The sequence below is a fragment of the Eschrichtius robustus genome, chromosome 11 (assembly GCF_028021215.1).
Source record: "Eschrichtius robustus isolate mEscRob2 chromosome 11, mEscRob2.pri, whole genome shotgun sequence".
Classification (NCBI taxonomy): Eukaryota; Metazoa; Chordata; class Mammalia; order Artiodactyla; family Eschrichtiidae; genus Eschrichtius; species Eschrichtius robustus.
Genome location: NC_090834.1, coordinates 11,491,311 through 11,779,668, shown reverse-complemented (window position 1 = coordinate 11,779,668; position 288,358 = coordinate 11,491,311). Strand labels below are relative to the sequence as shown.

Sequence of the window (288,358 nt, the reverse complement as noted above, 5' to 3'; positions counted from 1 at the left end):
ACTTCCAATACATGGTTAAAAATCATAGCTAATGCTTCATGGAAATAAATATTTCAAACCACTCACTTTCTGGCCTGCCAGATGGCTGCATTTCACACTTCCAACTGTGTCAGACTCCAAAAAACTCAGCGACCCCAATTTTGCAATGGGGTTGATGATCCTGGACGAGGCATTGGGGTGGTGGATGGATAATATAGGAAGGGCTTTTTTTAATTAAAAAAATGTTTTAATGAAATGAGTTCCACTTGCTTCACTCAGGTATCATAGAAACATCGTTCATGGGTAATTCCACAGCAGAAATTCCAGTTAGCCAACACAGTCAGCGAAAGTCCGTCTCATATTTATATTTATCTGCCCACACCGACTCCCTTCTCACCTCAAATCCTGCATCAGTTTAATCACCTGGGTCTCTCTTGCTCCCAGCAGCAAAGACTCAGGGAGCACCAGTCTTCAAGGTGGGTCGACACACTTGGAATTCTTTGCACATTGGATACAGATGTACATACACAGGAGCCCAAGTAGGACTGTGGGGCAGAGTCCTCTGAATCCTTTTAGATCCAGGGTTTTCTCAGTCCATTCGGGATGCTATAATAGAAAATCGTGGATGGGGTGGCTTATAAAGAACAGAAATTTATTTCTCGCAGTTCTGGAGGCTGGCAAGTCCAAGATTCAGTGTCTCTGGTGAGTGCACACTTCTTGGCCCATAGCTGTCTTCTTGCTGTGTCCTCATGTGGCAGAAGGGAAAGGGAGCTCTCTGGGGTCTCTTTTATAAGGGCACTAATCCTCTTTAGGACCCACCCTCAGGTCCTAATTACCTACCAATGGCCACACCTTCTAATACCATCACATTGGGGATTAGGATTTCAACATATGGATTTGGGGGAACATAATGATTGACTCCATTGCAAGGGTCTTGATTTCTCTTATGTCCTTCCTGACTGTCTTTCAGGACTTGTGCTGAAAAAGGTATCAGGATAGTAGGTCATTGAAGTCTCTTGTTGCCTTATGTTTGGTAGTAGTACTAGTATTTTTATTATTTTGTAAGTAATATATATATTCATTAAAGAAAAATTAGAAAAGAGGAATAAATCAGCATTTTGCATTCTTATAAATCAAAGAATGCAAAATTCAAAACATACATACACACAAACCACCCTGGATCTTATAATACAAAGAAAACCAGTACTAACATTTTATTGTATATTTTTCCAGACTTTGTCTGTATGTGATTATATACACACATGTGTATTCATAATAGATTTTGTGACACCAGTTTCAAACTCTATCTACGGTTTTGAATTTTTTTTTTCATTTAACAAGGTATGGTGGACATCTTTCCAAGGCCATACAAACCCTTCTGTACTCATGTGCACACACACACACACACACACACACACACACACACACACACACACACACACACAGTATCAGGATCCCTTGCAAATAGGAGCTTCCTCCCCAAAAGATGCCCACAGATTTCAAGAAGTTCAGCATCAGTGATGAGTTTAACTAAGAAGAGCAGGAGGATAATTTTTCTCCCTGGCTCCCAGGGATGTTCCCCGTCTCAACTCTGCTCCAATCTAGGTATCAGAACGGGCTCGGAAGGGGAGGAGGGTGACCCCATTGGAGGCAGCATGAGAAGAGGATGAGGTCAGGCAGTGTATACCTGCAGGAATACAGGACCCTCAACACTAAAGCTCTGGGAGCGTAAACTATGGGAGCGGTTCCAAAGCAGAGGCCCTTGCTCTCATCTATCCTCAGATAAGGTCTGACATGCAGCATAAAAACATAAATCAGTGAGCTGTGGATGCTGCCTCCCTAACTAATTAGCATGAGAAATGTCATGTCCTTGGCAGCCCCCACTGCCTCTCTCTCAGCCTGCGAAGCCAGCTGAGACTTTTAGCAGCTGGGAGCCTCCTATAGCCCTGCCAGCCAGCCTTTTCCCAAACGCGAGGGGACTGACACCATCCTCGTGTGCTCTGCCAACAAGCCTGGCAAGAAAGCTGCTCTCCAGAAATCAGCACCTCCAAACAAGCTGCCCCAGGACAACTCCTCACCTGACCAGCAGCCTGAACTACAAGGGGCCTTCATAGTCCTCAGGGCACCAAGTCCCCTGAGCTCTAGTGACCAGCAGTAGTAGCCTTTGCACAGAAACTGTAACGTGCGTGAGATGCACAAGCACCCTGCGCCCAGCACACTAACTGCTCCACGCAGAGTGCATGGTACCAACATGAGGAAGCTGAACATCCTTCAGCCATGCATTAGGTCAATCATCAAGTATGTATTAAAGGCTTCCTCTCTTTTCCCGCCTATCTTTCCCATTTCTTACCTGTCACAATGTCTGGTTCGTTCTAACTCTTTAACAGTTGCTTTTTAAAAAGTTATTGAGTCTACCCCTTCCTCCCCAGTTCTTCATTAGTTTTGACCTCAGTGAAGTTGATTGTGGCAGATGTAGTTGTATCTGTCCTATACATCCTCAGTTCCTTCTTTTTTTGGTAACTACACCAGCTTATCTTCTAGGGAAGTGTCCTTAACCCAATCCACAGGGGTGGACATGTCACTATGGCCTGGACAGTCATAGTGCCCAACACACCTGTCCACAGGGAGGATGTGTTCCCTGCAGAGTCAATCAGAGTGCTTCTGTGAAATTTGATATAAAGGTTCTGGGAGAGAGAAGGTCTCTTTCACTTCTGAATCAAGAGCTGTAAGGATATAGTCTTGACATTTCCAGCAACCATTGTTCCTGCCATGTGGACATAATCTGTCTGTAGGATGAGAGAATATAACACATTAAAAAAAAGAGAAAACTGGCAGAGTCAAGAGATGGAGAGAGATCTGTTGACCTCGTTTGCATTCCTGGATTCTGCTGTGCATTTACACCCTGCTATATGACTGTCTCTCTCTCTCTCTCTCTCTCTTTCTCTCTAGCTTAAGCTAGTTTGAATCGGGTTTAGTGAATTTTAACTGGAGAGCTGACAAATACACCTCTAGACGATGTCCCTGCGTCTCATCTCACCCCCACATCCTTCAATCTGTTCTCCTTGATTCTACCAGAGTGAACTTTATAAAATATATTATGACATAAAAATTTATAAAATACAAATATGATCGTATTATTTCCTTATCTCAGAAATACCAGTGACTCAACATGATGTACAGGATTAATTCCACACTCCTTATCATGACATATGGTCTGATGGCTGACTATTTTTCCATTCTCACTTCTAATCATTACCTCACTTCCCCTCCTTACGACCCTAAGTACAGCCATTGCTTCATACTCTACACTCCAGCTTTGCAAACATATTTGTCGTTTCTTTACCATGCTTTGCTCTTTGTACAGGTTCTTGCCCTCTCATTGTTTCTTGGTTGCCTGGTGAACTCACACCCATCCTTCAAACCTCAGCTCAAGGGATGCTGACTTAGTAGGTAGAACTGGTCAGTCTCTCTTTGGTGCCCCACGATATCCTGTACATACCTTCATGATAACATATGTGCCTCTGGATGTGCAGTTGCTTATTTTACCTGACAGTCTCAATCCTGGACTAAACCTTATTGAAGTCAAGGCTTATGTCTTATTTGACTTTGAGCTCTCAGCACTTAGTTCTGTGCTTGGCATGCAGTAGGTATACCATAAATGTTTGATAAATAATTGAACAAATGAATGAATAATGAGTGTGCCCTGAGGATGGCATGGCTCAGGGAGGTTATGTCAACAATCACATTTAAATACGTCTGGGACAAGTGGATCCTACTATTTACCTGCTTATTTTCTTTCCCATCTCCATTTCTATCTTGTCATTGTGCTGTCCCAGCCTGGAGGGTATTACAAGGGATAACTGATGAAACAAAATGAAAGTTTATCCCCCAGATACTAAAAATATTTTAGGAAAAGCCACGCATTTGGCTTTTTACCATTCAACATCATTCTCAGGAGGCAAAGAGGGGCACAGAAACAGTCAATGTCCACTGACTCGTGGCTCCATGAGGCCCAGGACCCTGTATGTCTCCTTCATGGCGATGTCCCCAGGCACTTAGAATAGACATCTCCGAAGTATTTACTACATGACTGAGTGACTGACAGGTCCCATGTCAAAGGCAGAGCAGTAACAGAACCTCAGCACCTTGACTGCACCCAGTATCTCATCTTTCCCCGGCCAGACATGTCATTCTGTTTTCTAAAGCCTGTTGACAACTCCTGATTCCTCCTGGCATGGCAATGCCAGTTCTCAAGCATGGCTCGAGCTGAGCTCACAGCCTCTGACTTCAGCCTCATCAGCTCAATTGTCATCCAGGGGGCCAGGCTGACCCACCATCCGTGAGAGCTGGCTCTTTGCCTTTTCAGGTGACAGCACCTAAGGACTGATCTAGAGAGGGAGCTGGCATTCAGGTCATGCTGACACTCTCTCAAAGAAGGGAAATGGGACAGAGTTCTTCCTTAAGCAGCACAGAAGAGACTCGCCCTGACAGCGGAGCACCAGCCCAGTCGGGGGCTCTAACCGGGTCCAATGGAGGGAATCAATTTTGAGATGAACTATCTCTTTATCTTATTCACTGAGCCTGCAGGTCCTGAGGGAACTTGTGTAAAGTTGGGGAGGTGGGGAGGGAAAGAGAGTGTTTTCTATGACAGCAAATGCAAGTAAATAAAATGCTTGGGACAGGGAGGCGTGATAAGAAACTAACTTTCTACGGTCACTAAATTGAGGATTAATAAAAAAGTTAAACTCCAGGAGAAGATGGCCCTTTTTTCTTCTCAGTCACCAGCTGATGGTGTTTGAGGCATGGGAGAGAACCAAGGCCCACAGGGATGCAGGAGAGAAATAAAGCAGTGGGGTGGGTCATGCTTCAGTTACCACCAAACTCACTTGGCCTACACCTTCTCAAGACCACCAGGCAGGGGGAAGGCAGGGCCACCAGGGAACCCAAGAAGGAAGGAAAAGAACCAGAGGCGGGGAAGGGAGGAGGAAGGGGGCACAGAGCTGAGCGTCCAAGGAGGTGATGCTGGTGGGGGTCGCCCAGCCAGACCTACAGGGATTTTGAAGGGGCCTGAGAATGAGAGCTCTCCCTAGAGAGCTCTGGAGGAAGTTGCAGTGAGTGGGCTTCTCTGGACAAAACCAGCCTTTTATAAGGAGGGAGGGAGTTGAGAAAAAGCCTTCACAACTCTGCGATGTTGATAAAGTTTGAGTATGGGCTCTTCCAGTGACTTCACATTGAGCAAGTTCATTCTCTCTCTAAGCTTGGGCCTCCTCCTCATCCATAAGATGGCAATGATAGTGTCTTCCTCATAGTCATTTTGGGGGTTAAGTGAGGTGATTCATGGCACACATGGAACCTAACAAATACTAGATTTTCAATAGTACCGCTTTCTTCATTTGCAATACCAAGTTGGTATTGGCATTGAGCAGACTCAATACACTAGCAGTGGCTGTAGCCAAAAACAAGGAACAACTGTTCTTTGTTCAATAAACCTTTGTGAGCACCTTCCAGGCTCTCTTGCCACGAACTTGAATACACAGGGTGGCGGAACAGTTGGTCACACCCAGTCGCACCCTCCCATGGGAACTGCCTTCAGGGGGCATGGCTGGGCATCCGATCCAGAGGAGGGACAGCTCCGTATAACCAGCAGTGAACCACCTTTGCAGTGCACATGTCACATGGAAGTATAACCACAGGAGAGCACGTGGAGAGAGAGCTGACTGCATCTTCAACGCAGGCATACCTCTTCTTATTGCACTTCACAGATATTGAGGTTTTGTGTGTGAGTGTTTTTTTTTAATTGAAGGTTTATGGCAACCCTGAGTTGAGCAAGTCTATCGGTGCCATTTTTCCAACAGCGTTTGCTCACTTCCTGTCCCTGTGTCACATTTTGGTAATTCTCACAATATTTCAAACTTTTTCATTATTATTATATTAGTTATGGTGATCTGTGATCAGTGATCTTTGATATTACTGTTGAAACTGTTCTGGGGCATGACCAACAACGCCCAGGTAAGACAGTGAACTTAATCACTAGATGTTAGTGTGTTCTGACTGCTCCACCAAGCAGCTGTTCCCCCCCTTCCCCTCTCCTCATCCTCCGTATTCCCTGAGATACAAGAATAGTGAAATTAGGCTAATTAATAACCCCACAATGGCCTCCAAGTGTTCAAGTAAAAGGAAGAGTCACGCATCTCTCACTTTAAATCAAAATGATTTAGAAATGATTAAGCTTAGTGAGGAAGGCATGTTGAAAGCCGAGATAGGCCACAAGTGAGGCCTCTTGTGTTGAAGTTAGCCAAGTTGTAAATGCAAAGGAAAAGTTCTTGAAGGAAATTAAAAATGCGGCTGCATGTTTGGTGGTTAAGAATCCGCCTGCCAATGCAGGGGAAACAGGTTCGGGCCCTGGTCCGGGAGGATCCCGCATGCTGCGGAGCAGCTGAGCCCGTGTGTCACAACTGCTGAGCCTGCACTCTAGAGCCTGTGAGCCACAACTACTGAGCCCACGTGCCACAACTACTGAGCCCATGCACTACAACTACTGAAGCCCACGTGCCTAGAGCCCGTGCTCCGCAACAAGAGAAGCCAATGCAACGAGAGGCCCACGCACCACAGTGAGGAGCGGCCCCCACTTGCCGCAACTAGAGAAAGCCCGCGAGCAGCAACGAAGACCTAACGCAGCCAAAAAAAAAAAAAAAAAAAGCTATGCAGTGAACCCATGAATGATAAGAAAGCAAAACAGCCTTATTGTTTGCTAATGATGCCAAGGAAGGGTCCAGAAGAAAGAAGCAGAGACTAGATATTTAGGAATAAATCTCCGTAGCTGACTCGAGAGAGAGATACGAGATCCTTTGATTTTCTTTTTATTTATCCATTACTATTTGGTAGGAATTATACTTCTTTTTTTTTTTAACATCTTTATTGTAGTATAATTGCTTTACAATGGTGTGTTAGTTTCTGCTTTATAACAAAGTGAATCAGCTATACATATACATATATCCCCATATCTCCTCTCTCTTGCGTCTCCCTCCCACCTTCCCTATCCCACCCCTCTTGGTGGTCACAAAGCACCCAGCTGATCTCCCTGTGCTATGCGGCTGCTTCCCACTAGCTATCTATTTTACATTTGGTAGTATTTATAAATCCATGCCACTCTCTCACTTTGTCCCAGCTTACCCTTCCCACCCCCCGTGTCCTCAAGTCCATTCTCTACGTCTGCGTCTTTATTCCTGTCCTGTCCCTAGGTTCTTCAGAACCATTTTTTTTTTTTTTTAGATTCCATATATATGTGTTAGCATACGGTATTTGTTTTACTCTTTCTGACTTACTTCACTCTGTATGACAGACTCTAGGTCCATCCACCTCACTACAAATAACTCAATTTCATTTCTTTTTATGGGTGAGTAATATTCCATTGTATATATGCGACACATCTTCTTTATCCATTCATCTGTCGATGGACACAGGTTGCTTCCATGTCCTGGCTATTGTAAATAGAGCTGCAATGAACATTGTGGTACATGACTCTTTGAATTATGGTTTCTACAGATAATAAAAAGGTGGCTCAGAAAAGTTAAGTAATCTGCTCAAGATCCTTCAACTAATAAGTGTCAAAGCCAAGGATATTTCCAACCTCAAAGTCTACTTTCTTTCCACTCAGTGATTGTTCACTAGAGAAGCAGCATAACATGATGGTTAGGAGGACCAAGTTTGGAACCGGATTGCCTCAGCTTTAAAGTAAGGATAAGGTGCCTACCTCAGAACATTGTTATGAAGATGAAATGAGTTAATATTGCTCAGCACTAAACAGATGTCAGCTGACAGCGGTGGTGAGTTAGTAGCAGCAGCAGCAGGCTGGGTTTTCCTTTGTGTAACCATTAGGAAGAGAAGGGTGAATGGGGTTTAGCAGGGTTGTGGATTCCACTGCAAGTGAGTGAAATAAGAAGTCATTTATGTCACTGAAGTATAGGGCACCTGGTGAGAAAATTAATGAGAGGAAAGACTGGATGTTGGGTGTTAGGTGTTATGCCTGAGTGGCTTTGACCAGGACTGTATCTCCAGAAGGGGGATGGGAGATGAGGGCGAATGACATGTTGAGTGTGTCCACTGGCTACTGAAGCCAGGGGCTGAGAACCACCCCCCCCCAACATGGGGAGTCCAGGAAAGCTGAAAGGAGCTACACTTGACCTGGATCTTCTCGTTCCCACACCACCCCTATCCCCAGATCACCTCTTGCCTCTCTCCCTCTTCAGAGTTCCATACACTTGCTCCAATGGTCTTGAGTGCCAGGACTCTGTGATTTCACATCAAGGCCCAAGTGCATTTTAAAAGAAGCGGCTTGGTAATATACCTGTCCCTCTGTGGGATTCCAGGACCGCTGATCTCAGGCAGCGAGACACAGAGTGAGCCCACGAGCTCAGGCAGAGGTGCCTTTGTGACCGCTTTTCATTGGGCTGAGCTGGCTGTACCATAGTTCTCAAACCTGTCTGTGCAGAGAAATCATGCAGAGAACTCTTAAAAAAAAGGTTCTTCGGCTCCACTGCAAACTTTCTGACTCAGAATCTCCAGGGATGATGAAGAGGACAAAGACCCAGGGGACAACGTCTCTTGCTCTTAAGGTTTAGCAGAGCCAGGGCTGCATGCAGCCCCACACAGAGGGGTGTCCTCCTTGCCAATCAAGTGGGGGGCCCGCAAAGGCCCAGTGAGCAAGCACCTGGACTTGGGCAGAGCCTGTCAGCGCCAACCTGGTGTCCTGGCCAATGCCTTTCCTTCCCACCTTCTCCTGGGTGTCCTATGCCACTGCCCTGTGGTGGAGGAAACCTCCCCCGGCCCCACCATCATCACCACCTCCACTGCAACGCCCGCCCCAACAAGATAAATGTAGGTGCTTTTTATTGAATGCATTATACTAAGTATTACATTCATTATTCCCCTGAATCATCACAACTATATGAGGTAGTCACTTTTTTTTTTTTTAATTAATTAATTATTTATTTATTTATTTATGGCTGTGTTGGGTCTTCGTTTCTGTGCGAGGGCTTTCTCTAGTTGCGGCAGGCGGGGGCCACTCTTCAGCGCGGTGCGCGGGCCTCTCATTATCGCGGCCTCTCTTGTTGCGGAGCACAGGCTCCAGACGCGCAGGCTCAGTAATTGTGGCTCACGGGCCTAGTTGCTCCGCGGCACGTGGGATCTTCCCAGACCAGGGCTCGAACCCGTGTCCCCTGCATTGTCAGGCAGACTCTCAACCACTGCGCCACCAGGGAAGCCCGGTAGTCACTATTATTATCCTCATTTTATAGATAAGGAAACCCAAACCGAAAGAAATTAAGTAATATGCCTATAGGCACAAAGCTGGTGTATGGTCGGACTTGACCTTAGGTTGGTCCAGATCCAGAATTGTAATTCCTAACTCCTGCACTTTGCTGCCTTTACTAGTTCTCAGCCACTAAGTCTCACAGATACGGTGTCTCCTTTGTACGGAGGAAAACTGTTCTGTTGTGTTTTGGAAGTTGTGCGCGTTCTGCCCTGTGAGGGCTGGAGATGGAGCGACAGCTTGTCATCAGCGGCTTGGAGCCACCTTCCCTAGCAATAGGCTCCTGTAGAGAGCCTTCGAGGCATTGTTCTGAGACTCACAGGTACTGCCTTCCTGGGCTTCTGAAACAGGGCTATGGAAGGGGCTCCCTGCCAGCCAGAGGCCATCTGCCTCCACAGTATAGTGCCTGGGGCTCTAACCCTCCAACACAGCCACCGAATGGCAGTAACCTGCAGTGAGGCACGGAAGTGGGCATTTTGTACTCCCCTCCCTTGGTGTGGCGTCATATGCTTGAACTACTAGATCTCAAAGAGGGCCCTGAATATCACCTGTACTCCCCGCATGGTGCTTCTCAACCCTCGATGCTCTTTCCAATCACCTGGGAAACTTTTAAAAAATACCACTGCCTGTGCCCTACCAACCAGACTTTCTGATTTAATTGGACTTGGATGGTGCCCAAAGTCCCCTGTGATTCTAATGGGTGACCCGGTTTGGGAAGCCCAACTCTAGGATATTGCTGCTGGTCTGGTGCTAAGAATGTCGTTTAAATTTTGGGAAGTGGTTTTTCTGTCCCCCTGGAGAAACTCAAGTAGCTTTTCTACAACGAGAGGGAAGCAGTTGGCTCATTTTGAAAAAAAGTTGTTTCTCTTTCCTTTCTCCGTGTGAACCAGAGAATCCCTATGTACTGGGGTCTCGTGAGAGCAGAAACACTCCAGACAAAAGCTGTCTGCCTCAGCAGTCCTGGTGGAGGGACCGCATGGAGGGCCAGAATCAGAACCCCCTGTATAGCCAGGAGAATGAGGATACAAATGGTAGACTCGGAGGGCTGGATTCTGGTAGTTCTCCTGGAAGGACCATCTTCAGCCACCCCCTAAGGAGAGCTGTCTCTAAAATCTGTAGAAAGAAGTCTGCCACTCTCCCCTTACCTCATTCCTCCATCTCACAATACTTGTCTAACAACTCTTTCTCACATCTAACCCAAATCCCTCCTGCTGCAATGAAACTACAGTTTTCTTGTTTGTCCTTGTCTGAAACAAAGGACAGCTGTTCTCACTTGCGCAGATCTCTTGAGGACTAGTTGTTGGAGAGGCTGGTGGCAGAGGGTAAAGACAGAATTGTCTGACCTTGGTTTTGTGTAAACCCTCAGGTAAAATTCTTCTCTTCCTCTGGGACCTTAATGGGCTAAACAGAAGGACATTCAAGTGGAGGCTCCTCGATTTCACTCCTGGAATGAATAACAGTGACTTGGGGTTGTTCTTGTTCATTCTGTTTCTTATAAAGTGGATGAAATTGTTTTGAGGAAAGGCCCCATCTAAGGAACAAACCATCCTTATTTGGATTCATTTCACTGTTTTCCCCCCACCGCCGCCACCACCACCAATAGCTTCACTGGAATTTTGTGAAGCAAAAGGAAGGACAGATAAAGCCAGCATGTGAACTGGCTGTTTTCTGTAACCTACAGAAACTAGGAGGACAAGAACGGCATGAGGCTGTTGCGTTTAATATGTGTGGATTTGTTCCAAGGGAAAAGTCTATGCATTGATAAACTGAGCAGAGGTGGTCATCTGAGCATCTTAGGGGACTTAACCTCAAGTGTCATGTTCCTGCTTGTTTGTGGCTGTGTGGTCTGTGTCCTGGCTTCATAGTTACTCCCAGCACTTGGAGGAAAAGAAAAAAATAACCCTACCTGCTCGGTGACTAATTGGTTGAAAACAAGTCTGCAGTCTGTTGGGCTGAATGTCTCATTTCTCTTCCCCTCCTGCCCCGATGCCATGCTGTTTAGTTATAAGTGTCTCTTGCCAGTTTTCCCCATCGGGATAACTACATCCTTAGTGTTGTCCTCGGCAGATTACCAAAATAGAATTTATGATTCATTGACCCAAATTATGTTCCCACTGACAATATCTGAAGAAATTCTGTTCCACAATGGCTTGCTGAGTTTACAGAAAATATACATCACTCCCTGGAATTCACCTGCCCCAACAAGGCCAACAGAAGAGCAAATTAACTCTTATCTCCTCAGAAGTCCTTGATGAAGAACATCCTGGTCTTGGCAATTCACTACGTATTTTCAACAAGTTATGAGAAAGCAAGATTGTTATAGTGTTTTTTTTTTTCTTGGCTGCATCGCGTGGCATGTGGGATCTTAGTTCCCCTGACCAGGGATCGAACCCGCGCCCCCTGCAGTGGAAGTGTGGAGTTTTAACCACTGGACAGCCAGGGAAGTCCCTGTTATGGTTTTTATGTGAATTGCAGTTAAATCCCGAGGCATATATGAAAACCTCTTCTGTGTGGACAACAATCTATTTTCCTAAACCGCAACTCTGATATCAGGTCCCATGCTTACTTTGTGCTATAAGCACCTTAAGGCATCACAGACATTCTTCTCAGCAGGTATGTAAAGCGCATAGGAACCAGACTCTATCTTTCATTTGTCTTGCCCATGATCTCAAGGAGGAAGTAAAGTAATCTAAAAAGTTAAGAAACCAAACATATGTTGTTTTCCTTAATAAATAAACTTCTCCTGTAGTGATTTTTGCTTTTGTACACTTGTCTCAGAATGAAATAAAGTAAAGGTTAAAACCCTAGTTCATTAGTTTACAAGCTGTTGAGCAGAGCTGAGTGGAATCCTTGCAAAGCGAAGTAAAAGCATGATGATGAAGTGAATTTACTCTGCCCCATCTCTCCAACTGAATGCCGCTATAAAAACTGGAAAGAATGCATAGAGCAGCTATTTGAGGACTCTGAAAAATAAATGATAACAGGTGGATTGGGAAAGAAGACCAGAATTTGAAGTACCACAGAACCAGCAATGAGTCAACTCCTCTCACTTTTTTCCCCTTGGTGTCCCCTGGCTGGACTCAAGGCAGCTTGAAAACTGAAAGTGAGAACCAGACATGGATAGAGAGTTCCAGGAGAAGCCACCACTTCTGACTCAACGAGCAGAAAGGGGACTCCTTAAGGCTTAGGGGGTGTGGAGAAAATGGCCCACTTTTCCTTTTCTCTGTTCTGTTGTGCCCCAGTCCCCAGACAATCTCGAGGTGGTGGTGGCGTGGCCGCAGTGGGGCCTGTGGGCACCTAGAATCGTGAGAAAGGGGAACCTCCCACTCTGATTTGAGGAGCTGTGGTCTCCAGGGTGTGGGTGCTCCCCTGTTGCTATTACTATCTCTCTGTTGTGCTGCCACTTGGCCCCAGATTTAGTTGCACTCGTGGAAGTATGCAGCAGAGCAAGGGAGCCCCAGGGAGCCAGAAAGTACTGGAGAGATTATGGAGAAGGAGGACCTTGGGACATTGTTGATGAATTTCTGAGCTCACCCACAAGCTTCACATGCATGAATCCAACCCTAAACAACATATTAAAGACTTTGAAAACTGAACTATGGGAGAGACCGCTGCCGCCATCCCAGACTGGCCACAATGTCATTACATGTGGGGGCAGATCTGAGTAGCACTGCAAAGGCTTTAAAAACAGAGCTGACCTTGGAACTGACATCACACACGCAGAAGTATATAGTTGGAACATATGTCCTGAAGCCAGCCAGGTTAGTTGCCTACTGAAAGAAATGTATCAATACTCTTTATAGGATTTAAACAAGACCCGGTGTCTCATAGCATAATATTGAAAATGTCCAGAATATAATCTAAAATTACTTGGCATCCAATGAACCAAAAAAATCTCAACTTGCACAGGAAACGGTAATCCACAGATGCCAACAGTAAGATGGTACAGATGTTGGAATAATCAGACTTTAAAGCAACTATTATAAAAATCCTCCAAGAAGTAAGGTTCAGCATTCTTAAACCAAATAGAAAAATAGAAAATCTCAGTAAAGAAATAGAAGATATTAAAAAAAGAACCAAATGGTAATTTTAGAATTAGGAAATACAATAAATTTAAAAAAATGCATAGATGAGGTGCATTTTATTTATTATATTTTAAAATAGCAGAATGGAGATATTAGAGGAAAGAATCAATGAACTTTAAAACAGATCAATAGAAATCATCCAATTTCAACAGTAAAGAAAAAAATTGAAAAAAAACAAAAGAGAGCAGTGCCTCAGGGACTTGTGTGACATTGCCAAATATCATTGGACATTTTTAGGTCTAATATTGATGTCATTGAGTCCTAGAAAGAGAATGGAAAGAATGCAGTGCAGAAAAAACATTTGAGGAAATAATGGCCCAAACTTTCTAAATTTGGTGAAAGGTATTAATGTACAGATTCAAGTAGTTCAGCAAACTCACAAAAGTAGAAATCCAAAGACATCCTTACCAAGATCCATCATAATAAATTGTTGAAAATGAAAGAAAAAATCCTGGGAGCAGCTAAAGGGAAAGGACACAAATAGGAAATAATAAAGATAAGAGCAGAAATCAATTACATCGAAAAAAATAGAGAAAAATCAAAAGTTCATCTTTAAAAAGATCTATTACATTGAAATCTATCTCTGTCTTTATCTCCCCTTCCCCACAACTTCAGCCCCTGGAAGCTCCATTTCCTACGTCAGTTACTACATTCCTCTCTCCCTCGCTTTCCCCACGTATAGGGTCTCTTCTCTTTGGGTTGCCTTTGTCTTTTTTCTCCTTTCCCCCTTTTCCACATCTCCCCAAATCCCTTTCATATCCAACTCAGTAAGACAAAAACTCGTCATTAGTCAAAATCTTTACTGCCAGTCGCAGCTCAGGCCTCTGCTTGGGCTTCTCAGCTCATCTAAGCCCTAAGTATGAACTATACAATGCTGCAGAGTCAAGGCACTGTCTTTAACAGGCTTGAGTTTAACCAGGGATTGATGCTCAGAGAGAGAGGGTTTAGAGTATGTTCTCTTGTTCTCTCTGAAGTACTTACCTAAAATTCCTTAATCCATGAAGCATTTTCATGCAAATTCTTTATCCATTTATTCCTTCACAGAGGTGAAATACTTTCAAAGCACAGAGGATTACTGCAAATCATTGTGGGCAAAGATTTCAGTGTGGATTCAGGATATTGAAAAACATAAGAACATTGCCATGTCTTCACGTCATAAGAGAGGGTATCTTTTTATATCTACATATCACTAACTTGGAGGGTGATGATCAATCTATTGTCATTAATTTACCACACAGACTTATTGAGAAGCAACTATGTGCAGAGCACAATTAAAACTTTGAGAAACTGCTTTTGACTGTTAAAAGAAGATTTGTTTGGACAGCTACCTCCTGAAATAGCAAAGTGTTATTGCCTGCTTCTCCAGAATCCTGGTTGGAGCTTGGAAATTAAACCCTTAGTGCATTCAAGCAGAAGTGGGACAGTTTGTCTCCCCTACACGAAGGGGCAGGTAAGGGAGAGTGGCCACGCCTGACAGTTCACCCCAGAGAGAGCAGCTCCCTTTCCAGTCTGGATACAGGCTCCACCTGAGCCCCTAGCAGGGCCACATATATGGGTGAGGAGGCTAGTTCCCCCTAGAAAAGCAGAGCCTCTTAAATAGACTCTGGACTTTAAGACCAGACAGTCCTCCCTGGAGTGGGGAGGGGGGATGGGGGGGGACATCTGAGTCTCCTCCGTCCCCTCCCCCACCACTAACCAATGGCCTAAGTCTCTTCCTTGAGAAGGCAGCTGCTCTTCCTTAGCAATCTCTGTCTGCACTCCGTGCCCAGCCTTATCTAGCATCTTCAGACTAGCTTCCTTGCCAGCCTCACCGACCTCAGCACCTGATCTAACCTCCCACCTCCCACTAAGGGGGCCATTGCTCACCCTGAAGGGTTCATGTCTATTAATACAAGGCAGAAGGGGGAGAATTGGGCTGGTCCTCGGGTCAGCACTGTCTTACCACATGTTTCTCTGTAAATCACCATTTCAGAGTCCCATTCAGGATCTCTGCCAGAAACCTGACTGACGAGGATCCAGGAGGGGCCAGAGCTTCACATTTGATCCCTTTGAAGCCAGAGAGAACATTAAGCATTTTCCATGCCTGAGCCTGAGGCTGATAGAGTGCAGAACATTTGGTGTGTCCCACATATAGAGTCTGTAAAGCCTGAGATTCCTGGTTTCTAAATGCAGTAATGTTTATCTGCACTGTTGCCTTGGTAGAGTTCCCAGTCCTGACGATGCTTGTGAGTTACCTAGGGAGCTTGTTAGAGATTCCAGAGTGGCTGGTTCCATGGTCTGATGAGTTGGAGCCTAGGAATCTGTTTTTCACAATGCAACTGGGATGAATCTGAGGCAGCAGGTGCACTAAGCTGGCATTTGGAAACAATTGGTGTATGTCACAGTTTTGAATAATTTCAAGAGATGAGCTGATTTGACCTCCCTGAATCTTAGATGGTAATTGTGGCATTTAGACTATTCTCAGTTGTTCTGGGACCCCTAAGATTCTAGCTATTAAGGCCATATCGTAGTTTTTTCAGGACACCAGTTCTGCACACCTCCAATTCACCCCCCGGAACAGAAAGCGTTGACAGGAGCAAAGCAGGGCTGGCTAATGTGGAAAAGCTCTTAAGCACAAAGAGACACTTGAACAAACTGGCATTTCCCCTAAACAGTTCTCAACAGCCTTTTAAGAATGCAACATAGCCGACTGTATTTTTAATCATATCATTCAGCTCACTCACCATCTCCTCACGATCCCCTATGGCTTCCTCTAGCGGTCACTTAGAACATCAAGTTCCAAAAATGCTGGGTACAGGCCCAAACTAGCATCTTCATGGAATTTTCTTTTTGTTTTTAAATATTGCAAGGTTACCAACCAAGGCAAAGACTCTAATCAGAGTCTAAGAGAGCAGTCATTGTCATCTATCCACTCATAAGGCCAAACTTTGGAATTCACCACTGTGCTAACACTAGTCCTCTCAGTATTTAATTCTATAAGAGCAAAAGAATGGAAACAAGTTAAATGCCCTTCAATGAGGAGCTGATTACCTGAGAAAGGAGACATCCACACAATGGAAAATGACACAGCCCTAAAAAAGAATGAAAAAGTTTGTATGTGCTGATTTGGCAAAATTTTTATAGATGTGATGTTAGTTGAAGAATGAAAGCAAAATGCAGAGTCAAGGAAATGACATATGTATGTATTTGTTTATATCTGATTATATGTGCATTCCTGGAAGGATATATTTAAAAAATAACATTGCTTGCCTCTGAGAAGAACTAATGGACAATGTGCGTGTGTGTGTATGGTATGAGGGAGGATTCACATATAGTATTTTATACTTTAGTTAATGGATTACCTAGTCAAAACATTAAATTAAAATATATATGTATACTAACAACTCTCTACATTGAGAAAACACAGGTAATCCAAATGAAGCGAAACATTAAAGCATTCATATGTAGTTTTAGTTTGGTTTTACTTTTTTTTTTTTTTTTGCAACAGATTTGCCTCTCTAATCGTTTTGCTCACCCTAATTTTAGGCCAGATCTGAATTATATGAACACACACACCATCTGGACAGTAGGAGGAAGCAGCTAAGAATCCAGTCTGGGAAAGAGCATTTGCCTTGAGTAACTGATGTGCAAATAATGAAGAGTGGCTATGTTCGCAGCCCTGTTGTCTCCTGAAGGTGAAAGTCAAGACCCACTGCTAGTGTGCCCTAGAATTTGCAAACTCTTACTAACAGTCAAAGAGTCTGAGTCAATCTAAAATTAAGACAGCTGATCCCCAAAATGGCCCCAGTTATACCTCCCCATGCAGTCATGCCCTTACTCTTTGACTTGTAGCTCTTCTTATCAAGAGGTAGAGTCTAATCCCCAACTTCTTAACTCTGGACTGGCCTTTTGAGTTGCTTTGGCTAATAAACGTTAAGCAAAAGTAGTGGTGCCCCATATCCAGGCCTAGACATCAAGAGGCCTTGCATACTTCACTCCCTCTCTTGGAACCCTGCCTTGGACGAGCCCAAACATGGGCTAGGTGCTAGGATGAGAGACCACATGGACTCGAGCTGAGGTCCCAGCTATGGGAGAGAGCCCAGCAGGATCAGCAGAGCCAGCCTGCTGCCTGAGTGCAGACACCTGAGCATCCCTCTGGGATCAGAATTGTCCAGCTGACCTGTACACTCATGACTTAAATAAAGGTTTATTGTTTTAACCCACTGGGTTTTTTTTGAAGCATAGTTAATTTACAATGTTGTGTTAGTTTCAGGTTTTACAGCAAAGTGATTCAGTTATAGATATAGATTGATAGATAGATATAGATATATATGTATATATTCTTTTTCAGATTCTTTTCCATTATACGTTATTACAAGATATTGAATATAGTCCCCTGTGCTATACAGTAAATCCTTGATGTTTATCTATTTTATATATAGTAGTTTGTATCTGGTAATCCCAAACTCCTAATTTATCCCTCCCCACTTTCCCTTTTGGTAACCATAAGTTTGTTTTCTATGTCTGTGAGTCTATTTCTGTTTTGTAAATAAGTTCATTTATATTATTTTTTAGGTTCCATATATAAGTGATACCATATGATATTTGTCTTTCTCTGTCTGACTTACTTCACTTAGTATGATAATCTCTAGGTCCGTCCATGTTGCTGCAAATGACATTCTTTCATCTTTTTTATGGATGAGTAATACTGCATTGTGTATATATACCACATCTTCTTTATCCATTCATCTGTCGATGAATACTTAGGTTGTTTCCATGTCTTGGCCATTATAAATAGTGGTGCAATGAACATTGGGGTGCATGTATCTTTTCAAATTAGAGTTTTTGTCTTTTCCAAATATATGCCCAGGAGTGGGATTGCTGGATTATATGGTAACTCTAATTTTAGTTTTTTAAGGAACCTCCATACTGTTTTCCATAGTGTAAGCCACTGGGTTTTGTGGTCATTTCTTACATAGCCTTATTGTGGCAACAGATGACTGGAGCAGAACTCCTTTGCTGCCCTAGTTTTGTTTCTTTTCTCTCTCTAGTGCTATACTGTTGCCTTCTCACTACCCACCCCTAGGTCTCCATTGTAAACTCCCTTATTAAAGAACATCTATCATGTGTCAGATCTTTAATGCACAGTCCCTGACTTCAAGGGATGGACAGCAAGTGGGGAAGCAGATAGACAGGACTGAGTGTGCACTGACTGAGTGTGCATGAACTTATAGAAAAGGAGCACTAGCTCAGCGTGGAGGTTCAGCAGAGTTTTCTGGAAGTGACCTCTGAGCCGTTTTAAAGGATAAATAAATGTTTATCAGTGAAAGTTGGCAAGGGATTTGCAGGCAAATGGTATGACACAGGGAAAAGCATGGGGGCCTGTGTGTGAGACATCTGCCAGCAGTGAAATGTTCCCTGCACTTTTCTCTCCCATTTCTTTTTTTGTTTTAATATTTATTTACTTATTTATTTGGCTGCACACGCAGGATCTTCGTGGCGGGATGCGGGATCTTTAGTTGCTTAGTTGAGGCATGTGGGAGCTAGTTCCCTGACCAGTGATCGAACCCGGGCCCCCTACGTTGGGAGTTTAGAGTCGTAGCCACTGGACCATCGGGGAAGTCCCTTCTCTCCCATTTCTGATCTCTTCTGGCTTCTAATCTCCACCCACCCCTCCCCGCCGCTTCTTTTTCTGCCAGATTCCCCCGATTATAGTTTCTTAGTAGTCTTTTAGAGCCTTGCTATTCAAAGTGTGACCAGCAGACAGGCAGCTGTAGCATCACCTGGGAGCTTGTTAGAAATACAGATTCTTAGGTCCCATCCCAGACATGCATCAGAATCTTCATTCTAACAAGGTGCTGAGGTGGTTCATTTGCACAGGGAATTATACCCGTTATCTTGTAATAACCTATAATGGAATATAATCTGTAAAAATATTGAATCACTATGCTGTCCACCTGAAACTAACACAGTACTGTAAATCAACTATACTTCAATTAAAAAAAGTTTGAGGCATGCTTCATTATAACACTAGTATTAGGGGGATGGCTAACAACTTGCCCAATAACTGAATCAGCCACACAAACTGTTGAATAGTAAGCTTTTCAGAATGTAAGTTCACCTGCAGAACATGTACTGCTTGTACCAACTATATTTTTAGACTATCTTCTATTAATATAGCTATTTTTCTTGAAGACAAGTTTTTATCTCCCTAATTAGATTGTAATCAAGCACTATGTTTCCTTGATTCATTACTCTTGAGCACCTCAGGCAGAAAGAAAATGCTGAGGTGACAGAGACAGAATCTCCTGTTTCAGAGTCTGCAATCTAGTTTACTATGAACTGCAACTCAGCCTCAGGCCTTGCTCTGCTCCTTGCTAAGGGATATCCCTGGACAAGTTTCTTGATGTCACGGAGCCTCAGTTTTCTCATCTACAAAATGGGTGTAACACATAATGTGTTGCAAGTTCATTGTAAGGATTAGAGCTGATGGGTATAAAGTGCTCAGGAGGAGACCTGGCACAGAGTTGGCATTTCAGAAATAGGTGACATAAAAGAGAGATAAACAAATATGCTGACACTGCAGAAAAAGAAATTACATTTAATTGAGGGAGTCAGAACAGGCCTTGCAAAAGAATTAGTACTAGGGAATTCCCTGGTGGTCCCGTGGTTAGGACCCTGCACTTCCACTGCAGAGGGCAAGGGTTCAATCCTTGGTCGGGAAACTAAGGTCCCCACAGTATGGCTGGAAAAAAAAAGAACTAGTACTAGAAATGGCAGTGAATCCTCAGACAGGCAACAAAACAGAGATTTTATAAGTGAAAGAAAATAAATAAGTAAACACATTCTCAGAGAGGAGATTGCATAAGGCAGGGGTCCCCAACCCCACCCCACCCCCGCCCCCGCGCCTGTTAGGAGCTGGGCCGCACAGCAGGAGGTGAGTGGCTGGCGAGCAGAGCAGAGCTTCATCTGTTGCTCTCCATCGCTCCCCATCGCTCTCATTACCGCCTGAACCATCCCCCCCATCGCTCGCATTACCACCTGAACCATCCCCCCCCGCCTCCACCCCCTTCAGTGGAAAAATTGTCTTCCACGAAACCGGTCCCTGGTGCCAAAAATATTGGGGACTGCTGGCATAAGGCACTTTTGGGAGACCAGGAAGTCATCTGATTTTTCCCCCTGATTTGTGAATGTTTCGGTAGAAATGGTTTTTTTTTTTTTTTTTTTTTTTTTGGTTAAGTAGAAAAGAATAGCTTTATTGCTTTGCCAGGCAAAGGGGGCCACAGCAGGCTAATGCCCTCAAAACTGTGTGTCCTTAGAAATGGTCTTTTAAAAGGTAAAACAATTCAATAACTTTAAAAAAATATATCGATGCATTTAAACAGTTGCCTTTACTGCAAAGATTAAAATGAGAAATAAGATCTCCCTGAAAATCTGGGCCATATGGTTCCGGCACATCGTGGTTGTCCACGCAGATTCAGCCGTTGTGCTGGCTGCCTGCTGCCCAGACAGTGGGGTGAAGTCAGGACAGAGCCCCTGCTTCAAGCATGAATGCCTCTGTCTTCTCTTGCTAACACATTCCCTCTGCCACTTAAGAATGCACAGAGCATTTACCAGGTCGGGAATGCCTGGCTATGACAGCACCATTTGAGAAGTAAAGAGTCTATTTATGAAGATAATGGCAATACCCAGGCCAAGCCCACAGTGGGAGAACCTTGGCTCCTAATTAGCAAGAGCGGTGCATTTTAATGAGGACACTCGGTAGGCAGTTGGCTCCTGACTTGACTGCCAATGAATCTGGGGCAGAGGGAGGGTTGGCAGAGAGAACATGGAGCAGGTGAGGAGAAAAAACAGAAATGTGCACATCTCTTGGAAACCTTAAGCCTTAGAATTATTTAATTCCCCCATTATCCTGGCTGTCATCCCATAGGTTGCTTGTCTGAGAGCAAATTGCTCTTAGAAGAAGCGGCCGATCTTGGGTGAGCCAAGGTAAGCAGATGCATCAGTTTTAGCAACCCTGGAATTATTGCTGGAATACGGAGCAGAGGCCTAAGGGGATGGAGGCCCAGAAACGTGGGCATTTGATCTCTCTTGGAAAGCAATCAAGCAATTGCTAAGAGACCTATGGAGAAACCTGAATTCTTCGCATTTTTCTGATTAGGCAAGAGAGAGCAGCAATGGCTCAGGCCTCCATAAACCCCATGGAGGTGAACTAATATCATCGAAGGTAATTTAAGCCAGAATTTCAAAGTCTGTTACTGAATGTTGAAGGTATACTGCAGATAGATGACATAAAGAAAGCAGAACTTCTCAGCACCTATGTTGTTTCTGAATTCTGTCTGAAAGGGTGAATGACCATTCCTAATTGGGGATAGGTTCTCCAAAGTGCATGAACACCCTAATGCTTTAATTGACTTCAGATCTTGAGCTCCTGAAACTTGCACCAAAAGAACAAGTAACTTAAACTCTAGTTCCTTATCTCTGATGCATCAGGGGCAATGAGAGAAGGACTGAAAGACGGAATTATTTTCAGAAATAGAAAAGATTCCTAGAACTACAGGCCTGTGAGTTTGACAATGAGCCCAAGCAAGATAAACAATGGGATTTTCAAAAGAATGTTTGGGGCTACTGGAAGAGAAAGAGGTGAACTTTAGGAATAGGCCTAAGATGACCACAAAAAAAGTCATGGTAGACACTTCCAGTTATCCCCCAATATCTAGTCTTTGCTTTTTCCATAGTAACAGAAATTTTAGCAGAGCAAATGGATACTATTCTAGTTTCCTGCTGCCACTGTAACAAGTTGCCACAATTAGTGGCCTAAATCAACACAAATTTATTGTTTTATAGTTCTGGAGGCCAGAAGTTTAAATGCGTCAGCGGGGCTGCATTTCTTCTGGAGGCTCTAGGAGATAATCTCTTTCTATGCCTTTTCCAGCTTCTAGAGGCTGCCTGCATTCCTTGGCTTGTGGGCCCTTCCTTCATCTTCAAAGCCACCAGCATAGTATCTTTAAATCTCTCTCTGTTTCTCTCTCTCAGTGACCTCTGCTTCCATCCTCTGCCTTCTAACTCTCCTGCCTCACTCTTTTTTTTTTTTTTTAATATTTATTTATTCAGGCTGCCCAGGGTCTTAGTTGCAGCATGCGTACTTCTTAGTTGTGGCATGTGGACTCTTAATTGTGACATGCATGCGGGATCTAGTTCCCCGATCAGGGATCCATCCCGGGCCCTCTATGTTGGGAGCTTGGAGTCTTACCCACTGGACCACCACAGAAGTCCCTCCTGCCTCACTCTTAAAAGGACCCTTTTACTACATTGGACTCACCTGGAAAATCAACAATTATCTTCCCATCTCAAGATCCTTAAATTAATCACATCTGCAAAGTCTTTTTGCTATATAAGGTAACATATTCACAGGTTCCATGGATTAGGACATGGGCATCTTGTGGGAAGGGGACATTATTCAGCCTACCTGAGCTACCCCAAATAAAAAATAAATTTCCCAGCCTCACTTGCAGCTAGATTTAGAATATTTGACCAAGTTCTGGGAATGGCTATGGGCAAAAGTGAAGTATGCCTTTTCTCAGTCATGTCCCAAAACAAAGATTCATGTTATTTGCTAAAATGTGGATGAGTGAGTCCTTTTGGACCATGCAGATGAGGGCTGTATGTAAGTGTGGGTCAGCAACAAGAGCCTATGTCCCTGCTAATTCCTTGGAGCAAAGCCAGCATACCAGCTTGGACTTTTACATGAGAGCAAAATAAATTTCTGTCTTGTTTAAGTCCTGCAGAAAGAATTATATCCGACTCAATACAGGATTCTAGAAGACCAGGGAACTATAACTGACAGGGTTTTGTTACTTTAGCAACATTCCTCAAAGTCTCCTATGATTTCAATACATTCAAGTTGGAGAAATATGGATTAAAGCCATAATTAGGTGGGTTTATAACTGCTTGAGTGACTATAAGGGTAGAGATTAGTAGGTTGGTATTAATCTCTACAGGGAAGTCTTAAAGTTATGGCCTCGTCCGTGCTCTGGACAGGACAGACCACAGCTGAAATGCTTCATTTCCTTCCAAGGGTCTCACTTGTAGAGGACTGCGGATGTAGGAGAGTACATCAGGAATGGTAATGAAATGGTGGAGGCACTTGAGTACACATCATATAAGAAAGAGTTGAAGAAGCAGCAAAAAAGATACAAGAGGGGCCTTTATTTGCTCTAAGGCACAATGCCAAGTGAGATGGGGGTAGAAAAAATGAGAAAGATAGATTCCTTGTCTTCTCTTCTCACAGGGGCCAGGGGGCATTTATATAAATGTATACAAGGTAACCCACCACTTAGCTTGCAGGATGGACCATTAAGAACCTATTTTATGGGGGTTCTTTGGTTTGTTTCTATTTTGTTTATGTTTTGTTACTCTATCAGAAAGTCCTTTTGTCCATCCCTGGTAGATGATGATTCATCAGAAAGGATGGGAAACATTGTTTTACTCTGGGAGGAAATCAACTATGTTTCTAGGAGTCGGGTTCTCTCTACCCCCATGTGAGGGCAAACAAGGTTTAGGGTGTTGCAAAGGGTGGACAAACTTTCCAGCCCACCATCAACCATCAAGCTCTTTAGGAGGACCACTAAGCCCTTTTATGGTTTAAAAAAAAAAAGTGAATTAGAAGAATAGGGGCTTTTGAGAGTGAGGCCAAAAAAGAAAATGGGTGGAAAATTGAAGAGGAAATAAGAAGAGGGGCCCTGAGTATGGGGGGGCATCTACTCCTGAGAGTTGGATCAGGTTGGACCATGGCCCAAAAAGTGCCAGGGTCAGTGGACCCCAAGGAGAAGCATGGTGAGCGGTAATGCGTGAGAGTCCCGTGCAGGTCTGGGAGCTGTGAACTCCAGGGCCTCAGCCTAGAAGCCCTTCATCGGGGCATGAGTGAGATTCTGGCCCTGTCTGTGCTTCAAGTGCTCGCCTGCCAACCCTCCACCCACAATCCCCCAGGACCCTCACGAACCCTAGGGGGTCACCACAGTTGGCGGTGGTGCTGGCCTAGGGCGTGTTAGCATGCTGTGCGCTGGGGCTGCCAGGAGTGAGTATCCCTGTTGCACAAGTGTTTATAACATTGGGATATCATGGGTTCTCAGAAGCAGGGGCATTTGGCCCAGCCTTGACCTAGCCTCAACCTAGATAAGCTGAAATATTGTTCAAGTTTCCCTTTATGGATAGGTTCTGGGGAAACGTCTGGTTTCTCTCTCTCTCCATGTCCAATTCTTAGGAAAGTTCGGAACAGTTTCCATTCTATAAACCAGCTGAACAGCAACTTCCTTTGTCCTCTAGCCCTTTCTGTGCCCTCTCCACCCTCTAGAAACAGTTTGCATCCCTCTTCCTGCCTGGGGGGTCCTCAGCGTTCTTCCTGCCTCCTGGGTACGGTTTCGCCCAGGGTAAGGGTGGCTTGCAGGCTGTGTGAAAGATGGGGACTAAAAGATGCTGTACACCAATCTGGCTTAGGATAAATACCAATCAGTGACAATCAAAGAGTACTTCACGGGCGGAAAGAGGATTGACCCCCTTTCGGCTCCCAGCCCGTGGAGGTGTCCATTTGTTTAGCTGATAGAGCTCTGGGGATGGGTGATAAAATGGGGCATGGTCTCTTATTGGCAGTGACTACTCAGAGGCCCCTGCCGGAAATCTGTGCTGCATCTGCAAGTACTCAGGAGCAAGAGCTCGCAAGAGTTAAGAAAATGATCATTTCTTCAGAAAAAAGAATGTCAAGTGATCTCGATGACATTTTTCCAGCCTTGAAGTTTTATATTGAGTCCTGCTGGTGTTCCACAAACAGAACTTTAATAGCTCCCGTTAATTGGATGCCTGCTGTGTTTCAGGAGCTTTCTACACAACACGTTAGGTGGAGAGTTATCTGTCTCAAAGTAAGAGAAACTGAAGCTCATGGTCGGTCCGCGATCTGTGCAGTGTCATCTGGGGTAAGGCGTGAGGCTGGGGTCTGAACTCAGGTGTGTCTGGTTCTAAAGTATATGTTCTTTCCACGATGCTTCCCCAGTAACGTGGTCAAACTGCAGAGAGACAAGAGATCTGAACCGGAGTTTCTTTAAATTCTCCACAGTATGTAATGCATTACTCTCTGTGTAATCATTTTACCACCTTCTGCCTCTCCGTACCAAAATGCCTGGGAGAGGGTTTGCATCAGGCGGTTTGCCCTGTCCCAATGGCAAGCGCATGTACAGAGCTACAAAGACCCCAAAGCACCTGCTTACCTTCACGTGTCTGGTGCTTTGGGCAAAACCCCATGCCTCCCACCCACCGAAGCAACCCTGTTTTGAACAAATGGGAGTTCGTCTGGGGGACAGTCGTCCATTGTTCTTCTGACGAATTGCCATCCTCCTCCCCAGGGGCTGATGGGCAGGTATAGATTGCCATGAACACTCAGTCTTTGCCTGGGCACATGGAGTATTTGTGCACCCTGCAAAGGGCAGCAAAAGAGTAAAGAGTCCCAGGTCTTACTAAACCGCTGTGTTCTCCTTCTCATCCACTGTCTTGCATACACTAGAGAAGCCAAGTAAATATTTGCTAAATAATGAAAACTGACTGCGCACCCATGGCATGTGGAGCAAGCCAAAGGACAGGATCCAGGCTCTTACCACCTGATCCAAAATCCAAACCACAGAAATAGGAGAGGTAGTTAGAAAATTGTGTCATTGAAAGAACCGGTTACTTTAGCATCATCATGATACTCATATAATTCTGACCGTTCTCGCTGCCTCTGTTTACATGGCTGAAGAGTCTAGATCAGGTAACCACTAAGGTTTCTATCACTTGGGTTTTATAATGTAATATGTAATTTTTAGGGGGAAAATAACAAATTTTCTCACCAAGAAAAATGTTCCCCCTGAGTTACAACAATTCAGGGAATTGGATCTGAACTACTTCTCATTCAAGTGTCTGATTTTTTTTTTTTTTTGGAAGCAAACTAGCAGAAATGATGATTTTTAAAACCTAGAACAAAAATTATTTCACAAAATTAGAGCCTTACTCTGAGTGACACATTAATAATGGAACAAGAGTACTGAATAAATTTCATTAACTTTGTCACTTCATAACAATAGGACACCAGAAGGGTGATTAAATTTATCTCCCTGACACAAGTGATAACTCCATACCAAATGCAGTGTTATGTAGTGTAGAAAATGGCATCTTTCCCCTTTGTGTTCTAAAATGTTAGGTAATGACACATAAAAAGTAATTAATAGATCCCTAAACTCGGACTTATTGAACCGAGCTCAAATTAAACCGAGTTTCTTTTTTTAATTAATGTTTATTTTTAACACAGTAATAAATGTACGGAGTAAAATGAAAAAAAAAAAAAAAGTCAAATGGTACTGAACAAACAGAAGAAAAATTTGTTGCATACTTCCTGTCCCTAGCTCCACTCCTCAGATGCATTGACTTTCGATTTTTAAGCTGTTTATTCTGGTATTTATTTCTGTACTTATAAATAATTTGCTTATATTATTATATCTTGGTTTGACAATTTTAGGTAATATCTATTCATCTTTGTATTTCAGGAGATGAGGATTTCATGCTCTTATTCCGTATTCAATACTTACATTATTATAGCATTTATTACTATTCATTAGAGTAGTATACTACTAAAAATTAAAGAGTAGTATGGTATTATTGTTTCCTTGTTGTATAATTTTTTTTCGAGAGTTAATGATTATTTTGGTTCTTTCATTGCTTAAATTTTAAAAATCTAGGTGAAAAGTTATAGGTAATAATAGATTAGGTGATGAAATCCTATTGGCATTCTAGAACCTTAGGCTAAAAGTAATAAGAAGAAAAGTAGTAGGGATAAATGCACATGTAGTACATTTAAGTTCATCGAATCATTTGCATAACTATAAGACGGAGACTCAGGGTTTGAGAGAAAGAGAGTTGTATTCTTTCACTGATCTCAAACTCCACAGGAGTCAATAGTATAATTCGGTTGTTAAAATACAATCTTAGGCTATATTAATTGAAATATACTCTCGAGAACAAGAAAGATGATAATCCTCGTCTATTCATGTTACATAAGCAACCTATTCTGGTTCCATTTTTTTAAGAAAAGCAAAACTCACAAGAGAGTATACAGAATACATTGACCAAGGTCATGAGAATCTGAAAAACACGTCCTATGAGAAATAGTTGAAGGAAATTGAGATGTTTAGCCTGGGAATGTCTTAGGAGGAAGTTACAATTGTCTTCAAGTATTTGAAGGGCTATTGTGTAGAAAATGAGATAGATTTATGCTCCTTGAGTCCAGGGACAGATGTAAGACCAACGGGCAACTGTCAGAGAGGCAGACTCAGTTCAGGTGAGCACAGAACTTTCTAACAACTGGATCTACTAACATTTGTGGGGGACCTTGCCTTTTTCCCTCCAGCATCCACTCTCTCTCTCTCTCTTTTCTTTTTTTTTTTCCTTTGGTAATAGCACTTTATGCTGGGCCCTTGGCTGATCAACTGAAGATTACATATTTTACTGTTCCTTGGTATGGCTGTGAAATTAGGTTCAGGCCAGTGGGATGTGAACAGAAATGATGCATACCACCACTTGCTAGTGCCCTGAATAGGAAAGGAGCATTCCCTCTTCCTCTCTCTCTCTCTCCCTACAGTCTGAAATGTGGTCATGACAAATCTTTGATCCTGTGGACAAACCGAGAAATTGCAAAGCAACAAGATGGAAGGAGCTTGAGTTCCCAGTACCAATATCCAACACCCCTCTCTCAGCCTTGAACTACGTGAACTGTTAACTAAGAGAGAAACTTTCTATCCAGTTAAAACTTCTACCTGGTTAAGCCACATGTTTGGATCTTTGTCATACTAGTTGTAACTTGTATATTAAATAATGGAGATGCCTTCCAAACAGTGGTCTTGAGGAAGTCATCACTGAGTCCTCCCTTCCCCTTATTCCACTGTTTTTTCCAACACCAAGAAATTAAATCATCTCTGACACTCTCTACCTGAAGTTAGCATCAGATCCCACAGATTAAGGGCTCAGTACTACAAGACTGTTCCCTCTGCCCCCTTTAGTTGCCAGTCCCAAGTCCAGGTAGTTACCTGTGCTTCTGACCTATGTGCTATAGATTGGAGAGTCCCACAACCCCCTCCTTGGGTTCAGTGAATTTGCTAGAGTGGCTCACAGAACTCAGAGAAATATTTACTTACATTTACCAGTTTATTATAAAAGGTATTATAAAGAATACTGATGAATAGCCTGATGGAAGAGCCGCATTGGGCAAGGTATGGGGAAAGGGGCGTGGAGTTTCCATGCTCTCTCTGGCCACGCCACCCTTCCAGCACCTCCACGTGTTCACTAACCCCAAAAGCTCTCTGATCCCTGTCCTTTTGGATTTATATGGAGGCTTCATTACATAGGCAAGATTGATTAATCATTGGCCACTGATGATTAAACTCATACACTCAGGCATAACCTAAAGGGGCTTGTTAAGAATAACAAGCCACTCCTGTGACCTTTATGGCTCTGGAGCTATTACAGGAACCAAGGGCAAATGACCAAATACTATAGCAAAATATGCTCCCGTTACTCTTATGGCTTAGGAAATTCCAAGGGTTTTGAGAGCTACGTGTCAAGAATAGGAATGAAGACCAAATATACATTTCTTATTATAAATCCCAATATCACACTTATTTCTGTATGTTATAGGCCCAACCAGACAATCTTATATATACCATTTTATACAATTGTCTCTTAAATCAGCTAAGAGATGAAAGAACACAAAGGCATTTACACTGCCTTTTAAAATTACATAATTATCTTTACTGGTGCTCTTTGTTTTTATTGTGTGGATTTGAATTACTTCTTGGTGTCACTTGGCTTTTATCCTGAAGAAGTTCCTTTATTATTTCTTGAACCCAGAGGAAAGGCGAGCCTGGAAAAAGTGGTTTCCTTCAATAATGAACAGCAAAGAGAAAAATGGAGCAGTGGGGAAAATCAAACAGGCAAATGACTCGCCAACTACTCTAAAGCACTTGTATAGTTGCATTACTAGAAATTTGAATAGGTCTGCTTTACTGATTCATTGAATTTCAACTATATTGCCAGATATGGGTCTTGGTGTTTTTAAGTGTACTCTATTACGTAATGGTTAAGAACTTGGGCTTTTAATCAGATACAGATGAATTCAAACCTTGAATATGCCACCTACAAAATCTGTGACCTTGGGAAAGTTACTTAAACCTCCGCAAATCTCATTTACCTATCTACAAAATGTAGTATATGCCACATAGAGTTATTTGACAATTACATGAGAAAATTCATGTAAAGTGTTTAGCCTTCCACACAAATACTTAGTAAATGGCAAGCTTTAAAAACATAGTAAGGGATATAAAATATGTAACTAATGAGAACCTACTGTATAGCACAGGGAACTCTACTCAGTGCTCTGTGGTGACTTAAATGGGAAGGAAATCCAAAAAAGAGAGGGGATATATGTATAGGTATAGCTGATTCACTTTGCTTTACAGCAGAAACTAACACAACATTGTAAAGCAACTATACTCCAATAAAAATTAATTAATTAAAAAAAAACATAGTAAGGGAATTCCCTGGTGGTCCAGTGGCTAGGACTCCACTATTCCACTGCTGGGGCCCCAGGTTTGATCCCTGGTTGAGGAACTGGGATCCTGCAGGCTGCGCAGAACAGCCAAAAAAACCAAAAAACAAAAAAGTAATATTGGACTTAGGGTTTTAAAAAAATTTTTATTGGATTATAGTTGATTTACAATGTTCTGTTAGTTTCACGTATACAGCAAAGTAAATCAGTTATACATATACATATATCCATTCTTTTTTAGATTCTTTTCCCATAGAAGTTATTACAGAATACTGAGTAGAGTTCCCTGTGCTATACAGTAGGTCCTTATTAGTTATCTGTTTTGTGTGTGTTTGTGTGTGTGTGTGTGTGTGTGTTGGCTATGGTAAATATTGCTGGAGTGCAGGATTGCCAGCCTGTGACTTTTTTTTTTTTTTTAATAAATTTATTTATTTATTTATTTATTTTTGGCTGTGTTGGGTCTTCGTTTCTGCGTGAGGGCCTTCTCCAGTTGCGGCAAGCGGGGGCCACTCTTCATCGCGGTGCGTGGGCCTCTCATTATCGTGGGCTCTCTTGTTGCGGAGCACAGGCTCCAGACGCGCAGGCTCAGTAATTGTGGCTCACGGGCCCAGTTGCTCCGGGGCATGTGGGATCTTCCCAGACCAGGGCTCGAACCCGTGTCCCCTGCATTAGCAGGCAGATTCTCAACCACTGCGCCACCAGGGAAGCCCAGTTATCTGTTTTATATATAGTACTGTGTATATTTTAAGCCCAACCTCCTAACTTAGCCCTCCCCCCTACTCTTTTGCCTTTGGTAACCATAAGTTTGCTTTCTACATCTGTGACTCTATTTCTATTTTGTAAATAAGTTCATTTGTATTGTTTTTTTTTAAGATTCCACATAAAAGTGATATCATATGATATTTGTCTTTCTCTGTCTGACTTACTTCACTTAGTATGATAATCTCTATCCATGCTGCTACAAATGGCATTATTTTGTTCCTTTTTATGGCTGAGTAATATTCCATTGTATATATGTACCACATCTTCTTTATTCATTCCTCTGTAGATGGACATTTAGGTTGCTTCATGTCTTGGCTATTTTCAGTAGTGCTGCAATGAACATTGGGGTGCATGGATCTTTTTGAATTATGGTTTTCTCTGGATGGACTTAGGGTTTTTACCAACAGATATCAAATTTATCTTTATATTGTAAACAATTATAAAACTGTTATGTTACCTTCAAGCTTTAAAAGTTGTGTTCCAACTTTTTGAACTTGAAAAGTTATATTCAAGCTTTAAACAATAGATACAGGAGGAATTTGATTCTTTAAAAAATAAAAACTTTAGGTGGGCTCCACATTCATCACATCTTTCTGCATGGGAGTTATTTCCAAACAGTATGAGAGAGAAAAGAAAGATGGAAGAAACAGAGATTGGAGGTGGGGGGCCACGAAGGTGGCTGGATTTTACAGAGCAGGGCATTAGAGGGTAGGTAGCAAGCCATGCAGAGAAAGAGCTCCAGAAATTAGCCTAGGGTAACCTTGAGTCTTTGGCCAAATACAAAGTTAAATATGTACATTGCAAGACTAATGTAGGCCTGGCAGAGAATAGCTACTAGGGGATCAGTAAGATCATCAGAGATTCTGGAGGTCACACAGTACTGGGGGGAGATATTGGAATTCCAACCAGCCAGAAATCTTGCTGAACAACCCTTGCTCAACACTTGAGACCATGCCTTAAGAGTAGGACTACTCTTGCCCAAAGTTAGGATTATTCTAGATCCATTTTAATAAAACTTAAAAACAAGTCTGAACAAGATAAAGTGACCCCTCAACAGATGAACTACCTTTCAGAACAGAATTCAAGACTCTTTGTAAAAAGAGAGCAAAATCTACCTTCTAAAAAAAATGTAGCATTTACAGTATCCAAACAATCAGAAATAACTAGATATATGAAAAAGATGAAAAATATAACTCATAGCTGGAAGAAAAAAAGTCAATAGAAAAGACTGAGATGATGGAATTAGCAGACAAAAACTTTAAAAAGAGTTATTATAAATGTGTTAGAAAACTTAAATGAAAAAATGGATATAATGACTATGATAGAATGAAAAATAGCTCCCTCAAAGATTTATACATCCTAATCCTGAAACCTGTGAATGTTACCTTATATGGCAAAGTTTTTGTGGATGTGATAAAGAATCTTGAGATGGGAGATTATCCTAGGTTATCTGGGTGGGCCTTAAATGCAATCACATGTATCCTTATAAGATGCAGGCAGAGGGAAATTTCTCACACACACACCTAGAAAGAGGAGAGAGAGAGAGAGAGATAAGGGAAGACAGAGTAGAGAAAGATCTGAAGATATGGGCCCTAAAGATTGGAGTGATATGGCCACAAGCCAAGAAATTCACCAGAAGATGGAAGAGCGTGAAACAGATTCTCCCTTAGAGTCTTGGAGAGGGTGTGACCCTGTCAACACCTTGATTTCAGCTCAGTAATACTGATTTCAGACTTCTGGCCTCCTGAACAGTGAAAGAATACTTTTCTGCTATTTTTAGCCACCCAGTGTGTGGTAATTTATTACAGCAGCTGCAGGAAACTAATGCAATAATGGAATACAGAGGGAGCTCAACAGAGAAATGAGAAGTATTTTTGAAAAGCAAATGAAAATAATAGTGAAACAATAATGAAAAATAAAATATTTGAAATGAAAATAATCACTGGATTTTTATTTATTTACAGGATATTGGACACTTCAGGAAAAAAATCAGTGGTCTGGAAGATGGGGCAATAAAAATTAAACAAATTGGATCACAGAGAGAAAAAAAGAGTGAAAATAAAACGAACAGAGCCTTGGTGCATTCGTTATGAGACAACATCGAGTGGTCTAAATATTTAAGCAAGAAACAATACCCATTTTTCACATATACTTGTAGAAAAAAAAAAAAAGGAGAGAACACTTACCAACTCATTTTATGAGTCCAGAATTACCCTGATATCAAAATAAGACAGGGACATTATAATAAAAGGAAATTATAGATAAGTAACCTTCTTAGACATAAAAGAAAAAATATTTAACAACATATTAGCATACTGAATCCAGCTATGTATAAGGATAGTACATCATGCCCAAGCAGGCTGCAGGCAGGAATGCAAAGTTAGTTCAATAATAAAAATCAATCAATGTCATTCACTACATTAAAAGAATAAAGGAGAGGGCTTCCCTGGTGATGCAACGGTTAAGAATCTGCCTGCCGATTCAGGGGACACGGGTTCAAGCCCTGGTCTGCGAAGATCCCACATACCGTGGAGCAGCTAAGCCCGTGTGCCACAACTAGGGAGCCCACACCCCACAACTACTGAAGCCCACGCACCTAGAGCCCGTGATCCTCAACAAGAGAAGCCACCGCAATGAGAAGCCCGTGCACCACAACGAAGAGTAGTCCCTGCTTGCCGCAACTAGAGGAAGCCCGCGCGCAGCAACGAAAACCCAACGCAACCAAAAAATAAAATAAATAAATTAAAAAAAAAAGAATAAAGGAGAAGATCATAAGATTACCTTAATAGATGCAGCAAAAGAATTTGACAAAATCCAACTAAACTCTCAGCAACCTAGAGAAAGAAGAACACTTCCTCAGTCTGATAAAGGGCATTCATAAAAACCCACAGCTGACATCATATTTAATGCTAAAGGGCTGAAGGCTTTCCCCTTAGACTGGAAACAAAGCAAGAATGTCTATTCTGACAATTCTATTAGTATTAGCCAGTAAAACAGACAGGGAAAAGAAATAAAAGACTTACAGATTATAAAGGAAGATATAATAGTACTTTATTCATAGACAACATGATAGTGTACTTGGAAAATGATTCTAAAAATCTACCCCAAAAACCCAAACTTAATAGAAATAAGTGAATTTAGCAAGGTCACAGGATATAATTTCAACATTAAAAAATCAATTATATTTCTATACACTAGCAATAAACAATTGGAAATAATTTTTAAGTATTATTTATACTAGTATTAAGAAAAATCCTTGGGGATGAATTTAATGAATGATGATTGAGAACTACTGAGAAATTGAAGAAGGCCTAAATACATGGAGAGCTAGACCATGATAGTCGATAGTTCAACAGACTGGGGAGACTATGGGGAAATGGCATTGCTGTACATTGTTTGTGGTTACTTTTTCTAAATACATACTGCTTAAACTGTTACATAATAAGATAATAAGAATTGCTACCACTTAGTGCCAGGTGTGACTGACAAATTAAATTCCTAAAAGGGCTGCTCTGATCTTGGCACTTTCCTGCTCAAAAACTCCTTTTTGTTCATAGAATCAATGACAAACTCCTCTGTCATTCCCAGACCCTCCACTATTGGTTCCAAGCTCCCTTTCTATATTCACCTCCCACGTCATCCCCCACATACATCCTACACTCCAGCAACACTGGATTCTTTGCCATTTCCCAATTTTTTTTTCTGGCATCTTACAGGTACATTTCTTCATGCCATGTGTAGAGTAATGTTCCATGTTCCCATCTAACAGAGCTTGCTTAAATTTACAGACAGACTGATGTTCCACCTGATGTGCACTCCAAGTAAAGTTGGTTAATGATGACCATGTGCAGACTCAGGACTCAAAACTTTCAAAGCATTACTTCTTTTACCAGCACTCTTGATTTCATAAACGATGAAGCCCATCAACTCCATTCCTCCCCAAATTTCCTGGTAAACTTGTATATAATAGGGCTTCCTGGGGATCCAAACTTTTTTTGAGGGGGGAAAGAGGCCTACGCTGCGCAGCTTGTGGGATCTTAGTTCCCCGACCAGGGATTGAACCCCGGCCTTCGACAGTGAGAGCGCAGCGCCCTAACCACTGGGCCGCCAGGGAATTCCTCAAACATTTTAAATAAGGCTTTGAAGCATCTCTGCAGAACCAATGGCTCAGGCCACTCCAAAGCCCCACATCCAACAACTTGGAAAGGTCACCAACTGATGATTTTTTTTTTTTTTTTTGGTGACCCATAAAAGGATTGAACACCAAATGACCAATTTAAGATTTTGACCTTCATGTCTTGGCTCATGTTACTGTCTTCCTTTAGATGAGTTAGATGACTCTTCACCCCATCACACCAGCCATCCTTCTTTGTAGACTTGTCCCCAGTGGTTTCAATACTTAGCACAGTGTGGGGCATATAATGTTCAGAAGGCACAGTAAGTAGTTGCTGAATGAATAAGAGAAGAAAAATTGGTTCATTGACGCCAATCCCAGAGGAAAGGATAACTGTATGCACTTGATTCCGAATAAAGACAAACGGGGATAAAATGCATGATAAACAATGCAGACAAATCCCCTTAATTGACAGGCCTCTTTGGGAACAGATTGTCATAATGAGCCAAATCCACAATCATTCCAATTTTAGAAAATTCAGAGAAATTTAGTAATTGTTGGGCGTTTATTTGTTCCTTCTATTGTTTACTTATAGAATTACCAAATTTTTTAGTATATAGATGATCAGTGAAGCTTTCGATTGATTTATTGATTGAAATATCCCCTGTTGTAGCCAAAGGAGAGTTTTGAAATTATCTAGACAAGGAGCCTCAAATAAAATTGCTCCAACTGATACAGGTGTTGTCATACACCCAGGGCTGGCTTTATTGGTGCATGACCTGTGCAGTTACACAGGGCCCCGCACTTAGAAGGACACTGCACTTTGTTTAATGCTCTACTGTTGCTATCTTGAAATTCTTAACAAGGGGCTCTGAATTTTCATTTTATGCAGGGCCCTACAAATTATGTCACCAGTCCTGCTTCTACCCCCTCACTCCCCATCATTCTCTCCCTCCATTTACCTCTTCAGCCATAACACAGTTCCAATGCCTAGAGAGAGGGAGAGAGCATTGTATGTGGAATATTGGACGTTGCATCTCCTCACCTCTCCAACCTTTAGAATTTCCTGTCAGTCCTCCCTCTCTGATCCCTAATAAGAATGTCTGGAGACTTCTAAGCTAGTCCAAGTTTTCCATTTCCTATTTGAGAGAACCAAGATCCAGAGAGGCCAGATATAGCTACCATTTAAATAATTTAAATGAATGCAATCAGGGACATTAATGATTAGACGCTCCAGCATGGCGGGATACAGGATGAGAACCTATTCCTGTCCCAGATGAATCCTGGTCCTAATCCTAGGCAGAGCTCCGAGTTTCTGACCTCTCTCTCCAGCAATATTCCCATCTCCATCTCCACTTCAACGCCAAGTAATATCCCTCACTCAGGAGGCCTTAAACAATCACCTCTACTACCATATGATCCTGCAGTCCCACTCCTGGGCATATATCCAGAGAAAACCATAATCCAAAAGGATACATGCACCCCAGTGTTCATTGCAGCACTATTGAAAATAGCCAAGACATGGAAAAACCTAAATGTCCATCGACAGAGGAATGGATAAAGAAGATGTGGTACATATATACAATGGAATATTACGCAGCCATGAAAAAAGAATGAAATAATGCCATTTGCAGCAACATGGATGGACATAGAGATTATCATACTAAGTGAAGTAAGTCAGACAAAGACAAATATCATATGATATCGCTTATATGTGGAATCTAAAAAAAAAAGGGTACAAATGAACTTATTTACAAAACAGAAATAGAGTCACAGATGTAGAAAACAAACTTATGGTTACCAAAGACAAAAGGGTGGGGGGAAGGGATAAATTAGGAGATTGGGATTAACATATACACATTACTGTATATAAAATAGATAATCAACAAGGATCTACTGTATAGCCCAGGGAACTCTACTCAACATGCTGTAATAACCTATATGGGAAAAGAATCTGAAAAAAAATTGATATATGTATATGTATAACTGATTCACTTTGCTGTACACCTGAAATTAACACAACATTGTGAATCAACTATACTCCAATATAGTTTTAAAAAAGGGGGAGGTAAATTCCCTGGCGGTCCATTGGTTAGGACTTGGCACTGTCACTGCTGGGGCCAGGGAACTAAGATCCTGCAAGCTGCGCTGCAAGGAATCTTACTTTTTGAGTGGAATCCTGTTTCATTTTTGGTACACTTTGGTTATTAGAAAGTATTTTCTCTTTATAAAGAACAACAATCAGACTCTGCTAATTCCAGTCTTGGGGACTGATGCCTCTATAAAAATGACAAGCAACAAACTTTACTTCCTTCTCTACATAACTTTTCAAATAATCGCAAAGAGCTTTACTTCCACCACCCCTTCCCCAGAGGCTGTTTATTTGTTTTTCTAGTTGAATACTCAATTGTTTGCAATGTTCCATAGTGATATGGTTTCTAAACCCCTTCCTATACTCGTCTCTTCTCTCTCGTGACCCTTAGAGCTATTAAAAGATCCTTAGGTTATAAAACGGAAATAGGACAATGCAAAAGTATTATAGCATGTGTTTTGTTTTGTTTTAATTTGCTGACCACAAAGCTGGTAATAAAGTTATACAACCAGAAAGACTGCAGCTAAGATTATAGGAAAAGAGTAGGTATGTATGTCAAACCTTTTGGTTGCAAATGACAATACCCATCTGGGACTTTCTTAAGCAAACATGAGACCATCTTGATCAGAGAGCAAAGACCCCTCTTCCCCTTCAGTTCAGCTGGAATAGTTCCAGGAAAGAACTGTGATTGGTTAACGTGGGTCATTGTCCATCCCTGGGCCAGCCAGTCAGAGTTGGGTAAGAAGAGGAACGTTCTACCGGGATCCCTTGGCTGGAGGAGCAAGGGTGGGTAGTGAGCACTGTTTTCAGAAGGGAGGGTGCTGGGCAAACAAAAATAGGTGTGCCCTACAGTGGGTAGGCCAAACAGTCAAAGAAAGATACTAAGGATTAATATTCAAAAGAAGGGGCTTCCCTGGTGGCGCAGTGATTAAGAATCCGCCTGCCAATGCAAGGGACACGGGTTCGAACCCTGGCCCGGGAAGATCCCACATGCTGCAGAGCAACTAAGCCCGTGCGCCCCAACTACTGAGCCTGCGCTCAAGAGCCCACGTGCCATAACTACTGAAGCCTGTGTGCCTAGAGCCCGTGCTCCACAACAAGAGAAGCCACTGCGACGAGAAGCCTGCACACCACAAAGAAGAGTAGCCCCTGCTCACCGCAACTAGAGAAAGCCCATGCGCAGCAACGAAGACCCAATGCAGCCAAAAATAAAAACAAACAAATAAATAAATTTATAAAAAAATATATTCAAAGGAAGAGGAGAGACAATAACCATATTATATGGATAGAGTTAATTAACAGCAATGCCGGGAAAAAATTTTTAATTAGCTAATGAGTAACATATACAGCTTTTTTTTTTCTTCCAGTTTTTTTGAGATATAATTGACAGATAGCCCTGTATCAGTTTAAGGTGTACAGCATAATGATTTGACTTACATACATCATGAAATGATTATCCCAATAAGTTCAGTGAACATTCATTATCTCATATAGACACAAAATTAAAGATATAAGAAAAAAAACTTTTTCCTTGTGATGACAATTCTTAGGATTTACTTTCTCAACAACTTTCATATGTAACATACAGCTGTGTTCATTATATTTACCATTTACATTGGATTCCTAGTACTTATTTATCTTATAGCTGGGAGTTGGTACCTTTTGACTGCCTCATTCAATTCCCCTTCCCCTTACCCCCTGCCTCTGGAAACCACAAATCTGATCTCTTTTTCTATGAGTTTGCTTATTTGTTTTGTTTTTGTTATTGTTTTTGTTTTGTTTTGTTTTGGCTGAATTGGGTCTTCATTGCTGCACGGGTTTTCTCTAGTTGCGGCGAGCAGGGGCTACTCTTTGTTGTGGTGTGCGGGCTTCTCATTGCGGTGGCTTCTCTTGTTGCAGAGCATGGGCTCTAGGCAGGTGGGCTTCAGTAGTTGTGGCACGTGAGCTCAGTAGTTGTGGCTTGCAGGCTCTAGAGCACAGGCTCAGTAGTTGTGGCGCACAGGCTTAGTTGCTCCGCGGTATGTGGGATCTTCCTGGGCCAGGGCTCGAACCCGTGTCCCCTGCATTGACAGGCAGATTCTTAACCACTGCGCCACCAGGGAAGCCCCTGCTTATTTGTTTTTGAAGTGCAATTGTTTACAACACTATGTTAGTTCCATAGCGATTCAATATTTCTGTATGTTTTAACATGATCACCACAGTAAGTCTAACCACAATCTGATCATTTTGAAACATACAGAAATATTGAATGGCTATGGAACTAACATAGTCTTGCAAATCAACTACATACAAGGATATTACATAGGTTATTGACTACATTCCCCACACTGTAAATTTTATACCTGTGATTCATTTATTTTGCAACTGGAAGTTTGTACCTCTTAATCTCCCTTACATATATAGCTGTTTCTTTTTTGAAGGGAGATAAATGGGTAATGAGCAAACAATAAAACGTTGAGTATATTAAATTTTAATTGTGTCTACCGAAATGAAATCTGGTGGAAAAGAATTATACTTATTTAAATACACTTTATGTTAAGTTCTAAAACCTGTGCTTATGACATGAGTTAATACATGTATGAAGGTGCTTTGAAAAATAAACCAGAAACAATTTGTGACCACATGAAAGTGGGAAAGAGCAGACCATTGAGGTGGTAGAACCTGGCAGAAAGAGCCTGTCATTCTCTGCCCTTGGCAGCGCTCCTAGGGAAGAGGCGCACAGAGCATGGGCTGTGGGCGGACGCTCAGACTGCATTTCTAATATGCTGTTTTCTTGAGCACCGGGGAAACCCAAAGAAGAACACTTCGTTTGTCCAATTAATGATGGGTTTTCATTGAGTGCCACCCCAGAGCCCGCAGACCACAGGCATATGTGTATTAGTGGCTCCCCAGAGCCAATAAGGCATCTAAAATGTCAGCAAGCAAGGCCACAGAGTGCTTCTACTTTCCACAGAGTGGTCGGAGTCTGCTGAGTTAACAGCCCAAATCTGACCACACAGGCCTGGAACAGTGTACAGGGAGCAAGTGAGGGGAAGTGAGCCAATACTGGATCTAGGCCAGTCAACCTTCTGAAAACATGTGCCAGCAAGGGGCAGGGGAGACACTTGCCAAGAGAAAGCTTGCCTCCTGGGACTGTTTCTCATGGAGATATAATGCCCTGGCAGACCAAATGCTCCCACTGGTCCAGCACAAATGCTTCCTGCCTCTCCAAGCCTGCAGAGCAATTGCTCTGACAGGGGTCTCTTGAGATGAAGGAAGATCAGTGCGGCTGCCTGGTAGATAAATGTGACTTGGGGGTCTTTGGATAGCTTGTCATGTTTTCTCAGGGGGCTTTGGTTGTTTACACAAAATGAGAAAAAAAAAAAACACAACTGTTGAGCATTGAAGCTTTTGAGATTTTACTTTCCAAGGAGAACCCTGTGGGCATTTTAAAATCAATCAGCAAATATTTATCAAGAAGCTACTATCTGCAAGGTATTGAGCTAAACTGTTGTAGACTCACAGGAGTGGTGTAATTAAGCTGTACATATGAGATTATTTTATAAGCAATACCCCTATGTTTATATATCAAATAAATATTGTCTTCTTCAGTACAATCACATCTTAGTCCAATGGTGTTGTCTGTGTAGAAAGTATTTTCAGAAAAGCTTTTCTTTGTGCATCACCTTCAGAGTCTGTGATACATTCTTTTGAATAGTCTCATGTTGTAAAGCTACTGAGAATAAATGCAAGATAAAATTGAGAAGTACGTTTTCTGATAAAAAAGGACTAAAGTCCACACAAAGACTGTGAACATTCAGAGCAGCTCTATTCGTAACAGCCAAAAACTGGAAACATCCCAAATATCAATCAACTGATGAGTGGATAAACAAGTATGGTATACACATACAACAGAATATTATTCAGCCATAAAAAGGAATGCATCTATGCTGCAACATAGATGAACCTTAAAAACAAAAACATTGTGCTAAATGAAACAATCCAGTTGCAAAAGCCCATATATTATATGATTCTTTTTATATGAAATATCTAGAAAAAGCAAATCTATACAGTCAGAAAGTAGATTAATGGTTGCTAGGACTATGGATGGGAACAGGTGATGAAGATATTCTAAAATTAGATTGTGGTGCAACTGTAACTTTGCTGAAAATCATTGAAATGTGCACTTAAAGTGGGTGAGTTTTATGTAAATTACACCTCAATAATTCTTTAAAAAAATAAATTAAGTGCAATGATTATAAAGTATCCAAACTGGTTTTAGGGGTGACTTGTGAACCAGTTCTAAAGTAAATGTGGGAAATGGAGAGAGCTAGAAAATTCCCCCTCCCAAAGTTCCAGAATCAGTTGGGCAATAGTAGCACTTTGAAAATGAGGGTAATAAACAAGGTGAGGTATATGTCTGAAGAGAGATTCAGGTATACATTTTAAAAGAAAGGGAGTCATGGTATTTATCGAAGAACAAAAGGGCTGTGATCTTGAAGGAGTGAAATATCAGGAATATTTTTGTTAGCTGTGTTTTGAACATTTAGAATATATGGTATGTGTTATCAAATTATTTTGATGATGGAGGGGCTGGTTTCACTCATCATCCTGCCCCTGGGTGTACAAATCCACACACTTACATGTGTACAGTCATGAAGCTATGACCATACCTTTCCAAGGAATGTGATTATTATTCACCATCAGTGAAAGAGACACTTCAAGGAAGTGGTCAAGATGACCACTTCCAGGGGTGACTGACAGCCAACTCTTGTTTATATACAGTCTGATAGGCACTACTCCCGCAGTGCTAATAACTATTACTGAGCTACTGCCTTCCCCTAAGCCTACAATCCACTGGAGAGAGTATATATATATATATATATATATATATATATATATATATATATATATATATATATATATTCATCTAACAATAAATGAAGTAAAATAAATTAATGTCAAACCAGTAAAGGCAATTTTTCTCTTTTCAAAGTGTGAGTTGATGGCAGAATAAGAAATAGTGAGGCTTTCATTTTTATGGGCCGTTTGCAAAACCCCTACATAAGGAATAAGAAAGAGCAGTCATGAGGAGGAGAGATCTCCAAATGAGAGACGAGGGACGTACTGTTCTTCCTCCCTCCCTCCCTCAAATGTCTCTGTAGTGATGGGAACCTTCCGCTCAAGTCCTTTTGCCCCAAGTCCCAGGGAAATAGCATCACGATGGATATTGCCTTTTCAAAGTCAGAGATACATAGAACTAACTCCTAGCTGCAGTTCAAATGAATGACTGCGTTTTAGCTTTCAGCCGACACAGGGTTGAAATCCGTCTCTCTTTGGCATAGTCCCCGTTTCCCTGTAGAGTTGAAGTGTGCAGCCTGAGGTTTTTATTTAGTGGATGCACAAAGGACATCTCTCTCCCCCATCTCAGTTTCTTGTCTTGAGAGTTCTTGCCCGAAGTCCAGGATGATTTTCCTATTGCACTCTAAAGAATAAACCCACACAAAGTGACTGCCAGCAAGCTCTGTGCCAGGGTGTGGTCATGGGATTAGGAATTTACAGGTCCAGTTCTGTAGGATTTTGAAAGCTTTCACACAGCAGGGAACTAGGCTTGTTAATTACTTAGATAAGTGCTAGTTGACCTGTAAAATGCAGGATTAAGTTGTTGTTAAGATTTGCTCCAACTGGCATTAGGGAAAGTTGGAGGGTTTCAGTTCTCCTGAGGGATGGAAAGATGCATGCAGATTTGTGCTGCAAAACCAGATGGACTTTCTGTGTCATGGCAGGGCCTCTTAAGAGATGCCTGAAAAATAAGAAGAGGAAGCTCAATAAATGTACGCTGTGAGAATGGAGTTACTTGACACATTATAGCCAGCTGAAACCTAATATTGAATCAAAACACCAAGCCACCAAGTCACTAAGGAGGGAAATCCAGAATAAAAGCGGTTGGAGGAACAAGCCTAAGACGTTTTTCTGGGGATGGGGAATATAACAAATTTTAAGCTTTTTTTGTTGAAAGCTTAAAATCTTTCACTGAATGTTCTCACTGTTATTGGGATCAGTGTCTGAGCACCAGGCATTTATTTCTAGTGTATTTCAGTAGGTCTAGTAGAAGGGGAGGCTCAGCACTTAGTTGCTAAAACTTTACCTAGGAAGCAATTGTGAATTAATCATTATAACACATGAGCATATTTCACGGTACTGTGTTAAACTGTTTTGCATTTGTGCCAGCTTTGGAATATAAATATCAGAGGACACTGATTGTATTCACTTGAACTCAATTGCTAGTGTTTAGCATAGATTCTGCAAGGATGCTTAAACAGTATTATTGGATTTTGATGACTTTAAAAAGGTCAGCAAGCTCAACTAAAGAGTTAGAAAAACACAACCTCTCACCCCCTTAAAATAAATGAATGCTAGCCAAGAGTGCCTCCCAGATCTGTCATATAAGTTAACAATAAAAAAAAATTTATCTCCCAAACTAAGCCATAGAATTAAATCACCATGTCGGTCACCTCTTTTCTAATTATCACAAATGTGTGACTTAGCTGGATGAACCATTGCTCAAGAGGGAGCATTAAAGTACAAACATTAACCATGATAACTACCCAAAGGCACTAAGTAGAGTAGAAATGTATTTCTAAGAATGAGCAGTGGCCGGAAGATATTCTAGATTTTCGTTGAGGTCTATCAGGAGCAAGGGGAATTGAAGCACTGCTCAAAGGCAAATAAGAGGGAGCCTACTGTCCACAAGCGATGGGGCCAAAGTACAGTGCACCTAAGAAAAGCAAGAACCAACCAGCGCCCACGTTCCAGGTCTCAGAGGGCAGGAGGAACACAGATCATGCTGCTTGAGCAAAGAAACCATATCTTAGGCACAGCAAAGAGGAAATTAGGTAAGAGACAAAGGGAAGGAAGAGATTTTTGACTTAAAGAAAGAAGAAGAAGGAGAGGGAGAAGAGGGAAGGAAGTTTTTTTTGTTTTTTTTTTTAACATCTTTATTGGAGTATAATTGCTTTACAATGGTGTGTTAGTTTCTGCTTTATAACAAAGTGAATCAGCTATACATATACATATATCCCCATATCTCCTCCCTCTTGTGTCTACCTCCCACCCTCCCTAACCCACCCCTCTAGGTGGTCACAAAGCACCGAGCTGATCTCCCTGTGCTATGCGGCTGCTTCCCACTAGCTATCTATTTTACATTTGGTAGGGTATATATGTCCATGCCACTCTCTTACTTCATGCCAGCTTACCCTTCCCACTCCCCGTGTCCTCAAATCCATTCTCTACGTCTACATCTTTTTTTTTTTTTTAATTTATTTATTTTTGGCTGTGTTGGGTCTTCGCTGCTGCGCGCGGTCTTTCTCTAGTTGCGGCGAGTGGGGGCTACTCTTCGTTGCAGTGCGTGGGCTTCTCGTTGCGGTGGCTTCTCATTGCGGTGGCTTCTCATCGCGGAGCACGGGCTCTAGGTGCGCGGGCTTCAGTAGTTGTGGCACACGGGCTCACAAGTTGTGGCGCGCATGCTCTAGAGCGCCGGCTCAGTAGTTGTGGCACACGGGCTTAGTTGCTCCGTGGCATGTGGGATCTTCCCGGACCAGGGCTCCAACCCGTGTCCCTTAGCATTGTTAGGCGGATTCTTAACCACTGCGCCACCAGGGAAACCCACGTCTACATCTTTATTCCTGTCTTGCCCCTAGGTTCTTCAGAACCATTTTTTTTTTTTTTTAGATTCCATATATATGTGTTAGCATGCGGTATTTGTTTTTCTCATTCTGACTTACTTCACTCTGTATGACAGACTCTAGCTCCATCCACCTCACTACAAATAACTCAATTTCATTTCTTTTTATGGGTGAGTAATATTCCATTGTATATATGTGCCACATCTTCTTTATCCATTCATCCGATGATGGACACTTAGGTTGCTTCCATGTCCTGGCTATAGTAAATAGAGCTGCAATGAACATTGTGGTACGTGACTCTTTTTTTTTTTTTTTTTAAACATCTTTATTGAAGTATAATTGCTTTACAATGGTGTGTTAGTGTCTGCTTTATAACAAAGTGAATCAGTTATACATATACATATGTTCCCATATCTCTTCCCTCTTGCATCTCCCTCCCTCCCACCCTCCCTATCCCACCCCTCTAGGTGGTCACAAAGCACCGAGCTGATCTCCCTGTGCTATGCGGCTGCTTCCCACTAGCTATCTATTTTACATTTGGTAGTGTATATATGTCCATGACACTCTCTCGCCCTGTCACATCTCACCCCTCCCCCTCCCCATATCCTCAAGTCCATTCTCTAGTAGGTCTGTGTCTTTCTTCCTGTCTTGCCACTAGGTTCTTCATGGCCTTTTTTTTTTTTTTTTCCTTAGATTCCATATATATGTGTTAGCATACTGTATTTGTTTTTCTCTTTCTGACTTACTTCACTCTGTATGACAGACTCTAACTCCATCCACCTCATTACAAATACCTCCATTTCATTTCTTTTTATGGCTGAGTAATATTCCATTGTATATATGTGCCACATCTTCTTTATCCATTCATCCGATGATGGACACTTAGGTTGCTTCCATGTCCTGGCTATTGTAAATAGAGCTGCAATGAACATTTTGGTACATGCCTCTTTTTGAATTATGGTTTTCTCAGGGTATATGCCCAGTAGTGGGATTGCTGGGTCATACGGTAGTTTTATTTTTAGTTTTTTAAGGAACCTCCATAGTGTTCTCCATAGTGGCTGTATCAATTTACCTTCCCACCAACAGTGCAAGACGGTTCCCTTTTCTCCACACCCTCTCCAGCATTTATTGTTTGTAGATTTTTTGATGATGGCCATTCTGACTGGTGTGAGGTGATACCTCATTGTACTTTTGATTTGCATTTCTCTAATGATTAGTGATGTTGAGCATCCTTTCATGTGTTTGTTGGCAAATTGTATATCTTCTTTGGAGAAATGTCTATTTAGGTCTTCTGCCCATTTTTGGATTGGGTTGGGTTTTTTTTGATATGGAGCTGCATGAGCTGCTTATAAATTTTGGAGATTAATCCCTTGTCAGTTGCTTCATTTGCCAATATTTTCTCCTATTCTGAGGGTTGTCTTTTCATCTTGTTTATGGTTTCCTTTGCTATGCAAAAGCTTTTAAGTTTCGTTAGGTCCCATTTGTTTATTTTTGTTTTTATTTCCATTTCTCTAGGAGGTGGGTCAAAAAGGATCTTGCTGTGATTTATGTCATAAAGTGTTCTGCCTATGTTTTCCTCTAGGAGTTTTATAGTGCCTGGCCTTACGTTTAGGTCTTTAATCCATTTTGAGTTTATTTTCGTGTATGGTGATAGGGAGTGTTCTGATTTCATTCTTTTACATGTAGCTGTCCAGTTTTCCTAGCACCACTTATTGAAGAAGCTGTCTTTTCTCCATTGTATATCCTTGCCTCCTTTATCAAAAATAAGTTGACCCACCTTATTTTGCGTGGGTTTATCTCTGGGCTTTCTATCCTGTTCCGTTGATCTATATTTCTGTTTTTGTGCCAGTACCATACCGTCTTGATTACTGTAGCTTTGTAGTATAGTCTGAAGTCAGGGAGCCTGATTCCTCCAGCTCTGTTTTTCTTTCTCAAGATTGCTTTGATTATTCAGGGTCTTTTGTGTTTCCATACAAGTTGTGAAATTTTTTGTTCTAGCTCTGTGAAAAATGCCATTGGTAGTTTGATAGGGATTGCATTGAATCTGTAGATTGCTTTCTGTAGTAGAGTCATTTTCACAATGTTGATTCTTGCAATCCAAGAACAGGGTATATCTCTCCATCTGTTTGTGTCATCTTTAATTTCTTTCATAAGTGTCTTATAGTTTTCTGCATACAGGTCTTTTGTCTCATTAGGTAGGTTTATTCTTAGGTATTTTATTCTTTTTGTTGCAATGGTAAATGGGAGTGTTTCCTTAATTTCTCTTTCAGATTTTTCATCATTAGTGTATAGGAAAGCAAGAGATTTCTGTGCATTAATTTTGTATCCTGCTACTTTACCAAATTCACTGATTAGCTCTAGTAGTTTTCTGGTAATATTTTTAGGATTCTCTATGTATAGTATCATGTCATCTGCAAACAGTGACAACTTTACTTCCTCTTTTCTGATTTGGATTCCTTTTATTTCTTTTTCTTCTCTGATTGCTGTGGCTAAAACTTCCAAAACTATGTTGAATAGTAGTGGTGAGAGTGGACAACCTTGTCTTGTTCCTGATCTTAGAGGAAATGGTTTCAGTTTTTCACCACTGAGAACAATGTTGGCTGTGGGTTTGTCATATATGGCCTTTATTATGTTGAGGTAAGTTCCCTCTATGCCTACTTTCTGGAGGATTTTTATCATTAATGGGTGTTGAATTTTGTCGAAAGCTTTTTCTGCATCTATTGAGATGATCATATGGTTTTTCTCCTTCAATTTGTTAATATGATGTATCACATTGATTGATTTGCATATATTGAAGAATCCTTGCATTCCTGGAATAAACCCCACTTGATCATGGTGTATGATCCTTTTAATGTACTGTTGGGTTCTGTTTGCTAGTATTTTGTTGAGGATTTTTGCATCTATGTTCATCAGTGATATTGGCCTGTAGTTTTCTTTCTTTGTGACATCTTTGTCTGGTTTTGGTATCAGGATGATGGTGGTCTCATGGAATGAGTTTGGGAGTGTTCCTCCCTCTGCTATATTTTGGAAGAGTTTAAGAAGGATAGGTGTTAGCTCTTCTCTAAATGTTTGATAGAATTTGCCTGTGAAGCCCTCTGGTCCTGGGCTTTTGTTTGTTGGAAGATTTTTATTCACAGCCTCAATTTCAGTGCTTGTGATTGCTCTGTTTATATTTTCTATTTCTTCCTGGTTCAGTCTCAGGAGGTTGTGCTTTTCTAAGAATCTGTCCATTTCTTCCAGGTTGTCCATTTTATTGGCATATAGTTGCTTGTAGTAATCTCTCATGATCCTTTGTATTTTTGCAGTGTCAGTTGTTACTTCTCCTTTTTCCTTTCTAATTCTATTTTTTTTTTTTTTTTGGCGCATTGGGTCATCGTTACTACATGCGGACTTTCTCTAGTTGCGGTGAGTGGGGGCTACTCTTTGTTGCAGTGCACGGGCTTCTCATTGCAGTGGCTTCTCTTGTTGTGGAGCATGGGCTCTAGGCATGCAGGCTTCAGTAGTTGCAGCACACAGGCTCAGTAGTTGTGGCTCATGGGCTCTAGAGTGCAGGCTCAGTAGTTGCGGCGCACGGGCTTAGTTGCTCCGCAGCCTGTGGGCTCTTCCCAGACCAGGGCTTAAACCCATGTCCCCTGCATTGGCAGGCGGATCCTTAACAACTGTGCCACCAGGGAAGCCCCCCCACCCCATTTCTAATTCTATTGATTTGAGTCTTCTCCCTTTTTTTCTTGATGAGTCTGCCTAATGGTTTATCAATTTTGTTTATCTTCTCAAAGAACCAGCTTTTAGTTTTATTGATCTTTGCTATTGTTTCCTTCATTTCTTTTTCATTTATTTCTGATCTGATGTTTATGATTTCTTTCCTTCTGCTAACTTTGGGGTTTTTTTGTTCTTCTTTCTCTAATTGCTTTAGGTGTAAGGTTAGGTTGTTTATTTGAGATTTTCCTTGTTTCTTGGGGTAGGATTGTATTGCTATAAACTTCCCTCTTAGAACTGCTTTTGCTGCATCCCATAGGTTTTGGGTTGTCGTGTTTTCATTGTCATTTGTCTCTAGGTATTTTTGGATTTCCTCTTTGATTTCTTCAGTGATCTCTTGGCTATTAAGTCGTGTATTGTTTAGCCTCCATGTGTTTGTATTTTTTACAGTTTTTTTCCTGTAGTTGATGTCTAGTCTCATACCGTTGTGGTTGGAAAAGATACTTGATACGATTTCAATCTTCTTAAATTTACCAAGGCTTGATTTGTGACCCAAGTTATGATCTATCCTGGAGAATGTTCCATGAGCGCTTGAGAAGAAAGTGTATTCTGTTGTTTTTGGATGTAATGTCCTATAAATATCAATTAAGTCCATCTTGTTTAATGTATCATTTAAAGCTTGTGTTTCCTTATTTATTTTCATTTTGGATGATCTGTCCATTGGTGAAAGTGGGGCATTAAAGTCCCCTACTATGATTGTGTTACTGTCAATTTCCCCTTTTATGGCTGTTAGCATTTGTCTTATGTATTGAGGTGCTCCTAATAGACTGCCTATTTCCTCTTCATTTGTTTGGTCTGATGGGTTTTTACCTTGCTCCTGCATCTGCTGTGTGTTTCTCTGTCTTCTCATTTTGCTTAACTTACTGTGTTTGGGGTCTCCTTTTCGCAGGCTGCAGGTTCCTAGTTCCTGTTGTTTCTGCTGTCTGCCCCCATTAGGTAAGGTTGGTTCAGTGGGTTGTGTAGGCTTCCTGGTGGAGGGGACTGGTGCCTGTGTTCTAGTGGATGAGGCTGGATCTTGTCTCCCTGGTGGGCAGGACCGTGTCCGGTGGTGTGTTTTGAGGTGTCTGTGACCGTATTATGATTTTAGGCAGCCTCTCTGCTCATGGGTGTGGTTGTGCTCCTGTCTTGCTAGTTGTTTGGCATAGGGTGTCCAGCACTGGAGCTTGCTGGTCATTGAGTGGAGCTGGGTCTTAGTGTTCAGATGGAGATCTCTGGGAGCGCTTTTGCCACTTGGTATTATGTGGAGCCAGGAGGTCTCTGGTGGACCAATGTCCTGAACTCGGCTCTCCCACCTCAGAGGCACAGGCCTGACACCCGGCCGGAGCACAAAGACCCTGTCAGCCACACGGCTCAGAAGAAAAGGGAGAAAAGTCAAGAAAGAAAAAAATAATAATAAAATAAAGTTATTAAAATAAAAAAATATATTATTAAAAATAAAAATATTAAAAAGTCATAAAAAAAGAAAGAAAGAAGAGAGCAACCAAACCAATAAACAAATCCACCAATGACAACAACAGCTGAAAACTATACTAAAAAAAAAAAAAAGAACAAAAAAAAACAGGCAGACAGAACCTAGGACAAATGGTAAAAGCAAAGCTATACAGACAAAATCACACAAAGAGGTATACACATACACACTCACAAAAAGAGAAAAAGGAAAAATATATATATACCTATATATAAAAAAAAGGAAGAGAGCAACTAAATCGATAAACAAATGTACCAATGATAATAAACTCTAAATACTAAACTAAGATAAACATAAAACCAGAAACAGATTAGATGCAGAAAGCAAACCCCAAATCTACAGTTGCTCCCAAAGTCCACCGCCTCAATTTTGGGATGATTCGTTGTCTATTCAGGTATTCCACAGATGCAGGGTACATCAAGTCGACTGTGGAGATTTAATCCACTGCTCCTGAGGCTGCAGCGAGAGATTTCCCTTTCTCTTCTTTGTTCACACAGCTCCTGGGGTTCAGCTTTGGATTTGGCCCCGCCTCTGCGTGTAGGTCGCCTGAGGGCGTCTGTTCTTCGCTCACACAGGACGGGGTTAAAGGAGCAGCTGCTTTGGGGGCTCTGGCTCACTCAGGCCGGGGGGAGGGAGAGGTACGGATGCGGCGTGAGCCTGCGGCGGCAGAGGCCGGCGTGACGTTGCACCAGCCCGAGGCGCGCCGTGCGTTCTCCCGGGGAAGTTGTCCCCGGATCACGGGACCCTGGCAGTGGCGGGCTGCACAGGCTCCCGGGATGGGAGGTGGGGACAGTGACCTGTGCTCGCACACAGGCTTCTTGGTGGCTTCAGCAGCACCCTTAGCATTTCATGGCCGTCTCTGGTGTCCGCGCTGATAACTGCAGCTCACACCATCTCTGGAGCTCATTTAGGCGGTGTTCTGAATCCCCTTTCCTCACGCACCCCGAAACAACGGTCTCTTGCCTCTTAGGCAAGTGCAGACTTTTCCCCGACTCCCTCCCGGCTAGCCGTGGCACACTAGCCCCCTTCAGGCTGTGTTCACGCAGCCAACCCCAGTCCTCTCCCTGGGATCCGACCGAAGCCCGAGCCTCAGCTCCCAGCCCCCGCCCGCCCCGGCGGGTGAGCAGACAAGCCTCTCGGGCTGGTGAGTGCTGGTCGGCACCCATCATCTGTGCAGGAATCTCTCTGCTTTGCCCTCTGCACCTGTGTTGCTGCGCTCTCCTCCGTGGCTCCGAAGTTCCCCACCCGCCGCCCCCCCTCCCCCCGTCTCTGAGAGTGAAGGGGCTCCTAACGTGTGGAAACTTTCCCTCCTTCACAGCTCCCTCCCTGAGGTGCAGATCCTGTCCCTATTCTTTTGTCTCTGCTTTTTCTTTTTTCTTTTGCCCTACCCAGGTACATTTCTTGCCTTTTGGGATGTCTGAGGTCTTCTGCCGGCATTCAGTAGGTGTTCTGTAGGAGTTGTTCCACATGTAGATGTATTTCTGATGTATTTGTGGGGAGGAAGGTAATCTCCACGTCTCACTCCTCCGCCATCTTGAAGGTCTCTCCGGGAAGGAGGTTTTAAGGTGACTGAGTGACGACATGAAGAGGTTAATGCCATTGAAAGACGTGTAATTACTTACAATTCCTGAGAGCAGGGGGCACCCGTGCCACACAGGGCCACATGGAGAAGCACCGGGTTTGGTTAGAAGGCAGAAGCAGGACGTAGGGGAAAGCACAGGCCGCAGTCTTTATTGGGGTTTCTGTGGGAAAGATGAGGTTGGACAAGGTAAACAGCTTGAGGATTGGCTAGTTTGAATAATTCCCGTAAGTTCTGGAACAGAGGGACTGTGCCTAGTTTCCTGGTACCTGGCCCTGGGTTGATTTAAGGCAGGGGAAATATTGGTTTGCTGTGTGAGAGTTAGAGAAAGGAGGTGGTTGGTAGTATGGCCTCAGGATTGGTTGGTTAGTTCATAATATGATTTTTTTTAAATTAATTAATTTATTTATTTATGGCTGTGTTGGGTCTTCGTTTCTGTGCGAGGGCTTTCTCTAGTTGTGGCAAGCGGGGGCCACTCTTCATCACGGTGCGCGGGCCTCTCACTATCGCGGCCTCTCCCGCTGCGGAGCACAGGCTCCAGCCGCGCAGGCTCAGTAGTTGTGGCTCACGGGCCCAGCCGCTCCGCGGCATGTGGGATCCTCCCAGACCAGGGCCCAAACCCGCGCCCCCTGCACTGGCAGGCAGACTCCCAACCACTGCGCCACCAGGGAAGCCCCATAATATGATTTTTGTGCACCCACGTAAGCTGGATCACAGGGGAGACATAAACTACTTTGGTTATTAGCTTGACCCTGTGATTAATGGATGCAAAAGGACAAACAGAATCTAAGAAAACACAGAACATGGGAGTCTTATCCATCTGCATATATTCATAGTGCCTAGTTCACCACTGTACATGTAGTAGAAGATCGATAAATATTGATTGGTTGGTTGATTGGTTGGATGGATGGATAAGGTTTTTGGTAGTTGAGAAACTTCCCTATTTTCCCTAAATCATGCCCCTCCTATAGCAGAATTTGCCAGCTGCAGAGATTTTATCCCAAGTTGCTCAGTGATGAAATGGCCTGGGTCAGAGAAATGTTGATATCTTTTTGGTTTAGGCAGTTTTTGCTAGAAGGTACCTCCGTACTCATTTTATTCTTGATCTATTTTTTTATGCTTCACCACAAAGTGACCAGATATAAAAAATGTTTCCTCATTTAATAAGAATAGGGGTTGCAAATGGGAATATTTGGTGTGTCCTCAGTAAAGGTAGAAATGCTGCGGTGGCTCCTCCTGTCACTCACAGTCAATTCCAAATTTCTTAAAGTGGCCACGGCAGGTCATATGAGACCTGGCCCCACTACCTCTCTGGCTCCTCTCTCAGTGCACTCTCCCTCCATCACTCTGCTTAGTCACTCAGGCCTCCTTGCAGCTCCTGGGCCACAGCCAGCTGGGCCTTTGCATTTCCTCTGCCTTTGCCTGAAATGCCCCCAGATAGCCACATAGCTCTCTTTGTCAGCTCCTTCATCTTTCTAATCAAATGTCACCTTATCATAGAGGGTTTCCCAACCACCATATATAAAAGAGCAAACCACCCCCCTTACACACACATACACTTAATTTTTTTATCCTTCATATTGTTTCACTTTATTCATAGCACTCATCACCATTTGGTATATTATGTACTCTTTTGTGTGCACGTACCACACACACACACACACACACACACACACACACACACACACACCCCATACCTAGTAGAATAGAAATTCCATGAGACCAAGAGCTTGGGCAATCCCCAAACCTAGAAGAGGGTCTGGCACATGATACATATCTGTTGAATCAATGAATGACCCTAATAAGAGCACACATTCCCTCTTGTTCTCTTTTTTTCCCTCAATTTCATGCCCAGGATTCCCATTGGGTAAGAGTAAGTGGCTACTGAATGACACAGCTTGTTCTGCAAGAAAATCACTGCCCCCCCGCCCCACAAGTTACTCCTCCTATTAGCCTTCATCTGGGTAAAGGGCACCATCACCGAGAATGCAGAGTCACCTATGACTCCTCTTTTCTCCTCATCCCCTTTGTCAGTGTATCAGCAAGTCCTAGAGTAGCAACCTCTTGGACACATATTACTATCCCCTTCTCCAGACTAAACCCTGATTCTCTTTCACCTCGTCTCCTAACCTATCTCTTCTCTTCATCTCTTGACCCATCCCCACTTCCCATCCTGTTCGTACACAGTAACCAGAGAGGGCTTTTTAAATCTACCTAAGATCATATAACTACCCTAAAAGCCCTTCAGTGTCTCTACAAGCTTCCTGTTATGGGCCCCAGAATTCTGCATGATCCAGCCCTGCTCACTTTTATACTCATCCTTTGTCACTCTCCTTTGCTCACTTTGCTCCAGACCTCCTGGTTTTCAGACTTTTTGAGGAGCCCAAGTTGATTCTGGCCTGAAACTTTCTTACTTGCTTCTTCCTGCTCCTTTGTGAATGGCTGGTTCCTGAAGATCATTGTTTACATCTCAGCCCGAATGTCACCTTCTTAGAGGGGCCTCGACAGACCAGTCTGTCTGCAGCAGGGCTCCTCAAGCTATTCTCTACCACACCACCCCACTGAACACCTCATAATTAGCAATAATTTTATTTAGTTGTCCGTGGGATAATTCTTTCGATTGGACCCTGAGAAGTAGCTCTGTTGGTAATGGTAACATCTTAGAAAATGTATCAGGCCAGAGAACTTGCACCTTTTTTCCTCTCCTGGAGCGCATTCTTACCTCTACATTCAGCAATGAATTCTCCCTTACTCCCTTCCTCCAATTGTCCCCTAATCCTTTAATCAAATCCTGCCCTTCTGAAAGTAGCCAGGTGTCAAGGGTGTATGTTAGCATGAGTGGACGAACTCCAGTTGATTGCCAGTGTCTGTCTTGAGTCCCGTGTTGAGAGTTCTCAGATGTGTCACAAGCTGAATGGGATACTCTGCTTTGACAAATGGGCAGTGTCCATCACTGGTTAGGGAAGGAGCAGTGTTGGGGTATGTGGCCATATATTTATCAGACCTGGCAGAGTGAAGATATTTGACTTGATTGTTCCTTGCCCCCAACATTATTTACAATTTCAATCTTACTTCTTTTTTTTGGGGTGGGGGTGGGGGCTGTGTCTCAAAGCTTGAGGGATCTTAGTTCCCAGACCGGGGATTGAACCCGCACCCTCGTCAGTGAAAGCACAGAGTCCTAACCACTGCACCGCCAGGGAATTCCCTCAGTCTTATTTCTAATCTGGCATAAAAGGTTTTGCTTCTGGCAATAAACTTCAAATGTCACCAACAAAAGAAAAATACATCTCATAGATTCAGTAGCTTCTACAATCATATCGCTAAGGAAACAAATACTTTTTGAAGGATCTACAAGCATCCTTAAGTGCTTTCGAACACATATCTGACTTAATCATCACACAAACTCTCAAGAATTTATTATCACGTTTTCATGTAAGAAAATTAAGCTTTTAAATATAGATTCTTTCCCTCCAAGCAGCTGTAAATAGTAGAGCTGGAATTTCACCTCTGCGATTTGCAGAGCCCAAGATCTTTCACTACACCAGTAAATAAGTTCCTCCTCTGTCTTTGCTTACAGCAGTCCTGGGCATGAGGGGAGAGTAAAGGGATAGTTATACAGACACAAAAGAGAAGATCCCCTGCCCATGAGTCGTCACTTAGGAAAGCAGGAGGTACACTCATATCCTAAGACTTACGACGTCTTAAATCCATATACAAACCCGAGAAGGTGAACCTAATTGAAACTGTACCCACAATTATTGTGTTTATATGATGAACAACATGTAATTAGATCTGGAAGTGATCAATCAGGAAGACTTCCTAGAGGGAATAATTTCGTATTAGGGTTTTGAAAGAGTAATGAAACAATGGGGGGAGGGATTCTGAGAACAGGAAAATGAGAATCTCATTCATAAGTTTATTAGTTCTAGTTTTCCAGATGGACTGTTTGGAAGCTGTATAAAGGCATCACCTTTTATGTTTTTGGAAAATTCTATTATGTTTTGTTTAAATGGCTGAAACTCCAGGGGGCCTGCCAAAGTTATTTTTAAAAATTGGTCATTGAATTGAAACTATCTAATAGATGAATTATAAAGGTCAACTGTCAGAAAACACCCTCACTGAAAAATAAGGGGTAATCATGAATTTATCACAGAAGAATGATGAATAATATGGCCGTGTTCTCTTTTCATTGTCTTTTTGGCTTTACCCCAATGGAAAGAAAATGCAGATTAAGGAACTGAGAGTAGGAAAGAATAAATACGGCTGTTGTTCATGACCAATCTGTGCCAAGACACTTTCTTTTTCTGTCTCACAGGTGTGTCTCTAGTTACTATCTGAGGAGGCGGGGGGGGTTAGTTGGGGAGGTGGTGCAGCAGAGTGACCCTTCCAGTTTTGGTTGTTTTTTTTTAATAATAAGTTTTGCTTTTTTACTTTTTTTTTAAAAAAATAAATTTATTTATTTTATTTATTTATTTTTGGCTGTGCTGGGTCTCCGTTGCTGCGTGTGTGCTTTCTCTAGTTGCGCCGAGCGGGGGCTACTCTTCGTTGTGGTGCGCAGGCTTCTCACTGCTGTGGCTTCTCTTGTTGCGGAGCGCGGGCTCTAGGCACGCGGGCTTCAGTAGTTGTGGCATGCGGGCTCTAGAGCACAGGCTCAGTAGTTGTGGCACACGGGCTTCAGTAGTTGTGGCTCACGGGCTCTAGAGCACAGGCTCAGTAGTTGTGGCACACGGGCTTCAGTAGTTGTGGCACAGGGGCTTAGTTGCTCCGCGGCATGTGGGATCTTCCCGGACCAGGGATCGAACCCATGTCCCCTGCATTGGCAGGCGGATTCTCAACCACTGAGCCACCAGGGAAGTCCAGACCCTTCCAGTTTTTAAAATCTAGATTGTAATCGCTAGAGGATCATCATCAACCAGTGGTCCACCAGGATGTACAAAGAGTTCTCATGGTGACTGGGCAGAGAGGATGACCCCTGACCTGTCCTTGATGCCATCAAACCTGCAGTGCTCCTTTTTTCCAATTTTTTCCAAACTGAATACACATTAAACTCCATGGGTGTGAAAACAGCTTTATATTGGAGAGTTTAGAAGAATGTTCAAGCCAAATGGACTTAGGGGCTATAGTGGATAGCTGTCTTCCAAGCTTTCCTTCTGAGAAATGCCCATAGAAATCACACTATGTGATTATTGTGGGTACGTGTCTCCAGCTAAACAATCGGAATACCCCATCCTCCTGGATAGAGAAAAATGAGCATGTGACCTCATCAGGGTCCTGTTCAGGAACTGATACAGACTGAATGTTATGCTAGGGAGAGAAGGTACTCTCTTTTCTTTTTATGCATATGGATGATACAAGCCAGGGAAAACTCGCAATCATCTTTGCTGTCACCTGGAGAAAATTTGCCTGGACCCAACAGAAGTAGCTGCCTGTGGAACTAAGGGGTGGTGAAAACCATAGTCCGTATGTTGTAATTTGAGCCCCTGCGTTCAGCTGGACCTGAACTTAGATCGCCTCTTGGACTTCTTGTTTATAGAAGTGTAGTATCGCGATTTATAATAAGATATAATTGGTCTTCATTTCCTTTTCTGGCACAGAGCTCCTAAAATCCTTGGAATTTCTTAAGTGATAGGAGAGGTAAAGGTGTATTTTGCCATTTATAACAAGCTCCTTTCAACCATGCCTAAGTGTATGTTAATGAGGTGATTTTGGAAAGCCCCTAAGGATGGGGGTTTGTTGCCAGGGGAACAAACCATGTCTTTAGGTGGTTGGAACTTTTAGCTCCAACCCCCTGATCTCTGGGGAGGGGAGAGGGGCTGGAGAGTGAATTAATCACCAACAATTAATGATTTAATCAATCATGCCTACGTAATGAAGCCTCCATAAAAACCCAAAAGGATGGAGTTTGGAGAGCTTCCCGGTTGGGGAAGAACTCATCAATGTGCCTGGAGGGTGGTGTACCCCAAACTCCATGGGGACAGAAGCTCCTGTGCTCAGTACCCTTCCGTACGTTGCCCTATATATCTCTTCTTCTGGCTGTTTATCTGTATCCTTTAACATCCTTTTTAATCAACCGGTAATCTAGCAAGTAAACTGTTTTTCTGAGTTCTGTGAGCTGCTCTAGCAACTTAAACAAACCAGAGGAGGTGGTCATGGGAACCTCTGACTTATAGCCAGTCGGTTAGAAACACAGATAATAACCTGGATTTGCAAGGGCATCTGAAAGGATGGGGGTGCAGTCTTGTGAGAGGAGCCCTCAACCTGTGGGATCTAACGCTATCTCCAGGTAGATAGTTCAGAACTAAATTGAATTGTAGGACACCCAGCTGGGCTCTCAGAATTGCTTGGTGTGGGAAAACCACCTCCCACTTTCAGTGACCGGAAATGTGGTAGCAGGGGTGAGTAGGGGAGGAAAACACAGAGATTTTCCTTTGCCAGAAGCTAATAAGGGGGCTTACCTGGCAGACCAGTGGTTAGGACTTCGTGCTTCCACTGCAGGGGGCACAGGTTCCATCCCTGGTTGGGGAACTAGGATCCCACAAGCTGAGTGGCACGGCCAAAACAAAGAAGCCAGTAAGTGCCCTTTAACGTTGAAGGTAGTTTCAGTTTCTGCGGCTCTATGGCTTACATCCAGGGGCAAGGGCCAGCACGAGATCAAGTATTGGGCTTATTCTAATTTGCTACTGTGTGCAATTGTCTTAGTCTGATCAGGCAACTATAACAGAATCCCATAGACTGGGTGGCTTATAAACAACACACATTATTTCTCACAGTTCTGGAGGCCGGGAAGTCCAAGGTCAAGGCCCCAACAGATTCAGTGTCTGGTGAGAGCTCCCTGGCTTCCAGACGCTGCCTTCTGGCTGTGCCCTCATGTGGTGAAAGGGGCAAGAGAGCTCTCTGAGGCCTCTTATAAAGGTACTAATCTCTCACAAGGGTTCTACCCTTGACCTAATCACCTTCATGACATAATCACCTCCTAAAGGCCTCATCTCCTAATACCATCACACTGGGGATTAGGGTTCAATATATGAATTGCAACACACATTCAGTCTGTAGCAACTCTCTACAAAGAGTAGGACCTTAGTGCTTAAGCTTTCGGAGGGTGTCCCTGGTGGATATTCCCTTGAACCTCATTTTCTCTCTCTCTCTTTCTCTCTCATTTTTATTAGTCTTGACCCTTTGATGCTTTTCTCCTCTTCCTTCCCCATCCAATCCCCTTTTCTCCTGGATTCCACTGTCTTCCCAGGAGCAGTAGTTAAATTTCAAGGCTTTTTTTGTATTATAGTAAATTTCACGTCGTCAGTCTTTACGGCTATGGGTGGTTTTGCTTGTACCCTCAGTAGGACTGCTCTGAAGCAAGGAGGGAAGGTTCCAGACTTAGGGTTCCCTGGCTTCCCCAGGAAAGGAAGCAGCTTAGCATCAGTTCTGAGGACGAGGGGTGGGAGCAGGAGGGCACTATTCCACACTGGGCTATGGGTGCCTTCCTCCTGGGGCATCTGGAACCAAACACAGGTCGTGGATTCAAGAACTAATTCAAGATAAAAATCTTCATCTGGTCTCACCAAGAAATGCATATTCACCTATTATCATAAATTTGACACTGGGAAAGCGATAATCCTGGCCTCATTTTATGAAGAAAGCATTTATCCCTTTATTATCCTGAGTTATATCCCTACTTTAATGGACCCAAATCCCAGAATAAGCAGACATTAAACAGCTCTGGGCCCAGACCACTCCTTCCAGACCACGTGTTCTATTTCTGGGGCAGGTAAAGCTGAGAGGCTGGACTGGGAAGAAAAATGTCAGTTTCTCTACCATTGTGGCAAAAGATTATCCAAGATCTCCTTCAGGATTGTGAGGAATAAAATATTCAAGAAAACTGGCTTAAAATTGCTTTTGACCCTAAGCTGACTTGATGCTTAAAATCAGAACTTGGGGAGTTCCCTGGTGGCCTAGTGGTTAGGATTCTGGGCTTTTACTGACGCGGCCCAGGTTCAGTCCCAGGTTGGGGAACTGAGATACCGCAAGCCGCGTGGCATGGCCAAAAAAAAAAAAAAAATCGGAACTTGAAACAACCATGCATGTGCTCAAGAAGGTTTTTGACTCCAAGAAAAATTTCAGGATGAAGTTAAACGGTTCTTTTCTATTTAAGCCTGGAGGGAAATTCAAAAGTAGTTTGAGAAGAGACTGAGAATAATTAAAAGGCAGAGAGAAAGAAATCAGATTATACCTAGGTATTTGTACTTAAATAGTATTTATGTATTAATTAACACCATATAGCTCTGAGCTATGTGCCAGGTACTGTTCTAAGCACTTTAAAAATATTCACTCATTTAACCTTCAGAACAACCTGATGACCTCATTTACCTTAAGGTTAGCATGTCATGATTTTAACAACATTTTACTAATGGTAATAATTATAATCGCTAGCATTTTTCAGTGCTCACTGTACTCATACCTTATATATATTATTTCATTTAACTTTACAGCAATCGTAAGAAATAGGTACAATTTTTATGACTATTTTATGGGTAAAAAAACAAAACAGAGAGGTTAAGTAACTTTCCAAAAGCCACACAGCTAATAGGTGGTAGATTTGAATATCTAACTCTAAAGCCTATGTTCTAAATTACTGTACTATACCTATTAATACTCAGTTACTCTTAACATTTTACTGTTTTCATACGGTCTTAGTTTCATATTCTCACATAATTGAGTTTAAAAAGCAAGCATATCTAACACTAATACATATTTAACAAGATTATTACCAAGTACTATCATCCGTCTGAAGGCAGCTTATTCAAATTGGAGGCATAGTACGCAGGATAAAATGAAGAGCTTTTGAAAGTTCTCTTTGCAACAAGCCAAACTCATAAGGTTAGAGGACAAAATCATAGTCGGTATATAAACTTGCCTTGGGGACAGTTATTCTGATCTTCATTTCTATGCTGTCAGTTTGACGGATGTTGATTAAATATCAGGTTGATTGAACATCAGAAGTGTTCTGAGATGACACATGCAATTCAATATTTTAAGGAGAGTTTAATAAAGCTATGATTTACAAAGTGTGGAAAATTTGCAAGGACTAGTGCAGTATTCTGGGCTAATAACCATGGGGAAACTCTTATGTTCCCTAGGCTTGTATGGAGGAGAGCTGCCTGACAGGAGCTGGGACGAGGCTAATCCACAGCTGCCTGGAGGGTAGGAAATTGGGGGAATAACTACGCTGACTGCCTTTCTTTACCACACTATATGACCTGCTGCCAGCGCTTCCGATTGGCCAAAGACAACTGAGAGCCAGAGGGTCAGGGGTTCTGTTGAAGTGGTCCATACTGCCAGGCTCTGGGAGCACTGAGCAGGGTGAGTAGGGATGGAGACTGACCTAAAGGTCAACGGACCATATCCAGGAAATTGATATTGGTCCAATTCGGTACATGTGCTTTGTTAAAACTGAATTTCCTAGCATGCCAGATGAAGAACCAGCTCCTGGATCTAGAGAATCTCTATCAAGTGTGGATCCCTGTACCAGCCTAAGTAATTGGTCACTCTGACGATTGTAATCCTCTCTCAATCCCCCTCTCTATCATTTAAATTCAAAAAGGCCTCTGACGCAAGTTGGATCAGCCCCCCACCTTGGTCCCCTTCATGTCCTTCTCAGTCAGCTGGCACAATGAGGTGTAGAGCTCTGAAGGTCCCTCCAATGAGCTCAAATGCTAGCTCAGTGTTTACACTTTGATCTGACCTCTGGGGTGGCCCCGTTTGTTGTTCTTGCCAAAGGCTTCCTAGGGAAATTTCACAATTGTGTCTGCTCAACAGATATCTGCCCTGAGGTAAGCTTGGAAAGGTTACAAACTTAAGCAACAACCAGAAAACCTGGCTCCTGTTCCCAGACTTGTGCAAAGCACATGTAGTTGCTGCACAGGCAACCAGAAGAGATGCTGGAGGTGGTATATTTATTCAAGCCGTCGGGTGAGGGAAAGTGTCAACATGTTAGCCCAGCTCAGCTTCCCTTCTTGATCCTTACTTAGAAACCACCTGAGGCAAGTATTACACATGAATAACTCATCCTTTTTTCCTTTAATGGTACCTGATCTCATATGGCTCACCCCCACCAGGATGCCCCACTCTAAAGCTTGGCTCAGCTTTGCTTTCCTGGATGATACTCGATGCACTGGTTCTTCCTCTCTGCTCTGGTCTCTATAAAAATGTACAGTGGACCCTGGAACAATATGGGTTTGAATGGCACGGGTCCACTCAAAGGCAGATTTTTTTCAATAGCAAATACTATTGCCACTGGTTGAATCAGCAGATGCAGAACATCGACTACGGGGGACCCGTGGGGATGGAGAGCTGACTCTAAGTTATAGAAGGATTTTCACCTGCTCAGAGGGTGGGCCTCCCAAACCTCAGTGTTGTTCAGGGGTCAACTGTACTTGTCCCGAGTATCATTTCTCACATTGGGTTGAAGAAAATGGGAAGAGATTAAAAGAGAAAACTAAGCAACTATCTGTTGCTAAGTTAGCGATGTTGTTCTCAATGTGGGCTCTGCCCCATACTAGCTTTTTGATTGTAGCTTTAAAACCTCCCACTCCCCAGCTCAGTGGCTGAGACGTCTTAGGTTTCAATTCTGAGGACTGAGGTTAGGCGCTTGAGCAAGGAAGAGCCTAATTCTGGGTACACACAGCGCTCTTTTGAAAGCAAAGATTTCCCCCTACTACGGTCACGTGCGCTCAAGAGAAGGAAGAGGTGAGGATGGAGAAATGAGTTCCTAGTAAGTGCTGAATATATTTGACATGGTTTTTGTTTATTTAGACCAAGCGACCAAGGTGGAAAGACTATTGCAAAATGTCAGCATAACATTGCTACAGTTTCCTGCTCCTGGTTCCCATGCCTACTAGAGTATGCCTGCATTTCCCTTGGCTAGACCATAGCTTCACTTTATGAGATCTACTCTATGGGCTACAGTGCTTCCACCTTGATGAGAATATATCCATTTCTCCATCTCTTTAATGAACATTTGCTTCTTGTCTTATCATGTCCCTTCATCGGTCTCCTTTCATATGGCTCTAGACTACCCCGCTATAGAAACCTGACAAAACTCAGACAAATAGAGTAGATAAGAATAGTTAAAGTTCTTACTGCAGCAGTTTCTGCCTCCTTCTGCTTCCATTGAAATTATAAGTATAATGGAGGCTTCAGCTCATCTACTAATGATGCAACAAAAGTAGGGGGGACTCAGATGACATAAAAGAAGGGCTCCCTGGCTGGAGACGTGAGAAGTACTGGAACAAGAATGCTGTAGACTCCTCTTCCCAGATAACCTAAAAATAATGGGAAAGAAGATTGTCATTTGGGCTGGTTGAGGTACCTAGAGCCAAGAGACAGGGCAAAATGATTTTGGCACTTCTTTTCCCGGGACACAGGAGAGCCTGATGATTAAGAACATGGACTCTGGAGTCAAACATACCTAGAAATGAGACCCAGTTCTATCACTTACTAGCTGTGAAATCTTGGGCACATTACTTTACTTCTCTGCAGAGAGTTATAATGAGGATTAAATAAGACTAATGGATACAAAGTGTTTAGTATAGAATCTGGCACCAGAGAAGGTACTTCATAAACATTAGCTTCTGCATTTAGCCTTGAGTGGTAGTCATCCTTTTCTTTCAAACCCCCATGCCCATGGCACCCATGCGGGCCCATTGTTGTGCAAGCACAGAGCTTAGTTCCTTCATATCCAGCCCCAAAGCTACAAGTCTCTTATCAGTCAGCAGAGATTGTAGTTTCCGATCTAACATTGTCTTGTAGTTCCCATAGACAAGTGTCCCCAGGTCCTATTTTTTCATTCGTCTACCTCCTGTAGAACCTCATGAAGATGCTACTGCTGGTGGCTTGACTGTTTCTCTTCATTCAGGTCTAGAATTGCTTGTTCAAAGAGCTAGAATCGGGACTTCCCTGATGGCTCAGTGGTTAAGCATCCGCCTGCCAATGCTGGGGACACGGGTTCAATCCCTGGTCCGGGAAGATCCCACATGCTGCGGAGCAACTAAGCCCGTGCGCCACAACTACCGAGCCTGCACTCTAGAGCCCGCAAGCCACAACTCGTGAGCCCACGTGCCACAACTCCTGAAGCCCGCAGGCCTAGAGCCCATGGTCTGCAACAAGAGAAGCCACAACAATGAGAAGCCCGTGCACCACATCGAAGAGTAGCCCCCGCTCACCACAACTAGAGAGAGCCCACGCACAGCAACGAAGACCCAACACGGCCAAAAATAAATTAAAAATAAATAAATAAATAAATTTATTAAAAAAAAAAAAAAGCTAGAATCTTTGAGCTGGGAGGAACCTTGGCATCGTTTAACCTGGGGTAAACGCTATGTTACAGTTAAACCTAGCATGGGCACAGAACTCAAACTGTGGGGAGTGGTCTTTACAGGGAAGTCTTACAGGTGCGGTGACTTCTGCATAAAATCTTCAAGGAGAGGCAGAAGTTGATGAGAAATGGGGGTGGGGAACATGTTTAACAAAGGAAGTGTGCAAACACCACGGGTAGTAAGATATAGGAACATAGCATGGCTAAGGGCTTGGGTGTCAGGAGGCAAGAAAAGATAAGGCCAGATAGGGGAAGAGTTTCAGAAAAGAAAAAGAAACAAAAACATTTTAAAGTGCTTTAAAGTTTTTAGCAACATAAATTTCCTTATCTACATTGACTGCTCGAAAATAGAAGACAAACACAGGTACTGCCTTTTCCAAAATATATGATTAGTACGGTATCATGTATACCAAGGTCTTAAAAATCTGAGTTTATTTTTTCTTAAATGACTTAATCTGAACCCTCCACAATATCTCTGACAAGCATTTACTCTAGCTTGAATACTTCCAATACCAAGGAGCATAATACTGGGAGAGGCAAGTAATTTCATCCTTTCATTTATTTAAATTTATTTTAAATTGAAGTATAATTACATACAGTAAAATGCACAGACCTTAAGTGTACAATTTGATGAGTCTGGACAAATATACCTGTGTTTCCAATGGCTAAATCAAAATGTAGAAAATTGCCATCACACAGAAAATCTCCCCATGATCCAACCACCCTCCCTCCACCCTCCCTCTCCACACCCTCCCACAGGTAACCTCAATTCTTTTTTTAAAATTAATTAATTAATTTATTTATTTATTTTTGGCTGCTTTGGGTCTTCGTTGCTGCCCATGGGCTTTCTCTAGTTGCGGTGAGCAGGGGCTACTCTTCGTTGAGGTGCGCAGGCTTCTCATTGTGGTGGCTTCTTTTGTTGCGGAGCACGGGCTCTAGGCACGCGGGCTTCAGTAGTTGTGGCACGTGGGCATAGTTGCTCCGTGGTGTGTGGGATCTTCCCAGACCAGGGCTGGAACCCGTGTCCTCTGCATTGGCAGGCGGATTCTTAACCACTGGGCCACCAGGGAAGTCCTTTTTTTTCCTCTTTGAAAACCTTTTATTTATTTATTTTTAGCCCGTGCGGCATGCAGTTTCTTAGTTCCCTGACCAGGGATCGAACCCACGCCCCCCGCTGTGGGAGCATTGGACCACCAGGGAAGTCTGGTAACTACAGTTCTGATTTCCATTCCCATAGATGAGTTTTGCCTGTTCCTGGACTTCACATAAAGGGAGTCATTCAGTGTACGTACTCTTTTCGTGTCTGGCTTTTTTCCCATAACGTAATATTTTTGAGACTCATCTATGTTGCTGTATGTATTAATAATTTATTCCTTTTTATTGCTGGACAATATCCCACTGTACAAATATACCTCAATTTGTTTATCCGCTCTCCTATTGATGAACACTTGCATTGCTTCCAAGGTCTGGCTATTAGAAATAAAGCCACAATTAACGTTCTTACACAATTTTTTAGTAGACATATGATTTCATTTCTTTTGGAATTCCTGGATCACGAGAGGTGAATATTTATAAGAAAATGCCAGTTTTCCAAAGTGGCTGTACCATTTTATCCTTTCACCATCAACGTACAAGAGATCCAGTTGTTCCACAGCTTCTCTAGCATTTGGTATTGTTAGAATTTAACAATTTCAACCCTTCCAGTGGGTGTGTAGTGGTATCCCTTTGTGGTTTTAATTTGCATTTCCCTGTTGAACAGTGATGCTCAGAATCGTTTTTATGTGCTTATAGGCCACACACACATTCTTTTTTGTGAAGCGTTAGTCCAAGTTTTTTGCCCATTTAAAAATATTGTTTGTCTTCTTATTGTTGATTTATAGGAGTTCTTTGTATATTCTGTTTATGAGTCCTTTGTCAGAGACATATCTCTGTCTGTAGCTTGCCTATTCATTTTATTAACAATGCTTTTTGATGATTAGAAATTTTAATTTTAATAAGGTACATCGAATCAATTTTTTCTTTTATTGTTATGTTTTTACATGGCCTAAGAAATCTTTGCCCACCCCAGTCTTTGCATATATATTCTCCCATATTTTCTTCTGGAAGGTTGATAGTTTAGTTTTTACATTTAGGTTTGTGGTCCATCTCAAATGAATTTTTGTATATGATGTGAAGTAGGGGTTGAGGTTCATTGATTTCATATAAATATTGAATTAATCAAGTACCACTTAAAAATGATTTTTCCCCCACTGAATTGCCTTTGTCAGAAATCATTTGACTCTATGTGTATGATTCTGTTTCTAGACTCTCTATTTTTTCCCATCTATCTGTTTATCTATTTATGCCAATACCACACTTTCTTAATTACTATAGCTTTACTGTAAGTGTTGAAATCATGTAGTATAAGTCCTTCAAATTTGTTCTTTTTCAAGATTGCTTTGACTATTCTAGGTCCTTTATATTTCTATATACTATCAGCTCACCAGTACATTTCATTTTTTAATAACTCGATTGTTAGAAGTTCTATTTTTATTTGAACTTATCTTTCCTGGCTCTCCTGTAACGTCTTAGTTCTGCTCTGTAAAGAAATGTGAATATGGCTACTTCTTCTTTCACAGAGAAAGCAACATGGTGCTGGGGAGAAAGCTTCCCCTTTGGAGCCAGACATCCAGGGGTTTGAATCCTGACTCTGGTTGTATGTCTTCTGCAAGTAACTCAACGTCTCTGATCTTCAGTGCCTTTGTCAATGAAATGAAAATAATTCCCACTATACAGGATTGCTTTGAGAATTTGAAAGAGTACATATAAAACACTGAGCCCAGTTCAGGTCTTGGCACATAATAGACACTTAAAGGAAAATCTAAAGGTAGTGACTATTATTATAAATGCTTAAAGATGATGACTGAGCTGTTCCCCCTGCCACATCTATCTTAGGTTAAATATCCCTAGTTCTTTAACTTTTTCATAAAATCTGGTTTCCAGACATTGATCCCACAAGTTATATTTGAAATGTTAAAAAATCAGTAAGACAAGGGCATGAACCAATCAGGTTGGGCACAAGCCATTGGGCAGGATCAGGGTCAGGGAGACCCCTGTGGACCACGCATTAATCTTTTAGTTACTGGGTCCTAGGGGAAGTCCATGGTGTCCTGGGGGAGGGGGAGGGGGACTGGGATGGTAAGGGGCAGTGGGAGGGGGGTACTCAGGGGCTAGAGCAGTGACTATTTGCCAATAAATACGCAAATATTTTGATGTTTTTTAGAAGCAGGGTACCAGTACTGGAGCTTGCCTGCTGATTCTCAGCTGTGTTCTCTCCATTACTACGCTCTAATTTTGGAAGTGACTGTTGGTTGTTCCCCGGTATTGTTTTCCCCTTGGGAACAGAACCCCTGATTTGTAAGTGGGCACAGGGATGCTCAAAATAGTGCCTCTACCTCCCAACATCCCTTGTGGGTGGGTGTGGACATATAACTAAGTTCTGGCCAAGAGGACGTGAGCAGAAGCCACGTGTGCACTTTGGGTTTGAGCCCTTTCTCCTCCCCACTGCCTGGAAGGAGGATGTGCCTGGGAGCCATCGTGGACCATGCAGTTGAAGGAGGTACCCAGGGACGGCAGAGCAATGAGACAGAAGCACCCTGAACACCTGGCAGTTTCGCCAAGCGAGGCTGAGATACCAGTTTAAGAGAGAGAGGAATACACTTTAGTCTTGTGTGAGCCACCATCAGTTTTGGGTCTCTGTGACAGGCAACTGAAATTTTGTCACAGCTCATGCACTGATCCTGAGAACCTTGGACCTGCTACTTCCAACCTCAGCTTAGTTTCCCAACAGGGCCACTCTAGAGCCACATGGGAAAACTGGTCTCAATCTGTTTAGCTATGCTTAGTCATTAGCTTTTTTGATCTATAAGGGTAGCCACCAAGTTAGAGCAGGTACAGATTATTTACTCCCTGTTACAGGCAGAATTGTGTCCACCCACCAATTTATATGTAGAAATCCTAATCCTCAACACCTTGGAAGGTAACTATGTTTGGAGATAGGGTCTTTGAAGAGGTGATTATGTTACCTGAGGCCTTTAGAGTGAGCCCCAATCCAACCTGACTGGTGTCCTTATAAGAAGAGGCAGAGACCCCAGGGGTGGCCATGCACAGAGGGATGACCATAAGAGGACCCAGCGAGAGGACAGTCATCCGCAAGCCAGCGAGAGAGGCCTCGGAAGAAACCCACCCTGCTGACACCTTGATTTTGCACTTCCAGTCTCCAGAACTGTGAGAGAGTACATTCCTGTTGTTTCAGCCACCCTGTCTGTGGTATTTTGTTATGGCAGCCTTAGCAAACAAATATACTCCCCATAACCTCACTGCCAGGTTTTAACGACAGGAAATCTCACAGCTGGTTCTGCCACGCACGCAGGCATTTATTACGCATGTGTGAGTAACAGGGCATGTTAAGAGACATCTCTTTTTAGGTACTCTCATCCCACTTTACTTGAATGTGCTTTACTAGACGTTGGTAACAGGCAACCAGAATCCTCAGACCAAGCACACAGGATGAGTCAGAGAACAAGAATCTGCCAGCTCTGAGGCTGGAGCACTTGTTATATTCTTACACCTGTTCACGCAATGAATGGGTGTGTCTATGAAATCTTTTGGACGAGCCACATGCCTTAAATACTTCTGAATTCACTACCAGGAACCCATTTCGAATACTCATTAAGCTCATTAACAAGCCACTAATGAAAAAATATTTTTAACATTTGTTATGCTAGTTAGTAAAAAAGAAAATCACGTGTATTGATTGAGAGTCGAATAACCAAAACACTTGTAATAGCTGCCTCTGGAGTGTGGGCTTTCTGATGAGAGCCTAGCCGACCACCCCAGAGGCATGCATTCCTGATCAGGGCAAATGACTATCCTAGGGTGCTGCCCAAATGACACTGAATATCTCACTGTTCAGGCGGGAGACTCTTAAATAAACGACAGGCATGAGCATTCCCACCGAAGGAGAATCCGTGGTTCTAAAGGAAAAACATTCTCCCCATGTGTGTTACTTTATACTCCACGCTCGGCTACAATACTCCTTCACTTCTGATACCAGATACGTGGGTTTTCCACACACTGAGCAATTCTGTGACACCAGCTGGGTGTCCTGCAATTTAACTCAATTTTGACACTATCTACCTGGAGATCACATCAGATCCCCAGGTTCAGGGTTCGGACTGCCCTCCTCCACTTCAGATGCCAAGCCCAAATCCAGGTTGTTACCCGTGCTTCTGACCAACTGGCTGTAGATTGGAGGTTCCCACAACCCCCTCCTCAAGTCTGGTTAATTTTGCTACACAAATGAAACAAATTGATTAATTGGCTCACAGAACTCAGGAAAACATTTTACTTACTAGATTACCAGTTTATCACAAAAGGATATAACTCAGGAACAGGCCATGGAAGAGATGCTTAGGGCAATGCATGGGGAAAGGGCACGGAGATTTCATGTCCTCTTTAGGTACACCCACATCTCTACGTGTGCCCCAGCTTAGAAGCTGCCTGAACCCCATCCTTCTGGGTTTTTCTGGAGGCTTCATTACACAGGCATGGTTGATTAAATCATTGGCCATCCACAGTTGATTTAACCTCCAGCGCCTCTCCCCTCCCCAGAGATTGGGGCAGGGAGGTGGGATTGATAGTTTCAACCCTCTAATCTAGGTTGGTTCCCCTGGAAAGCAGCCCCCAACTTTAGGGGCTTTACAAAAGTCACCTCATAAACTCTGGTGCAGTTGCAGGGGGCTATGTTATGAATAACAAAACACAACTTTATTGAGCCTATCGCTTAGGAACAAGGGTTTTAGAAGCTCTGTGTTAGAAATGGGATGAAGACCACATATTTATTTCTTATTATCAATCACAATAGTTTACATCTGTCTCCTATTCTGTTGCTGATGGAAGCTTTTGCTTATTCGTAGTTGCTATATTGTCTGTAATTGACTTTTAACTACTTTAATATAAACAGTGTCATGTATGAGTGTATAAATTAACTTTAATCCCTGCCGGGGGCATACAGTTAACATTTAAAGGGTCCTCGTCAGGAATCTACACCCTAAGTGGGGTCTGCGTGTGAATCCACGCTGCAGAGGTGGCTCCCTCCACCCAGAACTTGCAGCATCATGATCTCAACCTGAATCCGACGATGCAGGAATTAGCATAAGGGATACTAGGAATAATTTTTCATTGGTGAAATTGATGCTGCTTAAGAAACGTGGTTGTCTGGAATGGGCTTGAGTGGACAAGCTGTAAGAATCCAGCAAATGGCAGGCCAACTCCTCCTCCAGAGCTGTGCTTATTACCGGGTGGCATTCATCTGGTCTCTTGTGCCTCTGCTTAATGGGAAACTCTTTTGACTGATTTGACCAGGAGTTTGGTGGATCCCTGGCCTCAGAACACTGCGACATCTTCCTAGGGTCCCTGTTTTCCTGCAAGGGGCATGGGGGATGAGAGCAGGGCTCGTCCTGAGCCTCCAGGAACAGGCTGCAGGAAGCCCTCCGTGCCTGTTTGCTAAGAAATGCTTGTGTGTATGGCTGAACCGGATGTGGGACTTGCTTGTTTTGCCACACGTCCCTGGGTGGATGGGACACAGACAAACCTGAATAAAACCCTGACCATTGCTGAATGGCCAACTGATTTAGCAACAATCTCTCATCTGAATTTTCCATAATAACCGTAGGTATCATTTAGTGAGCAAGTTTTATGTACCATGAAACCTTGACATATACAATCTCACTTAATCCTTTAAACCTGCAGAGGTAGGCAACTCATTTACAGATGAAGAAAGTTAGGCTCTGAGAAGGTACCTGAGAAGATCCAGCAGGTGCACAGCAGAGCTGGGGTATAAACCCAGGTGAGCTGCCTCCCTACTGTCTAAACTCAGGCCTCTAGTCTCTCCACACTGCTCCCATGTCAACCTCTTGTTCCGTTTATGTGATTAAATGATCTTGGCAAGATTAGACCATGAGGAGGAAGAGGGACAGAGGGCCAGATCTGACTTTATTTTTTATTTTATTTTACTTTATTTTATTTATTTATTTTGGCTGTGCTGAGTCTTCGCTGTGGCGGGCAGGCTTCTCTAGTTGTGGCACTTGGGCTTGGTAGTTGTGGTATGCGGGATCTTAGTTCCCCGACCAGGGATCGAACCTGGGCCCCCTCAGGCACTGGGAGTGCAGAGTCTTAACCATTGGACCACCAGGGAAGTCCCCCAGATCTGACTTTAGTGGGCAGAAAAAACTGAGGACACAGTGGGTGCCCCCCTGCTGGGAGGCAAATAAGGCAGATGGGGGAGCAGGAAGCACACACCGTGCTTGGCAGACAGTGAAATATTCCATGGCGTCATTATCACAGAATAGCAGCCTTTTAGAATTAAGAATAGTCTTAATTTGCACTTCACTGAGTTTTTCATTTACATAATGTTAGAATGCAAAGAAAATTCATACACAAAATCCACTGCTAATTTGGCATTGACGTTCTTGTTGAAATAACCACTGAAAGGGAAAGGATTTTTCGCTTAGCGCTCAGCTTAGGTGGCTGGACTAACTCTGGCATTGGGTCAAACCTCAGATGAGAACGTATTTGCCTCTGAGTGGATGCATGGTATGATGCATATGGTATGCCTCCAAACCCTAATCACCGTTTCAGTCATTTATTTGGTGTGCAGAATTTAATAGAATTTGTTTAAGGGCTCTGAGAAAATGTATTCCTTTATCCAGGGCCTCATTAAAAGCGCTTGCAGTTTTGAGTCCATTGGGTGTGATCATTTTTACCGGTGCTAACTCAGGTGATGACACCATGTAAAATCTCCAGTGTGATGGATTTCGAGATGGCAGACAGTGAGAGGTATGATCCGCGGTGCCCCACGAAGGATCCCATGTGTGATAAACAGGTGCCTCCCGGTAGCAGGAAGTATACAAAGCGGTGATTGTGGAGCATAGCTTATGGTCCTGGTGAAACAGCCGCCCATCCGTAAATCCCCTGGACCACAGTCCTGACACAGTTAGATGGGGCTTTCCTTGGTTTCTCTGACCTTTGCCTTCACAACCTCTGGCAGCAAGCACCACCCTACCTGTTTGCTCCCATACCCTCCCTTGCCATCATCCTTTTATTTTGAAGCTCTTCCTCATTCCCCTCAGGCACATAAAATAACCTCCTGTTTCTCCTGGACACAGCAATTTCAGCCTTCTCCCTCTCCACACCCCACCCGCAGACACACACTAGAGACCACGGCTCCAAAGGTCTGGTTCTCTAGAAAGTTCTCCCCAGTTCACTCTCCCCAAATCCATCGATCATCTTTGTCTTCAAAACTGAGCTCTTTCTCTTATTAAATGATAAACTGGGGCATGTGACACATTTTAAGAGTTTATTTGAGCAAAATTTGATTCAAATCAGGCAGCGCCCAACTGGAAACGGTTAGGAGAGCTCCGTCACAGGAGCCTGGAAAGACATATAGAGAAGGTGAGGAAGCAAAGAAAGGAAATTATTGATTGGCTATAGCCTAAAGCTTAGTCGGCTGTTTGTGATTGGTTGTCCTTAAGTTTCCATTTTTTAACCTCAAGGCATGTACAGGCTTAGGCTTTGGTCTAAGGTCAACAAAGCATTAGAGCCACTTCAGCCTAATGGCCTCCTTGTTTAATTAATTTAACGCTGTTTTCACACATTTCTGCTATTTGTGTCTTTGCCTTCTCCAAGTTCCTTGGGAGTGGTGGCTGGATTTTTACAGACCCTATACCCTATACCCTATTATCCCCATCCTTGGGCAGTAGGTAATGACAAGGTCATATGTATAACTATGTCAAGGGAAGGACTCACTTCTCAGCTATGCTGACTCACCTGGTGCTGAGAGAACCCTCAGCCATCTTTCCAGTATCCTTTGATGTGGACACTAGGATGAGAAATTCATCTCCCAAGAGACTTAATTCAGAATTGTTCTTCCTAAATAAATAAATAAATAAATAAATAAAATTAAATAAAAAACACACAAAATTGTTCTTCCATACAGAACCAACTGTCAATGGGTGTGAGTAGCAGGGGTGAGGGCAATGCCACCACATCCCCACCCAGCTGTTCATTTCAACTCAGCAGGATATAATCTATTAAGTGCAAAACTGGAGAATAGGTCAAAAGACACAACTATAATTTAGAAAAGGAAGTTTAAGTACCAAGATAGCTGCTGTAATGAAAGGTAGAACATTATCAACATCTCAAGAGAGGCATAAATCAAGGTAGCAGGGCTTTGGGGTGATTGAGGGGAATCTGGGCAGAATCAAGAAGTGACTTTTTAGTTGAAGAGTGAGCAATGACTGGGGTGGGGGGCATTTTTATCTCATTTCGACTGGTGCAGGGAAATGGAAGGAGGATTTCTGGGGATCCTATGTCCCTATTAGAATGAGAGGTGGGCCAAAAGGCCAGACAGCCTGCCTTTTTCCCTTGTCTGGATGGCCCCGGGACCGCTTCAGGGCATCTGTTGAGCTAAAGCATCACACAATTAAACCGAGTCCTTTCCTACTGGCTCGGTGGTACCTCGGCTCTCTAGCACCTAAATCTGTGCTCGCCCTGTTATTGTATTGCAGAGGCTCCAAGGGAAGGTTGCATGAGCCTTAGATATGTAATTATTCAGGGGTTTTCAAAGAATTTCCAGCTTTAGTTCCTCCCATTCACTCCAAACCCAGGAGGGTGAGTCCTATTCTGTATTCCTGGGGAAGAGGATAACTTCCCATTGTCTTCCGACTGGAGGGTTTGTCCTGGAGTCTACATAACAATCAGGAAATTTCCAGGTTTTCGTTTCACACGCTTTGTGAGAAGGTTCTAAATGCTTTCTTCTTACAGAAGCTCAAGAAGTTGAGTTTCTGAGAGCTAGAGGCCAGAACTCGAGGGAAGCCTCTAAAACCTGCCCTCCTTCACAGGTCTTGAACCCAAAGCCCTCTTTTGAAAATTTGAAACCAAGTCCCTCATTCCATTTATCTTCCAGCAGAGCAGGGAAAACAGGATTTAACTCGTGAGCTCTGTAACATTACTCTCTACTTGAGCATCGCGCCTCGGCTAGGCGCCCAGGTGGACAGTGTTAGTTTACGGAGGGTTAAGGCAGGGCTGAGCTGTGCAAGAGGTGAGGACTTGGGCAACTGTCTTCTCCTTTCGGTCCTGGTTCTCACTGCTCCACCCCACCCAGGACTTGAAACACCAGCTCTTCTCTCTTTCTAATGGAGATATCAGATGTGGTAGAAAAAGTCAGAGAACCCCGGTTTGAATGTAAACCTTACAAACTACGTGACTCTGGGCAAGTCTGTCCTTCTGAGCCTTAATTCTCAAAATCTGTAAAATGGGCTGTTGATAATGCCCGCTTTGGTCCCCTCTAAAGGGTTGCTGTGAGATGAAATCCGTTAGACGACGCTGTTATAATGCAAATAGAAGTCACTGCTGTGTGAAAGTAAGTTACTACTATTTTCAGGACCTCCTCTTTGGGTTTAATTTATTCAAGAGTGAGAATCTAAGCTACTTGTTCTATGTTCTGGGTGCATCTGTATTTTAAACCTCATAAGTTATCCTGGACTTTGCCTTAATTAGAGGCATTTTTAGCAACAGCAGGAGAAAGTTATTTCTTTGGGGCTGGAGGGTATTTCTAGCTCACGCCGGCTGGCGAGGTAAATGGTAGTTACTTGGCTAAAATGGTGTGGAAGAGGGAATAAAGCTTGCCACTCTAAGCATTGGCAAGGCGGTCCCTTTTCTGCTTTAGCGACTCAGAGGTCTGGTTGTGACTCAGGTTGGGCAGCTTTGGGAGAAAGAAGTGGTGGAGGGCAGATGGTGGTCAAGCTCTGAGATTCAAGCACATCTGCCTCTTGACCACTCCCCAGCCCTCACCACGAGGCATAGGGTGTCTTGCCCTCCCTTCATTCATACACAGATGTTCCATAAAGGTCACTCAGTACCCACTGTGTGCCAGGGTCATGCTGAGCACTGGAAGCATAGACTTTGATCAAGTTGAACCTGGTTTTGCCCTCTTGCTGCTTGTAGTTTAAGAGGAAAGTGAGGTTGAATAAGTAATGTGACCAGAGAGAAAGTATCAAAGACTGCAGGGGACCTAGGGCGTTAGAGGAAGGTGGTGTAACCTAGGCTAGGTGCAGAGGGGGGCCTCTTGGAACCTGAAGGATGCATAGCATTTGTCCAGGCCAGGGGCTGGGCAGGGAGGGAGGGTGAGGAGACAGATGCCAGCATTAGGGAAGGCCAGGAGGGGAGAGAGAGAGAACAGAAAGAAGTCCACTTAGGCTTTTGGGATTTTTTCTTCTGCCTTCTTCTTTGTGACTGTCCTTGTTGCTATTTTAATTGTGACTCCATCTGGATAAAAATGTGGGACACTGGTAACCTCTGGGTGGTTTTTCCTTAGCTCCATCTCTAGCTTTAGCTCAGGATGTCTTAGATGGGGCAGAAGGACAGAGGAGGGCAGTTTAAAGTCTGACCCTAGGCTCAAGACATTTTTTTACACAGTTATAAGTCTAGTGTAAATTTCCCATGCATCTTGATTTTCCTCCTGGTGTTGGGCAGCATCAAGAACAAGGCCATGGGGACTTCCCTGGTGGCGCAGTGGTTAAGAATCTGCCTGCCAATGGGGGGGACACGGGTTCGAGCCCTGGCCCGGGAAGATCCCACATGCTGCGGAGCAGCTAAGCCCCTGCTCCACAACTGCTGAGCGGCCCCCGCTCTCCACAACTAGAGAGGGCCCACACACAGCAACGAAGACCCAGTGCAGCCAAAAATAAATAAATAAAAATAAATTTATTAAAAAAAAAAAAAAAAAAAGAACAAGGCCATGCAAGTTGGGGTGGAAGGGGAGGAGACCCTGCCTTCTCTCGATCTACCTTCCCACCCCAGTGTCGATGTTTTGGAGGCATGGAGGAAGTGGCGGCTTGTTTACAACCCAGATCCGGTTTTGAAGGTAGGAGGAACATCCTGCTCAATTGCACAATTCAGCCGTGGCCTGTGGCTGCTCCCATCTCATGCCCAGGTGGGGGCCCTGAAGGGGCAGGGAATGGTCAGGGCTGCAAACTCTCTTTTTATTTCATGTAGGAAGAAACCAATGCCCAGAGAGACCAGACGATCAAGGGCAAAAATCACACAGTAACTTAGTTACAGAGCAGGACTAGAATCCATGTCTCTAATGCCACCTGTGTCCACTACTTCTGTCTGGGGCCTTCACAATTTGCATGGTAATTTTATTTTACATACATTATCTCCTCTGATACTCTCAGCAGTTCCGTGCGATAGGCAGGAATTAAGATCCTTATTTTGCAGATGAGAAAACTGAAGCTCGGAGAGATTGTTTGGTTATGAGGCTCCCACAGTCTCAGGGTTTGCTGATTATCCACCTTAGAACAGCTTGGAAGGTAGATAATGATTACAGAGGAGGGCTTTCAAGGAGTAAATTAACCATGTTTAAGCATTCTTGCCAGTTCTCCAGTATCCACGGTGCAAATCAAAATCAAAATCAGCAAGTAGCTGGTCCTGCCCTACTAATCCTTCCCTACGAATTGCCGTCTGAACCTCAAGCCAGCAGTTTGTGTGGGAAAAGCAGCTCCCTATCTTCAAATCCACACTTAGGGGACACATGTTTTCTGCTGGGGCTCTGACACTCGCTCTTGTAGAAAAGGTTCTCATTAAATATATGTTGAAATAAACAATAATTGAACCAGCTGCAGGGTGTTCTGACTCTAGCCACGTTCCCCTCATTTTCCCTTGGGGGTTAAATAGGGGTCCATGTGTCTTTGCTGCTGGTCTGGGGAGGCCACAGGGTGGTCTGCACCTGGTAAGGTGATACTGACAAGGCAGTGCTGGTCCAGATGGGGAGTGGGAGCTGGCAGTGGCTCAGTGGCTTTCCCAGAGGATAAGTGATTTGCTTAGTGGGGAGAACCGGGTGGTTCTATGATTTTGGTGAGATGGACAGAAAAGCTGGGGGAGAAAAGCAGGGGTGCGAGGAGGTAGGGGACTGCAGAACGCGACGCCAGGTCCCCAGCAAGTCTGGCATGGGGTACGGGAGGGTGGTAGAAGGCTGGATTTAGGGAGGCAAGGAAAGGCTGTCCCTCCTTTGTCAGGTTGTCACCAGGGGTGGTGCTAGGTAAGGGAAGGGGGTCTGCTAAGCTAACTGCAGAGTCCTAGAGGGCAGGGGTAGGACGAGGAGCATTTTGGGGGCACTGAAATGACCATCCCCTCCTCCCTCTAAACCAAGGGCTTGCATGCAACTCTAGAAGTAGTCTCTCCTTCAGCCCTGCTTTCTCTGTCTTATCAAAAACCAGGGTTTGAGTCCAGAGCACAGTGAAACATAAAATGAAACAGAGGACAGGCCTTGGCTGCTCCCACAAACCTGCAGAAAAATATTGACCTTAGGTTTGCCTCTGCACTTCCAACAGCAGTTTTATCTCCTTGTGTTTCAAAGAAGGTCTGGATCTTCCAGCTGCATGTAGGGTTGATTTAAAGTGCGTCCTCCCCACTCTTTGGGTGTCTGCCCCCAACTGCCCCCAGTGGCAAGCTTTACCCCCTTGGGAAGGGGACTTGCCGCAAGCAGGGTTGGCTGTGGGCTGAAGGGACTGGTGTGTGTGCCCGTTTTGGGGGTGAGGTAGGGTGGCTCAGTGCTCGTTCACCCAGGAGGGGGTCACAAGTAAGCCACTGTGCTGGGGCCATGTGTCCCGCGCGGGTATTCTGTGTGCAAGGAACCATTGTATAACTGTGTGATTGTTGAGGTGTGGCGAGTCCCTTGTCGGACGTGCCCTTGCTTTTACTGCCTCTGTGCCGGATGTATATTTACCGTGCTCCGGGCAGGGGCAGTTCAGCTCGATCAAGGGTAGTTTTGGTGCCCAGAGTTATTGAAACTGTGTGAGTTGCACCATGGGGGCGGGTTCATCTGGACTTTAACGTGCCCGCCGCGTTCTCGGAGCTAATTTTCTCTGGCTGTCCGCGCTCCCCCAGAGGTGGGGATGCGACAGGGGACGGGCGAGGTGGTCGTGTGGCGGGACAGGGGGCTGTGCGGTCGGGAGAGGAGACTGGCCGCGGTTGAGGACGACCTCGACGCGACCCGGCAGAGGAGGCGAGAACTGCAGGGAGGACGGGCGAGCCCCACGCGACTCCCGGTTGCCGCAGGGCGCACGGGCGACGAGTAGCGCCCGCCAGGGGACCGGGCCGCGCGCCCGCTGCCTTGACTTCCCCATCCCCTCGCGGGGGAGGGGCCGCAGCGAAGAAAGTGCGCGAAGGGGCCGCGGCGGCGAGCCTCCCACGTGACGGGGCCGCGCCGAGCAGAGCGGGACCCGGCGGCGGCGGGCGCAGCAGGGCGGCCTGGAGCCCCGGGAGCGGCGCGCGCGGCCCCGGCCCGGCCGGCGTCCCGGCCTCGCGCTGCACATTCTCTCCTGGCGGCGGCGCCACCTGCGGTCGCGTTCGCCCGAACATGGCGACACGGAGCAGCAGGAGGGAGTCGCGACTCCCCTTCCTCTTCACCCTGATAGCGCTGCTGCCGCCCGGGGCTCTCGGCGAGGTCTGGCCGCAGACGCTGCCCGGCGGCCGCGCGCCCGGGCCGCAGGATCGGGGCTTCCTCGTGGTGCGGGGCGACCCGCTCGAGCTGCGGCGTGGGGCGCGCGGGGCGCCCCGGGGGGCGGACGAGAAGCCGCTCCGGAGGAGACGGAGCGCTGCCCTGCAGCCCGAGCCTATCCAGGTGTACGGACAGGTGAGCGGTCGGCCCCCGGCTTCCCCCGGCTCTCTCCTCTGCCTGCGCCGCCTCACCCCCGCATCCATCCTTGGCTGTCGCCTCCCAGGTGCAGGCACCGCTGGGGACTTCCCGGCTGGCGTTTGTTTTTTTCCCCTCCTCACATAGGAGTACAACCGTCAGCACTTGGATCGCCTTGATCTTTCCTTTTTCCTGTCGATTTTAGCAAACGGATTCCAGGGCACTCGCGGGGTGCACTGCCTGTTTCCCCAGGGTGTGTGCTCACCGGTGGAGTTTCCGGCAGGTATCGGAGGGGTGCAGCTTCATTTTCCGTGTGGATAAAAGACGGGCTTTCTTTCGTGTATCACCAGTTAGCAGCCGAGGCGAGCACCCTGCAGATGCAGTACGTTTACCCAGAACAGTCAGAGGAGGGGTTTCCACACTTACCGTTTTTAACCACAATTCAGGTGGGCAAACCTGAAAGCTTACTCTCAGGGTATAGTCAAAGCAAGAGGTGTGTGTGTGTGTGTGTGTGTGTGTGTGTGTGTGTGTGTGTGTAAGGGCTGAATTTTTTTTTTTTTTTGGTGGTGAGGGGTGAGGTTCTATCCGTTCCACACCCCTCCCCCTCCCCGCCTTTCAAAATATTGACTTTATTTTGGACAGGAATATCCCTCATGACACTTGGGAATTTGAAAGACTGCAAGAATTTGGTGGGCATTACTATTCAGTAAGTGATTTATTTCTATCTAGGCAATGGGTTTAATTAGATCATAAGGAACATGAATTTCACTTTTATGGCAGGACTTAACTTCTGGCCATTACAAAGCGAGTTTGTGGGTTAGTATCGGCGTTGGCAAACTTAATTTGTGCGTGTTACTGCCTCATGAGACTCGCAGTCCTATGGTTGAGACTGACATCGGCAAAACTGGAAGGTCGGTGGGGGAGAGAAAGTGGGAACAGTGGAGGTGGTCAATTACGTGATTTCTAGAGTCAAAATATTCCCTTCAAAGTAGAAATGGAAAGATGAGTCTGAATTCTGCGTCTCTTCACTGATTTTCCTTTAGCCATTTCGTCTTCAGGACATATACGGAGTTAAACGTTCACCCCTTGGAGCCAGGAAGAACGCTATAAACCGTCTCCCCCACCGTGCCATTTTGTTGATGACCACCAGAGCTGGGAAAGGTGAAGTGACTAGCCCAAGGTCACATGGGGCAGGGTTGCTTGCTCTTTAGTGTTTGTCTGCATTGTCTCAGTGACCTTTGAGTGATCAAATCGTCGCCCTCTCTTTATACAGTGCTTCTTAAATAACTTTTTCCTGAAGTAAAATGCATTGGCAAGAGAGGGGATAGGGATGGAGGTGAGAGGATGGGAGCATTTGCCTTCCGTCCACCAGCAGCTCCTGGGCAAGAGCGTGTGCCAGTGGGCATATAACTGCTGGTGGGCATGGGCTGCTGGGGGCCTGCCTGTTTGGCTCCCTCGTGGCTCCAGATCCTTGTTCCCTTCCCCACCCCCATCTGAAACTTCTTTTTTGTATTGTTGAAAGAAGTCAGCAAGGTCCTTGCTCCCCACGGGGACGCCAGCATCCTGATGGAGGATGGGGGAGGGAGAAAGAGAGGCTCCCTTGTTCCTTGAGGCTTCTCCATCAGCCCAGCTCCGCTGTGGGCTTGAGTCAGCTTTCTGGGGGCTGGGAGTGGAGAGCCGCAGGAGACGATCCCTTCCGGAGCTCAGGTCCCTAACATCTATAGTTTGGGCTGCGGGAACGGGAGGAGCTTCCTGGTCACAAAAATATGCACACAGGTGCCATTTCTTCCTTGGGTTTGGTTTGTGAAAGCTCCTGGGGATTTGGGGCCAGTTAAAGATGAACTGTGTTCTTCTTGGGAGGGACTAAAAAACCCTCGGCTTTTATATTTCTGAGCCAGATTGAGTTTGGTTCAGTGGAAGGTTGGAGAACTAGCCCTCGGACTCATAAGGAGGAATTCCCACCAAGGGTGAGGACCCAGAGCAGTCTTTTTTCTTCTCTGAGGCCTCCTCCCTGTGCCATTGTTCTTGGTTGCCCTGAAGTTAATAAAACTGGGATTAACTTGAATCTGTAAGGATTTGAGTTAGATAGAAGGAAGGACTTCCTGGTCCTGGGCTTTCTGCTACAAATACTGTCTGGTGCAGACCCTTTAGACTGCAAGCACAGGAATCGGTAACTGAAGGGGTCTGGCCTGCCCCTCTTGGAGCTCTGGAGGGCCGCCCAGCTATTTGGAACAATCTTTCTAGCAAAGATGTCCATTTGCCTCTGTTTTCCCTGGGACAGACCTGGTTTATACGTTGTCCCTGATGGTTATGAAAAGTGCTGTGTTCACTCAAAAAAGTGTCGGGATGCAGACTATAAATTAGGTGGCCATTCTGCTTCTAGCCCTAAGCCAATTCCCACGTTATACTCCCCCCCAATCCCCGCCCTTTAACTTTGAAATGTAAGGAATTGCCATGTTTTTCCACAGTGTCACTTGAATTCAGTGTGATTCTATATAGGGATGGGGGTGCAGATGAGGGGGTGGGGAGAGTTTTCATCCCTGCTTTCAGAAAACTTAGAATTTAAGGAGGAGATAAAGCAGATGCAAATATACAGGCATGGAAACGTACCAGACAGGGGCAAGGAAACATGGACGTGATACACCAGCCACAACTCTTCAGTGGGGTGTGAGTGGGTTGTTTGATATGGGAGGGCATGGGAGATGGAGTGATAAAGGGTCAGTGGGCTCAGACACTCTGCAGCTTCTCGCTCTCTGACCTTTGAGTGAGGTTAAGAGGATGCCTGGCAACACAGATTAGGGCTGGAAGCAGAAGCTGCCTGACGGAAGAAGCCCCAGGGGTGATGTTCAGGCCACCAGCTCCAGGGAGGGGAGCAAGAGGGCTTTTGCATCTGAGAAAGAGCCCTGTGTTGCAATCAGTGTCAGTTCTTTTTCTCTGGCTCTGCTAACCTATGGAGTAAACTAGGCTTAGTTGTGTCCCTTCTAAAACAGGCCAGATCCAAGAAGGGGGATTCCAGAATTCTTGTCACACTGGATTTCCTCCTGATTTTATGTCAGCTCCATGCCTCTGTGCCACCTGCTTTTCCCTCTGCCTCAAATGGTCTTTCCCCTGTTTCTTTCTTTGCTTGCAAAACCCCTATTCCATTTTTCAGCATCCAAGGAGTACCTCTTAGTATTCCCAGGCTCTGGTGGGAAGAGTTCTTTTGAGCTTGGTTACAGCACTGACTGCCTGGGGTTCTGATTGCTTGTTTAACTGTTTCATCTCCCTGTTTGCTCCTTGAGGGCATGGATCAAGTCTCTCCTCTGTGTCCCTGGCACTTGGGAGGCCCTTAATGAATATTTGTGGACCAGCTGCCCACCTGGAAAGAGAATGGCCTAGAGGGTAGGAAGCACATCCAAGTTATAGAAAAGGTATTTATAAGGAGGACTGTCGTGAGCCCACAATGGAGAGTGGAAATGAGTTGGCTCAGGATGTGGGTCGGGGAGCCCTGATTTTCCTGTGCTATTCTGGGGTTTATTTTGAATGAAGAGCTGGGATTCTATCATACAGAATGCTCTCTTTTAGGGCCATCATGGTATTGCTAATGGTATTGTTTTGGGGAAAAATCCTTTGGAATGAAGCGCAAAGCCTAACAGGATTTACAGGTTCATTTTCCTTCCAATGAGCTCTCTCTTCATAATTCCTGCTTTTTAGAGTACAGGGAGTATTCAGTGTCCTGATTTGAGACTGAAAATAAAGTGTCTGTTACAGCACCAAGGCCCTGAGACAAAGAGCCTCCTTTGGGGGTGGAAGACTGTGTAGCTTTAGATCTCTTTGGGGTAGATTCTTGTACGATACACTTGCTTGGGAAAGAATTGGCTGGTTGATTCTGAAGTTAGGATGTTTGACCTGTATGCTTCCAAAAGATGAGAAGGCAAAGCATTTGCGGTTTCAAGTTGACTTCTTCTGCATAGGTGAAGGATTCCTTGGCGTTTTGGGTTGGCTTGATCAGGGGTGTGACCTTGAAAAAATTCCTGGTCTCACTTGGCATCTTTTCTTGGGCACAGTTCTTGGCTCGGCCTCTGGCCACTGTTTAATAGCTGGCCCTGTCTCGGGGCGTGGCAGGCGGAGGCTTTGAGAGGTGGAAGGGATGGGAGGCAAAGGGACAGGGAAGGGGAGTGAGGAGATGGAGAATGAAAGGGATGAAATGGAAAGCCATCCAGTCTGTTTATTTAGCCTTCAGTAGGTAATGCATGTTTGCAAAACAATATTTGAACAAAAGAGTATGTAGTGAGAAGTAAATTTCTCTCCCTTACATGACCCCATTCACCCAGTGTCCACGGTCATCAGTTTTTTGTGTGTCCTTCCAAAAACGTTCTACACATTTGTAACATATATGGACATAAAATTTGAAACTTGAAATATCAGCGGCTTTCTATTATCCCTAGCCCCTGATATCATGAATAATGACATCAGCTCCAAAATATATTTATGGCATAATTACTGTCAATAGGAAGGGAGCTACCCGAAGTGTCAGAGTATAAAATAGATTGTTACTTCTCCTCCGGGCCAGGGTGGAAAATACCAGTCCACTTCAAGGATGCCGGCCAGCCAGGGCCAGGAGAGCAGCATTATGTAGCCCTCTTGTCACCTGGAAAGGTGCTGGAGGGCAGTTCCCTAGAGATGTAGAGCCCAGGTTTGTGAGAACATCAGAATACTGAGATCACGGATCTTGGCTTTAACTCATGTTCTTTTCGAAAATGTTTTCTTTAGATTCTGTAAAGTGGAGTTAATAGTATGCTTAATAAACTGCTTTGAGACCTGGGATCCAGGAGGCAGATTCTGACAGCAGTGAACATCCCAAAGCAAAAAATGGATGCTGTAGGAACATTTCATTGTCGTATTTTGGGCTGTTCCTCCTTAGAGATGACGGCCATCTTGGTAGTGTCATTGTTTAATCCCAGGGCCAAGGATGGATGGAGCCGAGCCTTGTACTATCCCCTGTAATGGACAGACACAGGAGCATGCAAATAATCTGGAGAGCAGGTAACCCAAAGAATAACCTATTTGCCTTTGCTATGTATTTATTTAGTGTTGTTGTTTTTTTCTTAAGGATCAGTTTACCTTCCTAATTAAATTTTGCTTAGGTGAATATTAAAATGAGTTTGCATTCTTTGAGCAGCTGATATGCAAAATGGCCGGCATACCTGTGTTAAGGGAAAGCCAGTTTGGGGTTTAGAATTTTTGATAATAATTCAGATGTAGATAATTTGAGAGTTGACCACGTAGAAATATATTAAAACGAGGTATTATAGTAACCTTTCCTCCATTTTTGGGGGGTTCAGGTGTGATGGAACATAAAGGAGAGCTCACTGCATTTTGGTTTGAATGTTCATTAGTATTTCAGCAGAAGTGGTCTGGGCTGCAGGGCTGAGGCATCTTTGTCGAGCACAAAACCTTTCTGTGCATTCCCTAGGTATGCCGGAATCTGTTGGCACATGGCATATTCAGTCCAGCCATGTAAATGCAAAAATCAATTTCCCTCAGTTTAAAATGAGCTGCAGTTAATTTCGACCTAATTTACTGGTTTATCGACCTGTGAACCTTGGGTCTTCGAAGAAGTGGCACGGGCAGCCTTCTAGCATCCAAGTGGCTGATGATGCCGTAAATCAGAGAAGGTGGATGGACTGCTGATTAAGATCAAGATTTGGGTTTCCTCCCAGTGTTATTGTGAGACCCTCAACTTTTTATTGTAACATGAGGAATGCTTTGAGCGTTTTGGGTTGGGTTCCATAAAAATAGGACTTCATAAGTTACATGACTTTTGTAGTCATGACCACAACAGGGAGTTAAAAATAATTACAAAATTCTGTTATCCACTGCGTAATTGTTAATAATAATGGTAACATCCATGGTCATGTCACTGCTTCTGGCCAGGAGCTGGAAAGGTTTATCTTCCTGACGTCGTGTCAGGTCTTCTCTTCAAAGGATCTTCCCGCCATGACGGAAATATTCTGGATCTGTGCTGACCAGGGTGTCCGCTAGCCATCTGTGGCAGTTGAGGCTTGAAATGTGGCTGGTGTGACCGAAGAATTGAATTTATTTTCCTTTCATTGAATTTTCATCGAGTTAAATTTAAGTTGAAACGGCCCCATGTGGCCCTTGGACAGCATAGCTTTAACCGGTTGCGTGAAGTTCCCTTTCCCAGTGGTGGCAACTGGTGCTTCACCCAGGGGAGAAGCTTGTAGCCACAGCAAGGCCTGTCTTGGTTTCCACCACAAACGGGGGAGGGAAAGCGAGAGTTGAGGGCTGCTGTCTGAACCTGAGGCTTTGGTGGCTGCTGGCTGCCAGGTTGAGTGTGGGGAGACCCTGGCCTTTCTTTCCCGGGTAAGGCTGCATCAGGGGGTGTGGTGGAGGGTGCCGTGGGTGCCCTGTTCATCTTAGCAGCTGCCTCTGCACAGCTGTCTCCTCCCATCAGGGACCCGGGCACTGGAGGCTGACCTGTGTGCCTTCGCTTTTGATGTGGCTTTGCCCAGACAGCCCACGTGGCCCGGGTGGTGTGCAGACCCTGTGCATCTGTTTAGCCGAGAAAGCTGTAGCTGGTGCCTTAACGTGCGGGCCACCTCCCCACCCCTGCCCTCCGCTTCCTGGGCTCGCCTTGTCTTCCCTCAATGCAGCCAGGTTTGTCTTGCGTCCCTGCAGCCCTGCAGGCTGGCATGAAGACAAACAGTGTGGGCGTGGGCGTGGGCATGGGGTCTTCATCACTGCCTGGGACCCCCGCCTCCCGCCAGCCCTCTAACCCCGCACGCCGCTGCCGCTGCAGGCGCTCGACTCGGCAAATCGGGACCCTTCACCATGATTTATCTCCAGTCCCCTGAATTAGATTCAAAACACCACTACAAATTCTCCGAAAGGCAGGCTGATGTGATTACGTCCCAAATTGGAGTGGCAGACAAGGGCAATAAAAAGATGTACTTGTATCATATTCCTGTTTTGTGCTGTGTAGGGACCAACGTGTGGTTTATTATCTCCCTCCCCCTCCCTTTGTTTTCGTTTTTCAAATGAGGAAAGTAACCAATATTACATCTTTTATTTAGAAAAGAGACTAGCCTGTTGAATAGAAACCCTCTGCCCCCAAATAACTGGATCGAAAGGGGGAAGATGGCTGGGTTGATTCTTACCTAAATAAATGAGGGTTTGAGCCAATGGGTGGGTCCTGAATGGAGATTTTAATGTGTTAGTTGGGACTGAGGTGAGATCCAGTCTACTTTGATGGTCTGGGGAGCTGAATAGTGTCAGGGTGAAATTCTTCACTCTTAGGAAACCTCTGCGTCCAGAAGAAATTGGGAGAAGCTGGGATAATCTGATGGAGCTTGGAGGGCCAGGGTTAAAAATAACCCTGGGAGTAAAAGCCAGTTTAGGGACTGTCTCTGGGGAGCCTGGCGTGGGTGCATCTGAGAAGAGCCATGTATGGGGGAGGGGCCCAGATAGTAAAGGACTCTATTTCTCTGTTAGCCCAGGGGATACAGGCAAGACGTTTCCATGTGGGTCTATGCCAGGGGCCTGGGGAGAAGGCCTGCCCCAGGGTCCCAGCAGAGGAAGCTGCCAATGGCAGGGAGTGGGGACAGAGGTGGCTGGGTGGGGCCTGTGAGGCTATGGGAGGGTTTGGAAGAGACCTGAAATGTTTTAAAGCTGTGCTCCATTAATTGGGTAACATGAGACTGTGTACCTATAACTTACCTCATCTGTATGTATTTAGTTCCCTGAAGTTCTCTGAATAGTTCTTTAAAACAAATCCTGCAGTTAACTGTGCACGTGGTTTGCTGGATTGGGCGAGGTGTGCTGCTGTGGAGGTGAGGCAGGGGTTCCTGCAGAAACAAGCCTCGGACCTGGAGAGGGGAAGAATTCAGGAGTGGATGTGCAGAGCTGGATGGAGGAGAAAGGCTGTCATCACAGGGTTGCGGAGTTAAGCTGGTGGGGGGGGGTGCCCAGGGGCTTCTCCTGCCCTCCTGGTAGCAGAGACATCTCACAGGACTGAAAGGTTGGCCTTAAACCACTGGTAAGGTGAGGTCTTGAGGTGTTTGGTTCTGGGATGTCATGTAAATACTTTCCCCTTGGGGCAAGGGAAGTGCTAGAAATCAGTGCCACCTCTGCGTTGGTTGGTTCGTTGGAGCCTTGGGAACCGGAGCTTGGGTTTCCCCACGTTTCGAATCTTGGGTGTGGAGTGAGGGGAAGGCTGCCTGAGCGCAAGGCTTGGCCACAACTGGCTTCTTTTTTTTTAATAAATTTATTTATTTATTTATTTATTTATTTTTGGCTGTCTTGGGTCTTCGTTGCTGCGCGTGGGCTTTCTCTAGTTGCAGCGAGCGGAGGCTACTCTTCGTTGCGGTGCACGGGCTTCTCATTGCTGTGGCTTCTCTTGTTGCGGAGCGCAGGTTCTAAAGTGCAGGCTCAGTAGTTGTGGCACACGGCCTCAGTAGTTGTGGCTTGCGGGCTCTAGAGTGCAGGCTCAGTAGTTGTGGCACACGGCCTCAGTAGTTGTGGCTCGTGGGCTCTAGAGCGCAGGCTCAGTAGTTGTGGCGCACGGGCTTACTTGCTCCACGGCATGTGGGATCTTCCCGGACCAGGGCTCTGACCCGTGTCCCCTGCATTGGCAGGCAGATTCTTAACCACTGCGCCACTAGGGAAATCTCCATGACTGGCTTCTGAGCTTGACCCGGACGTGCAGTGTTTCACCAGTGTATGTATGTATGTTGTTACTTCCTGCTCTTAGGCCTCAGTGTTCCAATCCTGGTGATGCTCACGGTAATTTTTTATGTGCTGCCATTTTGTGAAGAATGGTTTATTTTGGTATAAAGACCATACCAGTAACAAGAGGAAATAACGTTTTAGCATTTTGAAGTTTATGAAATATATTCACGGATAAGATCTCATTTGATTTGCAGGTAAGCCTTGTTTATTTATTTTTTAATTTTTTTTTTAGCAATGTGAAAGGAAGTCTTTATTTGTTTTCTAGGGAGGACTAGTAGCCAGGATCACTATTAAAGACTAAATCTTAATAAGAGGCATCCATACATTAAAAGAAATACCAGCACATATTTTTATTCTGTAATAATTTTGTCTCTCTCCCCTTTTGACATCCCTAAGAAATCCACTTTGCCAAAGAATAACTTTCCCCCTGCAGAGCTTTTCCAGTACATGTCAACACAGTGAATTTTCCCTCCTTTAGTAATAAAGCAGAAGTGACCAGGGCACCTTCTGTGGCCAGGCTGGTGGGCAGCTGGGATGTTGGTTGGCAAGACCCTGAATTGTGTGGATGTTGCTCATAGGGTGGTGATGGTTCGAGCAGAACTTTCCACTGGCTCTGTGGTGTCACACATCTTCAGGTAAGATTTTTCTCTGTTCACAGATGAGTATCTTGAGGCTCCAAAAGGCAAACGGACGTCCCCCAGGTTGTGCAGCCCATCAATCGTCGAGACCAGGACTCAAACCCAAGCCTCTGACTTGTCTCAGATTTACGGTGGCACCTTTCCCTCTTGTAAATATTCCAGTGAACGCCTTGCTTTCAGCCAGGGGTCCGGTGGCTGTGATCTCTTTTGTTCCCCCTTCAAAACCTAGAGATCTCATATAATGCCACCCTTTCCTTGGCTCTCCTGGCTACACTAGTTTACTTTTAACTTTTCAAATTTGTCAAGTTCCAGGTCCCTCCCCGTTCCTGGATTTCGCTCTGTTCTTCCTCTGGATCTGTCTTTTCTGTTCTCCATCCCTTTTGCCCTGGACTCCTCCCTCTTCATCCTTATGGTACCCACTGGGGGTCTTGTCTTCAGTGCAGCCCTGCACTTGGTTATGCCCCCCCGGCTCCCACATTTAACATCTGTAAGCATTATTCATGAAATTAATTGTTTAACGTTTGTTTCCCCTACTGATTTAAGAGTCATGAGGCAGGACCTAGAAGTCTGCTGTTTCTTTGACACCTAGTAGAGCATCTGGTATGTAGTAAGTGCTCAGTTAATCTCTGCTGAATGAATGAGGTGGGGGGCTATTTATGGTGGAGCTGCAGAGCCAAAGTGGAGGGTCAGGGAAAGTGGATGTTCTGGAACCATCCTACACAGGTGAATCGTGATTTAAGGCTAGTCCTGGTTCAGGGTGTCCAGCAGCCAGTAGACACCGGTGAGGGGCTTGCTGTGCTCTCAGTGCTGTGTGCCCCACTCTGCGGTCCTGGGTTTTAAGGCAGATGGAAACCCCACTTCTAGATCTTTCTTTGGGTTTAACCCCATCTGCAAGGTGTGGAAGGTGGTTTAGATGTTCCCTGAGGTTCCTTCTGGCCCAGATATTTTCTTCTTTTTCTTACTTGCCAACTGGTGAATTAAGGGGTGATTATTTTCATGACAAAGAGATTTTTCACAGTTGTTTTTTTTTTTGTAGGGAGCCCTCCCAGAACAGCAGAGCAGGCTATTTGCTAAATGACAAACTGGGCTTCACCAGGAGGGAGTGGCAGATAGAGGTCAATGGCGGGTGGATTCTACTTGCCGAAGATTAATCAGAACTAAAGTCTCTCTGAGCTGATATTTTAAGTCAGGAAGAGGCATATAAATAAATCTCAAGAGAGCTCATTACTCTAGTTAAGGAGATTATAGTGAAATGCTAAGTTTTTTAGTCGGAGGTCCTTCTCCCTTTGTTTCCTTGTCTGTGAAATGGGCAGCCTGCATTGATCAGAGAAGTAGTTAACGAGTTCTCTGGGTGAAGCATCAGTGAGAAAAGTCAAAGGAGTGAGTGGAGAGGCCAGGACAGGGCCTCTCTGCAGGGAGAGAAATCTAGCTCTTAAACTAGATTTCAGCTCTCCTTCGGAGGTGAAGAGTCCAGGGAGGGAAATGAGGTTACTAAATATAGTGGGAACACAGTCTCAAAAGGGGACATGGAGGGGTGATTTGCATAACCAGCATTTAGGTCGTGCAAACAGATGGTCTGAGAAACCTTGTTATGCTTGGACCTTGGGTGTCTGTCTTTGGTTTCCTCGGGTCCGTCCTGCAGCACCGAGGATTTAACAGCTACCTCTGTCCTCGCAGCTGAAGGACAGGATATTTGTTTCATACTTCACTGTAGAATTTTAAAAATGCTTTTTTGTATTTCACTGCTAGTGAGGCAGAGGAATGAACCAGGCTGCCTTATTTGTCCTTCTCATCCTGTGTTCTGGAAAGAAGGAGTGGTGAGGGCTACAGGCTGTGGGTGTCTAGGACATCCTGATCTTTGGGTTTGACCAATTTGAGAGACGTAATGGCAGAAGAAATGAATGGAGATGGCATGAGACCCGTTCCATTAAGGGCCCCCATCCTTCTGAATAAGACTCAATGACTATACAGATTTTGGTGGGTTTTATTGTAAATTTCTTATTACTTGTCAGACTTGTCGCACTGATTTCCCCCAGAAGCGCTCTGTGTACTCTTGACAGGTGAGAAGTGAGTAAAGAGCCCCAAAGGGTACCTAGCCCTGAGTGGGCCTCACTGTATAAGCAATCACCACCTTCCCACACGAGCAATTTCTTTGTCCTCCTTCTATTTCTAACAACCCAGAGCTTGGAGCTTGGGTGGCAGCAGCTTCTTCCCCCTCTCTGAAGAGTGAAGCAAAACACTTAACCTCTCTGGAACGCCGGGGCCTGCCAGGAGACTGAGACAGTGTGTGGGTTGACGGGGACCCAGGTGGTGACTGTTGTGAGCTGGGAGGTGGACGCTAGCCCTGAGCCTGTGGCCATTTCTCCAGCCAGGGACCAGCCCCGCAGGGACGCTGTGGCTTTGCAGGTGCTGCTGACAGCATTTTGAAGGATTGCTTTGACCAGAGACCCACTCCTCAGCCTGCCTTCTCCATGACTCACCCGAGCTGCATATTTTGATAGCATGAAGGATCGAGGTGGGGGAAAGAAGCATTTCTTACGAGTGGGAGCTCCTAGGTATTGCATCAGCAACTGAGAAGTGTAATGTTCTTTGCAGGTCATAGACAGAGGCTTTTAAAAAAATTGAGATGAAATTCACATAACATGAAAGTAACCATCTTAAAGGGAACAATTCAATCCGGTGGCATTCAGTACATTCACGATGTTATGCCACCACCATCTCTATCCCGTTCCAAACCATTTTCATCACTCCAGAATAACACCTCTTACCCTTTAAACAGTTACTCCCTATTCCCACCTCCCCCCAGCCCCTGGCAACCAGCAATCTGCTTTCTGTCTCTGTGGATTTACCTGTTTTGGATATTTCATATAAGTGGGATCATGTAACATGTGACTTTTGTGTCTGGCTTCCTTCCCTTAACGTAGTGTTTTTGAGGCTCATCCACGTTGTGGCATACATCAGGAGATCATAGGGTTTTAACAACTACCCGGGACACCCAAAGACAAACCCTCACGGAAAGAGTGAGGCTTCCAGCCACTGTCATTCAAGCCCCAGCTTCTGCCAGGAGGAAGGGAGTGAACTAGATTCATCGTTCCCTAAATAAGCTACATTAGAGACACCAGGGGCGTGTCCTTTAAAAATACCCATTCCTGGGCTCCAGTCAGAGGGTTCTGAATCAATAGGGCTGGGGTGGGGCCTCTCTGGGGACTCTGGTTGTTAGCTGGGTTTGGGACCCCTGAACCGGATGACTTCTGGGGGGCTACCTTGACTCTTAACGATCTGCCTGTGATCTTAGCAGAGGCCTGAACCTCCGACCCTGATGCTGTTTGTTGTTTATGAGGCAGTTTCTCTGTGCAGAGACTGCTGTGGCATGTGATTTTCCCGTTTGCCTTCTGAGGGGGAGGCATTGGGCCCCCTCCCTGCTGCTTTTTTACAGCTCCAATTAATTGTGGCTCATTTATCAAGCTCCACCTACGCCCTGTGAGCTGGAGATCCGAGAGGGAAGGTTGTTCACGCCCCCGGGTTGTAGTTACAACTGACTGCACATCAAGGTTACGTTCTGGAAAAGCCACCCTCCTATCGGCTCTCACTCCCTCCCAGACTGGTGTCTTCTGGGTCCATGTGTGCCCACTCCTCTCCATGCGGTCTTTGGGACCCGAGTGAGCAAGGCTGATAGGAGTGATCTGGAAATCGGGAAGCCTGCAGCTGCACCAAGAGGGCTGGTGATGGGGGAGGCTAGGGGCTGAAGCCGGGAGGAAATCCCTGGGGATGGAAGAGGACCCAAACGAACCGGAAACCACCCACAAAGTGCAGGGACCCAGCACTGGCACCTGCAGGTGTTATGATCGCTGGGAGCTGCTCTTGCACCTCTGGTTGCCTGGTCCCCGTCCATGGAGGGCCTGCTTTGCCTTCTTCCCTTTCTCCTGGGGTGGGGACGAGGGGATGGAGACCAAGGGGGCATGGAGAGGCGGAAAGTGAGGCCAGAGAGCATGATAATGTCTTTGCCTTAGTAAACCGGACAGCTTGCCAGCCTGCCTGGTGCGTGCTGGATTCCCACAGCTGACTCTGCACTGTGCTCTGGGGGGATGGGCACCTGGGCTTTCGTGGGGATCAGCCTCAGCCGGGCAGGCAGCTCCCCAGGGAGTTACTCCCTGGCCAGGAGGTGTGCGGGCTGACACCCCGCCAAGGGAAGGAGCTGAGCTGTCGTGTGAGTTGCCTGGTGGCCCTTGGACCAGACGTTCCTTGCCTGAGATTTTTTTTTTCTCCCCGCTGGGCTACCCTTTTAGGAGTGAAAGGGACAGCTAATAAAATCTTTTTTTTTTTTAAAGGTGTTTCACCAAGCTCGCCTTCTGGGCTTCCTTTGTAAAAAAGCCCTTGGATGTTCGGATGCCTCCTTTGTGCTGCTCTCACCCCTTCACCTCTCCTAGGATTGGTTGAGGGGGCCCCATAAATCTCATGTCCTCTGAATAGAAAGACTTGAGCAAGTTGTGTTCAGTCCTGGTTTCCGCTCTGATCACTGTAGGCTTTGTAACCTGCTCCGAGCGTTATTTGATTGTGAACCTGCCCATGGGGCTGTTGTGAGGTTGCCCGAGTGCAGCATTGCTGGGCTTTAAATCTCAGACCCTGGATGAACTTAGTGATTCTTCCAGGTTCCAAATCCTTTATCGACTGACATTTGCATAAATCCTCAATTTATTCCCCTCTGGTTCTAAGGGTGAGGATGTTTTGGAGGGAGAAGGCTGTTAGCCTGAATTCCCAGGGCACCTTTGCCTGGTGGGCTTCTGATCCGTCGATGCTTCCAGATTCTTCCCAGGGGCGAGGGCTGGCAGGAGAGGGGGAGAGGGAGGGCTGGAGGAAGGCTCCGCAGCTGGTGGCGATTCCCTTAGCTGCTTTCCCCCTGAGCATCTGGAATAAATAATTTACTTATTTCTATTTTTTGTTTGCACGTCTCTGTCGATGCCTGCCTGGACTTACCTCTCTGGGAGTGAGAAGGAACGTTTTGGAATGACATATTTTCCTAAAAAAAAAAAAAAAAAATCCAGGGTCTTTTTGTTTAAAGAGGCCTCATTTCACCTGTTTCCCCAAAGAGCTTGGGTCCTGGATCAAATTAGGTGCAGGTGCTTAAGACCCAAAGCAATGTAGTTAAGGATTAGCTCTTCTGTTATTCTGTCAGCCAAGTTGGTGGCACAGGTGTTTCCCTTCTCCCTTCAGACATCTGAGAGCACTACAAGGAGTGGGCGGGAGGAGGAGGGGAAAGGAGAAAGCAGCTGTGGGAGGGAGGAGAGGGGGAGGGGGAGGGGAGGGTAGGGTTTTCTGCACTGAGGGCCTATCAGCTCAGGTGTGTACTTTGCATCGGTCCGGGAGGTGGGGTGGGCAGGGTAAGGTGGGGGTGGGGATGCATGCAGGTGGACTCTGCAGAGGCTCCTGGGAGTCCAGAAGCTCGCTTTCCTTCTCCTGTTAGCGAGACAAGCCGAGGTTGAAGGGGCCGGTGGAATAGGCTTCTCCCAGGCATTGCTTGTGCTCCGGATTTTGGGGGTGGGGGGGACTTGTCCTGAACGTTCACACCAGCTCTCAGAATTTTTGTGAGTGTGGTCATCAGTTGGCTCTTCCCACACGGAGGCGGGGGGGGGGTGTGTGTGAAACGGTTGCCTCAGGTGTGCCAAGATGCCAGCCCCTGAACTGTCCGTCAGTGACGGGTGAAAGGAAAAATAAGAGGAATGGAGTTAGCTTTTCATAAAGCAGAACCTGTCAGAAAGAACTGTTCTTGATTCTGAGAGTCTGTCTTTCCTTTTCCTCAGTTTTCCGCGTTAAAACGTCCTTTCTTTGAAACATGACGGTGATTCTAGATGGCGGTTGTATGGCTTTGGAGGGGGGCGGATACGTAACAGGTGAATCCCAGGATCTCAGTGGTGTGAATGCATCTCCCAATTATGAGAAGTTCAAAACAAGTGGAGGGCCTTCTCCTCGGGGACTCGGGCTCCTTCTGTCCTGTGGCCCCATTCTCCTCTGGGACTCTGGGGTGCTGAGTGCAGCCTGCGGGTAGGGAAAGAGAACAGGGACGTGTAGGGCCACACCCCATCGTAAGGCCTGGGCCACCAGTCTGCTGTGTCCTCACGAGGCCGGGGACAGAGATCCAGAGAACAGCCAGCCACGCTCTGACACGGTGGCTGTTTTCATTAATGTTCTTACCTGGCAAAGTAGAGGTGGCTGACCAATCCTCTGCTGGCCTGCCTAATTCATCTCCATTTTCCTGGTTTACAAAACCCAGAAGCCTGGGAACTACTGTTCGCAATAAACCGAAGGTCATTTCTGTGGAGTCCTGGAAAATATTTCCTTACTTGGAATACTTCAGAAGTAACTAAATAAAGCTGATGTTTTCCTTTTGTTCCTCCTTGTTATGAGCTAAGGATAAGCAACGTCACCTGGAGGCCAGAGAGAACCAGTTTGAACAGAAGTTTGAGAGCATGTGGTCTTTCTGGCTTGTGTCCCTTTTTTAAATGAGGAAGATGCTTCAGTGTTTTGGTTTCACATCTGAAGAGTGCATGTCCCATGTATGGAGTAAGGATGAGAATAACCAGAGGTTGATTTCACAAAGGACAAAAATAAGCTATGTTATTGGTTATGCCAGTGAGAGCCTGAGGAGATTTTTTGCAATCCGGTTAATGCCAAACGGCAGAGGGCTAGTGTTTCTTCTTGGGGAAGTTGAGTCTGTTGGAATTTGCAGAGAGGGGAAAACAGGCCACCCTGGCCCGGTGCTCCAGGTGTAAGCACTTAAGTCATGACAGAGGGGGAGAGAGTCTTCCTTTAGCAAGTTGGTGGCCGTCACTCATCATGGGTCCTAATTTCTGTGTTGGTTTGACCTCTTTCAGGTTAGTCTGAATGATTCCCACAATCAGATGGTGGTGCACTGGGCCGGAGAGAAGAGCAACGTCATCGTGGCCTTGGCCCGGGACAGCCTGGCGTTGGCGAGGCCCAAGAGCAGCGATGTAAGTATTGGTGTCACTCTGGGCGTTCCTCTGTGCAGCCAGGACGCCCTTTTCTCATCCATCGGGGTTATCACGCCAGACAAAATATGGGGTAATTGGGAGAATCTGGAAAATAACTTATATCCCTTATTTGCTGAACACGGGGTGGCACAGTCAGTGTTGCCAAGAGACCCATGTGATGTGTGGTGACTTTTGTGCAGTGGTAGGGTGTGATCTGGATCGTTGCATGTGCTCAGCAGAATGCCGGAGGTGCGTTCCTGGGCAGAGCTGTCTGTCGGCAGTGGAGCCCGATGGAACCGAATGGGTCTTTCCCATGTGCTGATTTCCTCTAACCCGTTACAGTTGGGTGAGTCCTTGAATCTGAATCGCTCAGACTCTTAATTTCCACAGTTGGCACCTGACAGTGTTTAATAGCCTAGGTGCTTTGAAGACATTAGACCAAGGGTCACACACTCAAAGACCCGTGATAGAGGCCAGGTGGGTAACAGGCAGGGGCGAAGCTACCTCCACGTTTATAACACTCTTCACCTCCACAAGGAGGAAGGGTCTCTCCCATTTTTCTTGAACTATGTGGCCCTCTGGGACTTCTTCCCACTTTTGATAGAGATGCAGGTTCAAGAAACATTCACCAGTATCTTGATTTGAACATGGTGGTGAATGCTACTTGGTCTCGGGGTACGAGACACTGGGAAGTGGAGGGACTTTGAGCCTCTGGGCTGTTATTGGCTCTCAGCTCTGGTTGCCATGCAGGGCCCAGTGCTGCTGGATCTGATTTTTTGAGAGAAGCTCAGAGGTGGGGATTTTTACATGAAAACTGCTGAGTCTTACAAGTTGGCAGCTGACGTATAGCTTTTACAAACCCTGTGTGGGCCAAGTAAAACATATATGAGGGCCAGAGTGAGCCCTTGGGTCCAAAGTCTGTGGCCCCTTCTCCAGACCTCCCCTTGTGGGGAAGAGGAACAGCCCCTGCCTCGGGTCAGGGTGAGGCTGTGGACAGAAAACCACGTTGTGGAGCTTCGGTCACTCTGCACTCTGGCCAGAGGAAAGCCCCTGATGACTTGGCGAGCACTGTCCCATCAGCCTAGAGGACACACTTGGAATTCTTGAGCCTAGATTTGGTCTCCATGAGGCCCCTCACTCTGTATCCACCATCTGGTTTGGATGTGCTCCAAGGTAGGGGACCAGAGGGCGCCCCAGGGGCTGTTTTCTAGTGGGCTGAATGGGGGCAGCTGGGGAGGGCAGACGAAGGGCTGGCCATCATGATGTGTAACTTGGCCCAGGGTGGGTGCTGAGCAGTGGTGGTGGGAAACCACTGCAGCTGACAGCCAGTCTGGGTGCAGTGACCTGGTGCAGGGCTAGGCTTGTTTGGGGCCGTGACTTTGGCCCAGTTATAAATGCGATCAGGGTTGGCAAGCACAGATGGCAGTGTATCGATGACTGTTGGCCTGTGAGAGTCTGTAGGCCCCTGTATTCAGCATTGTCACCATCCAGAGGCATCTCTTTTGAGCACAGGAGACAGCTCTCTGCCCTACTGTATTAAGAAATCCTCAGGGTTTTTATGTATTTTAAAAATTCTTTGTGCAGATAGTATTTTTGGCGAAGACCTATCTTTTTACTGTTTTGTGGTACAAACAGGAGCCCAGAGGCATTCAGTGATTTGCATGGGGTCACTCAGCATGTCTGGGGCAGGGTTGGGGCTAAGACCCCATCATGTACTCAGTGCGTGAGAGTATAGTGTTGCCACGGTGACCAACATTAGTTTTAGCACTGAAAGTCCTATATCCTGGGACCCTCCTCAGTCTTGGATGAACCAGGAAGGTTGGTCACCCTACAGATATTGCCAGTCTATCCAAACCCAATTCTCACTCTGCCTAAATATTTGGGTGGTTCTTACTAAGGACCCATTGAACATTTGAAACGATAAACTATTCTGGAATGAAGTATATGCTAAGATTAAGTGGAAAGGAAACTTCGTGCTTGGAGATAATAAATTGGGACGGCAGAGATTTCCCTCATCAATGCATAAGCTACATTAAAGAACTGGCAGATGAAACCGAGATGTTCTTATGTGAAAAGTTAATGCAAAAATAAATTCTGACTCACAGGCAGGAGTAGGTGGTGCTGGAGTAGTAACAATCTAAATTTTCTTTAAAGATTGGAAGCACGGTTCACAGGGCCCCGTCAGCAATCCAAAAGGAACAGAACCTATACAAATTAGGAACTGTGAGTTGGAGAACGGCCAACTCATACATATTCAATATATAAAAAAGGGATGGATCTGGAAGCTGGAATCCCGGAAGATTTGCTCTTAAACAGAAAAAAAAAAAAAAAAAAAGAGTATCCGGATGAACTTGTAGCCAGTGTGAGCCCATGAAGCATGGCTCCTGCAGGACCTGTCTTTTTCTGTGCTAAGTCTGTAGATGAAAGGAAAGCGAAGGTGGTGTTTATCTTGACCGTCCCCGCCTCTTCCTTTCTGCACCCTCCTGATGTATTTTACCAAGTACTCAGTTGCCACATAATTGACCAAAGAGCTTTCCAGAGATAGTGTCTACCGGAAGATCAGAATCAACCAGGGGAGGCATCAAGAATGGTAGGACTCACTGCCCTTGTACCCAGAGTGGTGTGACAGTGTGATTGGTGCCCCTGGGGATAGGCAGGGGAGCAGGGCCCACGCCCGCTGACAGGGCAGAACTTGGTAGCCTGTGGGAGCCGGAGTCTAGCTGAGCCCCAGGTCTGAGAGCAGAATGCATGGGTTTGAATCCTGGCTCTACCATCCATCAGCAGTCTGACCTTGAGCCAATTCCTTCATTTCCCCTTGGTTTTCTCATCCATCAGTGAGATCGTCCTTGTAAAATCTTGCTCCCCAAAGGGTGGTCTGCAGACCGGCAGTGTGCGGGTTTCATGGGAGGTGGTTAGAAATGCAGAATCTCTCATCTCACCCCAGACTTCCTGAATCTGAGTCTGCATTTTGACCTGTGTCCTGCTGGGTGATTTGTAGGCGCGTTACAGTTTGAGAAGTACGGGTGTAAAGTACTTAGAACAGCACCAGACACGGAGATGTTTTCTGGGCATTTTAACCCTTCTCCCCCTCGTCTCTCCTCCTCCTCCTCGTTATTATTATATGGTTTTGAAGTACAGGGGAAATAATTTAAAACCGTTCACTTTGAAGGACCATCTTTAGAGGTAAGACTGATCTAACTAGCGACTTTTGGCAGTTTAGAAACTGGGTATGGAATTAAGAGATACAGACTACTGTATGTAAAGTAAATAAGCCACAAGGATATATTGTACAGCACAGGGAAATATAGCCCTTGTTTTGTAATAACTTTACATGGAGTATAATCTATAAAAATATTGAATCACTATGTTGTCTACCTGAAACTCATATAATATTGTAGATCAACTATACTTTAATTAAAAAAAAAAACAACTCCTTCCTTCTTTATTTAGTTAAGGGGGTAGTGTCCTGTGGAGGCCAGAGAAGACTAATTAGTACAGAAACCTGTGTCTGGATGCAAAGCAAACGGTAGAAGCACAGGATGAGTGAGCCTGGGGGGCCGTTTGCCTCAATTCACCTGGAGCTCATTGTGGGCAGTGAGTGAGGCAGCATGCTAGGGAAAGAAACCCTGACCCAGAATGTACCAACGGGGGTGCTGTGTGGAGGCCGTGAGGTCGTCAGCCCACTTGGCCTCGTCTGAACACTGGAAGAGGCCCTTCCAGGGCTCTTCACCGTGGAGGAAGGCGGGTAGCTGTGCACAGCCCCGAGCTTGCCTTTGCCCTGTTGATTTGTTGATCGAATAGGGATAAGAATTGTGAGGATAGGATCAAAATACCATGTTGGAGTTGTTCAGCCTGGAGAAGGGAAGCAAGGTAGGCTGATGAGCAGTTTGAGAGCCTCAGGCGTAGCGTGGACCCTCACATGCCTTCCTCACTTCTGTGTAGTACAAGCCCCAAAGGGATGGAGTTTGCTTACGGACGAGAACGTTAAGGGGGAGGTTTCTGGTTTTGAGGGTGGCCGCACCTCCACCACCAGTGGGCGATGCAGAGGTGTGGCGGGGTGTCTGGGGAAGGCCCTGGGCTTCATTCAAGGTGGTGTTTTCTCTCTCCATCCGGTGTCCCTTCCAGTGCCTGGGCTGTAGCTTTGGTGCGTGATCTTCCTCTTTTAGCAGAGAAATGTAAGCGTGCAGAGGAAAACATTCACCCAGAACGTTGACTTGAGAGAGTGGAAAGTCAGCTGAACTTGGGCTTGGAGGAACCCGTCCTAGTTTTGTCAGTTTCTAGCAGCATGACCTTGGGCTAGTCGTTCATTTCTCTGAGTTTTATCTCTTAAATGTAAACAGCTGTTCACTGAGTCACGGATCCATTCATTTCACTCTCTTTTGTTCACTTACAGAACACATGCATTTACTCATGCTGTGGTTTATAATGAAATTTATTCATTTCAGAATTCTTTTCTGAGCACCTGCTATGTTCCAGGTCCACGGAAAGTGGCAAAGGAGAGACTCACTCACGGGGTTTTTAAAGATGAAGAGAGTTGATGTATACAAAAGAGTATTGTTACTGAAAAATGCTGCCCCATGTGAGCTTATTATCACACTTGTGCCTCTGAGGAGGTAACTCGGAGTGGATTATCCATGTAGGGAATGCTAGGGCTGGAAGGGGCCTGAGCTCCCTTTTGGAGAAGCCGTCAGTTTGTTGCGTGTGACTTTGAATGTCACAAGGAACACTTCATGTCTGTTCTTGGCCTGGAGGATGGAAGTGAGAAAGTACCGCTTGGTCTTCTACCACTCAAATGATCTGTGAACTCTCAACCTGCTGAATTTAGGAAGCTGTTTTTGTGGCAGCCCCTTACCGTGTGTTTGGTAGTCGGGGAACACGTGCTGTGCTTAAGCGTGTGTGTTTGTAACAGGAATTCTTCCAGATATTGGCAGAGGCTCTGTCTGTGCTCTTCCAACCCCAACATCTAATAAATATTAATAACGCGCATGTGCGCTCAGTTTTCTCTGCACAAACGTCGTGTAGTTCATTGTTCACGTGGGGGCATCGTTTACCAGCAGTGACGTGTTTACATGCCCATTGTGTGAAGGGCCGTGTCTTTGTATGCCTGGCGTCTAGCGCAGTACCTGGCTCACATGAACCTCTCAGAATGTGTTTGCTGCTGAGTCGATGGGATTCGTCCCGAGTTCCCATTCTTCTTGGCATTCACCTGTCCTTTTACTTTAACGCTTTCCCCAATTCTAACTCAGTATTATATTCATAGTATTGACATTATAGTGTGATATTCATCTGTCAGGCTCATTTTTAACCCACTGACTGTATTAATTTCACAGTGCCTAGGTAGTAAAGTCTAGGGACAAACTATCTGACAGCTTCCATTTCTTCCATCCCTTTCTTGAGATTTGATGGCTTTCAGGTAGCCTCCGGGCACCTGGTAGACACTCAGTGCACAAGTTATTCTTCTGTTTCATACCTGTGGTTACCGGGGAGCCAGAGACCTGGAAGCAGGAGAGAAGTAAATACCATTGGCAACTGCATGGCCCCCCCTGCTGTTCCTCTAAACTCGGAATCTCCCATGTTACAGGGTCGGGTGCTGGAGGGAGGGGGGTTCTGGGACCCCTCTGTGCAGCCTCTGCGCATATTTAATCACTTAGCACTGCTCTCTTTTTCATCTCTGGGGCTACTCTGTGAAAACCCATGAGGGTTTTTTTTTTTTTTTAATCGTCTGGAATGCTGTAAGGACAGAACTCCCCAGCAGAGGGATGAGAATTAGATTACCTTTTGGGGACATTTCAACAGATGGCAAAACAAATTCTCAATCCCTTCCCCTCAGACAATCACATTTTCTCAGCCTCTGGATATAATTTGTGAAACACTCAACCCGGCCGTGGTGAGGAGCTTATCATGGTTTCTGTCTGCGTGTCTCCCCCTCCAGGGAATTGTTGTGGCCTCAGAAAAGAGGCCACCGGCTTGGGGACAGACACAGAGGTGACCTGCTTCTCCTTTGTGGGTTGTCTTCACACCTGTAATTTCATGGTATCGGGGACCCGTTGGAAACCACATTCAGGATGCAGGGGACGCGTTTGCAAGTGGAGGCGGAGGGAGCCGCCTTTCTGCCACTTTTCTCACCGATCCTTTTCTTCTTTCCCACCTCCATCTTCCAGGTTTACGTGTCTTACGACTACGGAAGATCATTCAAGAGAATCTCAGACAAGTTGAACTTTGGCGAGGGGAACAGCAGCGAAGCTGTGATTGCCCAGTTCTACCACAGTCCTGCGGACAACAGGCGTGTAAGGACGTCACCTGTCGTGACTGCGTGGGGCTGTCTTTTGGGACCATGGCTGTGCTACAGGAGGGCTGGGAGATGCAGCGCTTGGGCGTCTTTGCAGCGTGATAGGCAGCCGGGGACTGTTTTTCTGCTTACCTAGGAGTCGGTGACAGAATGTCATTCTCAGGGCAGAACTGTGCATAATCAAGCAGGCCAGGTCCTGGCCAGGCAGGATTTCTAGACAAACAAGGGCAGGTTAAAGCCCAAAGAATCTGCCAACTGCCAAATAAGTTGCCTGATTCATAGGTGGCAAAAATGTTACCCAGGGCCACTGGGGCTTGCACTGGGGTCTACTCTGGGTCTTCCAGGGCAGCTGCTAAAGTCTTGGTTTCATGGGTATCACCAGTGTGTGTGCACACGTGTGTACCTGCGTGTGCATGTGTATCCCCCCTTCCCTCCAGCCTATACCGGTCTAGAAGGGAAAACCAGGGCAGCTGATACTGCTGTGGCTCCTGATTTGTTTTCCCAGCTGTCTGCCCTGGGGCTTTGTTTCTGCAGTAGAACCCGGGCAGTTTGATTTGGAGAAAGCCTAGACTTGAGATGGCCCTGGGCCCCAGGGAGGAAGAGGTGGGTGCAGGAATCAGGCAGCCTGCAAGGCTTTCCTGTTGGTTAGGTAGCTTTAGCTTGGAGAGTTGTATTTGGTTGCCTTCTTCCCCACTCTAGCGATCCCTAGCTCATTTCCAGGATAGGATGGCTGCTTCTAAGGATGCTCGAAAACTAGCTCCTTAGAAGCAAAAGCGAAGGTACGGGGTAGCTGCTGCTTTTTGCTCATCCAGAAAGGAAGGAGAGAGCGAAATCCACAGCGTCCTCTGACCAGGTCCCCCCCACCCCCCCACCCCCCTGCAGTGCTGGCTTCTCAGGTTGCATGTGGTCTGTTAGCAGGGGATGTATTCAAAATATTTAGCCACTGGAATGGCCCTGACCAATCAGAACAGACCCAATCTGGTGGGAGCTGGGTTTTGAAGGCCACCCTGCTGAGGCAGGCATTAACCTTTCAGTTGCTGGATTGTGGGCTGGTCCTGGGGAGAGGACCAGGCCAATGGAACTTTAGGAGGGGCCACTCATGGGTTTAAACTGGCTATTTACTAACAGAAGCAATTGTTGTTTTTTTTTTTTATAAATTTATTTATTTATTTATTTATTTTTGGCTGTGTTGGGTCTTCGTTTCTGTGCGAGGGCTTTCTCCAGTTGTGGCGAGCGGGGGCCACTCTTCATCACGGTGCGCGGGCCTCTCACTGTCGCGGCCTCTCCCGTTGCGGAGCACAGGCTCCAGATGCGCAGGGTCAGTAGTTGTGGCTCACGGGCCTAGTTGCTCCGCGGCATGTGGGATCTTCCCGGACCGGGGCACGAACCCGTGTCCCCTGCATTGGCAGGCGGATTCCTAACCACTGAGCCACCAGGGAAGCCCTAAGCAATTGTTTTTTTAACGACTAGAATAGGTGCTACTGGTACCTACTAGTTAATATCAGCCCTGTCCGATGGTCTCAAAGTGGAGGGGCAGTTAGGACAAACTCTCCTCTAACCTAACTCCAAGGTGACCGAGCAGTTCTTCCCTCTGTGAAGAAAAGCACAAAAAGGGGTTGGAATGGGTTCTGTAGTCTGGACAGCAGGCCCGCCACGCGCCCCCCCCCCCCAACACTGCAGTGTCAGGTCTGGTACTGGGGACTCCCAGTCCCTCGAGTGACTGGGGAAACCTGCCCCAGGGTGCAGCTTGCTGGCTGTGTTGCGTCTCCTGTGGATCGATCTGCCTCTCAAGAATCAAACGACCCTTGGATTAGTCTCTACGTCAGGTTGTACCTATCCATTATCATTAGTAGTAGTAGTAGTAGTACTATTACACATTGTCCCGAAGTTAACTCTTGCTGAAGTTGTGGTCTTGAAACTGCTCTGTTGTCCCTTTCAGCCCCATCTCGTCCCCTCCTCACCTCTGACCGCAGGGCACAGATGTCTGTAAGCAGGCTCCGTCTCCCTTCCTGCTTGTCGCGGGTTGCAGTGAGCAGCTGCTAAACCCGCCCGACGGAAGAGTCAGAAGACAGGAAAGATGAAGTTCGGGGCTTGCGGCGGGGGGTGGTTTAGTGCAGGGAGAGGATCTGGGGCTTTTGAAGCAGACGAAGGAGCAGGGCAGGGGCTAGGGCAAGAAGGAAGGAGAACCAGGAAATGGTTGCAATAAAGGAGCTCTAGGTGCCGCAGGTGAGGTGGGAGCCGCGGGCCCGCGGCCTCAGTGCTGTCACCTTGAAGAGGAGGGCTGCTTCGATTTCTCAGGGCTGAGTTGGGGATGATTTGGAGTTGGTGGGAGGATGCATAGGGCTGCCTTCTTGGAGAACTTGGGGGCTGTTGGACCTGGGGCCTGGAGCAGGCTGAGTGAGGTTAAGGTTGCTGCCTTCCCTGTTGGGTTTGTTAATTCCCCAGAGGAGGCTGTCTGTTACCCCTTCTCAGACTTCTCAGGAAGGAAGTGACTCTTACTGTGCCGATGACTTTGGTTACTCTTGCCTTTGTCCTTTGGAAGGCAGATTGCCCCACTCGACCTACCACTTCCTGAGAAACATCCCCCATGGCTGAGTGCTTTGCCCTCTACACCAGGGTGCTGGGCCCAGGCACATCACCTGTACACAGATGTTAGTGTGGCTGCCACGGAGGGCGATTGGAAATGGTGGAAATGACTGTTCGCAGCTGCTTGGAAGGGCTAAGATGTCATGAAAGGGCCACGTGGAAGTCTGGGGGGGGGGGCATGGCCTGCAGGAGGGGAAAGAAGGTGCTGCTTAGGTAAATGGAGCGGCTTTGGGGTCATGTGAGAGTTTGGGTCTATTTTCGAATCAGCCCGCCGTCCCACTTCCTTCTTTGCGGTCCCCTGAGGGCCACCGCCTAGAGCGGCGTGCGGCTCCAGCCACCTGACAGCTCCACCAGCCTCGCAGTGCACCCGAGATCGGTCGGCCGTGTCCAGACATGTCTGGGCTCTTTGAAGGTCACTGGATGTGTGGTCAGGTTTCCCAGCCTCCACAGATGCGAGAGCTGGTCCTGCCTTTTTCCGGGCAGAGGTTGGTCCCGGGTGAGATGGTGAAACGCTCTCTCTTCTTTCCCTTGGTTCCCACCTCCTGGAGGTGAGTTCGTTCACTGCTTCGTCTGCCCAGCCTCCTCTCATGGTACTCTTGGCTTCTTCACTCGAAACTGGAGAGAGTCACTTAGGCTAACGTGGGGATGAATTCTGTAGTGACTTTTGTTATCTTTCCGGAGGTCTTTGTGTTTTAGGAGGGAACGTAGCGTTAAGCGAAAGGAAAAGGTGAAGCGCGTCTGGAATATTAAGTGATTGCAGACGTGCTTGGAGAGGTGATAGGTGGTGGTGAAGGTTCTCCTGAAATTGCCCAGGTTAGGAAGCATCTAGTAGGTCAGCTCTGCTGGCCAGTCTGCAGGGTCGCCTCGAGCAGACTTGACAGCCAGGCGTCCCGGGACTAAAAGCAGAGTAGCACGTCCCATGCCTTCCTGCTCTGTGCACATTTGAGGAGGTTACTTAGCGGCAGGAAGCACGTGCCTAAGGGTGGGATGGAAGCTGCAGGTCATTAGAGTAACGTTGGATCAGAGAGGTGAAGGCTTCGTGGGTGCTCGGGACTAGGGCTGGAGCTTCACAGGTGGGCAGATTCCTGTAGCTGGAGCAGAGCTGGTGGGAACCCTAGGGGATCAGGGAGGAGAAGGACATGGGCAGAGGCTTCAGGGGGCCAAATGTGTTTTCTCTGCAGGCGGGGAGCGGAGGGTTTGCACTGAACGGCTTAATGATGTCAGTGGGGCCCCACCTGAAGAGGGAGGAGTTTGCCCCCTGCCTTGAGGACTGGAGAGAGCCACGGAAGAACCTTGGAGTTGGCGGCTTACTGTGAATACTGTCCCTTAGGGACCTGTGTCTGGTCTGCCGGCAGCATGCAGGATGGGCTGGAAAGGGCAAGGTTAGAGAACGAGAACGGTCAGAAAGGGAGCCTGTGGGTTACCATAGGCATGAAGTTGCCCAGTCACTTTACCAAACCTAATATCCACCCTCTAAGGGTCTCACTCCCTGCTGTTCCTAGAAGCCAGGAGGATGAGTAAAACCCAGTGCCGACCCCAATTTCCTCATAGTCTCTAGTAGGACCACGGGCCATGCTAGTAGCACTGGGAAGAAAAAGGAAGGCACTGATTGTGAAAAACCTTTTAGAGGAAAACCTAACAGGGTAGGTGGCCGATGGAAAGTAAGGGAAGGCAGTGGAGTAGAAACCACACCCTAATGGTGAGTAATGGGGCTGGGGAAGGTGTCGCGTGGATAGGGCTTGGGACATGGGGAGGGAGAAGTCGGTTTTGGGGGGCAGGTGGCGAAGAATTCAGTTTTGGACAGAGAGCAATATCTGGGCACATCTGGGTGGAGATGCTGACTGAGGAGGTAAAGAAGGTCATGAAAACTAGCCTCTTGGGAAGACATCAGGATGGGCGTGGAGATTTGAGAGTCTTGGAATGCGTGCTCCTGGAGGGGCAGTGGTGGAAGCGTTTGGAAGGATGAGCCGCAAACCACGATAGCAGCTGAGGATGGAGGAGTCAAGGTCACCTGAGGGCAAGGAGCTGAAGAAGACAGAGGGGCTGGCAAGAGAGAGTCAAAGACAGATGGTCAGGGGTGGGGCGTGGAGCGTCGATGCGACAGTGTCGCAGAAGGCAGGAGCGCTTCCAGGGAAGCTTGGGGACTGGATTAGGGGAGGAGGCACTTCACTGAGCCCAGCAGTCCAGGCTAAGACCTATGGATTCAATTCAGGAAAGGCTGCCTTTTTGTTGGAAGGAGAGAGGTAAGGTTTGATGAACCAGCCAGACGCTGATACAAATGCTGCCTCTTCCTGGTCACCTTGGGCAGCCGACCTGTCTAAGCATCAGTGTCCTCGTTAGTAAGAGAGGAGATGACAGTGTCATAGCCTGGAGTTGCTGCGGGGACGCTGTGAGTAAAAAGAGGCAAGGTGTGCAAATGTTCAGCCCAGTGCCTGGTGCATACTAAGTGCCTCTTGAAAAATTGTAGCAATTGGACTTCCCTGGTGGTCCAGTAGTTAAGGCTCCACACTTCCAGTGCAGGGGGCACGGGTTCAATCCTTGGTCGGGGAACTAAGACACACATGCTGCGCGGCGCAGCCAAAAGGAAAAAAAAAAAAAAAGAAAAAAGAAAAATCATAGGTACTGTCATGAACATCATACGTTCTGAGGCCGGACATGTGATTTCTAGGTCCTCAAATGTGAAACTGCAGGCAGCCATGGGATAGGTGTTTCTGGAGAAAACTTCTCAAACTGAGAGAACACTCCCTCCCCCAATAGCCAAGACGGTTTCAGAGCAGGAAGATGGGCTGTGTTATTTCTAGGGGACACTTTTATGCCCCAAATTCTGATGGTCCTCTGAGGGTCATAATTGTTTTTATCACTTTGCCTTTGGTTCCGCTAGTTTTTGCTTTCATACCATTTACTAGCCTTTAGAGTTAGATGTAATTAGGCTTCTCCAGAGTTTGGGGTTTTACCTTAGATGCTGTGGAGGAAACAGAGGAGAGAGAACGCATAAAACACACGCCTGGGAAGCTTACAGACTGGATGTGGGGAAGAGAGCGTGAAGGAGAAGGAGCTGGAATGTAAGAAAGCAACGTGTAGACAAGTGCGAATTGTTTCTGCAGGCTGAAGCTGTTAGTGCTGAAAGGGTTCCGAGCTGAAGCTGGGTCTGGAGCAGGTGGAATCAATTAGGGAAAGCGTCCTTGGACTGATTTCCTTTGCATCATTGATTTCTAGGATGTCAGTGGCTGAGTTTTGGTGGCGCTGGGTCCCCCCGGCTCTGGTTCTGGGTCACAGTCATCCTCTGAGTCACCCTGTACTCCTGGGAGCAGGGGACGTCCTCCAGCTCTCTGTGTGCACGCAAGGCCTGCCACCTTCCGGGCTTTCCAGCCTTCTTTCCTGATATTTCCCTCAAGCCCCAAGACTGCCATCAAACCCATACTGTATTTTTTTTCCTTCCTCTTTTGTTCCCAAACTCAAACTGCCCTCGACTTGGCATGTTCCTTCCCTGTGGAAGTCTTGTCTGCCCTTCAAGGCCCAAATCTTCCGTGGAGTCATATCCGATCTCCCAAACCGGAACTGATCTACAGTCTGTGCTCTCATAGGACTCTGTCCATGGTTTCTCAGTTAGTCTCATTTCCCCTTGCCTTGTAGTCGGCTGTAGACGCGTCTTTCTCCCACGTTAGACTGGAAAGTGCTTAAGGGGAAGGATCCTCTGCTTTCTCTGGGGCACCCTCGGCATCTGGTCCAGGGTGAATATTCGGTGCGCATTTGTTCAGTTGAACTGCTTTGATCCTTTCCCCTTGAGAACTCTTCAGGCCGGCAGTCACTCTCCAGCCTGACTTGTTCAGAGTCACTCACCTGTGGGGAAGCAAAATAAGCTGAGGCCCCTGCTTGCCCGCTGTGCCCCGGAGTGAGTCTGCCTGCCCCAGTGGCAGCTGGGTCCTCGGAGCTGCCCTGTCACCTGGCACGGGGGCAAGAAGGGGAAGCTAAGCTTCCTGGGTGGGTGATGTCAGGGGTCTTCCTGGAAAGGTGTGTCGGAGGATGAACGGATAGTGAGCTGGCCCATCCGTGTACAGCCAGTCTGGAGAGCAGGCCTTCTCTGCCCGGCTTCCTAGAGCCACCCTCTGATTGTGACCGGGTGACCCCCCAGGGAGTGAGAAAGGCCAAGTCAGTTGAAAGAAAAAATAGAAAGGCTTGACTCGCTTCATTACCTGGGTAAACAAGAGCACCATCTGGCTTCAGCACAGCCCGTCTGCACCCTTCCTTCGCCGAGCCTCGTGTGGTGTGCACCGGGGTCTCTTCATTGCCGGGAGATGGCAAGAAAGCCACGTGCGAGGGTGCCGGCCCCCGGCCTCTGCATGCGTGGGCGCTCAAACTCTGTTGGGGAAGGGGTGTTTGGGTCGCGGCCAGGCTCTGCCCTGAGCTCTCCTCCTTTCCCTGCAGTACATCTTTGCAGATGCTTATGCCCAGTACCTCTGGACCACGTTTGACTTCTGCAACACCATCGAAGGCTTCTCCATCCCATTCCGGGCAGCCGACCTCCTCCTGCACAGCAAGGCCTCCAACCTCCTCCTGGGCTTTGACAGGTCTCACCCCAACAAGCAGGTAAGAGAGCTTCCGGAACACGGTCAGCTGGGGCTCCTTGAGGTTTCTGTTCTGCCCCAGTGGATCGCCTGTCCTTCGAGTGACCTCCCCCAGCCCCTCCCTCCTCCTCTCTCAGGCCGAGCCTTTGTAGCTACTATTTCACTTCCCACGGCGGCGGAAAACTATATCCCCCTGGCACCCTGGGTCTGCATCCCAGCCAGGGAGCGACACCCAGCCCCGGCAGGCCCTGTTAGTTACACATCAGGCCCTTCTTGCTGCAGGGACACCTGTGTTAGTCCTGGGGGTAAATCGGGTCTCTGGAATTAAATCAAAGAGAGCCAGGTAGGGAAGGCTGGCATCTGAGCTGTGCTGGGACCTCTTGTCGAATTTCTGTTCTACCTTTCCCATCCTCCACCTTAAACATACTGCCCTTGCCTACCATTTATTTGAAGTTACCATTCACTTAAATATTCTTCCTGTGTGTGTGTGTGTGTGTGTGTGTGTGTGCACGTGTGCACATGAGCGCACGTGTGTGTGTGAATATAATATAAATGTGTGCATTTTCTTCCTTTAACCCGGATTTGAAGGAAAGGTGAGAGATGGGGAGAGAGCCCAGGTAAGTTTCTATCTCAAGATTAAAACTTGCCAAGTCAAGAGTATTGATCTGGCATAATCCTGTGAAACCTGTTGGCCCTGTAGGATTGGGTTCATGATGAGATTCAAATGGCTTTGCTCAGAGGAACCTTGGAACGATTCTTTTTCTTTGCAGGTTGTTTAACCAAAACATGACCTGTTTATCTTCACTTGCCTTAGGGAGTAACCCAAGTATGGGCTGTTTACCAGTGTAGGTGGATTATTGTTGTTTTTAGTCTCCTGCTTCTTACTCCCTGGTCCCTAGGGCCACAGGAACCCTCAGGTTTTGTCTTTGGGAGTTGAGGGGCAAAGATCAGCAAGTCAATTACTCATGGCCACACCCTGTGTATTCAGGGGATTCCCTAAGTCCTCTCCATTCAGCTTTCATCACTGTGTCCCATTATGGGTTTTCAAGGACGCTGTTTCCCAGGCGAGAAGTACTGAGTATAATCCTTGTTTTCACCACCACTTGAGGGTCAGTCTTGAGTAAAATATAATTTCTGATAATCCATAAAAGGAAGACGAGTCACAATCGTTTTTCCTTCCTTCCAATACTGAGGTACTGAGACCTGAGTAACTGTATGGAGAGGAATGCAAAGGTGAACTGTCCTGCCCTTCCTGCCCTTGTTGGCACGTGGGGTAACCGAGTTGGGTAATGTGATCTCCCCACCTGTCTTCACAGGTGACGTATTGTTGAGGATGGGGTTTCCATGGGTGTGTGCTGGTGATGCCATTCAGGGATCTTACATCACGCCTCTTGCATCGTGACCGCTTGTCGCTTTGGTCTTTGCAGCTATGGAAATCAGATGATTTTGGCCAGACCTGGATCATGATTCAGGAACATGTGAAGTCCGTTTCTTGGTAAGTCATGCCATCTGAGAAATTTGAGTTACATAATCCCCTTGCTTCAGTTCTAGCTCCTTCATGCAGGGCAAATCTGCCGTCCCCTGAAATGTGAAGCATCTGGTTCAGGAAAGACACATTCCAGACCCAGGAATGAGAGCTGCAGGTATTACAGACTCCCCAGGGGTCTGGGGGGGTGAGGAAGGAAGGTAACTTGTGAGAGGAGTGACAGAGCTTTTGCATTTTTCAATCCGTCAGGGAATCCAGGGGGATCTTGAAGCTCTTGCATGTATTAGAATTTCTAAAAGACCTTCATTTTTAGAGCATCATATCAGAAGTGGGGATTTTTCTCTAAAATTCGTTCATTTGTTCATTCATAACATATATTTTTTGAATGTCTGCTGCATATAAAACAAATGCTTTAGGGTGTAAGAGTTGAATAACTGATGGATATAGTTATTAAGGAGATTGCAGTTTAGGAGAGAAGAAAAGACATTTTGTGCATGTAACATACATCATGAAAGAAGCACGAAGTCCCACGGACATAGCATAAGAAGCCAGAGGAGGGCCACGCTCCTTCCAGGTGGGTCATAGGCGGCTCCACGGAGGCGGTTACTGTTGATCCAGGATGCGCACACCAGGTAGGGTGTGGCTGTTTGGAGGTGTGCAGGCTGGGAATTCCAGATGGGAACAGAACGGCCCAAGGCAGAGACCAGGCATCGCGGTGCTGGGGTGGAGAGCCCTGAGTCTTATCCTCGGACAGTGTATTGGGTGAAGTTTGGAAAGGGTTGTTGGTATCAGAATCTGCAGTGCTTGATAAAGGAATTTGGACTGAATTCTGAAAGCAGTGGGGAGCCACTGTAGGTTTTTGAGAAGGAAAGTGAAATCAACAGGGCTAACCTTTCAGAGGTTGTTGCTGGTCTTAGTCACTTCTGGTCTCTTACTGTTATGGGGATGATGTTTATAATCTTGAATTTGTACATATGCAGACGAATGTGTAGAGCAGACTCCCAGGAGTGGACTTGGTGGGTCAGTGGGAAAAAGTCAAACCATTCACACCTACCAAACTTGATACCTCTTGATGTTCACCACCCTGGATCAGCTCTACCCATACGTAATCTTCCCCATTTCAGTTTCTAGTTGCTCAGGTGAAAAACTCTGAGTCATGACTGATTCCGTGTTTGTTTCATGCTTCACGTTCAGTCCATCAGGAAATCCCTTTGGCTCCACCTTCAGTATATACCCAGGACCCACTACTCAGCTACTGCTTTACTCCAAGTCACTGCTGTCACTCATTAATCATCCAACTGGTCTTTCTACTTCTACTCTTGTCCTTCTACAACTGATTCTCAGCATGGCCATATTGATCCTGTTAAAAGCAGATCAGATCATGTTGTTCTTCTGCTTTGAACCCTTTCATGTGCATCATTATTTTTCTCAGATTAAATGCCAGCTACATTCCTACCACAGGGCCTTTGCACTTGCTATTTTCCCTGCCTAGAATGCTTTTACTAAAGATATATTTGTGGCTTGCTCCTTTACCTCATTCAAGTCTGCTCAAATAACATCTTCCAGATGGGGCCTATCCTAAGGATCCCATTAAAATTGCAATTATTCCTGTCATTCCCAATCTGCTGTAGCCTGATCTGTTCTTTTTTTGCACAGCACTCATCACATCCTAATATACTCTTATTATGCTTATTATTTGTCTTTCTTCAATAGAATAAAACTACACGAGGGCATGGACTTTTTTCAGTTTTGCACTGATATATCCCTAGTGACTAAAGCATTGAAATTGTAACTTTGCCAAATTTTCTATAGAAAGTGTCAAATTTTGCACTCATTCTCAACAACATAGAATTATGCGTTTTTCCGCAGCCAATGTGTTAGTATCTCAGTATAGTTGTAGTTTTTTATTTTGTTTTATTTATTTATTTACTTACGTGGTTGCGCCGGGTCTTTGTTGCAGCTCGCGGGCTCCTTAGTTGTGGCATGTGAACTCTTAGTTGTGGCATGTATGTGGGCTCTAGTTCCCTGACCAGGGGTCAAACCTGGGCCCCCTGCATTGGGAGCAAACACTGTGCCACCAGGTAAGTCCCTCAGTATAGTTTTAATTTGCATTTTTCTTATTATGAATGAGTTTAAACATCTTTTAACCTAAGGGTCATTTTTACTTCTTTTTTGGGGACATGTCTCTTCTTGCCCTTTGCCCTTTTTCTATTAGATTGTTCATCTCTTTATTACTGATTTCCAGGAGCTCTTTATATATTTGAGATTGGTCCTTTGTGATATGAAAGAGCTTGTATGTGTATGTTCATTTATATTTATATTTTCCAGTTTGTCATTTGTTTTTTGACTTTTACATGTAGTTTTAGTCCTCATTAAATGTAGTGGCCCCACAAGATGTAGATCCTGTCTGTACGTCTTTTAGCCGTCTGTTTGAAGAGGAATGTCTTTGAGTTCGTATTGCTTCCTTAGTAATTAAGGACAGTAAAGGATGGAGCAGAGAGGGGCCTTACAGCCGAGTATCTTCAGGCTCCAGTGGACTTCCTTTTTGTAGAGGGTAGCTCTTTCTGACTCTCATTATTTTCCTTGGGCAGAGGTTGTAGAGTCTTAGAGAGATTAAAACCACACTCTCATCCGAGTACAACCTCTACCCAGGGAATACCATTAGAACTTTTTCTTTTTGCTTTTTTTGAACTTTGAAGGGTCAAATTGCTCTTTTTTCTGTTTAGAGAATCATATATTAACAGGGCAAACCAGCAGGATTACTAAATAAAGAAGCTTCACGTTTGGGAATTTGTGTGTTGTACCTTCTGTCTCTGTGCAGACATGCAGATAGATATCCTAGGGGAAAGGGCTGGCCTCTCTTATTGTAGATAATTACATGTCTGGTGTCAGGGAATTTCAGGCTATTTGGGGGATTTCTCCTAGGATCCCCCATAATACGTGAGAGTGTAATCTAACCTCTCAGAGAATAAAGGCACACTTTGTTCAACGATGCTTGGCAGCCTAGGAGCAGCAGGGGTGAGGAAAACCAGTGATTTATGTTATCCAGAGCTGGAGATTGGCAAGACAGGACAGAGGATGAGCCATGGGGGCGGGTTTCAAGGATGCCCTGTGGAGCACCCCTGAAAGACTGTAAGTGAGGTGGGTGAGGCCAAGTGAGGACCAATGACTGTGCTCAGAGACAGAGCAAGGCTTGGAATTTCCAAATGAGGGTAAAGAGAACAGGAAGTCAGTGTCAGTGAGCATGGACAGTGGGAGGCTAGCGATTGCCAAGTACAGGAATTTGTTGGGGGAGCAGCTCTCAGAAACGAGAGGTTCAGATGTGGATTACGGAAGAGAATTGGGATGAACGTCACAGCTCTTTCTTTCTTTTTTTTTTTTTTTTTAAGGTTAGACTTTATTGCCTGGATTCTATTTTCTTTTAATTAATTTATTTTTATTTATTTATTTTTGGCTGTGTTGGGTCTTTGTTTCTGTGAGAGGGCTTTCTCTAGTTGCGGCGAGCGGGAGCCACTCTTCATCGCGGTGTGCGGGCCTCTCACTATCGCGGCCTCTCTTGTTGCGAAGCACAGGCTCCAGACGCGCAGGCTCAGTAGTTGTGGCTCACGGGCCTAGTTGCTCCGCGGCATGTGGGATCTTCCCAGACCAGGGCTCGAACCCGTGTCCCCTGCATTGGCAGGCAGATTCTCAACCACTGCGCCACCAGGGAAGCCCTCACAGCTCTTTCTGTTGCTAGCTGTTGGCTGCTGCTTTTGGTTACGAAGGAATAGTAGAGGTGAGCTCCACTTCAATATCTGGGTAAAGGTCCCTTCCTCTCTGCCTTTTTAAAAATATCCAGTGTGTTTTAATTTGCCTATCCTCTAGGGTAGAGGAAGTACTTTAATCAGTACTTCTAATTGTGGAGAAGAAGAGAGCACGTCCTCCCCACCCCTCCCCTGCTCTGCACACAGAACATCTCACGGTGAACATTAGTTTCTCGCGTTGGGACCGGCTGGTTTCTCCAGTGTCCGACCAAGACTCCAGATTGTAGGGCCAAAGTCAAGTCTTCCCCCTTTGCAAAAAGACGCTCTTTTGTTTTTCTCTTTCTTATCTCCCTTCTTTTCTTCTTCCTCCCTTCCTCCCTCCTTTCTTTTCTTTTCCTTCCTGTCCCTTCTGTCTTGGAACTTGCTCCTGACAATGCATCTTGGAAGGAATTTCCTATCATTGCCTTCATTATCCCGAGAGCCATTGTGTCTACAGAACCGTACAAAGATGGTTTGTATGAATTAATCATTAATGAGTCCTTCTGCTTCTCCTTGGGTCATCACTGCACCCTTACTGTGAAGCTCTCCTCCAGATTTCTCCAACTGTTTTTCCTTCTTGCTGAATGGTCCGCCTGGCCTTGGTGTTCTTGTGCATGTTAGGAAACCTCGGGGAGGTTAGTTGTCCTCCCAGGCTGCTCTTAGGGCCCTTCTTTGGGGACACACCAGGGCAGAGATTCTTCTCTGAGGTAGTTTGATTTAATCACTTTGCAGTTTTCAGTTTGGAAGAGCTTCTGTAATATGTCCATGGATCCATGCAGCAAAGATCAATGCAGCAAGGAACTCTATAGGATAAAAAGAAATGTAAGACATGGCCTTTGATGGAATCTGTATTCTGTCTAGGAAGCTCAGACAGACACATTATGGTGAACGGTATAATATAGTGGGTAAGAAGCTCCATTGTATAAAGTGAGAAGACTGATTCCAAAATCCACTTAAGGCAGTTTTCTCCCTTTTCTTGAACTCATAAAAAAGGCTTGGAATTGAGACGCATTGCTAGTGATGGGAGAAGGGCATGGGGGAAGGCTTCCTGGAAGAGGGGGACTTGCACTTGATCTCAGAAGACGAGTAGGATTTGGATGTGCAGATCAGAGTATATGCAGAGGGCATCCAGGCAGAGGGGGGTAGTGTGGACAGAAGCACAGAGGGAGAGTTGAGCCCTGCGTTTCTGAAGGACGTCAAGGGGATCAGTACACTTGCCTTTCACTTTTCCTTCTTTTCCCTGTCCTCTAGCCCCACCGGAGCTTGCCTGGAGGGAAACCCAGGCTGCATTGTAAACAACAGTACCAGCAGAAAATACTTGACAAGTGGCAATTCCTTTCCCTCTCTACTGAGCCAAGGAGCCATCAAAGGGATGTGTTTGCAGCACAGAGAGAGAGCATCACTTGTAGCTGCTGCCATGGTGACCCTGAGTTCTCACTGATGGTCTGCATGGCAGGACCTCCACGCCTCCAACAACTCAATGTGGAGATGATGACAACCGCTTTTTTTTTTTTCTTCCAGGGGAATCGATCCCTACGACAAGCCAAACACCATCTACGTTGAACGGCACGAACCCTCTGGCTACTCCACAGTTTTCCGAAGTACAGACTTCTTCCAATCCCGGGAGAACCTGGAGGTGATCCTGGAGGAAGTGAGGGACTTCCAGCTGCGGGACAAGTACATGTTTGCCACAAAGGTGGTGGTAAGTTCGAGGAGTAAACTGCTTTTGCGTGTCCTTTCTGAGGGTGGGCATTCTGTGATCAGGCACGGAGGGTCCATGCAAGCAGGGATGGAATGCACGTGCCTGGGGGAGCTTGACTGCAGGTGCTGGATGTAGCTGGACACTCCCAAGGGGCCTGGAAGGTTCTGGGAGGTCAAGGAGCAGAAAAGCTTAGACAACCACTCAGTGTCTCTGGGTGCTAGGAATTTGGTCCTTTCCTGGTCCAGGCATCCTTGACCAACACACATTTCTTTGAAATCCCAATGAAAAGAACACAGAAAGGAGGGGTGGGGCTAAGTGGCTTTTTTTCTTTTATCCCACTACCTGATTTGCCTGCAGCTCAGGCCGATTTCTTGGGGAGGTTTGGACACATGTTCATTTACATGGCTAATAGAATGTGTAGTCATTGGCTAGTGGGAGTTAATGCTCTAAGAAAAGCAGTACTTAAGCTTCCAGCTGTCAGTAAGTAGCTTAACTCTCAGGCTTTGGGAAAATCTTCTCCTTGATTTTATGTGTTGGAGCCACATGCTGAAATGGAGGGCTTGCTCATTTAAAACCACAGTTGATTATTTAACAGGACTTGCCTTGCAGCTGTATCAAGTTGCAACCATACTGCCCTTGGGTAAAGGAAAAAACCAGGCCTGGCCAAGAGTAGGTTGGGCTGCTCTTGCTGGGGGGTGTAAGCTTGCTTTCATAACATGACCATTGCCTCCTTGACCTCAGGTCTGACGGAGGTATCTGGTGCCTGGGCGGTTGCTCTTTTCTGTCGTTGTTAACCTTAGGGACTAAAATCAGATGTCATGTTTTCCTCCAGGTTCTCACTTATTTATATGTTGGTAGCTGGCCAGGCAGAAGCAGGTCAACCCCCTTGGTAGGATTCTAGGGTGGAGAGAGGACTTCCCCAAAAGGGAAAGCAGGCAGCGAGGTTGGAATCAAAAGAGAAGATGCGAGAGGCTAAAGGCCAGAGGGGTTCCCCATTACACATCTTGAAAAATGTTTTTTAAAACCACTAAACTATGACAAGTTTTCTTCTGTCAGGCTGTTTGCCTTGAGTCACTCCCTGGATCATTTGCTTCCTGCCTTGCCTGTCTGTCTCTTTCTCTTACACACACGCGTGCACACAGAACAGCCCAAGGACACAAGCATCCTGAGTTGCTTCAGGCAGGGATGTGCTGGAGTGCAGAGGTGAGCGGTCAGGCCTGAGGACTGGTACCTTATGACATCCGGTTGGGTGACCCCAAGTTCCAGTTGTGTTTAAAACCTTGTCTCCAGTCCTCTGGTGCTCATAGGTCTTTTTTGTTTTAGTCTCTTGGGTCTGCGCTTTTTGTGATTTTAATTTCTCAATTTTAAGGCCCAGTGACTGATTCCCAGATTTCTTTTCTGACTGAGCTGGGAGGGTCTGAGGTGGAGAGCACTTGTGCATTCCCTTATCCCTATTATTTCTAGATCTCACTCCTGAGAATAAGTTATATCCCATTTGGAGCTTTCTGTGCCTCTGTTCTGCCATCACAGCTATGTCTGTTCTGTAGACATAGCTGATTTGCAGAGTGCCGGTGGTAATTTCTTTGCTATTCCTGGCCAGTGGTAGGATCAGGGGCCGTGTCTGTTTGATCATCACTGATGCAGTACCCAGTGTCTTGCACAATGCTTGATACATAGCAGGTGTACAGTAGAGTTGAATGAATCTTTGCCTGCCTAATTTAGGAAGATTAGGCTACTGGGGTTTTCTTTGCGGGGGGGGGATGGGATTGGGGGATATTAAATTATTCTTTTATTGTCAGCTCTCAACTCTGTGTGTGGCTTATTGATTTATATGGTATTGGTGGCAAAATTGTAGTTGTGTTGGCTTCTTCCTTCAGCACATGGATGGACCACCAGATTCCAAGGTCAGTGGTGTTAGCTAGAGGCTCCAGGTGAGATGAGCTAGGCCACCTCCTGGAAGTGTTGTCCTAGGGTCACCTGCAGCAACATCAGCAAGGGCCCTTGTTACAAATGCAGATGGCAGGGCCCAAATGCATTCTTTCCCCTGAGCATCCCTAGGATGCCTAAGAGTCTCCAAAATTTGAGACATTCTTCCCTAAAGCCTTCTATATGCAGAAGCTTTCAATGATAGTTATATTATCAAAGGAACGTTTCTCAATGGATAGGTTGATGAGAGAAGAAACACAACTGGCAGTGGGTAATAAAATGGGTATTTTTCTCCTTAATACACTAGAGTCCTAAGCCATAAGGATAAACAGCATTGGTCTTGGTTGGATAACCCTGTCAGTAGGAGTATTGAGGCCTGGAAGTGTCACTTCTTATCTGGGGTGTGCCTAGCACTCTGGTTGCTGGTTTTGGGGAGTTCTGAGTGACTTTAATGTTAAATGGATTCATATCAAATTAGGAAAGTCAAGAAACTAATTGTAAAACGACAGAAAATTGGTTTTGGGCGATTAACTCTTTTGCTTTTTTCCGGCACTGGATGATTCCAGTTCTTTGCAAGTTAGTACTTTGGAACATGTCTGGGCAGCCATCTGGGTTCTGGACTGGGGCTGGTTTTCAAGTCTTCCTAACTCTCTGGGGCCCTCCTGACCTGGCTCTTACTTCACATGTGCTTTGTATCGGATGCCCTTCCATTTTTTTTAACCCAAGTTTAATTTTTATTCCTTGGTTTTTGACATGAAATTCACTTACTTCATAGTCCACATCATAGGGCCATTAACGCAACAGGGAGGCACCTCTGCAAAGGGACCGACATCAGTGTGTGAACTTGGTGAGACACAGCTGCGAGGTACTTCCTGGTGGATAACAGTAGTTGCCGAACAGTTGGAGGGAGGTGAGGGCTGGTTGCTGGTCTCCAGCTGCCCTCCCAGCCCCTCCTGAAAGCCAGGCTCAGACATTTCTTGCACAGACGTGCAGCAGTGAGCCAACACCTGATGCATGAGCTTGATGGAGTCTCCTCTCTGTTCTTACAGGTGATGCAGACACAGGGTTCTAGAGCAGGCTTGGCAAACCATGGTCCTTCACTTGTTTTTGTCAATGAAGTTTTATTGAAACACAGCCATGCTCATTTGCTCTGTGTCACCTGTTGCTGCTGTCATGTTACAGTGGCAGAAATGAATCATTGCATAGAGGCAGGATGGCCCACAAAGTCTAAAGTATTTCTATACAGACCTTCACAGAAAAAGTTTGCCAACCGTTGTTTTAGAGGCAGGATTCTGTTCGCCTTTCAGTCAACATCGGGCAGCTAGAATCCTCCAATGCAAGAGCTTGATAAATCTGAGGCATAACCCCCAAGAGTTCAGGTGACAGGCCTCCCTAAATTGCTGTGCCCTTTTCATGCCAGGGTGTTATCTTTAGGATATTATGGCTAATTCAGATACCTTGCATTCTGCAGATTTCCCGAGAGAACTCATTTGGACTTTCACTATTCTGACCAACCAACCACTAATTTCACTATTGGAAGCCAATTTCTAACCGTCATTATGCTAATTTAAAGTCTCTAAGGCTGATAGAGATAATGGAAAAACTTAGTTATTGCCTCAGAACTATGGGCTTCTACACGGGAGGTTAGCTGACCACGGCTGGGATGTGACTTTTAGGATAACTGACCAAAAGTCTGACTATTGATGAATTAGTTTAGTTATGACATCACTTAAATGTCTCCAAACATAGACCTAGGTATATGCACTCACTGCTTATAACTCATACAACAATAAAGCTCAAACGTTTTTACGGATTAAAAATAAAACTATAATACCAATATGTTTAAAATTAATTTTTTATAACACCAGTATTGAGATATAATTTGAACAGCATAACATTCACCCTTGTAAAGTACACAATTCAGTGGTTTATTTCACGAGGTCACGTAATGCTCACCACGATCTAAATCCAGAGCATTGTGGTCACCCCCAAAGGAAACTTCATACACATTAGCAATACTTTCCACTCCCCTCTCCTTCCAGCCCCTTGCAACCAGGAATCTACTTTCTGCCTTATGGATTTGCCTATTCTGGACATTTTATGTAAAGGGAATCATATGATATGCGACCTTTCGTCACTGTTGTCTTTCGTAGTATCGTGTTTTCAAGTTTCATGCATGTTGAAACAGGGATCATCAGGGTCAATGTAGTTTTACGTTCGCTGCTTCTTTCTCCTGCCAGATCAAATCTCTGGTTGAACCCCTCTAGCAAATTGTTGTTTTGAGTTATTGTACTTTTCAACTCAAGAATTTCTATTTGTTTCTTTTTTTAAAAATAATTTCTGTTTCTTTATAGATATCTTCTATTTGGTGAGACAGTGTTCATATACGTTCCTTTTTAATTCTTGAGACATGATTTCCTTTAGTTCTTTGAATGTGTTTAGGATAGGGGATTTAAATTTCTTGGCCGATAAGTCCGATATCTGGCCTTCCTCAGGAACAGTTTCTATGGACTGGGGTGTGTGTGTGTGTGTGTGTGTGTGTGTGTGTGTGTGTGTGTGTGTGTGTGTGTGTGTGTGTGTGTGTGTGTGTGTGTGTGTGTGTGTGTGTGTGTGTGTTGTGTGTGTGTGTTGTGTGTACGGGTGATACGTTGCTGTTTGCTTGCCATTGTTTTGGTGGAAAACCAGACATTTTAAGTGATATAATGTGACAACTCCTCATATCAGAGTAACCCATTCCCAGGGGGGGCTTTTTGTTGCCTTTTGTTGGTATTATTGTTGCCTTTGTTTTGTGAGTTTCCTGCATTCATTTTATAAAGTCTGCATCCCTCGTTGGGTATGGCTAGTAAAGTTCTGACCATTAGTGGTCAGCTAATGACCGAACAGCGATTTCCTTAAGTACTTTGAGCCATTTGTCCGGCAGCCTTTGCTGAGGGCCTCTGAGTGTGTGTTGGTGGCATGCCTTCTACACCCCTGCCTTCGCCTCTGCTTCTTGTTTGTGTAGAGACTCAAGGATGTTAGCTGGATGTGAGAGATTAGGCCCGTTCAGTTCTTTCCTGAGCATAGCACGGCCCTTTTGTGTGTGACCTTGTAAATGTCTTGGAATATTTCAGAGCTTATCAAAGCTTCTTACGGACATCTTCTTCCCCAGTTTTTCCTTTTACGCTTTTTAGTTCACCTTTTGCAGTTCCAAGTGATAATGTTTCTCCAGCAGCTGTGGTGTTAAAACATTTGCCACTTGTCACTGTTCCCCGTAAATGCCCTGGCTACAGGTCTGTGTGTACAGCGAGCTGAGTCATGTTATATAAAGAGAAGACCTGAGAATGCAGCTTTCAAGCGAGTCACCAGGCAGATCAGATCTGACAGTCCTCTGGCTGTGGGGCATTTGAGAAGCTCCAAACCTGTTCTGTCCTCTGCAGTGGCTGCTGGGCTGCTGGTTTTCACAGCTGTTGTAGCTGTGAAGCTGTGGGTTTCCCAGGCTACCACAGAGCTAGAGAGAAAAGGGATGGGATTAGAACAAGTTAAAACATCACCAAGTTAGCTATTCTTGCCGGGCTTCAGTCGTTGTCTTGAATAAATGCTCCTTGAGTTTTTGCAAGCTTTTATTTCATTTTCAGGATTCTGAAAAAGTTGATTTTGAGAATTTTTGTCAGTGTTGTTGTTTTCACAGATGAGTGGGTTTTTAGAGTTCCTTACTTCGCCGTTCCAGAAGTGCTTTCAATTAATATTAACTTTGCAAACTTTTTATTATGGACATTTTCACATCTACATAAAAGAATAGTTTGTACTGATATGACCTCCCCTTGTGCCTTCATTAAGTCTCAATAGTATCTACGTTTGCTAATCTCTTTTCAGCTGTCTACGCACTACTTATTTTTTTCCTGGACTGTTTTAAAGCAAATCCAGATATATCATTTTATCCATAAATTGGGTATAAACAACATGAATGTGAATGATATTTAGCTGAAACTTTGTTACTGCTTTGAAGGAGAAGGTGGCAGGGAATCTTACAGCCCAGGTGCTTCTGAACCAATGTCTTTGTCCACCACGTGCCTTGGGTCCCTCATTTCTCCCACCAATTTTCTCTGTGAAACTTTCAGTTGAATGTTCATTGTGACATCCTTTGACCTTCACTTGGCAAGAATATGTCATTTATTTAGTTCCTTTCTGCTCTTTTCTCCTGCCCTCCCATTTCTTTTTGCTATTGACAGAATCTCAAGCATAAATGTACACTCACTCTCTGAAATTCAGATTATTCAGAATCTTATATTAATTTATTTTTTACTTATCAGAACTGAAAATACCAAATGGAAAAAAAATCTTATAAATTCTCAGACCCTATAATATTGGTGTAAATTAAAACATTTAAATAATTCCAAGTCTTAGGTGAAGGTATGTGTGCTGGTTGATGTATTAATGGAATAGCCTTTCAGGAAGGCCATTTATACTATAGATCAAAAATGGAAAATTTGACCTAGGAGTTCTAAGAATGCATCCTACGAATATTCTTGTGTAGCTGTGAAAAAGGTAATACATACAAGTACGTTCATTGAAGAGTGCTTCTGGAAATAACCTAAATGGCCATTAATAGCTGTTAAATCAAAGATGTCTAAGATACACTGTTGATGGAAAAAGTTTAACGGTAGAACAGTACTCTGTTCATGAAAAAAATTGAGTTGCAGAACAGTATTTCTATCATGATCTAATTTGTATGTGAAAAAGAAATTTGGATGTACAGTTTGGCACTGTGTTTGGCTAGCAGACTAGAAATAAAAGCAGCTTAGCCAAGACGGAGGTTTATTTTTCCCTCATCAGTGCTGCCGGAGGTAGGCAATCTAGGGCTGGCATGTTGGTGCCCTGGTGTTACTGGGGTCGCAGGCCTCTATCTTGTTGTTCTACCATCCAAACAAATGATTTCCATTCTCAAAGTTCCCTCATGGTCCACGACACTTGTACTAGCCTTCGAGTCTATTGGAGTTAAGAAGAATTAAGGACAGACAGAAGGGTCAAAATAGGACCCCTCCTAGCTGATTCAGTCTCTTTAAGCAGCTTTCCTTGAAACCCAACACAATAGTCTGTTTACATCTCATTGACTGGTACTCAGTCGCATGACCACACAGAGTTGTACAAAAGGAAGAGAGCCTTAGTCTTTTACTCAGGTGGCCATCAGGGTCCTTTTGCCAAGGATGAAAGGGATTAATGGATGTTGGGGTAAGTGTAGCAGTGTCTGTCACTCTCTGAATATGCCCATAGGTGATTGCACAGAACATTTCTGAAGGAATGGCCCAGAGCCTGTTACCAGCGAGCACTCGGGAGCAGAGCGGAAACAGATCTTCTGCATTTTACCTTATACCTGTCTGTATTGTGAGATGTTTTTCATGAGTATGTTTTACTTTTATAATAATGGTAAAGGAAAACCCAACATCAACAAAAACCCATGGTTTATTAAGAAGTACATCTTACAATCAATAGTGTGTCATAGTTTCATTGTTAATACTTTTCTTGGTGGTAGTAAAATATCACAATAACTCGTCTACAAATGCTTTAGGAATGAACCTGATTATCCAGATTTAGGAATAATTCTCTCGGAAGGAAGTGGGATGGATGTGTTTAGAGGTTTTTCATGACCTTAGTATTCTGTGATTTTTGCATTTATGCCTTGCTATCCATTCTCAATTCTCAAGCCTCCCAGCAGCCATCATTAAGAACATTTAACTAATGATGCGCCTGAATGTCAGTGAGAAAAGTGGCTCCCTTCTCAGGTATAACTGCAGTAGGAAGTAGTGACAAAACATAAAGCATAAAAAATATGTGTTTCACTGATATCTGTGTATTTATATATATTCATAAGAATTTATATAGGGTGACTTAAATCATCTGACCTTTATACATAGTTATAAAACTTTATTGACTTAAGGTGGGCTTTTGGAATTTATACATAGCAGTTTTGCTGGGAACTCTTCTCTCATTCAGGTGATACATTTTGTGTTTTTAATCAATCCATCATTTCTACAGCCCCATACTGAGGACAAGCTATTATGTGGTTTTCAGGGTGCCATTTTGAAAAGGCAGTCTTCTATACTTCTCTACCTGGCTTCTTTAAAACAGACTACTTTTAACCAGTGTTCAGTGGTGGCTTGAAAAAAAAATGTGTGTGTGTGTGTGTGTGTACACACACACACATTCTGCTGCTCAAATGAATAGAAAATAACTTCATGTTCATCAGCTTGCTCTTCACAGTATTTATTGGACATACATGAGCATATGTATTAGTAGTTGTTGTATTACAGTTAAGAGAAATTGGCATCTTCCATACTCTATAAGAATTTAAAATCTATAATAAACAGTAGCAACATAGCCAAGGATAAGTGAAGCCTTCTGGCTGGGGATCCCGACATTCTAATCAGTTGGGTGATAGTCATGCTTGCGAGGATGTCCACATGAGGATGGGCCTCCCTGACTGTTTTCGTAGATGTGCAGCATTTGCCTTCAGTTCCCGGTCACAGACTTGTAGAGCTGGAAAAAGCCACATAGAGCCTTTACAGTGTTTCTTATCCTTTTTTGAATCATTGACCCTTTTGAGAACCTGGTGAGGCGTTCTCCCTAGCAAAACGAGTGAGTACATCTACACAGAAAATTGGCATATATATTTCTGGGGTTCCCGGACCACTTAAACCCATACCCAAAGTCCCGATTCAAATCAGCTTCTCATTTTATAGATGAATAAACTAGGACCTAGAGAAATTTAGAGCTAGCTCCGAATCTAGTGCTTTTATATACATTTTCAAGCTCCCAGCGGTGGTTTAATATCTCTAAAATGCAACGTGATGTGGTCAGCATCATGTGGAGTGAGTGCATCATGTGGAGTACTGTGTATGCTACCAAAGAAAGCATATTCTAGCAAAAGACCTTAATCATTAAGAAGTCTTAAAAGATTGAAAAATAGAATCAATGAAAATCCCCTTCAACTCTTGGTACAAATTAAAGCCCTGTGACTTGGGGATCCTAGCGATCTGCAAATAAGAGTAGAAGGAGGAAGAGGGTATGTTTTTATGCGTATCAGGTTTGTGACTGACCTCACCCTGTGGTGGTTTGGGGGCTATAGGCTCCTCCGCCCCGTCTGTCTCTCCATCAGACAATTCTCTCCCTTTTCGCTCTCTGCTTAAGTTTTGGCAGCCACCGCCCCCCTCCCCAAGCTCAAGTGCTCCCATCATACCATTGTTCTTCCTCTTCATATGGTATCTGGAGTATCTAATATTTATTGCAGACCAGGTATCTAGGATAAAGTGGTAGAGCCCAAGCTGCCCAGTGACAGCAAACGTTGCAAAAATGTGCATTTGCGGTCACACTCTCTATTTTGTGTTTTTAGTTGGATCAGAGGGGTCTGACTTTTCTGTTTCCTTCTTCGCTCATCCTGAGTGGCGATCACGTAGTACAGTTGATTTTTTTTCCTCTTCCTTGGCAGCATCTCTTCGGCGGTCTGCAGCCATCCTCTGTCCAGCTCTGGGTCTCCTTTGGCCGCAAGCCCATGCGAGCAGCCCAGTTTGTCACAAGATATCCTATTAATGTGAGTGGGGTCCACGCCGGGGTGGGGAGGAGTGCTGTTGTCCTCATGCAGAGGTTAGAGGGAGGGTGATGGGGGGTGGATACCTGATGGAGGCTCCCTGAAGTCACTTTCTAGATTGGTCTCGAGAGAGAGAGAGAACCATTATGCTTTGGGCATTTTGGTTTGTTTTCTCCCTCTTCACTTTTTTGAAGTGGAGCTGAATGGGAGCCTTAATTTGCTTTAAGTGGGGAAGGATTGGCAGAGAGGTTTGGAACCAGAGTCAATGGTCTCAGTGTGCTAGTGCTGAAGGAATGGGAGGTCAGTGACAGCAGTAGTTATTTATTAAGTACCTGCTGTGTTGCTCGCAGATGGTGAGGTTCCAAAAGGGGATAGGATTTGAGTCTCACCCTTTTAGAAACAGATGGGTTGGAGAGCCTGGGAGCAGAGCAGAGGAAGAAGCCACGTACAGTCAAAGGCTTGACTATGCAGTACGTGTTAGAACATAGAGAGCGATAGGGAAAGTCAGTGTGGGCTGGGTCATCAGAGAAGTGACCGCGGGGAGGAGGTGGCATTTGGAGGCCTTGATGCCAGGCGTTGGTGTGATGGAAGGTTAGTAGCTAAGAGGAGGATGTGACGGAGAACACGCTTGTCGGTTCTTTGCTTTCTCTGGGTTCTGACTTCCTGTAGTCACCTTAGAGAAAATGACAGGGAAGGAAATGCACCTTAATCCATATTGTACTTTGTACTAACGATAGGGAGACATTCTTAACTAAAAGCGATTTCTGGGTCATTTTTGGAGTTCAGGGCCCATTCTTATTCTGTGTCCCACCTGCCAAGAAGAGGTTTGCTCCGGCCGTAAGGCAGCCTCAGGGTCTCCAAAGAGAGAGTCGGCCAAGCTTCTTTCCCGACATGGGGAGGCTTTCCGTGGGCTCCGAGCCCACACTCCTCACTGGGACATTTGGAAGTCATTGCTTTTAGTGTGCACTGGGACAGTCCACAGGGCCTGTGTGGTTTTTTTTGACTTGTGTCTTTTTTGACTTCTGACGCCGAAGGAATATTACATCGCGGACGCGTCCGAGGACCAGGTGTTCGTGTGTGTCAGTCACAGTAACAACCGCACCGACCTGTACATCTCGGAGGCAGAGGGGCTGAAGTTCTCGCTGTCCTTGGAGAACGTGCTCTATTACAGCCCAGCAGGGGCAGGCAGTGACACCTTGGTGAGGTAAGGAGACCGGGAGGCCCTCCCTGCATTCTTACCCGCCCCCCGCACGACCTCTAGTTGGGTGGTTTTCAACATTAGCTGCACATTTGGATTCACCTCGGCAAGGAGGTTTCAGGAACTCCGACTATGCCTGGCTCACCTTCTTAGAAATTATATTTTATCTGGTTTGGGGTGTGATGGGCGTGTGAGGATTTTAAAAAGCTCCCCAGGTGACGTTTGTGTGAAGCACAGGCTGAGCACCGCTGCCTGGGTGGCACTTAGGGTCACCGCCACAGTGTCAGCCACTCCTTTGGGTTCCCTTCGTTCAGTTACCTGGTTTTGTGGTGTCAGAGCCAGTGGGAAAGAGCACTTGCAAAATATCATCCGCTGCGGACCAGCTGGTATAAGTGGCCGCAAGGCCCTGCTTCTGTGTGACTCTGGTTAATTGACATCATTACTCTTTTTTTCAGTAATTGCAAGGTATTGTTCTGTGGTGTCTGTGGAGAGACACCAACATCACTGATCCTTTGTCAGCAAATCACATGCCTGGAGTGGTCCTGCAGTAACGGGTGTTCTCTGGGTCGTGGAGGAGTCCGGGGTTTGGGAGGGGTGGATGCCACGAATCTGTGGGTGGCACTGTGATCCATCAGTGCCACAAGGCCATTTATTCTCACTTATCGTGTGACAAACCAGACTTGTGTGTGTCTGACTGTGATTACGTTTACTCTCTGCTCTTGGGGAGAGCCATCCGGTGGACCTGACTGACTGGTCTGCAGTGAGGTCTGGCCCAAAGGCCGTGACCAGCAGGTCAGAGGGCACGTCCTTGCTGCCCGCCGTCCCCCTTCATGTTGCCAGTTCATTCAGTCATCAGTTCATTCAGCAGGTATGCTGCTGCTTGGTGCCTGGTGATGTTGCGTGTACAGCCATGAAATATTGTATCCAGCAAGGAAAACTCAGGACGAGGCCCCCATTCTATGGAGCTTTTGTTCTAACTGGGGGAAGACAGAATATAAACAAATATGTGATCTGCTGATAATGGTGAGTGCTGAGAAAAAAAATAAAGTGAGATAAGAGGACAGAGGGTTACGAGGGTGTTACTTTATATTGGCTGGTCGTGGAAGGCTGTTTCAGGAGGGTGACATTCCAGCAGGTGCCTGAATTACACGAGGGAGGGAGCCGGGCACGTACCCTGGGGAAGAGCATGGCAGGCGGAGGGAACAGGAGGCACAGGGGTTCCGAGGTGGGACTTTGTTGGTTTATTTTAGGAGCAGTGAGGAGGCCAGGGTGGATCAAACAGCTGGTGGAGGGGAGAGAACATCCCCAAGACACAGGAACCAAGAGCACAGGGTTCAGGTTGTGTAGAGCCCTCAAGGGCGTAGAAAGAACTTTATCTTTTTCTCCTTTTCTTCTTTTTTTCTTTTTTGTGCGGTGTCCTAACCACTGGACCACCAGTGAATTCCCTATTTTTTCTTCTAAGCACGATGGAGGGTTTTGACCAGAAGCTGGACGTTATTTGATTTAACCTGTTACATTTTTGGACACCATTTTAAAAACTGTGAATTGCATTATGTAAAGAAAAGTGCATAAACCATAAATGGGTAGTGTTAATAAATAACTTTCAGTGAACGCTCATGTGACTTATCTTTTAAAGAAGCCATCCTGGATGCTGTGTGGAAGTTAGACAGCAGACTTTCATGTGTCTGGTGGGGACATGAGTGAAAGCGGACTTTGATGTGTCTGGGGGGGAACCCCAGCTGTGAGAGCACTGCCGGAATCCAGGCCAGTGGAGATGGAGGTTGGCTGGACCCCGGGGCGGTAGCAGTGGAGATGCTGGAAATGGTCAAATTCTGACCATTTGCTGATGGATTGGACATGACGTATGAGAAAAGGAGGAGTCAGGGACCCACCACCGCTTGGCCGGGGTAGCTGGTACAGTGATGGTTTCAGACTGATGGAGAGGGCTGGGCGAGGTGCAGGTGTGGGGAGAAGATCAAGAGTTCTGGTTTGGAGATGCCTATTAGATATCCAAGCAGAGAACTTTCTGTGTGGTCTCTGATATGCTTTTCTCACCCTGTTTCTTCTCCTTTGGAGGTGCTGTCATCTTTTACTCCTTACTTTTTTTTTCTCCAGTGTAGACTCACAGGTTATTTATTTATTCTGGTTTCCACCCCCCCCCACACACAGGTTATTTATTATTCAGTGTCTTATACTGTGTTATAAACCATTCCTGCCGTGATTCATCCTCAGGTTGTTCTGGTGTGGTCAGTCACTGCCCCTTCCGGCTGGCTCCTGTGGCTTTTTTTTTTTTAATTGAAGTGAAATTCTCATGATGTTATCTTAACCATTTTATTAAAGTAAACAACTCAGTGGCATATAACACATTCACAGTGATGTGCAACCACCAGCTTTATCTAATTCCCAAACATTGACATTTGTATTTCCCCCAAAGAAAACCCCTTACCCGTTCAGCAGTTTCTCTCCACTTTCCCCTCCTCCAGCCCCTGGCAGCCCCCAGGCTACTTTCTGTCTCTGCGGAGTTGCCTGTTCTGGCTATTTCATATAAATGGAATCATGCCATAACACCTGACCTTTGTGTCTGCCTTTGTGTCTGCTTCACTTTGTGTAATGTTTTCAGGGTTTATCCACATGGAACACGTGTCAATCAATACTTCATTTCTCTGTATGGGTGAGTCATAGTGGCCTTACTTTTTTATAACTAAAGTCATGAACCACTCTCTCTCTGGCCTTTTGCCGACTCTTTGTCACCTTTGAGAGCCTCCAGCTATGGGGCTGATAAGTCACGGCTTGGCCAAGGTTTCCTTGACTTCTGCATTTGTCAGCTCTTCAGGATGGAGATGGCAGGGCAGAGCAGGAGCCCGAAGCTGCAGAGAGCGGCTCCCCGGGAAGTGGGAGCCTCAGTGACGTGGCCATACGGCCACTGCGCACAGACAGATGGCCCTTTATGCAGTTACAAACGTTCCCCCCCTCCGACTCCCTGCCCTGCCTGACCACTCGGTCTAGTTAGGAAAATGAAAATAGATTTACGTCAAGATTCATAGACTGACATCCTCCTTGGCCTTCTTATTTTTTTTCTTCAGATTTTATCTCGGGACTGGAGATGTTCAGATGTACTCACTTGAATGACCTTTGTCAGCTGCGTCTCCATCTCAGCACGATGACATGGGACAAGGGTGAAGGAGCAGATTATGTGGGCAGGCTGGCTTAACTTAAAAAAAAGAAAGCCACACCAAACCAAACGAGCTATTCTTTGAGCTCATTGGGAAAGTGTGGTGCCGAGGACCTGGATCTCTTTACTTAGAGACCGGGAGAAGGAATTCTCACCAGGGGTGACCCTGACCTTGTGAGAGGTGCCAGGTGGAGGCAGCGTCTAGATGGAGGGACAGACGTGGTGGGCCCACAGGGCATCTTGAGGAGGATGTGTGCTGGGTTTGGGCTGAGGGTGGTCGTGGGGGACCTGCTGAGCTGCCTGGCGAGGGGAAGAGCAAGTGGTGAGAGCCAGGGAGAGAGAACGGAAGAAAACGGACTCTCCGGGGGAGATGCTTGGGTGAGTCAGGTAGTTGTAGGGTGCAGGGCATCAGAGTGGGAGATGACAGGGTGGGCTGGGGCCTGGAGGAGCGTGGGACGTACAGAGGACAGGCTTCTGCTTGGATGGAAACACAGTAAAACACCAGGAGAGAGACCAGGGGGAGAAACGGGGCTCCTGAAAACGAGAGGCGAAGGCACAGTTCTGTGCTTTTTTACAAAGCCCAGTGGCTCAGAACCCTCCAAATGAAGGACCCGCTTCCAGTTCTACAAGCCACGTGTGAACCGTGGCTACCCTTTCTGAGAGATCTGTTTGTAACGTGTGTACCATGTTAGAACAAAACTTCTTCCCAGGGAAATTACAGTATCTGCGCTAGCAGTTAAGGCCAGGGAGGGTCTTCTTCTCTGCTTCACTATCAATAAGCACAACCTCAAGGTTTCCAGAGCCATCCTTGTTATATATACCACGCCTTTGGGAAAGGGGTTCTGCTTTGCTCCCTGGCAAATCCTATCGGCTTCTGTTTGATCAGGGTTTTGGCTAATTAGTCGTTAAGTATCTGGACAGTGGCTGTGTAAGCCCTTAGCTATATTCCTATAGATTGGGTTAGATTGTAAGCCTCAACACTATAATTTTTTACATTGCAGAATAATTGATTTACAATGTATTAATTTCTGCTGTACAGCAAAGTGATTCAGTTATACATGTATATACATTCTTTTTTATATTCAGTTCCATTATGGTTTATCATAGTATGTCAAATATAGTTCCCTGTGCCATACAGTAGGACCTTCTTGTTTATCCATTCTATATATAATAGTTTGCATCCGCTAACCCTAAACTCTCAATCCTTCCCTCTCCCACCACCCCCTCTCCCTTGGCAACCATAAGTCTCTTCTCTATGTCTGTGAGTCTGTTTCTGTTTCATAGATAGGTTCCTTTGTGTCAGATTTTAGATTCCACATGTAAGTAATATCATATGGTATTTGTCATTCTCTTTCTGACTTATTTCACTTAGTATGATAATCTCTAGGTCCATCCATGTTGCTGCAAATGGCATTATTTCATTTTTTATGGCTGAGTAGTATTCCATTGTATATGCGTACCATGTCTTCTTTATCCATTCCTCTGTTGATGGACATTTTGGTTGTTTCCATGTCTTGGCTATTGTGAATAGGCCAGCACTATAATTAGTACCTGGTGAGTTTGGTTTAACGTTTCCTGTTTGTCAGGGCTCACTAGAGGATTTGGGGTCAATTTCATTAGTGGAGAAATAAATGTGACTCTGACATCAACTTTTCCGTGTTGTATTCATCATTCTGAACCCCACGTGAGGAGGGATAGGTCAGATGAGCATCTTGGCCTTCAAAATTACAAAACATCACTTTTTAAAAAGGGCAGATTATTCAGCCGTAAGAAGGGATGAAGTACGGATACAACATGGATGGACCTTGAAAACATTATGCTAAGAGAAAGTAACCAGATACAAGAGGCCACAAATTGTATAATTCCATTTATATGAAATATCCAGAAGAGGCAAATCCATAGAGACAGAAAACTGATCAGTGGTTGCCAGCATCTGGGATGGAAAGGGAAAGTGGGGCATGACTGCCAGTGGGTACAGGGATTCCCTTTGGGAAGATGAAAATATTCTGGGACTACATAGTGATGATGGTTGCATAACATTGGGAAGGTACTTAATGCCACTGAATTGTGTACTTTAAAATGGTTAAATTTTATGTTATTTAAAATAAGAACATGCCAAGCAAATGATGAATTCATGCTCACAGCTGTTTATTTTCTCTTAATGTAGGTATTTTGCAAATGAACCATTTGCTGACTTCCACCGCGTGGAGGGGTTACAGGGAGTCTACATTGCTACTCTGATTAATGGTTCCATGAATGAAGAGAACATGAGATCAGTCATCACCTTTGACAAAGGGGGGACCTGGGAGTTCCTTCAGGCCCCAGCCTTCACGGGATATGGAGAGAAAATCAATTGTGAGGTATAGATGCTTTGCTCTTGTTTGGATTGTTAATACACACTTTTAACTGTAGTTCTACTCTTACAGTTCCCAAACTCTGCATCAAGATGCCTTGGGGTGCCATAGTGAACGCACAGGGACACCATGGGATATTTTAAGTTTTCGAGGGAAAAACTGTGATACTTCATGTCTGTTGGTCACCATGTGAATTACTATCTTGAGTTAGTTCACAGTTTCAACATTAGCTCATGCTGTATGTCTTTTGCTGACATATCTTTGTGAAGCTGGATTTTTGGCAGTTGATTGTGATAAAAAGCAAGTAAGAAAATCAGGTTGGCACAGGAAATGATGGTAGTGATATCTGATTAGATTCCAAAGTTTGAGAAGATGTGCAGTGCCCAAAAGGTGTCTACATACTATTATTAAGTAATTGTGGTTATTTAAGAATGAAATAAAATTTTATGTTTTCTTTCAATTTATACACACACACACACACACACACACACAATATTATTTCAAACTACTGCTAAGTTATTAGGACATATACTTATTAATTTGTTTGGACTTAACTATGTAAAAAAACAAACATTGGTATTTCTTCTGACCTGAGGCTGTTATAAAAAAAATTACTGAGATACCAGTTGTGCTGGGGACCAAGAAAGTCTGGGGACCTGTGCTGTACAGCAAAGTGATTTGCTGGGGAACGTCTTTTAAAATTCCTCCCTGAATATAATTTAGGATTCTACAGTTTTCCCTACCTGTGGCTTCATCTGAAAAGCTCATGATACTAAAATGTGCTATTTGGTCCCATTCGGTGTTGCCATTCGCTTAAGTGGCTCCTTCCTTTTCCCTGGGGAGAAGTCTGTGATCGAGGTCCTCGGCTTCACGTGACACCCCACACCTCCATTTTCATTTCTCTAGGGGATCTAGGGTGTGTAAAGTAGGCAGGCGGAAGGAACTCAGAAAAAAACAGTAGTACTCATTTTTGGAGAAACCAAAACATTTTAGTTAGACAATTACCTGGTCTTTTGGATTTTTGAATTTCATTTGTCCATGGTTAAATATATTGACTCTCTTGTAGGCTGTATCCGTGGTCCTTCGGAAAATTATTTTGGAGACTCTTGCTCTAGAATGTACTTCTTGATTTTTTTTTTCTTTTCCTTTTTTTTTTTTTTTTTTTTGTACTTCTTGATTTTTCTTCCCTATTTGGCAACAGGTCTGGACTTAACCACATCGAGTCTAGCTTTGGAGAGAGGCAGGTTATAAGCAGGTGCAGATAAACACCTAGGTGTTGTTTCACTGCAGGATATAGGTTTTGGAGCATGCGGTAGGGGTCCAAACCTTGGTTAAATAAAATGAATAGTATTGTTAAAATCCAGCTGCTTCTTTCCCTGACTGATCAGTTTATTTATGAACTGTACAACAATTAGTAATCAGCTTTTAGTTTCTGCTTCTGATTTTAGGTGGTGACAGAAAAGGTGAGTTGGCAGATATTTCTTTGAGACCCAACCTAATTTGCTCTAGTTTTCATTTGCTGAACTTTGATGCTAGCAAGACAGATATTTGTTAGAGAGACCCTTTTGTTAAAAAAATAAGTATTTCTAGCAAACCATGTCAGTTTTTACCTGTAACATAAGCACACATAGAGATGCCCTATCTAGAACACCAGACAAGGCTAAGTAACATTCGACAGTCACTTTCTGGCCAGGAGAATCAGGTATGACCCTATAGCAAAAGGCCTTGTTTGCAGAACTATTAAAATCTGACCATAAGTGATGGAGGCCAGTTTGAATAACCTGAAGTCTTGCAGAGGACACCTGAAGACTTGTTGTACAAATGCAGACTGCTTAAAAAAGTTTAATGTGACTCTTTTGGTGTTTATATCTCACATGTGTTGTACATCTGGGAGCTTATTGGTGAGACTTTCTGACTTCTGATTCTTAGTTTTTTTTCTGACAGAGTTGCTTAAATCACATTTGAAATACATCTTCACTGACTTAGAAAATAAGTACCATGAAATCATTTCATTCTCTTTCATTCATTTGAATGACATGAGAGAAATTCTAGGTAACATGAGAGAGTGATAGCTTTCCTATCCACTTGAGTTGGCACTGATTTCTTTTTTAATTTTGATTGAAATATAGCTGATTCACAATGTTGTGTTAGTTTCTGGTGTACAGCTAAGTGATTCAGTTATATTTATATATATATATATATATATATATATATATATATATATATATATATATATATGTATATATACACACACACACACACACACACGCACTTTTTTAGATTCTTTTCCATTATAGGTTATTACAAGATATTGAGTGCTATACAGAAGGTCCCTGTGCTATACAGAAGTTCCCTGTGCTATACAGAAGGTCCTTGTAGGTTACCTATTTTATATATGGCACTGATTTCTAATTGCTGTTCTCTGAGAGCCTCAGAAGGAGTTTTTTCTTAGGATTTTTCTCTTTTCTTCCATGAGAGGCATTTACGTGGTTCAGATGATCACGTCCACCTGGGGGAGTGTGGGGACAGCCAGGCTGTGGCTCGGGTCTCCTTTGGGCCAGATCTCCTTCCTCTGTGCCGACGGCAGCGTGGGCCCAGGAGGCCTCCGTGTCGTGTCGCGTGCTGACAGCTCCTGAACTTGCGTTCTGTAGCTCTCCCAGGGCTGCTCCCTCCACCTGGCCCAGCGGCTCAGCCAGCTACTCAGCCTCCAGCTCCGAAGGATGCCCATCCTGTCCAAGGAGTCGGCGCCTGGTCTCGTCATCGCCACGGGTAAGTTGGCTTTGCCTGTTCTCACTGACGGGTTAAGCTATTGGCTTACGTGCAGCCAAATACACAGTGACTGCTGCCACCTAGGGCAATACTGGCTGTTCGTGGTTCTGAGACATCTTAGCTGCTAGATGACTCAGAATTTCTGGTTGAGCAAGGTGATTATCTGACGTATTCTTGACATTAAAAATACTTACTCTTCTTGCATTTTAGGTTCGGTGGGAAAGAACTTGGCAAGCAAGACAAACGTGTACATCTCCAGCAGTGCTGGAGCCCGGTGGCGAGAGGTCAGCCCCCTCCCTCCACAACCCCTGCCCTTGTTTGTGGGAGAATGTGGACTGTGCCTCGACATTTCAAGGACACACATGGCTGGTGGTGGACGCCAGCGACGCCAAGTATGGTTATAAAATAAAGAGAGGTACCTGGAGCCACACTGACAGGGTCGGCTGCACTGATGTGTATTCACACCCCGTGATGTGGGCTTGTGATTTTGCCAAAAATGTTACTTTGAATCCGAAACAGACTTTTTAAAAAACAACTGTGAATTTGTGTAAATATCCCAAGATTATAAGTTCCGTAAGGATAAGGCAGTGTCTGTTTTGTCCCTTCTTTACTCCTGGGACCTAGCAGCGTCTGGCACGGACACGTGGTGCTCGGTAACTGTTTGCTGAATCCATCAGCACATTGTAATGTATTTGTAGCGGTGTCAGGTCTGACCCTGGTTACTTACTTATTTTTGCATATTAGCGGGGTTAAAGCCAAGCCCCTGCCCCGCCCACTTCCCTGACTGGCTGTACTGGGCAGGGGTCCTCCATCTCACCCCGTGCTATGGCAGACTCTGTGCTGTGGAAGGAGCCTGTTTTTGCCTGAAGGTTGTGTGACTGATTTGGATCCTTAGGAATTGATTGTACCAATTCTGAAGGTGGGGCTAGTTCTCTAGTCCCCAGATGCTAACTCAGCCTTGGACATTAGAGAATTCCCAAATTTGTTAAAACAAACAAACAAACAGTGTTTTTCACCAGTCTGCCATGAGGGAGACAGGCATCTGGTCTCATTCTGTAGGGGCTGCTGTCAGGGACGCTGTGCTGTGTGTGCAGGGAACTGCTGGGGTAGAACTCACCGGATCTCTCGCGGGCCAGACGTGATGTCAGGAGGGCTGTGGGATTCTCGGGAGAACCAGCAGACGGCTCCCGTCCTCATGGTGCCCTTCCTGGGAATGCAATACCTACACTTTCAGAGTGAAATACATAGTATGTGAAGCAGTAGTAATACCCAACGTTTGTTTGGGTCTTGGCCTGTCACATACCTTATCTCGTTCGAGGTAGGGCTCTCTGTCCCTCCATACGTTGTGTGTGTGTGCATGTATGTGCATGCATATGTGTGTGTGTGTGTGTGTGTGTGTGTGTGTGTGTGTAAGTAAGGACTACACAGCTGTCCAGTATGGTAGGGAACATAATTACGTATTCGGGTGAGGGAGCTCGTTAAGGCCAGAGTAGTCAAAAAGTGTGGACACTCTGGAATTTTCGGGGCATCCTTGTCCAGCTTCCATGGGAAAGATTAAGCAGCGGCTTCCCTCTTCCCTGGAGCTGGACATTCCTTTTGAAATTGGGTGTCCTCTCCTCTGCGGATAGGCCGGTGGTTTGTTTGTACCTTCTGATGTTGGTGTAATCTGGGGTTTGAACGTCTGCAAGTGATTTCCTTCTGGGGAGAAAGCAGTGTCTTGCTGCTCCTCCAGTGAAGTGGTGTCTGGCTAATGCTGGGGCAGCTGTCAGCGCCTCCCGCCAGGCACGTCCCACGCCGCCAAGAGGCAGCCATCGCACCAGGGACCTTAGTTTTGGAGCTAGCAGGGACTAACTAGGGGATGAAGAGGTTGAGACTGTCTGTGTGAGCGGGCATCTGAGTCCCCATGGGCAGCCTTCTCTTTAGAGGGACAGTCTCGGGTGTGTGAGGGGGATAGATGGTGGCCAGGGAAGAGGAAATGGGATGCAGCTGACAGATGCTGCCTAGAAAACTGATGACTAGAATTCTTGTTCTCCTTCTCCTACTAATAAGTTGTGCAAATTCTCAGATCCACAGAGTTCCTTTTTTGCACTTAAAAAAAAAAACTTTGTTGAGGTACAGTAAACTGCACATAGTTAAAGTATATAATTTGATCATGATTGATCACCATCACTACACCTTCACCCACACCACAGTTAAGACAGCTGCATCACCCATCAAAGTTTCTTTGTGTCCCTTTGTAATTCATTCCGGTCTCTACCCTCATCCCTCCAGATTATTAGCATTTTCTAGAATTCTGTATAAATGGACTCATACAGATGCAGTCTTTTGGCTTTGAGGTTCATTCATGTTGTTTCATTTATCAGTGATTCTTTCCTTTTTCATTGTTGATCCGTATCCCATTGTGGGGATATTCCACAATTTCTTTATCCATTCATTGATTGATGGACATTCTAGTCTCTGCTGATTACAAATATAGTTGTTATAAACATTTAATTGCATGGTTTTTAGGTGGACATATATTTTTATTTCTCTTGGGTAGATACTGTAGGAAGGAATGAGTGGGCAACCTGGTAGATATGTCTAGCTTTTAAAGGAATTACTAGATTATTTTAAAGTATCAAATTGTTTTCCAAAGTGGATGTACTGTTTCATGTTTCCACCAGCAGTGTGTGAGCTCTGATTGCTTCAGGTGCATGCCAACACTTGATATGGTCAGTCTTTTAAATTTTAGACATTTTATTAACTGCATATGATATTTCATTGTGGTTTTAATTGGCATTTCTTTGATGACTAATGATGTTGAGCTTCTGGTTTTTTTTTTTTCTTTTTGATGTTGAGCTTCTTTTCATGTGTTCATTGGTCATTTAAAACTCTTTTGTGAAGTGTCTGTTCAGATCTTTTATATATTTTAGAGTTGTGTTTGTCTTCTTATTGAGCTGTAAGAGGTTTTTTTTTTTAATATATTCTGAATTTAAGTCTTTTAGGTGTGTTATAAGTTTTTTCTCCTAGTCTGTGTCTTGCTTTTTTGTTTTCTTAATGGTGTCTTTTGAAGAGCAAATGTTTTTAATTTTGGTGAAGTCTAATTTATCAGTTCTTTTCTTCTATGTTTTATGTGCTTTGTTGTTCTGAGAAATGTTTGTCCTTCCCAAGTTAGCAGAGATTGTCCCCTATGTATTCTTTTACAGGTTTTATAGTTTTAGGCTTTAGGTTTAGGTTTATGATTAATTTGAGTTAATTTGTATATCTGGTGTGAGGGAAGGGTTGATACTCATTTTTTCCTTATAAACATGCTATTGGTCAAGCACCACTTGTTGAAAAGACTTCTCTTTTCCGCATCAAATTGCCTTGGTACCTGTTTGAAAATCAATTGGCCGTATGTGTGGGTCTCTTTCAAGACTTTCTGTTCTGCTCCATTGATCTATATGCCTGTCTCTTCACCAAAACCAAATTGTCTTGATTACTGAAGACTTAGAGTAAGGGTTGAGATCAAGTGTGGTAAGTCTTGCAATTTTCTTCTTTTTAAAAATTATGTTGACTTATTCTAGGTCCTTTGTCTATCCACATAACATTTTATTTTTTTAATTTTTTTAAAATTAATTTTTATTGGAGTATAGTTGCTTTACAATGTTGTGTTAGTTTCTACTGTATAGCAAAGTGAATCAGCTATATGTATACATATATCCCCTCTGTTTTGGATTTCCTTCCCATTTAGGTCACCACAGAGCATTGAGTAGAGTTCCCTGAGCTCTACAGTAGGTTCTCATTAGTTATCTATTTTATATATAGTATCAACAGTGTATATATGTCAATCCCAATCCCCCAGTTCATCCCACCCTCCTTCCCCCTTGGCATCCATACGTTTGTTCTCTACGTCTGTGTCTCTATTTCTGCTTTGCAAGTAAGATCATTTATACCATTTTTCTAGATTCCACATATATGCATTAATATATGATATTTGTTTTCCTCTTTCTGACCTACTTCACTCTATGACAGTCTCTAGGTCCATCCACGTCTCTACAAATGACCCAGTTTCGTTCCTTTTTATGGCTGAGTAATATTCTATCATATATGTGTACCACATCTTCTTTATCCATTCCTCTGTCGATGGACATTTAGGTTGCTTCCATGTCCTGGCTGTTGTAAATAGTGCTACAATGAACATTGGGGTGCAAGTGTCTTTTTAAAAAAATTTTTATTGGAGTATAGTTGCTTTGCAATATTGTGTTAGTTTCCACTGTACAGCAAACTGAATCAGCTATACGTATACATATATCCCCTCTTTTTTGGATTTCCTTCCCATTTTGGTCACCACAGAGCATTGAGTAGAGTTCCCTGTGCTATACAGTAGGTTCTTATTAGTTGTCTATTTTATACATAGTATCAATAGTGTATATATGTCAATCCCAATCTCCTAATTCACCCACCCCCCCCTTCCCCCTTGGTATCCATATGTTTGTTCTCTATGTCTGTGTCTTTACTTCTGCTTTGTAAGTAAGATCATCTGTACCGATTTTTTCACATTCCACATATATGCATTAATATATGATATTTGTTTTTCTTTTTCTGACTTAACTTCTCTCTGTATGACAGTCTCTGGGTCCATCCACGTCTCTACAAATGACCCAGTTTCGTTCCTTTTTATGGCTGAGTAATATTCTATCATATATGTGTACCACATCCTCTTTATCCATTCCTCTGATGATGGACATTTAGGTTGCTTGCATGTCCCGGCTATTGTGAATAGTGCTGCAGTGAACATTGGGGTGCATGTGTCTTTTTGAATTATGGTTTTCTCTGGGTATATGTCCAGTAGTGGGATTACTGTGTCATACGGTAGTTCTAATTTTAGTTTTTTAAGGAACCTCCCCACTGTTCTCCATAGTGGCTGTACCAATTTACATTCCCACCAACAATGCATGAGGGTTCCCTTTTCTCCACACCCTCTCCAGCATTTACGGTCTGTAGATTTTTTTTATGATGGCCATTCTGACCAGTGTGAGGTGATACCTCACTGTAGTTTTGATTTGCATTTCTCTAATAATTAGTGATGTTGAGCATCTTTTCAAGTACCTCTTGGCCATCTGTATGTCTTCTTTGGAGAAATGTCTATTTAGGTCTTCCACCCATTTTTTGATTGGGTTGTTTGTTTTTTTGATATTGAGCTGCATGAGCTGTTTGTATATTTTAGAGATTAATCCTTTGTCAGTTACTTCATTTGCAAATATTTCCTCCCATTCTGAGGGTTGTCTTTTCATCTTGTTTATGGTTTCCTTTGCTGTGCAAAAGCTTTTAAAGTTAATTAGGTCCCACTTGTTTATTTTTGTTTTTATTCTCATTACTCTAGGAGGTGGGTCAAAAAAGATCTTGCTGCAATTTATGTCAAAGAGTGTTCTGCCTGTGTTTTCCTCTAAGTTTTATAGTGTCTGGCCTTACATTCAGGTCTTTAATCCATTTTGAGTTTATTTTTGTGTATGGTGTTAGGGAGTGTTCTAATTTCATTCTTTCACATGTAGCTGTCCAGTTTTCCCAGCACCACTTATTGAAGAGGCTGTCTTTTCTCCATTGTATATTCTTGTCTCCTTTGTCATAGATTAGGTGACGATAGGTGCTGCGTGGGTTTATCGCTGAGCTTTCTATCCTGTTCCATTGGTCTAAATGTTTGTTTTTGTGCCAGTACCATATTGTCTTGATTACTGTAGCTTTGTAGTATAGTCTGAAGCCAGGGAGCCTGATTCCTGAAGCTCCGTTTTTCTTTCTCAAGATTGCTTTGGCTGTTCAAGGTCTTTTGTGTTTCCATACAAATTGTGAAATTTTCTGTTCTAGTTCTGTGAAGAAAGTCATTGGTAATTTGATAGGGATTGCATTGAATCTGTAGATTACTTTGGGTAGTATAGTCATTTTCACAGTATTGATTTTTCCAATCCAAGAACATGGTATATCTCTCCATCTTTTTGTGTCATCTTTGATTTCTTTCATCAGTATCTTATAGTTTTTTTCGTACAGGTCTTTTACCTCCTTAGGTAGGTTAATTCCTAGGTATGTTTTTCTTTTTGTTGCCACATAACACTTTAGAATCAGCTTGTCAATTTCTATAAATCCTGTTGGGATTTTTACTGTGATCACATTGAATTTATAGATCAATTTGGGGAAAATTGACATCATAACACTACTGGGTCTTCTGATCCATGAATGTGGTGTGTTATGCCATTTTTAAAAAAATTTCTCTTAGCAATATTTTATAGTTTTCAATGTGGAGGTCTTGTATACTTTCCTTTTGTTAGCTTTATTCCTAGAGATTTTTTATTTTTTGGTATTACTGTAAATGGGACTTTCTTTAAAGTTCATTTTTCAGTTTTTGCTATAGTATATAAGAAGACAATTGATTTTTATATATTAACCTTATATTCTGCAACATTGCTAAAATAATTCATTAGTGTTAGTAGTTGTTTTGTAGATTCAGTATAAGCAGTTGTATCATCTGCAAATAGGGACAGTTTTATTTCTTCCTTTCTGATCTTTACTTGTTTTATTTCTCCTTTTCTCTCTTCCTTCTCTCCCCTTCCCTAATATGTAATAATATGGTAATATGTAACATGGTGTATTATGTTAAAGGAAAAAATCTTTTCCCTTACTCTCAGAATACTTCTGATGTATGGGAGTTTTCCCATCACAGCAAGCAGTACTCCAACCCTCCAGACACCCACTGGATGTCCTACAATTCAGTCAGGACACATGCTAGCTGGAGTTGGCACAGACCCAGAGTCTAAGGGCTCAGTCTCACAAGACTGCCCCACCTGACCCCACTGCAGACGCCAGTTGCAAGTCTCAGGTTGTCACCTGTACTTCTGACTGACCAGCTATAAACTGGGGGTTCCCACGACCCACTCTTCGGGTTCAGTAATTTGCTAGAATGGCTGACAGAACTCAGGGAAATATTTATTTACATTTACCCATTTATTATAAAGGATATTTCAAAGGATACAAATGAACAGCCAGATGAAGAGGTACATAGGACAGGGTCCAGAAGGGTCCCAACCATGGAGCTGCTGTCCCCGTAGAGTTCGGGTGTGCTGTTCTTCCAGCATGTGGATGTGTTCACCAACTTGGAAGCGCTCTGAATCCTGCAGTTTAGGGATTTTTTTTTTTTTTACTAATCATTTGACTTTATGTATTTATTTTTTAAATTGTAGTATAGTTGATTTACAATGTGTTATTTTCTGGTGTACAGCAAAGTGATTCCATTATATGTATATATATATATATATATATATATATATTCTTTTTCATATTCTTTTCCATTATGATTTATTGCAGGTTACTGAATATAGTTCCCTGTGCTATACAGTAGGTCCTTGTTATTTATCTATTTTAATGGAGGCTTCATCACATAGATGTGATTAATTATTAACTCACTCTCCAACCCCTCTGTCCTCCTGAGAGGATGGAGGTGGGGCTCAAAATTTCAAGCTTCTAATCATGCTTAGTCTTTCTGTTGACCAGCCCCCATACTGTCCAGGAGCCCACCATGAGTCTCCTCATTAGGACAAGAGACTCTCCTATCACCCAGGAAATTACAAGGGCTGTAGGAGCTCTGTGTAAGGCACACTCCTGTCACCCCCATCAGTCAGAAAATTACAAGGGTTTGAGGAGCTCTGTGTCAGGAACTGGGGTCCAAGACCAAATATTAGAACAAAAGTTGCTCCTATTGCTCTTCATCATTTAGGAAATTACAAAGATTTTAGGCCCTCTCACCAGGAGCCCAGACAAAGACCAAAGTTTATATTTCTTCTTATATCACAGTATCACAAATGTAATATGTAATATGGTGTAGTACATTAATTGGTTCTTGAATATTAAACTATCCTGGAATTACTGGAATAATTCTTGAACCCTACTTAGTTACAATATATTATCCTTTTAACGTAAGTTTAGTATTTTTTAAAATTAATTAATTTAATTAATTTATTTTTGGCTGCATTGGGTCTTTGTTGCCACACGCAGGTTTTCTCTAGTTGCGGCGAGCGGGGGCTACCCTTTGTTGTGGTACACGGGCTTCTCATTGTGGTGGCTTTTCTTGCTGCAGAACACGGGCTCTAGGTGTGTGAGCTTCAGTAGTTGTGGCTCACAAGCTCAGTAGTTGTGGCTCACGGGCTCTAGAGCGCAGGCTCAGTAGTTGTGGCGCATGGGCTCAGTTGCTCTGTGGCATGTGGGATCTTCCCGGACCAGGGCTTGAACCCATGTCCCCTGCATTGGTAGGCGGATTCTTAACCACTGTGCTACCAGGGAAGCCCCTGTAAGGTTAGTTTTGATTTGCTAGTAGTTTTTAAAAGATTTTTGTGTTACTTATGAGAGATATTGCTCAGTAATTTTTTGTTTGTTTGTTAGTCTTTGTCAGGTTTTGGTGTTAGGGTAAAACAAACTGAGCAGCAATTCTTCCTCTTTTATGTTCTGATAAAGTTTGTGTAAGAGTGGTGTTTTTTTTTTTCTTGAATCATCTACCAGTGAAGCTATCTGGACCTGGAGTTTTCTTCTTGGGAATGTTTTTGTTTAGAAATTGTTTCTCGGGCAGATAGAGAACTATTCAGATTTTCTGCTACTTATGTCCGTTTTGGTGAGTTGTATATTTTTAGACATTTGTCCTTTCATCTAAAGTTATTGAATTTGTTGGCTTAAAATTACTCAAGGTATTTTCTAATGTTTTAAAATGTCTGTAGGATTTGTGGTAATAACCTGTTTCCATTCCTGTTATTGGTGATTTGTATTTTTTTCCTCTATTTTTCTTGATTAGTTTAGTTAGTGGTTTGTCAATATTATTGATCTTTTCAAAGAACCTGCTTTTGGCTTTAATTTTCTCTGTTGTCTGTTTTCTATTTTGTTGATTTCTCCTCTATAGTATTACCTTTCCCTTATCCTTGTATACTTTGGATTTACTTTGCTTTTCTATTTGTAGCTTGTTAAGGTATAACTTTAGGTTATTGATTTTTAGATCTTTTCTTATGTAGGCATTTGCAGCTCTAATTTTCCCTGTAAATACTACTTTAGCTGTATGCCACAAATTTAGATGTGTTGTATTTTTGTTGTCATTCAGTTCAGAATATTTTTTAATGTCTCCCTTGAAAATTGAGATGTAATTCACATGCAATAAAATGTACCATTTTAAAGTGTATGGTTCAGTGGTTTTAGGTATATTCACAAGTGATGTGATGTGCAGCCATCACCACTATCTAATTCCAGAACATTTTTATCACTTCATAATGTCCCTTTTGCTTTTTGTCTTTGTCTGATAAGCTATTTAGAAAAGGGTTGTTTAGTTTTCAGATATTTGATATTTTCATAGATATCTTAATTTCCTTGTAGTCAGATAATACATTTTATATGATTTCAAGTCCTTTAAACTTAATGGAACTTGTTTTGTGATCCAGCATGTGGTTTGTCTTGGTGAATATGTCATGTGCATTAGCAAGGAATGTATATTCTGCAGTTGTTGGATGCAGTGTTCAACAGATGTTATTTATATGAAGGTGGTTGATACTTGTTCAGACCTTCTACATAATTTGGGGCTAGTTCTATAAATTGCTATATATTGCAGTTTTGGGGGGGGGGCTAGTTCCATAAATTGCTATATATTGCAGTTCTGTAAATTGTTGGTGGTAAAATCTCCAGCTATGATTGTGGAATTGTCTTTTTTTCCTTTAAATCCTATCAATATTGCTTCATGTATTTTTACGCTCTGTATTATGTACATATTTATAATTATTTTTTCTGATTTATTGTCCCTTTTATCGTTATGGAATATTCCTCTTTATCTATGGTAATACCCTTTGTCTTGAAGTCTTTTTTATCTGATATTGAAAGTCACTTTAACCGTCTTATGTTTACTGTTTGGATAATATATCTTTTACTATCCGTTTACTTTCTACCCATCTGTGTCTTTACATTGAAGTGTTTCTTATAGGCAGCATATAGTGAGGGTCTTTTTAATTTATTCTGATAAGCTCTGCTTTTTAACTAAATGCTTAGACCATTAACATTTAATATAATTATTGATATGGTTGGATTTAGGTTTAATATTTTATGTATTTGTTTATTTAAATTCGGTTTTTTAAAATTATTCTGTTCCTCCTTTATGGCCTCCTTTTGTATTATTTAGGTATTTTTAGTATTCTATTTTTATTTAAATATTATCTTTTTGATTATATTTCTTTGTATTATTATTATTTTTTTAGTGGTTCCTGTAAGGATTACAGCATATATATTTAATCTTTCATAGTCTTTTTTGAATTGATACTGCATTTAACATAATATTACACTTAACATAAAATTTAGAAACCTTGCAACCAAATAAATCCCTTTTCTCTTCTCCCAACTTTTTTGTTTTCATTGTTTATCACATTGACACATATTGAAAAACTCAGCAATGTCTTTGTTTTTGCTTTAATCATCATATGGATTTTAAAGAGCTTAAGAGGAATAGCAGTCTTTTATATTCACCCAGATATTTACCATTTCCCTTGCTCTTCCTTCCTTCCTGAAGATCCCTGTTGCCCTCGGTAAATTTCACAGCAGCCTGATGATATGCCTTTAGCATTTGTTGTGGAGCAGATCTACTAGCTATGTGTTCTCTTGGTTTTCCTTTTCTTGATTTTCCTTCATTTGAGAATCCCGGTAATTCACCTTCATTCCTGGGGCATGTGTTTGTTTGATATTGTATGCTGGATTGATAGTAATTTTCTTTCCATAGAGGCACACCTCATTTTATTGTGCTTTGTAGATATTGTATTTTTTACAAATTGAAGGTTTGTGGCAACCCTGCATCGAGCATGTCCATGGGTGCCATTTTTCCAACAGCATTTGCTTGCTTTGGGTCTGTGTCACACTTTAGTGATTCTTGCAATATTTCAAACTTTTTCATTATTATTATTATATTTGTTGTGGTGATATATGTTCAGTGATCTTTGATGTTACTACTGTGACTTGCTGGAGGCTCAGATGATGCTTAGCTTTTTTTTTAATAGCAGTAAAGCACTTTTAATTAAGGTATGTACATTGTTTTATTTAGACATAATGCTATTGCACACTTAATAGACTACAGGATAGTGCAAACATAACTTTCATAAGCACTGAGAAATCAAAAAATTCATATGATTCACTTCATTTTGGTATTTGCTTTATTGTGGTGGTCTGAACCACAATATCTCCAAGGTGTGTCTATACCTTAAAAGATGTGCTATCTTCCGATGGGAAATCTATAATCATTTGTTACCATTTTCTGGTATGTATTGTGTCATTTTCCTTAAGACGCTTCGATATTTTTTCCTTATCTTTGGTTTTCAGCAGTTTTGTTCTGATGTCTCTAGGTGTGGTTTTCTTTGTGATGATTGCCTTTGGGGACACTGATCTCTTGAATCTATAAATTTATCTTTTTCACCAAATTTGGGAAATTTTCAGCCATTATTTTTTCAAATGTTTTTTCTGCTTCAGTCCCTTTCTCTTGTTCATCTTGGCCTCCAATTACACATAGACCTTTTGTTATTGTCCAACAGTTTCTTGGGGCATTTTTCCTTTAAGTCTTTTATTCTGTATGTTCTTTAGAATAGATCATTTTTAAAAAAAAATATTTATTTATTTATTTTTGGCTGTGTCGGGTCTTAGTTGTGGCACGTGAGATCTTTTGTTGAGATGTGAGGGCTCTTTGTTGTGGCGCTCAAGCTTCTCTCTAGTTGTGGCACGCAGGCTTCAGAGCGCGTGGGCTCTGTAGTTGCAGCACACAGGCTCTCTAGTTGTGGCATGCGGGCTTAGTTGTCCTGTGGCATGTGGGATCTTAGTTTCCCAACCAGGGATTGAACCCGTGTCCCCTGCATTAGAAGGCGGATTCTTTTTTTTTTTTTTTTAACATCTTTATTACAGTACAATTGCTTTACAATGGTGTGTTAGTTTCTGCTTTATAACAAAGTGAATCAGTGATACATATACATATGTTCCCATATCTCTTCCCTCTTGCATCTCCCTCCCTCCCACCCTCCCTATCCCGCCCCTCTAGGTGATCACATAGCACAGAGCTGATCTCCCTGTGCTATGCGGTTGCTTCCCACTGGCTATCTATTTTATGTTTGGTAGTGTATATATGTCCATGCCACTCTCTCACTTTGTCACATCTTACCCTTCCCCCTCCCCATATCCTCAAGTCCATTCTCTAGTAGGTCTGCGCCTTTATTCCCGTCTTGCCACTAGGTTCTTCATGACCTTTTTTTTTTTTTCCTTAGATTCCATATATATGTGTTAGCATACTGTATTTGTTTTTCTCTTTCTGACTTACTTCACTCTGTATGACAGACTCTAACTCCATCCACCTCACTACAAATAACTCAATTTTGTTTCTTTTTATGGCTGAGTAATATTCCATTGTATATATGTGCCACATCTTCTTTATCCATTCATCCGATGATGGACACTGAGGTTGAGAAGGCGGATTCTTAACTACTGGACCACCGGGGAAGTCCCAGAATAGATCATTTCTACTGTTCTGTATTTATCTTTAAATTCACTAATTCCTTTGTCATCTCTATTCTGTCATTGAGCCCATCAGTGAATTTCCTATTTCAAATATTTTATTTTCCTGTTCTAGAATTCATTCCTTTAAAAAAAATAGTTTCCACTTCTCTGGGAAGAATTCTTGTCTTTTGCTCATTTCAGGTGTGTTTTCCTTTACCTCATGGAACACAGTTATAAGAACTGTTTTAAAGTCTTTGGTAATTTCAGCGTTTGGATCATCTTGGAATTGGTGCCCATTGATTGTCTTTTCCCTGGAGAATTGGAAATTTTTACCGATCCGTTTGTATGTTGAGTAATTTTGGATTGCATCCCGGACATGAAATGAAATCTTCTGGAGGATGTTGCTGTTTTTGTTTTAGCATGTAATGAACCTGTGCAGATTCGGACTGTAACTTCTGTCTTGCATTCTTTGGAGATCTCAGTTCAGATTGCTAAGTCTTTTCTGTGCTAGTTTGGGTCTGTTCCACGAACATACAGTTTAGGGGTTAGGCTGAAACATATGTGAGTCCATCCACAGAATTAGAGGGTTTACTTCCTCATGCTCTCCCCTCTGGGATTCCATCTACATTCTCTCCATCATTGCAGGGGCTTCTTTTCCTGACTCCTTAGGCAGAAAGTTTCCATTGAAGGTTCAGCTGCCTGACTGGGACTAATGTATTCTAGGCTGGGGCATTCCCTCAGGGCACAGGTGTACCAGGAAGCCCCAATTGTTTGGGTAGTTTCTCCAGGTTTTAAATCCCCTTCCTAAGCTGCCTTATTTTGCTTACTTTTCAGCATCCTCGGGTAGCTGTCTTTTTGTATTGAATATTTTGTCCAAATTTTTTAGTTGTAATTAACAAGAAGGATGGGCTGTAGTGGGCTTATACTTATACAGTCAAACCAGAACTCTAGTTGGTTAATTTTTAATAGCTGCTTGGTGAGGGTCAGAGATGTGGGTTTGACTCCTGCCTCTGCAGTTTACAGTCTGCCACTTTAATAGGAACTCCAGTTTCTTCATTTGGCAAAAAATTATTGGGACGTGAGAACTTGCTCTGCCCAGCCCCAGGGATGTGTGGATCAGATGAGATAATGGCTGTGAAGTGCTCTGGAAACGGAAAAATTGTATTCAGGTGGTTGATATCCCTGCTGTGTGTGTGCATGTGTGTGCCGGAGTGTGTGTTCACGTGTGTGTGTGGTGTGTACCATTTATGCCCGGCCATCTCCATGGCAGTGACATCGGCACTGGCTCTCTCTCTTCAGGCTCTTCCTGGACCTCACTACTACACATGGGGAGACCATGGCGGTATCATCATGGCCATCGCCCAAGGCATGGAAACCAATGAGCTGAAGTAAGTGTCTCTGATGAAGCTTTTTAACATCACACTGTTCTCCCAGAAATTTAACTCTGTGATTATAAGTGGATTATCTCTGTAGCACTAGGTTATTGACAGCACAATTTGTGCCTTGGGAAATTACTTAAATTTTTCTTGTTTATTAAGTGGGAATGATAATCTGCCCTTCCTATCTCAGAGAGGAACAAATGAAATAATTTTACTGATTTGAAAAAGCACAACTCTATATAAATATAAATTAATAATGACTTAAAAATTAACTAGAGGCTCTTCAACTTGTCTTTCTTTGCTTTGTGTGTGACACACAGAATTACTCATAGAATGAGTAAGAATAATAATAAATAATAATGATACGTGAGTAGTAATTTCAGAATACATATTACTTGATAGCCAAGTGACTTTTACTGTGATACCTTTGGTTTTGGGGTTCTTGCAGATAGACCTGGAAAGGACATTTGGGGTTAATGACTTCATTTTCTAGATGAGAAAACTGAGGCTCAGAAAGGTAAAGTAACTTGCCCAAGATCCTCCCCTTTGTAAATAACAGACAAGACTAGCACTCAGGTCTTTAAATTACGTTCTGTACTCTTTGCAGTATATTCCTCTGAAAAGCAAAAGTGTCAACAGTTAGTAACCTCTGCTTTCTTGAGTCTGATTTTATCAGAACCAATTCTTTCATTACTTTTGTCTGAGTTAGGACAGAAGTTAATTTTGTTAACATTCGGTCAGGACAGACTATCTCTCACTTCTCCTTGTTTTTGGGCTGAACCCATGAGACAGATTGCTAAAGGAGGGGGAGAGGGCTCCTATAATCATCTTGTTTAATGCAAGGGAGAAAGCTTTCTTTTCCTTGGCTCCTTTTAGAAACAGGGCCAGCAGCAAGAGAGAGAGGTGGGTGGTTTGAAAAAAGAGCTCTTAGCTGGTTTCCCCTGTGGTTAATTGGACATGTGCTGAGCGACCTGGCCTCCAAGAAGCAGAGAGAAGCAAAATCCCGGTGTTCTGCGCTCCACCTGGCTGGTCTCTGGTCTGTGCAGCTCTGGTCAGCGGCTGCTTTAGAGCCAGGAGTCAGAAGAAGTCCTGTTTGTACGCAACAGACTGTGTCCCCATTCAGATTGACGTTTGCTCAAATGAGGACAGTCACAGGGTACATGCTTCCCACATTCGTGTCGTCATTTATTTATCCATTAATTTATTAATTCCAATCTCACACATCTCGCAAGCACTGATGGTGCCTGGTGATGTGTATCTAAAGAGACATAGGATGTTTTCCTTCACTGTCAAGGAGTCCATCCTCTAGTGGTGAGATACACAAGTACACAATGTGATGTTCGGGACGCTCCTTGAGAAGTACGGTAGGGGACGTAGTTTGGCTCCCTAGGAATACATTTCATTCTGTGTGTGGCAGTCAGACTGCAGAGACAGTTCCTGATTTTCCCTGTTAAACTCTCCTCCAGATTACATTTGCATTCCAAGCTGGCTTCTCTGGAGTAGTTAATGTGATTCTGGTCCTCTTACACCATCTGTCGGTGCGTATGTGCTCGGGGAACGCAGAGTCATTGCTAGCTAGCTGCAGGAAAACATGATCAGGAAAATAGACCTGCTGCCAGAAAATCACAGTGCCCTCGGCAGACATTGAACAATGATTTTGGGGTGGTAGACTTTAAGGATATGGACCCTCTAGCATCCCTCTATTGGCACAGGTCATGTGGAGGTGTCTGTAGGTATGGTTCAAATAAAACATTTGCAAATATGAGAATATGTTCAGGCCTCCTATTGACAGGTGCGTGTGTCCCAAATATCAGTCTGAGCTTACCCAAAATCTGTGTAGTCTAGCCACCTGGCATTTGTATATTGATCACAGAGTTGTTGTTTTTTTTTTTTCTTGCTTCTCCTGCTGCTCTGCTCTTGACCTGTGTGCTATCAGCTTCATCAGAAGAGAAGCAGGAAATAAATATTGTAATTAGTTCAGATCCTTAAACCACATGAGTGAAGGCTGCTTCTGACTCACCTGGATTTCTATTGCTGGTCTAGGACTTCAGACACGTCTAAGTCTGGTCTCCGCAGCCATGGCCATGGCTCCCTCCTTTGAGTCTCATAGTATTTATTGGCAGCTGTCTCATTGATTTGGCATTCATCGCATGCTGCCTCCTTTTGTGAGTTACCTTTTCATTATATGCCTGGTTTCCTCAACTCATTAACAAGGTCTTTGTAGACAAGGATTTCTATTCTATGCAGGCTAGCAGGCACTTAGTAAATATTTGATTGTTCAAATAAATAGGTCATGCACACTTAGTCTTCCAAGATTGCTTATTTTTTTCCTGGTTTATAAAACTGGAAAGGATGGGGTAGCGTGGCAATCGCACAGTCCCCGGGGGTGGGGGCACTTCCGTTATGCTCTGTTGTAAATGATAGTCCCTGGAGCTCAAACGTGAGTAGGGGTCCCCGGATGTGTGCAATCTGGTGAGAATGTGACTGTCAAGAGTTCAGGTCCACGCTGGATGGAAATGGAACATATTTCTGTTAAGCATCATTTCAGGTCAATTACGCAAACATTTGTTGAATATCCACAAGGAGCCAGATGTTGTTCTAGGAACCGAGGATGCAGAGGTGAATGAGGCATCCTTTGGGAGCTGTCCAGCCCCACTGTGGCTCTGAGATGTTTCTGAGCCAGCTGGAAGGAGAGGCCGGGGGAAGAGCTTTCCGACACAAAGCTTATCCAGCCTTAGGGAGGAAGCCGTAACAACAGTAACCCTAGTGAGAGGTTTAGTGGGGACAGAGGGTGGAACATTGCTTAACATAAGAGTTAAGTTTTAGGGTGTTTTTTTTTTTGGTTGTTCTTTTTCTTTTTTTTTTTTAAATTTATTTATTTATTTAGGCTGCATTGGGTCTTCGTTGCTGCGTGCGGGCTTTCTCTAGTTGTGGCAAGCAGGGGCTATTCTTTGTTGTAGGCTGCAGAGCATGGGCTCTAGGCACGCGGGCTTCAGTAGTTGTGGCTCACGGGCTCTAGAGCACAGGCTCAGTAGTTGTGGCTCACGGGCTTAGTTGCTCTGTGGCATGTGGGATCTTCCCGGACCAGGGCTCGAACCCCTGTCCCCTGCATTGGCAGGCGGATTCTCAACCGCTGCGCCACCAGGGAAGTCCCTGGTTGTTCTTTTAAATAATTCATGTCTTTCTCTCCCTGATTAGCATAGTTAACTAAGAGTTCATGATTACTTGTTTCAGCTTCTGCCTTGATTCTCCACTGAGGCTGTTTTCTTTGTTGCTGTTAATTGAAATTGAGAGTAAGAAGTGGAACGCTTTGTTTTGCTCCTGTTTTCTACATGCGTGAAATGAATAAACAAGAAACCTCTTCTGGGAGTGACTTACCCCTTCGTTCAGCATGCTGTCACCGTGAACCTGCTCAGGGGATGCAGGTCATTCTTGTGTAGAATCAGTGTTTTTCAGAGAAGGGGCTGTTGTGTTTTCGCACTCTGACCAAAAACGGACCCAAACCCAAGCTTGTCGGCTTGATAGTGAGGGATGAGATCAGTTTCCGTTTCTTCCTGGTGGTTTGCCTGTCAGCATAATGATATTGGTAGTTACTAATAATACCTTGGACTTTCCCCAAAGCATCTTTCCTCGTAGGAGATTTCAGATTTCATAGGGCTTCCCTCTGGGGAGTCCTGAAAAGCCACTGCGAAGACTAGACCCAGCAGAGCAGCTGTCTTTTCTGGATCTGAGTTCTGGAAGCAGCTTCACAGTTCTGGAACGTGGGAGATGGTGGTTAACCTGTCCTCGTGGCTGCGGAACCTCCTCTCCTAGTAACTTACCTGGATGGTTGCAGAGAGAGCCAGCCCCGCCCCCACTTCGTTCTCACCCCCGTGTGGTGTCTTTGGCCCTGTGAGTTATAGAGGAACAGGTATTCTTATCAACCTTTAACTGTTGAGAAACTGAGAGATGGGGTTAGAAAAAAAAAGAAAATACAGTGCAGTTCATTTAATTTCCTTTAACAAAAAAGCATTAATTAATGCCCCTCTGTGTGCCAGGGGCAGAAAAGTAAGAGGTCTTATTCCTGATGAACGGCAGCCCTAGTAGAAGACGCTCGCAAAATCAGGTCATTTAAATATAGTAGGTATGTTACTGAACCAAACTTGGGTCCACTTGCCCATCTACTGACACCGGGTTGTGGTGAAGGAAAGTGCAGCGTTTATTGTAAGGCATCAATCAAGGAGTCCAGGACAGCTAGTGCTCAAAAAACCCGAACTCCCTGATGCGTTTTAGCAAAGCATTTTTAAAGGCCAGGTGAGGGAGGGGCGTCGCAGGGTATGTGATCAGCCCTGCACAGTTCTCTGATTGGTTGATGATGAGGTAACAGGATGGTACCACAGGGGTTAACATTATCAATCCTTGGGCTCCAGTAGGCTACGTGCTCATGGTCATCAAGTAGTTAACGTCTTCCAGTTGGTGGTGGTTTTAGCATCTATAAAACAACTCAGGAAATGTGCATCACATTACTGTTATCTAGGTATGTCAGAGAGGAGCTATAGCAGAGGACCTAGGGGAGGGGTCTGTCCCATAGGGTCCTGCTCCGTTACAGGTGTAAGATAGAGGTGAGCACAGGGTGCGGGGCGGCCACAGAAGGAGGGCCAGTAATGCTATCTGGGAGACAGGAGAAGGCTTCTGGGAGGAGAGGAAACTTGAGCTGAGACTTCAAGGGTAAAAAGCAATGTTGGAATGCCACGCCAGGTTTAGAAAGAGCTTGAGCAGAGACCAGCATGAATCAGAGTGCAAGGTGCAGCTCTTTAGTATTGACAGAATGTAAATCTCAGAGTGGTGGGGGGTGAGGAATGAGGCTTGCAGTAGCTGTGTGGTCAGGGGCCAGGTCCCCTGAGGACCTTACACGCCACACCAGAGACATTAGACTTTGCTTTTGAAATGACAGGGTCCCTCTGAGGGTTTAAAAAATAGGGGAATGACACGACTAGTGTAGAAAGATGGCTCTGGCAAGTTGAGGAGCATGAATTTAAAAGGACCAAGACTGGAGGTGAGAGGTGCTGCTTAGGTGGGGACCAAGCATTTTGAGGACTAAGTGTTCAGGACTTGCTTTTTGACTAGACGGTGTCAGGAGGGATGGGGGTGGTGACAGGGCAAGGTGATCGTATCACTCATAGAAAAGCAGAGGAAAAGGAGTTGGCCTGAAGGGCCATAGGATGAGTGCAGATGTGGACAAGTTGAACTGAAGTGGCTGTGGGGTGTCCACGGGGAGATCTCCAGCAGGGATCTGGACATATTACATCATCTGGTTCTGTCTTCCACTGCCCGTTTCAGGAATTTTCTCTCTGTCATCTGTGATGGATGATCACCCAAGTCTTTGCTTAAATAATTCTAGTGATGGGGACTTTGCCAAGTCAAAAGGAGCTTCCATTTCACTTTGGACAATTTGTTGTTCATTTGTTCATGCACTAAGTATTTATTCATGCATTCCTTTATGAATGAAAGTTCTCAGGTCAGAGAGAGCCCAAATTCTCCTCACTCCCGTTGCTATGCAGTGGGCTCAGCTTCCAGGAGATACATCCAACAGATATTTTCTCTTCTGCCTGAAAGCCTTTCAGATGCATGAGGACCCCTCCCTCTCCTCTTGAGAGCATCTCCTATTCCATGGCAAACAGCCCCCGTTCCTTCCCTCCTGTGCTGTAGAATCCTGAATCTACACCCTCTAGCTTCTCCTTTGGGCCCTCCTTACAATGTCAGAGCTTTAAGATGTGGAGCCCAGATCTATCCCCAGCAGCCTGAAACATGCGTCACATTGGCGTTGATACCAGCATGATCCTAGACACTCAATTTCTGTTAATAAAAACCCTAAGACAGTATTTTTTTTGCCCTATATCATTACCCTGTTCTGAAATCAAGAGTTACCCTGAGAAAAGGAAACGGGATTCATTTATTGTGACTTGTGTGTGAAACAATTTGAGCTCCCAGCTCTGACTTCCTTCGTGTAAGTTCTCTCCAATCAACTGTTTCATACTCCATTCTTGAAACAACTTTTTCTTCTTAAGGGAAATAAAGCTACTTTTTCTCATCTAGTCTTGAGATCTTTATCTGTTCTCATGGTTCTTTTAGAGATTATTAAAAGGAGCTCTGCAATCATACCTTTAAATCTTTCAGTTCCCTAGAATGTGCTTTATTTTGCATTCATTTTCCTTTGACTTCTGTGTTTTTTTCTGCATTGTCCAGTTTGAAGATCATTCTCTTTAATAAAGACAGAACCAAAATAGAAATTGACTAACTACTTCTGCCTCTTTTTCTGTCTTTCCTATTTATACCATTAACCATCAGATGGATGAGCCTATTCCATTTCTAATTCTTTATAGAACTTGCTGGGTAACCAACCCACGCCTCACTGCCCACTGATCTCCCAATTATTTTGGTAATTTGAAGCATAATCCTTGACTTATTTTGAGTTTGAGGAGTTTGGCCACTGTTTCTGCAGATTACTAGCTGTAAGAATGACAGCTAGAATTAATTAGCAGATCGCTACTGCTCTGTAAGTTTTTGCCCTTGGTTAATATGACTCTTTGCTCATCTTGAATATGTTTTTTTAAAAGTCTGAGCTCATCAAGGACCTTTCTCTCCAGCCACACATTGGTGTTTTAAATTGAGTGTCTACCACTGCTTCACTTATTTAGTGTATCTTTGGTTGTATTATGTTATTATTATATTATAGTCCCATCTTCTTGAGAGCTTTGGCCATGAGATTATGTCTGTACTTCTGTTTGAACATTTTGAATTCTCCGTTCCTAAGGGCTGGGGCCCTACGTCCTCTTTCACGACTGTTAGGCATATAAAGATGGCTTGGTTTGTTTTCTTGCAAGGTTCTTGTCACTTTCACTTCACCAGCACAAGTTCTCCTTTGGAGGTCAGAATTCGGTCCAGAACAGATGTTCCCTTAACTGTTGGCAGTTGATAATGTGACTACCATGTCTCCAAAATTTTGAAAAAGCACTGTTTTTTAAATGCACAGTTTATTCTTAGGTTCAGGGCTGTACTCGGCCATGCACCTGCTTTTTAGTCTCGTTAATATGTTATGGTCAGCGTCTGCTGGGAACTTCTCAAGAAATGGGATGATTCATTTCCTGAGGTTCTCTTGGGTTCGAGGAGCTTTTAAGTAGAATTACCTAGGCAATGTGCAAATAGGCAGACTTCCGGCATTATCACACGGATAGCTCCCATCATGTCTGGTTAATAGGCTGACTCTGCTGGTTCAGTTTGCTTTAAAGATGGCGCTAAGCCTTTAGCTCATCACCCTGCTACAAGAAAGAGATTGAATGAGTTACCTTATCCCCGTATCTGCTTCAGAGTTAGCTGAAACCAAAAGCATATCAGCCAGAAGAGAATTTCTCCTCTTAGGAAAATCTGTGGAGGAGATTGCTTAGTCCCCATTGCCCTGTAGCCCCACCACTAGGTTTAACCCATAGCACTTCTTACAGAAGTACCAATTTTAGTAATCTCAAGACAAGAGGAAGTGTTTGGATTGAATGATGTTGTAAAAAGAATTACATCAAGTATTAAGATCCTGAGTGAGTAAAACTGATATCTCAAAAACATGGGAAAAGTGAAAGAAAAGTTTTGTATATAATTTGGATTCGAGAGACCCAGTAGCTCTGTGACCCTAATGAACCCCCTCTTAATTGAGTGGTTTCTCGTGGTGAGCATCTCACCAGCTTACTGGGTGATGAAGCAAATATCAGGCACACTTTCCTCGCCTTCTCCTCCTTCTCCTCTTCGATACAAAAGATAATTTGAAATCAATACAGTTACTTCAGTGCTGCTTTTTTTTTTTTTTCATGGGCTTGCTCTCTCGTTCTGATGTAGTCTGTCTTGGAGACTTTTCTCAGGACACACTTTCCTCCAACTTTTTAATTTTTAAGACTATGGGAAAAGTTGGAAAAATTGTATAAAAATTACTCATGTAACCTCCCCTATAGCTCCCATAACAATCACCAATTGTTAACATTTTGTCCGTTTGCTCTGCTTTTGCCATCTATTTATCCTGTCTGTCATCTTTCTATCCATCCATCCGTCCAGCCATCCATCTATCTGTCCAGCCACCCTTTTTTTTGGGAATCATTTGAAAGAAAGTTGCAGCTATCGTGCCCCTTTATAGCTAAATACTTAAACATATACGTATCTCCAGGAAGTAAGGGTATTTTCCTACACAATCAGAATGCCATTATCACACCCAAGAAAATGATCATGAACTCAGTATTACTTACAGACTATTATATTTTCTCAGTTGTCCTTTACTATTTGTAGCTGCTGCTTTTTTTTCCTAATCCAGGATTCAGTCCATGTTTACATATCGCATTTGGTTATTATACCTCTTTAGTCTCTTTTAATCTATAACAAGCCCTCTGCCTCTTTGGTTGGTTGGTTGGTTTTTCATGGCCTTGATGTTTTGAAGAATCCAGACCAGTTGTTATGTAGAAAGTTCCACATTCTGAATTTGTCCAATCGCATGGAATAGTAGTGCCTAGGTGATGTGGTATCCTCAGTGCTTTATCCAGGAGGTACACGATGTCAGGTTGAACCACTGTGAGTGATGCTAAGTTTGCCGCGGGTTGTAACTCAGATTGTCCGCTGTAAATTACATTTCCCCCTTTGCAGTGAGTGTGAGTTGATATCTTTAGACCGTGTGAACACTCTGGTCCTCTTGTCTGACTCGGTTGTTACAGTGGGGGGTTAGAGTACAGTCACTTTTCTCATTCTGTCATTGTTTTCAACATTTATTAAGTAGCACTGTAGTATAATAAAAAAAAAAATCCCTCTTCCCTTTCTCTTCCCTTTTGGTATCATTTAGAGACCCATGCCCTATTTTCATTCAGTGTATTATCTGTTACCATCATTTCTCTTTGTTAAGTTCATACTTTCCCAGACTGGCCAGTTGGAGCCCCATCAGGGTGGCTCCCATGTCCTTTTGGGTCATCGGCATCCATCTGTGAGCACTTCCCCCCTTTCTGGCACAACCTTAAACTTGCCCGGCTTTAGCCCAGGATCAGCCACTTCTCCAAGGAGCCCTGGTTCCTCTTACAGACGAATGTGATCTGGAAACCAAGCTCTTGCCCCGGAGACTTTAACTGCAAGGATCCTTTTACTTGCATCTGGGCAGGTACAGCACCAACGAAGGGGAGACCTGGAAAACATTCGTCTTCTCCGAGAAGCCGGTGTTTGTGTACGGGCTCCTCACGGAGCCTGGCGAGAAGAGCACTGTCTTCACCATCTTTGGCTCCAACAAAGAGAACATCCACAGTTGGCTGATCCTCCAGGTCAATGCCACGGATGCCTTGGGTAAGCTGCTGCCTCTTCGGCCCTTTGCATGGAAATACCTATTGACCAAAGCATCAGCGTAGATACTGTGCCCTGGGAAGAGTTTGTGATCCATTGAAGAAGATGGGCACGTATGCAGTAAGTGAATGAGAGATTCAGAGGCGGTTGCTCGGGCAGCTGTTAATAGGGCCACGTGTTGTCTTTTGTATCCTCATTTCCTGTGCGTGCACGGGCACAGGGCAGGTTTACGTATATGTGTGCTGAACATGTGGATGAATGAATGCTTGGAAAACGTTCTTCCAAATTAGCAGTTCCAGTTTGGCCAATTCAGTGGGTAACTACTCCTAGTGAGTGATGCAGGGTTCTCTCAGAGCTGTCTGGGGTCTCATCACCATCTGCTAGCCCAGACCCAGGACCTGTAAATAAGTGAGCAGGGAGAGTGAACCTCCTCAACATACTTCTTCCTTCCTCACCCCCACATAACCCTGCCCTCTGCAACTTCTCTGCCTTGGCTGACGTTATTCCAGATGCCTGGAAGGACCCTTGGGTTCAATTTCCACTCGTTGAAATCCTTCTCATGGATCAGGATCCAATGCACTTGACTGCTAATCCCAACCAAAAGATCGCTCCCCTCTTCTCTGTGTCCCTAGCGTGTGTGTACTCATCACACCTTGAATTACAAATTTGTGTCTGTCACTCTGGGTGTGTCCTCTCCCATCAACTAGATCATAGATCTTTAGACACAAGAACCTGCCCTGTGCATATTTATATTCTACCCACTGGACAGCCTGATAACCTTATTGTCAGTAAGGGTTTAATGAATGCTTGCTGATTGGAATGGTGTTGAGTTGACAGTAGTTCATCAATTTCAGGCAGCATTTAATCTGACCAAAGACACACATATGAAAAAGACATAAACTACCAGTACAGACATTGGTGTACTTTGGAGTTCCTGTAGAAACCACTCTACTTAAATTTCGAGTGGATGTGGGTAGATGGAGTGACTATCCAGGTTGTCTGACCAATTCTCAGCCTCCTTTCATGAAGATCCCATACCTTCCGAGCAGTGACAGCGAATTCTCTTGCTCGTGGGCCATACTACCAGATGCATCCACGCTGCCTCGGCAAGCAGGCAGGGGACAGTACTCCTGAGTGATACCATCTCTCAGGGATTCAGCCTCTACCTAACTCTCTGGAGATAAATGCCTCTAGGCACCTATTTCTAAAGGAAACTGCAGAATCTGCTAAAGTCTTTCAGAAGTGTAGACAGCGAGCACCAAAGATGCTTGCTTCTTCCCAGCTTTCTCAGATGGACGTCCATGTTTCAGGGGACACCAGGGGGCTGTTGCCCGGCCTCAGAGCCAGCTGATTAGAGGGGCGGGCTGGCTCCGGAGGCCTGCACACCCGCTGGGCAGTAATGGGAGGCACGGGAAGTGGGTGGCGGGGCTGCGGGGCGGGCAGGGCAGGAAACCCTGCGTGGGTCTGCCTGTAATGCTGCATTTCCTCCTCCTCAGGGGTCCCCTGCACAGAGAACGACTACAAGCTGTGGTCCCCGTCTGATGAGCGGGGCAGTGAGTGTCTGCTAGGGCACAAGACTGTTTTCAAACGAAGGATCCCCCACGCCACGTGCTTTAACGGAGAAGACTTCGACCGGCCGGTGGTCCTGTCCAACTGCTCCTGTACCCGACAGGACTATGAATGGTGGGTTCTACCTCCATGCCAGGGACTGAGTTCTATTCTGGTCACTCACCGGTGTGGGAAACAGACTAGGGCGTGGTCCCTTCCCCTGAAGAAAGGGAGGGAATCATAGGAAACAAATATTTATTAAGCATCTCTTACGAGCCCGGAACTGTGCTAGGCACTGTTTATGTAGGTTATTCCATTTCGTTGTTACAGCCGTGTGATATGGTGGAGGTGTGACACCCAGGCAAGTTGCAGTGATTTATGCAGGAATAGATCACTCTGGGATTTGTTTCTACGAGGGCAACCCAAGAAAGGAACACGCTGAAGGTTCGATTGTAGATAACTCCTTTTCGTTAGGAGCCCTATTCTAGAGGGAATTTGTTTCTTTATCTGAAACGAGGGAGGGTTAGTGTTTTATATATATTTATATATATATATATTTGTATATTCATTAGTCCTTGAGTAAAATATCCAAGGCACTGCTTGACATTGTGGAAGAAGTGACATGCACACAAATCATTGTAACAGGAGACGGGAAGATGCAGGTACCTTGGAGGAGGAACGGGTGCTTTTACTGGGATTATTGATAGGAAAGAGGAGACTGTGATTTGCTGCTGGGGAAATCAGGAAATCTCTGGAAGCAACACTGTTTGAGATGGGCTTTAAGGAAGAAGCATCTGGATACGTGACTGGAGCGTTCTAGGAAGATGCAGCGGCAGCGTGAAGGTGTGGAAACAGGAAAGTGTAGTTGGTGGTTTAGTTTGGATGCCTTGTTGGGTGTATGACTGGGGGTCAGTGAGTGGAGATGAGGCTGAAAAGAGAGAGAATACGGTGGGGTGGAGACTCGGGCGTGGACCGTGTTCTGTAAGCAGGAGGGTGTCTTTGGAGGTTTTTGAGGAGAGTTGATGACCAGAACAGAGCTTAGCTTTAGGAAGATGATGCTAGCAGTAGAGACATAGGGTCTCAGAGCCCGTAGACAAGCCCCCAAGTCTGTGATCCAAAGTGAAATCATTCCAGATTTGCAGGGCTCTCAGTAGAGCATGGGCACTGATCATAAGCACATAACTCATTTTTCAGTGGTTGCCGAAGCATAAAGAAACCAAAGGTTGCTTTGGGAAGCCACACTTATCTTGACTAAAGCCAGAAACCTCGGGTGTGTTCTAGTCCAGAGGTGGGAACAGGGCCATAGAGTAAACGTTTTAGGCTTTGCAGGCCATGTGGTCTCCGTTGCAGCTACTCAGCTCTGCCTATGTATCAAGATTGCCGCCTAGATGAATGGGCATGGCTGTGACCCGATAAAGCTTTATTTACAAAGCAGCAAACCAGATTCGGGCAATTCCGGTCCTAGACCAGTGCTTCTGAAACTTGAAGGTGCATGTGAATCATCTTGGATCTCATTAAAATGCAAGTCCTGACTTGGTTGTCCTGGGGCCCTGCAGTCGCCCAGGCTCCAGGTGACCCCGAGGCTGCTTCTCTGCAAAGCTGCCCTCAGAGCAGCAGGGCTTTAGACAGCTGAAGACGAGCATCCTCTCCGAAAGCTGTGTGGTCCTAAGATAACAACGTAGACGCTTTCATGGCAGAAGCGCAGAGCTGTCCAATGTTCCCAGTGATGCCCGCTCAGTGCCCCTCTGCTGCCTTCTGCCCTCCCTTAGAGAACCCTAAACGGTAATGCTAATCGGAGGGATTTTGCTGGTCTGTGGTATCCCTGCCGACTGGATTGAGACTTTGGGGGCCCTGATCATGGAAAAGATTACGAGCCCTCTCTCCTCCCTCTTTTACCCCCGTTAAATACTTGAAAATAAGACAAAATGAAAAATATGTGAGAAAATCTAACAAATCTTGATTTTTGTTTTTGATGACCACTATTAACGCTTTTTCTCTAAAATCATCATCGTTTTTCTCTAAAATCATCATCGTTTTTCTCTAAAATCCCCCCAAAACAGCAATAGCAACAACCAAAAGCAAAAGCCAGGGGCCTGGCCCCCGTGGGTCTACCATACCCACTCAGCTAAAACCCACTGGGGGCTGAGACCAGGAAATGGCCTGCCCTGCCCCTCTTGGACTTGGGCTTTGGGCCAGATGGGATTGTGGGGTGGTGACCATGTAAATGGTGAAGGGTGTGTTTCAGGGCATCCTGTAGTTCCTCTGTGTGCTGTAGCTTCTAGAAAGGAACCAGCCTGACTGCATGGCTCTTGGAAAGGTTTGGTGGCACTGGCCTGTGGCAGTGGGGAGGGCAGGGTCTGGACATGGACGTGAAGAGAGGAAGTGAGACTCGGCGAGCTCCCGGTGTCTCTCCATTAGTCCTGCTCCTGAGGGACAGCTGTACTCACTTCCAGGAGTCCTTTCGGGCCTCCCTGGGGAGCACAGTTACTTGCCTGTATGTTCCCTGATTTCAGGAGTAGTTTCTTTTACATCTTTATATTCCCCCAGGTTGCCAGTAAGAGTGGTTTTCAAACTCTTGACTGCAACTCCTAGTAAGCAATGTATTTTATAGTGTGATCCTGTACCTACACATATTTGTGTATGTAGACACGTACACACATCTATGTAAACAGAAGTTTTATGAGGTAAGATTTACTTTCAAGTGCAATGAATTTTGCAATTTCTTTGCGGGGAGGGGAGGAAGCAGGTCTGGACCCTCCAATATGCTTTCACAGCCCACTAGGTCATGACCTATAGTTTGAAAAAACTGCCCAAGAAGACTACCTTGCCATTGGAGTGATTAATGCTCTGCCTGGTCCCCCAAAAGGTTTAAAGCAGCCATTCTGTAAAAATTTACCGGACTTAATGAATGGAACGTGTTTGGTACAGTAATAAAACTGCTCCCTTCTGAAAAATGCTCTACAGGGTGCTAAATGTAGACTGTGATGTAGTATGTACACGAACCGCTTTGCCCTGTACCTGTTAATACGTTTCCTGTAGTAGGTGTTATACTTGATAGAGTAAGTGAAGGCTTTTGGGTAAAGCACATCAACATGGAAAGTCCCGTTGGATTACGAGTTTATGGTTTGGGCCAGACCTTGGCAAGTACAGCTGCCTTGTTTTAGAGCCGTCAACTCACGCAGACAAGGGCAGGGCCAAGACTAGACCTGGGACCCCTGCTTCCTACCCCAGGGCTCTGCCTGGCTAGCTGGCCAGTGTGGAAGAGATGTGGTCCCCAAATTGCAGAAGGTCTGTGGCCTCAAGGTCTAGGTCCCAAAGTGCATGAGGAGGCCCCCACGGTGATTTTAGGGAGTAGGTGGACATGCTCTTAAATAACATTGAATCCTTGGTTTAGAAAAAAGACGGTTCCTTTAAATTTCTCTTTTAATCCCTCCAGTCATGTCAAGGAGAAAGTCCCACTGGGTGCTAGTAATTCTTCACATTTGCCAATTGCTTTTAACAAAGAGAGGGCAGGCCCAGAGTCTCTGGGCAGGGAACTGGGTCCAGCTAAAAAAAATTCAATATTATTTTGTCTTTGGCATCATGATCTGTCTCGTTTTTGTCTATTTATGGCATATGATAATGGTTTTCCAGTTACGGCTCTGTTATAAAGTTTCTTTTGAAAATGCATTAGTGTAAAATAGTGAGTATTCGTTAAAGGGACACGTTGAGTAACTTACAATACAGGTGGTGGGCAATAGGGTGGACGTCGCAAGGGAGGGTCCCAAAATACCTGAAGTGTGTCAACCAGCGGCCTTACCGAGCCCCAATTGCCTTTTCAGTGACTTCGGCTTCAAGATGAGTGAAGATTTTTTATTAGAGGTTTGTGTTCCGGATCCTGAGTTTTCTGGGAAGTCAGACTCCCCTCCTGTGCCTTGTCCTGTGGGTTCTGCTTACAGGAGAACCAGAGGGTACGTCTCACAGAGGTTGCCATGTCTGGGACACAGCGGGTCTGCACTTGGCATGGAGGGCGCAGAGGACCACCTGGGTTCCTTTCATACTCTAAATGCCAGAATTCCAAGGTAGCAGGCTTCAGGTAGCTTGGGGAATATTTAAAACTGCTATGTTTGCAAACTCGTCTCCCCACCCTAGCCCCCGTGGAAAAAAATGCAAGTCTGTAAGCTTCTCTGCAACTCCAGTTGTTTCTTAAGTCATAAACTTCAGCCAGTGCACGTCTTCAGAGCATTGTGTTGAAGAGATACAGTTGACTCTTGAACAGTACACGTTTGAAATGCATATAAGGTCCACTTACATGTGGATTTTCTTCAGTAAATATAATACCTGTATTTTCATTGTACAGATCTTTAAGTTAAGGTGGGGGAAAGTTTGTGTTCGATGAGAGATCACAATATGTAGAATCAAAAGAACTAGGGCTCTAGTCCTGATTCTATTCAGACTATTTGAGTTCCTGCCTTTGGGGTGAGTCACTTATGAATTCCTTTGATTTTGAGGCAGAGGTAGCAGTACTACATGGATTTTTACCTACAGTGGGGGGGGCGGGGGGTAGGTCAGTGCCCCTAACCCTGGAGTTGTTCAAGGGTCAACGGTATATGCGAAACTCTCGCCTGGGACAGTGCTCCGAATAGTCTGGGCTGCCTCACTTATTTACAGGCAGAAACAATTCAGAATGATTCAACTTCCTTCTTCTTGCGCTATAGGAAAATGAATAGATAAGCTGTATTGTCCATGGATGGGAAAATGTTCCTTTATGACTCTTCTTTGATGTTTCTGACCTCTTGCTCTTGGTGGGGGTGGGGGGCGGTGACAGCTATCGGAAGATTTCTGGGGACACCTGCAGTGGAGGAGATGTTGAAGTACGCCTGGAAGGAGAGCTGGTGCCGTGTCCTTTGGCAGGTGAGACGTGGTTTCTTCCCTTTGTCTTGTCGAGACATTGCTGAAGCATTCCCGTGATCTCACCCGGCTCTTCAGACTTCCTGGAGAGAAAGAATAGAAGTTACGGGCACCTCAGAGCTCCCGTTTCCCCCTAAGCATGGCATCCAAACAACATTTATTTATAACCTTATGTTTTTATAGGAATGGAAGACATTTTCGGAGGGACATCCCTTTTGTTCATTGAAAAATATTTATTTGGCATCTGTTGTATTCTAGGCTTGGGGGACTGAGGGCACCCTTAGGCCTTCTGTGTGTTCCTTGATCTGTTTGTTTGTCATAGAAAGAGACTCATGGCTTTCTGGGAAATAGTTAAGTGATCTATCTTAATTTTTATAACAATAATTATGACTAATATTTTAATGGACTTTTACACATTTTAAAGTACTTTTCCATGCGTTATCAGTTTAGTCCTTAGAACTACCCAGTGAAGCAGATATTATTATTAGCTCCATTTTTTTTTTTTTTTTTTTTTTAATATGAGGAAGCGTGTTCAGAGGAGAGAGTTAAACAATTTATTTGAGGTCACACACCTGGTAAGTGACAAAGCTAAAATTCAGACTCTAAGCCTCACGCTCTTCCTTGGCCATCACTCAAGTGGCAGATGAGCGTCATTCCCATTCTTTGAGGTGATCATATGCATGCTCATTGGGGGAAACTTTTGGAGCAAGTGCACATGCTATAAAGGTATAATGTGTTCCAAACATTTCAAGTTGATTTGGTGGTGATGGCACATGTTGAGGTATTTGTAATATAGACGTGAAATTATGATACCTTAACAAAGAGCTAATCTCTTAGCGTCTTTCCTTTCTTTGCTCTGTTTCTAGTCTTTTTCACGTAGGGCTTCTCTTCCCGTGGAGCCCTCCCTCCTGCTCATGCCTCTCGGGGAAGGTGCTGACTGGAGCTGGCTCCACTGGTGGTGGTGGCGTCCGATGGAAGAGCCATCAGCGCCAGAGGAAGCATGAGCAAGCAGCCTTGTCCTCCGCGGGCAGGGAAGAGCAGCCCTCTCCTTCGCTCACTGCTCGCCAGTTTGCCCTGGTGTTTTTCATGCTAAGCTCATTAGTCCCTTAATTTAATCTTCCATCATTACCGAGTAATTAACATCCCTCACTGTGGAGACTTAAAAAGAACACGGCTTCAGCAGATTCCCCCAAGTGAGCAGATAATATTCAGACAGTCCCCTCACGAGAGCTGTTATTGATGAGGGCTTGGGTGAGCAGGGTTTGAGTGATCGCTCTTAAGGGGCTGGAGTAGGTACTTCGGTAATAAATATTTCTGAAGATAATTCAGCGAGGGACAAAACAGTTTGTTTAAAACTGTCTAAACTGGTAGGAAAGCTATTTTCTCTTCTGATAGGAGAAGATAGAATAGGGAATGAAGTGGAAAAATCTCATTTGTAGTGTAGGCCACCTCCTAAATGTTTTTTTTTAAAGCATGGAACAGAAAGCAGGGATGTACCAAGAAAGGAAAAGATGGTTTTATAGGATTAATGTGGAACCTTAATATGTTTGCAAAGATGAGATAATCTGGTCATCTGGAAGGATTTTTAAAAGTGAAGTAATTTTTCTTCCTTTGAGATTAGGATAATAACGCACATCTCTAGGCTGGGCTCGTGTATGGCTGGGATTAACCAAGAATGCTATTTCTTTTCTAAGTTAAGAATTGCACACAAAATGCTGTCTGTTCCTCTACACCCAATCCTAAGGCAGGTGTTTCAGGACTCAGACTCTACTCAAAAGGCACTAGTTGGTTAGAAGAAGAAAAAAAAAAAAACACCAAAGCAACAGAATGAGGTTTCTAGATGGTAGAGAGATGTGGGGTGAAGGGCTTGCTGCTGTGAATGTGTCTCCGCGTCCCCACGTGGCAACTGCCACGAGAATCCTTGATTCCAACGTCATTTACAAGCTCGGCACTTTTCATCTCGACTATTCCATCCCCTGGGAATTACAGTGGGAAGGTTTTCTTGCAAACCAAAGGGAGGGGTTTGTTATCATGTGGTGGTAGCTTAGATACTTTTGAAGTGAAGTAATACTGAAGGAAAAGAAGGCAAATTTACCTTTGGTAAAAAATTGTAGGTAGACTTATATTTTGGGGGTGCATTATCTATATTGAAGCCTTTATAAAGCAGAGGTGGCTAAGACATGTTAACTCGTTGAATGAATGGGATGAGAGAGAGAAAACAACCACAGTCACCATGCAGGCATGCAGCAGAGGGATCCAGATTTGCAACTTGGTCCCAGATGCAACATATTGTCACAATGGATGCCTCAGATATGGATGCAGGTGTGTTGCTCATCTCCATTCCTTTGGAAGAATCTGGATGTTTTCCAGGCTGTTCCCTAAGTGGAAGAGATAGAGCACCAGCTCTTCACGTTCCTAGTTGTCTGACATTAAATCAGTCTCATAAGCACTCTGCGCTTCTATTTCTATGTCTTGAAAAATGGCACCATCGGTGTTACACCATTGGGTGTTAAAACATAGACTCTGGATCCAGACCATCTGAGTTCAAGTCTTGGTTCTGCCACTTACTAGTTGTGTGACCTTGAGTGGGTTACTTAACCTCTCTGCTCTCAGTTTTCTCATTTGTAAAATCAAGTTAATAGTAGCTCTTCCATTATACAGTTGTTACTGGGATCAAACAATGCCTGGTACATAGTATGTACGTTGTGTAAGTATTTAAGTAGAAATAGAATCTTTGTGATGATTGTGTTGTAAAACATTTTGTAGGTGGCCAAGAATGTATTATTGCTTTGAAAATATCGTAGGGTGATATAATTGCTCTGTGTCATTGTGAACAATCTTGAATGGGTGAGTAAATGAATTAGGAAACTTAGCTGTAAGCCTTCAGCGACTTGGGGTCTCTAGTCAACAAGATTACGATGCCACATGATGCAGTCCTGTGACGAGGAGGAATGTGCTGATCTGTGTAATTACTTTGTCAAGTGTGACCAAAACTTTTAGGCCGAGCTCTGAAGAATAGCTATTGGAGCATGACTACTGGAGGGAATCTAGATTTTTAAAAAATGTAGCAAGTAGACACTTTGCAAAGGAAACAGAGATTCACGGGAGTTTAAGAAACTTGCCCAAGGCAGAAATGTGATTCCTTTACCCACCTTCTGAGTCTGGATTCCTACGTTCTCACTTGACCCACGCCATGTGCAATGGCTCTGAGGTTTATGGGTGAGAAAAAAGAGGGTCAGACGTGCAAGGACCTGTTCAGCATCCCCAGGTCCAGCCCCCTGTCATCTTTGTGTGTCTGTGCAGAGGAGAACGAGTTCATCCTGTACGCCATGCGCAAGTCCATCCACCGCTATGACTTGACCTCCGGAGCCACCGAGCAGCTGCCTCTCACCGGCCTGCGGGCAGCGGTGGCCCTGGATTTTGACTATGAGCGCAACTGCTTGTATTGGTCCGACCTGGCCTTGGACATCATCCAGGTGCGTCCACTCTGGGTCTGCTCGGGGGGGCTGTGCCTCGTGACTGCCCGGCCCTGGTAAGCTTCTTTCAGAGTGGCCTAAGGAGATGGGTATTGGAGGTTTTAAAGTCGTAACTCCTCTCAGGGCCAACGGATGACACTTTTCAGTTTTCTGTTTTAGTATGTTCTTTCCCTACCTACCTCTGTCCTTGTAGGAAGGACAGAGGGAGCCCCCAGTCTGCGGTCTTGCTTATAAGTGAGGTCTCCCTTTACCTGCTGGGAGGATTTTAGGACTCGGTATGTAGCACTATTAGTCCCTCCCTATCGTACCCACTGCCTCGTTAACATCCTTCTTTCCAAGCCATGATATAGTAACACTTGACTTCTCCATAGTTCACGTAATTATCCATTTCAGCTATTCTGAGCACAGTCAAGAACCAGGAAGTAAGCTGTAAAGGTCGCCATGCAGGCCAGATAGATGGCCGTACACTCAGACCCATGCATTTTAAAGGAGGGCTATTTGATATTTATTCATTGCCTATTTAATCCTTTTAGAAAAGCAATTCCAGGAAGTTTTATCTGGACTTCCAACCCAACAGAAATTTTACAGGGCCCGGGTATCCGAGAGGTTTGGTGGAGGGGTGGCAGTGACTACTGCCCTTTACTATCCCAGCGATAGCACCTGATGGAGCCTCCCGAGGGAGGAAAGACTTTTTATAAAAAGCAGACACAGGATTTAAAAAATAACAGCAGTCTGGTTTCGTTTATTTTAAAAGCAGACAGACTCATGCATTTCGGTCATCTCCACCTCATTATTGTGATACAGCACAGCTCAGTGACCGGTGTTCACGATGATAATGCAAGGTGATAGAAAAGATTCAGTTCTGTTTAGTTATTCTGCTTCAAACAGGAAGCCATAATCCATTTTAGAAATGCTTTTATTAAAAACCAGCTTCGTGCATCTGGAACACTTACGAATATAAAAACATCTCCGCCCTCACCATTCAAGCCAATTGAATAAGTGGGTTCCCATCGAAGGGACTGATTTGGCTGGAGGTCATTTGAACATTTCACACCGTTTCTTCTTCTTTCTTTCTCATCAGCGCCTCTGTTTGAACGGGAGTACAGGGCAAGAGGTGATCATCAGTTCTGGCCTGGAGACAGTAGAAGCCTTGGCTTTTGAACCCCTCAGCCAGTTACTTTACTGGGTGGATTCTGGCTTCAAAAAGATTGAGGTATGTCCTTAATTACGCAAGCAGGGGAGCCCCTGGGCTGTGAGCCAGATTTGACACAGAAGCAGGAGCCAGTGTGTCTAATTCCTCTGGAGATTCCCTGAGAAATGCAGAGAATGGAGGTCCCGTGTGCAAACAGGGTGCCTGAATCTGTCAAACAGAGATTTCATTAAGATACCTGAATACTTATATTTGGGCTAGCAGAAGCATAGAGTAGTAACAGTAATGATGATAATAATACCGTAGCGTTATTATAATGCCATGACATCCACACTCGAGTGTTATGCCATCAATTAGCATAATGAAGATAATATCATGATTGCCATCCTCATCATTGTAATTAATGATGAGGAGCCCTGTTGGAACCACTTTGCATGAATTATTTGATTCACTTCTCACAGCCACCCTGTAAGGTAGGTGCTCTCGTATCCTCACTTCACCTGTCTGCACCTGAGCTCCGCAGGGCACTAGGAAGGTAAGAAGTCATGGTCTCCTAGGCATGCTCAACTCCTGCATGTTCCTGCTGAGGCAGTGGGGCGCTGCCTCCGCACCTCTTTATACTGATTTCACTGGGGAGACATGACTTGTGGTTTACTGGAAGGCACAGTAGAAGCAGAGAGACCCAGAGAGATGGGAGAAGTTGCATGACAGAAGCCACAAACTCGAGAGACAGACCTGGGTTCAGTCTTTATTCTAGTAGCTAAGTGACTTGGGCAAGTTTCTTATCCCCTCTAAGCTTCAGTTTCTTCATCTGTAAGATGAGGATTCCTTTATCCACTCAGTCATTTGACAAGTGCTGTTTTCGGGCATGCTTTGTGCCAGGTACGGTTTTAGGTCATGATGATACAGCAGGAGGCAAGACACACAGGTCCCTGTGCTGAGAGAGATTAGATTTTAGTGGAGGAAGCAAAATCATGAAGAAATAAGTCCATCCGTCCTATTGGTGCCACGTGCTGCAAAGAACGTCAGATGGGGCAATGTGACTGTGTGACTGGGGAGAGGAAGTGTCTTGGAAGGGACATCTGAGCTGCGCCCTGATCGAGGAGGGGATCATTGGAATGTTCCCCTCACGGGGCGGTTGAGAGAAGGGCGTGGAAAGATGCACAGCGCCGGGCACACACTGAGCGGTGCGTCGGTGGTCTTGTTATTACTCTTCCACTCCTTTTTTTAATTGAGTGTGGTCAGCGCTCTGCTAGAAGGGTGCAGGTAAAGCTTCAGTGTCCACACGCTCACAGTGTACAACTCAAACACTGTGTGTGCAATGGTGTAAGAAGAGTGGCTTCCCCTTGATCGAGGCGGCTCGGAAGGGTCAGCAGAGGAGGTGGGCCTGGGGGCGGATATGGCGGGAGCAGACGGGAGCAGGTATATCAGTCTTGGGGAGCCATGAGAGGACCAGCCTCCCTGAAGGTGTAGGAGCCTGTGTGGAGGAGAGAATGTGGAGAGAGCAGAGTCTGTGGAGACTCTTAAAGGGCAAGGCGGTGACGTTGAGAATTTGTTTTGTGGACAAAGCAGAGCCATTGGTGGCTTTGGAGCTTAGAGCCCCGGAGGCGGGTGGAGTTAGTAAACACACAGCGAGCACTTACTTCGTGCAGGTCATCAAGCCCCCGGAACTGGGGGCAGAGGTGGCGCTGGCTCCGCTGTCAGACTGTGTGAGAATTGTCACCTGAGCCAGAGGAGGGAAGAACTCATTCTGGCTGGAGATCAGGGCAGGTTTCCAGATCAGTCTGTAGGGGAATCAGGCGGCCGTAAAGGGACCCATCTGTAGGCGGGAGCCAAGTAGGACACTTTGCAATGTGGGTCTTTTAAGGAGCTCAGACCCATCTTGGGCTTTTCCCCTCCTTTCTTTGTCAGGTGGGGAATCCAGATGGCGACTTCCGACTCACGATCGTCAATTCCTCTGTGCTTGATCGGCCCAGGTCTCTGGTCCTCGTGCCCCAAGACGGGTAAGTGTGGTCCCAAGGGAAATCCATGTGTGTCCAATGCTGCAACAGACAGATTCTCATGGAAAGGCAAACTGCTGGACAAAAACTTGTTTCTAATGATTGTGGTTGAAATAATCTATGACCTGCAAGTCTTGGAACCATGGCTTAGTCATCCTGGGCAGCTAACTCCATCCTCTTTCCATTAGCAAGCATCAGAATCTCTGTACGCACCCAGATGTCTCACAGCTGTGGGGTGTTTCTCTAACAAAAGGTAGTATTAAAGGTCTCTCTGGACATAGTCCGGCCTGGTTGGATATTGTAGGGAGTCTTTATCTTGAGTTTAACGTGTGATACACACATTTAACCCCTTGCTTCTTTTCTCTGCCCCCCAGCTTGTGTTTTCTTACCAGCAGTTTGTATGCACTTGGGAAATGCAGAGGTGCTTTTTATTAATTTATTATTAACTTAAGGAAACAGAGCTAAAAGGGAAATTCTGGATGAGGCTTTCTATCATTTATGATTGAGAATTAGATAGATTTTTAAAAGAAAATTCTGAAAATAAGATATGCATTTGATTAAAAATATTAAAAGAGAGTAGAAGTTTATGAAATGAAAAGTATTTGTTTCCTCCATTCTCTTAACTCTTCACCCTCGTATTTCCTAGGGGTAATCATTGTTAACAGTTTCTTGGTTAACAGTTATCATTCAGAGTTTATTTTTACCCATGTACACGTATATGCCCTTTAAACACAGACACACACACACACACATACGCGTATCAGAAAGGATTATAGGATATTTACTATTCTGCATATTTTAAAAATATTTAATATGGTTTGAAGATTGTTTTATGTGAGCACATGTAGATCTTTAGACATCATAATATTTTTTGTGTGTACCATAATGTATCACTTTATAGATTAACATTTTTGTGTGTATACATGTATATACACCTAAATATATATGTGTATACACACCTATATATATATATATTTTTGGCTAGTATGAACAGTGCTGTGATGAACATCTTTGTACATTGTCTTTGCATAACTTGATTATATCCATAGATAAATTCCAATAAAAGAATTTGGGGGTCAAGTAATTAAGTGGCTTTACGTATTAGAATTAGAGATTATAATAACAATGCTGAACTAAGTGGCTGAATTCTTATCTCTTCGGAGCAGTTTTTGGGCTCCCACTTCCCCAGTTCTGATGGGATGTGTGCTCTTCCCCGGTTTTGGCCAGGGTGATGTTCTGGACCGACTGGGGGGACCTGAGGCCTGGCATTTACCGGAGCAACATGGATGGTTCGGCTGCCTATCGTCTTGTGTCGGAGGACGTGAAGTGGCCCAACGGCATCGCCGTGGACGAGCGGTGGATCTACTGGACGGACGCCTACCTGGACTGCATCGAGCGGATCACTTTCGGCGGCCGGCAGCGCTCCGTCATCCTGGACAACCTCCCACACCCCTACGCCATTGCTGTCTTTAAGGTGGGCCTCACCTGTCCCAGCACTGGGCGACCTGTCAGTGTAGGTGAGGAGCAGACTGAGTTGTAGAGCCTGCTGTCTCCGGGTTTCTGCAGAGATGCTTATGTAACTTAGAAAATCAGCTCATTTCTGAATTGGAGGCGGTTTCTTTCTGCCCATCGGGAGGGATGCCAGACAGAGCTGCCAGGGGTCCAGGGTACTCACTGTTCACCTTTCCAAGTTTGAGGTTTCATCCCATGAAAATTCCTGGCTTGCCTTTCAGGGTCAGTAGCCTCATTTTGGCTCTGTGTCTTTCTTTTTAATTTTTTATTGTTTGGCTGCATTGGGTCTTCGTCGCTGCGTGCGGGCTTTCTCTAGTTGCGGTGAGCCGGGGCTACTCGTCATTGAGGTGCACGGGCTTCTCATTGCGGTGGCTTCTCTTGTTGAGGAACACGGGCTCTAGGTGCGCAGGCTTCAGTAGTTGCAGCACGTGGGCTCGGTAGTTGCGGCATGTGGGCTTAGTTGCTATGCAGCATGTGGGATCTTCCTGGACCAGGGATCAAACCCATGTCCCCTGCATTGGCAGGCAGATTCTTAACCACTGCGCCCCCAGGGAGGTCCCTGGCTCTGTGTCTTGGTCTCTTGTGAGGTTTGCTCTCTTCATTCCCTGATGTCTTGAGATGAGCCCTGTCCCACCTCTGCTTCCTGGGGGATGGCCTGTCACTTGTGCTTCGACTCTAGAACACAAAATGGTTGTTCAGATTTTCTACGGAAGGGTTCAACTTGTGGTCAAACTTATCGGATGCTTATTGGATAGTTTCTTTTGGGTGGTTCCTTCAGTGTGGTTATTTGGTGAGGTTTGGATAAAATCACTGACTCTTGCATTTAAGTCAGATCTTTATCAGGCTGATCATTCAGCCAGTGAATGTTAGTGTCCACTGCACGATGGAGCTCTTGTTCTGAATGAGGGTCCAGAAAAAAAAAGACAGAAGAGCTGACTAACAAAGGTTTCCTTTTTAGAATGAGATCTACTGGGATGACTGGTCACAGCTCAGCATATTCCGAGCTTCCAAATACAGCGGGTCTGAGATGGCGATTCTGGCGAGCCGGCTCACGGGGCCCATGGACCTGAAGATTTTCTACCGGGGAAAAACAACCGGTAAGGCAGCATCTCCTCCTTAATCTCTATCGAGTTGATCTCTTGAAAGGGGCTGGGTGTGGGCAGTCTCTGATCAAGCAGCATCTGGCAGCCTGTCATGACAACATGTGCATTATTTAATTTCTTCCTATGACATCTTAATTTCTTTTCTGATGATACACCAAGAGCTGGAAGACAGCATGTTTTTGCCTGCCTGGAACGCTGGTGCTCGGTGGGTAAATTACACCCTCCTCCTGCCTTTGGCCCCCAGACTGATGGGTGGTGTGGCTTCTGTTGCAGCTGGAGAGGCCCAGTGTGCACTTAATCCCCGCTTGGCACCCTGACAGGGAGCGACGCTGTGCTGGGTGCATAGCTTCCGACAGGAGTCCCGTCTTCTCTGGTTGCTCAGATGACCAATTGCTCATTGAGCCCTACTTCCCTCGCAGTGCGAGATCTAGTTATATGATGACTTAATTCGCTTGTCCCCACTGTGAAACTCTAAACCCCATGAAGAAGGAGATTCTGTCTTTGTTTTTGCTCAGTAATCTTACCAATGACCAGCACTCAGTAGCTGCTCAATTCATACTTGTTGAAAGAAGAAGGGATGGGGGTGGGGAGGGTTGCTGGTGGGTGTGGAGAATGGGTGTATGAAAGATCGTGGGCTGAGGCTTCAAGGACTGCTGCAAGGCTCTGACTGGCTGGTCCTGGGGTCCGAGACTATTCTGCACTGCCCTTGCCCCTTGTTTATCTCCCAGCCATACTGTTGATTCTAGAGGAGGGGGATCTGGGCGCTCCCCAGAAGAACAGTCCCTTTAAGAAGAGCCCTCTTTATCTCAGCAGGATTAAGTAGCATCCTGGGTCTGCTGACTCTCCTTTATTGACAGACTGCTAGGTTTCCTGTTTTGAACTAGAACGTTGATATTGTCTTGTGGTTTTTGGCTGGCCCTGTGCTAAGAGAAAACTGACAAGGGGTTGAAATAATACGGTTATAGATATCATTGCTATCCTTTGGGGACTAATGAAGAGAGCATGAGAACACGCTTAGAAAACTCTAAAGTATCCTAGAAATGGAAGTCTGCATTATTGTTATGTCTTCACAGCTGACCCGTGAGGTGGGCAGGGCTGGTATTATGATCCATGGTTTCTAGATTAGGGAACAAAATCTCAGATGTGAATTAGCTTTCCCAAAGACCCCTCCCTTGTTTAGGAGCTGGGCTTTTGTTCCAGTTCTGCCACAAGACGAAGAAGTCACATTCTTTCTTAGAGGAGGTGCCTGTTTTGAAATAGGGCAGAGAGACAAAATACAAAAAAAGCACACACACACACACACGCGCGCGCGCACGCACACACACGCACACATGCATGTGTGCACATGCACGCGCGCACACACACACATACACACGCATGCACACACCCCAGGGTCTCACGCGCACACACACACGTGCACACACACACACACACACGCAAAGACAAAAAAAAGAAAAAGATAAAAAAAAGAAAAAAGAATGAAGTAAGGAGAGAGAAAGGAATCATGCTTTCCAGCTCCAGGGGCTGAAGTCTCAGGGCCTTTGACGGAGGACGCCGAGCCCTACTGATCCGCCCCGCTGGCAAGCCGAGGGAATTCTCAGCATTTCTTCAAGTTACCTCCCCATCCAGAAAAGCAGGTCTGCATTTTGACATGTGCTCGTCAGCATGTGTTGGCTGAGCACACAGCCTCAGCTCCTGCAATACTGTGTTCCGATGAACCTGTAATCCCCGATTCCCCACCCCAAGTCTTGGCCGGTCTCTTCATCCCAGCTGCCATGCGGTCACTGCTGTGACCCCAGAGCTACTCTGGCTAGTTTAAAGGAAGGTGACTCTTTGAGACATAAAGGAGAAATCATGGCCTGTCTCCTGCTTCCCGGGGACCTCCTGCCCGCAGACACAGGGCCAGTGAAGCCAGTTTGTCATCTCAGGCCGGTTTGGGTTAAATCAAAGCATTTGCAGTGGCACTTGGCTGCCAGCACTGCCTGTGTGCTGTGGGTGCCTCTTGGCCTTAAACTTGTTTGCTCTATCCTGCCTGCTTTGTCAGACACTGAGAGCATTGCAAGTTCACGATGGGTATTGGCAATCCCTGGTGCCAGTCAAGCTTTATTAACTTTGTTGTCTGCTCCTAACACACACAGGACTTTGTACTAGCCATGTGTAAAGTGATAACGACATTTACTCTAAGGGATTTTGCTGTGTCATAAGCACCACACTGACTTGCTCAGTGGGCTTATATAACCTCAGTTAACCTTTCCCAAGTCCATGTGTATTATTATTCCCATTTTATAGATGAGAATGTGGAAGTCAGGTTCCGTACCTTTTCTCCATCACACATTTAGTAAGTGGTGAGAATTTAAACCATGGCCTAGTTGACTTCAAAGCTTGAACTTCAGTAAAACCATCAGGCTCTGTTCCGTCTAAGATCTGTTGCTGGATTAGCAGTGCCGTGGGATACAACAGTGATCGAGAAGTACTAGATTTTGATTGATTCTTGTTTAGGATAAGAATTTTGTTCACTTGCAAAGTGCCTCTTTGGGATATTTGGTTATAAACAGATGCATTTTTTGTCTTTATACCTGGCTGTTTTTTACACAGCGTTATTGGAATTAACTCTTCATAGAGAGTGTTTTTTCCTTAAAACAGCTTACTTTGCAAGGCTATTAATGTATGCAACTGATGCTGTAATGGGTTAAAATATTTTGGAGTTCTTGGAATTCTCCTTCAGAGCCTGCAGTAAGCACATGCTTTTCAGTATCTATAATGAAGGCAGATATTTATTATGTGGGGTGGATTTGATTTTGGTAATTGTCAAGTATGTAGATAGTTAAGCAAGATAATAGCAATTTTGGCTCCTAAACTGGTTCTGGGGGAATTTTCCAAAGAGGAAATCTAAAAATGTTCTGACTATGCCTAGTGAAGACACTGTGGGGCTAAGTGTTTGGTCCTCGAAAGGAACATCTTTGGAGATGAAGGCTGTCAGCTGTCCACTCTTCACATTGCCCACCTTGCCCACAAAAGGCTGTGGCATCCTGGGTGAGGGGTCTCTAGCTATGTTGTGGTGGAACTCTGCTGAATCCTCCTTCCGTGCTCTCCCGGGTTCTCTGTAACTAGCACTCCCATTTTCTGTACTGTGGCTTTGGACCTGCCCACACGCTCCTGCCCTGCCTAACTCTTGGGGTCGGTGACTTGGCTGCCTAGGTTGGGGTTTGTCCCTGGCCCTGCCTCTCAGGCTGCAGATTCATTCAAGTCTGTTGAGACCAATCTCCTGAATTACTGCATCTCCCTTTGGGCACTGTACTCTCGCCTCTTGCTTCTTTGGGTGGGAACATTTGCCCTGCATGTGAAAATGTCAGTTGTGTTATTTTACAGACACGACCCATGTGAAAATACCCCTGTCGTTGAGTATTTTTCAATTATTCTATTATTGTTCAATTTCTTGGAACGTCAAACAGTACAGCATCCTTTGAATACAAAGAACATGTTCCAGAACCCCAGATGGGGTTGTTTTCGTTACTGGCAGCTCAACATTCCCTCCTGCAGCCCACGGCAGGTGTATTTGAGATAAAGGGACAGTGTCTGCCCACGGAACAGATGAGGGGGAGCTGGTTTCTGGCATTTCTGCTCCAGTCAGCAGGTTATTCACTATGATAATCCAGCCTATAGGTTGAGGGAGTCACTTGCAAACCCCTTCTGAATGTTTCGTCATACAGATCTCCCCCTGTGGATGTGTGTATTTTATCTACTTGGTAATGCCTTGTGCTCTTGGATCCTTAGCATGAAAGCAATACTGTTGCTGTACCATGGGGGTTTTTATTTTTATCTGTAATGCCAGTTAAACACCGATGAGGTGCCAACACATCCAAGGCTTCTGAGTGTGTCATCACCCATCTGAGTACTGATTGTCATTAATGAACCCTGTTTCCCAACCAGCAGACCAGCAGAGGCGTGGCAGAGCTCAGATCTTGGCTGGCTGGAAACCGATTACTTGGATTTGATTCTGGTGGGGTTCTCTGTCCATGAGATGGCACAGCTGAAGAATCTTTATCAGTTGAGTTTTATCCAAGCATTTATGTTTATTTTTCCCAGTTTTGGTCATGAGTAGTCACAGGCAAAAGGAAAAAATACATTTCTTAATTTACGTGGCTTTCACGTTGCTTTATAGTTGCATCATATTTTCAGTTGTTAGGAAATGGTTATGGGTCCTCTCTCTCCTTCCCAGAAAGACGTGGAGGGTAGAAAACACCTTTTCCATCGCTGTGCATCCACAGAAGTCCTCTCTTGAGAGTGCAGTGGAGGATTGTATGGACTCCAGCTGGCTCTCTCTTTGGAAAGCTGAACCAGAGAAAAGATTGGAAATAGTGGGCTAGATCAACAGGAACTGGTCCTTATGTGGGTTCATTGCATGTGGCTTTATTGCCTAATGGGTCTCTGGTTGGTTCCTCATTGAGCTCAGCAGCTGTGCCCTGGCTCAAAGGAATCGAGAAGGGCAGGCCCAGATTTTTGTCTGAGCCCTGTCGTTTCTCAGGTGTATGTTCTAATTAAGGGCTTTTGGGTCACAAGGTATAGTAAACTCACTCAAGCTAACTCAAGTAAAAAGTGCTGTGGAAAGAATGAAGGGGGATAGGAAGGAACCCAATATAGGAGGTGCAGGTGCGCCAGTGGGGACTGGGGCTGGGCCTGGCAAAGCCGTCCTCCCTCCCCCTCCCTCTTCCCTCCCTCTTCTCTCATCCTGGTGTCATCCTTTCTTCTCTCCATAAGTCGGCTTTACCCTCCTGACGCTGCAGACTGATCTTATCTGCACGGCTCTGACTTGTACAGGTTTTGGCTTGCCCTGCAGCACCTGTGATGCCCTGCATCACCTGTGACACCCATGGGGCATGACTCTCCTCCCGGATCCAGCTCCCCACCTACCCTGTGGTGTCTCAGCATCCCGATTTCAGATTCCCAGGAGGACCCGTGGGTGCCTGGGGCCATCTGATCCAGCCGGGGCCCGGCTCACACTCGCCACTTCTTTCTCTTCCTGAGCTTCGTGTTGCTGGGTCTGTAAAAGGAGGAGGTCGCCCTGGGTTTCAGGCCTGCGTTTGGTGCACCCTGGTGTTTACTAACCTGGCCACCGCCATCTGTCTCCTTTCCAGGAAGCACCACCTGTGCGTCCAGGCCGTGCAGCCTGCTGTGTCTGCCCAAGGCCAACAACACTAGGAGCTGCAGGTGTCCAGAGGGTGTGTCCGGCAGCATCCTCCCGTCCGGGGACCTGATGTGTGAGTGTCCTCACGGCTATCAGCTGAAGAACCACACGTGTGTCAAAGAAGGTGCGTCCCTTTCCTTTTCCCACCATCCCCCTTCCCTTCTGTCCCCGCTCCGGGTGTCCTCGATGCACTCATGTTTGGGGTTATTAAAAATGCCCAAGGTAGAAATTAAACCCCCCTAGATACAGACATCCTGGTTCAGGTTCCAAGGCCCGTGATCCCTCAGTCCTCATCCAGAACAGGCCCATGCTGTTCTTTTAAAAATAAGAGTTGCTTTTAGGATTAATGTCAGGAGATGCAGGCTTTCCTCTGAGTGCCCCTTTCTTTTTTTTTTTCCACCTCTTCCTCTTCTCATCCATGCCCCACATCTATCTTCTCCAGCTTCCGTAAGTCGGACCACCTGACTTGGGCAAGGGTCTGGTCGGACTCCTTCAGAGTTCACCATGTCTCATCCAGCAGCTTCCCACCCCCCTGCCCCCCGCCCCCTGCCAGCCTGGAAACGTCTGAACTTTCCAGCCAATAGTGCAGAGGACTTCGAGTCTTTCCTCCCAAGCCCTGGCCAAGTGGCTGCAGCGGCCTCATCTCACTCCCCCTTTCAACACGGATTCTAACATTTCCCCCCTGAAAACCTGCTAAATCTTTCTTTCCTGTCTAGTTTTTCCGTTTACCCAAAGTGGCCTTCTGGGCTCTCTTAAGCAATACAAACGGAAAGAAAATGAACCTTTTCTTCTAAGACACAGGGGACTCTCTTTCAGGCTCTCGACATCATCTTAAAGTTGTTTGGAAAGAAATGGAGTGGACACTGAATTCCAGCAGGGGAAGAAGAGGGCCTCTCTATATCCCTGTCAGAATGCCTTTAGTTATCCAAACAGGAGGCCAGTCATCACGTGTTCTCGACCCAGTCGACCAAACAGTGCCTTTTTTTCAGTGTGAGGAATTGTAACTGCTTGCTTTGAAGAAGTCATGGGGTAGAAAACAAATCCTCAAGAATATGTAAAGCAAATCTCCATAACCCTCCTGGTTAAGAAATGGAATATATGTGAATATGTATGACAATAGTATGTATAAACTATATAGGTATACTGAATATATGTTTGGATCTTTGTACACAGTCCCTTAAGGAGTTCCTTGTGAAATCAGTATTTTATAACATTGATACTAGACCCACCTGGCACCATCACTCTGCTTTTTCATCACCGTAACCCCCTCTGACGCTCCTAGCTGCCTCTTCTCCAATTTTAATTAAAAGAGGAGAGAAGGAGGCCTCCTTGGATGCTTGCTTCCCGGCGGGCACGTGTGTGCGGCATCTCCCTTCCCCTTTGCCGTCTAAGGCATGTTATTTGAGTGAGACAAATGGACACTCAAAAGAGAAAGCCTTGTGGTCCAGCAGGAAGAATGATATTGGTTTCGTTTCCTCCTCTGTCTCCCCCGATGGCCAGAGAACACCTGTCTCCGCAACCAGTATCGGTGCAGCAATGGGAACTGTATCAACAGCATCTGGTGGTGTGATTTTGACAACGACTGCGGGGACATGAGCGACGAGAGGAACTGCCGTGAGTCTCCGCTTGGCCGAGTTTTCGGGATGATAGGCATTTCCCATTACTCGGAAGGCTGGTCCGCGCCTCCTGGGTGGGGCCTGCAGTCTGGGGCCCCCCTGATCAGTGATGCCCATTGAAGTGGCTGGAGAAAACACATTTCCATATTAGATATTTATTATTAATTAAAGCAAACCCACTTAAGTAAGCTAGCTACTCATTGCAAGAGATGTACAAATAAGCGTCGCATGGTTGGAACTGAGCTGATTTGGGAGTCAGGCAGTCTGGGCTCTGACTGTGGCTCTTCCACTGTGAATAGAGCTGGTGACCTGGGGAAGGTGACCAGGTGATAGTCCTTGATTTATAAATTTATTGTTTAGCCTTTTCGGAGATGGGAAACAGGCTTTACCTTGTTACCTCCAATCAGCTGGTGCCGGCTACCTGCCAGGCTCAGGAGAGGTTGTTCTAATTGGTGATGCCAGCTTTGGCCTGGGTTGTGGGAACATTGGTATGTGTGCATGTAGATGTCATCTTTGGACTATGTAATTTCTAAGGTCCAACTACGAAAGTATGTGATTCTGTTTAGCAGGGTTTAAGGACAAACAAATAACTACTTATAATGGATAATCTATTTACCGCAAAGTTGGCCATCTTTCTTCAGTTAATTTTTAGTAGCTTTGACATGGTCTCCTAAGGAGGGGTCAGTCAGTAATGTGTTCACCCGTTCACTCAACACGTGTTTATTGAGGACCATGTGTTCCAGGCTGTGTGATAGGCCTGGGGATAAACTGGTGATCAAAGTGGACACAGAGTTTACAGTCTGAAGGGAGGGTCAGAGAAGTAACCAGCCAGGTACATTCGAGCCACGAGCGCTGTGATGGGGCAGCGCCATGAGCTTCAGGAAGGGTGCCCCCATCAGACTTGGGGAGGTCCTTAGGAAGGGGGGGCAGAGGTGAACCAAGCAGAGGTAGAGGGAGGAAAGTTCCGGGCAAGGGAGCAGCATGGACGAAAGCCCTGAGGCCGGCGTGTGCTGCATGAGCAGGGAAGCAGCGTGGGTTACTGAGAACCTGCGTGGGAGCCATGGGGTAAGGGGAGGGTGGACGGGTGCCTGGGGCCCAGAGTAGCAAGGACCTTTGGACTTTATCAGAAGAACAGTTTGGACCCGTTGAAATGACAGGATAAGATTTTGCCTTTAGAAAGATAAAGGCGTGGGCAGAATGGATGAGGTGGGAGAAAGGCCAGAGCAGGGGAGCCAGAGACCAGTCTGAAGGCTTCTCTTCTTTCAAATATTTTGCCTTTGGAAATCCAGAAGCTCATTTATCATTTTGTGCTATAAGGACAGATTAATGGGTGTGTCCCGTCTCTGTGTACCCACCTTGCCTCTGGCGAAGATATTTTGCCAGCCATCTGTAGAGCACGTGCCGGTTCCTATGCCCCTCCTCCCAGAAAGCAACTTTAGAAACAGTCAACTTGTTAACTCATCTGGGCCCTGCAATCCTATGTACTGCCTTTTCTGGCTCATAGGAGGTTATTACCAGACCTTAATCATTTTTCCTCGGTTTCCTTGGTGGCTGCCTTTCACACGGAGGGAGGGGAGCTTACCAACAGCAGATTTGGGAGAGCACTAGCCTCTCCGTGTGTTTTTCTTTTCTGCAAAAGGGACACTGATCAAACCTCCTGTACCTACCAGGGTCTCAGGAAGGTGTGATATTTGTGAGGGAATAGCCAAAGCTCCTTACAAACATTAATTGATATTAACGTCATTGGAGCAGATTCTGCAAAGGAGTTTGTTACGGAAGAGGGTGGGCGAGGAGACACTTCTTAGAATTAACACATTGCAAGAAAACTGCCCAGACGTAATGAGGCGTAGCTGAAGCAGAGAGCTGTAAACTAGATGACCTCGTGTCCAGTAGCTCGGGATTCCTCCTTGGGTTCCTGGGCTTTGGTTTCTACTAGATGGACGAGCTGCGGTCTCATATTGGTTCAGTGTTTTGCGAGGAAGACCTCCGTCCATCTCCTTCCCCACAGCCCCTGAGCTGTGGCCTCACAGGTTTCCATGCAGAGTTTAAGCTTCTCCTCGGAGTAAAGTATGCAGCCGGCTCTGCGCTCCTCCTGGTTTGGTGCAAATGTCAGCCGGGATTGACCCTCCCGAGCCCCTGAGACTTGCTTTCTGCTCTGCTTTCTTGCAATTCCCCGCGGCTCGGGTCCTGGACTAGTCAGATGTGGCAGAGGTGAGGAGGTGAGAGGTGCAGGGTATAAAACGTGGAGCCTGGGAGCCAGGAAGGTGGTGCTTATCTGAGCCTTCCCTTATCAAGGAGGAGGGGGCAGGCACCCTGTTTCTGGGCAGGGCTGCAGGAGGGGACAGGCCGTGGCTGGGCAATGCTGTCTGGAAGTTAAACGAGGCATCCCGTCAGCTGCCAGGGAAGAGGAGAGGCGTGGCAACAAGGGCAGATGTGGGAAGGATGCTGTCGGCAGATCCCCCTTCCTCTTCAGCAGACTCCTGCCCTGGGTGGCTGTCAGCCGCTGGGGGTTTTGACGTGAATCCCCTGCAGTCTTGTCATTTCTGCATTCATCCCCTGCCTCCCACCATGAATTCAATTACGGAGAAGAAATGGAGCCGCAAATAAAAGCGGCCGGGCACGTCTGACTGCAGGGTTGCTGCCCGCCTCTTACTTCCTGGTGCTCCCCACCCTCATCCCAGGATTCTGTTCTATCACGCCATTCCTTGTGGATTGGCTGCTCTAGGAGCAGCCTTCTTTCCCAAAGCCTTTTCTGGAAGATTCTAGGGCTTATGCTTAAACCCAGATAATTTCTGTTTAGAAGGGGGAGAAAAATCGAATTATGTTCCCATTCTGAGGCAGAAGGGCGAGAGGAAGGATGGGAGGAGAAGTGACATTTGTTTAGAGCCCATTATATTCACATCCTAAGGATGGGTGCTGGTCCCAAATTTGTTTTCTTCTTGACCTTCATAATAATGCCAGGAGGGTAGGTATTATCTCCATTTTTACGGTAGCGGGAACGGAAGCCCAGGGGGGTTGGGTGAAGTAAGTTGTGGCTGGTGGAATTAAGACCCCTGTCAGGTCTTTGTATCTGTCATCACAAGCGCTTGCCCACGTTACCTTATCTTCCTTTTGCTGTGGAGAAAACTGAGGCTCAGGAAGGTTAAAATTAATTGCTAGAGGAAGAGGCAGAGCCAGGATTTGAAACCCTGTCTCGCCTGACTGCAGGGCCCCTGTTCCTGCTGCAGAATTTCACCTCACCCTCCCTCTGTCATCTGTATGGTGAGGACCCAGCTTCGTGTGTAAAATTGGGCCTCCTAATGGTAGTTTCCCAGATGAAGGTATTTCTGCCATTTATTTAGGAAGACACCGTCGCTTCTGAGGGGATCTTAGGAGGTTATCTAGTGGAGCGGTCCCCAACCTTTTTGCACCAGGGACCGGTTTCGTGGAAGACAATTTTTCCACGGACAGGGGGCGGGGGGCTGGTTTCAGGGTGATTCAAGCGCATTGATTTATTATGGTCTCTGTGCAGTCAAACCTCTCTGCTAACGATAATCTGTATTTGCAGCTGCTCCCCAGCTCTAGCCTCACCGCCTTAGCTCCACCTCAGATCATCAGGCATTAGGTTCTCATAAGGAACGCGCAACCTAGATCCCTCTCATGCCTAGTTCACAGTAGGGTTCGCGCCCCTATGAGAATCTAATGCCACCGCTGATCTGACAGGAGGCGGAGCTCGGGCGGTAATATGAGCGATGGGGAGCGGCTGTAAATACAGATGAAGCTTCACTTGCTCACCCACTGCTCACCTCCTGCTGTGCGGCCCGGTACCAGGGACCCCTGATGTAACTGCATCATGCTGTCTCCCAGCTCAGTGACGGTTTCTCACTCTTCCCAGCCCTGTTCGGATCTGGAAGCCGTCCATGGAAAGATAGGCCCTTATCTCCCTTGGTTGTAAATTTCAGGTTCTCACGCAGTTTATTTTTCCTGTAAGTCTAGGTTTCAATTCTGTTGTTGAAATTCATATTACAATTAAAATCTGCTTCCTTCTCTTTTTCAGTTGGCTTTCCAGTGGGATGTTTGTATTTGCGGGGAGTTGACTGGACCTAATGAGCATGTTGTCTCTCTTTCCCATCCTAGCTACTACCATCTGTGATCTGGACACCCAGTTCCGCTGCCAGGAGTCTGGGACCTGTATCCCACTCTCCTACAAATGTGACCTTGAGGATGACTGTGGCGACAATAGCGATGAAAGTCACTGTGGTAAGGGGACGTGATGTCCAGGACTCCTCTTCCAGAGCGGGCAGCACCCTGGCTCATGGGACGGGTTGGAAATGGAGGATTTCTGAAAGCCATTGTGGGATTTATGACATCAGCTGTATGGCCACCTCCTCCATTCACATGGTAGGACTGATTCATTCATAAAGTGATGGACCCTGCTTCCTTGCAGAGATGCTGTTCGCATGAGTGTGAGAATTAGGAAGATTTCTAAATGAATTCAGGCAGTTATTAACAGCTATGCAGCCTTAGCCCACGCACGCCTCTGGGCAGCTGTGACGTTAGCGTCCTGAAGACTCAGAGCTATACCTTTGTGAACTGTTTTTTTCTTTTTTTTTTTTAACTGATCTAATTCAGTAAACCCTGTTAGAAGTCAGTGGATGGTACAAACGTTGTTTTAGCATCTGTTTTCTGAATGGAAATTTTTATTTAGGGAAATAGTGTGTTGCAATTGAAGGAGTGGTGGGAATTCTCTAGTTCAGTCCTTTTGATTTCCAGATGAAACACCTGAGGTCCATAGAGGTCAGGGGGCTTATTCAAGGTGACACAGTTAGTTTGTGTCAGAAAAGGGAACTGGGACCGTGTTTCCCACGCCCTTCTTCTCGCGTAATCCTCCCCTGTCAGTTTCACAAGCCCTGTCTTCCGTTGATGGGCTCTGGGTACCAAACCCGTAGCTGCTGACTGTCATGGGAGGGAACAATACACAGAGTGCCCCGGCCTGGAGGGGAGTGCGTGTGGGGGCCGGATGCTGACCCCGCCACTGCCAGGGGTCGGTGAGGCCCCGTGGGCTCCCTGCCTGTACACGGGGGCAGGTCCAGTCCACCTGTGCGTGTGCTTCCGGACGGGGCCTGCATCATCACGAGCAGGGGGTTTGACTCACTGGGACTCAAATAAGGAGCGTGGGGGAAATGCTCCTAGCCTGGATCTCAGAGCACTTTTCTGGGGGGGGAGTGGTTACATAATTTTCCTTCATCTTTGTAAAAATACAAAGTTCCAGGAAACGGTCCTCGGGGTTTGCACTGTTTTCCCTTCATTCCTCCCACGTCCCCCTCTGCACTCAGAGGGTTAACATGTGCAGCCAGTTTTGCTCTCATCGGGAGGAATCGCCACGTGGTTATCTGTTTCTAATGTGTCCTCTCACCCACTCACTGGACACATGTTGGACCATTAAACGGTGTCCGTCCCTCAGCTTCTCAGTTCATGGTCCATTCACGCTGGTGTGCCTGAGTCCACCTCAAGGTCTCAGGTGGTCCCTACCTCAGATCCAGGTCCTCTTCGTGAGTCTCCAGACTGTTTCCTCGTGAATATCTGCTTCCCAGTTCACCATCAACCTCTCTCACTGAGGCAGCCATCCCCGGGCCCCCGGGTTTGGCTACTCCTGTTTTCCTAGAATCTTTCCAATTCCATGTGAAAATTCTGTTTTGTTAGTATCCCCAGGGCCTACAAAAGATGCTGTCAGTGTAGTTGCCTCTCCTGTCCTGGTCAGACTGCCCTGGTTCATTTGTCTCCGGCCCCCACCCTTCTTGAGACAGCCCCACCGGCCAGCATCCCAGGAGCTCTGCCCACAGGAAGTCACCAGCTTTTCTGTTTTGGGAGCTCAGCACTGATCTCTCTTTCCCTGAGCTGAGCATCTCACATTGATCAGCACACTCGACATTCTCATTACTCCTGTTCTGAAACCACAGGCTCTATCTCTGGAAGTCTTCTGTTTCTTGAAAATTTGGCTTTCTGGACAGCCAAAGCATTGCTTCCCAACCTTCTTCCCAACATAGGAAGCATAGAAAATGATATTTGTAAAGTGCACCAAGATAAATGGCCAAGGCCGCTGTTGCCTAGAGGCAACTGGTGGCCAGCGTGTGAGGTGTCAGGATCTCAGCACACCTGTGCCCCATCTGCAGCGCACTCCAGTCGTCCCTGGGTATCCACAGGGGATCAGTTCCAGGACCCACCGTGGGTTCCAGAATGCACAGATGCTCAAGTCCCATAGTCGGCCCTCCATATCCACGGATTCCGCATCCACGGATTCAACCAACCATGGATCGTAAACATAGTACATAATGCACAGTTGGCTGAACCTGTGGATGCAAAACCTGAATATCCAGAGGGTCAACTGTACTTGGGCACCATCCTCGAGGACTTCCCATCCCTGGTTAAAGTCTTCACGCGTGCATCCTGGATCATCAGCGGTAATAGGGATATTGGGTGCATCTCTAACCCTTAGGAGCTTTGACCTCAGAGACAGAATTCCAGGCAAGCTTTTGTGCTCAGATCCTTGTCTGTGGTCTCACCTGCAGAAATGCACCAGTGCCGGATTGACGAATACAGCTGCAGCTCTGGCATGTGCATCCGCTCCTCCTGGGCGTGTGACGGGGACAACGATTGCAGAGACTGGTCTGACGAAGCCAACTGTACTGGTCAGTGTTCCCTGGACTCCCTGAGCGGCACTTACCTGCTCGTGTGCTGGGTAGCACTGCAGCCCTGCGTGATCGCAGAATCTAGGCTCTAAGAAATGGACCTTAGAGACCAACGAGATCAGTGCTTCTCAGAGAGCTGGTCTGCGATAAGCTTGTGCCGAAAATTTAACCAACTCTCTGCCTCCTTCACTGAGAAGGTCTTGCCATGAAAACATGTTCAACTGAACAGTCTCCTGAGTGATAGAGTTGATTTACATTTTGGCTCAAGCTTATTTCCTTAGGACCAGTAACAGAGTTTACAGACTGACCCCTGGTCTGGGGACCATACACTGAGTAGCATTGAACTAGCTCATGTTTTGGAATGCAGCATCAAGGGGTTCCCTAAACAGTGAAAGCTTAAGTTGTGCTTGCACCTGTTTTGGGTAAGATTTTATTGAAAATAAATTTGGGAACAACATTAGAGTATGAGAGGAAGGCTGGGTGGTGTAAGGTAGAAGTAACGTTGTAATTCTCCTGTTGGGTGTTAAGTTCACTCTCGTTCACTCCACTGTTTTTTGTGAATGAACGAATGAACGAGGGCCGTATACATCATGGTGGACTCGGGGAGAGCAAGGAGTTGGGGAAGTTGTGGAGGCAGGAAAACAAAGCCCACTTCTGATGAGTAAATTTTCTCTGCAGCCTCCTCTAGAAATTGTCATTCAGTTCTACCCTAAATCGCTCCAGTGATGGAGGTAAAGATGTTTCCTTTAACCCTTTTGTGGCGAGGGCAGATCTGGTCACTCAGGCTTCCTTTTGCCATCCACTGTTACTGGATCTTCACTCTCGCGAATTAAATCCCTTAAGTCCCGTGTCTTCATCTCCCTTTCCCCCACAGTACCCCAGCAGTTCTTACACACTGCCCAGCATCCGGGAGCCCAGAGCATGCCTCCTAATTTGTAAAAGCAAATAAAAAGTAGTTCTGTTATCATGTCCCACACTTACATATCAGTGTGTTATGCTTTGCTTTAGATTTGGTTTGTGAAGGGCAGAAATGATCTTCTACTCCTCTATGTTCTCCCAGTGCCCAGTTCAGAGAACCTCTGTTGATTGGGTAATCGTACACAACTGTAACTCTCCATTCATTTTACTTTAGAGGTGACCTTACGTGGCTTTAAGGAGTAAACGGAGCTCCTCAAAGGCCAGGTACATCACACCGGCTGATCTGTGTGATGTTACCAGATTCCACTCCCTCGTAAACTTCCCCCCCCACCCCAGTATCTTTTCTGGCGCAGTCTCGGTGTCTGCGCCTCTGCTTCTGGAAGGACTGCAGGCGATTGCTTCTCTCCGGGTGCAAGCCTGGCCTGCAGAAGGAGGAATAACCAAGGTCCGCAGAGGAACTGCCATCAGCCCAGGAAGCGTATGAGTGCTGTTCGGAAGCTTTGAGTTGGCCAGATAGTTGGTTAATAAATTAGAGGGGTGCACCTGGGCATTTCCGTTTGTAAATTGCGGTATTGAACGAGACTGAACATCTTGTTAGCACAAGCACGTTAGTGAAACTTGTGTTTTAGGTGCATGTGTCGATCCTCCACAGAGAATGAACAGCTTCATTTCTGTGGGTGGGCTTGTCGCAGACTCCTCGTCTTATCTCTGGTTTTCTCTGGCAGGGCTACCTGGGGAAGTGTAGAGTGCTTGCACCACAACTGCAGCCTTGTTCCAATGGCTGTGCTTCCAAACCTTTTAAAGATGATTCTCCTTGTTCGTCATCTCAGAATAGTCGGAGGTCAGATGTGAGCTCATTTTGATGTGTGGTGGGTTACTTCATTTCCTGGCCTAGTAAATTAAGTCACCTGCAGAGCCAAAGAAAATGGGTCCACTGACTTCCTGTGGGCCTCAGCTCTCATGCATGGTCTGTGCCGGGCATTTTCTTGGCTCTTCCCCTCCCCCTGTTTTGCTTTCCATGGAATTGAGTTTCCTTTATCCCTCGCTCCCCCCCTCCACACCCCGCATTGATTTTGAACGTAAACGTTTCATTTCTGTTCTTTTAGCTGTTGCCCTAGACATCTTATGCATATTCCTACTATCTTTCCCCTCCCCTAGACCTGCTTTGATTCCAGCCTCTGACCACAGTTTCAATACTGACATACTTAGTATATATTTAGTATTTTAAAACACGAAATACTTCGTATTTTAGTTTTATGCTTTAAAAATCCTAAAATTAGTCATCATTATTTTTTAGTAACCAAACTTATTTATAGGTACCTACCTGTCTACCACTTCTGCTTCTTGTACCTAATGCTTCCTTTCTGTGCACATCCTTCAGTGTTTCTTGTAGCAGGAATCTGTGAGTAGTAAACTTCAAGTTTTTGTTTATAGAAACATGTCTTTATTTTGATCTCAAAACTGAATTCTGATGGATCTGGGTTTCTAGATTTGTAGTAATTTTCCCTAAGTATTTTGATGGAATTATTCCCTTTCTTTCTGGCCTCTTTTGTATTGATTTAAATTCTCCTCTCAGATTATCTGTTCAAACAACAGTCTGACATTCTTTTCTCTCCAGTTGTCTCTAGGTTTTTTGCATTTTGTGTCTTTGTTATTCAGTTTCACCTACCTAGGTGTGGGAGTATTTTTATTTATCCTATTTGTTTTCCTTCTAAAATCTGAGGATTTAATCTTTTTCATCAATTCTGGGAAATTACAGCCACTATCTTTTCAGCTATATCTATTTGCTACTTTGTCTACTCTTGTCTTCAGCAGCAACTATCAGCCATTTGCTGGACTGTCTCATTCTGGTGTTCATGCCTCTGGTTTTCATATTTGCTGTCTCCTTATGACTCTGTGCTAGACTCTAAGTTACTTCCTCAGATTTCTCTTCCAGTTCAACAATTCTCTTTTCAGCTGGATCTAATCTGCTGTTTCACACACCCACTGAGCTGTTTTTATTTCCATGGCTATGTTTTTTATATCTAGAATTTCAATTTGGTTCTTTTTTTATGTATATAATTTTTGGTGTACTATATGTGTGCTTTAAATTTATTTATTTATTTATTTATTTTTTGGCTGCATTGGGTCTTCGTTGCTGGGCGTGGGCTTTCTCTAGTTGCGGCAAGTGGGGGCTACTCTTCATTGCAGTGCGCAGGCTTCTCATTGCAGTGGCTTCTCTTTGTTGTGGAGCATGGGCTCTAGGCATGTGGGCTTCAGTAGTTATGGCACACGGGCTCAGTAGTTGTGGCTTGCGGGCTCTAGAGCGCAGGCTCAGTAGTTGTGGCATATGGGCTTAGTTGCTCTGCGGCATGTGGGATCTTCCCAGACCAGGGATCAAACCCACGTCCCCTGCATTGGCAGGTGGATTCTTAACCACTGCGCCACCAGGGAAGTCCCTCTATTTGATTCTTTTTCAAATTCTGCCTTTTATTTTTCAGTGCACTTTTCTTTATGCTTTATGTTATTTTTTTACATTATTAATCATTCAAGTTGTGTTGATATTAGCATTTCTTTTTCCTCATTCATTCCTAATAGTCCAGTGCTTTATAATAAGGCAGTGCTTTTGTTGTCACAGTAATTAATTCATCTCTTCTGCCCCACTTTTATTTGGCTAATGCTTTTGATCAGGTGTCACAGAGGGTCTTGCTGAGTCAGGAGAGATCTGCCCAAGTCAGAGAATAGGTAGGAGGATAATGGCCTCTATTAGAAACCCTGGTATTCTAATTTCATGATCATTTGCCCCATTAGCCTTTCTATTCTTAGAGTCACAATGAATCCTGCTATGCAAAGGATTCTTCATCTTCCCCAAATTCTTTAGTCTGTATTAAAGTCCATCTCTTTCATCCTTGTAATTAAAAAATATTATCGATTGAGCATGTATCATTCATCAGACACTCAATGTCAGAGAGCTAGTAAGTAACTCAGAAGACAGAAAAATTCAGAAAAAGGGAATATGTTAAGCATTCCAGCCCTACCTGGCCACTTGAATGAAATGGTGCAAATTAATTAGTCTTTCTTGGCTCAGCTTCTGTGATGGAATCTGGAGATCTCAAACATGCCTCCCAGAATTGTCATTTGGAAACTCCATTAACGCTCTGAAATTGTTTTCAACTGGAATTGAAATGCATAGGCTGAATAATAACAAGTACATCAGTATGGCAATGAGTTTAGGCGACAGTATTTTTTATGAAAGCGAGCAAGGCTTTGGTGAGGAACTTTTTAAAGGGCTGTCAGATTTGTAAAACCAATAAATCAGAAGTATTCTAGGCAATGGCTGTTACTGGGGCAAAGCTCATGTAACATGCATGATACACTTACTCCTCTTATCAGAGATACGTATATTTTAAAGAGATGTTTAATGCATTCTGATTGCCAAAGGCCGTAAAATATTGAAACTTCCTGTAGACTTATTTGCATGCTACCGGATATAGCCTTGGTCTTTGAGGAGATAAGACAACAGATGATGGACAACCGTTTGTTGTAAAGTGGTTTGAAAAAGCAGGTGCTTTGTATTTCAGACTATTGCAAAAAAAATAGCCTCAAAGGCAGTAGAAATTCTAGAGGGCATTGGAAGCCCGTTTTCCCAACCCTTGAGTCACTATTACCAGCCATCTCGATTGAATAAATAACTATGGTGTGCACTCAACAACCCACTTTTGTTTGTTTTGCCTCCTTCTGTTGCTAGAACGTCCTGTCCGCACAGTTAAACCAAGAGAGCCCGTCTGTCTTGGTTATATTATTTTATGCCAGTTGTAAACAAGGCCAGCCCTGGCTTTCAGCAACAAACAGACACAAACTGCTCTCTGTGTCAGAGGAGGAAAGGGAAATCTGATGCAGAAGACGCTTAGTAGTGTTGGTTGGGGTTGAGGCAGATACTATGCATTTGAAATAGTCTTTGACCGAGGTTTTGGGACGCTTTCTAAACGACTTCCAGGTGGCCTCAGCCCATGTATGCAGATGAACCTGTTAATTTATAACAGTGGCTCTGTTTCACTTGCCTTTTTTTTTTTTTTTTCCTTTTTTTTCTTTTAATGACTGTAGAGAACGCCACGTATTATTGGCTGGTAGATGTCTCTCTCAACTGTCCAGAAAGTTAGATAATTCTAGGTTTTGGGTACATCTTTTATTCTCCTCAGACCTGAGGTTTTCCACATTTCAAATTGGGTGGTTTATTTAGAATTATAAAATCATGGCCTTTCAGAACTTACAGGGGTCCTTAGATATGAATCTAGATGATGAAATTGAGGCCTCCACACAGTGGGGACCAGCTTTAGGACCCAGCCCCCTGAGCACACACTGCCTGTCCTTATCCTGCAGAATCTGGATGAGTGAGAAGATAAAGTAGCCAGGTGGAGAAAGCACAGGCTTTGGATTTGGACAGCCCTGGTGCTATGACTTCATTATCTTTGTGAATGTGGGCGAGCTTCTTAGTGTCCTAAGCCTGTTTCTCATCTGTAAAAGGGGGAATCCTTCTTACCTCATAAGTTGTTGTGAAAGTGACTGATTTTTTAACATGTATATCTGTGCTTGTAACACTGATAAACTCAGAGCCTCAAGCTGTTGCCCATTCAGGAGGCTGCATTCCACCTTAAGGGCAGCCCCAGGTCATACCTGTGATCTAGTACAAGCCTTCTCTCCACTTGGCCCCTGATGGTGATGGGAGCACGGAGGTGAGGGACGTCTTGACCATTTCTCTCTTCTCTTTCGTTGGCAGCCATCTATCACACCTGTGAGGCCTCCAACTTCCAGTGTCACAACGGGCACTGCATCCCCCAGCGGTGGGCGTGTGACGGTGACATGGATTGCCAAGACGGTTCTGACGAAGATCCAGTCAACTGTGGTAAATGCAAATGCTTTGGCCCCCACCCAGAGCATTTCCCATGTCTGCTGTTCAGGAAAATAGACAACAGACAGGCCAGGAAATGGAATAGTGTCCCGCTGTGCCCGGGTACCCACTCTGACCACTAGTGAGCCCGCAATTTCTGTGTGGCACTGCCGTGCAATGTGTAGGCCTGGGTTATGTAGTCTTAATTCTTGGGCAAGCAGGTTGCCTCACTGCTTGTCCATAACAACTTTGAAGAAAAGAAATAGAAACCCACTAACCCACCCGGGGCGCTAAATGCAGTCACATTACCAGTGTTCTGCCAGAAATTAGCCAACAGTTCCTATATAAATGGCATATTTTATGGCTAAGAGGTCTCTGTTATGGCCTCTTGGGAAAATGGCTTACCGCTCGTTAAGGCAGAGCTTTTTCAATATGATCTATTTAAAAAAGGATTCTGAGATAATCATTCAAAATTTACCACAAAATAGCTGCCATACAAACACAATACTTAAAATGCTTTTTCACACCAAATTTTTAAAAAATTTTGTTTTATATTGGAGTATAGCTGATTTACAATGTTGTGTTAGTTTCAGGTGTACAGCAAAGTGATTCAGTTACACGTACGCATGTATCTATTCTTTTTCAGATTCTTTTCCCATATAGATTATTACAGTGTATTGAATAGAGTTCCCTGTGCTACACAGTAGGTCCTTGTTGATTATTTTATATATAGTAGTGTGTACATGTTAATCCCAACCTCCTAATTTATCCCTCCCCCCAACCTTTCCCCTTTCACACCAAATAGTTTTAAAGCTCTCTCTCCTTATCCTCTTGCCGTGTGTCTGTGGGAAAGACTCCCTGTTTTGTCCTTATAGTCTCAGTACTCTGCTCACACAATAGTTCTGACACTTCTTGGCCACCAAATGTGTGTTTTCCATACCAAGCAATTCCCCGACACCAGCGTGTCCTACCATTTAACTCAGTCCTGACGCTGTCTTCCTCAAGACAGTGTCACATCCCACAGGGGAAGGGCTCAGTCCCACGAGACATTCCCCCACTTCAGATGCCAGTCACAAGTCCTATGTTGTCACATGTTCTTCTGATCAACCAGCTATACATCTGGGTTCCCACAGCCTCTTCTTTGGGTTTGATAATTTGCTAGAATGGCTCAGAGCACTCAGGGAAACAACATTTTTCAGTTTATTATAAAAGGTTACGATAAAGGAGAGAGGTGAACAGCCAGATGGAAGAGAGCCCAGAGCCCAGGGCAAGGTATGGGGAAGGCCATGGGCCTTCCACGCCCTCTCCAAGCCCCAGCACCCTCCGAGCACCTCCACGTGTTCAACAGCCTGGAAGCGGTCTGGACCGCCTACTTTTGGGATTTGGGGGTGGGGCTTCATCACGTAGGCATGATCCATCATGAACTCAGTCTCCAGATCTCTCCTCTTCCTGGAGTGGGGATGGGCTGGAAAGCTCCAAGCCTCTAATCGTGGCGTGGCTTTTCTGATGACCAGCCCCCCCCAGTCACCTCATGAGAACAAAAGACACTCCTGTCACCCAGGAAATTATAAGGGCTTTAGGAGCTTGATGCCAGTAACCAGGGGCAGAGACCAATATACATCTTTTCTGTTATTTCATACCATACATCCCTAATTTTTATGGGGTTGTAATCATTGTCTGCATGCTGTTCTATATATTCTGCTCCTTTCATGGCGCAATATTAAACAAAGATGTTTCCATACGTCTGTATTTTTCTGTGGTTAGCATTTTCATGGCAGATGCCTCTTCTCTTTGTATTGCTATAACGTAGTTTTACTTAGTCCCTCCCTGGTTGAGTAATTTCAGTTTCATACTGTCATGCATAGTAAAACTGTTCGTGTCCTTGGAAATGAAGGCTTCGTTTTCCTTTGAGGTACTTCCTGGGGTATGTCCCTCAATATGGAAGTGCTGGGTCAAAGGTTCTGATCGATTTCCATGGTTCTCATTAAGCGTTTCCAGATTTTATTTCCAAATGATTATACTGAAAGGCTGTCCATCAGTAATATATCGTATGTTTCCCCAAGCCTCCCTTGATTTTATCTTTTGAGTTGTTTTCACTAATTTAGTGAGTGGGCATTTGTCTTGTACAATTTAAAATTTATACTTTTGAAAAGCCTTTTTATGCTGAGTGACATTAACTATTTCCCCAATTCATGGTACTCCTTTACTGTTTCTGTTTGACGTCCTTTGAACAGTCTCCTAAGAATGATGACTTTTTACAGGATTAAAACACATTTTCTTGCCTTATCCCTGATCCTCCTGGGACCATTCCACCAAGAGTTGGGTTTGCAACTGACCTGCTGGAAGTGATTTTTAAGCCACACGTCTGACGGTAGCTCTCTGTTCAGGAGAAGGGGTGACCTAGTGCTAAGAATTCTACGCTAAGTGCGAAACCTAAGATTCTTAACATTTCTGGGACAAACTTTCTCAAATAGGGCTTTGGTTTACAATTCCCGAAGAATTAAGATGGTGAGTAATTTAAGAGTGTCCTCCTTTTTTCCATCCACTTGAAGCTTTTCTTTTACTTTCCATAAAAAAAAAAAAATTTTTTTTTGAGTAGGTAAGAAAAATCTGCTCAGTTCCCTCCCTTTGTTGTGTATCCTTTCAGAATCATCTGCTCAGTTCCCTCCCTTTGTTATGTATCCTTTCAGAATATTTTTGTGCATATATGCAGATTTAAATATACTACGTGTTCTTGTCCTGTTTTACACATGTGGTCTGCCACGTACCTTGGTTTTCCACATAACTGTATATCTAGGACTTGTTTTTACGTAGTGCTTCTTCAGTCTCTTTGTAACAGGCTAGTGTTCCTGTGTACAGTAATTTATTACACAGTCCCCTATTGAAGGATACGTAGGTGGTTTTCAATCTATTACAAATAGTGCTGCAATGAATAACCTTGTGCCTCCGTTATTTTTCACTCGTGTAGGTAGATTACTTTTCTTAAGTGCCATTGCTGGGTCACCGTATGTATACGTCTGTAATAGTGATAGCTCTCTGTAGGGTGGCACAAATTTATACCCGCCCCCTCCCCAGCCCCCCCGGCCAAACAACGATGTGAGTGCCTGCCTGTTTCCTTATTCTGCTGCTTCTTGAATCACATTCCAGAGAAGAAGTGCAACGGATTCCGCTGCCCGAATGGCACCTGCATCCCGTCCAGCAAACACTGCGATGGTCTACACGACTGCTCGGATGGCTCAGACGAACAGCACTGTGGTGAGTCCTCACCCTGCCTGGGGGGCGCCTTGTGGCTGTGAGTGAAGGGCACACTTTGGACTAAGTGCTTTCATTTCCTCAGTACCTGCCTGCAGTTAGCTTGTAAATGCGGTGACCCCAGGTTCTCGACCAGGGCTCTGAGAGGGATGGAGTTGGGGAGGTGCGGTTTGGGGGAAGGAGAGCAGGGAGGGAGCCGTGGTGGGTGACTGTGGAATTAGGTCATGGTCCATGATCATCTTTGTTCAGCTGCAGTATGTCCTGTGAATGGACCAATGGTTTGGAATTGGACACTTACTTCTCCTACTTCATTGGTTTTCCTAGTTGCTGACTATCACTCGGGTAACAGTTTTAGGCCCAGTGACCCTTTTTATGCCCAGTTTTTTTGGACCTGGAAAGGTTGTCTGGAGTCAGTGGTGCCCATCCTGGGAAAGAGCAGGCTGGAGACCCAGGGACAAGCCAGCGTGGCAGTTCAGGTCTGAAGGCCGCCTTCTCGCCGTGTCTTCACGTGGCCTCCTCTGTGCCTGCATCTCGGGTGCCTCTTATATGGACACCACTCCTATTGATCCTTTTGATCAATTTATCAATTGATTTATCTCCCTTAACCTGGATTACCTCTGTAAAGTTCTGTCTCCAAATACAGTCACACTGGGGATTAGGGCTTCAACATAATATAAATTGGGGGCGGGGGAATTCCCTTGCGGTCCAGTGGTTAGACTCCGTGCTTTCACTGCCGAGGGCTCAGGTTCGATCCCTGGTCGGGGAACTAGGATCCTGCAAGCTGCGCGGCATGGCCAAAAAAAACAAAAAAGGAAAGAAATCAATCAATCAATCAATAAATTGGGGGGGCACAATTCAGTCTGTAACATCGGTCCTTCATAGTAACAGTTTGCCAAGCCCCATATTGGAGAGTCAATATTTTATTGACAGTGGTTAAGATCATGGGCTTTGACGTCAGGCAGCTCTGGGATTCAGGTTTGGCTCCACCCTCATCCGCTGTGCGCTCTTGGCAAAATACTTAGCACTGCCATCCCCTGTGCTTCATTTGGAAAACAGGAGAGTAAAACCTCTCATCGTATTGTCCTGGGAGTTTAACGATGTACTAAAGCTCAGGGTTTGCGCAAAGCAAGCGCTCGGTGACTGTGCCTGTTACTCCCGTCTCCCGAATGCGCGTCTGGCCAGGGTGCATCCTCCCAGGGCCCACGAGGCCTCCAGCCCCGGGGGCTCACGGCCTCCTTCCCTTGCTGAACCCTTCCAGAGCCCCTCTGTACTCGCTTCATGGACTTCGTGTGTAAGAACCGCCAGCAGTGCCTCTTCCAGTCCATGGTGTGTGACGGCATCATCCAGTGCCGCGACGGCTCGGACGAGGATGCGGTGTTTGCGGGATGCTGTGAGTGGGGCAGGGGGAGGGGGGTCGCTCGTGGGCACTGGAGAGACTAAGGGGTGGTGGGCTGCCTGGGGACCTGCCTCCGTCTAGTTTACAAGGTCTCGATTGAGGGTCCAGTCTTGCCTTTTCTGAGAAAGCTCACCTTTGTTGCTTCGGAAACTTGCTTGTGAGTTGTACAGATAAACGGGAGGACAGAGGATGACCGAGACCTTGGCCCACATGTCAACTTCACCCACAGGCTTTCTCGTGCCCCCATCACTGAGTGGCCCCCTTGCCTTGCTGCAGTGTCTTCACCGCACTCACTTCCACTTCGCACGCTGTACACTTATTTTGTGGACTGCCTCCCCCAGCTGGAATGTGTGTGCGTGAGAGCAGGTCTTGGTCTCATTCACTGCTGCAGCCCTGTCCCCAGCACTGCCCTGCGCGTGTTACATTGGCTTGGCCAAAAAGTTCGTTCGGGGCTTTCGGTAGTGCCACGGACAAACCCGAACGAACTTTTTGGCCAACTCAATAGTAGGTACTTGCGTCAGTCTGCTTGGGATGCCAAAACAGAGGACCACAGACTGGGGGCCTTCAATAACAGAAAGGTAATCTCTCACAGTTCTGGAGGCTGTACATCCAGGGTGAAGATGGCGGCAGGGTTGGCTTCCTCTGAGGCCCCTCTGCTTGGCTTGTGGATGGCCGTCCTCTCCCTGTGTCTGCACCTGGTCTTCCTGCTGTGCCTGTCTGTGTCCTCATTTACTCTTCTTATAAGGACACCAGTCCTGTGAGATTAGGGCTCCGCCCTCATGACCTCACTTTAACTTAATTACCCCTTTCAAGACCTTATCTCCAAATACAGTTGCATTCTGAGTTGCTGGGGCCAGGCCTTCAACTGACTCACTTTCGAGGGATCCTTCAGCCGTGCAATCTCTTGGTGGAGGACATTTGTTCTTTCCTCTCGTTTCCAATCAGCAGTGTTATATTGAGCTCTTCGGTGTAGAAGCAATCTGGATTTTTCGGGTCTTTGTTCCTTCCCTAGCCCCAGGCCCCGAGTTCCACAAGGTGTGTGATGAGTTCAGTTTCCAGTGTCAGAATGGAGTGTGCATCAGTTTGATCTGGAAATGCGACGGGATGGATGACTGCGGTGATGACTCTGATGAAGCCAGCTGTGGTAAGGAGACCTGGGATCTGCCTCCTCGCTTCCCTGATCTCCGGGTTGAAGGCGCCTGAAGTTAAGGAGGGGGCGCTCGGCCCACTCCGCCACCGGCTTTACCATCTCCTTCCTGAGCCATAGTTCCTGCCAGTTCTTGAATCTGCATGTAAGGAATTGAGTCTTCAAGTGAGAACCTACCCCCTGGCAGGGGTTAGGGAGTATTTACTCCGTTTTCTTTTCTTTCCCCAATAGGAAGTTCACGTTATATATAAGGAATACGATAGAGGAATTATGATAAATATTTTGGAATGTGCTTCCCCCTCCCCTGTAAAGGTTACAGATGCCACAACGTAATAGAAATCACTGTCACCATCACGTTATCATCAGTAGTTAGGTCATTCCTTTGGTGAAGTGTCAAAATTAAAACCCGGGTATCATTAGCAAGACATAGAGGCGTAGGTCAGAGAATGTGAGATGGAATCCAGGAAGGTGGGCTTTTGCTTGTGGATATGCCCTTGTCTCCCGATGGGTCCGGGAAGCTGCCTTGTCCTTCTCTGGGAGGGTCGGGTGGGCTGCCTTGGGTGAGGGGCCTGTGTGTCCTTGGAGCTCCGTGCTCACACCGTGCGGGGCAGACGACTGACCATGCGGTTCACCCCCCAGAAAACCCCACGGAGGCCCCCAACTGCTCCCAGTACTTCCAATTCCAGTGCGAGAATGGGCACTGCATCCCCAGCAGGTGGAAGTGCGACAGGGAGAACGACTGCGGGGACTGGTCTGATGAGAAGGTCTGTGCAGGTGAGGGTCCGGGGCAGCCCCGTCGCTGAGACCTGCCAGCGTCCTCCCACCCGTTCACACAGAATCCAGCTCTGTCTCTTTGGTGCCTGGCTTAGGCAGGGATTTTTTTTTTTTGGGGGGGGGGGCGGGGGGGTAACTCTCTGAGTTCTTTTCTCTCCCCCTCCCACTGTGAAAGCAGCACGGTTGATTTCTCCTGTTCGGAGGGTTACGCTTTCCAGGGCACAGTGAGGACTTCAGAGCCTGGCTACCCCGAGTGTGGCCGGCAGACCCACAGCTCCTTGTTAGAATCGCGGCCTCTGACCCCACCCGAGGCCTCGCTCCTGACTCAGCGTCTGCGTTGTAACGAGCGCTCTGGGCGATGCACGGGCCGTGACACATTTATGTGTACGTGACACACGCCAGGGCAGCACTGGTGCGGGCGGCGTGCCCGTCCCTTTCCTTCTTGGTGTTCTGGTCCCGGAGCTGGTCTCGGGATGGTTGGGGTTAAGTTAAGTGGAACAGGGTTTATCCTCCGTAGGGATTAATTCTCCCACCCAGCCTGTGCGTTCCGAGTCCTTCCACCGGCCTGCACGAGCCCCTGCGAAAACTAACTCATCCGAACGTTAGCCCAAATCAAATCAAATAGGTAAGGTGAACCCACTCCAGAGAAGGGAAGAGAATACAGTCTGTTCTGACACCCCATCATAAATGATTTTTCGCTGTTCAGAACTGTGCCTGACACTGGCCTCCCTGGGCTGGTGCAGCTAAGTCTGGGACATCCATACTAGGTTTTGGGACACATTTGGGTCTGAGATCAAGCTTTCTGTAACATTTTGGGTTTCCTCGCTTGGTGTTTTCCTCAGATTCACATATTCTTCCCTCCCCTACTCCCGGGCCCTCTACGTGTCTGCCCAATTACTACCGCTGCAGCAGTGGGGCCTGCGTGATGGACAGCTGGGTGTGTGACGGGTACCGAGATTGTGCAGATGGCTCGGATGAGGAAGGCTGCCCCTCGCCTGGTGAGTGCTGCACCCGGCCCTGACCCGTGGCACCTGCTTTAAGGACAGGACCTCTGGGGCTACACCCTGGGCACAGCCTGGCTGAGGGCACAGCCTGGCTGAGGGCAGTCCTGCCCTCTGGGACTCTGCTCTGTGGCCAGGCCCCTTCTCACCTCCAGAGCAGGGAGACCCCAGGGAACTAAGAAGTCATCTTCTATCACTGCCCTCTGATCTTCCTGCAGGGAAAGGCCAGCCGCCCTGCTTTCCTCCTTGGCTGTGATTGGGTCTCCTTTGCTTCCTCTCCACAGGAGGTTACCATGGGAATTATAGGGGAGGTGTCTGTGTGTATTAAACTCTCGGGGAGGGGCGGGCGGGGTACAGAACCCGAGTCTCTGGCTTGCTAGTTGGCGGCCATCCTATTAAAAGAAGGGTAAGCACTGCCACCTAGTGGCTGAACACAGAGAGGCTCTGGAGGTCTGTGAGTGACCGTATTGCCGGAGGTCTTGGTGAACCGTGAGACCGCCGCCTAGGGCACACCCTTAACTGCAGGCAGAATTGTATCCTTTCCTAAATAGGTTTCCATTTCAATCTCAGTTATAATAAAATAATAGATCGTTGCTTGCCATGGTTTACACAATTCTTTTCAGCAAATTTATAGGTCAATAGTCTGATTTTCCTCCTTTAAGACTTGTTTTCATCCCATCTCTTCCCTGTTTAAAATCATCACTGGTTTCCACTTGTCCTTTTGTGCAGAAGATAGACCCTAACCCCTGAGTCCTATTTTCAAAGCCCTGTTTGAGCTGACCTTTCCTTGCTTACCATTACTTTTCACTTCTGCAAGCTGGGCTCCTCACCCACCCTGGACACACCTGCTTCTTCTCTGCCTAGATTCCTCCAGTAGGGTTTTTGCCCTTATCAGACCCAACCTCGTCCCCCTACTTTCCCTCTCTGTGAAACCCACTGTCGGTCAGGGCAGACAGAAGCAAAGGTTTCGTAGTTAAAGGAGACCTCAATATGTCGTCAGTATTTCTCAAAGTACAGCACGAAGCCCACCTGTAATGGAACCACTTGGGGTGTTTATAAAATTATAGAATCAGAATTTCTGCCTGGAGCCCGGGAGCTCCCCGTGTGAATGGTAGGTTGCCTAAAGATTGAGGCTCCTCTTTCAGGCAGGTAGGGTTTTATTCCCCCTCTCAAGACCCACCCCCACAGAGCTTTCACTGAGTTCTTTAGCTGATGTCCACCCCTTTTCCGGTGTCATTGAACTTTGCCCTGTTGTCCTTTTGGCGCTTAACTACGAACAGCCACATGTTGCTTCTTGGTCATTGCATGTGTATAAATCTTTCCTTTCCATGGCGATTGTGCCGGACCTTGTGTTTTAGTCTGAATCTCCCACTCTGCCTACCACAAAAATAGGCAAATAACCAGTGCCCCATAAGTGCTTCTCAGATTAAAACAAATGAAAAAAAAAAAAACCCTTCTATCTCTGCCCTTTTCCCCCAAGGCGCATCTCTCTATGAAGTAACTTGATTGTCCCTCTCTCAAAATTGCCTGTTGGTTACTGAAACCGAGCAGGACATTAACCAACTCTAGCAAATGCGGACTTAATTCAATGAGCAGATTCCTGTTTAGATGCTGCATTCAGCTTTTTTGAATTCTTTTTTACGTATGTTGCCCATGTAAAGTTAAATTGCCATCTAGCTCTCAGATCTTATTTCTTCACTGGATAAGTCTCTGAACTGGGTTCTCTGCCTCATGTCTCCCCCTTTGCGATTTATCTTCCAAGAAGCCTAATACATACTAATATGTAATTATATCCTCTCCCAGCCTGGACCCCCCTGATGGTGCCCTTACTGTCCAGGTGTAAGTGCCATGATGTGCCTTGGCCCAGTCCTCCGGCCTCATTTTTTCCCCCCACTCTTCTCCATGCACTTTGTTTTAGCAGAGTGCTTCTGGGTTGGAGAGGCCCTTTGAAAATCCAGTTATCCAACTATGGAATACAAACAGTATCCTAAAGCTAATCATTGCTTTCTGTTGTTGTTTGTTGGCTCAGGTTATTTTGTATCTTTTGCTGGTGCTTCCTCCCTTTCAGCAGCCTCTTGGTGTAACTTTCCACAATTTCACCGTATCAGGTGATTTCTCAGCTCCATTGTTTCCCTTGGACATCTCCCTTCGAAGAGGAGCTTGGCTTCTCCTATCTGGGCTGACTGTTCTCCCAGCCTGCTGCCCGTCTTTACCCTGGGGCTTCACTGCCCTCCCTGGAATTCTCTTTGCCTTTCTCCTGATTTAGATTCCCCGTTTTCCTGGACCTCGTGTCTTGCTTTTTCTTGGTTTACTCCCTTTTTTTGGTGGAGCACACCCTCTGGTAGCTTTGTCAGGTGGATATGATGATATGGTGCCCGAGGACACGGTGATGATGGCCCGCATTCAAGGTGTTTATGTCTTGAGTTTCTCTGGTTTGTGCGGGTTGTCTGGGGCACAGGTATCTTCTGGGAGGTTGCTTCTCCATCCTTAGGACTCGCTTTACTTCTCTCACGTTGCAGCTCCTTTTTTCTATATCCCAGGTCTTTCCTCTTGGTCTTTAGTTTAATCCCACATTTTCGTAGAGCACATTTTCCAGAAATTTCCTGAGAAAGAGTACATGGGAGGTATATTTGAGGCCTTGCTTGTCTGAAAGTGTTTTTCTTCTGTGTTCAGACCTGATTGGTAATTGGGCTGGGTTTGGAATTCTAGGTTGTAAAGAAATATATATATATATCCTTCAGAAATTCAAAGACATTCGAATTTCTGTCTTCAGAAAGCAGCTCTTGGAAAATCCAAAGCGATTTTGATTTGAATCTTTTATATGTAATCTGTTTTTACTGTCTGGAAGCTTGTAGAATCTTCCTTTTGGTACCAGTGTTGAAATTACACAGGGATTACACAGTGTGACCCACGGCTGTGAGTCTCTTTCTATCTAATGTGGTGGACACTGGTGTCCTCTTTTATTCTGGAAATTTACATATTTTAGTTTTGGAAACTTTTCTTGAAATATCCCTTAGTATTTTCTTCTCTCTTTTCTTTTTCTTCCTGGAACTCTCGTCAGTAATATGTTGAATCTCCTGATCTAGTCCGCTTACTTTTTTCAAACTTTAAAAAATTTTTCTTTAATCTTTTCTTTTTCTACTTTCTGCAAGATTTACTCACCTCTGTCTTCAAAGTCTTCAACTAAGTTTGGGCCTGAGAGAGAGAAGGATGAGATCCCTGTGTCTCGTCAACCTGCCGTCTTTCACCAGAGCTCACATTTCCGTTCAGGTCCCCGTCGTAATTCCTAAAGCACCGAGATCTCCAACACACCCAATAGGTCGCTATTGCTGGCCAGCCCCTCAGTACTAAAAAGTGAATTTTAAAAATCTTTTCTTCTAGCAAATGTCACTGCTGCCTCCACTCCCACCCAGCTCGGGCGATGTGACCTATTTGAGTTCGAGTGCCGGCAACCGAAGAAGTGTATCCCCAGCTGGAGGCGCTGTGATGGCCATCAGGATTGCCAGGATGGCCAGGACGAGGCCAACTGCCGTGAGTCATCGGCGGGGCCGTCTCCCCCAGGGAAGACTTCTGGAGAGCAGGATGTCTTGTGCTTCTGCTTTGTTTCTCATAATAATAATTCTGGTATTATCTCCATTTTAGAGATAGGGAAGTTAAGCTTCAAAGAGGGTCACCTCGTCAGTAACAGACTGGGGCATTTATTCAGTATTTTTTTGTACAAAATTGTGATCTTTTCATCAAACCGTGTTGAAAGTTCTTGTAGGGAGGAATACTCCAAAATAACACAGAGAAATTAAATGGGGATTAGTGTAAAATCCTGCACGTACATTAAAAGAGTGAACAAAGTGGGCCTTTGGGACATTAAAATAACAGGGCAGATTGATCCAACACTTACCAAAATAATAGTAGGAACATCTGAGCCTGATAAGTATAGTAAGAAGAATATTAAACATAATAAACGAAGAGGAAATGAAATAGGACCTTCCTCCTGGGTGGGATTAATTCATTAATGGGTATTCTTTAAGTAAGTTTCTTTAGCCTGTTTCAAATCTGCCTTATACATCAGGATGTTGCTTGGTTAAGGGTCTTAAAATCAAGGTGTACTCTATCTACAATTTTCCTCAATCCATTAATCGGATAACCCTATCAGCAAAGGAAATGGGATTAACGTGACATGCCTCTTCTTAGAGAAGCTGGCCCCTGAAGGCCACTACATTCTGTTCTAAGTGCCCATTAATCATTTGTTTAATAATCAGTTTAAGAATTTTTGGAGATTAATGACAGCCTTATTCCCAGTTTCTAAAAACTATGTTTTCTCCCTTTTAACATATTGAGACATGTTTCATAAAGAAACCTCAAACATCCTCCAGCTTTACTGTTCAGCTGTTCTTTGATTATATGTTACCACATTCTTACCAAGTGGAGTAATTCTGTGATGGGGATCTTGGTATTTTCCAAAACAATCCCCTTCTGAGCGTGGAGTCCTTCCCTGACTCCCCTGTATAAAGGCCCCATCACTCTCTTACTATTACTGTCTTTCTGTTTCTTTGTAGCTCTTATCACCATCTAAAGTAACATATTGGTTTGTTTACTCATTTGCTGTTTCAACAGAAGGTATACTCTATGAGGGTAGGTCCGTTATCTGTTTGACACATCACCATATCGTTAACATCTTGAATAGCAGCTGATTCATGGTAGGACCTCCATAAATGTTCACTGGATGGATGGATGGATGAATTCCATCTTGGGCTTCTGAGACTGTTCACTAGTAGTTCTCAAACCTTTTCTAGATGTTCTAATGCAGTTTTATATGTAACCGAGCCCCCCATCCAAGCTCCCCCCAGGCAAACCAATTTTTGCTCAGCAGATGACAGAACTATATGATACAAGGATTCTCCAGGGGATGGGGGATTATGATTTGCAAAAAGCCTCACAAGTGGTTTCGATATTTTCCTTCTCCCATTGAGAGTTACTATATTAGAGCATTCTTTTAAAAAACTGAATTCTGTACCTCCATCCTAGAGACATTCAGAGAAGTCGTAATCCTTCTTTCACAAGGAAACTCATCAGTTGAGGACAGCTGTTATAGTATTCTGCCCCCACCTCCAAACCCTGTATCTTTTCATCTCTAGTAAAAGCTCCCAGGATCCTTTACCTGTTCCTCTTGACCATCCTGGTTGCTCTTGTGAGAACATTATCCAGTTTCTCTACCTACATCTCAAAGTGTGGTTTTCAGAAGTGGATGCAGTGCTTCAGATAGAAAACAGGATCACCTTGTTCTAGAACAGAAGTCCTCAGTGCTGGCCAATTCTGATGAATCACTGTGGAGCTTGTAAATACGACACATGCCCAGTGTCGTGTTTCTGCCTCAATAGCTTTGGGCAGGTCCTAGGAATCTGTATGTTTTAAACGTTCCGCAGAAGACTATTAAGAATCACTGTTGTAGATTCTCTACTGTCGGATAACCACCATGGTTTAGTGGTCTGTTTGGATTTCTTCTAGTATGGATAGAGTCGTTGTATGGAACATTGTGTGTATATTTCCATGGGGTGGGGAGCACAAGCTGGGAGGAGTCTGATTCTGAGTCCCAGTGGAAAAATTGCAGTTTGAACTCAGGAAACCAAGGTAGAATCCCCAATGTAAGATCTGGGCAAATTACAATGTTTCAAGTGTGTATTAGTTTCCTATGGCCACTGTAATAAATTACCACAAACTTAATGCCCTAAAATAACACACATTTATTATCTTACAGTTCTGTAGGTCAGAAATCTGATAGACATCTCACTGGCTGAAACCAAGATGAAGGCATGGCTGGGTCCTCTGAAGGCTCCAGGGAAGAATCCGTTTCCTTGCTTTTCTCAGCTTCTAGAGGCCTCCTTCCTCCATTTTCAAAGCCAGCAACATTCCCTCTCTCTGATCCTTCTTTGGTCTTCACATCTTCCTCTTTGACCACAGCTGGGAAAGGGTCTCTGCTTTTTTTTTTTTTTTTTAATTAATTTATTTAGTTTTGGCTGTGTTGGGTCTTCGTTTCTGTGCGAGGGCTTTCTCTAGTTGTGGCAAGCGGGAGCCACTCTTCATCGCGGTGCGCAGGCCTCTCACTATCGTGGCCTCTCTTGTCGCGGAGCACAGGCTCCAGACGCGCAGGCTCAGTAATTGTGGCTCACGGGCCCAGTCGCTCCGCGGCACGTGGGATCTTCCCAGACCAGGGCTCGAACCCGTGTCCCCTGCATTGGCAGGCAGATTCTCAACCACTGTGCCACCAGGGAAGCCCCAGGGTCTCTGCTTTTAAGGGCCTGTGTGATTGGATGGACCTGCCCGGGTAACCCAGGCTTAAGTCCTATGTCAAGGTCTTTATCTCAATCACATCTGCAGAGTCCCTTTTGCCTTATAAGGTGACTTTAACATGTTCCAGGAATTTGAACATGAACATCTTTGATGTGGAGGAGCAAGAGTAATTTTAGACCCTCTTTACTGGTGGGGTTGGGTTCTGATATAACTCTCCCTGTCCAGGGTTGAACAGGCACGTGTGAGTCTCTATAATGAAGGCCCAAGGTACCTGAGCCAGGACCCGGTGCAGACCTACCTGGGGTGGCAGATTCGGTTTCTGTAGCCATTCTCATCTTTCTTCTTTTTAGGATCATTTGCAGTTACATTGTCATTGCTTCCTTTTTAGAGCCTCTCATGCAGTTTAAATCTACTTTCCAAACTGGAGAGAACATCAAATTATGGTTTCTAGCCAATGAGTTGCGTAACCCTTAACTCATCCGTGCTCTTTATTTGCGTTATTTCATTGTCTGTGGAAATACTTTGAAAAGCTAAACAATTAAAAAGACTACATACAATAGACATGCCTCTTACTATTGTGATTCATCTCATTATTATTAGTCTCACTCAAACCAGAAATCAGAGGGTCATTCTGGACTGCAGATTAACAATAGGAGCAGATGATTGGGAATAAGTACCGTAGAGGAAGAGCTGCACCTTGTGGATGCCTGCTCTCAGTCAGGCGTATTCCAGGTGCTTGATCTCACTGGGTCCTTGTAGACACAATAGGGATGGAGTTGTCACCCCAGTTTTATACCGGGGAACTGAACTTGGGCACTACAGGCAGACCTCGGAGATTTTGCAGGTTCCGTTCCAGACCACTGCAATAAAGCGAGTCACACGAACTTTTTGGTTTCTGGTGCATATGAAAGTTATGTTTACACTATACTGTAGTCTGTTAAGCGTGCAATAGCATATGTTTAAAAAATAATGTAGGGCTTCCCTGGTGGCGCAGTGGTTGAGAGTCTGCCTGCCAATGCAGGGGACACGGGTTCGAGCCCTGGTCTGGGAAGATCCCACATGCCGTGGAGCGACTGGGCCCGTGAGCCACAATTACTGAGCCTGCGCGTCTGGAGCCTGTGCTCCGCAACAAGAGAGGCCGCGATAGTGAGAGGCCCGCGCACCGCGATGAAGAGTGGCCCCCACTTGCCACAACTAGAGAAAGCCCTCGCACAGAAACGAAGACCCAACACAGCCATCAATAAATAAATAAATAGCAAAAAGTCATTGTTTAAAAAAAAAAACAAAACTGAATCACTTTGCTGTACACCTCAAACATTGTAAATCAATACTTCAATAAAAATATATATAGTCAAAACAAATAAATAAATAAATGAAAGGCTCAGGACTTCTTTGAAAAAAAAAATAATGTACATGCCTTCATTTTAAAATAGTTTATTGCTCAAAAATGCTAACCATCACCTGCGCCTTCAATGACTTGTAATCTTTCTGCCACACTTTTGTAACATCAAAGATCACTCATCACAGAGCAACATAATAAATACAGTAATAATGAAAGAGTTTGGAATAGTGTGAGAATTACCAAAATGTGACACAGAGACACGAAGTGAGCAAATACAGTTAGAAAAATGGCACTTGCTCTGCCACAAACCCTCAATGTGTTAAAAAACGCAATTATCTGCAGAGTATGATAAAGCTGAGCACAATAAAACGAGGTGCGCCTGAATTAAACAGTTAGCTCAGGCTCATACAGAGCAGGATGTAGACCCTGGTTTGTTTGACGCCAAAGCTCTGGCCCTTCCTGAAGGCACATTCCCCTGGTCAATGTCAGATGAAGAGGGATTAGCGAGCCAGCGTGGGGTCCCCGCCACCCCCATCCCCGAGGGTCTTTTGAAGCAGAAGCTGATGAGTTCCCTTTTCCCGAACACGAGAAAGCTCTGGTGACCGTGGCCCCTCGTGTGTTGCAGCCACGCGCAGCACCCTGACCTGCACGGGCCAGGAGTTCCGGTGCGAGGACGGCGAGGCCTGCATCTTGCTCTCTGAGCGCTGCGACGGCTTCCTGGACTGCTCGGACGAGAGCGACGAGCACGCCTGCAGCGGTGAGTGTGGCCCCCCAGGACCCCGGGCTCACCCTCGGCCCTGCTGGGTAGGCCCTGAGGTCGAAGCCTCTCGAGCTCTTCCTCAGTCTGAAAATGCAAAGGTTCTTGCTCACTGTTGGAGCTGCAGGTGAGGCGAGGCCCAGTTCCGCCTCTGATGCAGCCTCGGCTCACCTCGCCCCTCTCAGGGAAATGTTGGTCTTAGATTGGGTGTTTTTGGTTTTTTTTGGTTTTTTTTGTTCTGTTTTCTTTTGCTTTAGTCCTTGTATTGGTACTTGGATCCTTTTATTTATTTATTTTTTAAATATTCTTTTCCATTATGCTTTATCACAAGATATTGAATATAGTTCCCTGTGCTATACAGTAGGACCTTGTTGTTTATTCATCCTATATATAATAGTTACATCTTACAATGGGTTTTTTTTTTTAGTTTAAATAATGATATGAAAAATTAGGTAGTGTTTTAGAATTATGATTTGCTTAATTACAGTAGTGCGTTCTATTATGCAAATAAAACAATTTAACTTGATCTTTCATAGGAGTTTCTTTTAGTTTTTATTTCACATTGGAGTATATTAGATCGGCTTTGGAAGGACGTCCCTCGTGTTGAGCCGTCGTTGCTCCCACAGAGCGTCAGGCTTTGTGGTGGGGTGAACGCCATCCTTCTGTCTGGAATGCATTTAGCAGTCATTTGGGGGCTGCTATAACAGTACCACAGACTGAGTGGCTTAGAAGCAACAGAAACTCATTTCTCACAGTTCTGGAGGCTGGAAAGTCCGAGATTGAAGCAGATTCAGTGTCTGGTGAGGGCCCACTTCCTGGTCCATAGACAGCCTGTCTTTTCTGTGTCCTCCCACGGTGGAAGGTGTGAGGGAGCTCTCTCGGGCCTCTTTTACAAGGACACTAATCTCATTTTCAAGGACTCCATCCTTATGACCTAATCATCTCCCAAGGGCCCCACCCCCTAATACCATCACATGGGGGATGAGGTTTCAGCATATGGATTTTGGGGGACACAAACGTTTCAATCTATAGCAGTAATGGATCCTGCCATGACATTGTCTTTGGATTTGTAGCGTTCCCTGTTGAGAATCAGGCTTAAATCAGTGCAGACAAGAGGTGAAATGCAAGGAGAAATGCCATGCTTGGAAATTTAGGAGACCTTGGGAAAGGTTATATAGGAAGGTCTGAACTCTCTTTCTTCTGGGGTGTCTTAAGATAATGGTGGTGGCCTGACCACATCACAGTAGGTCTGCCTGAAACCAAGGAACCTCTTGGGTCCTTTGAAATCCAAGATTTATAAGATATCAATTTCTCTTTTTTCCCCTTACTCTCTCTAGAGGAATTAAATGTATACAAAATACAGAATCTTCAGTGGACAGCTGACTTCTCTGGGGATGTAACTTTGACCTGGATGCGGCCCAAGAAAATGCCCTCTGCTTCTTGTGTGTATAACGTCTACTACAGGTGGGTCCCATCTTTGCCGTGGGAGAAAATGATGTTTTTATTGCCACTGGATGTTCCATAAACTCTGTGTGTGCACAGAGCAGCTCTTTTTTGACGGATTCAGACATCTCAGCCACCCCATGCTGCTTTGATGTGATGCTATCTTCGTTCTCTTGGCCAGGGTGGTTGGAGAGAGCATATGGAAGACTCTGGAAACCCACAGCAATAAAACGAACACAATATTGAAAGTCTTGAAGCCAGACACCACGTATCAGGTCAAAGTCCAGGTCCAGTGTCTGAGCAAGGTGCACAGCACCAATGACTTTGTGACCCTGAGGACTCCAGAAGGATGTAAGTGCTATAGCTTATTTTTATGGCAGGGACAGGACCTTATGTGGGATTTTCAGAGAGTTTCCCAGGATGCTCAGGAGAGTGGGAATAAAAGTACTTGTGCTTCCTACGTGGCTAAGTTTTATGGTCCTGGCTGAGTTGTTCTTATTATGTCACGTTTTTTTTTTTTTTTTTTTCAATACAATTCTTTTTATTGAAGTATAGTTGATTTACATTGTTTTAGGTGTACAGCAAAGTGATCCAGTTATACACATATATATGTATTCTTTTTCAGATTCTTTTCCATTATAGGTTATTACAAGATATTGAATATAGTTCCCTGTGCTGTGCAGTAGGTCCTTGTTGTTTATTTATTTTATATATTGTAGTGTGTATCTGTTAATCCCAAATTCCTAACTTATCCCTCTCCCCCGTTTCTCTCTGGTAATCATACGTTTGTTTTCGATGTCTTAACACGATTTCTTTTAATTGAAGTATAATTGACCTACAACACCGTGTTAGTTGCAGGTGTATGACATAGTGATTTGATATTTCTATAATTACAAAATGATCACCACACATAATGTTTTTCTGCCCACCATTGCCCTCTTTCTACCTCTACCTTCCGTCTCTAGGTATTTCCCAGTATTTGGTACTTAGGAGATCATCACTGTTAACGTATGAGACTTGTCAGAAGTATTGTGGGTTCATTTTAAGGAAATTTACCAAAACCCTTGGGTCATAGAGAGTTCCCTAGTTCTTCCCCCTTCACAGTAGTTGACATTGGGTGACTGTGCTTATTCCCGTGATCTTTGCTCCCCAGGTTTTGTGAACTTTTCATTTGCAGTTGCCATCAGAACCATGTTTACATTTGGAGATGTTAATATGAACTCATGTTTATCTTAATGTGCATGTAAATGGTTACACGTTAAATATGTATAGATATGTGTATGTGCACAGGTTAGTACACACACATACTTTTCCTTGCTTTGTCAGCTGAGAAGGCCCAGAAAAACTTTAATAGCCTTGAGCATACCTATCATTCAGATTTAGGTTTCTAATGCCTTCTTCAATAAAAGGACACAGGGCTCCTTGAAGAAATGGTCAAATCCAGGCCTGGGGCAGGAGATCTACAAGATAAGCCTGGAGCATCTGGTAGTGCCAGAGTGTAAGGAAGTGCTTACTAAGTGAAGTAAGTCAGAAAGAGAAAGACAAATATCACATGATATCACTTATATGTGGAATCTAGAAAAGTGATACAAACAAACTTATTTACAAAACAGAAATAGACTCACAGACATAGAAAACAAACATATAGTTACCAAAGGGAAATTGAGGGGGAGGGATACATTAGGAGGTTGGGATTAACAGATACACACTACTAGATATAAAATAGATAAACAACAAGGACCTACTGTATGGTACAGGGAACTATGCTCAATATACAGTGGAAAAGAATCTGAAAAAGAATATATATATAAATATAAAAGCTGAATCACTTTGCTGTACACCTGAAACTAAAACAACATGGTAAATTATACTTCAATTCAAAAAAAAAAAGAAATTAAGGAAGTGCTAAACAAAACAAACAAAAAAGAATCTATGAGTTATGACTTTGTTAGAATAACATTTGTTCAGTAGAGCAGAGAGAGTGTCAGAGAGTCAGCAAAAGCCCACCAGGGGAAGTGAAATAGAGAAGTTTATTACTCCCAGGTTCTGAAGGCGGTATACGCATACCTCAAGGGGCCACGCAGGAGGTCAAGGCAGGGTGCAGGCAGCAGGACCTGGGGCACACGCCTTTTTTAGGATTTGTGGGTGGAGTGCTGTGGAGTTCCTGGGCTAGGGCTGGATTGGCCAGTTCACACCAAAAAAGGGGGGTTTTGGTAAACTTCTTGGGAGTCTTACCTAAGGAGCACAAGGGGGAAGGTCCTGGGAGGTGGAGAGACTTAATCACAAGGGCCCTTGGGGAAGTCATGTTAGGGATTTGCATTTGCTTGTGACTCTTTGGGCTGTGATCCAGGGCTTGCCTGGGGGCTCATGTCAATTTAAGGCCCCCTTAGCCTATTTGTCTAAACAAAATGGATGCTGAGGCAGCAATACCATGGGCTAGCTTAGCTAAACTCTAAGTGGAACCATTTTTGAAATATCCCATTCGTTGATCTTCTTTCCACAGGTGGTAGCTGAGTCCCTACTACTGCTCAGGAATTAGGTTAGACACTGGAGAATCAGATGAATAAGACACAGTTCCTGCCCTCCAAGGGCTTGCAGGCCATGGCTTGTTGATGAACATTCACTGTATTCACTTGCTGCCATAACGAAGTACCCCAGATTGGGTGGCTTAAACCACAGGCATTTATTTTCTTCCAGTTCTGGAGGCTGGGAGTCCAAGGTCAAGGGTTGGTTTCATTCTGAGGCCTCCTTGGCGTGCAGACGGCCGTCTTCACGTGGTCTGCCCTCTGTGTGTGTCTGTGTCCTAATTTCCTCTTCTTATAGGGACACCAGTCATATTGGGTTAGGGTCAATGACCTCATTTTAACTTAATGACTTTTTTTAAGACCTTATTTCCAAATACACATTCTGAGGTACTGGGGGTTAAGACTTCAACACCTGAATTTGGGGTTGGAGGTGATACAGTTCAACCCTTAATATTCATCTTCAGCGGATTATCAACATGAATAACTACTGTGCGGTCAAAATGAAGTTTGACTGGAAAGCACTGTAGCTGGTTTCTGTGTGGTTTCTAATTGGGCCCTGAAGGCAGTCGCAAAAGGGAAGATCCTGAAAGGTCTTAGAAATGCCAGCACTGAAGTTATTAAGGAGCCTACTTTGAAGGGGGTCTCTTCATTTGAATTTAGAGGTTCCGTGCTATTAGAAAGTAAGTCTTGGGACTTCCCTGGCGGTCTGGTGGTTAAGACCCCGGGCTGCCACTGCAGAGATCATGGGTTTGCTCTCTGGTTGGGGAACTAAGATCCTGCATGCTGCGCGGCGTGGCCAAAAAAAAAAGAGAGAAAGTAAGTTTTATTTCTTTGTAGCCACGCCAGTGGCTCTCTGGTTGTACGAGAGTTCAGGACAGCAGACGCCGTCCTTGACAATTAAGATCTCAGCATCAAAGCCCAGGGCCAGTGGTGACTTAGCCCGCCCAAGTGATTCTGTCCTGCAGCCCTTGTGAGCCCCCGGCCTGCGTCAGACTCGCTGAGCCGTGGTCCGACATGTGCAGTCATTAGATGTGTGATGAATGCAAGCAGGTCTTGCATTCTGGAAGAGGGGAAAGGTGTTCTGTCAGCTAACAGCGCTTTCTAGTGGATAGGTCCCACTGCCAGCTCTGGATTCTTTCTCGTCCGAGTTTTTAAGCTCAGGGAAGTTCCTCCAGTTGATGAGTATGCAGATGGATTTTAACCCTGAATTGCCTCTCTTCCAGTGCCAGACGCCCCTCAGAGCCTCCAGCTGTCGCTCCACAGGGAAGTGGAAGGAGTGATCGTGGGCCGCTGGGCCCCTCCCGCCCACAGCCACGGCCTCATTCGGGAGTACATCGTAAGTCCCTGTGGCAGCGGGCTGTGCGCGGGTGAGCGCGGGAGACTGCCGGGGCTGGTAGAGCAGAGGCATGCTCTGTGTGACAAGGGCGTGGTTTGCTGTCGCCTTGTAAATAATCATCCATCCTCTGGAGCGTTTGGCATCTCGCCTTCCCTTCTCTCCGCCTGCCTCCTTGCAAGATGTCAGGATGCCCAGACCTTTGGTTACCTGTCCATAGTATTCTTTTTCTCCTCACTTCAGGTCGAGTACAGCAGGAGTGGTTCCAAGATGTGGGCCTCCCAGAGAGCTCTTAGCAACTTGACAGAAATAAGGGACCTACTGGTCAACGCTCAGTACACTGTCAGAGTGAGTGTTCGCACGCGTTTTAGGCGTCCAGGTGGTCTTGGAGCATGGGGAGATGGTTGGCCTTTCATGAGAACTCCGTGCCTACCTTTATGAGATGCTTACTCGTGGTGTGCTCAGTACCCAACCTGTTGCTCTGGAAGCCTGTCATTTCTTTCAGTCCCGTAAACCAAGGCCACAGAGAACTTGAAATCAGACTTTGCTCAGATAACCAACAATTGATGGTAATGCAGCTTTACCTGCTTTTAACCCAGATATTCTGCTAATGTTCCAGCTCCAATTACTTTTGCACCCACCTCTTTTCTGCTTATTTTTAGCTTCAGGGAGATGCAGAGCTATGATAAGTAGCATTTAGAAAATGATATTGTGGGGTTCTTATGAAATATATTATCAACATCTTCAGTAGAAAAGAGATTTTGTGCAAAACATATTTTGAGACCATTAAGTGTATACACAGACTCCCTCATAATTTCAGTGCTATCACAATTCCCTTTACCCAGGTTCCCTCCCGTTGTCTCTTTCCCTGTCTTATTTCAGTGGCTGGGGCCTCTGACTCTCCTGAATCCCTCTGTGTATAATTTCTTCCACCCTTATAGCCAAAGCCTCACCACTTTCGCTCAGTCGGGATTCTTACTGTGTGCTATGTTGCCTTTATTTCATACTAATTCGTGCTCTGATTTGAAAGGTGGCTGCAGTGACCAGTCGTGGAATAGGAAACTGGAGCGATTCTAAATCCATTACCACCATAAAAGGAAAAGGTAAGTGATTCCAGCGTCTGCAGATTTAGAGAAGATAGAATAACCCTTCGGAAATAACTTTCAGTGTGACTGGAAGATGAAGAAGCAGAGATCAGAAAACTTCACACAGCCTCCCTTTCCCCCACACACGCACTTTTGTGGGCGTCTCCATAGTGCTTTACACACGAAGTCTTTTGGGGTGACTGTTGAAGGTATTCTTCCTTCTAGAACTGAGCATTTGTTACAATAAAAACATACAAAGGGATTTCCAGAGGCCTTCATGCCCTTGTTCTCAGGCACAGTATCCAAAATAGAAGGAGTCCTTCCTTCCCAGCCAAGATAAAGATGATCTTGTCCATGTTTATTTGTGGTGTTTTTAAGAGAGTGCCATGCTGACACTTGTTACTGCCCCAGGGGCACCAACCGACAATGCTTAGGTGGTAGTTTCTAGCACTTGAGCTGATCAGAGTCATGGCTTACGACTTGCCATGGACCTGCTCTGCATACCCCAGCTCATCTCTTTGAACCCTCAGAACAACTATAAGAACAGATAAGGGACTGGAAAGGTTATGTCACTTGCACGCAGTCAGTCAAGTGACAGAGCTGGGATTGGAACCTGATCTCCTGAGTCCAGAGCCTGTGCCCTGAACCACTGTACCACCTGCTTGCCGGGCGGGGCTCCTTGCCTTGCACACGTGCCTTGAGGGTGGTGTCGGGTAGGAGCTGATGAAATAGTGGATGAGTGAGTGAATTGAAGCAAGTGAAACGAAGGCTCTGGCACTCTATGGGAGACGGACCAGCTCGTCTTCCTGATTGTAGCTTTGGCGCTTGGGGCTTTCGTTTTTGGATTGGCGGGTGTTAAAGCCAGAAGTGTCGCCTGGAACGTGCTTGGGGGATTTTACTTTAATCTGAGCCTGTGAGAAATAGGCTCTGAGTCATGGAGAGTCACTATCTGGTCGCCTGTAAAATATGGTGTCGTTGAGATCAGGACAGGGGCAGCTAAACTTAGTGAAGCCAGCCAGTCTGCGGAGCAGGGAGTGTGTGGGTATTCTCCTCGTCCCCTCAGCTCCCAGCTTGAGCTCTGATCTTTTTGAGAATGCCAGTGGCACATCAGCTCTTTAATCTGTCGTGGGAACGGGAGAGAAAGGGAACTGTAGTTGAGTGCCAGGCACTTGACATGCATTATTTTAGTGAATTTTCCCACCTCTGAGAAGTACAGAGGGCATCTCCAGGCTTAACGAGGACAGGTAACTTGCCCCAGGTCACACGGTGCTAAGTGTCACAACAGGAATTTGAACCCCAGTTTGTGAGACTCCAGAGCCCAGATTCTTTCCATTTTGCCACACGCGCATTTACAAGTTAGGACTTAAGATTTAGCTTGCCGTCAACCTTCAAAAAGGACTTGAGCCCTCTGGGAATTTGTTGGTGCCAATACAGGTGGCTCTCAGTGTGATCCCTGTACCTTTCAGAACCAGGCTGAAGCTGGGTTAATGAGGGACATTTACATAATGGAACTTTTCTGCTCGACCTAATTGCCAGGATAGCTGACCGAGCCAAGATAGTTATGTGTTCACCAGGTAACTATGGACCCAACCTCAGCTTCAGGACAACAGTGGTAAAAGGGAAGAGTAGAAGCAGCCAAAGAAATGCCCTTTCTTCCCCAACTGAAAGATTGCTTTGTCTCTTAAGTTGAAAATTGTGAAGTCCTGCCTTCTTCCCTTTTCATCACCTGGTTTCTCTTTTTGAATCCCTTTTTTGTTCTCAGTGATCCCACCCCCAGACATCCACATTGACAGCTATGGTGAAAATTCTCTAAGCTTTACCCTGTCCGTGCACACTGACATCAAGGTAACGTGGAAATTTCAAACCAGCGGTTGGGTGGGGCTTTACTTTGCATGGGAACCAATACGGCAGAGGACGGGAAGATTAAGAAAAGTGAATGACTTGATCCAGCGAAGCTAAAATACCGCTCCTAGGTTGGTTCCTCCCCCCACGAAGAACAACTTGAGTCTTCACATGTAATTATTCTGCCTCAGCCTGGTGCCTTTTTTTTTTTTTTTTTTTTTTTTTTTTACCATATAATTAAATGGTTCACAGCTACAGTGCAAATAAAGAGTCGGTGTTAACAGAATATGTATGCCCTGTAATTTTCAGCTTTATTGGATTTCCTGGTGCTGAGCGCTAATGCAGAGGTTCCCAAGAGTGAGTCTTAGGAGAGAGTCGGATACCTCGGAAGCACATCCACTTAGATCCACCTAATATTCTCCCCTTCTAGCACCTTCCTCCCCTCCGCTTTGTCCATCTGCTTGACCAACTTCACCGTGATTATCTGTGTCCCTTTGGTTTCCCAAGTTGCCACACACCTTTCATGGGGTTCTTTCTTGTCTGTCTCTCCTCACATCCCTCCCTGTCTGTGAAGCTGTGGTGGGAGCAACAGCCTGTGCCACTGACTGAACTACAGTTTGGTGTCATGCCCTTGGCTTCAGAGACAGCTGATGCCAGAAATGGCCTTGTGTAGACCTTGTCTCTGTAGTCTTTGCTCTTGAAAACATTTTAATTTGGTGCATTGGCCAATATTTTTAAAGACCTTTACATCAAATCCTTCTGTGAGGTCAGAACTTGGAAAAGGTAGTCTTTCCTGACCCATGGATATGTTTGCTCCTATTAGACAAAAGAGATCTAAGCAAGCCCCCTTTGTATTGACCTCTTGGCCTTGACTGCAAGGACCACCTGAGCTAAGATTGATCCTTAGATCCTTAGTTACTGTTATCTAATTACCTTTTCAGTTTTTATCCTTTCTGCCTTTTCTTTTTTTTTTGGCTGTGCCATGCGGCTTATAGGATCTTAGTTCCCTGACCAGGGATTGAACCCGGGCCCTCAGCAGTGAGAGCTCAGAGTCCTAACCAGTGGACCTCCAAGGAATTCCCTTCTTTCTGCCTTTTTTAAATTGGTTCTTGTCCTTTTATTATTTATTAAATTTTTTGTGTCATTGAATCTATATGTTGTATTATAAATGGTCTCACATTTGTTTTTAGAAGTAGGAGGGAGTATAAGTATTCAATGATAGCACAAATGGAACTGGTTTAAGAATCCAAAGGACTAGCCCGTCCATTGTAAGAAGGAAGATACCCGAGGAACAACAGAAAAGATCCTCCTTTAGTGTCCGGTGAGCTCTGTGAGTGTGTACTGTTCGTGTAACATGGCTCTTGCTTCTTGGCAGGTGAATGGCTATGTGGTGAACCTCTTCTGGGCGTTCGACACCCACAGACAGGAGAAGAGAACGTTGAACTTCCGAGGAAGCATACTGTCACACAAAGGTAGCGCCCTGGAGCTGGTCGGTGTGTAAGGGGGAAGGCTAGACCGGTGCTTTCCTGGCAGTAGAGCTTGTGTGGGGCGCCGGGACAGGTGGGGGGTCTTCTCTGCAGCCGTTCTGAGTGGGCAGGTGTTGTCCATTGAGGATGCTGTCAGTGACTCCTGAGTCCAGGTGAGGGATCCATTGGGTGGTTCCCCAAATCCCCTTCTAACCTGTTGTCTCTTCATGGATGTTGGAGGCTTAAAAAGGGGGAAACACTGGAAAGAAGCCAGGTTAACCTTCTACAGATGCTTTTTGCCTCCCAAAAGAGAGTTCCTGGGCTTAGTTACCTGTCTCTCTTTTTACTGCCCTGGTTTGCTCCTTCTTTGCTGATACAAGGTAGCGCAGGGCCTGCTGCATAATTGGCGTTCAGTAAACATTTGTTGAACGAATGGACCAACAGACTGAGCGAAGGAAGGAAGGAGAGAAGGAAGGAAGAGGGTCCAGTTCCTCTTGTATCTGTACAGTTAGTGAGTCTCAATTAAAATCCTCATATCTGAAAATGGACTAAAGGAAGGATTTTAATTTATGTCCAAGACAAAACCTTCATTGGTCAAGGCTGCTTGTGAATGTTGAAGAGGACATGGGAGCTTCTACTCTTCCCTTCTAGTCTGTTTGCAAAGTACTTTCAATCCTAACAGGCGTTCTGTTATATACAATATATTTTTTTGGCGGGAGGGAACCGAAGGCTGCCTAAGGAGCTTGTGCAGGAGTATAGCTAACATTGAGCACTTACTGTATACAGGCATTTACCCAGGCACCCTGTGTGTGCTGTTTTACATAACACCTCCAGAACAGTGCGGTGGGATCTACTCATATTATGGACGAGGAAACAAGGTTCAGGGACTGAGTGATTCCCTCGGAAGGTGGCAGAGCCAGGATGGGAAGCCACACCTCTCTAATTCCAAAGGCTGTGGTCTCATCACCTCAGCATTACACCAATAGAAATTGGCAGAGTCGGGAACAAAAGTCTTACCAGCCTTTGCCTGAAACACACGAAGGACTCGCTCCACGGCAGGCGTCATGCCAAGCACTTTACAGGCATTTTCTTTTTTTTGTTCCCGGCAACAGCCAGCTGGTATAAGTGCTGTCACTTTCCTCCATCTTACCAACAAGGAAATGAACTTAGAGAGTTTGAATACTTCATTCTTGCTTGTACAAGTACAAAGGGTAGAGTTGGGCCTTGAACCCAAGTCCTTCTGATTCCAAAGGCTGCCCTCTTAGCAAATCCTCCGTTTGGTTCACTGCTCTTTTAGTTTTTAATAACGTTTCCCCTCATTAGAAAGGGGGCACATGTTTATTACAGAAAATTTAGAAAACAAAAAAGGTACACTCAAATTTTTAATTTCCTATCATTTCAGTTCCCAGGGAAACCACTTTTACATTTTGGGTATTTCCTAAGTTAATACTTTTCCTCCTCATTGATTTCTTTATATCTTCTTAAATAAAATTTGAATAATACTATATATAATTTTATATCCTGCCTTTTTCACTGAATGTAAATAACAGAATTTTCTAGTTTCATTATATATTCTTGGAAACAACCTTTAGTGGCCACGTAATAGTTCACGGAATGCACGTGAAGCTCATGGATGCACATTATTTAACTATTGCCTTGTTGCTGGGCAGTCAGATGATTATACTTTTTTCTACCATAACAAACACTGTGACGGGCATCCTGGTTGCACAAATTTTTGGATCCCTCTCATTTAACTGTGTTGAAGGTTATGAAGGATTTCAAGACTCTCACAAGGCCAAATGGCTCTCCAGGAGGGTCGTACCAATTTGTATCCCCAGATGGGCAGCTTTAAAAGGAATTTTCCCATGCCCATGCAGTGTGTTGCTTGCAGTAGTCATTAATAAATCACGCCGAGTGAATTTGTAAAGTAATAAAAATTCTACAGCATGTGGGGCTCACTTAAATGGAGAGATTACATTAAAAAAAATAGGGTGTGCATATAAAGGTATGTATTCCTGACTGCCGCCCCCAGCCCTTTGTCCCTGTTTCCCCAGTTGGCAACCTGACAGCTCATACAACCTACGAGATTTCTGCCTGGGCCAAGACTGACTTGGGGGACAGTCCTCTGGCATTTGAGCATGTCACGACCAGAGGAGTCCGCCCACCCGCCCCGAGCCTCAAAGCCAAGGCCATCAATCAGACGGCGGTGGAATGCACCTGGACCGGCCCCAGGAATGTGGTAAGTCAGCCAGGATGACCGTTGCAGAGTAGGGATGGACTGTCCCCGGCACTAAGCCACCAGACACCCCCAGGGCTTCCCCCTCTGTTGCTGTTGTTTTTCTTCCCACCCCAAACACAAGCTACCCTTGTAGTCAGTTCTGGATTACCTTCTAGAGGCGCCTGACATCCTGCCCCAGCATCCCTTTCTGCATCCTGGCCTGGCATCCAAGACAAAGAGCCCCCTGCTGTTTGCTGACTAGACCTAGTGTGAGGAGGGGGCACATTCCTGAGCTGGGAGTCTCACCTAGGGATGGGTGAGAAGTCACCTGCAGGGACAATGAGTATCGCACCTGAGGACCATGCCTCAGGCTCCTCTAGCCCCTCCTCACCTACGGGATCCCCCACCCACAGGTTGCTTTCTCTGTCCCCCCAAACACGCCCCGCCCCAGTTCATTCCAGGATGCTGGCTCTACTTGTATATAGGCCTTTTGTTTTCATGTATGCATTTTGACTCACTGGAATTAGATCTGTGCTTCTGTTTGAGCCTGGTTTTGATTTCCCACCTTCCACAGTGTGCACCCTCCTTTGCTTTTAGGTGCACCTTCCCAAGCCTCTTTTCATGCCCCTCCTGCCTCTGCACCATGGCGTCTGCTCTCTCTTCCCTGGAATCCTTCCTCCTCCTCCTGCTGTGTAGTCAAATCCTAGCTCTTCTACTGGATCTCTTTCCCTTACGAGCTGCTAAATCTTTAGAGTTGATGCCATACAGCATAATGTTTCATTAGATACTACGTATCCGATTTGATATCTTCTGTCTACTCTCATCTCCCTAACTAGTTTGTAGGGTCTTGAAGGGGAGGATTGTTTTCTGGGTTTCCCAAATGGAAAAGCATATGGAACTAAATCTGTAATTGAGCCTTAGTGAATCCTCAGTGGCTGGTGAGGGGGAACTGGCATGCGTCTTGTCTTCTGAGGGCATCCTCAGTGTGCGTTGGGGGCAGGACTGGTTCATGGGGAAAGAACCAGGGTTTGCAAGTAATTGTCTGTGAGATCAGCCGTGAAGAAGGAAGGAGAGGCAGGAGTTAACTGAGCACCCACTGTGTGCCAGGCATGATGCCCGCCCTTCATCCATGGCCTCGCACTTACTTCTCTCATCAGCTCTGTGGGGTAAACGTTCCTGCTCCACCAGTGAGGTGCCGTGGCTCAGAGGGGGCGAAGTAACTGGCCAAAGTCGAGGGTCAGTAAGCAGCAGGCCGAGTTAGAGCTCAGGTCCAGCTGATTTAACAGCCTGGGCTCTTCTGTCGCTCCAGAACCTGACTCTGGGGCAGGGACAGAGATGAGAATGCCCAGAGCCACCCCCTGGTCTCCATTTTACCTGGAAGTAGACCCTTATCACAGAGGGGCCTTTGTCTCTGTTTAAGTCCCCAACTCAGAGCCTGCCCACCTGTCACCCCCAGCTGTCTGCACAGAGTGGGGCGTCGTGTACAGAACATTGGCCCGTGACTCGTTTTTAGTGTCTCACCACACGTGAACTTGGAGAAGGAGCCTAGCCTGGCCTCCTCCTTGCTGAGAGACCCCTTACACTCATGGTAGCCTTCCGAGGGTCAGGGGCCGGTGGAGTCCTCTGGACGAAGCTCTCAGCTTCCACCCGTCCTCATCTCACTGCGGACGCTGGGGTCTCACTCAGGGCTGCCGTCAGCACCACAAGAGCCGCCCCCATCACTGTCTGCGTGGGGCCTTCTTACACCCTGGCTCCCGTGGCTCCAGGGACCCCTTTCCTGGCTCCTGGTTGAAGCCTCCACCCCATGGTGGCCACGGGCCTGTCCTCTCTGGGGTCAGGCCTGCCTGCACCCTGGGTCCCCCTCTGCCATCCCATCTGAGCTCTCTCCTTCCCCTATGGAACAGGTTCCATTCCCATTTGCTCATCTGAGACACACAAGTCCTTTTGCATGTCCCTGATGGGCTCCCTTCATCCCCACAGCTTCTCCAAACTTGTACGGTTTTCAAGTCCCCTTTCTTGCCTGCTCATATGCTCTTGGAGAAAATGCCCTTTGTTTCTACCTTACAAAGGAAGCTTCCTCATGCTTCCCCCATTAGAAACATGCTCTCAGCTTCCACTTTCCCCTCTACGAGGCCATCAGACTCCCACCTCCTGCTTTAAACTCCACGTGTACCAATTAGGCTTAAGAATGGGCGCATAGAACAGGAATGGAGAGTAACCGTGGCTTTCAACAGTTTATTTCCCTCCTAATTACAAGTCGGTCAGCGTTTGGAGTTCAGCCATCTGGGAGCTTCTACAGCCGCAGCACAGTTTGATCTGGGCCCCAGGCCCTGCCACCTCCACCCTGTGGCATCACCTTGCAGTCCAGGGGGCCTCCTGGACCACATCACCCTGCATATTCCAGGCAGCGGGAGGGCAGAAGGAGGACACCGCTCCCTGCATTTCAGTGTGTCCTCACCGAGGTCCTGCCTGGAACATCTGCTGACATCTTGTTGACCAGCCCTGTCACGTGGCCTCTGCTGCTTGCAGGGAGGTGTGGGTGTAGGCATGTTTCCAGGTAGCAGTTCTCACTAAGAACCAGGATTCTACTGAGGGAGGAGGGGAGGATGGGAACGTCCTAGTCAGACGGCAGTGCCCACCCTCCCTCTCCATGCCCCCTCCACGAGCTTGCACACTTCCTATCCCCTTCGCACCTTGGTCACCCCCTCTTTTCCCCGGTTTATTATGCAGTCTTCTAGTGTAGCATCTAAGCTGCCACATTTGCATCTTGTTAGTGGTAATTCTGTTTTTCTTCTCTGCCTGGCTCGCCTCAAAAAAGCAAGCTCTGAGGAGAGTCCGCACCGTATTTATCTTTGTAGGTGGGATGCCACTGCCTGGCCCAGGGTGCCTTCTCTGTAAATGCTGATGAAATAGATGTTGAATGAAGAATTCTTTGTGAGCTCATTTGAAGCGGTTCCCCGGGTCTTAAATTAGGGCTTTCATGAGAGTGAGGTCACTGGCCACTGAACTGGTGTCCTTTTCTGTTCTCTCCTTTTACCAGGTTTACGGCATCTTCTATGCCACGTCCTTTCTTGACCTCTATCGCAACCCCAAGAGCTTGACTACATCACAGCACAACAAAACAGTCCTTGTCAGTGGGGAAGAGCAGTATTTGTTTCTGGTAAGTTTCCTGTGCCAGGAGTACAGAAGAAGGTTTTATTTTTTGAGGATGTCTTAATTGCTGGCCTCCTAGCTCAGACCCAGGACCTGGGGAGCTGGAGATGTGGATTTCAGGATCCACGTGCGTGCGCGTGTGTGTATGTATTTGTGTGAGAGAGAGGGGGTGTGAGAGAGAGAGAGAGACACGGGAGGATGGTTCTTTTCCACAAGCATCAGGTTTTTACTTGAAACACAGAATGAACGGCCACTTAACCAACTACAGCTCCCTTGTGCAGGATTGAGAACTTGGCGAATGGGTCACAGGAATAAATAAAAGCTTTTGTCAGATTCCACTTCTAGGAATTTAGCTTACATGCTTTTACATGTGTGCCAAGGTATATGGAAAAACATGTTTGGTATACTGTTGCTTGTGAAAACAAAAGATTTGGAACAAATTTCTATCAAGAGAAGACTGGTTAAAAGGATTATGGCTTATCTTTGTGATGGAGTATAGTGCAACCATCCAACACAAATACAACAAACTCCAAATGTACTGATTTGGAAAAATCTCCACGCTGTATTATTAAGTAAAAGAAGGGAAGAGCATAATAATATGTGTAATGTTTTCGCATTTGTGTAAAAAAAATTAAGAACAGTAGGCTACACATATACATGCATGCATAAGTACACACATATATAAGTACGTATCTGTACACACATACCCGTATATTTGGGCTTATATTTGTGTAGGACATTTCTGGAAGGAAGCACATAAAATCATTACTAGTACTACCTCTGGGAAAATGGATTGGAGATCTGGAGTAGGTGGGGAATTATTCTACATCTTTTTGTATGCATTGAATTTTAATTGTATCCATATGTCACTATTTTGTTGAAACAGTGGTTTGGTGACAACTGCATGAGTTCGAGTGGTGTTTGTTTCAGGTCCGGGCAGTGGCGCCCTACCAGGGGCCGTCCTCTGACTACGTCGTGGTGAGGATGATCCCGGATAGCAGGCTTCCTCCCCGTCACCTGCACGTGGTTCATACGGGCAAAACCTCCGCCGTCATCAAGTGGGAATCCCCATACGATTCTCCTGACCAGGACCTGGTGAGGGGACGCATGGTCTGGTTCGGGGGCGGGTGGGTCCTGTAATGGGGCAAGAAACCTAGGCCTGGAGCTTGGAGCTCAGCAGGAGGTCTCCCCCTATTGCTGCCTGGTCAAAGACGGGGTCCTTACAGGTGCCTCTTCTCCATTGTCACATCTCCAGTATTCCTGGCTGCCATACTGGTTTGTCCCTCCTTCTCTGCTTTCTCTGCCTTCACTAACAAATCTAAATCTAGCCCACTGCCTATTTTTCTAAATTAAGTTTTATTAGAACCAAGTTATACCCATTCGTTTACACATTATCTACAGCTGCTTTCATGCTACAAACAAGAGAGTTGAGTAATTGTGGTAGAGACCATCTATTCTTCAAGGCCGAAGATATTTGCTCTCTGAACCTTTACAAAAAAGTTTGCTAGCCCGTGCCCTAAAGGAAGAGGCATTGATTCTAGAAAAAATCTCCCATTTTCCCTTGCCCAGGCTGCTCTGACCTCCATGCCCTCTGCCCTTCCTGCCGTCCCAGGGGTGGGTGGTTCTAAATGCTTGGTCACAAAGACTCCTCTGGACTCTCAGCTTCTTCCTGATGATTGAGTTGCCTGTGCTTACTCCCTGTCCTGTTATTTTCTCCCTGTCCCCATAGATGTAAGCAGCAACCTGGGAGAAAGTAAATGGGTTTTTTTTGTCTTTTAGAGCTGGGATTGAACACTTCCATTCATTGTTCCCCTCTGACGACATCCCGACACTATGGCAGTGGTGGAGATGGAGAATTTGAACACTGAACTGGGGTTTTTCTTGCATGTTCCAACCTACCTGCTGCTGCCGCCACAAATGTGGTTTTCCCTAGAGTTGTTTTTTTGGGGGGAGGGGAGTAGGTGGATCAAACTGACAATTCTCTGCACAAATCTGGGAGTGAATACTTGTTATAAGGTTGGACATGACTACCCCAGAGGCTTTCCAAAGAACAGAGTCAGACACTGGGGCTCAAAATATTGTTGCCAGGGGTCACAGCCACTGACATACTTATGTTACGTGGGCCACCATTGAACTACAAAGAGTAAAAAAAACTCCAGGTTCCTGATTGCCATTAAAATGTCTTTTTCTTCTCCTAGCTGTATGCAATTGCAGTTAAAGATCTAATAAGGAAGAGTGACAGGAGCTACAAGGTAAAATCCCACAACAGTACCATGGAATACACCCTTAACAAGCTGGAGCCTGGAGGGAAATACCATGTCATTGTCCAGCTGGGGAACATGAGCAAAGACTCCAGTATCAAAATTACCACAGGTAAGCAGACGAGTGATTGGAGGCCTCCTCACCCAGCAAGGCACTCCCAGTGCCGCTAGAACGCCTCTAGGCATGGGATTTCCTTTTTTCCTTTTTTATTTTTTACTTTTTTGAAGACATGGGATTTCTATCAGTAATTGCAGAGGAAGTGCAAAGACGAGCCGCAGTGTCCATGCTGGGGCAGAGCCATGCAGGGGTCCCAGGATCTGGGCTGCAGGGTGGTGGCCAGGGCACTGTGGGCTGGGGAGTGGCTGTCATTTTCATATTCTCCATCTCCTTTAGTCTCCCCTCCCCTAGCTGGTTTTGACGTTTCCAAGAGAGTTAGGAAATAAAACTGAATATTTACCACTTAAAGCCAAGCATTGCATCTGGGCACCTGGACTGAAGTCGTCATGGTTCCTTGTGGCGACATCATATGCAGAAATGGACGGAGACCAGTAACTGGGCAGCAGATTAAAGGGGGATTTGCTGCCAGCTCCAGGCTGGCTCAGCAGTCAGGCTCAAGTTCAGAGAGCAAGTAATAAGCTCAGTTATTCGGACAGCAGCAGACAATATCAGGAGTGTCAGTAACAGAGGCTGGCAGTGTGAACCATGGGCCTGGGCCATGCTCTGTGGTCATTCCAGGGCTCTATCTTCAGACCGAGCTCCCTAGCCCCTCACTGAGCTCTAAGGCCTCTGGCATTTGGAGCACGAAAGCAGACTGGAACCAGAGCAGAAGTCCAGGTAAACTTGGAACACAGTTCCATCCCGTCCCATCCCTTCCTCCCCCTACCCCATTTGTTTTTGGCCATCCTTGAGTCTAGGTAATGTCCGAATTTCTTGGCTAAAGATATTATAACAACAAAAGAGATGCCAGTTAAAGAGTGTCTACAATGTGCTAGGCTGTATACTAAGCGGTATATGTGTATTATTCCTTCCTTAACCTATCCCTTCAAGGTTAGCATTATTTAATCAACCTTTGACAGACAAGAAAACGGAGACTCAGATGTTGAGCCACTAACTGCATCCTACTTCATCTTTAATTTTCAGTTTCATTGTCAGCACCTGATGCCTTAAAAATCATAACAGAAAATGACCATGTTCTTCTGTTTTGGAAAAGCCTAGCTTTGAAGGAAAAGCATTTTAATGAAAGCAGGGTAAGTGCCTCCCTCCTTCTCAGTGACTTTGGAAATCCAATTGAAATGCCATTTTGGAGATGAGCTCGTTAACAGCATGCTGGCACAGAATAAAAAGAAAGAATAGGGCAGGGGAGTGAACTTGAGAATTAAAGGACCATTTTCTGTGGGATTGCTAATTAGTGAAATGTTTATACTGCCCATTAAAGATGTGAACCTCTGCACTAAGCACTTTTGAATCCTGAACTTGTCGTCCCCTGAAAGATAGGGAAATGGGCTGGAGTCGTCACTGTGCTTCCTGAGGCTGGACTGGGGCCCCGTCTTTTCCCAAACAGCCTGAGGGCGGGGCTGTGGCTTCAGTACTGGGGAACCGAGCTGCACTGTCAACCTGGAATCTTACCAGTTTCTTTCCAGTGAGCAGGAAGTGCTTGAAGATAGTCTGTTGACATATGAAAAACACCTTGTTTCATTTTGTGATTAGCAGACCAATTACTGTATTCACAGCAGGAGACAGGAGGAGGAGGAGAGTGGCACCTGAGAATAGATTTGCCATCCAAGGGTGGACGGATTCTCCAGTGGAGCTGGGTTGGCCCCATTGTCAGCAAAGCGTGAGCTAAATAGATACACAGTAAATCAACCGTGGCCACCTCGGGGTAGAGCGCTGGCAAAGAGGCCTACAGTTCTAAATCGTCCCAGTGTGATGCCAGAAGCAAAGCTAAATTAAAATTTGAAAATTCTCACAGCTCTCACAACTGTGACATATAAATGGTTAATATATTTAAGTGTAAAGAAAGCTTTCAGATCAATTCAAAACAGAAACACATTGACCCTTGAAAAACACAGATTTGAATTGTGCAGGTCCACTTATATGTGGAACCCACGGTACCACACCATCTGTGGTTGGTTGAATGCAAGGATGCAGAACCGAGGATACAGAGGGTCCACTCTAAGTTATTCTCGGATTTTTGACTGCTCAGAGGGTCAGGGCCCCAACCCCTACATTGTTCAGGGGTCAGCTGTGTTATAATATTGAATAAGGAACAGGTAACAAGGTAAAAATTTTCAAGCAGCAGTGAGCAAAAGAAAATAAAGTTTCAGCCTCACTAGTAATCTAAACGGCACAGATACAGCACTTTCACATTAAATTGGCAAAAGTTTTGGGGGAGGGTAGTACCAATATGAGTCATAGTTGGGGAGAGGAGTGCTCTGGGAATATGAATGGGTTCAACCTTCTGTAAGGCACTTTGGCAATAGGTATCAGAAACGTTGAAAGTATTACATCGTTTGATCTAGCAATTCTTCTAGGATTTTACTCTAAGGAAACAGTGTGCATAAAGAACTCGATTTATGACAGTAAGAAAGAGGACACACCCTAAATGCCCACTCGAAGAGGGTTGGTCAAGTAGATTATGGGTGGCTGATGTTTGTATCATTTACATTTTTTTTCTTTATCCCCCTTATGTTTTTTGCAAATGTCCTACACCACATATATATTAGATAGAAAGTAATAAATGCTAGTTACTAGTTTATAAAAAAGAAGGCAGGAGTAGGACTCCAGGCAGGTGCTATTGGGAGACCCAGTTGGGCAGCCGATTGTCATCAGCGTGGCAGGAGCCCGGCTTTATAAAGGTTGGGCTTGCAGTCAGTATTCCATTCCCAGTGGAGGGTTCCAGCATAAGCTTAATGGGTCCTTCTTCCTTCCTCCTGACTTAGAGTTCAAAGAAGAGGCAGGTCAACAGAATGAGAACCAGGAGACCATGATTATGCAGTGGGGCCCAATATGTGGGTAGAAATAAGACGGGAGGGGGTTTGCCGGGGGGAGGTGCCGGTAGCTATGACACTGGAAGACTTGGAGATCAACCGAGAAGTCTGGGAGTCAATCCTGATCCCAGCCAGCATGCTGGGTTAGGGCTGTTCCAAGAGGGATTTTTCCAGCACAGGAGTCCAAGACTCTCCCCAAGCCGGTCTAAGTAGGATGCTTATTTCACACTCCCCCAGTGAATAGAGCCTGAGCTGCTGCAGTGCTGCTTAGTTCAAGGCCAGGCTGGTCTGGGGCTGAGATCAGCTTGGATGAGCTAGAATGCACGGAGATAGGAAGTGAGCTGCAAGCCAGCAATGGAGTTTGTATAGGCTGTTTTAAGGAGAAATGTCTTGTTTTTATTTTTTACCCCATGCCTGGAGTCCACTGCAACTTGGATTTATTATTGGTCCAATCTCATTTCAATGACCTGTTGCTGTATTGTCTGGATTCTTTGTTTCATTTAATATTCCTTGAGATAAGTGGATTGCTGACCAGAACTCTGAATTCTGTACTGAAGTATTTGTTAAAATGGCTTTTGTTACGTCTGTGCTTTTCATTTCTACTGTGTGGCTCAGAAGTGGGTAGTTATTTGAGATGTTGGGGATGAGAAAGTTCCCATTTTCTGAATCCAATATCTCAGTGCTAATGTAGAAAGAACTGGTACGAAACACACACTGCCTTAGCATCTATAAATGTCTGCAATAAGGAGCTCACAAAGTTGGAACCAGTAATAGCAGCTGTCAGATTCCTTATTTAACTTCCTGAGCAATCCCTCCTGTGTTTGTTTTCAGGGCTACGAGATACACATGTTTGATAGTGCCATGAATATCACAGCTTACCTTGGGAATACTACTGACAATTTCTTTAAAATCTCCAACCTGAAATTGGGTCATAATTATACTTTCACTGTCCAAGCACGATGCCTTTTTGGCAGCCAGATTTGTGGGGAGCCTGCTGTCCTGCTCTATGATGAGTTGGGATCTGGTAAGTTGCTGTTGCTGCCCATTTCCATCTTCAATTCCGGGGAAATATATCAAGGATGTAGCATGGCTTGATGAACATGTGTCTTTCTAAAACGCATTTAAAATATTCTTGCAGCTCAAAGGAAAATCATTTATGCATCAGTTTAATCAGACACTGATATATTTAACAAATACTTCCTGAGTCAGGCATGGTGTGAGGAGCTGGGATTATAAGGTGACCATATTCTGAATGTAAAGCAGAAGAAAGGGAGGTTTTGTTTAAAAAGGAGATTCTGCTTGGGAAGCACTAGCTTAATGAGTTTTGTTTTTATTCTTTGGAGGACTGTTCAGAGCTTCTAATATGCTAATATTCCCTAGGATTCTGCAAGTCAGTAGATTATCTCATCACAGACTCCCTGATTTCCCAGCCTTCCCCTTCATCTTCACCGTCAGCCTCAGATCAAAGCCTGAAGTTGACCTTGGATCTCTGTCTTCTGGACACTCACAGACAGCAGCGTCGGGCCATGCTGATGGCAGGGGAGAGGAACCTTCCGTTTACATGGAAATTCTGCTCAGATTGTAATAGCTTAGCCAGGATTTCAACAAATGTTTTGCCACTGGCCTTTGTAGTTCCATTTATTCCCAGCCAAGAACTAACCAGTGCTTAAGCTCAGAATCTTATGTGAGACTTGTTATATGTTCCATCACGCTTCCCGGCATGGCTTCTGGTGGAATCCTTATCCTTGGCATCTCCCTAAAAGAGGGAAACCTTGCACACCACATCCCTTGGAGAACTGTCGCATGTTTGAGGTTTTGAGAAGTTTCTACAGGAAACAAACAACCAAACTCTTCTTGTCCTAGTGTTTTTTAAATAGAGTCTCCTTTTTAAGTAAAACCTATTAGCAACCTGTGAAATAGACTTTGGGGAAAACTGCTGTGAAGACATCTGCCAGCTACCTTTGTAAATCCAAGACTGTCAGGTGGGAGAATCTCTCAGGTAGACCTCTCGGGCCACGTCCTGCCCCTTGATGTTCACGTCCCCTCGGAGGCGGGGTGAGGACGGGAGCTCACTCATTCCTGCCGCCTCCACCGCGCTGGCTTCCTCTTAACTGCTCCAGCCCAGAGCTTTCCCCCAATTTACCACCTCACAGCTGGGATTAGGTTGGGACACGTGAACCGAGATTTGGGAGAGTTTTTTCCAGTAAGTCAATAGTGCAGGAAATTAACGACACGGCTATTGAATTGTTAGATCAGGCTCACAGGAAATGGCTGCTCTCTGGCCCATCTTTACGAGGACCTGTTGGGATGAAGACCTGGGCAGCTCCTGAGCTCTCTCCACAAGGCAGAGCCCTGGCCCGCACCACCTCGCCCTGCACCAGGGAACAACCTCAAGCCTGATGAAGCTTCTCATGGAGACCGAGGAAGTCCACTTTGCTTCCTTAGCTAAAACTGACTCCTGCAAGCCATGTTCCTGCCTCAGGTTCAGACTTTCCCCAGGATTTATGACATAAAAATCTACCCCTTCCAGGAAGGCTGGCTCTAACCCAACAGGGAGATGGCTTTGCCCCAGAGCCCTGTTGCTACAACTTTGTCAGTACATCACGATAAAGCTAGTATTTGTTTAAAACAGTGGGAAGGGAGCATTACTGTTAGGTTATAGAGACCCAAATGGCTTTGCAAAGAGCTTTTAAAAAATGTTAAATGTGTATGGAAAGATTCTCTCTCTCTCTCTTATTTAAGTTTAAAAACCTCATAAAACTTCATGAGCTGTTAAGTCAGTATTGCAGTAAAGGAATCTCATTTGTATCACTTAATGGAGCTTCAGGTAATTGCAGTGCAGAATGACTTTGGTGCCAAGTAGGGGGAAATAATTGCAATCTCGTTAATTAGTGGTCTGATTTCACGTCCTCTTATGTAAGGCAAGCAAGCGGTCTTAAGTAATAACGCTAATGAAATCAGTGTTGGTACCCCAACAAAGGTCTCCCTTCCAAGAGATTATCTAAATAACCAATGAGGCCGTGATTAGGAGCCTAATGTAATTACCGTATTTGCACGCACAAGGCCTGTCCTCCATCACTCATGACAAGGAGTCGGGAAACATTCAGGCGTCACGTGCAGGAACGTGCCACACCGGGCAGGCGGTTCGGGGAGGTGTTGCAAGCTCTTGGCGTTTTGGGGTGGGTGGGGCAGTGAGGGGTTGCCCAGTCCGTTCTCCCGCCCTTACGTGGGAGGCTTACGGGTTGGCCTCTTGCCTTGGCAGGTGGGGATGCATCCGCGATCCAGGCGGCCAGATCTACCGACGTTGCTGCCGTGGTGGTGCCCATCTTGTTCCTGATACTGCTGAGCCTGGGCGTCGGGTTTGCCGTCCTGTACACGAAGCATCGGAGGCTGCAGAGCAACTTCACCGCTTTTGCCAACAGCCACTACAGCTCCAGGCTGGGCTCGGCCGTCTTCTCGTCGGGGGATGACCTGGGTGAGTGCGGCAGGGCACGGGGTTCTTCCTCCCAGGGCAGACCCCACAAAGCCAGGGGCTTGCTGAGGAAACGCCTGCCTCGAGCTCATCTTTTGACGCTAGCAGAGTGCTTTACTAACCAGTGATCCCACTGCTTTGGGTGGAATCAGTTGGAGTCCTTTGCTTTGAAGTTGCTCCTAAATTAAAATACCAGTATTCTCTTAAATAGTGTGCCCGAGACAGGGAGTTCTGTGAAAGAACAGGTAGGAGCTTGCCTTTTACAGGAAGGATGGGCAGACCCTGGGCTTTGGGTATTCCCAAAGTATTGGCAAATTCTTAAGAATTTCTGACCCCTCTCATCCTTCACAGACCTGGAGCCCTGACGTCTCTGGAGATGTTAGTCTAGACAAAAAGCCATGCTTTCCCTATCGGCTTCTGTCCAAAGAAGCCCTTCCCATCTTGCTGTTTCTCTTTCTGATGGCTAGCACAACCTCACTGGCCATTCTTCTTTTACGTATCGGTGGCATATGGCATGGCGAAGAGAAGGAAATGTTCCTTTTATAAATGTCCGTGTGCTCAAATTCCTAAATGCTAATTGAGCAAGTAGACCACTTAATAAATGTAATTAAATAGGTGTGTTTTGGGGCCTTCCCCAAACTCGGGCTTGTCCAAACTCAGACTGCTGAATGTGAGATTACATATTTATTTTTTTCTGTCAACTAGTTACAGTTTTGTTTTGTTTATGCAGACATTTACGTATTCCCTGCTCACTGATCATTCGTTATTAGGTCTTCTCCCTTTTCTTCTCAGTTTCCTTTCTTGTTTTATCACAGGCGCTTGGACTGCCTTGCGTGAATAGGGTGGGTTCTTTGGTGGGTTCTTTGCTTCTGTTATTGGGGGCAAGAGGAATCCACCCATCGTGGTGCCGTGCAGTGATCACTGAAAGCAGATCAGCACTTAGTTGTTCAGGATGGTACCAGGGCCCACGAGGGGACAACCATGAGTCTGGCTAAATGCTTAAACCCCTGTAAGATCTTTTTCTTCATGAGCAGTGTGGGTTCAAAGGAGAAAACAGACAGTGACGTTCACTGTGCTAGCATAGGGCGTGGACAACTCAAATTGGGGCACCTAAAGCCACCCACTGGACTTTGGGGTAGGGAATAAGATCCTCTCTCGTCGAAGATTTACTTTTCTTATTTGGTTAATTTCAAGTACCATGAAAATAAGCTTGGCCACCCGTTGATGGGGAACAGGTGACCCAAGAGTGTCCGAGAGAAGCTGGGCTGGGTTTCAGCATCGATTCTTGTGCCTGGCTGGCTCTGCTGCTGACTTTTCCAGCTGGGGCTTGTGCTGTAGGGATGGAGGGTCAGTGGCGGGGTGTGGGGTTGGGCGGAAGTGCCCCGGAACTCACCAAGGACTGATTGTCTTGCCTTTAGGGGACGACGATGAAGATGCTGCAATGATAACCGGATTTTCCGACGACGTCCCCATGGTGATCGCCTAAAAGAGCTTTCCTCACTAGAAACCAAACGGTGTAAATATTTTCTTTGATAAAGATAGTTGATGGTTTATTTTAAAAGATGCACTTTGAGTTGCAATATGTTATTTTTATATGGGCCAAAAACAAAAAAACAAAACAAAACTACAAAAAGGGGGAAAGAAAGGAATGAATAAACTTGGTCGTAATCAACTGTGAACTTCAAACCAGGTTGATTTTAGTAACCAAATTGCTTTGAGTTGATATTAGTGTAGTCTTACAGGGCTGTGCTTACTGGGCATGCTTTCTAAGTCTGTGAGATAATTTTGGTTCAAAAAATTGGCCATTCTTTTTATTTTTCTAAGACACAGAAATGTATTTAATAAAAACTTCGAGAGTGACGGGTAGAATCCCTCCTCCTCGAAAGTATGCTCAAATTTAAAATTTTGTTTGCATTTAGTTGCTATGAAAGTGTTCGGGCGTATGACAGGGGAAGGTTCTTTTGTGTTATTTTGTTAATTTATTGGAACTCTGTATAGGGCAAGGCTTTAGTGGTCATCTGACACCACACATGTTATGAGCCCCTCGCCTATAGGGTTGAGGGGTGGGGAACAGAAGCAGTTTTGTTGCCATTCCAGAAACAATCCATTTTTATTCACTCGTGTGTCACACGACGGTGTTTGGCAGGAGAGCACGTTGAGTCATTGCTCCATTTCACTTAAACGGAGCTGCAGCTCGGGAAGCCCTGCAAGCAACAACTTCCTCTCTCGTATTAATGGATGGATTCTTACTGTACACGCCTCTGTACAAGATGTAGCTTTGAAAGCTACAAAATGATAACACTGCTTTATTATACACTGGTGTCATTGTCATCGCAAAACATTGCTCTGGTTGTGGGAGAGAGTTCTAGATTTGTGCCATGATAGCTACACTGGCAGATATAGTACCTAATTTTTCCTTTTGGGATTTTTTTTTCGTTTTGTTTTTACTTACCGCTGAAGAATGTCGAATGTAAAGTTTTGTGTTTGTGTTGAGGTGGCCGCTTACTGTCCTTAAAAATCCATTCTGATATATGCAGTCGTTTTGAATTGGGTCAGTGCCTTCTCTTTTCTTCTCTTCTTCCCCCTGCCTCACCTGTACCCCCGCCCAGTTTAAAGAGAAAATGCTCTTCACTCTTACAGAGAGACAGGAGATGTGTGAATTTGAGACCGTTTGATCCAGTTCATGGTAGTGGCAACACTAGAGTTGATGTGCTCTGTAAAATAAGCTGGGCTGTATCCTTCTGCCTTTCAATGCCTCCCCTGTATTCAAACCGTGGCCACTTGGCAGGTGTGTGAAATCCACTGGGGACTGGTGCCCACTCTGGAGACCTCGTGTCGTCAGCAGCAGTGTCTAGCATTGTTGTGACGCCTATCGTATGCACCTCACTGCAGAACTTCTTCCTGAACGAGAAGCAGTGAGCTCTGGGGATATTCCAGAGTCATGCTTCTGCATATGTGTCCCTCATCTGCAAGCTTTGTCAAAACCCCATCTCCTCTTAGATGCAATGCATCACCTTCTCACAAGTATTTGCTTCCTTTTAACCAGAAGTATCATTCTTGGCTGATAACATAGTTTTGTTCTACCTGGGGAGTGTTTGGGAAACAAAGAGCCAATTAAAGTTTTTTTTAGTTAAAACATTTTATTTGTGTATATATATATTGTTTGAGGAGTGTTTTCAGTTGTAGACGTTTAGTATGTCGTGAGTGGTGGTAAATGACAAACCTTCTTCCAGCATGTTTTTCTTCTATCTCTTTCCTGTGTTATGTTTTTAAAGACTGGAATTTCTTTGGCTTTAGCTTGTCTTACCGTGGAGTTTCATTCAAAATTCCGAGCCCTACCACCTCCCCTTTTTATAAATACGCACTTTAAGTAACTGAAAGATGAATGATCTGGTGGGAGGCAAGTCATTTAATCGAACCACTAGAAAGTCTATTTTCTTCTTTTCTTTTTCTGCCAACTTTTTGGTGGCATTTGTGAAAGCTGATATCAAAGGCTCTGAGACTTTATATTCAGTTTTTCCATAGGCAAGCCTTTCTACAGAGCACATGTCTCCAGTTGGCAACTTGAGATATTTCTGAGCTTCCGAGTCTTGTTCCCAGTGCCTGCCAATGCTTAGTGCACCGTACTGTATAGACTGGCCATCACCCCTCTCCTTGGAAAATGCTACTGGGCTGTTGGAAAAAAAGCAGCCTTTTAGGGCTAGAGTATTTTATATAAACAGAAGAGCTAAGTTCCCGAAGACTAAGCTAAGATAGATGGAGCTATGTGGAAATTGTCTATTTTTATGAACTTTTGAAGCACGCACTCTCACCTCCCTCTGCATAGCTTTGTGAGGTTTGATGTATATACGCCGTCTGCAAGAGTCCCGAGGTGGGAGCGACAAGAGCAAATGAGAACAGAAACTCCGTGGAGCCTTTGAAGGTGACCAGATAATTGTCTTCACTGTGACCAATTGGAGCCTTTGAAGAAGGGGCTTTTGTACCTCGTTGGAGATGCCACCTCCAAAGTTCACACTGTACAGGGAAAGGGCTTTATTTTCTTCCAGGATGCATTAGAATTTCAGAAGCCCACATTCATGTGGTCGATGGACCACGAGTGGACCACTACAGTTTGGCGGGCGGGGGATTGTGTATAAATTTCCTCTGGAAGTTGGTTTTGCCCCTTGATGGATTGAATGCCCCTCAAGCCTTATGAGATGTGGGTCCGTGTGGATGAAATAACAGAGAGCAGAGTTCTGCAGAGGAATCCATGCCTATGCAGACCTTTTCCCAGACAGGTGAGACGCTCCCGCGACCGCTGGCTGCCCTGGCAAGCTGGGTAAATAGGTACGAAGCTGGGTAACTGGTTGAAACTTCTGGCTTTGGGAAGAGGGGCTCCTGGGGTTCCATCTCTGGTAGTTTCACTGGGGATATTTGTGGGGGACAGATGTGCAACACACAGCTATATGTTCTCTCTGCCCAACATGTGTGACCCACTAGATGCAGCTCTCCAACAATTTAAGGAACTTCTCAGACCAGTGGACATTTTTGGGCAGGGGGACTGGACAATCCTGCCTTCAAATATTCACCTAGTGGTAACTCTCCATCTAGTGAGGTCATGTTCTCAGTACTTCCTTAAGGGCAGAAACCCCATGCTGTCGGGTTTGGTTGGTCGCTTTCCCACTAAGCGTGTCACAGTGAATCCCTGAGACGTTTCTCTTCCTTGCAGAGAATTGGGGGTCCCTCAAAGAAAGGATCCAGGGAAGTCAGCAAACCGGATACCACTTCCATATTGATTTTAGGGATTGACTCCAAAATGCCGTGCAGAATCTTCACTCGTGTTGATATTGTATCTTGACGTTCCTATTGCATTATTTTTCTTAAAGGAAGCGTGTGTTGCCTTTCAGGTACAATTTTTATGTAATAAAAGCCAGTGCATTAAGTTTATATAGACTACTTTCTATGCAAGACTGAGGTATGGAGCAGATAGTGAGAGATTATGTGTGTTGTTGGGTACACAGATGGCAAGCATGTTTTCAGAAGGGGTACCCCCAGCAAACATGGGTTGAGGGAGGATGGGTCGTGTATATGTTTCTGCCCACTAATTTTGAGCAGCCATATTTTGAATTAAATCATCAGAGCCGAGTAACCCAAGAACGGTATTAGTTTCATGTGTAATAGCTCAAATGGGACAAGTACGAATGCTGGAATAGAACATTATTCTCTGATATTCCATGTCATTTCTCAATTAAAGACTCTTGTTATGAATTATTAGAACCTACAGGCAAAAATCAAAAGTATTTGCAGCAAAATAAAGGCCTACTCTGCTCTTAAAGTGAAACACTGTATACTTGCTTCTCTCCAAAGTGGAATTAGATATTTATCATTTCAGTTGCCTCAGTAAGTTTCCAAATCACTGGTTTATGCTGAAGATTTTACTACGTTGTCGCACAGTTTTAAATCATTTTTGTCTCAATGTCAACTTTTTTCACTGAATAAAAATTTAACTGGGTCAAGAAAACACCTCTTTGAAAATCCACTCTCTACGCGTGTCTCGAGTTGTTCTTTGGAGTGCAATAAAGATGGTTAATACAGTCTCCGAACACCATTTGATTTGTCTGTTTTAAAGGCATGTTTATTTCATCGAGAAGAGAACACTAAGACCTGGAATGATTTTGTTATTAACAAGCTGGTCTCAGATGGTGGATCCTCGAAGAACACCATGTCTACTTGTGTTGGCTGAGGAGAGGGGAGGTATGGTGGCTGTTCTGAAGTAAATAAAGTTATTCTGCCGGGACGACAGCTAAGTGCCTACCTTAAAGCTGTAACTACCTTTGCTAAGAGACAATTTGCTAAGAAGGCAATTTTCAAATCTGAGAGAAGAAAGCACAGCGATATGATGAGCTCTGTGTCAAAGAGCGCTTTCGGGAGGCTTCTGGAGGCGATGAAGTCTGTGAGGGATGCCACGCTTGCCTCTGATCAGTGATGAAAGGCAGGTGGACCTACAAAGTCAGGACTGGAGAGTATGGAACGGGTGGGAGAGGGCAGGTGCTTTGGTGTAGCATCTTCCGGGATGTTGCTTTTGTTTAAATATTGAGCCAGAATCAATCTCTTAAGTTTTATCAGCCCATTTGGTAGATGAGGAAAAAGAGGCTCAGAGGAGTTAAGTAATTTGCTTAAGGGAAACCGGAAAGTAAATGGCAAAACCAGCCTTCAGTAGAACAGTGCTCCTGTTCTGTATCACTGTGCCACCCTGCCTCCTGTCACCATTCAGTGTCAGGGTGAACACCCTCAATCCAGTGCCTTGCGCCCAGAAAAATCCCAAGGGGATACCTACCAGCCGGTCACGGCCTAGCCCTTAGGTTCCAGGCTTAGATAGCGGGTTTTGTCGACATACGGTAGAGAGTTCTCTCTCGATGGCAAACGCACCTTAACCAAGCTCCTGAGACTGATCTGCAACAAAATAACGCCCATTTATTAATTCACCTCGGGAAATCGCCCTGTCTCTTAGCAGGTTAACGTGGCCAGTACATTCTCCCCGTGTAAGGAGCTCTACCTAAGAAGCCAGTTACGACGAGAAGGTTGCTTGTTGAGCTTGGGCGCAGAATAAAAGCGGGAGGGGTCCGGGCGTGATATCGGTCGCCCAATAAATACTGAACGGACAACGAATGATTGACGTTCCACTAGAAGAAGAATCTACTCTATACAAACTTAGTGTTTGAAACCTTCAGGATATAGATACTCCCTGTATCCATTTCTATTTAAGAAGGTCTTGCCAATGGGATCTTAATCCTTGAAGTCCCTTTTGCCAGTTTCCCCTGGACAGGGCTTGGGCACTGCCCGTGTCTGGCACCCTGAGTCATCTTTTTGTTTTGTGGTTGAGTTCACTCCTCCCCGCACCAAAACATTCTGTAGCTGATGTTAACAATGCATTCAGACTGGGCTATAATAATATCTTCCTGGCTTGAGAGCCGTGTTTCTGTAAGATTATTCTGCCTGTTATGTGTCGATTTTAAAGTTTATCCCTGGGAGGATACTGTTTATGAGTCCTTGGGGTGACAATGTAGCCCTCAAACTCTGCCTACATGTGTCAGCTATGAGTCTCCGGTTCCCTAGCCCACAGTAAATTAAAAATGGAAAAAGACTATTAAGGCAGAAGCCCTGACAACAACAAATGAAAAGCTATCAGAAAATATAGACTATCAAAAACCTCTGTTAGAGATAAAGGAATTCAACAGTTCGTTGGGGCCATTTAGTATAGACCCTATCGGGCCCCAAGGGTACAGAGTCCTACAAGTTACATTACCCACTTGATTAAAATAATAATGGTTCTCTTCCGTTTGGCCCCTGTTCTTTACCAGTTGCTGTGCTAAACTCTTTATAAACTTTTTTTTAAATTCTAAAAGTGATCCTGTGATTTAGATAATTAACCTTTGTTTTAAGAGATGAGGACAATTGCTCGTAAGAGAGGCTGAGTGACACCTCCAAGATGTCACATGTAGGAAGTGGTAGGATCTAGACTCAAACCTAGATTTATTCCATTCTTAAGTTTGTGTTCTTATTCGCCATGCTACTTTGCCCTTTCGGTACAATATTAGAAGTCTGTAATAGTAATACTGTTTAGGGAATTGAAGGGTGGAGGTAATACATTTTTAAAAGATTTCCACCAGAAAGATTAAAAATGACATTTGGAGACAGAAAGAGGTAAACTTCAATTGCTTTGCAAAATCATTTATGTGGAACACGATATTTCCTACTGATGCTAGATCAATGAAGCCTTTTTTTTAAATTGGAATTTTTCTTTTTTTAAGAATTCAGTAATCAGAAACACGAAGGATTCTTTTGCTTTGCGACAACCCAGTTGTATTTTATCAAAATCCTTTGCATCTTGGGAAAAGATGTCCAGTGCACATTTTACTCACCTTTATTTATGTACACGGTGGAGCATACAATTGCACCATGTCCTATTAGGGCGCTAATTGGGCTCACACAAGACCAGTAGGGTCCCAGCAAAAGGAAGTGGCTGCCATTCTTTTTATACAACCCTAACTGGCTTTGATGCCAGTGCCCCATTAATTTTTTCAAAAAGAGTATGTGTAGGGTAATTTGAGCCTGCAACAATTTACAGAAGAACAATGATGTTATGCTTTTAAAAATGCTAATGTTATCATTGTCATGTCGCAACCCTATTTAACGCCAGATGACAACTGGTAATGTTTGGGAATATTTGTGTGAAAACAATGACATATCATACTTAAAACTCAGCATCAGCAGACTTTGAGGAAGAAAAAAAAAAGGCTCAAATTTAAATGTACATCAGCCTTTTATGAAATTTGCCCTTTGGTTGTATGCTAGTACATAAAGCCTTCAAGATCAATTGAGTGAAGAGGTCTCATAATTAAACGTTAGTTTTCAATCTCTCTCTAGCAGAAGCAGAACCTATTAGTTACCCAGGGATTGATCACACCCTAGGTGGTGCTGAATTACCTGGGGGTATGGGTGCCTGTGTGTTTTGTGGAATTCTTCATAGGCGGTAGGTAGATAGGCAATACAAGAACATCGATCCCTTGATTTCATAAACACACCTTACTTCGAACCCCAAACAGCTTGACTGCTCCCAAGAATTGGCACATCTTCAAAGGAGGAAATTTTAATCACATTGAAATGATTCAAGGGAATGTGTTTAAGACCCTGAATACAATACTCCCAAAAGATGGTCCCTAAACACTTTGACCAATAGTAGTCCTATGGCAATAAGTCATAATAGCAAATAAGTATTGTTTTATGCCAGGCATTGTTCTGGGGGTTTCTTGTGTATTAACTAATTTAATCCTCACAATAATCCTGTAAGGAAGATATTATTATCCTCATGTTATAGACAAGGAAACTGATGCACAGAAAGGTTAAGAAATTTGCCCAGGTACACAACAGTTAGTAAGAGGCAGGGCTGAGATTTGAACACAAGCATCCTGATTTCAGAGTCTGTGCTTTTAATTCTTTCACACAGACACTCCAAGTGACCCTTTGAGAGCCTGATTTGGGTATATACATTTGGAATTTATTTTAACCAGTTTACCTTTTTAAACGTTTTATTTTTTGGATTATAAAAGGAGTTTGTATTCACTATAGAAATTTGGGAAAAATGAAAGAAGCACCAAGAAGAAAATGAGACTTCCTGGTAGTCCCAGAGACAACCACTGTTAACATGTGGTGTGTGTCCCTTTGTCACTTTATTTTATATGAGCAATTGCATCTGGTTACAGTTCTATTGTCGTGAATATGACCAAGTTCACGTGGGAGAGTTTCCCAAAGCTCTGCTACTTCTGTCTGTCCTGGTTCCACCACAAAGGCGAACCTGAATGCAGATCTCAAAAGCGGCCTGATACCCTCTTCCCCTTTGTCCCTATAAACAGTTTTGTTATAGACTTACTCTGAGGACCAGTGGAACCAGAGGACCACCATGCCATCAGCTGCATTTCTACCTATCATCACAGTGAAGTACTTTGACTCATCTTCTGTACTAGTGAAACTCATAGGAAGATTTATTTGAGTCACTTCGTTATCTCTGGCTCACTAATTTTTCCCTATTGAGTGTTTTGCTGCTCGGAAATATGGGAGGAACAGCTTTCAATGCATCCCATCAAAGAAAATGGACAGCGTTAAGTAGACATGAGAGCGTAAGACAGATGCATAAACAGAAGGTGCTTTGCAAACATGGTTGTCATGTGAATGTGTTTGGTCCCAAAGTAACCTGACTCGTCAAGAGGGATGTGTCTGAGTTCTGAGGAAGAGAAGGGAATGGTCTAAAGCAAGGTGGTGGGATCACTTTGCGTGTTTCTGGGTGATGCGGTAGGAGGAAAAGAAGCACTTGGAAGGAGCTTTGGAGGTATTAATATTTAGTGTTGGATGGTGAACACATTCTCCATTTCAACCGGGCAGGGGATGTGTTAAGTGGCAAAACAGTTTCCCTGAATATTAAACTGCAGCATCTAGCTTTGCAAGAGCTGGAAGGTAGGACATGTGGATTTTATGTGAATAGATGCTGAGCCCCCACTGGAATCTCTTATAAATGTCTGCAGGTCTAAGATAGGTATCAGGCAGAAAAAGAGAGAATTCCAAGGATTTGGGCAGTTCCCAAATAAATCAAAGATTAACGTCAGGTGTCAAGCTCAAGGCTGGCAAGACTCAAAACTCCCTGTCAGTCAGGCACCTGATTCCTGGACCCCAGGGCAACATTCATTTAAGAAATATTTTTTGAGCACTTCCTCTGTACCAGGTCCTGCATTAGCCTCTGGGAGAATAATGTAGAAGAAGACAGATAGGATGCTTGCCCTCTGGAACAGCAGAGAATAAACCTCAGGGTTGGCAAGTCACTTATGAGTCTTGTGTAGATGGTGTATGTGATTTCATAGAAGGGGAAACGGAGGCTAAGGATGTTACATGACTTGCTTAAGAGCTCAGCTAATTAGGGAGTTAACCCATCTTAATTCTCAAAGCCTGTGGTCAAGCCTGTGCTGGGGTATCCCATGATTACACTGGGGGAGGAAGGAGGCTCCAGTTCAGCTTCTAAGAGAAACAGTGAAACCCTACTTGGAGGAGAAGAGTGCGTCATTGGCTGCGTATCCACATTTTATTAATAATGTCATACTTTGTTTCGTTTGAGCTATTGCTTTTTATATGTGGACTTCCTCAATGGAAGGCAGGATGAACGGAAGACTACTAGCCCACTTCAATAGGTCCAACTCAGGGAGAGAGCATGGTGACATCCTGGTGCTGCAGTTCTTGCCATGTGACTACAGAGACCATTTGTCAAGTCTCCCTAGTGCCGTAGTTTTCTTGTCCATCAAATGGAGTGATACCAAAGCTGACACCACAGGGTGTTGGGAGGTCTAAAGAAACAGATGTGCAAGAGCTTTGAAGCTGGAAGGTGCTGTAGGTTTAGGCAGTTTTTGGAGCTCAGAGACCGAGCTGGGCTGGAGATGTTTGCTGGAGAGGTACATCTAGAATGGTCAGAGTTAGAGGGGTCGGTGGAGATAAAAGCCTGGAGAGAGAGAGAGAGAGATGTTGGGAGTGAAAAGAGATCTCAAAGTAACACCCAAAGCCGAGGAGCCTGGGACAAGCCAGATTGGAGCCCTCAGGTGCCCTTGGAGGAGGGAGTATTCAGTCCTGGCAAATGCCTCAAGGAACCATGACCAGCGTCTGCGGGGCACTTCCTCTGTGCCTGGCAGCCCTTCATGCAGAGTTGCATGTGGTCAAGGGTCTGGGCTCAGATGGCCTGAGTTGGAACCCTGCCTGGGGAGCTGGTGACTCTCGGTGTCTTGCCCCTTTTTGCCCTGCTGTTCCCTCACCTGTAAATGAGGATCCTTTAGCACCTACCTCATAGGGTTGCTGCGAGGATGAAATTAGATCATTAGATACATTAGGTAACGCCTATGAAATGCCACGACTATGAATGCTGTCTAGGAGAGCGACTCTTGTCCTCCCCACAGCCCTGCGAGGCGGACCCTGATTTTAGATGAGACCAGTGGTGTCCTCACAAGAGGGCTTTTGGGGCATGATGTGTGGACGCTAGCTTAGCATAGGCTGAGCAGGGCGTGGAGGGTGTGGAGGAGCCGTCTTCAGGCTCCTCTTTCTATACTTTCCAGAGAGACCTAGTGCGAGCCGGACCCAGCCTAGCACAGCATCCAGACAGATACTCGTGAAACTGAGTCCCCCCAAAACCAAGTTCCCCTGCCGAGTTTATGATTAACCTCTCTGCACAAAACTTTATTCCCTTTCTTGTCCCATCTCTGTTCCCCTCAAGGTTGAGGGGTACCAAAAAAGGGGGGATTGAAACTGAGCAGGAACCTGCAGGGCCCTCCGTGTTCCCTGCTTCTTGTTTGTAGAAAACGGCTTTAGTCTCCTAGGCCTCCCTGAGTTCCAAAGAGCAGATTCAAGCAGTTACTAATTAGGGAAGTGAGGTAATGCAGAAACAAAGGAAAAGCAGTTATGCGAGAAAAATAAGGTAATAGTTCGGCAATGAGAGTTCTAATTCCTCCTGAAGGAATATACAATCTGATGCATATCTTTGAGTAAACAGGCACTAAGACGCCCATCCAGGTGGAGGATGGTGATTACACGCTGACCACGAGCACGAGACCCCAGACTGATTGAAACCAGGAGGTTAATGATTAAGATTCCGTGAATACCACGCTGTTACCTCACCACTAACCAATCAGAAGAAAGTCATGCCCCCTGCAGCCCCACCCCCAAATTTTGCCTTTAAAAAACCTTTCCTTGGCGTTCAGCTCTTCCGAGCATGAGTCATACGTTCTCCTTGCTCGGCGCCTGCAATAAGCGCTGCACTTAATTTCACCACAACCGGGCATCAGCAAATGGGCTTCACGGCATGGCAGGTGAGTGGACTCAGGTTAGATTTGGTAACACTTGCTGCTCCACGTTTGCTGCTGCTGCTGAAAGCGCAAAGAGAGAACCCAGGTCACTGGGCTGCAGAGGGGGACTGGTTGATGCTGGGTGCCTGACCTGGAGGGAGGGGATGGAGAGGGGAGAATGCCCCCTCCATCACCAGCACACTGCACTGGGGGGAGGGGCCCCCCACTCCACCTCCCCCAGCACCTGGCAGTGGCGTGCAGTGGCCTGGGAGGGGGGATGCTGGCCCCAACCCCAGCCCCCTTACTCCACGTCCACTCAGCAGTCCCCAGGCTAAGCACTTGGGATGCAAAGACAAAGGAAGGGCCAGGCTCCCCGCCATCCACAGGCTGGAGGGCCCAGCACTGCCAAGCGCCCTGACAGAGGCAGGGACACGATGCTACGGAGGCTGAAGGGGATGGAACAGCCGTACATTTGGGGGAGTTGGGGAAGGTGCCAGCGTGGAGTTGGCACTTGACCGGGGCCTTGCGGGATGAGTAGGAATTTGCCCCATGGGGGGTGGGGTGAGGGCAGGTGTGTGAAGGCTGTGGTCTGTGGAGGGAAGTCAGTTGGGTGTGGCTGCTGTGGGCTGTGCTGGGGGTGGTTCCGGGTGAGGGGCACGTGGCCGAACCCGAGCCCGTGTGCTCAGAGCAGAGCAAGGCCGATCTGAAACGCTGGCGTTTGCAGCAGAGGATGGTTTATGGCAGGACACCAAGCAAGGAGAACAGGCAACTCGTGCTCAAAAGACCCAGACTCCCCGGTGGCTTTCAGGGAAGGGTTTTTAAAGACAACATTTGGGGTGAGAGCTGCAGGGGGCATGACTTTCTTCTGATTGGCTGGTGGTGAGGTAACAGGGCGGTGTGCCAGGAATCTTAATCAGCCCTCTGGTGCCAAACAGTCTGGAGTCTGCGTGCTTGTGGTCAGCATGTCGTCGCCATCCTCCACCTGGGCGGGGTGGAGGGGGGCCTTAGTTCCTGCAGAACAACTCAAAGACTTGCAGCAGATTGTTGTGTGTATCCCTTGAGGAGGAACTAGGACTCTGTTTTATCGCTGATTTAACCGTCTCCTGGCTGCTTTCCCTTTGTTTCTCCATTCCTTCACTTCCCTAATTCGTAATTGTTTGAATCTGCTCTTTGGAACTCAGGGAAGGCTTAGGAGACTAAAGCTTTTTGTCTACAAACAAGAAACAGGTGTGTGTGTGTGTGTGTGTGTGTGTGTGGTGTGTGTGTGTGTGTGTGTGTGTGTGTGTCAAGGAGGGGCTTTTGTACCCAGGAGGGTGCTCGGTTTCAATGACATTCTAATACATGGCAGAGCTTCTTCTGGAAAACCTTCTGGAGTCTTCTTCTGGAATACCAGCAGTATCGTCTAAGTCCAGAGGGAAGCATATTGGAGCAACCTCCTGTTTTTCTCACAGTGCTCCAGAAAGGCAGCTCTGGGCTCAGAGGACCTTGAACTTGCACTGAGCATTCAGATCTTACCAGGTGACCTGACTTCCACTTTCTCCTGTGTCTCATGGTCAGGGTGCTTATGAGGTTTTCAGAGACGGAAATGTGGGTGAGGTGGATTGAGTAGTGCAGATCGAGTTCAAATCTACCATGTTTTATGCCCCAGATGCATTCTGGAATGTGTCAATCTGTTTTCCGCCAATTGAATAGAATCTTAAAGACATTAGAGGGAGCTGTCATTTCACGGAGTTCAAACCTGCCTCTCTATCAAATGAAGGGTCCTTTTGTAATGCAAATGTCTGCCCTTCGTGAGCTGTGATTCTGTCTTAACTTTCTTTAAACGACACACACCTCTATGGGGCAAAATGTGGGGCTTACAGGCAGCATTTTCAACGCAGGCAAACGTCCATCCCCCACCTTTGTTGTAACCACTCGCTTTGGTGGTCTTTGTTTATATCAGGTATTATTTTGGCCACTGGAGGGCCCTCCAGATAGAGGATGACTGGAGAATCCCAAATGTGTTCCTGAGCCCAGGCTCCAGCTCACACCCAGATTTTTGAGCAGGCAGCACATCTTGCAAATCGGATTTAACTGGGGAGAGTAGCAGTAGCATTGATGTTTCTTTTATTTAGGAATTTAAGCATAAGAGAAACCTCTATTTAAAAGAGCAGCTTTTGGATTATAGTCTATTTGGAGCTGGAAAGGAGGTGTTAATCTTATGTGCGGCGAGTGATCATGCAGAATTCAGCACAGCTTAGAAAAGCGGAGCTTTGAACAAAGGTTATTTCTCTGCGTGAAGAGAATCACACCAAGGTGTATGGAGTGAAGTAGGGCCATAGAATTTATTTTTATAAGGAGGAAAAGAGAGTTTAGATAGGACTGGAAGAATAGTTTGAGAGGTTGGCACCTTACACCTGGTAAAGCACAAAATGACTACTGTTTATTTTCATGCCACATCTTTTCACCCGCAGTTTTCTACTTTATTCTTTGAGTCTAGTTCAGAGATTTTATTTTGCTGAATGTTGCCAAAACACCCTAACTTCTGTGCTCAAAGATGTCCCTGTGGCATGAAAAATTCCAGATCCAGCCCCCCATGGATCAAAACACACACCTGTTGCAAATGAGAAAAAGTCAAGGGAAGAGTCCAGAAAAGAAATATGGGCCGGCGACCAGGTTTCCTCATTTTACAAAACAAAGAAAATTCGTCAGAACTCTCCAGGGCAGATCAATATCAAACCAGACTAAAACAAAGTCTCATGTTCTAATCTCTTAAGGCCTGCAACAAAAACTGAAGTTGATTGTATTGATTTGCATGGTTCCCCTGAACTAGTAATTTTCCACCACCAGAGCAGGGCAGGCTTGACTTGTAAGCAGCTTTGAGGATGAATTTGGGCCCCAGCCATTGAAGAACTTGGTTTCTATGGAAACAGATAAGGCCACTGGAGATACAGCTAGAGTAGGGCAAGATCTGTGAAGACTGAGCTGGTTCTCATATTATTTGTCCAGCTGTGAAATGGAAATGAAACTCTTTCTGACTCATCCCTTAGATGGTGGTGTTACTGAACTGAACTGAGGTCCACTCGCCTGTCATGCAGCAAAGCCAATTTACTGACACAGATTGTGGTGAAGGAAAGTACAGTGTTTGTTGCAGGGCACCAAGCAAGGAGAAGGGCTCATGCTCAAAAGACTCATGCAGAGGACAGCTCTTTCTATATTTATTTGGGGGTGAAATGGAAGAATGGGAAGGACTGAGCCCCAGTAGAGAACCTCAGTTTCCCTTTGAACTGGGGAGTTTATAGGTAAGGTGGGAAAAGATGAGCAGACAGATTGACTCCAGTCCGTAGTAGCAGACTTTCCTCTTCTGGGAACCTCAAAAGTAGGCAGCAGAGAACTGAGGGTGTGTTCAGCAGATGCGTGTCAAGGGAGGTAAAGGGACTGAGTGAGATCTGCGAGCCTGGACCTTTACATTCGACCACAGTTCTTTCCCCTGTAGATTAACCCCTCACAGCCTGTGTCTTGTTGGGGAGCTCTGTTCATATAGCTGTATCTTGGAATTTTGCTTCTCCCAAGGATGACGCCTGGGGGTCAAGTCTAGGACCCACCCAGTTCTGATTTTGGGTGATAGGATGCAGTTTGAATGGTCCCCTAGCAGGGCTGTCCTCTGGCAATGAGCTCCCCAGGAACTGGAGAGAAGGATTTGACTTGAAAGCTGGAGGAATGGAGGTCAAGGCTGACACGGGTTGACTGAAATCAGTTATTTAGGGGATTAGACTACACAAGCGATGATTGGGAGAATCAAACTTCTCAGAATTGCCCCCAAACACTGAGAAAAAGGTCGACTGAGGGTCTGGAATCCCCTCCCTGCCTCTGAACTCACAGCTGTCATTTGTCATGGACACTGACTTGACATTAAACATACATTTTCCTCTGACATATTTGTATTGTTTTAAAAACTGTATGACAGATAGTTGTGCTGAGTGAGTGCTGGGCACCTAGCAGGCAGGCAGTAAATATTTGCTGAACGTTGAAAAAATGCGGTGGCTTGGCTGTCAGTATAGCTCCTATTCAGAACCCATCACCAGCGCTCCATTCACACCGGGCTGGGTGGATTTTACGTCCAAGGGTTGATCAAGCCCGGCCTCACCAGAATAGTCTCTGTGAATACTGGAACATTTAGAGTAAAAGCCACCATGGCAGGAAAGAGGGACGGCTGGGGGAAGTGCAGCTGGGAGTTTTCCTAGAGACGAGGTGCGGTTCCTTTGTTCTGGTAGATTTCAGCCAGAAGGAACAGCAAATTTTAGTGTCTGCAAACCACCAACCAGCTACTCCCCTTCCCCTTTACCTCCTTCCCTCCCAACCTGGGAATTCATTTGCTGCTTCTCCCTCCTCCTCCTCCTCTGCCCCAGAGCAGTCCCCAGGGACAAAGCTCTTTGTTGTGAACACTCCGAGGCAATACGGACTTGGACAGTCTCTAGGGCAAAATCAGGGCTGTCCTCCAAGGAGAGTGATCGCCGGGGCACAGACCCTCCCCTTCCCCCCGCACCTGTTGATCTCCCCCTTCCCGGGGTGAACGTCAAGCCGCAGTGTGCTTGGGACGCACGCGCTTCTACACCAGGCTCAGCAGATGGCGCTGGTGAGCAAAGCCCTTCCCTTCCCTGCCCCGCCCCTCCGCACCGCAGCCGGAGCCTCGCTGGTCTAAAGCGAAAACAGATGTTTTCATCATTTCTGGATCCGGCATGTGACTTGCAGTTCAGCAGTGTGCCAACATAACCCAGAGATGTGCGTTCGCTTCATCCCCCGCAAAATAAAAATTCTTACTTGAACGAGCCTTCCTCCTAAGTGAGCCACTGACGCGTGATCTGTTTAATCCAAGGGCACATGTCTCATCGGGAGCCAAGTGCAAACTGCCTTTGTAGCCAGCCCTGGCTCTATAATTGGGAGGATTTTTTTTTTTTTTCCTTCCCCAGAGCAAAGCCACGGCGGCCAGACTAGCTATCTTTACACCGAGGGCTGCGGAGAGGCGCTAGCTTTTTAAAATAGCCCTGGTCTGGCAGGCTGGGGACCGTGTGTGCGTGGGAGCCAGTGCGTCCCCAACAAAACAGGAAGGCCAGGACGGCGCGCCCTGTTCCCCACGCTCCCGGCAGGTGGCAGCATCGGCCCGGCCTGGCCTCTGCCGCTGGCCAGGCCCAAAGCCGGGCCCTTTTACTTTTGGTGGCCTCAAAATTATTAGTTCCAGATGAGTTCTTGCAATTGTAATATTTGGTTTAACCCAATCTGCCGGATTGCGTCAGCACATGTTCAAATACAGCCGTCTGAAGTCTAACCAGACATCAGAGGCATGTTTCAGGGGGTGTCAACATTCCTTACCCTTTGAAAGAATTTAAAAAAAAAAAAAAAATGCGCACAAAAACCCAGAGGTTGATTTATCCCCCAAACGAAAGAAGGGTGAGCCGCCTGGGGCTGAGGTGCCCGAGAGGGACAGAACAGGGGGAAATTCAGGGAAGGCATAACAATAGAACTTTGTAGGTCGAAGTCTGCTAGAATGGAACTGGATTTATTTGTTGAACTAGGAAGGGACCTCTGGGCTCTTTGAAGGTTAGAGCAAATAAGCAGAACCGGTGAGCATTTGGTTTTTTAAGAGAAGAGCCCTTCAAGTCATGTAGCTGCTATTGTGAGACACAAAATGCTATCTGCCTGTGGATGGGCCTCTGCTCACACTTGGCCTGGCAGCTCAGGAAGGGGACCGGGGAGGAGGGGCCAGTATTTTAACACAGCTGTGAGGGGTACCCCTAGTTTCCAGCTAGGGACACAGACTGGGTTTCCTAAGGACACCAGCAGAAGGCCCTGGAGGACCCAGTTAGAAAACGCAGGACATCGTGAAGTCGTCTGGCCAGGGGACCTGCTGGAGGCCTCCAGTGTCTTGTAAACAGCCCTGCTGCAGTCGGTCACTGCCACACCCTGGTGCTTGACACCCGGGAAACCGGGCCCCCACTCTGCTGGCCTCGGGTTTTACAGACGTGTCAGCTGAGGCTAAGAGACTCACCGAGCCCCGGGGAAGAGTAACACATGTGCTCAGGCAGCCCAGGAATCCTGCTCCGATCATCAGACAGGAAAGGGTGCCTTGCTTCCCTTAGCGGAGATGGAGTAGCCTGGCATTAGGAGACAGCCTCCGTCATGAGGCCGCCCTCCTCCTGCCTGCACCCCACTTTCCCATCTGTGCTCAGATTCTTCAAGCACCTCCCTCGAGGTTGCAGAGAGATTCCTGCTAGCCGACCACGGGGAGCCTGGCTGTCTCCCTGCAGGTCTCTGGCTCAACACGCTCCTGATCAAAAGCTGGCACCCGTCTGGCAGATGCTTCGTGTCCTGTGTGTCAGGAGCTGGTGGCGGGTGCTGGCATCAGGCAGGCAAGCAGGCTGATCGGCCATCTTGTTAGATGTGGTTGGGACCTCGCACTCCCCCCCTCCCCACGCCAGCGGCCACCCCACTGCCTGGATTAGACATAGGAAGGGTGATGGGACCTCCACACGGCTAGCTGAACACCTCCATAATGTTTAGGGGTCCAAGATGCAGACTATTTTCCTCTCAGTTTGGAAAATGCATGTGTCCCTACACGTTGCCGGGGAGATGCTGATGGTCAGTGGTAAGAGCTGCACCTCCATCCTAGCAGATGCTCCGCTTGGGGAAATTATCCAGTCAGCAGACAAGTGAGCACGATACTTAGCACGGTCTTTGTACACCAAGAATAGCTGAGAAATTCCAGTATTCCTCTCCACTGCCACAATAACTTTATTTCCTTCTGAGAATCAGCTTTTAGAGATTCTATCATCCAGGCTATTCAACCCTGGCTACTTAAGAATCACCTGGATGCTCCCCCAGAGATGCTGAGATCAGAATGGAAATAGGGTGGGAGACGGGCATCATAATTTTAATCCGCAGTCCCCCTGCCCCCAGATGATTTGAATGTACACCCGGAAGTTAAAAAAAAATCACTGTGATTCTATCCCAACTTGATGACCTTCTATCCCAACTAGATGAGGTTCCTAAAAGTTAAGGGGTTTTGCCAAAGCCACTCAAGTTCGAGTCCAAGCCTGGAATTTCTGTATAAGAGCTCTAGCTCCTCAGTGATGGTCGAACCTCTTCCTCCAATCACTGAGCTAGTCATCTCTTCTACTATCACTTTTCCCTGTTCAGTGAAACTCACCAATGACCACAAACCTGTGTCACTGTTGTTTCTAAGAAATTTGGAAAGAGCAAATACTTCCTGAGGAATTTTCAGTTTTACTGGTTTAAATAAATGCATACACTCAGAAACGAGAATCACCCCGCACCCTGATGTCCGTGATTTATCACTTCTGTTTCCAAATGGGATTCATGCCTGCACAAGGCCATCATGTAATAACAGCTCTGCAGTGATCTGCTTTTATGGGTGAGGCAAGAGGGCCCTAGAAAATTTCAGCATCATGTTTAGGATTAAGTAGATGACAGAGGCCAAGTGAACGCGGAGCCATCCCCCCTCTCAGGCTGGTGAGACCGAGGGCTTGGTTCTTGCCAGCCTTCCCCGTGACTGTTTAAGATGCTGTTTGCTTCTCGTCTTTCCCCACTGGGGTCAACAAGCACCCTCTGAAATAACTCCATCCTGCGGGGGTAAGGAATAGTCACTGGCTCATCCCTTGAGGTAGGGTTTCAGAGAATAGATCTGTGATGCTTACAGGTTGAGTGAATGACCATAAGTCACTGGGAACAAGAGAGGCAAAGATCCTGGATATCATCGAGGTGACCAGGTCGAGTAGAAAGGAAGCTAGATAGGAGTCAGGGGCAAAGGTTCCCTGTGTGGCCTTGAAGGAGCCCTTGTACTTCTCTGGGCCTGAGTTCTCTCTCCTGGACATGACCTCTGAGGCCTCTTCTCACTCTGACATTCCGCAATGAGTCCCTGCTCTCTGGGACCTCCCCATCTTTGGTCAGATGTGAGGGACCAAATTCTTTTCTCTCCTTAAATCAATTACTCTAGAGCCATTTCCCCAGTGGCCTAAGGACTAGTTCATGATGATTAAAGTGGACATCTGAAGAGAAGCAGCTACGGGCAGACGATGACTTGGTCCCCTACCCGGTGCCTGGTGGTGTCACAAAGGACACTTGTAAGTCCCTTCAGTAGAATTCTGTCCCTTCTTGGACGAACTGCCCAGGGATCTTGCATCACTGGGGTTCATTTGTCCATCCACCTGTTTCTTCCATCATTAAACATTTATTAAATACCTACTATGTTAAAAAAAAAAAAAAAAAAAAAAAAGAAAAAAAGATGAGTAAGAAAAGCTTATACCCAGGAGCAACTCTTCCAGATTAAAAGAGACCGAAGAAGCATTATAACAAAATGCAGTGTGTGAACCTTGACTGGATCCTAGGTCCAAGGGGGAAAGCTTGTAAAAGACATTTTTGAGACAGTTAGGGAAGCCTGAGTGTAGACTGCATAATAGGATTATTGCTAATTTTTTGGATGCTATAATAGTATCACGTTTGTATAGGAGGCACTCCTCATCCTTAGAGGCATTTCAGGATGAACGCCATGATGTTGGCAACTTATCTTCCAATGATTCAGGAAAAAAAAGGCAAATGTGCCAGAATGTTAGCAATTGGTAAATCAAGGATGGAGTGTATTGGATGTTCATTGACTAGTTATTCAATTTTTCTGTAGATGAAAAATTTTCAAAATAAAAAAGTAAGACGAAAAAGAAGTGCCTGTGTCCTCAAGGATTTTACCATTTACTTACCATTTATTCTTTGTCAAGGGCAAGAAGCCGTGTGAATCACTATGTTGAATCCGAGACAGAATAGAATGGATGGCCAGTGGAGGGATAAGTAGTAAGTCTTGGAAGCCCAGAATCAAGAATGGCTCGTTTTCCCTGGGGCCTGGGGGGTGGGGGTGGGTGTTGGTGGTAGTGAGGGAAGTCTCCCTAGATGGGGCAATATTTGAGTTAGGTATAGAAAGATGTGTACAATTTCAGTAGGAAAAGGGCAAGGCAGGGGATTTTAGGCTGAGGGGACAGTAGAAGCAAAGTTACAGAGCCGGAAGTTGTCCAGTGTGTCTGGAAGATAATAGGTATGTGAAGGAATGCCCTGGGATTTAAATATCGATTGATGTCAGATGATGCGTGGCCTTGAATGCCATAGGAAAAATTTTCAAAATCTGACCTTAAGATAAACCAAATGTATTCTTCATCTTACATCCACCACTCTTTGCCGTATAAGCGTCAACACTGTTATCTAATTAGTGAATTTTCTATGGCAAACTTGTACTGTTGCTTCAAAACCAGCATACGCGACTCAACTCTAAAGTTTTCTCCAACCTCTGCGGATAGAATTAGTCACTCTTTCCTTTTCCATTCCTGTTCCTGACACTCACTCGTGCTCATCGTCCATGTAGTGAGTAGCATGGAAGGCCACTCTTGACAACAGCCAGTTACACCTTTCTCTAGAATTACCCCACTGCTCCTTATTCACCTCCTTTTTGGAGTTCCAGGCCTTAGGCTCCACAATTCAGCTCTCAATCCTTGCCTCAAGCTCTGCTTGCTACGGTAACCAGTCAGTGTTCTCAGGTTCATTGGTTTCCTCAAATTAGCTTGGTTTGCTGGCTCCATGGATCATGGCTGGAGGAAAGTGGCCTGGCTGCTGCCCAGCTCATGCCAGGGACCCACCTCAGCTGGATTAGACTCAGTGGGGCATCACCAGGGCAGAAGATGAGAGCATTCCTCTTTCGTGTTCTCAGCAAATCTGTGTACCTTTATTGTATATAGTATTTATCATACTGTGCTGTGATTATTTTCTTTGTCCATTTCCCCTACTAGATCATGAGTTCCTAAAGGGCAGGTACCATGTCTTAGTCAGCTTTGAATCTCCAGGACTTAGCACATTGCCTGGTACTTAGTAGGTCCTCAGTAAATGCTTATTGAAAGGGTGAGTGGATAAAGCAGTGGACAAAGAGGAATATCTTTTCATTGACATCCCTTTAGATTTCTGCACTATTAGTCCCTTATTTGAGTGCATAATTGAGAATTGACTACTTGTGTAGGAACCACCAGCCATAAACAGGTCACAGAGAGTCTACCTTATTGAAGCTCCATCTCTGGCTTTATTTGTATCAGTGTGAGTTTTAAGTATGGCTCCTAAGACAGTGAGAATCTCCAGTTGTGTTCCTCTGGGAAGCTGCTTTCCCGATACATGTAAAAGAGATCAACTCTGCCTTTGAAATTGCAGTGGGATTTTAGATTGTGTCGACACAGAGCTTGGGAAAGGAGTTGAGTCATCAACCATAGTAATCAGACTTTGCTCTTACATGTGGCCCTTTGCACTAGCAGGTCAACCAAATATGCAGCAAATACTAATTAAAATCAAAAGATTGCTAGAGTTGTATTCCTGTCCAGTCTATATGGGAAATGCATTGACATCACATCTTCAGAGGCCTGGCCGTTTCACCTCTCTTTCACATACCAGTCAACTGTGTGCAGAGAGTCAAAAGAACCAACTTCAGAACACAAAGCAGTTTCCATGAAGAGCCTTGTCCGGGAAACATGAGGTCTGTTCTGATCACTAAATAACCATCCTTAGTCCATATAACAGATGGCGGGTAATTATGTTGGCTTATATGTTTTGTCCGTCCAGACGATGTTTCCTTGATTACTCTTTTCAAAGTATCCTCTGTGCCTGCCCCCCACTCCTAGGCTCTATCTCTGTAGGGTAGGAAATGAGCCTCCAGTGCTTTCTGAATTCAGGACTAAGCTGACCGTGTCTGTGGGATTCTTGTAGGAAATAAGTCTCATGCTGGATCGAATAGCAGCTTAAATCCCATTTGTAGGACAACGTGAGGTGGCTTTGGTGACTGATTCCATTGACCAAGAATGGACACCGGGCAACTTGACTGGGCTTAGGGACACCACCTTGTGATAGAGAGAGCTCCTCATGCCTTTGTCCACCTTCCTAAACTAGAAGCACAAGAGCCCTCCCCCCTACAAGGGACTAAGTCTCTGACCGAAGAATCACATACCATACCCTCTTCTGAACACTATTCATAGAACCATTTTGGTTCACTTCCATGAAATTCAGTGATTATTTATTGAGCAACTCTCGTGAATGAGACACTGTACCAGGCACTAATGGGAGCACAAAATTATACATTATACTTTGATCCTGCTCCTCGAGGCTCTCTAGATCTAGATCTCATCTCTGCTCCCACTTCTTGTAGGACCACAGAACTGATTTCATCCTCAGATGCTATCAGATAAATTGGTATAGAGAAGGAGATCCCAGGAAGTAGGAGTATGGGTGGAGTGAGAGTGATTATAACCAGCTGAATAGCTTAAAGGAAAGGTGCTATGCCGAAGAAGAGTCTGGTTGTAAATTCGATTTACCAAGACCTTAGAAATATTATCTGTAAATTCTCTGGCTTCAGAAACAGCCATCCTTCTGCCTGCCACTTAGAGGTCCGGTGATAAGAAAGCTATAAATGGTCTACTTTCATTATTTTGGGACATTTCTCTTCCCTTGGCTTGGATGCCGTGGGTCCACCGTCATCAGGAACAGAGAGTTGGAACCGTGGGCACAGGGTAAAGACCCGTGAAAAGACAGGCAAGCAGGATTCTCAAAGTGGCTAAAAGAAAATGCTAGGTAAGCTTTGTGTATGGGAGCTCCAGTGTCCCTAGATGAAAGAGAGTGATAAGTTTGAAGTGAATTTTGCTCAGATTTCCCAGATTTTTTCCTGCAGGGACCTTTTCTTGAATTACTATGACTCTAGAAGGTTCTGTGTTCTGTGTCATAATGAAGGGGCTCCCCACTAGCCACTTCGTCCCACTATCCATCCTGCTGTCCATTAACCCACCAATTCAAGTTGTATTTATTAAACATCTGCCACATGTCTGGCACTGTACTCATTGCTAGTGGTAAGGGGGCCAGCCCCATTCTCATAGACCGGTTGTATTACTTCCTTGTTGTGTATCAGCAAGTTATTCAACTCTTCTGAACCCTGGTTTCTGCACCTGTAAATTAGGAATATTCATACTATTTTGTGGCATTTCAGTGAAGAATAAATGAAATATTTTTGACAAACTCTGGTACTTGGTAGATATTCAATAACCTGAATTCCTTCTCCCTTTCTTTAAATCTGAATTTCTTCATTGCAAAATGTGGATAGAATAACAACTCTTTCAGTGGGAGGTTTTAAAGATTAAGAAAAGATAATGCATGTTAAAGTGTTTTGTAAGCTCTTAACTACTGCCATAATGAGAGCTTATTATTGTAGTCACCCTCAAAGAGCTTATGGTCATGCTAGAAGGCCGTGGCACACACCTATGACACACATAGTACATGTCTAAGCACATCAATACCCCAGTGCCCTCTGTAAGGACCCCAATGCCCCACTGCCCTCTAAGTGGTTTGACCTAAACCATATTCCTTCTTCCAAATGAATATCGGGCAATAAAGAAGGCTGCTCCACACCTTTCAGTGATTTGATGGTTTTTGGATAGTGACAAATTATTCTTCCTGCCAGCTCGGCCACAGGAAGGTTTTGCTTGAGAGTTATTTCCACTGCTCTTTACCTCTCAACTTCGGCCCCACTGAGTCCCTGTACGATCCCTTTGTTCTAGCCAGGTTGGGTTGCCTTACTTTTCAACAAACCTATCTTGTCCTATTCACCCCTGCATCTTTGCTAATGCTGGACCCTGAAGCTAGAACTGACTTCTTTCTGTGCATGCCACTCTTGTGTTGTTGACTCACTTTCTTCCTATGTTTTGTCTGAATCTTTGTAAACCCCACGACAACCAGCACAGGCCCTGCACGTGGTATGTGTTCAATAAATATTTATTGGATGAATGCTTAATTTTCTTCTCCATATTATATTCAAAAAGACTTAATTAAGGGATTAGCTGTATGAGGCACTGTGCCAGGTGCCCTACTGAGATAATTACATGAAGGATTCCTGTCCCTAAGTAGCTTAACATCTAAAACTGTTAAACAGATGGAAACACTCATTTATAGTGGCCAATGACCTGGGTTCCTAACCTGGAATCTATTGATTAAACCCCTCCCCCTATGAAATCACTGAAATTATATGGAAAAGGTTGCGTACATGCATATTCTGGGGATAGGATCCACAACCACTATGAGAATAAGAGCAGAAGAGGTGGTGAGTGAGAAGCAGCAGGTGCTAGATTTTATTCTGGATTTATTGATGGACTGGAGAAAGAACATGAGAGTAGTGGCAGAAGCAGAGATAACTTTGGGGTTTTCTATTTGAGCAACTGAGTCTTACCATATACTGAGGGAGCGATTGTTTGGTGGTGGAGGTGGGAGCAGATTTGGGGAAGAGGGAAATCAATAGGTAAATAATAAGAAAGCTTGAGATGTCTATTAGGCAGCCAAGCACAGATGCCAGGGAGCAATTGCAGGCACGAAGTAGAGCTCAGGGGAGAAGTCTGGGCTGGAGATAGAAATCTGGGAATTGTCAGTAGATGGTACTTAAAGCCACCAGGTCAGACATCACCCAGGGGAGGAGAGGGCCAGGAAAGGAGCCCTGGGACTTTCTGAAATGTAGAGATATGGAGGAGGAGGATTCAGCAAAGGAAACTGAAATGGAGAAACCACTGATTGAGGAGTAAAACCAGGTGAGTGTGGGATCCTCAGAGCCAGAGAAGACAGTGTTCAGAGGAAGTCGGTTATCAACATGCCAGGCTTCTCTCCTGGAAACTGTATCACCTGCATGATGCAGTTTACTAGTCTGAACGTCTTGAATGTAGTAATCATGTCTTATTTATTTTAGAGTCCCCAGGGTATAACACAAAGCCAGACACATGATTGGCACTTGCTCATTGTCTAATGAATGGGAAAGAGATCTCAAAGATCAAGTAGGAGAATAAGATGTCCCCCAAGCAGAGACCTCTATGGCTGAGATAGGCCCTGCTTCTGACATGCTTTGGGGGAGATGGAGGAGTGGGTCTGACTTGTCTCCATACAGCAGGAGGCAGGGCAGTTGCATTGCCATGTCGAAGAGCTGGAGCCTTGGCAGGACACTTAACCAGCAATGTCATTTGTGCACAAGGGCACTCGGCTGGGGAGCAACTGCACTTCCACCTCCACCATCTGCTTGGTTAATTCCCAGCCCACTGGCTCCAGTGTCACTTACCTCTTAATTACCAGCCTTGGCTCCCACCTGGCTCAAGAGACCAGCTTTGCTTCCCTGTTACATTTTAAGCAGTGACCTGATGAGCCCATCTCTCCTGGCTCAGCCAGCCCTTCCCCTCTGAGATGTCCTGAACTTGCACATTTAGGGGTTTAGAGCAGTTGGACATCCTGGTGGCCCTGGCAACTCTGAGCTAGTTCTGTCCACTCGGGGGCAATGCCCCACAGGACAAACTGGCATTTAGAGGCTCTGAGAGCAGCTGGAACAGGAGAAAACCAATTAAGAGGATAGTTGAGAGGTGCCCGGGCCCCATGGCGCAATCTACCATTGGTGGATTGACCAAGTCAGGATGATGGTAATTACCTGAATCCTGGATGCTCTGTATAAGCTTCTGATATTCTGGAAGGGAGCCAGGTTTAGTTGGGTTATCTCACCCCAGATGATGTCTATTCTTGAATTATCCTCCCTCTAAAGAATTTCAGATTTTTTTTTCTTTTTCAAGTGGAAGAGGTGGCTTTGAGTTTATGGCATCTTGGTTTTATGGCGTGACCCCAGAGTGGAAAGCTTTCCCCAGCTGAGTTGACCAAATATTCCTCCTCTTAACTAATGCTTTTTCTTAAACCCCAGTCAATAGAGAAACCCCAAAGTTTACCCTTCTTCTGAATTGAGTTGCCTCTATTCTATTTCAGTCTTTCCTTGTGTGGGAAAACTTCCCATGACCCTGACAGTGAAGAGGAGCTTGATGCCTAGATTTCTGAGTGTTGTATTCTCATTGACAGCTAAAACATACACTCCAGATATACGTGACAGCCCTAAAAGGTAGATTTTGTCCCGTATAGTTACATGAATGTTCTAGGGAATAGGGGCTTTTATTAAGAAACCAACAGGAAAACACATTTTCTCATTGCATCCCTTGCTATCCTAAGGGGGAGGGAAGGAAAGAGGACCCTTTTTTCCCCCCCTCCCTTTTTACAGATGGTAACTGAGACATAGAAGTGATGAGTTACCCACTAGGTGGATCTGGGACTTGAACCTGGCTCTTTAGATTCCACCAAAGTCAGAGGCTCTTTGAGGGTGAGGGAATCACATGTGATTCCCGGTTCATCCTTCTGGGATGAAGATGGTAGAAAACTGCGCTGTTACAGGGGCTGAGCTACATCTCTACCCATCCAGTGTGTATCAGAATCTTTAGAGTAGACAAAGGAGGGGAAAAAAGGGGTACTCTTCAGAAATATATTCATTATACTTTCATGTTTAGAAAGTGAATGTTTATACTATAAACTGCTTAGCAAAAGCCCTAATAAAATCTTGACTTAATGAGGTATGGGTTAAAAAGTGTTGAAAAACCGTTTTATCTCTTTTGTCCTCTCAACTGAAGAACTGTGGTCCCTGGAGCTGGGCAGTCACTGCACGGCTCAGTCATCATCTCACTAAACCCTGGTAGGGCGTAGAGTCAGAAGTAGCTCTGGAGGTCATCATCTCGCTAAACCCTGGTAGGGCGTAGAGTCAGAAGTAGCTCTGGAGGTCATCATCTCGCTAAACCCTGGTAGGGCGTAGAGTCAGAAGTAGCTCTGGAGGTCATCATCTCGCTAAACCCTGGTAGGGCGTAGAGTCAGAAGTAGCTCTGGAGGTCATCATCTCGCTAAACCCTGGTAGGGCGTAGAGTCAGAAGTAGCTCTGGAGGAAACAGCTCTTACTACCAAGCTCTGGTCTCAGATGGAGTGGATTCTTGTGAGCTGGTGAACAGAAGCTGACCCTTCATTAATCACCAGGTCCTACTGAGCACATGTTCAGTGCTATGGTAGGTCCTTTGGCCAACAGAGAAAATCCACAAAGGGTATGCATTCTAAGTAAGGAGTCAAAATAAAATGCTTGAAGTTGGATTGAGCAACATTAAACTAAAAGACATTTTTTAAAGAGTCATTTTGTACATTATTCATTCAGCATTTGAATATTTAATACTCTCTATGTGCTAAGTTCCCTGAGTGTTGAAAAGTGGTGGGTGGGGTATAATAGGATAAGCTAGGCTATGCTGAAGTAACAACAGTGCACACATTTCAGAGCTTTAACACAACACATTTCTAGCTCAGGTAACACAACCAACAAGGGTCGTCAGGAGGATCACCTCCACGCAGTCATTCAGGGATCCATATGGATGGCAGCTTGCCATCTTCTAGTTGCACTCTGGGGAGACATGTGACCTCTAAGGTTTCCAAAGAAGGGAAGAGAAGGATGGATGAGGCACATTGGCTTTCAACCTGCAGCCCAGGAGTGACATCTACCACTTTTGCTTATAGTCTGTTGACCTAAACTAGTCATATGACCCCAAAGTCATGCAAGAGAGGCTGGAAAATATAGAACACCTGGTATGTTTGAGCACTAACAGTTTCTGCTACAAGTGGAGAGTGGATATAAAGATAGATATAGCCCCTCCCCTCAATTACTGTGCAAAGCTGTGTTATAAAGCAGGAGATGTTAAGCCTCATCAGAGAAACAGATCATGTGCTAAGGAAGTCTAGCCCTGGGTAGGTTAGTGGGGCTGAATCCAGGACAGAATTTTGGAGAATGTGGTATTAGAGTGGGGCCTGGGGATTAGTAGGTTTTGATGGACTTTAAACAATGGATGTTGGTGGAAAAGCCAAATAGAATAGTGAATAGTTTGCTGGAGGGCAGGATTGTGATGAGGAGAAATAATATTAATGATAATGGTAATAAGAAATAACACATCCAGTGCCAAGAATATGCCAGGCACCATTCTAAGTGCTTCACATATATTAACTCTGTAATCATCTCAATAATCCTTTGTCAAAACTGAGGCTCAAGGACGTGAAGTAATCGCCCAAGGTCGCACCCGGGTATGGCAAAGCTGGGTTCTCACCCAGGCGGTCTGGCTCCAAAGTGGGTTAACCACCACTACCCACTGGTTGGGGGAACAGGCTAGGGCCAGATTCCAGAGGAGCGAATTTGTCTGAGCATCTATTCTGAAGGCAGAGGGTGCCATAGAAGGTTTTAAAGCAGGGGAGAGACATGACCAGATTTGCAATTAAATCATAGACAGCTTAGGTCCTGCATGTGAAGATCTGGGAGAAGAAAGCAGAAGGCTTTGTGGGGATCTGAAGCTGGGTTCTGAGACGTGGGGCGACTAGGGTGGATCAGAGAGAAATAAAGGATATTCCAGGCAGGGGACAAGCTGCCTGGGGATGTAGAAGGAGAAGTGAGTATGGTTTGGAACAAGGGAGTGGGATTTGCCTGACTGACCTGGAGCTGGTCTCCTAGGGTCAGGACGGCTGGGAAGAGCATCACAGTTAGGGATTTTAATGTCAAGCCAAGGAGTTCGATTTGATTTAGTATGAAGGAAGGAGACATCGACTGCTTTGAAGACACAGCTGAGGAATGTGTCAAGAGGTGCTTCTCTGCCCTTCACTGTCCCCAGCCTGACTTTTGTCACAAGCCCCAACACACCTGGCATTTCAAAGCCTGGGGGCATTTTCAAAGTAAACCCGAAAGGCTGGTTGTCATTCTTTCAAAAGATCTCCTCTGTCCTACAAGCAATCAAATAATTGAACTCAGGTTGTTGTTGTTTTTCTTTTCTTTCCCTTTTTTTTTCTTTTTACAAGAACCATTACAAAGGTGTGCAATATTAGTCCCTTACACATCTGTGAATAAGACTGTAGGCTAAAACGTGTGAGTTCCCATCTCAGCTAATGAATCGGAGTATGGTTTTAATTTTTGAACTGCAAAAATGTTCTGCCTTTTTTGGTCATCCGTACAGAAGATTTCATATTTTAATAATTCAGTGCAGCCTAATTACTTTAATTAATCACCTTCCTTTCAGACATGTCAGTGGGCTTTGTTAATTTTTTTGTTACTGTAGGTACTACTGGGAGTTTTAAGGAATTTAAAAAAAAATATGGAATAGTCCAGGTTAACTCTTTCGGGAAGTCTGAGATGTGTATCCTTCCCCCGAGGCGCTCTGTCATTCACAAATGGTGGCTTAGGTTATACCCATAACTCTCATCTCTGCTGACACATTCCCTCCCTGTGACTGGTTAACAAAACTATCTCTGGTCATTCTGTGTCTTAAAAACTGCTGTCTGGAGAGAAAAGTAAAATGCTATTTAGAGCAAGTCAATATTTTTGCATCTTTCTGAGTCATGGTGAATATATTGAGAATGACAATAGCTTTTATTGTACAATCAATATAATTTGCTTCCCTTGCAGGAAAACATAATTAGCTTACAGTTCACACAGAGACAATGAAAATGTGTTCCTTTCTGAAGTTTGTGGGTGGAGGGTCCTTTCCTGCTCAGAGTGGAGGTGTCCCCTCCTGACTCCTGACCCCGGCAGCCTGGGGATCACCAAGCAGATCTCTTAACTTTCGGGGGCCTTTGTTCTTTGCACCAAGGAATGACAATGCTTTTGTACAGGGTTAATAATACATAAACTGGTTATGTTAGAGGCTTGAAGTTGGAGCCCGGCCTTGAATACAATCTGTATTACTTAAATGAGAGAGCGCTAATATTGATTGTTTAACTGGACCCATATTTTTCTCTCTCTCTTTTTTCCATGAAAGGGAGAGCTCAGATCTTATGATTTGTACCCGTTTCCCTAATATACATAAAAGGGCCCCTGATTAATTAATGCATTGAGATATAGGGAAGGAAGACACCATGTAACCTTCCTTGTCCCCCTCGGAGGCTGCCGGCCCCCCACCCCTCAGGGCGGGCTGGCTGCAACATCGTTCCCATGCATTTCACACTCCCTGGCACTAGTCTCTGGAGCCTCTGCTTGGTTCAGGCGGGGCAGCTTTGTAAGCAGTCTGAGGTTTTACGAGGACTGAGAACAAAGTGAGGTTTGAGTGGAGACCTTGACTGAAGTACATCTCACAGGATTCCTGGTAAAAGGCTGCAAGGAGGCCTCTTGTTTGGGGCTTAAGGTTGAACGCTTTTATTTTGAAATGCTGACTGTCTGAAATCAGATTTACTCAACCTCCACTTTGGCTTTGAACTGAAGCACACAAGCTACCTGTCACCTGAAGGACTGCAATTAGGGTCTGCACTTGGAGTTGTGTTCTCTATCAATGCGGAGGGGTGGATGTGAGCGGAGCCTGGGCTTTGTGCGACTGAAAGAATAAGAAAGACCTATCTAAAAATCTCCCTTTTTGTTTTTGTCTCCTCCCATTTACCGCTCATGTCCCACCCTCTTTCCCCCCAAATCTTGAGAAGTCGTAGAAATCCACAAGAAAGAAATCAATAACCAGATCAATTCCTGCCATGGATCCAATAAAGGCTTATGGTTGAAAACCCTCCTGGTCCTTCTGAGTCTCCTAAAATGTTCTGTTGCAATCAGAGATGTTAATTGGTTGAAACTGCCTGTGGTCTTAGGAAGTGCTCTGATTACAAGGAGAAATCCTTTTATATTGCTGGATTCCAGCCACAGAATCTCTGAAGTTAGGAATCTGGCAGAGGTAGGGCCCCCTCCAGGGTGTAAATAATCTGGCTAGGTCTATAACCCAATAAGAAGTGAATTTATTGCATGCGTGTTTCAAGTCACCCAACAGCACACACGCCGCACATTTATTAAAGAAAAGGTGTGGGCTACAGCCGGAGCCCAGACAATGGAATATGGCAAGGGAGGTGTATGCTTGTCAAGTCTATGCAGTCAATGGAGGGAAAGAAGGGGCCCTGCAGGGATCAAAGCTTCTCTTCCTGCCTAGGTTTGCAAGGAACTGCCTAGAATCGAGCCGCTGACCATGCCTGGCACACAAAACTGCTTACTTTGCTAGCCAGGAGACTGAGACTCAAACGGCTTAAGTGGGTGAATGTTTTATAGCCCGGGTCTGGCAGCCGGGTGACATTCTCGGCCGAACTGTGCCTACACGTGGTTGTTATCAGAACTGGAGCTTTTGCTGGGCCAGATCTTGCCGTGACCCCTTGAGAGGCCGGGGGAAGCGAGTCGGGAGGCGGTTCTGAAGCCTTGGGCAGGGAACGTGATGAGCCCCCGGTTTACGTTACACAAAACTGTTTCACTTACGTTGCCAAAGGTTGTTTGGGGTTCATTTCACGTATGGTGATTAAGACCAGGGAAATCTTCCGGCCCCGCTCCACCCACACTCCCACCTCCCAACTCAGCTGTAGCATAATTGCATCCCCAGAACGGTGTGTGGCTCTGCAGGGTAAGGGTGTGAAATGTGCCCAACCTCGTTTGCAGACTGCTCCAGACTGCTGGTGACAGTGAGCTATTAGTGAAACGCAGGACCGTGTGAACAAAGCTGCCTCTTAATTGCTCACTCTTCAGCATTAGTCCCTCGGACAACACTACCCACCCACACCTTACACATAGACCTAAAAAAAAACCCCATAAATTTACAGCACCCCACTTTAGCCTAGCAAATACAAGAACAGTCCAGCCGGAGAGTCTTTTTTTTTTTTTTTTTTTTTTTTGACTCCCCGCCCCCTCCACCTACATCCCCTTCATTCCCATTGGCTCCCGTGAAGTCCCAGAGAACCAATGGGGTTCCTCTCCTTCATTCATGTCCTAGCAACAAGCCCTGTTCCAATCTTTCTCTGCCAAACTAACACCTGAAAAATTACATCATGAATAATGGCAAAAGCAGCAAGGACCAGAGAAGGGCCTTTTTTTTTTTTTTTTTTTTTCATCTGTCTGCTGCAGAGTTCATTTAAGGTGTTTTAGTCTAGATTCTTAAAGCGACAATGTCCTAGATTTTTTGCCTCTGTTTTTTCAGCACATCGGTTAACATTTATAAAATAAAAAATGAACAGTAACTGAATGTAGCAAAAGGCCTTTAGGTGAAGTGAGGAGAAAACATACTGTTAACTGTGTTCTCTGAACTTTCCTTTTAACAGTCTTCTTTCAGGGAAGCCCCCAAAGTGGAGAAATAGATTGTTCATATTGTATATTTTGGGGAGAAATGATTAAAACATCCCAAACCACAGGAACTGCCCACGCACTCTCCCATATAAAAAGCCTTCCTGGTAGCTTCTCTTGCTCCTGTTAACTACACCCAAGGCCCTTTCTCTTCCTCCTTTGGAATAAAGGGCTCATTCTGTTAAGGGTATTGGAGCCAGGGAAGGAATCCTTGCCTTACGGATCTGTGAGTGGCAGCGTGAGGTGGTCGCGGTAAAGGGGGCCGCAGGGTGGGTGCCATGAGCACGGGTGTGTCTGTGCACGTGCAGGGCTGCAAATGCAGAAGGGCAGCTGGGGAAGTGCAAGAACAACGAGATCCAGATGACCGGGGAGGGGGGAGGCCGGGCGATAGGGAGTGGGCGTGGGGGAGGGAGGGGGCCCGGGAGGGGAAGGCCGCTGGCCAGGCAGACTTGTTCTCCCCAAATGTGCGAGGGTTTCTAATGAAAATGTCCACACTTCTAGGCATTTTTCAGGACCCAGATGCTGATTTGCCGCTTCCGGCTTCCCCACCCCACCCAGTCTAGCGCAGACTGAGAGCCGAGCCGCAGACACAAAGAGCCGCAGCCCTGCGCGCACTGCGGGGAGAGGGAGCCGCGCGGTGGTTCCCACCTGCCCGCGTCCCAGTGAACCGGGCAGAGCCAGCCCGCCCCCGACTCCCTCAGTCCTGGGCACCAAGGCCCCTGCCCCCGCCCCGCCCCCGACATCCTGGTGTCCCTGTAAGCATCTGTGGAGTGCCTGTGGCACGAGCTGGGAAGGGACCCAGGGTCCCCAGGCCGTCTCGGGTGCCTTGCTGGAGAAGCAGAAAATAGATACATTCGGTGTCTGGCTCCGACGCGGAGTTTGCAACTCGCCTCTGCCATCGCCTTGGCAGCGGAATGGTTAGAGGGGTTGGCAGACAGTCTGCCTTGGGACTTGTGAAAGCGCATGACTATATAAGGCCCGGGAAGGAAAGAGAAGGATGCCAATCTGAGGGATGGGATGGCGAGGGAGAGGAAGAAGTGCAGGGGACGGAGCTAGAGCTGCCCCCCTTGTCCATCCCTCCCCCCAACCCCCCGCCTCAGGTTGCAGAGATAATAACTCCTGCAGAAGTTCTGCCACCAGCTGTGGAATAATAACTGCATCATGGAGGTGGGGCTGGGAGGGGCGCTGCGCCGGTGTCTGCAGGAATAGATGCTCTTCCCCTGGAAGCTACTCGACAGCTGCCTCTTCTTCTGGCCTGAGAGTGAGCTGGCTTCAGGGTGGGCCAGGCCGGAGACCGAGAGGTCCAAAGTCTCAGATATCTTGGTGAACACCACGTTCCGTGGTGCAGAGAATGGGTGGGGGGAGGGGAGCAGTTGGGAGAAATCGATGGCTAGATGGTCTGGGCCAAGGAAAAGGCGTAGGGGAAGGGGCACTGGAATGGGAGCCAGGAGTCCTGTATTAGTTCCGGCTCTGGCAGGAGAGCTAGAGCAGTGCTATTTCCGTTCTTACCCACTGCGGCTGTTGCAGAGATCAAATCAGAGGATTCTCGGAAGGTGCTTAGAACAGTGTCTAGAATGTACAGTAAGTACTCGATCGGGTGAGACGTTATCACTACCCTCCCACTGGCCTCCTGCGTGGGTCTGGAACCTTGAGTTAGAAAGGGTGCCGTCTGCAATTGTATCCTCTTTGAAATGCTCTCTTCCCTCCCTTGGCCCCTGTGGTATAACATTTGCCTGTTCTCCCACCTCTTGGGCTCTCCTTCTATCACTGTTCTTTGCGGAACCTGCTTCCTCTGGCGGGGCCTTATCTACCGGTTCTCTTCTGGGCTCTGTCCTGGGCCCTACTCCCTGCGCAGCTGTGCTTTTGTGATCTCATCCTCCCAGAGGTTTTTTTTTTTTCTAGCATCTTTATTGGAGTATAATTGCTTTACAATGTTGTGTTAGTTGCTGCTTTATAACAAAGTGAGTCAGCTATATGTATACATATATCCCCATATCTCCTCCCTCTTGTGTCTCCCTCCCTCCCACCCTCCCTATCCCACCCCTCTAGGTGGTCACAAAGCACCGAGCTGATCTCCCTGTGCTATGTGGCTGCTTCCCACTAGCTAGCTATTTTACATTTGGTAGTATTTATAAATCCATGCCACTCTCTCACTTCGCCCCAGCTTCCCCTTCCCCCTCGCCGGGTCCTCCAGTCCATTCTCTACATCTGCGTCTTTATTCCTGTCCTGCCCCTAGGTTCTTCAGAACCTTTTTTTTTTTTTTTTTAGATTCCATGTATATGTGTTACTCCCAGAGGTTTTGATGATTTGTTCTGTCCTGATGGTGGCTATAGTACAGCTCCAGCCCACCTCTCCCAAACTTCAGGTGGTGCCAGTAATTGGGACTTCCCGTAGCAGGTGCCTCCAGGTACTTTAGATTCCATACATCTCCTGTCTTCTCCACCCTCCTCTCAATTTGCTTTTACACCTTTGTGTAGTTGTCTCAGTGAAGAATGCTTCCACCCACGGAGGTGTCCCAGGTGGAAACCTGGCTGGAATCCTGGACCCCTCCTTCTCCCTCATCCCCCATGTCCAACCTTCACCAAGAGCTACCCATTTTACCTCCTATTTAGCAAATACACCCACTTCTCTGCCTCCCCATGGCCATTGGCCTAGTATAAGCAGCCAGTCTTCTCACCTGGACGGTTGTATCAGCGCTGGACCATCACCAGAGGGTCTGACCTCATCGCTCCTGCCCAGGACCCCTCTGGGGGCTCTCGTTGCTCTCAGGATGTACTTGGACACGGCTTCCTGTCTTTCGTGCTTCATCTTGTTGCACTCTCTGCCTTGTTCTTAGAGCTCCGAACTCGGATATTCCTTTAGCCTCTTCAAAATGCTTCCCACCCCAACTCAGACTTCCTAATGCAAAATGGACCCCTCCATTAGATAAATCCTACCCACTCATCATTAGGTACCCAGTCGGATTCCTTTCTATGTGATCTATCTCACAGAGCTGTTTGGTTTCCTTCATCTTAGAATTGTGCCTTCCACTTATTTGGTTAATATCTGTCTCACCCATAAGACGATTATGCCATGAGAATAGAGACCTCACTTTTTTTCTTCACCATTATAGCCTTAAATACTTAGCACACAGTAGGTGCTTAAAGAATATTTGCTGAATAAACAAATAAGACATTCCCCCAACTATGTGTCACCAATCCATCTGGTAAACATGATTTCTTTATTGGCATTGTGCTTATGTAGGAGAGAATCTTTATTGGTCTAAGAGATGCATGCTGAAGACTTTAGGGGTGAAGTGAAAAAATGTCTACAACTTACTTTCAAGTGTTCTATCCAAAGAAAAAAAAAGAAAAAAAGGACAGTACATAAGCTAGGTGTTATACTGGTACTCACTGTACTGGATTTTTTGTCAACTTTCCAGTGTATTTAAATTTTTCACAACACAAATTTGGAGAAAACAAAACAAAACATGATATCTTGCTATATAAGAGTGCAGAAGCAGGCAAGGTTGAGGACAAAACCCAATACTTTTAATCCAATTTATATAATCTTATTACTTAAAATCAACATTATTGAGGTATAACTTACATATACATTACATACATTAAAATGAACTCATATTAAGTGGACACTTTTATGAGTTTTGACATGTGTATGGACCCATGTAGCACCACCACAATCAAGATATAGAACATTTTCATTACCTAACATGTCTCTTTGCAGGCAATCTTCACTGCTTTTGGACCCAGGCAACCACAACCCTGTTTTCTGTCACTATTGATTAGTACAGTGTTGCCTGTTCTAGAATTTCATATAAATGGAATCATCCAGTGTGTACTGTTTGTGTCTGGCTATTTTTACTCAGTGTTATATATTTGAGATTCGTTCATGTGGCAGCCTATATTAGTAGTTTGGTAGTTTGTTCTTCTTATTGCTGAGGAGTATTCCATTATATGAATCTATCACAATTTCTTTCTTTTTTTTTTCTTTTAAACATCTTTATTGAAGTATAATTGCTTCACAATGGTGTGTTAGTTTCTGCTTTATAACAAAGTGAATCAGCTACACATATACACACGTTCCCATATCTCCTCCCTCCCTATCACAATTTCTTTATTCATTCATCTGTTGATGGACATTTGGGTTATCTCATTACCACATTTGGGTATTGTGGTTAAATCAGTCTCAGACATTTCTGTACAAGTCTTTGTATGAACATTGTCTTGCACTTCTCTTGGGTAAATGCCTAAGAGTGGAATTGTTAGGGTATAAGTTAAATATATGCTAACTTTATTTGAAACTGTCAAACGGTTTTCCAGAGAGTTGTCCTATTTTGTCCTTCCACCAGGGATGTATGAGAGTTCTAGTTGTTCTGCATACTTACCCACGCCTGTTATTGTGTGTAGTGGTATCTCATTGTGCAATGGATTTTTATTTTGATGATGACTAATAATTTTGAGCTTTTTTTCATAAGCTTACTGGCCATTTATATATCATCATTTGTGAAGTGGCTGTTCAAATCTTTTGTGTTCATTTTTATTTAAAAAAATTTTTTTCTATCACTGATGTTGTAGAGCAGAACCCCAAAAGGAAAAAAAACCCATCCCCTATTCCCTCCGCCACAGTTTCTGTTTTGCTTTGTCACATGGGGCTTGACCTGACTTCTCTCCATTTTTAAATTGGGTTGTTTGTATTCATCTTCTCATTATCAAATTGTAAGAGAGAGAGAGAGAAAGAGAAATCTATTCCTCCCTCCCTCCCTCCTTTCCTTCCTTCCTCCCAGTCTGTGGCTTTCCTTTTTATTTTCTTAACAGTGTCTTTCAAAGAACAGAACAGAAGTTTTAAATATTGATGGGTTTAATTTATCATTTTTTCTTTTATGGTTAATGCTTTATTTGCCCTAAGAAATTTTTGCTGCCCAAAGGTTGATAGGATTTTTCTCCCATGTTTCCTCCTAGAAGTTTTGTAGTTGTAAATTTAGGTTCAGTTTGATGATTGATTTTGAGTTACTTTTTGTGTGTGATGTAAAGTAAAAGTCAAGATTTATGGCTTCCCCCACAAATTCCAGTTATTCTAACACCACTTTTTTGAAAAGTCTGTTTGTTTCCTCCATTGAATTACCTTGGTAATTCAACTGTTTGAATTAACTGACCGAAAGGTTGAACAACCAACTGACCAAATAATGTGTGGGTCTGTTTCTGGACCCTCTGTACTCTCCACTGATTTGTATAGCTACCCTCACACCAATCCCACACTGCATTGTTAGTGTAGCTTTAGAGTGAATCTGAAATCAGATAGTATAAATCTTCCAATTTTGTTCTTTATCTAAAATTACACTATATATATTAAAGACCCTTGGCATTTCCATATAAATTTTAGAATCTGCTTGTCAAATTCTATAAGAAATGTAGATAATTATAAAATTTTCTCCTTTATTTTGTTACTAAGGTATATTTCAGTGGTTGAATTTAAAATGTTAAACCAATATTGCATTCTTGGTATAAACCTCATTTAGTAATGATGCACTGTTATTTTTATACATTGCTGAATTTAATTTGCTAATATTTTAAGATTTTTGTGTCTCCATTTTTGAAGGATATTGGTTTGAAATTTTCTTTTCTTGTAATTTCATTATTTGGTTTTGGTATCATAATATTGCTGTCCTGTGAAATGAGTTGGCATTTTTCTGTTTTCTGAAAAAGTTTTTGTGAGATGGATATTATTTCTTCCTTATAGGTTTGTTAGAACTCACCAGTGAAATCATCTGAGGTTGGAGTTTATTTGGAGGAATGTTTTAATTTACAAATTCAATATATTTAAATATATTTTGTATTTACTCATACATTTACTATTTCGGCGTTCTTCATTTCTTCATGTAGATCTGAGTTCCCATCTGGTGTCATTTTTCTTCAGCCTGAATTTCATTAACATTTTTTTTTTTTTTTTGGAGTGCAGATATGCTGGTGACATTCTTTCAGCTTTTTAAAAAATGTCTTTATTTTGCGTCTATTTTTGAGGAATAGTCTCAATAAATATAGAATTTGGGGTTGACTGTTTTTCTTTAACGGTGTCATTCAATTCCCTTCTAGCTTGCATTATTTCTGGGGGAAGTCTGCAGTCATTTTTACTTTACTTCTTTGGATATGTCTTTTTCCTCTGGATATGTTTACAGTTTTCTCTTTACCTATGACTTATAGCAGTTTCACTATGATGATTCTAATTTTTTTCTTTCTACTTGCCCTCTGTTGGGTGTTTTCGATCTGTGGGTTTATAATTTTTACCAAGTTGGATAAATTTTTGACTTATTCATTTAAATATTCTTTTATGCTTCCCTTTCTGGGGCTCCACTTACACACGTATTAGACTGATTTATATTGTCTTAAGAGTTGAGCATTTGTTTTCAATTTTTTTTCTCTTTCTGTTGCTTGCCTAAAAGCTCACTGTTTTCTTTTGTTTGCTTGTTTTTTTCCCTGTGGTACTTAATCTGCTATTAAGTAAGTACATTTAGTAAAGTTTTAATTTCAGATATAATATTTTTCAGCTCTGGAAGTTTCATTATGCTTCTTTTTCATCTCTTTAATTTATTTCATTCCTTTTATGTTTTCCTTTAAATCTTCAAACATATTTATATTAGCTATTTAAAAGTCTTCATCTGCTACCTTCATTGTTTCTATGTGTTCTGTTGTTGTTTTTCTTGTATTATTTTAAAACTTTTTACTGGTTATGGGTTACATATCAAGCAATTCTTGGTGTTGGGTGTCCAGTTGGTGTTGGAGATTGTGATTGTAACATTAGTTTAGTGTCTAGATTGTGTTGTTTTTTTTTAAGGAGTGATGAATTTTCTTGTGGCAAGCTGTTAGGTTACTTGTGGAACAGCCTGATCCTTTTGAGACTTGCTTCAATAATTTTAAAAAGTAGGTTTATTTATTTTAAATTAAATTTACCCATGGGATAGTTTTACCATATTTTTAAGGTGTGACCCTTCTCAGTCTCTGATGAATGCCCCAAGGATCAACAAATTCTCTCCATGGGGGTTGGTTGGAACTTGACTGTCTCCCAGCCTCATGTGAGCTCTAGAAATGTTTAGTTTACGTCTCCTCGGTATTTGTTCCTTGCCTGGCCTCATAGCACTTCTTCTTGAGCATATGAAGCTTAGTACTTAATGAAAGACTCAAGAGGATCACTATGCAAATTTCTGGATCTCTTTTCTTGTGTAGATTCCTTTTCTATGGTATTCTATTCCACAAATTCCAGCTGCCTCAGCCTACTCAAACACTGATCTCTACCTCCTCAATTCAGCAAGACTACTATGCTTTGGTTGGGCTGCTTCTCTCTATACCATGGCCTTGGAAATGCTTTCGGACAGAATGCCTCACCTACCACAGGGCTCATCTAGTTTGCATCTCTTAGGGATCACAATCAAGCACTGCCTGTTTTCTAATGTCTGAAAATGATAGTTTCACTGCTTTTGTCTAGTTTCCTAGTTATTTACCATAGGAGGACAAACCTGATATCATGGCCAGTGATATATTTTTAACCAGCTTACCTAACAGAATTCTCATTTTGTATATATTCTTCTAAAGAAATTACCAAAGAGTATAAAACATTACAAAAAATGAAGATACAGGGGCTTCCCTGGTGGCGCAGTGGTTGAGAATCTGCCTGCTAATGCAGGGGACACGGGTTCGAGCCCTGGTCTGGGAAGATCCCACATGCCGCGGAGCAACTAGGCCCGTGAGCCACAACTCCTGAGCCTGCGCGTCTGGAGCCTGTGCTCCGCAACAAGAGAGGCCACGATGGTGAGAGGCCCGCGCACCGTGATGAAGAGTGGCCCCCGCTTGCCACAACTAGAGAAAGCCCTCGCACAGAAACGAAGACCCAACATAGCAATCAATCAATCAATCAATAAAAAATCTTTAAAAAAAAAAATGAAGATACACTACCTTCATTAGGTATAATCACTCTAATAATCCTTTTCAAATAGGAAATAAGATTGGTGGATTTGACTTAGTCATAACGAAAACATACTAACCTAAAGGGATCACTTCTTTCTCTTCATAAGTCATTGTTTAATAATATTTTCTAGGATTCTGTCTATATCATGTTCACTATTAAGCTGTTTCCAGAATTTATTTTTTTTTTTAAGTATGAAGATATATGTCTATTTCTGGTCTTTTGACACAATAATATTTATAAATAGCATCTAGTTACTTATAGAATGCTTACTTTGTGCCAGGCAGCATGCTAATTATTTTATGTATGTTTCTTTTTGAGTCATCACAATACTATCAGTTAGTTTCTTCTATTATCTTCACTAGATAGACAAAGGAATTGAGAATAAAAGATATAAAATAACACCTAAGGACACTCAACTAGAAAAAGGTGGAGCTGGAATTTGAGTCAAGGTAGTTTGCTTAGAAAATGCCAGTTTAACCACTATAGGCTATCTATCCTTAGCATCACCTTTCTCAATCTTCAAGATTTCTCAGAATTTGTATTATAATCAAGCTTCTTAATTCCTCTTTGTTTCTAAATATCACTTGTGATACCCAAGGAATGGGAGATATGAGCAATAATACAGGGACCTTCAGTGTGTATTGAGTATGTTCTACTGATTAATTCACTTCATCTCTTTCTACTCTTAGGGCATTGTGGGCAAGTGGAACAATATGTAAAACAAAATAGAGACACAAAACTGTGGGACTCGTTAATTCAAATGCAATATGGGGATGTTTCATAGCAACTTCACATGGATGTTGTGAGGGTAAAAAAGGAAGAAACACATTTTAGATACATAAGGAACTAATCATGAGAATGTGCATTTAAAGTTCATAGATATATTGGGCAAAACAATGACTACAACACCTGCATGGATTTAATTAGTGCTTTTCTTGTGAAGAATGTAAAGTACTTAAATATACCATGGATATCATTGTTAGTGGTTTTAGGAGGGGAAATCATTCACCAAACAAGACAGACAAGAAAACCATGAGAGCCAGATAAGAGCAATATGTTAGAGGTAGAGGAGACCCAGAGGAAGGACAGATCAGCCTAAGTCTTCTATTTAAAGAGTAGGAAGAATTTGCCTGACAGATGAGAATAATAAGAGCTGGGGAGAGGGCATTCCAGGCTAATGGGACAATATGTTTAACAATACAGAGGCATGAAACAGGCCACATTTTCTTTGATTGTTATATATATATTTTTTGGTAGACCATTCAAATAAGGTTAAAATCTTAGTTTTCTCCCCTGAAGAATTTATAACATAAACAAATAGATCAAGTGTAAGTATGGAAAGAGAATATTGCTAATATATGATAGAGGCCTGATGAGATAAATATCTGTAAAATGAATGAATGAATGATCAATAAATATCAGGGTGTGCTACATGCCAAATGACTAACACCAACAGTGAGACCTATGGGAAGACAGAGCAGAGGATGTTCATTTTTGGGTGGCATGATTAGGAGAGTCCTTGAAGGAGAAGTGGGTCTTGATCCAGATTTTGAAGGGTGAGTAGAGTTTGGTAAATAGATGAGAGAAGGTATCCCAGGAGGGTGAAGAACAGTATAAGCAGAAGCAAGCAGGAGAAAGGCATATTCATAGGGAGGGAAGCATGTAGAGAAGGGGGAGACCATGAGGTAGGAATCACCAGATGATGGTGGGGCATGAATGCCAAGTTGAGCTTGGACTTTGTCCTGTAGTTTGTGGGGGATCCTTAAAGGGTTATGGGCAAGGATAAAAGCAACCTTAGCATTCATGGATTAGGGTGAGTTATAAATAATTTGACACATCAAAAAAATCTCTTACAATTTTTTTTAAAGGCCCAAGTTGTACTTTTATTTATTTTTTAAAATATTAAAATTATTTATTTATTTATGGCTGTGCCGCGTCTCCATTGCTGTGTGCAGGCTCTCTCTATTTGTGGTGAGTGGGTGCTACTCTTTGTTGAGGTACACGGGCTTCTCATTGCAGTGACTTCTCTTGTTGTGGCACACGGTCCTGAGAGCATGTGGGCTTCAGTAGTTGTGGCACGTGGTCTCAGTAGTTGTGACTCACGGACTCTAGAGCGCGGGCTCAGTAGTTGTGGCGCACGGGCTTAGTTGCTCCGCAGCATGTGGGATCTTCCCGGACCAGGGATTGAACCCGTGTCCCCTGCATTGATAGGCAGATTCTTTTTTTTTTTTAAAGTTCTACTTCACTTTTATTATCATCAAAAACAGATTAATCTTTACATCATCCTGACATAATTACAAAACAAGTTTATGTGACCGTTGGTGATAAAGGCAAAATTCGAAACAATTTTTTTTTAAATTTTATTTTATTTTACTTTTTTTATACAGCAGGTTCTTATTAGTTATCTATTTTATACATATTAGTATATATATGTCAATCCCAATCTCTCAATTCATCCCGCCACCACCACCCCCCCTTTATCACTCCTTGGTGTCCATACGTTCATTCTCTACACCTGTGTCTCAATTTCTGCCTTGCAAACTGGTTCATCTGTACCATTTTTCTAGATTCCACGTATATGCGTTAATATATGATATTTGTTTTTCTCTTTCTGACTTACTTCACTCTGTATGACAGTCTCTGGGTCCATCGACGTCTCTGGGTCCATCGACGTCTCTGGGTCCATCGACGTCTCTACAAATGACCCAATTTCGTTCCTTTTTATGGCTAAGTAATATTCCATTGTATATACGTACCACATCTTCTTTATCCATTCGTCTGTCAATGGGCATTTAGGTTGCTTCCATGACCTGGCTATTGTAAATAGTGCTGCAATGAACATTGGGGTTCATGTGTCTTTTTGAATTATGGTTATCTCTAGGTATATGCCCAGTAGTGGGATTGCTGGATCATATGACAATTCTATTTTTAGTTTTTTAAGGACCCTCCATGCTGTTCTCCATAGTGGCTGTATCAATTTACATTCCCACCAACAGTGCAAGAGGGTTCCCTTTTCTCCACACCCTCTCCAGCATTTGTTGTTTGTAGCTTTTCTGATGATGCCCATTCTAACTGGTGTGAGGTGATACCTCATTGTAGTTTTGATTTGCATTTCTCTAATAATTAGTGATGTTGAGCAGCTTTTCATGTGCCTCTTGGCCATCTGTATGTCTTCTTTGGAGAAATGTCTATTTAGATCTTCTGCCCATTTTTTGATTAGGTTGTTTGTTTTTTTGATACTGAGCTGCATGAGCTGTTTATATATTTTGGAGATTAATCCTTTGTCCGTTGATTCGTTTGCAAATATTTTCTCCCATTCTGAGGGTTGTCTTTTCGTCATGTTTATAGTTTCCTTTGCTGTGGAAAAGCTTTTAAGTTTCATTAGGTCCCATTTGTTTATTTTTGTTTTTATTTCCATCACTCTAGGAGGTGGATCATAAAAGATCTTGCTGTAATTTATGTCAAAGAGTGTTCTTCCTATGTTTTCCTCTAAGAGTTTTATAGTGTCCGGTCTTACATTTGGGTCTTTAACACATTTTGAGTTTACTTTTGTGTATGGTGTTAAGGAGTGTTTTAATTTCATTCTTTTTTTAAAAAATACATTTATTTATTATTTTATTTTTGGCTGTGTTGGGTCTTTGTTGCTGCATGCAGGCTTTCTCTAGTTGCAGCCAGTGGGGGCTACTCTTTGTTGCAGTGCGTGGGCTTCTCATTGCGGTGGCTTCTCTTGTTGCGGAGCACAGGCTCTAGGTACATAGGCTTCAGTAGTTGTGGTTGGCAGGCTCTAGAGTGCAGGCTCAGTAGTTGTGGTGCACTGGCTTGGTTGCTCCGTAGCACATGGGATCTTCCCAGACCAGGGCTTGAGCCCATGTCCCCTGCATTGGCAGGCAGATTCTTAACCACTGTGTCACCAGGGAAGCCCTAATTTCATTCTTTTACGTGTAGCTGTCCAGTTTTCCCAGCACCACTTATTGAAGAGACTGTCTTTTCTCCATTGTATATCCTTGCCTCCTTTGTCATAGATTAGTTGACCATAGGTGTGTGGTTTTATCTCTGGGCTTTCTATTCTGTTCCATTGAGCTATATTTCTATTTTTGTGCCAATACCATATCGTCTTTATTACTGTAGCTTTGTAGTATGGTCTGAAGTCAAGGAGTCTGATTCCTCCTGCTTCGTTTTTTTCCCTCAAGATTGCTTTGGCTATTCGGGGTCTTTTGTGTCTCCATACAAATTTTAAGATTTTTTGTTCTAGTTCTCTAAAAAATGCCATTGGTAATTTGATAAGGATTGCATTGAATCTGCAGATTGCTTTGAGTAGTATAGTCATTTTCACAATATTGATTCTTCCAATCCAAAAACATGGTATATCTCTCCATCTGTTTGTGTCATCTTTTATTTCTTTCATCAGTGTCTTATAGTTTTCTGAGTACAGGTCTTTTACCTCCTTAGACAGGTTTACCCCTAGGTATTTTATTCTTTTTGTTGCAATGGTGAATGAGATTGTTTCCTTAATATCTCTTTCTGATCTTTCGTTGTTGGTGTATAGGAATGCAAGAGATTTCTGTGCATTAATTTTGTATCCTGCAACTTTACCCAAATTCGTTGAAGAACTCTAGAAGTTTTCTGGTGGCATCTTTAGGATTATCTACGTATAGCATCATGTCATCTGCAAACAGTGACAGTTTTATTTCTTTTCTAGTTTATATTCTTTTTATTTCTCTTTCTTCTCTGATTGCTGTGGCTAGGACTTCCAAAACTATGTTGAATAATAATGGTGAGAGTGGACATCCTTGTCTTGTTCCTGATCTTAGAGGAAATGCTTTCAGTTTTTCACCATTGAGAATGATGTTTGCTGTGGGTTTCTCATATATGATCTTTATTATGTTGAGGTAGGTTCCCTCTATGCCCACTTTCTGGAGAATTTTTATCATAAATTGGTGTTGAATTGTGTCAAAAGCTTTTTCTGCATCTGTTGAGATGATCATATGGTTTTTATTCTTTAGTTTGTTAATGTGGTGTATCACACTGATTGGTTTGAGGATACTGAATAATCCTTGTATCCCTGGGATAAATCCCACTTGATCATGGTGTATGGTCCTTTTAATGTGTTGTTGGATTCTGTTTGCTAGTATTTTGTTGAGGATTTCTGCGTCTATTTTCATCAGTGATATTGGTTGTAATTTTCTTTTTTTGTAGTATCTTTGTCTGATTTTGGTATCAGGGTGATGATGGTGGCCTTGTACAACGAGTTTGGGAGTGTTCCTTCCTCTGCAATTTTTTGGAAGAGTTTGAGAAGGATGGGTGTTAGCTCTTCTCTAAATGTTTGATAGAATTCACCTGTGAAGCCAACTGGTCCTGGACTTTTGTTTTTTGGGAGACTTTTAATCACAGTTTCAATTTCATTACTTGTGATTAGTCTGTTCATATTTTCTGTTTCTTCCTGGTTCAGTCTTGGAAGCTTATACCTTTCTAAGAATTTGTCCATTTCTTCCAGGTTGTCCATTTTATTTGCATAGAGTTGCTTGTGGTAGTCTCTTATGATGCTTTGTATTTCTGCCGCGTCCATTGTAACTTCTCCTGTTTCATTTCTAATTTTATTGATTTGAGTCCTCTCTCTCTTTTTCTTGTTGAGCCTGGCTAAAGGTTTATCAATTTTGTTTATCTTCTCAAAGAACCAGCTTTTAGTTTTATTGTTCTTTGCTATGTTTTCTTTCTTTGTATTTCACTTATTTCTGCTCTGATCTTGATGATTTTTTTCCTTCTACTAACTTTGGGTTTTGTTTGTTCTTCTTTCTTTCTTTCCTTTAGATGTAAGTTTAGATTGTTTATTTGAGATTTTTTTTGTTTCTTGAGGAAAGATTGTATTGCTATAAACTTCCCTCTTAGAACTGCTTTTGCTGTGCCCCATAGGTTTTGGATCATCGTGTTTTCATTCTTATTTGTCTCTAGGTATTTTTTGATTTCCTCTTTGATTTCTTCAGTGATCTCTTGCTTACTTGGTAACGTACTGTTTAGCCTCCATGTGTTTGTGTTTTTTACATTTTTTCCCTGCTAATTTATTTCTAATATCATAGCATTGTGGTTGGAAAAGATGCTTGATATGATTTCAATTTTCTTAAATTTACCGAGGTTTGATTTGTGACCCAAGATGTGATCTATCCTGGAGAATGTTCTGTGTGCACTTGAGAAGAAAGTATAATCTGCTGTTTTTGGATGGAATGTCCTATAAATATCAATTAAATCTATGTGGTCTATTGTATCATTTAAAGCTTGTGTTTCCTTAGTAATTTTCTGTCTGGATGATCTGTCCATTGGTGTAAGTAAGGTGTTAAATTCCCCGACTATTATTGTGTTACTGGCGGTTTCCTCTTTTATAGCTGTTAGCATTTGCCGTATGTATTGAGGCGCTGTTATGTTGGGTGCATATATATTTATAATTGCTATTTCTTCTTGGATTGATCCCTTGATCATTATGTAGTGTCCTTCCTTGTCTCTTGTAACAGTCTTTATTTTAAAGTCTATTTTATCTGCTATGAGTATTGCTACTACACCTTACTTTTGATTTCCATTTGCATGGAATATCTTTTTCCATCCCCTCATTTTCAGTCTGTATGTGTCCCTAGGTCTGAAGTGGGTGTCTTGTAGACAGCATATACATGGGTCTTGTTTTTGTATCCATTCAGCGAGCCTATGTCTTTTGGTTGGAGCATTTAATCCATTCACGTTTAAGGTAATTATCGATATGTATGTTCCTATTACCATTTTCTTAATTGTTTGGGTTTGTTTTTGTAGGTCCTTTTCTTCTCATGTGTTTCCCACTTAGAGAAGTTCCTTTAGCATTTGTTGTAGAGCTGGTTTGGTGGTGCTGAATTCTCTTAGCTTTTGCTTGTCTGTAAAGCTTTTGATTTCTCCATCAAATCTAAATGAGATCCTTGCCGGGTAGAGTAATCTTGGTTGTAGGTTCTTCCCTTTCATCACTTTAAATATATCATGCCACTCCATTTTGGCTTGTAGAGTTTCTGCTGAGAAATCAGCTGTTAACCTTATGGGAGTTCCCTTGTATGTTATTTGTCATTTTTCCCTTGTTGTTTTTAATAATTTTTCTTTGTCTTTAATTTTTGTCTATTTGATTACTATGTGTCTCAGTGTGTTTCTCCTTGGATTCTTCCTGTCTGGGACTCTATGTGCTTCCTGGACTTTGGTGGCTATTTCCTTTCCCATGTTAGGGAAGTTTTCGACTATAATCTCTTCAAATATTTTCTTGGGTCCTTTCTCTCTCTTCTCCTTCTTGGATCTGTATAATGCGAATGTTGTTGCATTTAATGTTGTCCCAGAGGTCTCTTAGGCTGTCTTCATTTCTTTTCATTCTTTTTTCTTTATTCTGTTCCATGGCAGTGAATTCCACCATTCTGTTTTCCAGGTCACTTCTCTGTTCTTCTTCCTCAGCTATTCTGCTATTGATTCCTTCTAGTGTATTTTTCATTTCAGTTATTGTATTGTTTATCTCTGTTTGTCTGTTCTTTAATTCTTCTAGGTGTTTTGTTCTTTCATTCTTCTAGGTCTTTGTTAAACATTTCTTGCATCTTCTCAATCTTTGCCTGTATCCTTTTTCTGAGGTCCTGGATCATCTTCACTATCATTATTCTGAATTCTTTTTCTGGAAGGTTGCGTATCTCCACTTCATTTAATTGTTTTTCTGGGGTTTTATCTTGTTCCTTCATCTCATACATAGCCCTCTGCCTTTTCATTTTGTCTATCTTTCTGTGAATGTGGTTTTCGTTCCACAGGCTACAAAATTGTAGTTCTTCTTGCTTCTGCTGTCTGCCCTCTGGTGGATGAGGCTATCTAAGAGGCTTATGGAAGCTGCCTGATGGGAGGGACGGATGGTGGGTAGAGCTGGGTGTTGCTCTGGTGAGCAGAGCTCAGTAAAACTTTAATCTGCCTGTCTGCTGATGGGTGGGGCTGAGTTCCCTCCCTGCTGGTTGTGTGGCCTGAGACCATCCAGCACTGGAGTCTACAGGCTCTTTGGTGGGGCTAATAGCAGACTCCAGGAGGCCTCATGCCAAGCAGTACTTCCCAGAACTTCTGCTGCCAGTGTCCTTGTCCCCACGGTGAGCCACAGGCACCACCCCCCCCCCGCCTCTACAGAAGACCCTCCAACACTAGCAGGTACGTCTGGTTCAGTCTCCTATGGAGTCACTACTCCTTCCCCCTGGATCCTGATGCACACACTACTTTGTGTGTGCCCTCCAAGAGTGGAGTCTCTGTTTCCCCCAGTCCTGTTGAAGTCCTGCAGTCAAATAACGCTAGCCTTTATAATCTGATTCTCTGGGAATTCCTCCTCCCGTTGCCTGACCCCCAGGTTGGGAAGCCTGACATGGGGCTCAGAACCTTCACTCCAGTGGGTGGACTTCTGTGGTATAAGTGTTCTCCACTTTGTGAGCCACCTACCCAGTGGTTATGGGATTTGATTTTATTGTGATTGTGCACCTCCTACCGTCTCACTGTGGCTTCTCCTTTGTCTTTGGATGTGGGGTATCTTTTTTGGTGATTTCCAGTGTCTTCCTGTTGATGACTGTTCAGCAGTTGTGATTCCAGTGCTCTCACAAGAGGGAGTGAGCACATGTCCTTCTACTCCGCCATCTTGAACCCCAGAAACAATTTCTCGACAGGCAGATTCTTAACCACTGTGCCACCAGGGAAGTCCCTACAATTCTTAATTAATTACTAATTAGTTAGTTAGTTAATAGGTGTGAGGATACAGCAGTGAACAGAAACAAAGCCTCTACTCTCATGGAGCTTATATTCTAGTAGGAGAAGACCGACTGACAATAAACACATGCATATATAACATGTCAAATGGTGGTGGGTGTGTGATGGAGAATAAAGCTCAGTAAGGCATAAAAGAGTGATGGTGAGATGGTGTTATTTGTATAAAGTAATCAAGGGGGACCTCTCTGACAAGTTGGCATTTGGGAAGAGAAATCAGGGAGGGGACAGGCCATACAACTTTCTGGGGACCATGCAGGGAGTGAGAACTGCAAATAGGATGGATCTGAGGTAGGAGTGGCTATGGCAAATTTGTAGAACAGCAAGGAGGTCATATATGTGGCAAGGAAGTTGTAGAGTGGGCAAGGGAATAGTCATGGCAATGAGATCAGAGAGGTGGGGCAGGGACTCTTCTGGAGATCAGGTGGGAGCCAGTAAGTTATGGAAAGGGCCTTCAATTTTGCTCTGAGATGGGAAACCATTGGAAGGTTTGAATGGAAAAGTGTTATGAGCTGACTTATTTTGACAGCATCACTCTGCCCACTGTGTAGAGGATAAGCTTTAGTGGGAGAAGCAGGGGATCTTATTGGAAATTATTACACTAATGTGCAGACAGGAAGACAGGATGGTGGCTTAGATTAGGGTGATAATGGAAGAAGTGGTGTGAATTACCTTCTGAATTACCTTTTTTGAAGGTAGACCTGATGATTTGGATTTGAAGTATAAGAGATAGAGAGATGTCAAGGTTGTCTCTAAGATTTTTGGCCTGAGAAACTGAAATGGAGATATTTCAGGGAAAAGCAGGCTGGTGTATGTGTGTGTGTTGGAAGTTGTGTCTAAAATGGACATATTAAATTTGAGAGTTGTAAGAAGAAATATCAAGTAGGCAGTTGTATATATGGATCTGTGAAGTTTAGAGAAGCACTCTTGCCTGAAGATGTAGTTTTTGGAGTTTTCAGTGTCTGGATATCCTTTAAATCCATGAGACTGGGTGAGAACACCAGGGGAGTGAGAAGAGAAAAAGGACCATATGTTCCAAGATTTAGAGGTTGAGAAGATGATAAAGAACCAGCAAAGGAGATTGAGTAAGAATAGGCAATAGCTGGGGAGAGATCCAAGGAAGAGGACCATGGTAGAAGCCAGATGAAAAAAGTGTTTCAAGAAAGAGCAATGAACTACGTCAAATGCTGATCTTAAATTGATTAATATGAGGACCAGAAGTAGCTACTAGATTTGACAACCTGGAGGTCTCTGGTGACAAGAATATCTCCTTTGGCTGATAGTGACCGAAAAGCCTAACAGAAGTTGATCCTGGGAAAAATGAGAGAAGAATAGAGACAACAAGTATCATAATTATTCTGAGGATGTCTGTTAGGAAACTAAGCAGAGGAATGGGGGTGATGTGGGTGTCAAGGGAATTTTTTAATGGGAAGGGGATTTGTTGGTAAGTTTGTAGGTTGATGGGATGAGAATAGTCCATTTGAGAAGGAAATATTACGGAGAGAGGACGGGATTGATTAAGTGAGGATGAGAACTGAAGGGGTTGGCCTGGGAGACAGGAGCAGAGGCAGTTCACTATGGTAATAGGGATACCGGAGGCCCCCCCTTATCTGTGGTTTTTTGCTTTTCATGGTTTTAGTTATCCCCAGTCAACCATGGTCTGGAAATATTAAATGGAAAAGGTCCAGAAATAAGCAATTCATAAGTTTTAAGTTGCACACTGTTCTGAGTAGTTTGATGGAATCTCATGTTATCCTACTCCATCCCGCCTGGGATCCCCGACCACTGACACAGTCTGCTCTTGACATCCAAACTCAGCATTGTCATGGCTGATGATCCAAGGAGATGGTCCTTCTTCTGATGTATCCTCAGGTCAGGAGCAGCCTAATGCTACTTCACAACACCTACATCATTCACCTCACTTCATCTCATCACATAGGCGTTTTATCATCTCACATCATCACAGGAAGGGTGAGTACAGTCCAGTAAGATATTCTGAGAGAGAGAGAGAGACTACATTCACATAACTTTTATTACAGTATATTGTTATACGTTTTCTATTTTATTATTAGTTATTGTTGTCCATCTCTTACTGTTCCTAATCTGTAAATTAAATTTTATCATTGGTATGTATGTATAGGAAAAAACATAGTGTATGTAGGGTTTGGTAGAATTCATGGTTTCAGGCATCCACTGTGAGTCTTGGAAAGTGTACCCTGCAGATAAGGGGGGAACTGCTGTCAAGACAGTGATGTGGATACAGGTACAACTAGGTTATTAGATTTGGTGGTGGGCCTCGTAGAAGTTCTCTTCTGATCGCTGCTACCTCAGTGAAATAAGGAACAAGGTCACCAATGGATAGAGAAGAGGGGAGAAGATGTTGGAGGTTTTGGAAGGAAGATGGTCAGTTTGTTTCTGCCTGAGTTGAATTTAATGAACTGATTGATCTCACAGATGAAAATACCTCGCAGGCAGTTAGAGCAATGTGATTACAACTTGGGTGGTTACAGTCAAGGAAAAAGTTGGGTGCCATGTGCAAAGACGTGGAGATTGAAGCCCTGCTAGTAGATGAATTCTCTAATAGACAAATACAAGGTGGTAGGCCTCTCCACTGTCCATAGCTGGGGTGTAGGGTAGGAACTGAGAATCAGTAAAGGAGACAAAGTCAGGGAAATCAGTGTGATGTTCAGGCCCCTCTCCTTATGTGCCTTCTCTCTCCCTCTGTCTCAGCAAGTGTGAAGGTCATTCAGAATTATCATGAGACTGCCATATGCCCACAACTGTGCCATATACCCTTTCCTTGATTTCTCACAAAAGTCCTGTTATTCTTGTTCTGGTTGTACAAATGAGAAATGGAGGCTCAGCAGACACAAATGAAAGGGGTGAACCAGGCTATGAGCCCAGGCTGTCATCTTTCCATGACATCAAGTACGGAAAGTTCCATGAAGATAGAAAATGCTTCGTCAGATCCTAAACGATGGCATGCTGAAAGACCGTCATTTCTGACTGAGTACTCCATGCATTATCTAGCACAATGAATCTTTACAACAAGAAAAGACCTCCTGTCTGAGCAGACTTGGCTTTGCGGGCACAGGCTTGGTGGGTAGATAGCATCTCTGTGTGGTTTCGAGAATGGTGACCCTCTTTTCTGGCACACACTGCCTCAAACCATGTTTTGTGGCCTGGTGATAAGAGTACCAGCTAGACTGGAGCCCCACCTCACCTCCTCAGCTATAGGTACCAACTCCCACCATTACCATCATCCCCATTTTAAAAACGGGGAAATGAAGCTCAGAAAGGTTATGCAACCTGCCCAAGGTCACATATGCACCAAGCAGCTGAATCAGAACCTTGACTCAAGCCTCTGTCTAGCTTCAGAACACACACACTTAGCACCAGGCAACACGGCCACTCTTAACCTTCTCTGGGTTAACATTAGAAAGAAGCTGCTGACTCTGTTTACCTGTCAAGGTGGACCTTTGTTAAGCCTGTCCCTTGTGCCAGGAATTACTGATAGGGTGCTGTCGAGGCAGAGAGCTGAGCAAGCAAGCAGCGCTTCCGTATTCAGGAAGCTGGTGCACATATCCGAGTGGGCCTTGGGTAAGTAGCCAATTTACTTAGCGCGAGAGCAGAGACATGTTTTGCTGGTGGTTTCTTGCTGTCTGGAGATACTTGCTTGAACAGCCTGTTGGAGCCATACAGCCAGTTCCCAACGCCTGCTGGAAAAGGGGATGGGAGTGCAGCTGGATATATATCCACATACAAGCATCCAGAAGGCCTGCACCGGGGTCACAGAGGCTATAACACTATTCTTGTGTACCAAGAGTTAATATAGTGCTATGGTTGTGTGTTGATAGAAGACGTCCTAGAGATCCATCTGGACTCCTTTGTTGAGCAATATTGCTGCATGGGGAGGCCTCCCAGGGATATGCAAGCAAGAGTGACAGGGACAAGGGTGTACTGAGGCAGCCTCTGGCCAAGGAAGGATGAGAAATTGGAGCTGAAAACCTGGCTGAAACCCTCTCTGCCCCTCACTAGCAATTGGATTAACTGGCCTTGGTGTCCTGCTCTGTAAAATGGGGTAATTACACTCACTCTGTCTCATCACAGAGATGTAGGGGTTCACATAATATATGTGAAAGTGCTTTGCAAAGTGTAATGTATGAAAAAGATTACATATGATCCTAAACATCAGGCAGTTAAAATCACTGGGAATATATTTTAATTTATAATCCAAGGGAATATTAGCTCAGGCTAACACTAGAAAAGAATGTCTTGTGGCATCTAACTTATATTTTACTGATGCCCAGAGTTTCAAAGCTCTCTATCCATACTGCCCAATGACATATAATGAGAGCCCCATTTGTAACTTAAATTTTTCTAGCAGCCACATTAAAAACATGAAAAGAAATAAATGAAATTTTTATTACCATATATTATTTTACCTAAATATATACAAAACATTCTCATTTTAACATTTAATCTATCTTAAAAATTATTCATGAATTATTTTACATTCCTTTTTCACATGAAGTGTTTGAAATTCAGCATGTATTTTATACTTATTACACATCTCAATTTGAAAGCTGCATTTTCAGTGGTTAAAGTAAAATGTAGTCGTACCAGACAGTAAAGTTTTGTTTAACAGAAAAATGTTTCGCCCTGTTTCAATTCCTTAGTCACAGCAGATACGTCTCCAGTCGTCAATAGGCATATTGGCTTGTGGCTGCCATATTGAAAGGCATAACTCTATCATCTGGTCCCTCTTTATTCTAGGTCATGCTTCATTATGTCACCAGGCACTCCTGCCACCTATAATCAGGCAGGTTCCTGTATTATCCCATGAACACAGCACAATAGTGGAAGCTCAGTTTGCTTGTCTGTCCAATGGGGTTACTAAGAATGACTCCCTCCCATGCTGGCTGTAAGAAGTCCAGAAGATTACTTAGTGAAGTACCTACAACAATGCCCTTTGAATAGTAGGTGTCAGGAAATATTAGTTTCTCTTTCCTGCTTTGTTGTTTCTGCTCCTGCGGGGCTCTCCTTTCTCCCTTCTATCTCACAGAGAGATGTTATCCATTTTTCAAGGATTCACTTAGTCCCAATTTGCTATAACATTGTCACTGGTCACCCTGGGTATTCGTTCATCTCTAGAGTTTGTTCCCTACAGTTTGGCCCTTTAGTCATAGCCACAGTTTTGTCACTTGTATTTTGTCACATGTTAGTCTTGTTTTTCTAACATCATTGTGACAGGGCAGGACCGGAGCCCTTCATATCACCCAAGCGTTTTCCACAATGCTGAATTCACAGTTCCAAATAAACACATACATTTACATTTTTTGATGGATGGATTGATCGAGGTAGCCACAGAGGGGTTCTTAGTGACCAGGGGAGTCCCATTTGGATTTTAAAAAATGAGTGTAGACAAAATACTTTGTGAATTCAGTGGCACATGGATAATTAAGAATTGACTTCGATTTGCCCTCACATGGAGTTCATCAAAATTTCAAGTTACATTATGTTAAATGTTACAATAAATTAAAATTTTTTCTTTAACGTAATCAAATTTCAAAACTGTTGGAAAATAAGGGATAGAAAAAAATCCATCTATAATCCTAACGCAGTCCTTCTTATTTTTATTTATTTATTTATTTAACATTTTAGTGAAGTAGAGTTGATTTACAATGTAGTGTTTAATTTCTGCTGTACAGCAAAGATTGGGAGTTGGGATTAGCAGGTACAAACTATCCTATATAGGATGGATAAACAAGATCCTACTGTACAGCACAGGGAACTATATTCAATAGCCTGTGATAAACCATAATAGAAAAGAATATTAAAAAGAACATATATATATGTATAACACAGTCCTTTTTATTATTCTGCTGTTTTTTTCCCCTCAATTCAAGTTTTTCCAATATTATATTATTGATACGTTAGGTAGAAAATAAGTGGCTATCTCCATTTTACAGATAGTGAAACTGAGGCTCAGAGATTCAAGAAAACTGCTCAGTTTTATATCAGAAATCTGGGTGAAGACACAAGAGAAATGTGGGTGTCTTGACAGCCTCTCCCAGCCTGGTGCCAGCAGTTTATGTTAGAGCCGCTCTC

At 44.8% G+C, this 288,358-nt stretch overlaps 1 protein-coding gene across 1 annotated transcript; it reads left to right on the top strand.

The window, feature by feature from the left end:
• The first annotated feature begins 91,843 nt into the window (after positions 1-91,843).
• On the top strand, positions 91,844-235,321 carry SORL1 (sortilin related receptor 1). Its single transcript, XM_068556037.1, has 48 exons — positions 91,844-91,858; positions 94,754-94,870; positions 101,032-101,157; positions 108,171-108,332; positions 109,738-109,805; positions 115,100-115,280; positions 124,669-124,770; positions 125,802-125,971; positions 131,305-131,497; positions 134,143-134,260; positions 134,471-134,544; positions 148,052-148,140; positions 157,289-157,467; positions 158,961-159,147; positions 162,834-162,962; positions 163,820-163,905; positions 167,206-167,378; positions 168,460-168,591; positions 170,440-170,531; positions 171,756-172,002; positions 172,999-173,137; positions 178,279-178,452; positions 179,829-179,942; positions 184,061-184,183; positions 186,493-186,612; positions 192,287-192,412; positions 195,545-195,652; positions 196,908-197,039; positions 198,058-198,189; positions 198,832-198,966; positions 199,809-199,964; positions 203,349-203,498; positions 208,220-208,351; positions 209,689-209,815; positions 209,976-210,145; positions 213,543-213,655; positions 213,896-214,000; positions 214,683-214,755; positions 216,500-216,582; positions 217,955-218,051; positions 220,100-220,284; positions 223,304-223,423; positions 224,347-224,511; positions 225,615-225,789; positions 226,819-226,925; positions 229,497-229,689; positions 231,928-232,140; positions 233,556-235,321. Exons 1-48 carry the CDS (start codon positions 91,844-91,846, stop codon positions 233,621-233,623), a joined length of 6,375 nt encoding a protein of 2,124 aa, XP_068412138.1. The 3' UTR covers positions 233,624-235,321.
• The last annotated feature ends 53,037 nt before the right edge of the window (positions 235,322-288,358 follow it).

What these genes read in the sequence shown, in the direction of transcription:
- SORL1 (XM_068556037.1), top strand. An exon ending in GGCAGTGACACCTTGGTGAG is followed by an intron (nt 125,972 to 131,304) that starts GTAAGGAGACCG and finishes CTCTTAATGTAG; the next exon opens with GTATTTTGCAAATGAACCAT. An exon ending in CTCTGATGAAGCCAGCTGTG is followed by an intron (nt 198,190 to 198,831) that starts GTAAGGAGACCT and finishes TTCACCCCCCAG; the next exon opens with AAAACCCCACGGAGGCCCCC.